Here is a 278,056-nt window from a genome sequence, read left to right as displayed (position 1 = left end):
TAAATAAATAAATAAATAAATAGATAGATAGATAGATAGATAGATAAATAAATAAATAAATAAATAAATAAATAAATAAATAAATAAGAGAACCAGAACCGTCTTCTGAGCTCTAGGCAGCTCCCTGAGGCTGGAAAGCACCTGGACTAACATGCTGGGTCAAGCATCCAGCGCAAGGACGATGGAGCGAGGAATGCCAGGTTAGATGCTCCTGCAGTCACATTTTAAAAAGGAAAAAGGAACAGGTGAAATTAATGTTAATGCTATAGCATCTTGAGCCTGGTGTAGCCCAAACGTTATCCTTTCAACATGTAATCATCATAAATACTGCTAACTAGATGTTTCTTTTGTATTAGGTCTTCAGAATACAGGTGTATTCCCACCCCAGGACGTGGGAATGCAGACAGCCCAGGGCCGGAGCCCCATAGCCGCTCAAGGTTCAAGGCACCCACTGCCTGGTGCCGTTCTGGTGGCTCACACTGGAGTCTCGGGACAGAAGCTGCAGAGTTGAGGGTTTAAGATTTCGTGGGTGTTGAACTGTGAATTAAAAATAAATTGGCTACAATCTTCTATAGGGTCATCTGAACATCACATTAGAAATTAGTCCTAAATTGGGGCACCTGGGTGGCCTTTGGCTCAGGTCATGATCCCGGGGTCCTGGGCTCCCTGCTCAGCCGCTAGCCTACTTCTCCCTCTCTTTCTACTGTTCCCCCTGCTTGCACTCGCTCTCCCTTTCTGTCAAATACATAAATAAAGTCTTTAAAAAAATAAAAGAAAGAAGCTCTAAATCAAACATGCAATTATAGTGTGACCCAGCGATTGCCTATCTGGGTGTCCACCCAAAAGAAATGGGAACAGGAAGTGAAACAGATAATCATACGCTGAAGTTCACAGCAGCCGTATTCACAATTGAGAAAAAGTGGAAGCAACCACTCGCTGACGCCCATGGAGGAATGAATGAATGGAAAAGCAGAGTGTGGCGTATTCCTCCCCTAAGATATTATTCAGCATTAAAAAAGAAGGAAATTCAGGGGCACCTGGCTGGTTCAGTTGGTGGAGCGTGCGAGTCTTGCTCTCGGAGGTGTGGATTGGAACCCCACATTAGGGGTAGAGTTTACTTAAGAACAAAACAAAACAAAACCCAGGAAACTCTGACACTTGCTACAACATGTGAAGCTTGAGAATATTACAGTAAGCGAAATAAGCCTGCCACGGAAGGATAAATGCTGTCTGGTTGACTCATATGTAGAACCCGGAGGAGGCAAGTTCACAGAGTCAGAAAGTAGAAGGGTGGTTGCCCGGGATGGGGGAGGAGCGTGGGAGTGGCCCCTGGGGACGGTGGTGGTGGTGCCGGGCGCACAGCAACGTGAATGTACTTGATGCCACTGGACTGTATACATTTAGCTCCAGAAATGGTTAAAATGGTAAAAATTTTTTTTAAATGGCAAATTTTATCTTGTGTATACTTCACCACAATTATTTTTTTTTAAAGATCTTATTTATCTATTGAAGGAAAGAGAGATAAGGCACGAGCCAGAGGGAGGTAGAGGGAGAGGGAGAAGCAGGCTCCCCGTTGAGCAGGGAGGCCAACGTGGGCCTTGAACCCAGGATCCCGGGGTCATGACCTGAGTCAGAGGCAAATCCTTAACCGATTGAGCCACCCAGGAGGCCCACTTTACCACAATCAAGACAAATACATCCTGCCACGCGCCCGATGTATTTGGGTTCATGTTGACCAGGGTGGTTGAGACTATAGTCACTGGGGGAGAGCAGGGGGGAGACGATGCCCGGCGGAGGGGACGGAGGGGACGGAGGGGACAGGGCAGGAGCTGCGCAGGCACTGACCCAGCCCCCAGCCAGGGCCCTGTAGGGTTGTGGACAGGAGGTGACCACAGGAGGCTGGGGGAGGAGTGAGGACCCCCACCGCCTTGGGAACCAGCCCCACTGGTGCTCAGAGCCAGCAGGGCCCTTTCCTGTTGTCAATTTGAATTTGTATTGCCTCTGCCACTGTGTTCTTTATATTTGTTTCTGTAACTTCCCTTTGGTTTTATTGTCGGAGGCAAACATGAGCATGAGAGGTTTACACCTGGCTCTGTGTCTGTGCATAATGAAGAAACACTATAATAAAAGTGATTGAAGACAACCCCAGGATCCACGAGAAATACTTTCTTTAAAAGAGCAGTCATGCGTTGCCCTGTCTTACGCAATGCTGTGATCTGGCTTCTGTGTCCCCTGAGGCACAGTCATCTCTGCATCCCCATGGGGCCAGCACCAGGGCCAGTCTCAGAAGGGTTTCCTGAGTGAGGGAGCCATGAGTGTGTGCAAGCATAGGGGAAGGAGGAACCTGCGGGCAGGGAGGATGCGGGGAGCAGGATGATGAAGGGAGGCTTGGCCGGGGGGGTAGAGTTTGAGGAGTGGAAGATGCGGTGGGCAGCGGACCCTAGGGCTAAGCTCCAGCCCTCGCCCAGCGGATGTGGAGGGCGATGAGACATGGTCCCGGCCCCGCCCAGCAGCAGTGTCCACCAAGGACCCAGCCGGAGCCCAACAGTCAGGGGCGGTGGGCCTGGGGCCTGTCTTCCCCATCCAACACCCCACCTGGACGGGATCCCTTCCTCCTTCAGCCCCACCACACCTGACCCAGCTACCACCAGCACCTCTCTGACTGGCCTCCGGCGGCCCAGGGCCACGACTGCTCATTCACTCAGAAAATAGGCACCAGGGGCCTGATTAGGACTGCACAGGTGAGGGACAGCTATGGCCCTGCCCAGGGAGACAGAGCGCCAACAAGGAAATAGTGAGGGTATCGGATGACAGCAAGCAGCAGCAAGTGCAGGGAGGAATGAAAAAGAAACCTAGGGTCCTCATGCGACCTTCTCTGGGATAAATCCACGATCCAGGCCCCCCCACCCCTGGGCTGGCGGCCTGGGGGCCCGGCTTCATGGGACCTGGTCAGGCCTGCTGTGAGCTGCGCACCTCGCCCCCCAACCTGGAGGCTCCAGTGAGAAGAAAGCTGTGCTCCGAGAGACCAGAGGGAGAAGGAGCCTCGGAGAAGGCAACAGGCCCAAGGCTGCGGGCTTGGAGGTGCGCTCCAGGTCCCTGTCCCCATGTGGCCTGGCTTCTGAGCCTCGGCTTCTCCCCCTGCAGGATGGGCTCAAAGTTGTGGGTGAGAATGCTGCAAGGATCAGCGGGGGGCCCAGATTCACCCCTGGGGAGGCTGGAACAGGCCACGGGGGGAGGAAGGAGTGACTGTCACCCTAGCCCAGTTTATTATTTTTTTTTAATTTTAAAAAAAGATTTTATTTATTTATTCAGGAGAGACACAGAGAGAGGCAGAGACACAAGCCGGGTGAGAAGCAGGCTCCCTTCGGGGAGCCCGATGTGGAACTTGATCCCAGGACCCTGGGATCACAACCTGAACCAAAGGCAGACATTCAACCGCGGAGCCACCCAGGTGCCCCGGCCCAGTATAGAAGCAGCTCTTATGGGGATCCCTGGGTGGCTCAGCGGTTCAGCGTCTGCCGTCGGCCCAGGGTGTGATCCTGGAGACACGGGATTGAGTCTCCCGTCGGGCTCCCTGCATGGAGCCTGCTTCTCCCTCTGCCTGTGTCTCTGCCTCTCTCTCTCTCTCTCTCTCTCTCTTCTCTCTCTGTCTCTCATGAATAAATAAATAAAATCTTTAAAAAAAAAAAAAAAGAAAGAAAGAAACAGCTCTTATCCCAGCTCCAGGGCTGGAGACCCAAACCTCACAGGTGCTGGCAAACAAAAGGTAGGAGGCCTGGCCTGCGCCCGCCTCCCAGAGCACCTCCCAGAGCACCCCACTGCGGGCCAGGAGTCCAGGTAACATGTGCCCCTGCGCGGCCTCAGCATCTGCCACGAGCCCATCTGTGCCTCCTCCTGCCCTGGAGGCTGAGAGCCTGTAGGACAGGGGATGGAGGGGACAGACTAGCCTGGCTTCATGGCTCCCAGAAACTCCCTGCTCAGAGCTGGACGCTGCAGGAAATGGGGCAGGGAAGCAGGAGATCTGAAGGTCAGGGCTGGCTCCACGTGCCAGGTCTTCCAAACCTCTCCATGCCTCAGTTTCCACACCCCTGGAAGAGGAGAGATGGTCCCTCCCAAGGTGGCAGGAGGAGCAGATCGTGGCGGGGAATCTGTCCTCTACTGGGCGTGAGTGTTCTTTAAGTTGGTGATAATGTTGGTGGCAGAGGAGCAGGGGCCACCAGGGATGGGTGTGGGTAGTCAGGGCCGTGTCACGTCCTCCTCAAGCTCCAGAGAAGCCGTTTCCTGTGAGCTGCTGAGATGCAATCAGGAAGCAGCTCTGGGGCGGGGAGTAGCTGGATGGGATTCTAGGCTCCGCTCCATGTCTTCCCTGCTGTGTGGCGTGGGCAGGTCACTCCCCATCTCTGGGCCTCTGCTTCCTCTTTGGGGTCTGGCTGCGAAGATAGCTCAGGAACTGGGCCCTCTAGGGGCTAGCCCCAGGACCCAGTTGCTTTGAACCACCCACCCACCCTGGGGTGAATGATATAATCTGCTCAGGCAGCCCTGGCACCCGTCCAGGCTCCTTCCTGTGCAGAGATGACCAACGAGATAAACTGGGGCCATTATGCAGGGAGGAGGCTCCCAGGAGAGGCAGGCAGCGAGCAGTGCATGTGTCCAGGCCAACAGGAAGGAGGGGGAGGAGGGGAGGGCAAAGCTGGGCACGCATGTTGATAAGGATCCCCCCCTGGGGACAGACCATCTGTGACGGTAGGTCATGGCGGCTCCAGGGTGGCCTTCGGGGAGACTTGGCAACCCCCCCGGCTCCTCAGCCCCAAGTGGGCCTGCTCACTATCGAGGGCCGTTTAAGATACATCCCTTCCTGGCGGCGCCTGGCCGGCTTGGTCAGTAGAGCATGGGACTCTTGATCTCAGGGTCCTGAGTTGCGCACAGATCTTACTAAACGATATGTGCATATCCCATCCTTAAGATACCCCACCCTGCACAAGCCATTCCTGTGTAAGTCCCATAGTCCCTTGGGTGTGGACTGCATTCCCCACTTTCTGGCAATTTCTCCAACAGGAGATCTAGAAATAGGCTGGTGGGAGAAGGTGGGAGGAGGAGGAGGAGGATCCCAGTGAGAGGCGGAGAGCTGTGGGTTGGGTGGCACTCTGCTCTGGGCTGGTAGGCTCCCACTACCCTCGGTTCTGCAGACTTGCTGAGCCCGTCCACACCTTGCCCCACAAAGGTGACCCCAGTGGGGGACAGGTGGCAGCAGGGGTCTGGTGGCACTGGCAGAGGTATGGTAGCCGGTGAGCTTCTGCTACCCTCCAATGAGCCTCTTAGCCTTGGCTGGTGGCCACCACCAACTCGTCTGCATCTGTCCCAGAGCAGGAAGGGACCAAAGTGGGGTGGAAGGAGGACAGGTATGAAGCCACCAGGTCCAAGATGAGTCACAAACTCTGATTGTGGGGTAAGTCGCTTTGTCCCTTGGCCCTGACCTTTTCTTCTGTCACTTGTGGCTACATCATCTGCCTCACTGGATGGCTGGAGGTTCAGAAATGATATCGGTCATGTGTAGACGTGGTGCAGCAATAGCCCCCGATAGCGCGCTGGTGTCTCCAAGTCCCTGGAGACTTTGGGCCAGCTGGGGAGAGGTCAGCTTGACTCAGCCCTGGAGCCGCACTCTTCAACTCAACGGACTCAAACTCCAGGAGCCTGATGACTTTCCTGAGCTGAGGGAGAAGAATGACTCTCTTTGCCTGCTGCACTCCCTCCACCTCCGCAGGGGGTTGGAAAGCAGTAGGACCGGCCATAGTACAGTCAGGAAGAGGCCATCATTCTGCGGGACAGGGCTGCTGGCCCAGGGGCCCTCCGAGGAGCCGGAGAGGCCTGGCCTCCATTCCTTGCTCACGTTCCTCAGGCATGACCTCTGGACCAGCCCAGGATCCGCTTGCCATACTCACGCCCTCTGCATCCTCACCCCATTCCATGCACAACGGTATCCTGTCTGTGGGGGTAGACCAAGTCCCAGAGAGGTGATGTTACTTGCCCAGATCACCAGTGGAAGCCAGACTTGACCCTGGTCTGCCATGAGATGATGACGCTCATGTTGCGTGATTCAAAGATTTCGGAAGCAAGGTCTCCTGACGTGAAGTGTATCAGTTAACTATTGCTGGGTAACAAACAACCCCCAACCATAGTGCCTCACAGCAACCACCAGCCTGGATTTGCTCCCGATTCTGCAGTTTGGGCAGAGCTGGGCAGGGCCCCCTCTTCTCTGCTGCGTGCATTGTCTTATGGGGCACCTGACCAGCCTCCCTCACATGCCTGGGGCTGCAGCAGGAGTGGCCCAGCAGCCAGGGGCAGGCTGGGCCTTTCTCCTGTCTTCCTGCTTTCTAGGGGCCCTTCCATGTGGCGTCTCTCTAGTGGGGTCATCCTATTTCCTTATGTGGCTCTGGCTTCGAAGCAGAAAGAAACAGATGCTGTAAAGTCTTTTAAGGCCTAGGCCTGAAATCTCTCAGTTGCTTCCAAGTCATCCTTTTGGTCAAAGCACATCACACACCCAGGCTGCCCAGACCCCAGGGGAGGCAGACCGTGACCGCGTGGCAGAGTTACAGGGACGGGAGCGACTGTCGGCAACCACTTTGGCAGCTGTTCTTCCAGCAAGGATCCTGCCCTTAGTGGGTTCTTGCCTCCTGTCAGACTCCTGTGCGGCAGGCGTGGGAGAGCTGATGATGACCCATGGCGGGGCAGGGGAGGGAGGGCCCAGGGAGCTCCAGGGCCTGGCTGCAGGGGGACGAGAAGACTAGGCTGGCCCTGGCCAGGCCCAGGGGTCCACAGGCCTCAGAGCCCTCTCTCTTCAGGCCTCTGGGTCTTTCCCTCCCTGGCCCCAGCTGCCCTGCTCCCGAGGGTAAGATGGCTGAGCTCCAGCGGGGAATGAGGCCGGGCCTGCTCATCCTGTTGGTGACAACACTCTACAGGCCCTGCCTGGGCTTTGCTGAGGAGCCGCGCTGGCAGGGAGCGATGCCCGGGCCCTCCACCTGCCCTGCCCTGCCCCGGGACCTCCCTGATGGCAAGAAACTTCCTCCCAGCAGCTCCACCCTAGCCCCACCCCCCATGTCCCACATTCTGAAAATATGTTGGCTCCAGATAGAGATGTTCATCGGTTGGTGGGGAGGAGGCCATGCAAATCCTCCTGACACCTCCACCCCCTAAAGTCCTCAGGAACGGCAGAGTGGCCGCCCCAGGCTCTGGGGTCCAGTCTTGCCTGGCCAGTCATTGGCTGTGTGATCTTGGGAAAGCTTCTTACCTCTCTGGACCTCGGTTTGCTCATCTGAGAAATGGGAAAAGAGGGCAGCCCGGGTGGCCCACTGGTTTGGTGCCGCCTTCAGCCCAGGGTGTGATCCTGGAGACCCGGAATCGAGTCCCACGTCGGGCTCCCTGCATGGAGCCTGATTCTCCCTCTGCCTGTGTCTCTGCCTCTCTTTCACTCTGTGTCTCTCATGAATAAATAAAATAAAATCTTTAAAAAAAGAAAAAAAGAAGAAATGGGAAAAGAGAAAGGCAGGCCTGACCACTCTGCTTGGGCCCTGCTCTGCACACTTGAAGTCCAGCAGCTCCTACGACCCTCCTGACAACCCCGGGGGCCAGGGTGAGCACGCTTCTCCTATTTCATTTTATAGCAAAGGAGATGAATGCACATAGAGAGGCCCAGGGACTTGCCTGGGGTCGCAGAGTTAGTCACCAGTCCGGAGCCCATGCTCTACCCATCCCCAGTGGGCTCCCCACCTCCTAATTCCTTTTGTCAATCACTATGGCAAAATCCACATCACATAAACTTGACCGTGTGCAGGGCTGTGGCATTCTGGGCCTTTGCCACCACCCCTCTCCAAAGCAATTCTTCCCCAACTGCAATTATACCCTTTATTTTATTTAAGATTTTATTTATGCATTTTAGAGAGAGAGAAAAGAAGAGAGAGGAGCACGAGGGGGGAGGGCAGAGGGAGAAGGAGAGACAAGCCGACTCCCCGAAGGGCTCCATCCCATGACCCCAAGATCTTGGCCTGAGCCAAGATCAAGAGTCAGACACTCAACTGACTGAGCCACCCAGGTGCCCCTGAAACCATACCCTTTAAACAATAATTCCTCATTTCCCAGCGATCACCGCTCTTCCCGTCTCTATGAACTTGACTTCTCCAGGTGCCTCGTGTGAGTGGAGTCAGAACTTGTCCCCTGTGTTCTTCTGTGACGGGCTTATTTCACTTTGTATGATGTCTTCGACGTTTGCCCGAATGGTAGAGCACGCGTCAGCATTTCCTTTCTCGTGAAGGCTGAATAATATCCCGATGCACGTACAGACCACTCGTCCATCCGCGGACCATGGGTCGCTTCCACCATCTGGCTGTTGTGAATAAAGATGCTATGAACAGGGGCGCATAGATATTTGTTCAAGACGCTGCTTTCAATTTTGGGGTGTATGTACCCAGAAGTGGAATTGCTGAGTCACACAATAACTCTGTATCTTATTGTTTGAGGACCTGCCACGCTGTTTTGCACAGCAGCTGTCCCGTCTCACCGTCCTCTGCTGCACGGGGATCCTGATTCCGTCTTGTACTGCAGTGTAACTCCAAGCCCCAGGAAACGCTGGCAGCCCTGGTGGGTGCCAGGCAGGGCCCAGTAAAGAGCTGGTGGAGGTGGTCCAGCAGCTCCCTAGGGGCGTGCAGGCGGGACAGGGGTGCTGGGAATCCTGGTGGGCACCGAGGGAGGCAGCCTGGTCCAAGGCATCCCCTCCCATGGACACTGAGCCCCGGGCTCTGGCCTTCCCCACCCCCACTCTGCCGGGACAGGCCATCCTGGGGCAGGAGGGTTGAAAGGGGCCAGTGTGGGGCACATGTCTACACTAGCAGGCTTAAGGCCACAGGACAGTCAGACCCTTGGGCTGGAGGCTCCCTGCTCAGCTGGGCCCCACCCTGACATCCATCTTCCACCTGAGTATCCCTCTTCCCTGGCCTGGGTTACCTCCTCCCCTGCCAGGAGTGGCATGCCTTGTGGGGACAAGTCCTGAGAATTGGCTTTGTGACCTGGGAGAGGTACTAATCTCCTTTGAGGAATTCCCAAGGCCAAGCCCCTCATTGTACAAGTGACTCTTAGTGAGTCAAGGGGTGTGGACTGTTCTAGAACCCTGGCTGCTGACTCCCACCCCAGCTTTCTCTACAGCCTGCCCATGCCACTGACATCCCCTCAGAAGGTCTGGACTTGTTGAAGATCCTGGTCCTAAGCTGAGGGTGGGTGCTCTGGCCTCCCAAGAAGGTACCAGAAGCAGGGTATCTCTTCTGCATAAGCCCTGGCCCAGGCAGGGCCTCTTCAGGTCATAGGGCCTCAACCTCTGCAGCCCTGGTCCTGGCTGGAGGCAGGGATCAAACATCCTGAAGAGTGGCAGTGTGAGCCTAGGCACATGGTCTGGGCCCAGGGTCTTGGGCCATGTGCACTGCCATGGGTTGAAGGCCATGGTCATGGGATGCGGTGCTAGCAGCTAGATTCTTATGGCCCTGGGCAGGATCCAGCCTCTTTCTAATCCCTGTTTTCTCACTGGTGCATTTGGCCTAGGACTGGAACTACATGGCCTTCAAAGACCCCTTCCAACTGGAAGATTCCAGAAGGAAGTCACTGAGGGGGGACTCTGAGCAGTCATTTCCTGAGCACTGACCACACATGAGTCGTCATGGCACTCACTATGTCCTAAGCGCTGAACAGTCTAAACTTACTCATTCCTGACAATGATCCTAAGCAGTAGATACAGTTCTCATTGCCAGGGTACAAAAGGAGAAACTGAGGCATGGAGAGATTGAAATGGCTGCAACGATAGTGGAACTCAAGCCCTGCCTTCTCCACCCATGTTCTAATCCACAGTCTTATACCATAATGTGGCTGAGCTTTCTTTAAACCAGAGTTTTTTGAGCGCTGGAGCCTTTCCAAGCACCAAGTGTAGCAGCTCGCAGGAAGCATGCAACAGTGACCAGAAACCCCGCCACAAGAGCCGGTTGGGTAAACTGGGGGACGGGCTGTTAGGGGACGCAAGAGGCCCTCTGTGTGTCGGTGCTACTCAGGCCATGTCCGGAGGCAGACGGTGGGGGCAAAGGGAGCGCAGCTGGCATAGAAGGATCTGGAATCTGTCACAGGAGGAGTCTCTAAAGAACCTGAGAGGAGAAGTGGTGGAGCAACTCTTGCCAAATTTCTGAAGGCCCACGACGCCCATGAAGAACCTGGCGGGTGCTGAGCAGTTCCGGGCGGTGGGACCCCGGATCTCCCCCAGCCAAAGCTGCCCTGGGGCCAGAGTCGAGTGAGTCCCGCTCAGCAGGAGGCGTGAGGGCGCCGGAGGAGACCCTGGCCAGGTGTCGGGCGTGAGGCTCAGTGGCCACATCTGGGCAGTTGCGACGGCCTCGGGCTCGACAGTACCTCCGTGTCCCCGGCGGGGAGCTTCACTGTCCTTCCAGCTCCACGGGTCCCCTCGGCTCCAGCTGCGCAGCCCGGACCCCGCCAGGACTCCAGCAGCACCCTGTTCTTCAGATTTCTGGCGGCCAGAAGGACAAGAGAACCTGCCAACCCAAGGCGCCTCCAAGACCCCGGGTGCGGCCAAGGGCTGGCTCGGCATCTGTGTGGAGGGCACCTCACTGGAGGGCCCCAGAGCCCAGGAGCCGTGCGACGGACAGGCCGTGACTCAGCACTGCCACGCTCGTGTCTCACGTCTGCTTATGGCGTTTCAAGGCCCCTTTGCCAAAGCAGGTGCTGATTGTGTGAAGCGGGGGCCCGGGAGGCGGGAGGGTGGCTCTGGGTGGGCTGTGCGCTGCCCTGCCCTCCCGCGGTGGCCCTGTGGGACTTTCCTGTGGGTTTGTGGGGAATGCCCGGCAGGGCTTGTGGGCGTAGGGGGGTGTTCTCTGTGTGTATGCACCTGGAGTGTGTCTGTGGGTCTGTGCACACAAGGCTCCGTGTGCATGTGTATGAGTGTGACACTAGGGCAGGGAGTCTCCCAGGGAGTGCTCCCGCCAGCAGATGGGGGCCTGCTCTGTGCATGTGCTGGGTGTGCGCACACACATTTAGGTGTGGGTGTGTCTGCATCTCTGCCCTGGTGTGACCACTGGTGCGACTCAGCCCGTTCACCTTGGAGATCCAGCCCCCAGGCCTCACTCTAGCAGGCCACCCTCCTGCGCTGGCCAGGGGCTGCAGTGGGGGACACCTGCTGACCCCATCCCTCCCTCAGCACCTGCACTGTCCTTGGAGCTTGTGGGGTGTCGTTAGGCTCCCTACACACACACACACACACACACACACACACACACACACACCCTCACTTCTTAGCTATGACTAGGCCCTTCCCCATCCATCCTCAGCCTGGACACCCTTTCCCCTTTTTTGCTGTGTTTCTAAATCTGCCCCAACCTTTGAGGCCCAGCCGACATCGCCTCCACCCTCCCAACCCAGGTGGACCGTCTGGCCACCTCCCTGCTGTCTTTCTGTCTCATCTGCTGGCCTGGGTTCTCCTGGGACAGAGGAGAGTCTGGTTTCTCTCTGCCTCCACTGCAGCCTGGAGCCTAGAGCCTGGCACCCAGAGCCTAGCACACAGTAGGCTCTCAATCAATGAGTGGCTAGAACCCCACCCCACCATGTGCTCATCTTCCTCTCTCTCTGTGGGGTTGGCTGTCACGAGGGAGAAGCCCAGGAGGGGATCTGGCGCCTGATGGCCGGAGCACTGGCTCTGGGGTCCAGGTCCTGGCTCTGCCTCTCAGCCATCGAATGGGCTCTGTCCGTTTCCTCACGTGCAGATCCAGCAGCATGAGGCTTAAGGGGGCTTCCCGGGGAGGGAGGAGGGCTTGGCGTTTCTAGGAGTGGTCGCCAGGACTCAGCTAAGTGTGCAGCTCCTCGTACCAGCGGCCACTGGAATCCTCGGTTATGTCCATGTGCAATCACGCAGCAGCCCTGGCCCTAACAGGGGGACTGGAAGCCCCTGGAAGGTGGATGCTTCTCTGTCTGGGTTCCCACCATCCCTCACGCAACCCCCCCCCCCCAACAATGGACACTACATATGAGGGCCAGGGAAGGAGGTGGTCTGAGGCTTATGTGACAGGATTTGTTGAGCACCTACTATGTGCTGGGCTGTGCCCGGTGCTGGGGTGACAGCAGCCCTAGTAGGGATTATGTTCTGGGAGGTGAGACAAGCAAAAGAACAAGAGGCGTAGGAAGTTGCCTTGTATGTTAGATGGCCAAAAGTGCTGTGGAGAAAGGAGAGCAGACAAAGGGGTCAGGGAGCTGCACCCTAAGGGCCATTTGAGGTAGCCCCACATTGCACTGAGACCGGAGAAAAGAGGGCACCCCATGGGTACCTGGGTTGGAGGGGGAAGAGAGGTCTGGATGGAGGAAACAGCCAGCACACAGTAGGTTGATGGGCACGGGGACAGCCTGGAGGGAGGGGCCAGGGAGGCACCAGTCTTGACCAGGCAGGGACTTGTGAACCCCCCCACCCACACTCTGACTTCACTTTGGGTGAGATGGGAGCCACAGCACGATTTGAGCAGAGGAGGGAGGTGATCTGACCTGTGCCATCCAGAGCCACACTGACTGCTCCGTGGGAAGGGAGCAGAAGCAGGAACAGGCGTGGGGAAGGTACAGCAAGGACACAGGTGGGAGCCTTGGAAGAGTGACAGGAGTCCCCACAGTGGGAGGGGCCCCAAGGAATGGTGGGGGAGAGCCCGGCAGTTCCTCACCTGGGTCCTGAACCCTTTGGGAATCCAGTAACAACCATAGACCTTCTCCCAGAAAAACATGCATGTGCGTGATGTGCACACACAGGTTCACACAAGCAAGTACATGATTGCATCCTCGCAAACATACATGAACACCCATGTTTATGCATGCGCATGCACATTCCACATGCTCACACACACACACACACACACACACATACATGCCACGCTGCAGAGAATTTTAGGAGAGTCCTGGCCTCCCATTGAGTCCATCCCCTCTGCTTAACACGTGTGGAAACTGAGGCTTGAACAAGAGAAGCCTTGTCCAAGGTCACCCAGGCAGGATGACCTGCAGGACCTGGCCCACATGGACCGGGAGCATCAGGGACCCCAGTCTCCAAGCCCTCCGTCTTCCACACTGAGCCAGGCGCCAGGGCAAACCCCATCTCATCCTTGTGCCAGAGAGGCCGGGCTGGAGGCTGGGATCCCGAGCGCTTCCTGTCTGGTATCCTGGCCTCCCTGCAGGGCCTTTCTGGAAACATTTTGGCACCGGATGAGATGGGGTTTGCCATAGAGGCTGGGATGGGTGCAATGAGTACTTAGAGATGGGCTGATGGGCTGGGGAGGGCACTGCAGGCAGAGTCCAGGAGCAGCAGAGGTGATGTGAGAACTCTCCAAACAGGGTGTGCGGCTCTGGGGGGAGAGCACACCTGGGTTGGGTCTTGAAGGGTGAGTAGAAGATTTGCCAGAAAGGCTTTCTGGGCAGAAAGACTGAGATGGGCCGAATGCAGGGCTGAGAAAGTTTGGAGAAGCGGCAAGCATTTCAGAGGGCTGCCTGCGGTGTGCTTCTGGGAAGGGCTCATTTATCAATGAGCAGAGGGAGGGCAGGACAGGCTGCGGGGTCCAGCGACTTCAGCCGGCAGGTGACAGAGAAGGAGGGGAACCGAGCGATTATTGAACAGCCCTGCTGGCGCCTGTGAGGGGTCAAGCAGCCCTGCCCGAGCCCATTCTGCAGATGAAGACGCCAAAGGCTTGGAGCCAGCTCACACTCCCTGCGTGCCAGGAGCCTTGGCAAGGCCAGTGCTTGGCCCTCAGCAGGGGTCAGGGACTCCTCACCTCGGGGACCGGGGCCAAGAGTGAGATGACCCCGGGGAGGGAGGAATGTGGCTCCCATGGGCCAGGCAGCAGCTGCAGGAAGGGCTAACAGACCCAGCGATTGTTCACAGAGCCAAATCGGCCCCAGGTAAAAGAGGGCTGCAGAGCTGTAAGGTGACACCCCCTGGGCTGGCTAATCTTGTATCTGGGCTTCTTTCAGCTCCAGGCTCCCACAGCTTCCTTGTCAGGCTCTGGAGGAGGGGGTGGTGAAGGAGGGCCACCTACCAAGCCTCCCCAGCCCCTCCCGCCTCCCGCACATCCCCTATAGTGGCTTAGAGATAGGACAAGAAGTGAGTGAGGATGGAGAGGTTGGAGAGATCCAGGTTCCAGTGACATCAGTGTGATGTTGGGCTGTGATTAGTCCCATTTTACAGAAGAGGAAACTGAGGCTTTGGACCTTGAAATGACTGGGACACACAGCGGGGCTGGATTAATCCCGCCAGTGCTCAGCCCCTCCACCTGCTGAGCACCTGCTGTGTGCCAGACCTCTCTCAATGCTGGAAAAGAAACAGGGTTGTCTCCCCTCCTGGCCAGCTGTCTCAGAAGTGGGCTCCCAGTGTTCGGGGGGTAGGGAGGTGGGGCCTGGGGTGCTGGCTCTGCCTGCGGCCAGTGGTATGTGACCAAGCAGGTCACTAGTCATGTCTGTCGGGCTGGGAGGGCAGGTTGGCCATGCACAGCCCCCAACGCTCGCCGAGACTGCCAGAGCGCACCGGGCAGACGGAGGCTGGCTTCAGTCTGGCCCCACCAAGGCTGACTCCCTGTGGCCTCACGAGAAGCTTGGAATCTAGAAAGGTCAGGAGAACGAAGACCCGAGTGTTGGGGGGAGGATGGAGCACAGCGAGCAGACCCCATAGCCTGACCCAAGCCGGCTCCGGGCAGGGCAATCCCACACTTGTTCCTCTACACAGCTGCCCTGGCGGGGTGCCTTACCCCTGCACGGACTTAAGAGCACCCATGTGGGGGTGGGGGTGCTCTCATGAGGGGTTCAGGGTATAGCCCACTGAAGCAGGGCCTTGGGAGCACGGCTTTCCTCAAGTGGCCATTTTCAGACAGGTCAAAATGAGCAACCACTTTTTTTTGTTTTTTGTTTTTTTTAAATGACGGGTAGTATGTACACAGTGGTATTAATCATTTTCTTTTCCTGGCAAATATTTGTTGAGTGTCTCCCATGGACCCAGCTAAGGGTGCTGTGGAAACAGTGGCCCTGCAGTCACCGCACCAGCTAAGACAGCCTGGCTGGCAGGCCCTAAGGGGGTTACCTAATGCACAGGGCCCCATTTCCCTCTCTGAGGAGCTTGAGGAGGGAGGCTTCCTTATCCCCATTTCACAGATGAGGAAACAGAGGTAAGCCACGTACATGAAGACCCAAGTACCTAGACCCAAGCCAGATCTCTCTGGTTTCTGAATCCAGTTACCCCCGAACAGTGGGACCCTCCCCGCAGATCCTTACCGCTCAGCCTGGAGGCTCAAGGAACAGGAGAAAACATCTGTTTCACACCTCATATTAAAAAACCGAAAGGGAGACAAGCTATAAATGTAATGGATTGGTTTTTAGGTCACAACAAAATGGCTTCACATCAAATGAACCACATCCAAAAAAAAAAAAAAAAAAATCATGAGGGAAAACGGGTGGCCGGGGCTGGGGCTGGAAGCTTACTTTCCACTGGACATCTTTCAATAATTTTCAAATTTGTGCTGTGTGTAGCTATTATCTGCTCACCCAAATCAATTAAAAAATTTCAAGGGACAAGAAGGCATATTTGTGGCTCAGGCCTTGATCCGGACCTTCTTGGCTCATAGCCTTGGGAGCCAGAGCTTGTCCCAGGGAGAAAGAGTACACACTAGAGGAGAGATGAATGCTACTGGTTGCTCACTACGAGCACTCCGCCCACGGCAGGGAGAATGAATGAGAGTCCCACAAATCTGGTTTTGAGTCCAGGCTCCAGGGCCTCCCGGTCTTGTTACCTTAGGCACCCCTCGATGGGAGCTGTGAAAAGTGAAGGATACGCTATTTTGTTCCCAGCCTGGTGCTAACGGGCCAGCTGTGAGCTTTCCTGGATGCCCAGAGCAAGCCAGACCTGAAACCGTACTTCTCTCATGGGTCTCCCAAGTGGCTGTGGGAGACCAGGGGAGGAAGAGCAGATTCTCCTGGGGAAGTCAGGGGCAAGCAAAGAGTCTCTGTTTCTGAGAGTCCCCAGGCAGAGGCACAGGGAGAGGCACGCCTGAGTGAGCAGCAGTGAGGCTTCCATTGGGGATGGAAAGAGAAGGGCAGACAGTCGGCTGGAGGAGCAGCGGGGGCAAGAGGATGTTGGGGTTAGAATAGATGGGATTTGCAGGGAGTGACGGAACAGAATACCTGAAGCAAGTGAGTCATAAGGATGACACGAAGGTGCAGGGATGTGCTCAGAGTGGTGCGAACTGGGAATGACTTTTACATTTTCAAATGATTAGGAAAAAAAAAAAAAAAGAAAGAAGAATAAGGTTTCACACACAGGAAAATTACATGAAATTCACACTTTAGTGTCCATAAATAAAGTTTTATTGGAACACAGCCATGCTCATTCCTTCCCATATTGTCTAAGGTTGATTTTATACTACGGTGGCGGAGCTGAGTAGTTGAGACAGAAACTCTACGGGCAGCAAAGCCTAAAATATCGCCTAGCTGGCCCTTACGCAAAATAGTTTGCCTACTCTTGGCTTAGAGGGAGTCTCCAGGGAGAGGAGGGGTGGGGGTGTGGCCAGAGAAGAGATGGAGCCAGGTCATCAGGGCCTCCTGCCCTGCCCAGGCGCTCAGCTCAAGCTGAGGGCAAGTGGGAGCCACTGAGGAGTCACAGGGGAGAGCGACCGGCTCAGACGAACGTTGAAGGGTCACGACTGCTTGGCAAAAGTAGATGAGGGTGGGCAGGGGCACGTGGACCGGGAAGCCCAGGCAGAGGCTGCTGCAAGGGCCTAGCAAGGGCAGGGGCACCTCGCGCGCCCGGGGGCGTCTCCCTGCCCCCGCACACACCCCGGCCTCCGCTCAGAGACGTGCTCCCTGTACACCCAGGGTGCCCGGCACACGGGGCAGAAGTGGCCGCTTCTCCAGGGAATCCCTGAGCGGAAGAAGGTGCCAGAAGCGCGCGGAGGCCGCCTCGAAGCCCCGAGCGACGTCATGAAGAGCCGTGGTCTGAAGTGGTGGGTGCCTGGAGAACCACCCGTGGCCGGATGGCAGGAGAGGAGGCTCAAGAGGTAGGCGGGGCGCGGACCCGGGGCCTTGGGTGCCCGCTGCGGGCGCGAGGAGGGGAAGTGTACGCGGAGCCAGGAGTCACTGGGCCCGGCTGGGAAGAGGGGCGCAGCGGCTCGGGCACGTGCCTATGCGGACGCAGGCAGGAGGGCGCCGGAGGGTGCAGGCAGGCGGAGGCCCGTGGACCCCGGCCGGTATACACTGGCTACACTGGCCACCCACACACACGCGCACAGCTGCGTAGACTCCGTCCAGGCCTAGCGCTCCGCACGCGCCACAATAGAAGACCAGGCCTCTGCACGCGCTCCTGGATGGGTGTACACAGAAGCACAGCCGCGCGAGCCACGCACGCACACGAGCCCTAGAGGCCCCTCCACACGGTCACAGATTTGTGCACACTGGCACGGTCCAGGCACACGCAGGCACAGCCGCCGGCTCCACGCACACACCATAGCGCAGCTGTGCACGCCCATGCACTCCCCGGGACTGGAGGTCACACAGTCCCGTGCACACTGCACAACCCAGACGCACACATCCACGCACGTACAGAAGCGGACGCGCAGACCGTGCACACGCCAGACAGACACACACTCTCTGACCCGCCCCGCCTCCCCTCGCACACACAACCGCCCAGGACGCACCGGGCCGTGGGCCGGCGCACGCACGGTCACAGGCAGGGGCGCGCACACACACACATTTGATCGCACACGCGGGAGGCGCGGAGCGGCGGCGGCCCGAGACTGCGGCCCGAGGCGCCCCCGGCCCCGCGCGGCGAGCGGAGCGCGGCGGGCGGCGGGCGGCGGAGGGGAGGGGGCTCCGGTGGGGGCGGGGGCGGGGGCGGGGGTGGGGGCGGGGCGGGGGCCGGAGCGGCGAGTCGGGCGGGAGCCGGCACCTCTGCGCGCCGCGCCCGGGCCTCGCCTCCGCACCCCCCGCCGCCGCGCGCCTCCAGGGGGCCCTCCCCCGCGCCCGTCCGCTCGCCGGCCCCCAGCCGCGGCCCCGGGGTGCAGCCAGGCGGCCGCGCCGGGCCCGCGGGACGGGGTGGAGGTGGGGGCGGGGGGCGGGGATCGGGGCCGGGCCGGGGCCGCGCCGCCCGCGATGCCGGGCGCCCGCCGCAGCCGCCGCCGGAGCCCGGGATGGGGCGAGAGGCTGCGGCGGACGCCAGCATCTCCCCGCCGGGGGCCCCGGGGGCCGCGGAGCCGCCGCCGCCGCTGCTGCCGCCGCCGCTGAGACCCAGCGGGCGATGGGTGAGTTGACCCCGGCGTCCCGGGGGCCCGCGCCGCAGCCCCGCCGTCCCCGCACCCCGGCCCGCCGCCTCCATCTCCGCGCCGCCGCCTCCGCGCTCGCGGCGCCCCCGTCACGGCTCCCACGGCCCCCTCCCGAACGTGACCCTGGGGCGGGGGCGGGGGCGGCCGCGCGGGGCCGAGGGCCGGGGCCGCGGCGGGGGGCGGGATGCCGGGGAGGCTCCTCGGCTCCGGCGCCCCCTCCCCCAACCCGGCTGCTCCGCGGAGCTTTCCCGGCCCCGGAGGGCAAAGCCTCATCCCTCCGCTCCCCTCCCCCGGCCTGGGCGGGGGGCGTCCCCGAAGCGCGGGGCTCGAGCGGCGCTTTGTGCGCTGGGCCGCCCCCCCCCCGCCCCCCCAACCTCCGGCGCGGCGCGGGGCTGGGGGCGGGAGGCCTCGGCGCCCGCCTTCCCCACCCCCCGACCCCGGGCTGCGGCGGCGGAGGCCCAGGCGCGGTCCCGGAGCAGGGCGGGTGCGGGGGCTGGGACCGTGGCTGCTCGCGGCGACCAGGCAGAGGGAAGTGGGGAGAGCACCCCCAGTTCTTGGGGGGGGGGCTCCCGCTCTTTTCACTGCACTGCCCAGGGCGGGGGAGGGAACCTGGCTGGGGGAGGGCGCTATAAATATCCGCAAATAGTGAGTTCTGGAACCGGGGGTGGGGAGGGGAGCGCGCTGGGGTGTAAGTGGGAACGGTGGTGCCTGAGCTGGGGTGCCGCGAGCAGCAGGAGGGGTCTCAGCCAGCCCTGGCGGCCTGAGGTCAGGTGACTCTCCCAGCTCTGGAAGACCCCCTAGAAGGGCTGCGCGCAGGAATCCTACCCCAGAGACACCCCTCCGTGGCCCCCCGGAACCGGCACTGCCCCCATCCCGACGGCGCTCCTTTCCCCTTTCCGCTCCTGGGACAGCAGTCCAGATCTGGCCGACGGGGAGTTGTGGGCACTGGGGCGTCACCTCCTGGGGCAGTTACTAAAGATCCAGGCAGGGGGCCTCCAAGGGCTGAGGAGATGGGCCCAGGGTCCTCTGAAAGTTTGAAAGAGGTGCTGCTAGCCCAAGGAGGAGAGAGAACTTGCTGGAAGAGTTGGCTCGCTGAGGAGAGGAAGGAAGGGCACTCTAGGTGGAGGGAATGGCACGCCCAGAGGCTCCCGGCCCAGGGGGTGTGGGGTGCCTGGTGTGTGCGGAGAGCTGGAGGGGGTGCTGGTCAAGCACAGTGAGGGGAAGACACGAGTGCCAGAGCTGAGGAAGGACGGGCAGGTGGAGGTGAGGTGACAGGCCCTACCAGGGAGCTGGCACTAGCAGCTCCTGAGGACAGTGAGGTGCTGATGGGGCTGGGAGTGCTGCCATCTGGCTCGGCACCCCCTCCTTGTCTGCCCAGTGCCCCTGTTGTGGTCAGGGCTGCTTGACCCACATCTGGGATCCCTCTTCCTGTGGTGGCTGGACCGCCGCAGGCAAGTCAGCTTCCTGAAGGCTCAGTTTCCACGCCTGTCTAATGGGGAGACTCCCCCACAGGGTTGTAGAGAGGTCTGAGGGAGATGATGAGTTTAGGGTACCCACCCAGCACCTGAGAAGGACTCGGGAAATCCCTGTCTGCTGCGTCAGTATGATGACCTGGAAAATGAGGACATTGATTTCAGCTGGTGGGCCAGGCTCACCCTCCGGGGGGTGATGAGGATCACGTGAGGGCTGGACCCAACTGGGGGAAGCCAAGGGCTGGGGGAATTGCGCGTGCACATCCTCACGTTATTCTGGGAGAAGAGAGAAGCAGTGGTCAGTGGCTGAGGTGGGGGTGGTCTGCACACAGCGCATTCTTGCCCCCACGGGCACCTTAGCTACACCAATCAGTGACCCTGCTGTGTTCCCTGAAGCCCCTTTATTCTCCACGCTGCACCCCCTCCTGCTAGCTAGCTCTAGCCCTGATCATGGGGACCAGGGCTCCCTTCCAGAAGGTTCTTCAGACATTGAGACCAACAAACACAACATCCTCCTGTGAGGGGCACTGTCGTGAGCAGCCAGGTGGAGAGGACACAGACCTTACCCCCAGGAGAACGGAATCTAGAATCTAGTTGGGCAGCAAATACCACTGGGCATCCATGGTCTGGCCTAGCCCTGTGCTGGCTGCTTAGGGGCAGAGGGGGAGTGACAATAATTGCACATTGGGGCAGTCACATGCAGAAGTTAAAAGCAAGGATTCCGGATCCAGTGGCCCGGGTTTGAATCTTGACTGTCCATTTTTGCTGTGCGACTGTGGACAACTGACTCTCCTCTCTCTGCCTCAGTTTTCTTGCCTCTGAAGTGGGAATGATGCGCACTATGGCTATTGGGGCAGCTTGGTGTGGTTTCTGGTGGGCATTTCAGATGAGTCTCCCGGTTCACCCCTGCCTCCCTGAAGACAGCCTGCTCCAGCACATGAGGTGTCTACATTGCTGCCGTCATCTTCTCTGTGAGCCTCTGTAGGCAGGGGCCTGACTTCTGTGTCCATTGCTTGGGCATGGGGCAAGGGCATGCTGGCAGTAGGCTCTCTGGGAGCAAAAAGGTCCCTGATGAAGTCAGAAGGCTTCTATGGTGTAAACCTCCCAGCAAGGCCCCTTTCACGCTACCAACAGCTTATCCATCTCACAGCGGGAGATGGCGCACGCCAACTTCAGCCCCCAGGCATTCAGTAGGTGCTTCATAAATGGCAGTTGAAAAAGGAGAGAAGGCTCCAGAGACTGTTGGTTGGGTAGACCTGGGGAGCTGTGGGGCCATACTGTAGCCGAGTGGCGGGGGGGTGGGGGGGGGGCGTTGGACAGGTTGAGGGCAGGGCCAGCGATCACTCCAAATACGTACACACAGTGAGATGCAGGGCAGGGGGGAAGGAGGGCGGTGTCCTGCCTTCCTGGGAACCTCCACACCCCTGACCCTGCCTCACTCCTGCTCTAGCTCCCCTTGACCTTGGCCTGGTTTGGGCTGCCTACACAGAATGACCCAGCTGGAGCCCAAGCTTCTGGCTCACAGAGCTCTGAGATCGGGTCCTGATCAGCCTCAGACGTCAAATTCTGTTCCCTTGCTTATGCTGTTCCCTCTCCAAATGTTCCACCCACCTCTTCCTGTGTCCCTAAAACCCTGTCACCTTCCCAAAGCCTCCTCCATGGTGCCAGCCCTCCACCCCAAATCTCCCCTTCTGTCACCCCTAGCCTTTCAGCCCCCCCACCCCCCTTGCACACTGCCCGCCCATTAGAATATGAATAACCAACATTTATTGCATCCCTACAGCTACCCACAACGGAGGTACCATGATATCCCCTTTGCAGATGGGGAAATTGAGGCACAGTGTCTTGTTACTGGTGACCCATCCTTTCCATCTGGGCTGAGCAGCAGTTGTGCAGGGAAGCTCCTTGCTGTGGGCCGGCGGAGGACCACACGGGTTTCTGGAACATGTTTGCTGTCGCGTGTTCTGCTTGGCTGCGAGTTCCCCGTCCCATAGGAGCTCAAATGAATGAATGGAAGAATAAATGAGTGATTATCAGCCCCAGGGAGTGGCCCTGTCCTTCTCCCCATTCTTCTCCCTTCTTTATCCCTATGGGCGGAGGCTAACCCTCGGGAGGGTGGCCCTGGACCACAGAGGGATGGTCACTGAGACCCTGCTTCTCCTCACCCCCTGGAAGGGGAAGTGAGGCTTCGGGTGAGGCGGAACCAGGCACAGTGGAAGGGATGGACCACCCTCCTGTGGTCTAATATGAGGCCACATGGGCCCAGGCTCCTGTGGGGAATGCAGGAAGTGAAGAGGGTCCCAGAATACTTTTTCTTGCACCAGCCTCAAGTAGAAAGTCCCCTGTGGGTTCACTTAGTTTCATCTTTTCTATGTGAATAAAATTGGAACAATAGGAAACATTCACATACCTAATTACTCCGTTGTTTTCTGAATTTAGAGCCTATTTGGCTCAAGACTTTGGTTCCCACTGAAGTAGGAATCCCCTGGGAGGGGCAGGGTGAGAGCCAGAATAGGAGGCCGGAGCCCTGCTGACACTGGGGCCTCCTCCCGGCTCTGGCCTCCAGCTGCCCTCTCCAGGCAGGCTGGGAACTTCCCAGAAGGAGCAGCCCACATGGGGGTCTGAGCAGGGGAGGGCGGCCAGAGGCAGTCTCCGGGATTCTGGTTGACAGAGGCCCGTGATGGATGACTTCCCAGACTCTTCTACCCCACCTTGACCTCTGAGTCATAATCATTTGCTGCTATTTATCGAGCACTTACTATGTGCTGGGCGCTGGGCCAAGCACTTTGTCTGCATTATCCCAGCGATGCCTCCTAACTTCCCTCGAAGTAGGTGCTATTATTATTCCTATTTGGCAGTTTGAGGGTGCCTGGGGCCCGGGGCTCAGGGCCAGAAAGGGGCAGGGATGGCATCCAGCCTGGAGACCCCAGAGTCTGATGAAGCTCCTAGTCTGGGCCCCTCTGTCACTCAGAGGACAATGGTCCCTGAAGCTTGGACACCCAAGATGGCCACTTCACTGGTGTCCTGGCCTCCAAACCCTCCTTGTAGCCCTGGAGCCACTCCCTTCTTTCCCAGAGACCCGGGGCTCTTTATCTGGAAGCCCTGATCAGCCTCACCTGGGCCACTTGGGAAAAATACATATTTCCCAGGCCCCACCCCACCCTGCTGAGTCAGAATCCCACCATGGGATTCTGAGGGTTGGAAACCCAGTTTTTAAAATGCTGACCTGGAGCTACAGAGGCCTTTGGACTCCGAGAAGCACTGCCCAGCCCCGTGGAGTCCAAGCTGCCATGAGAGACGCCCTGCCCTCAACCCAGATCCCCACCTGTGTTCCCAGCCTCTGCTCCCTACTACCCTAACCTAGCTCTGCACACACCATAGTGATACCCACACCCTTTTATCCAGACACCTGCTCTGCCCTTTCCTTCTGGAAACAGGTCCCAGTTGGCCATGGACCCCATATGAGTGATGGTGGCCAGGAAGGGGGAGCAGGGAGGCCTGGTGACGGCAGGGGAGGAGCTGGCCTTCCAGGCTGGGCACACAGGCACTCTCTGGGGGCTGGCACCTTGCCTGACATGGAAAAGGCATTTGGTAAATATTTCTTAAATATTTGTTGAATGGTCGTGAGCGTGGCAGGCCGCTTCTGGAAGCTGAGCAGAGTGGCGGGTTTAGGAGAAGGATTGAAGGGGCGCCTTCTTCACCATCTCCTAGGACTGTGATGATTAATGCTTGGAACTCGTTGATGGCTCGAATGAGAGCGAGATGCTGGTTCTTTCTTTTTTAAAGATTTTATTCATTCATGAGAGACACAGAGAAAGGCAGAGACACAGGCAGAGGGAGAAGCTGGCTCCGTGCTGGGAGCCTGACGTGGGACTCGATCCCAGGATCCCGGGATCACGATCTGAGCCAAAGGCAGATGCTCAACCGCTGAGCCACGCAGGTGTCCTGAGATGCTGGTGCTTTCTTGCATGACTTCATTTCAGTATCACGGGAGCCCTGAGCAGTGTGCTTAAGTAATCCTCATGCATTCTATGGAAACTGAGTCCTAGACGGCAGACGACTTGCTAGGCCCACAGCCAGGAGTGCAATTTCCGGGCCAGAGTCCTGCCCGTTGGGCCAGAGAACCAAGGATTCTGTGCAGCCCTGCATAGTGTGCAAAGCACTGATTATCTCATCATCTCACTTGGTTCTAGCAGTGGCTGGGAGGATTGACTCTACGTTTGCAGCGATGCCCATATCCTGGAGTCAGAAAGCCTGCCCCCCAAGGGGTCTTCTGCGTCTGTCCAGGGTAGTGGTGGGGAGAGAGGCCTCTCTCCAGGTTGGCGGGAGAGAGAAACAGAGAGGCGTGTGTTGGGGGCTCCGGCACACAGTAGGTGTTTGGGAGCCCTTTTGGTCAGTGGAGGCAGAGCCAGGCCTTTGGTCCCATCTGGTCCTTGGAACAACCCAGGACAGGCTTCTGGGACAGGCTCTGGGTCGAGGCCCACAGAGGATGAGTGACTGGTTCCAGGTCACCCCTGCCATCCCCAAGGTAAAGAGCAAAGGATGTTGAGGTTCCACCATGGCTGGGAGGAGGTCTGGGGAGTGGGGCCCCCAGGCAGACCCCCTCTCGGGTGTCCAGGGCTGCCACTGGGGCTTGGCATGTCACTGCTGTCAGAGATGTTTGAGGCCTCATCTGGGTACAGGCAGTGGGGGGATGTAACGGGCTCCGTGGTCCCTGCCTCCAGGCCCGGTACCCCCACCTAGACTGGAAGCCCAGGTGCCAGCTTTCCTGGCCTTTGCAGATGCTGTCCCCCTGTCTGGAATGGCCTTCCCCTTGTCTCCTGGCAGGTGCTTGCTCATCCTTTAAGACCCCCTCCCTGTCCCGGGAAGCCCTGATCCCCACCCCAACGGCTGGGCTGATCCTCTCTGCCAGAATTTCCATTTGTCTGCTCTACAGGATGCTGAGAACCTTGAGGGCAGGGCAGGTCTGCCGAGGGGCCTCGAGATGCCAGTGGAGGGGACAGGGGAAGCAACTGTAAGGGGCAGGTGACTGTCACCTCAGCTCACACAGGGGACCTTGTAGCCGGCCACACACACCCATTTCACAGAGGGAACGCTGGAGGCCCCAGGTGCTTGGGGTTGACCTAGACAGAGAGCGGCTGATAGGCCCTCTGGGGCTGACCCGTCCCCCAAGCTGGAGCGTCTCCATAGGATCCAGGGGTGGGGGATGGGAAGAAGCCCAGGAGCAAAGTCCCCAGGGCTCAGGTCAGCACTTTGTCCTCATGCGCGTGGAAGACCAAGCTCCTTAGAGAAAACGCTTGCTGTCCAAAAGCTGGCAGGAAATCCATGTGGAGAGTTTATTCCAGCAAAAAGGTACACGGGGGGGAAGAAGTCTAAGAACTTTGACTAAAAGGTTAGCTCAGGGGATGGTGGGTGATGCTGTCCTGTTTCTTTTGCTGTGATTTTCCAGTTTTCTGGGATGTATGTGAAACCTTTGTGATCAGAAAAATGCAGTTCGTAATCGGAAGGAGAGAGGTCTAAGAAAAGGCGCACTGGGAACAGGCGGCGCCCCCATTTGCTTGGTTCTGGGGTCACCACTTGCGGGTGGCTTCCAGAGGGACCAGGGGAGCTGCCTGGCCCCAGGCACATCTGCCAGGACAGGTGCGCTGGTGGCAGACAGCTTGTGTTTCTCTCATCCTGGCAAAGTGGGTCAGTGAGCGTCCCAGCATGCGGCTGCTGGGGGATGTGGCACCCCGAGAATTCCATTCGAACCTCTGCCCGCCTTCCTGTGGCACCGTTAGGCCTCAGGACCCTTGCCATTCCACCTCCGCCTGGAAAGCCCCCTCCCACCCCCGTTAGCTGCGGGCTTCACCTCCATCCCCGTGCCCGGTGGGTACGCATCACTGTTGGCTCCTTACTGACTCCTGCCCCCAGCGCCTTTCCGGCGTCCTCCTGCCATGCGGTCAGGGAAACGGTATTTGTAATCCAGCTGAGCCCTGATCCTAGCTCAGGTGCCAGGGCCACAGATCTGCCGACTCCAGGGTGTGCTCATGTCTGCGTCGTTGTGCACATCCCCTCCCCCTGCACACAGCATGAGCAGCTCCATCGTAAGTGGACTCTTGTCCTTCCTTCACGCTGCGCCAGCATGTAATCTTGCCCATACCTCCAGCACACCGGCTAATTCATTCAGCAAACACCCACCGAGGAGGTACCAGGCCCTGACCCCAAAGAGACATGATACAAGGTCTCTGACCGCGGGAAGTGCCGTCCTGGGGGCTGTCGCAGTGCAGACTGGTGAGGGCAGAGGCCAGCAGGGCCACGGCGGTCAGAAGCATCGCCCTGGAGAGTCGGGGGGGCCCTGGGCCAGGGCGTTCCTGCCCAGCTGTGGGTGTGCTCGCCCATCCCCTGCGGCCCTGGGAACCTCGTGCTGGCCCTCCTTGCTGGTTCTGCGGCTCTCAAGCAGATGCCGATGGAGCTGGAACGGGCTCTTGGGCTGTGGGCCCTACTGCTAGGGGGCTGGAAGGGAATACAGGGTGCTGAAAAGGAAGCGGGTTGGCTGGAGCTCACAATATGAAGCCCCCTGGCAGGCAGGAGGACCTGGGCCGCAGAACTTTCTGAAAGGGAACCTGGGGACCCAGACACCAGAACACAGCATCGATTCAGACCAGAGAAGCCGAGTCACGGGACTTATGGGAGGAAGATGGAGCAGGAAGCAGGAGAATCAGGTCTCCCGTGGTCAGTGGGGAAACTGAGGTGCTTCGGGGTGGGGGAGGTCTTGAGCATTGGTGAGCCTTGGTAGGCGTGCTTGTGGTCTGTGCTGAGCCGGGCCCTCCCCACAGCTTGCTGCTGCCTGACCTCAGACAGGACTGGCCCCCCAAAGCTCAGTTTCGTGAGATGGCTGTGTGGTGGTGAGATGAGATGCAGCGCTTCACTCGGGAAGGGGCGCTGCCCTTGGTGGGCGGTTCGTGGCATTGCTGAGGCCTGGACCCCGGCTACCTGACTCCTGGAATGACCCTGTCACCCTATGGTGGCGGTCTGCTCACTGCTGTCTCTTCTTCCCCACACTCAGTGGGACGTCTGGGCACTTGCGGGCCTTTTCTGGAACGCTCTCTGGATCTAGCGAGTGGGAAGGACTGAGTAATTAAAGGAGCAAGAACAGATGGGTGGCTCTGTATTAAGGAGCAGGGGCCCAGTGCCTGCAGTCCTGTGTGGTGTCCCCTGCCATTTGACGGGGGCTTCTTGAGTGTCCCCAGTAGAGATGGTCAGGGCCTGACCCACGGGGGCTGTCGCTGCTCGCAGGCAGGGGTGGGCCAAGATTAATTGGGGAGGAAAAAGAGAAAAGGTTCATTGTTCCAGCTTCACAGAGGCTCACCAGGTGCCCAGAGCGGCAGGGCCAACCAGCTGTGCACCTGCTGGGGCACCACCACTCCCGACCACTCCTGCAGGAGGTGCCTTGTGCTGGCTCAGGTTCCCAGAGCTCTGGAGCTGCAGGCGCTGGGCCAGGAGCAGCCTCAGCAGCTCCCCAGATCCCTGTGAGGCCCCTTCAGGTGGGTGTTACCAGCCTCCCCTTTTTTTATGCCTCTGAGAAAGTAGGGTCCTAGAGCTGTGGGTGGCACAGCCAGGGTTCCAGCCCATTCTTTGACTCAGCAGCAGCTCACCGAGCACCTCCTGCATGCCGGGCATGGGGCCGGGCACCGAGCACCCCGGGGTTCTTTACCTTCCTTTCTACACTTCCTCCCTACCATCAGCCATTATGTTGCTCAGGGTGCTCTAAAGCCCAGAGTCCTTCCCCTGTCTCCCCTCACCCCCACTGCCCTCCCATTATGATAGAGTTCGTGTAGATAAGCCACTTCATTGAAGTATGCTCTCCCAGGCAGATCTAGACTTTTCCAAGCTCCAGCTCAGGCCTCAGAGCCCAGCAGCACTGATTGCAGGTGCAGGTGGTGTGGATTTGGGGGGGGGGGAGGGTCATTTATTCATTAAACAAGCCAAGGTCAACCCCTCCTTTGTATCAGATGGGGTGCTGGGGTCCCAGGGCAGTCGGGCAGCACCAGCCCAGTGTGGAGTGAGGAGCCCTGGGGGAAGGACAGTTCAGCTGAGCCTACCTGGGGACACCGAGTGAAAGATTATACAGGAACTTGGGGCCTTCTACAGGATCTGGACTTTATCCTGAGGACAGGAGTTCCAAGCTGGGAGGCTGTGGATGTGGCTGGCTTTGGCTTGGCTCATCGTGACCAGGGTGGGAGCCCCCTGGCAAGGCCGCTGCTCTTGTCCAGGTGAGCGTTGGTGGTGCAGCTGGCATGGGACAGTGGCGCAGAGGTACCAGCGGGATAAGTACCGGGGTATGGAATGGACGCGGTTGGTGATAGACATGTGAGGTCAGCAGGAGGGAGGATTTAGGATGCCTCCTGGGCTCCTGGCCTGGGCAGCTGGTGGGGGGGATGGTCACATGACATCAAGGCCCAGGAGGAGGAACATGGGGAAAGCCCGACATCAGAGCATCTCTGGGTGCCAGGCTCAGGTCACAGGTTATCAGTCAGGTTGTTGGGACAGCTGTGTGAGCTCTTTGTGCCTGGTTTTGCAGCGGAGTCTCAGGCAGGATGGGAGCTGACTCTAACCCCTCTGCTGGGCCCAAATCCATATCCCCTGCCCCTTGTGTGCTCTTCTCTCTCCCTTATAAGGGAGCACTCTTGAGTGGTTAGTTGCACCCCGCACCTGGGCCCTGTACACTCGGGGAGGTGCCCATGGGAGCACCCCCCCCACTCCTGCCTAGGTACACAGGACTGACCTCTGCACAGATATCCCCCCTCCCCAGCAAGGGCATTCCCCCGCCCCCCCACCTCCCAGAGTGCAGCTCAAAGCCTCCCCAGGCCATGGCTTGAATCTATGGTCCTCCTGGCCCTGTGCTAGGGAAGGTTCATGAATGCCCCATGAAGATGGATGAGAGGTAGGCCGTCTCCTCCCTTCCCTTCCCCCACCCTCAGGCCTCCGGGCTGGAGATGGAGCTGAAGCTCTGCACTGAAGTGGCCCTTTGTACATTGTCCCCCTGGAGGATGGGGGAGCCTGGTGGGAGGGGCTGGCACCGCTGGACACCCTGGGCTGATGTCAGCAGGGCTGAGGAGCGAGGTGGGGCCGGGGGGCGGTGTGTTTTCTCTGGGTCTGGGAGCAGGGCACGGATAGGCATGGATTGCACGGGCCAGGCCTGCCGCCCCAGGCCCACCAAACTAGCTGATACTTGTCACTCAGACTCTGCTATCACTTCTCTTGAGAGTTGGGTGGTCACGCAACAGCTGTTTCTGGAGTGCCTGCTCTGGGCCAGGCTTTGTCCTGGGGGTGGGGAGCAGCGGTGACCAGTGACCGAGGCTCAGGATGACCCTGCTCTCCTGCTGTTGACATTCTGAGCCCCAGGGTGTGGGTGGGGGAGACAGACCACTAACTCGTAAACAAGGAGACAGCTAGCTTCCGCAGCGGTTGTGGGGGAGCCGATGACCTGGGGAGCGGACAGACTGGAGCTGGCCGGGCAGGAGGGCCCCTCTGAGCAGCAGCCACATTCCAGACGGAGGAACCGCGGGGGGAGGACCCTGAGGATGAAAGGTGGGGACTGCAGCCCAGAGGAGCCCCGTGGAGGCGGGGACAGCAGAGTATCAGGGACCAGACTGGCAGGGCCTGTGGGCCCAGAGGAGTTTGGGTTTCATTCTGAGCCAGACTGTGGGGGGCAACTGGGTGGCGTGGGGTCTTGGGAGGGGGTTGAGCTGGGGGGGGGGCGCATATGGCCTGATGGGGACTTTGCAGTGACGGAATTTGCGGGGCCTGGTGCCAGATGAGAATGTAGCGCCTCTTGTTCAAAAAATTAAGAGTTTCAAGACAGGAAGGAGAAAAAAAAAAGGAGAGAGGCCAGTGAGGAGAAGGTGGAGGAGGAGGAGGAGTGGGGCTGGGGCCTGGGAGCATCTCGGAAGGAGGTGCCCACAGGTCCTGCAGTGCCGCCGCCGGGCACACCCGTGAGGCCCTTGGGGAGCACCGGGGGCTGGACTTGGTCAGGAGCTCAGAGGGACTGGTCTATGTTGGGACTTTTTGGATGTGACCGTGTTCAGTCGTCATGGGCTGAGGGCTGGAGTGATCCCACAGTGCGATGACTCTGCAGCCCAGGGGTATTCAGAGGCCTGCCCAGGGTCACACGGGGGGCGGAGAGGGCAGGGGCAGGCTTCGAATCTGGCTTTCTTTGAGTCCAGATTCCAGGGAGTTGCCCCTGTCACGGCCCCCTGGCCGTCTCGCCGTGTCCCATGCGGGGGGCCGGGGGGCTGATTGCACAGCACCCTCCTCCCTGGCTCACAAGGGAGTTGGCTTTCTCCAACTCCAGAGCAGGCAGAGAGCGCTCAGCCCAGCCTCACCAGCCTCGCTTGTCTCAAGGTGATCTCCAGTCCACGGATGTGACCCCTGAGGCAGAGCCGCATCCTGCCCCGGCTCGTGGGCGCCCACGTCTCGCTCTCCGCCTGCTTCCTTGGGCCGCCCCGGCTGCACCCTGCCCTCCTCCTCCTCCTTCCTTCTGCGGAGATGGCAGGGCCCCCGTGTCCCGGGGAAGTCCCCTCAGCTCTGCTCACCCAGGCCCTCAGCGACCCTCCTGGGTGGGGTGTCCCCGACAACAGGTGCAGCACGGGGGCACAGAGGACACCCCGTTTGCCCCGCCACCGCACTGATGGTCCCTGTGCAGCCCCAGGAGCAGGGCTTCGGCGCTCACAGCCCACGGGCTTTCTCTGCAGGCTGATAGGGGTCGAGGGCAGTGCCCCAGGGGAGGCACGGGCTAAGCTGGGTGTGAGGGAGGAGGAGCCTCCCAGAGACCCCACACGCACCCCCCCCACTGGAAGCTCTGCCGTCTGCCCTCGGCTCTTCTCTGCCCGGGGCTGATTTATGTCTTCACCCTCTTAGGAAGGAGCCCGAGAGGGTCATTCCCACCACAAGGGATGAATGGCTTGCTCATGGTGGACTTGGGCATGCAGCCAGGCAGTACAATAGCTGTTTGGGGGGTCTCCTCTGGGCCCCCAGTTTCTCATCCGTGGCCAGCCACACAGAGTCCAGCCTCTGCTCCCACTCCCAGAGAACCCTGCGCCCCCAGCTGTCCCCACCGCGGACCAGGGCTGTTGAGTACTGAGCCCACTTGCAGGTGAACAGTGCGGGGTCTCTGAGGGACCGTCAGGATTCAGGCTGTTCTTGCGGAGCCCCCCAACACCCCGCTTTCTTGGAGACCCAGGGTCCCACCAGGAGAGACTACTTCCGAGCTTTTCCCCCCCGTACCACGCTTCTCCATTTCTCGTCTGTGACCCTCTGACAATGCCCCACGGTCCCTTGGGAGTCTGGGAGCAGCTCAGGGTGACCTTCCACCCAGTGAGGTGGGGGGAGGCGAGGTTCCAAGAGGAGATGGGCACGTGGTTTACAAAGTGCCAGGCACTGACAGGCCCCTCACCTGGAAAGTGCGCTTGTGCCCGCGTCCCCAGCACCTGCCCTCACTGCCACTAGGCTACCTGTCTCTACCTGGGGCAGACGAGGAGGTTGCAGTCCCAGGAAGTGAGGTGACCCGGCTAGGAAGAGGTGGGGCCAGGAAACGTGCCAAGGTAAAGGCCAGAGATGGCGCCAGGCTGAGGGTGGCTGTCCATGTAGCCACCTAACTGCCACCTGTGCTTGGCCCCAGGAGTGGGGGGTAGGAGACCGCCTCTGGGGAGGAAGCCATTGCCATCAAGCCATAAAGGCCGGACACAGGGTTGCAGCACCTGGGACGGGATATTGCATCACCTGTGGTGTGCCACCGTAGGGACCCAAGGCAGGTACTGTGTCAGGTGAGGGGAAGGTGGGCCTGCGGGGATCCAGGCATGGAGAGTCAAGGGGAGACTGAGGCAGAGTGGACTGGTAGGGAGCAGGAGGCCCTAGGGCTGGGTCACTTCCAGGGTGAGCCAGGCTGGTCCCTTGGACCCCTTGAACCTCTTCCCTTATCTGTAAGGGATGGAGGTAGAAGGAACCTGAGGCAGTTCACACCCTGCCAGAGGGCAGCTGGGGGATAGGCCTCAGGCACGCCCTCCTCTTTCCCCCATTTGGTGACAAGCCAAGGAAGGGCAGCAGTAGGCGGGGGCATTGGGCGTCCCCAGGCCACACAGCTGGGCCCGACTGGCCCTGGCCGGAGGCCAGGTCAGGGTAACAGCAAGTAAACAGAACCCCTCAGGGCGGTGAGCGCGGTTGGTGTGGGACCCTGCCTTGCCCATCTCGGAGTTCTGGGCCCGCGGGGCTGGGGAAGAGATCGGGCCGGCGGAGGGCGGGGGTGTGCAGTACAGGCTTGAGCCAGGCCCCCCCACAGACTACAGGCCCTCTGGAGCCTCTTGAAGTCTGGGCCTCACCAGGGAGGTTCCCTGACTTCTTAGAGCCCCAGGCCCTCTTCGGGGGACCAGAGATCCCAACACCAGACCCCGTCCAGGGCGATCTGTCCCCGCTGGCATCAGGTGGGAAGGGACTCTGGGGCTCCTGCGGCCTGTCCGGAAACTCTGGGCTTTGTGAAACGTGGTGTTACCTCGCTGTAGGCTGGCCTCACAGAGCGCTGCCCTAGGGGGCTCACCCCATCACAGGTGGAAGGGAGCCTCCGAGAGGGGGTTTGGGCTGTGCAGGTGGACACAGGGCTATCGTGACTGGTCCAGTCACCTGCTGGAACAAGGCAGGTGCATGTGACCCACAAGTGGCAAGCCCTTGGGCTCCTGCTGGGGGCCAGGGTGGAGGTGGGAGGGCCCTTGCCCTGGACGAGGCTGAAGGCGGCAGCCTAGGCCCTGCCGCCTGAATGAGGGCCCCTAGAGGTGGTGAGCGTGGGTGGGTCCTGCCACCGCCTGCTGAGTCTCAGGCAGGTCCCTCAGTCCCCGGCCCCCATGTCCTCACCACGCGGTGGCTGTGAGGATAAATGGAGTAAAGCACACGGCGTCTGGCAGCTGGGCCGTTCAGTAAGTGCCAGCCACCACAAAGGTGGCGACGATGGAGGAGGCATCTTCTGGGAGGAATATTCCAGATCCGCTGCTCTGCAGACTGGCCCAGCCCTGCCCAGGTAGAGGGTTTAGCTGCATCTGGATTATTGACTCAAGAGGCAGCAACTGAGACGGGCTGCCTAGGCTTCTGTCCACACAGCCCCCAGAGTGTGGGGTGTCCTCGCCAGCCCCACTAGGCCCCATGTGCCCACCACAGACTCAGACACCCCCCTGACACCCTCCCACTTTGCTGTCACCGCACTGGGGGTTTCCTACTCTGTGGGGTGACTCCTTCTCGGGTCGCAGCTGAAACGTCCTCTCTCCAGGAGGCCCGTGCTGACACCTGGCATCCTCTGTTGGTTTTCTCATCTGTCCTCTTTCCCTCCACCCGGGAGAACCTCATCTGTGCATCTTGTTCCTGGCTGCACCCCCAGCTCCAAACCAGGACTGCTCTGCTCTCTCGACCCACCTCAGGCAGGGCAGAAGCACCAGAGACCTGCCATCCTCACATCCCACCCCCACCCCTGGGCGCCGTCCCTCCACCCGGGCCCGGCCCCAGCCCCCAGCGGGGCAGCTGAGCCTCTTGATTCTTCATCCCAGCAAGTCCATGACTATGTGGCCCTGTTGACAGGGACACAGCCAGATCCCTGTGCCTGCAGTTCCACCTTTGTGCTCATCCCTTTGGCTTGCCCCAGACACTCGCTGAATGTCTGGGCGGGGCCCCATGCTGGGCGCCGGGAACACAGGGTCAGCCTGACTTGGAGAAGTCACAGTGTGGGAATGGAATGAACAGGGCAGGGGACAAGGCCAATCACTGCTGAGTTTACTGTGACCGGGCAGAAACGGGCCGGAGGAGACATGATCTCCAGCTCTGTGGCTGTGCCGGTCACGCCATCACCCTGCTCCTCCCACCTCTGCCCCAGCAGCCCCTGCACCCCTGCTGGGATGCATCCACACTCCCTCCCTGCTCACTAAGGGGACTCAGGCAAGAGCCCCCCTGCCCCCCTGCAGGGCTGTTACCCCCGCCCCCCGCCCCCCAGGCCCAGTCTATGCCTCTGCTTTCCAAGCTGTGTGTGTGAGACCAGCAGAGCTCCTGGGGCCCTTCTGAAATGCGCATCTGCCTCTGCCCCACTGGGGTTTTTAGACCTCTTTTTAGTGTAGAAGACTTTCTGCAAACAAAATCCTAGGAGAAACTACAATGTATGAAATTGAAAAGCTGAGTGAGCATCTTTTTGATTATGTGTGTGTGTTTAGGGGGGCGGAGGGGTTGTCCCAGGCTTTGTTGTCTCTCCCCGTCTCTCTCTGTCATCTGGTCCCGGGAGTACCCTGGGGGTTCCATAGAACCTGGTTTGGGGACACATGTTCTCAGTGCCCACAGAACCCTTTCCGTGGGATGTCTGTGTCTGCATCTAGCCCCCTCTTCCCCTCCCCAAAGCCACCCACCAGGAGTCCTTGCTTCATCCTCAGATGCCTCAGTCTCTCCTGTGACAAACACTCATCACCTGCCCCTCACCAGATGCTGTTTCTTACCCACCTGGTGGTCGCTCAGCCAGGCAGTGTTCCAGACACTTTACATACACGAAATCCTCAGGGCAGCCCTGTGACTTGTACACCATAGCTCCACCTTACTGCCTCCAGCTGCCTCTGCACAATGAGGCCCAATCCTCCACCCAGAGGTGCCCTCCCCAGGGCTTGGGCTCAGCTCCTTGCCTTCGTCCTCCTCCGTCCTCCACAGACTTTCCCCAGGTCCCACCCCCAGCCCACCTCTTGCCCCTGACGCTGTGACCCACTCCCTCCCTCTGTCACCCAGTGTTTAAGGAGTGTCCCCACAGCAGCTCACCACCGCTCCCCGCCCTGACCCTGGGTCCCAGGCTGGATACCTCAGGCTGCCTCACCTCACCTCCACACAGCATCTTCCCATGTGCATCCTCCCCTCCAGCCCCACCATCCCTGCAGAGCTGGTGCAATCAGCCCTGCTCCCTGCCCCTGCCCCCTCCCCTGCCCCATTCTCCCCAGTCCTGTCTGAACCTGCCTGCTCCAATTCAGTAGCTGCTAGCACATGTGGCTATTAAACTAAAATTCAAATTAAGTGAAATTATAAATTAGTTCCTCAGTCTCCCAGTCAATTTCAAGTGCTCAGTAGCCACGCGGGGCTAGCGGCTGGTGTGTAGGATAGCGCAGCCTAGCTGTTTGCACCATCACAGAGCGTGCTGTTGGATAGCTCTGGAAGCTGATACTGGCCATCACTCAGAGCCTTCAGTGTCTGGGGCTCAGGCCAACGGCACGTTCCCCTCCCCGCCAGCCGTGTGGGCCTCAGGCCCTGCAGAGCAGTGGGTGTGCACAGGTGAGCAGAGGAATGCTCTGCAAGTTGCTTTGCCCTCTGAGCTTCAATTTCCTCCTGTAAAGTGGGGATGATAAGTCCTACCTCTAAGGACGGCCGGGAGGGGCCAGTGTATGTAAAACCTATGCCGACAGCTGGTGATACCTCAGCGTGTGATAAGTGGTGACCATCATGTTAACGTGAATAAGGCAAGGTAGGGGCGGATCTTAAGAGGCAGGAGTCAGGGCAGCCCGGGTGGGGGTGGCTCAGCAGTTTAGCGCCGCCTGCAGCCCAGGGTGTGATCCTGGAGACCTGGGATAGAGTCCCACATTGGGCTCCCTGCTGGGAGCCTGCTTCTCCCTCTGCCTGTGTCTCTGTCTCTCTCTCTCCCTGTGTCTCTCATGAATAAATAAATAAAATCTTAAAAAAAAAAAAAAAAAGGTCAGGAGTCACAGCAGCCATGAGCCTCAGTGCTGGACAGTGGGAGCCACAGCAGGCTTCTGAGCACAGCCACCCCATTGGCTGATGTCTAAGGATGACTAATCTCTTTAGCCTCCAGCGCTGTCCAGTAGAACATTCTGGGCAGGTGGAAGTGCTCTATATCTTCACTACCCATGGGCCTCTGGGGACCAAACGCTGATGTCCTCGGTGGCCCAGTGACCAGTGGGGAAAGAGAAGGAGGCTCCAAGGAGATGAGGGCAGGTCCTAGCTTTGGGAACCAACTTTCTCAGGCACCTGCTACCACTCTGTGGGAAAGTTCTTAGGCAGCTGGCAGGGGACTGGGAGCAGGCTGAGTGGGGAGGGCTTTGGAGGAAGGCGAGAGGGCCAGGGCACATAGGCTGATTGTGGAGCAGGGGTAGTGGTAGGGTTCACCACAGAAAGGGCTCCCAGGCATGGGCATTGGGCTGAGGCTTCAGCCAGGCTCCTGCTTCGGAGCTAAGCCAGCAGAAAGAGTAGAGGCCCCAGATCCCTGTGCCCAGGGGGTGGCTGGGGTGCCCCATCTGGCTGGTCCAAGAACTGGCTCCCAGTGTAGCTGTGCCTCGCTTTGTGCCTTGGTTTCCTGATCTGTGGATGGGAGCAGCAGCAGCTCCCCCACCTGCACCATGGTGAACAGAGTCCGCCAGGACTTTTCAGTGACTGGGCCGCTGGGGCCCTTGACCAGGGCTGGCCCTTTAAGCCGACTTCTCTCTGAGGAGTGCTGGGGAGTAGAAGTCCTGGGGACTGGGGGGTTAGGGTACACCAGACCCTCCCTCACCCAGGCCACTCATGCTTCGCCTGGGGTAGAACCCCCAAATCTGCAGCCCCACTGGGTCCCAGGCCCACCTGTTGGCAGGTGCAGGATGCTTGGGGAATCTCATCTGTTTCATTCCCACAAGCATTGTGTGGCTGAGCGAGTAGCTTAACCTCAAAGCTATGAGGAATCTATCTCCTCATTTACAAAATGGAGACTCAACATACCTTCCTCCAGGGGGGGCCCAGGAATGAGCCCCTAATTTCTCCAGCCGTTGCAGGGGCAGTACCTGGCACACTGCAAGTTCTTGGTAAATGTCCACCAGTAGCCTGGATGATGCATCGGCTGTGGGGTGACATCCCTGTGTATAGGCTTGACCCTCATGGAGCGCTGTCTGATAGACAGGAGCTAAAGGGATGAATAAAATGATGAGAGATGAAGAAATAAACACAGCGTCAGTTGTTTCTTGCATCTTGCCAGAGCTCTGGAATTTGTCAGACTCTGTAGCTACCTCCTCTGCCTGTCTCTCCATGGGGGATCGTGGAACCTCACATTGGAAGGACCTTTATTTGGCCACAGAGTCTTCTGATTCCTGAGGTGCTGACTTGCTCTGCTTAACCCCCAAGGGAGGACCCGGAAGCAGTAGCGGAAGCTCCAAGGAGGCTGATTTAGGTCAACAGAAAGCATTTCTACCAGTCTGACGTGCTTGGAATGGGTGGTGCTAAGAATTGGACCAGCAGAGACCAGATGGTTACTTGGCGGGGGCGCTGGCCTGGGGTGAGAGTTTGGACAATATTCTTACTCCAGGGCCCTTGAGACCCTGGGAGAGGAGTCTGGACCCTCTGTGGGGCTCTAGATTCCCTGGGCTCTGAAAGCCAGATGAGTCACTGAGAATGCCCAGGAGGATGATGGGTGCCAGTCAGTAGTAAGCAGCCTTCCAATTGGCTCAGTCCTTTAACAAAGTTGGCTAGGAGCAAGGCCTGGCATGTTCAGTCATGTCATCTGCATTTGGTTGTCTGGCAGGAAAGCCAAATGGAAGGAAAGAAGCAGGTATTTTTAGAGCATCTGCTAAGTGCTGGGCTCCATGCAGGATGTTTTGACACCACGGCTCATCCAGATCTCCCACAGGACTGCAAGGGAGGGGATATCTTCCTTCTCTATCTGAGACTGAGGTCCAGAGAAGCTAAGTAACTTGCCCGAGGGCGCACAGTAAAATTACAGCGCTGGGGGCTTAAACCAGATCTTCCTGATTTCCAGTAACAATGAAAGCCGATGCTCACTGAGCACCCACCGTATGCTTAGGCACAGTTACTCTTCTTTTGCATGGATTGACTCATTTGTTATATGTCTATTTTATAGAGAAGGGAAACTGAGGCCAGCAGAGGTAGGATAATGAGAGGTAGGTCAGAGGCAATGTTCAGATCTGACATTGCAACCACTGTGCCCACCTTGTGTCTTAGGCAGAGTTTGCTGCAAAGATACATCTCCTGCTTCCTCATGGAGATGGGCAGAGCCTTGGGGTCATATGGGATGGAGGCAGGCACTTCAGCTCAAAATCAAGATGTCCTTTCAAGCAGATGAACTAATTGATGGAGAAGTGAGGGTGCATTCAAAGGTGCTCCCAGGCTGGGGTTGTAGAGGGGCCATTTCCTGCCCAAGAGTGGAGACGAGGTGGACTGTGCGACCTCCAGGAATTCCCCCATAGACATTTCCAGGGCGTCCTGAGCACCTAGTAGGTGTCGGACCCTTTTGCTGCTGGATGCAGACCACAACTGGTCCCTTTTCCCAGTTGTAGGAGTTGAGGGCCCTGTGGCTGTTCCAGAACTGAGGACACCAGGGATCAGGTGTCATGAGGCAGGCAGGGAAGGGGGCCAGAGGATGGTGGGCAGGGGGAGTGGCCATTAGGACATGAGCCACTGAACCACAGAGGAGGTTGGCAGGGGCCGGTGAGAGGCTGGTGGAGGGCATTCCCAGGGCTGAGCTAGGACCCTGGTCAGCGCAGGCGAGCTCAGGACCATGGAGAGCGCCACGGGAGCTTCCCGTCACTTTGATGACAGCTGTCAGGGTGTGTCTGCATCTACTGCCAGCCCAGCCAGGCCCACACTCCTAGCCTGTGGTCTCCAGGGAACACCTGTCCTCTCTGACCAGGAGCCCCCCTGGACTGAGCCTGAGCCCTGACCCCGAGATCATGACTGGATTGTGGGGTTTGGGCTCATCTGCTTCCCTGCCTCACCCAATCAACCTTCCAAGCAGAGCCCAAAGAAAAGGCACAAGGAGGAGAAGGAAGAGGTAGGAGCAGGGAGAGAAGGAAGAAAACTTGCCCAGGGGCACCTTCTGGGGCATGGCCACAGACCTAAGTCAGCACAAGAAGAGGAGGCCCGGAGTGGGCTGATCCTGCCACTATCCTGGGTCAGGATCAGCCTTAGTCTCCCTCGTCCCTGATTATCTGGCTACCAGGAAGCACCCAGCCCACCCCACCACTTTCATGCAGGAAACATAGGCCCCTGGGGCTGGGTACCACTCACAGAGTGATATGTGTGTTGAGGGTTGGGGGGAACTCGGGGAGGCTCCTAGAGGGCCTGAAATTTCTTCCCTCATTTCCCCGGTGCCCCAGGAAGCAGGGTGCTGTTTCTCAGCCCCTCCACCATCAGGCCCAGGTTCTTCCTAGGCTTCACTTGCTGAGCCCCTGCCCTGCCTCTTGCTCCTCTGAGATAGGACAGTGCCCACCAGGGCCCAGGCTTTGCCAGGGGCTCACCTCCAAGCCTTTGAGCTCGTGCCACATCCCCACCCAAAAGTTCTCTCTGCCAGGCTGGGATATAGCAATAGGAGTAAGAAGACTTAAGGTTTATTTCATACTCATTATGCGCCAGGCACTTTGCATGGATTATTGAACTCTCATTTCATAGATGGAAAAAAAATGAAAGTTGTGAAGTTGCCCAAGCCTACACAGATAGAAGATGGCAGAGCCAGAATTTGGAGTCTTGTTCCAGAGTCTGTGTGCATGGAAGTGATGGTGAGCACATTGAGGAGGCCCAGGACAATGCAGGGTGCTTTTGTTGAGCACCTGCTGTGTACAGCTCCCTGCCCCAGGGAGCTGGTAGTCCAGCTGAGGAGACAGATGTCAGGGAAGGTGAGCTCAGCATGGTGAGTGTTGGGAACAGGAGAGGACTGTGGATTGATCTCCCTGATTTGGTGTCTCATTTGAAGTGGGCAGGACAGGAATGATTATATCCGTTTTATACATGGGGGAGTTGAAGCTCAGAGAGGCCAAGCAATCTTGAGACTCAGATTCACAGTGGCTACATAAATCCAGAGACTGATGCAGGTTGTCAGGAGGAGGGTTGGGAGAGCTCAGTATGGTTCTTCCAAGTTCTAACCTGGGCAGAAGACACTTGGTTTCAGGAGATGCTGGCCCTGACACAAAGCAAACACCGAAGAAATATTTGGTGAATTTTACTGAAATGAGTAAGGGCATAGGTATGGCCTCTGAGCTGCCTAAGATCATCCTCAGCAATAGGAATGACTGGACAGGGATTTTGCCCTCAGGAAGCTGCCTGTGTTGGCCTTGGAGGGCAATGGGCCAGCCCATTAGAGACCCAAGTCCCCCCTCAGCTAAAATTGCTTCTCCAGGCAGGTCCTGACCACCTCACCCCTCCTGGGGTCCTGAGTTCCTGGAGGGGCTCAAGCTAATGCATGTCAGGAAGCAGGAGGAGGGGGTGGAGAATGGTAAACTGAACAATGTCCCCCAAACCAGTTCCTCCTCCCAGAGCCCATAAGGGGTCCTCAGATCCAAAGCATTGCTCACCACACCCTTCCATCCTGTGAGGTTTCTAGACCAAGCATACTTCTGGAAGGATGTGAGATTTGGATCCAGAGACCAAGGTCAACAGCTAGGCTCTGCCATTAGCCCTCAAGGTGGCTGGCCCCGCCCCTTATCAGCTTCTGTGTTCGCATCTGCTAGGGGGGAGGCCAGGTGAGGGTGAGGACCTGCAGAGACAGCCTGACTCAAAGCCAGCTCTGCAGCTGAGGGGCATCCCCCACCGCAGTCAAAGACTCCATCCTTCTAGGTCCTGACTCCTTGCTCACAGTTCACATCCAAGTCTTCAGCAAATCCAGCGGAATCTGAGCGCTTTCTGCACCCCACCCCCAACTGTGGTTCAAGCCGCCCCCTGTCACACCTGGACTATGCCGGGGTGTCCTTGCCGCGCTCGCTGCAGCAACAGTGTACTCTCAACAGAGCAGCTCGAGTGAGTCTGTTCAGACCAGGGTCGGGTCATGTTCCTCCTCTGCCCAGAATCCTCCCATGAAAGCCACATTTCCTGCTGAGGCTTCAGGCTCTGCGTGATCTGGACCCATCCCATGCATCTCCCTTCTGAGCACTGGCTATTCCTTCTGCCCAGAATCTTCTTCCCCTGCCCCCTTGTCGTCTTCAAGTCTCCCTCTTCTCAGAGAGGTTTGCACTGAGCACCTGCTTGTCACTGAACCCACTCCACCTCCTATCCTTTACCCAGATTTTTCTCTGGAGCACAATTCTTTTTTTTTTTTTTTTTTTTTTTTAGATTTTATTTATTCCTGAGAGACAGAGAGAGAGCAAGGCAGAGACACAGGCAGAGGGAGAAGCAGGCTCCATGCAGGGAGCCTGATGTGGGACTCAATCCTGGTCTCTAGGATCACCCCTGGGCCAAAGCCAGGCGCTAAACCACTGAGCCACCTGGGCTGCCCAGCACAACTCTTTCTAATGTGCAGTATTACCTGACTCATTTATTTCTAGTTTATTGCATTTCCTTGCCCTGCTTACCCCTGTGTACGCTGCACGGAGGTGGGGGTCCTCGTCTGCCTCGTCTCCCAGGCTCCCAGGGCTTAGTACAGTGCCTGGCACACAGTGGGCTCTTGATAAGTAGTTAGTGTGTGAGTGGATGATATGGATCAGGTGAGCACCCTGTGGGGGTGTTGTGTGGGTCAAAGGTAGTAGTGGCTGTTCCATCTACTGGGTTGTTTTCACTGGTCACCAGTAGATTCTTGGTGTCACTCTACTTGGGTTGCACATGGCAGATGGAAGGGGCTCAGGACAGGTTTACCAGTGGGTGAAAGCCCACTGTCTACCCCTTACTAATTGTATGACACTGGGCAAGTTATATCATCTTTCTGGCCCCAGTGTTCTCACCTGTAAAATGGGAATGATAAAGGTACCTGCTTCACACTGAGAGGATCCAATGATGTCTAGCGTAGAATGTGCTCGGGCCATTCACTGGCTTATAAGCATCAGTGACCATCAGCTTTGTTGTTGCACCTGATGGATTCTCAACAAAGCTTTTTTTTTTTTAAGATTTAATTTATTTATTCATGAGAGACAGAGAGGGGCAGAGGGAGAAGCAAGCTCCATGCAGGGAGCCTGACATGGGACTTGATCCCCAGTCTCCAGGATTGCACCCTAAGCTGAAGGCAGTGCTAAACCGCTGAGCCACCCAGGCTGCCCTCAACAAAGCTTTATAGTGGAGGGAGAAAGGCTGCCAGCTGGGGCCTAATTAGGTTCTGTGGATTTAGCCCACAGCTGGGCTGCCTGGAGGGATCCATCTCAGCTGTAAGGAGGAAGGGAGGGAGGGAGGGAGGGAGGGGTGCCAGGTCCTGACTCAGCCACCTTCCTAATGGCCTTTGGGAAAAGTTTCCCTATCTGTAAAATGGGTGGTTACAGTAATCTTCCAAAGTGGATGAGACTTGCATGAGACCTCAGGAGTCAATGCTTTATTTATTCCGTTTCCTATTTATATGCCACACAGTGTAAAAAACAAAAAACAAACAAACAAAAAAAAGAGTATTTCAAGTACTTATCAAAATACATGAAGATAAGATTAAAAAAGGGTCAGGCCCAGAAGAGTAAGAGTGAAGCTGAAAGTGAAAGTGTCCCAGAAAATATGGTCTGTGAGGCCCTAGCTTGCTCCAGGCCGACTACCAGGTGCTTCTGTCTCCTAAGCAGCCTGAGCAATGAGGGAGCCACACACAGTTCCTTGATTCTCAGCAGCAGGCCAGGCTGGGGCCTTATTACATGGCCTCAGTCCGAAAGCTCCAGTGAAAGGGAGATCCCAGGTACCGGTGGGTCTGTCCTCCAAAGGGCACATCTGGCCAGGTGTAACCAGATCCTGAAAGCCAGCCTGCCCAGGGAGCCAAGGAGCAGCTGGGTCAGTGTGACCTAGGTGGGGCCATGGCGGGCCTTGGCACTCTGCAGGGCCACTGCTGCCAGGGGAGTTCATCTGAGTGGCAGCCTGGCCCTGCCCTCCACAGCTCATGGGCCAGTCCGACAAGGGCCAGGGTCGGTGTGTGTTCCACAGAGGTAGGTTCCAAGTGGGAAAAAATAACCAGAAGGATCAGGACTGCCTTACCGGGTCCTCAGAGCCCCTGGCGGGTCATGCTGGACGCTTCTGCTGTGCCCAGCTCAGTCTGCAGGTTTGCCTTATGCCTGGTCTCAGCCACAGCAAGAATGCCTCGACCCTCCTTTATCGGGCCTCACCCCTTGGCCCCTCCACTCACCCTGCTGGCCTCTACCTGGTCTCACTTGGCCAGGGTAGGGCTGGAATCCATTACAGAGAGAGGAGCCCAGAAGACCTACTTTAAAATGTTGCCAAGGAGTAGCCCCTCCCTCCCGCCTTCTCAAAAGCCAGTGGAGACCAGCCCCCCACCCCCTGCCCTGGGACAGCTGACATTTAGCAGAGGTCCCCACCCCCGATTGTCCTGCCAGACTGCCTCCAGTCAGCTGTGCCAGCCCTGGGGCAGACTCCAGGAGAGCCAGGTATTCAAACTGGATGGACATGACAGCACCAAGTACCCTGGCCAGTCGCCATTGGTGGCGACTCCATGGCTCATTAGTTTGCTCAGGACTCCCCACCAAGGTGAGGCTGGGAACAGGGTGTAGCCCAGGAGTCAAGCCACCCAGCTTCCTGCCCCAGCTTTGTAACATCAAGCAGGTCCCTGAAGTCCTCTAGGTCCTGGTTTCCTCCTCTATAAAATTAAAAGATTAGAGGAGGTGGCTCTTAAAATTTGTTCTCGATCAAACATTTCATGAATCTGTGCCTTGTAACCACATAGCTTAGAGAAAATTACGTTGGAATCTTCCAGCCTTGAAATGACCGAAGTTTATTAAGCACCTGCTGCCCATCAGGAATGCTGTACCCATTTCACAGGTGTAGAAACTGAGGTCTAGAATGGCAAGGAGCCTTGCTTAAGGTCACAGAAGTTTTTTGTTTTGTTTTGTTTTGTTCTTTAAGGTCACAGAAGTTTGAGGCCAGGTGTGCATCCTTCCACTCTCCCCTGCTGTATGCAGAGTTAGGAAGTGGAGGGGAGGGTATGGCAGCAAGGCGCCCAAATGACCCAGAGAAGTAAGGAGAAGCCAAAGAAAGGAACATCTGAAAGGAAAGAATGTTCTACATGGAAGGACAGTGCCTTACTCATGGGGGATCCACGGAAGGGGAAATGATTATACACCAGCGGCCAAAGGCCAGTTTCTATCCTAGCCCTTCCCGAAACTCAGTAGGTCATCCAGGTCCTACTTGGCCCAATGGGGGTAGCCTCCCAGCCTGCCTGCCCACCTCACTGGGCTCTAAGACAAAACAAGCTGGAGGATTATAGTCAGAAGTTCTCTCTTGCTCCACAGGTTCATTTGTGAAATAAGTAGCACACCTGAATAAAGTATAGACTTTAGTTAATCATAATGTGGCCATTTCAATTTTCAAGGTATGACAAGCGTACCATGGTGATGTAAGACACTAGCTCTGGGGGGAGACCGAGCGAGGAGTATAAGGAACCCTCTGTACTCTCTTTGCAACTTTTCTGATATGCTACGAATATTCTATAATAGAAAGTTCACTTCAATTGTAAAAAGCAATATACAAGGCTCTCCATTCCACAGCCACAAACTAATTGATAAATCGAACTGCTTAAGTGAATAGAGAGAATGGTTATACTCATGAGTCACTCATGAATAGAGAGTGATTCATTCAAAATAACCATGGAATATTGTGTGGGATTTAAAACGAAATGGTAGATCTATTACTACTGATACGAAAATCTCTCATCATTGATTGTGGAAAACAACTTGATTGTAGTTTGTGTCCATTAGGTAATATTTATGAAAAATAGGAAATCGAGGACAGAAATCTCGCATATCAAACCAGCAACACACCTTATGCCTGGAGATCGGTAACGGAGGGGAACTTTTACTTATTCTTTTAAGTGTTAGAATTAGATGTGTTTCCTTGAAACCTGTGAATTCTTTCAGTGAAAAGGAATTAGAAAGATTTGTCAACATACTGACACACACACACACACACAAAAAAAAAAAAAAAAAAAAAAGAAGAAAAAAAAAGAAAAGCTCCGTGGGCAGGTCAGGGAGGGGACCCATGTTGGCAGCCTGCAGCCCACTCTCCCCCTCCCTTGGGGCAGGTTCTGCACTGCAGAGCTGAGCTTTTCCCAGGCTGCACTGTTCCTGGAGCAAAGTCTAGCGATGCAGCTGGTCTGGTCAGAGTGGGCAGGCCAGGTGGAGGATCAGGCTGCAGAGGGGGTGAGTGTGATGACCTGGTAGTCTCTGGGGAAGGAGGGCTGTGGCAACGGGGAGGAGGTCCTGACCAGGAAGGCAATTTTGTCGATGCCTTGCCTTCCCGGGGTACTTGGTACAGTGAGTTGGACTCTCAGGCTGAACTCTGGGGGGACGGGGTGGAGACAGGAGGTGACTTCCTGCAGGGGCGCCAGGCACCGGCCGGGAGGTGCACAGACTGGGTGGCAGCAAAGGCCTCCTCGGGTTCCCTTCCTTAGGAGAGGGGCCTCAGGCTCTCCTCACCCAGGTCTGCAGCCCCCTGACCCGTCTGCTCTCTCCCCCCTTACTGCAGGATGAAGATGAGACGCTACAAGCTCTTTCTCATGTTCTGTATGGCCGGCCTGTGCCTCATCTCCTTCCTGCACTTCTTTAAGACCCTGTCCTATGTCACTTTCCCCCGGGAACTGGCCTCCCTGAGCCCGAACCTCGTGTCCAGCTTCTTCTGGAACAATGCCCCCGTCACGCCCCAGGCCAGCCCGGAGCCGGGCAGCCCTGACCTGCTGCGAACGCCGCTCTATTCGCACTCGCCCCTGCTGCAGCCGCTGTCTCCGAGCAAGGCCACCGAGGAGCTCCACCGGGTGGACTTCGTGCTGCCCGAGGACACCACCGAGTACTTCGTGCGCACCAAGGCGGGGGGCGTCTGCTTCAAACCGGGCACCAAGATGCTGGAGAGGCCCCTCTCGGGGCGGCCCGAGGAGAAGGCCGAGGGCGCCGACGGCTCCCCGGCCCGCGGCCCGGCCCGGCACCTGCTGAGCACCCGCGAGCGCCCGGGGGCCCGAGGCGCGCGGCGCAAGTGGGTGGAGTGCGTGTGCCTGCCGGGCTGGCACGGGCCGAGCTGCGGCGTGCCCACCGTGGTGCAGTACTCCAACCTGCCCACCAAGGAGCGCCTGGTGCCCCGCGAGGTGCCGCGGCGCGTCATCAACGCCATCAACATCAACCACGAGTTCGACCTGCTGGACGTGCGCTTCCACGAGCTGGGCGACGTGGTGGACGCCTTCGTGGTGTGCGAGTCCAACTTCACGGCCTACGGGGAGCCGCGGCCGCTCAAGTTCCGCGAGATGCTGACCAACGGCACCTTCGAGTACATCCGGCACAAGGTGCTCTACGTCTTCCTGGACCACTTCCCGCTGGGCGGGCGGCAGGACGGCTGGATCGCCGACGACTACCTGCGCACCTTCCTGACCCAGGACGGCGTGTCGCGGCTGCGCAACCTGCGGCCCGACGACGTCTTCATCATCGACGACGCCGACGAGATCCCGGCCCGCGACGGCGTGCTCTTCCTCAAGCTGTACGACGGCTGGACCGAGCCCTTCGCCTTCCACATGCGCAAGTCGCTGTACGGCTTCTTCTGGAAGCAGCCGGGCACCCTGGAGGTGGTGTCGGGCTGCACGGTGGACATGCTGCAGACGGTGTACGGGCTGGACGGCATCCGCCTGCGCCGCCGCCAGTACTACACCATGCCCAACTTCCGGCAGTACGAGAACCGCACGGGCCACATCCTGGTGCAGTGGTCGCTCGGCAGCCCCCTGCACTTCGCCGGCTGGCACTGCTCCTGGTGCTTCACGCCCGAGGGCATCTACTTCAAGCTCGTGTCCGCCCAGAACGGCGACTTCCCCCGCTGGGGCGACTACGAGGACAAGCGGGACCTCAACTACATCCGCAGCCTGATCCGCACCGGGGGCTGGTTCGACGGCACGCAGCAGGAGTACCCGCCGGCCGACCCCAGCGAACACATGTACGCCCCGAAGTACCTGCTCAACAACTACGCCCAGTTCCGCTACCTGCTGGACAACCCCTACCAGGAGCCCAAGAGCACCGCGGAAGGTGGGCGGCGGAACAGGGGTCCCGAGGGAAGGCCACCCGCCAGGGGCAAATTGGATGTGGTCGAAGGCTAAGGCTGCATGATCTTAGAGGGCCGGTGGCAGGTGGGGGGAGTGGCGGCGGCCCCCCCTGATGCTTCCCTGCCTCCCTCTGCTGTCTGGCTGGTTCTTCAGAGGACCGGGAGTGGATGGGCGGAGGAGTCTTCCCTGCTCAGGCCCTTGGGAATCAAGCAAGGGTCAGGCCTGTGAGCTCACAAAACATCCTTCCTTCCTCATCGGGAGAGGGGAGTCGGGCCCCTCCGTCCACGTCCACCAGGAGTGCTGTGGCTGGGAGGCGCCAGCGGAGAGTGCATGATGGTTACCTACCGGGTGGCAAGGGAGGGCGGGCAGGGTGGGGAAGGGAACCTGCAGGAACTCCCCAGGGCAGCCAAGCCCGAGCTGCAGCCCCTGCCAGGGAGAAACCTACCATGTGACCTCCTGGGGCTTTGGACCTGCAGCGGGAAAGTGGGCGTGCCAGGAGGTCCTGAGGCTCTGTAAATAGACACATTTGGGTCCAGGAGGGAGAGGGGACACCGAGGTGGGAGGGGATGAGAAACAGCGGCAGGCTGGGAGGAAGCCCAATGTCCTCAAGAGCTGAGCCGCAGGGAGCTGAGAACTCTGCCCCATGGGCCACCCCTGCGCCGCCGGATAGCACCTGGGGGGTAGGCAGGGGGTCTGCGGAAGCCTGCGGAGTCTTCCTTTTGGTTCCAAACCTGGCCTCGACATTCCTTCTTTCTTTTTATATTTCTGTCTTACGGGCTACCCAGTCAGTCCCTGCAAGGCCAAGAGTCTAGTTCTCAGGGTGGGATGGGAGCCAGAGACCGGACCATCAGGCAGCCTAGTAGGTGGGGCCTGGGAGGGGGCGTGGGGGGGAGGAGGTTCCCCATCACCCCTTCCTACTGGAACCCACAGCCCCAGCTCCGCACCGTCTCTGCTAGAGTCACCCTTGCACCCCTCCTTGGGTCTGGCTAGAACCAGGAACGGCCCATGGGGCTGCCCTGGGCCCAGGAGGGACTTTAAGGCCAGCCGTGTGTCATCTCATTCCTCTTCGCCTCATGAGGGCAGGGGATGTATTGGTTAGATTCTCAGCTGCTCTAATTAAGACACCCTGAAATATAGTGGTTTTAAGCAAGACAAGCTTGTTTCTAGCTTAACCGTCTGGAGGGAGATGGTCCAGATACAGTCAGGCGCAGCTGTGCTCTCCTTCATGTGCACCTTCCAATTCTGGATAGAGTGGTTGCTTTAGCTCCCACCATCACATGTGCATCCCAGCCCGGGAAGAGCAGAGAATGGCAGGAGAAGCACATGCCCTTTCCTGTCAAGGGCATGAGCTGGAAATGGCATGGTCACTTCTGATTCCATCTTACTGGCTGAGCCTTAGTCATATGGCCACAGGTAGCTGCAAGGGAAGCTGAGACAGGTAGTCTTCGGCCACATGCCCAGCCTCAGCCCGAGAGTCCTGTTAGTAAAGGAAGGAGGAGAGAGGGGAGACAGGAGACAAGGAACGTCTTTGGCACAGAGGGAGGGGGATGGGGAGAGGGCATAGGAGTGGCTAAGGCAGTCCTAGGATCCTGCTCTTCCGTTCAGAGTTCCTAGAAGCACCTGCTCCTGCCCCCACTCACCGCCAGCCCAGGGCTGGGGGGCAGTGAGAGCCTGTAGTTGTAGGAGGGGTGAGACACCCCACCCGAGGCCCCCGTAGATGTTCACCCAGTGATGCCAGGATGCAGAGCCTGCCTGTGGAACGGTACATGTTTGTGCGTGTGTGTGTGTATTTATGGGCATGTGTGCATGCTTGGTGTGTACTTGTACGTGTCTGTATTGGGGTGTCCCTGTAAATATATGCTTCTGTATGGATGCGGGGGCAGGGCCCAGGCCTCCCCTTCCCCAGGACCTGGAGCCTGTGGCCACACCTCCTTGCGGCTCCCCTAACGTGACTGAGGCAGAAAGCCCTTGGGGAGCCTAGAAAGCAAGGCTAAAGGGAGTGCGGGGTCTGTCTGTCTGTCTGTCTTTCAGTCCAAGGAATGAGAATCCTCCTGACCTGAGGGCTGAACAGCTGAGAGCTCACTACCTCCCCAGCCCGTCTTGGTCCCAACCATATCCTTCCACCCTGTCCCACCCAGCCTCCAGCCAGGACTTTCTCTGGGTGTCTTATTGGGGTTTCTGATGAGCGGGGGGAGAAGGGCATCTCCTTTGCCACACCTCTGTCCAGGGAGATGTCTGGTGTGGGCGTGGTCTGGGGAGCCGGCCGCAGAGCAGCCTCTCGTGGGCAGGCATGAAGCAGGCGGAGGAGGCTCTCTGGCCTCCACTCGCCCTCCCCAAGGGAGTCTGTGACGTGCCCCCAGGGAGCCCCTCCCTTGGAGTTATAGCAACCCCCCTTCCTAGTCCTCCTTGAAGCTGAGAATTGGCAAAAGAGGTCAGAATGTCCCTGGGGCTCTAGCCCAACCCAGGCCAGGGCCTGCCTTCCCAGCCATCTCCACTCATCTCCTGGACAGGCAATCTCTGGGGGCTCCTGAATCATGCCTGAGCCCCAGCCCAGGGCCTCCCTCCTGGCAGGCTTCCTCATCCCATGCCCCTGGCACCCTCAGCTGCTGTGGGGATGCCCCTTCCCCAGGCTGGCCTCCAGTTTACCAGCTCCAGGGCAGGGGAAGGAAAAGCGGGGAGCTCAGACCTGCCAGGCCCCACCTTCCCTCTCAGACTCAGAACACTGTTCACGGTCACTGCCAAGGGGAGACCGCGCCATTGGGTGCAGAGGGCGGTCATCAGAGGGGTGGCGGGCCACGGCGTGGGGTTGATGAGTTTCACTTATACTTACATCATACACTGGGAATTTTGGGGGGCAGGGGAGCCCGGAGCCACTCCCCCAGTATGAAAAGAAATCAAACTGTGAATGGGAGTGTCGGCACACTGCCGGCCCTGTCACCATCACCAGGTGTCTTTCCCTGGGAACCACTGGCCCTATGACCTCTAGACTCAGGAGGCTCAGCCCACCCACGGGTCGTGTTGGTTCGCAGGAGCAGGCATGGGGGAGCTTTGAGGGCATAGGTGACAGTCGGGGAGGGGAGACGGGACTTCCCCAAGCAGAAGGCAGGGCCCCGGGAAATGTATAATTTAAGGACGCCAATGATAATAGTATTATTTTTTTTGTAAGGGAAAATCAATATGTACATTCTGAAATCATTTTCTCTGTAAATGGTTGGATTTCATTTCACCCTTAAAGGGATGCTTAAAGGAAAAGATAATATTAATAATAAAAACAGCTACAAAGTCTGAAAGGTGCACGTGTGGGGCCAGTTTGGGGTTGCTCTGGGTCGGGGTGGGGTGCCAGGGGGTGGCTCTGGTCTTCCTAAAGACCTCCTCCCCCTGGACAGGATGGCTGCTTGGGGGAAGGGGGGACACATGCGGAGCCCCTTCACTGAGGGGTGCAGTCTCTCACACACACGGCCAGGGGAGCATCCTCCCTCACGCCACCCACACCTAGAAATGCCAGACAACGGAAAGTGCTGGAAGGAGGGCTGCAGAAAGAAGAAGTGGCCTGGGACTGGCGACACCCACCCTCCCAGGCAGCTGGTGTCCCTTTGGAGCCGCAGGTGAAGGCCCTGGTGTCTGCCCAGAGCAGGGACACCCTGTACTCCCTGTCCTGCTCTTGGGGCAAGCAGACAAACATTCCTGCCCCAGTGCTCTTCCCCTCTATGCCTGTCACAGGTTCCTTTTTTTTTTTTTTTTTTTTAAGATTTTATTTTTTTAATTAATCCCTACACCCAACACAGGGCTTGAACTTACACAACTCCAAGATCAGGAGTCACACACTCTCGCTCCTGAGCCAGCCAGGTTCCCCCAATTCAGGTCCTAAGGTCACACAGCCACTTGCTGGCAGAAGAGGGACCACACCTGGAACTCCAGCACTGGTTCTGTCACCAGCCCTTTGGGGCAGGTGAGGATGGCAGTGTCTCTCCTGTGGACTTGTGCTCTGATGGTGCCTGGGGCTGTGGAAGGTGAGGGGCTTTCTCGAGGCTCCCTCTAGGCCCAAGGATAATGGTATTGTCCTGGGGAAGAAACCCCCTGGGGATTTTCTAAGGCAGGTCTCAGGGCTGGTGGAAGCAGGCGCACTTTGAACTCTGCCTCAGTCCCCTGTGGGGTGGCTGGGCAGCCACTGTGTTAGGTGGGGAGATCCGGGCTGGAGACAGGACAGATAGAAGTATTGGTGGCCGGAGTAGGGGCTAATGTCCCCCTGAGCACCCACATGCGTAACTCAGACACCTAGACTCCAGCCACATGCCCAAAGCTCAGGAAGGCACCTGCTGCAGGTGCTTGGGGTAGATGGGGTGGGGAGTGGAATTCCACAGGATTGTGGGACAGTGGAGGAGATGCAGACATCCCACTGAGCCAAAACAGGGTGATGGTGACCCCTCGCCATTTAAGATCAAGTTTACAAGCCTTAGATCATGTCCCAGAGTGAATCATCATCATAGACATGGACAGTATTTATTAAGTGCCTATTCCGTGCCAGACTCTGGGCTGAAAGATTTCCCTCCCTGTCATTCCCGTTTTATAGCTGTGGGGAGGGAGGCTGGGACACAAAGTGCTAAGCTGCCCTCCCAGCCTCAGCATCCACAGGGGAGGGAGAAGGGGAGGGGGGAAGAGGTGTGGACGTGGGGAAGGCGGAGAGGATGCCTGTGCTAATGTTCTAACACCAGCCAAGCTCCTAACCAAGGCAGGGATGGTGCCAGCCTGGGGGACACGGAGGGAGGACAGTCCCTGCTCTCAGGAGGATCGCAGTGGGGAGCAGCTGCAGTCAGCACCACCTCAGCACGGTCAGGTGAGGGCTGACGTGTAAAGTCATCAGAGCTTAGAAAGTTGGCCTTGTGCTGTCTGGGAGCGTCGGGCACAACCAACTTCCTCACCTCGCTATCCAGAAAGGCGGGGAGTACTCACAGGCCCCGTGGCCTGGGAGGTGAGGCATATTTTCCCCAGATTCAATCTCCTGTCCATAAAATTGGTCCATAGAAACCTTTAGTGCATCCGGAGGATAACATAAAATACAGGGAAATGCTTTGCAGCCTGTAAAGCTCCATCAGGATGGGGGAGATGAGAGCAGTAGTGGGGGCCGTGGTCAAGAGCAACACTGAAGCACTCCTGTGGATGCTTTCCAGGTTGAGGCTTGAACTGTGGGCAGTTAAAACCCCCAACTCCTGAAGGCCCGTCGTCCCAGAGCCCACCGGAAGTCCCCATCCAGGCACCCCAAATCATGGAACATCCACAAATCTCTGATTATAGTTCAAAGCAGTAAAAAGCCTTGTCCTGGGCCAGGCCTCTGGGCACATCCTTGACCCCTCATGTGAATTCCCAGACACTCACAGCAGGACGCTAACTTTTTTTTTTTTTTTAAGATTTTATTTATTTATTCGTGGGAGACACAGAGAGAATCAGAGACACAGGCAGAAGGAGAAGAAGGCTCCCTGCAGGGACCCTGGTGGGGGACTCGATCCAGGAACTCCGGGATCATGTCCTGAGCCGAAGGCAGATGCTCAACCCCTGAGCCACCCAGGCGTCCCAGGACACTAAGCTTTCAATTAAAATAATTTTTAAGTTTTATGTTATAGTTTCCTCTATCAACTATGTATTGCTTCAACACAAACCACCCTGAAATTTAATAGATAAAACAACCACCATTTGTCAGCAGTTCCACAATCTGATCTGGGCTCAACTGAACGGTGGTTCTGCCAGCAGCACGTGGGCAGCCACTGAAGAGTGTGTCCACTTGCTCAGGCCTCACCTGGGTTGCTGGTGACAAAGGAAGGGATAAGGCACGAAAGAGTGAGCCTGTCAGCCAGTCAGTGGCTGCACATCAGACGAGAGGGACGTTAACACAAACAGGCCCCTGACCTTACAGACCTACTGAGGGGAGATGCTGAGAAGGATCTCACGTCACCTTTGAGGTCTCCTGCCAAAAAAAAAGTGCCTGGGCACCTGGGTGGCTCAGTCAGTGAGGCATCTGCCTTTGGCTCAGGTCATGATCCCGGGTCCCTGGGATCAAGCCCCACATCAGGCTCCCTGCTCAGCGGGGAGCCTGCTTCTCCCTCTCCTCCCTGCTGTGCTCTCTCTCACTATCTCTGTCTCTCTCAAATAAATAACATCTTAAACACACACACAAAACCATTGCTTGAATCTCATCTCAAGGGAGCATCACACAAACTGAAGGACTGTCTGCCCCTGACCTCTTCGTGCTCCTGATTTCCTGTGACCTTGTCCTTCTGCAGAAAAAAGCCCAACCCCACATCAATACCACAGACCACCTTCCAAACACCTCCTCCTAGACTGCAGAGAGTTTCTAGGGACAAACCATCAGCAGTGGCACGAGTCCGTGTGGCCTGACTGTTCCCATCCTCCCAGCCAACCACCATGTGGTGTGAGCCCAGCCAAGACCGGAAGAGGTTCAGCCTCAACACTAATCCAGTTTCGTGAGCTCAACTGCTTTGGCCACTGGGGTGGTTTGTTACACAACCTAATTGTGGCTGTAAGACAACGGACACAGTTTGTTTTCGGTTAGTGACAGAAAAGCCACCCCAAAGGAGTAAAGCAGAGAAGAAATTTATCGGCTTGCTAAGAGATTAATTTAGTAACAGTAAAGGCCACAGGTACAGCTTGAGGGAGAGCTCACTGTCACATTGTCATCATGCTCTCTCTCTCTGGCTCCACTCAACTCCACTTCCTATCTCATGTTGTCCCTGTTCCCAGACAGCCTTCACCCTCATGCCTGCAAGATGGCTGCAGCAGCTCCAGGCCTCACATCTCGTTTTGTGTACTCAGCACAGAAGCAACAGAGCTCCTCTCCCTAAAAGTCCTGGGCCTGCATCTCAGTGACTTAGATAAAATTACATGATCATCCCTGGGCCAACTGGTGAGACCAGAGGGGGGATGGATGGAATATGCTGATTGGCTTAGATCTTCCAGAGGAAGGAGGGTGCCCCCAAAGAGAGTGGGATGCAGTGGTCAGCACCAGCACAACCTCAGCCACCTCCATCAGGTCTTTCACCAGCCGTTGGCCAAGTCCATCTTCTGCATGCTCACCTATGAAATGAAGATCTTCATGGGACAGGCCTCCCAAGTGGCTGTGAGTGCGCCCAGAGCTTGGACCAGAGCCCGGAGTGTCGGGAGAGCCTTGAAAGTGTGAGCCATCATCATCATGACTACGGCCTCACCCTCCCTTCCCTCACGTACGTCTGATGGAGGGGTCATGCATCCCTTCCCCACACTCCGTCCCTCAGCCTCTGTGACTTCCTCTTTCTCCTTCCTGATGTGCCTTCCTGGTTGCCTTCCTGGGATCCTTTTTACCCCATGAACCCCTTCAATAAAGGGGCTCCCCGGGGCTTACTCCTGGGCCCACTGCTCTGCCTACTTGACTCTCACCGAAGTGGCATTGGCTCAGTCTCTCCAGAGAGTCCTCCCTCCTGGGGATCCAGCCTGTGGATCCAACAGCTTGTTGATTAGTCCTCAAGGTGTCAGTCATCTCAAACACTGTGTGACCAAATGAATTCAGCCCTGCCCTCCTCCCTGTTCTATATTCTCCATCCCATTGCTGACACCTCATCTACCTATGCAATAGCTGGAAACCTGGGAGTCATTCTTGAATTCTCCCTAATATGAGCAACCATTTATTTAATGCCTACTGTGTGCTGGAGACTGTTATATGACCACCCAGGGTCCAAATCCCAGACTCCCACTTGCTAATCACCTGACCCTGGATGTGTTCCTTAGACTTAAGCCCTCATTTCAGCATTTGTAAAGTGAGGATGATGACTCCTATCTCAAAGCATTGGTTGCCATGGGGCCCAAATGGTGCATGAACAGAGCAGGGCACACAGCAGGCACTCAGTAAATGCTGGCTGTAGTGGACACTAGCAGTTCCTCTTCTCAGGATCTCTTTCTACCAGAATTTCTTTCTTTTTTTTTTAAGATTTATTTATTTATTTATGATAGACAGAGAGAGAGAGAGAGAGAGAGAGAGAGAGGCAGAGACACAGGCAGAAGGAGAAGCAGGTTGCATGCAGGGAGCCCGATGCGGGACTCAATCCCGGGACTCCAGGATTGCGCCTTGGGCCAAAGGCAAGCGCCAAACCACTGAGCCACCCAGGGACCCCCTCTACCAGAATTTCTTAATGGTTCATTTTGGTGGGATGGACACACACGCACAAATGTGACTCTCACACATACACACCCAGCTCCTGAGGTGGCCCTGCTTGGCTTTGCTAGTTGACATACCCACTGCCGGGTGAGGGCGATTACTTTAGGGATGGGTAAGAGGTCCAATATGGGCTAGTGATACAGAAGAAAAATTGTTGAAAGCTCCTGGAAAAGTTGTTTTCTTCAAGAATGATGGGAAAAGGGGATCCCTGGGTGGCTCAGTGGTTTAGCACCTGCCTTTGGCCCAGGGCACGATCCTGGAGACCAGGGTTTGAGTCCTACGTTGGACTGCCTGCATGGAGCCTGCTTCTCCCTCTGCCTGTGTCTCTGTTTCTCTGTGTGTGTGTGTGTGTATCTCATGAATAAATAAATAAAATCTTTAAAAAAAAAAAAAAAGAATGATGGGAAAAGAGCCCCCACCACTAGAAATGAGAAGGAGGAGCGTATAGCCTGTAGCATTGGCTGCTGTGTGGAGCCGCACAAAACCCATGGTTAGGATTTCTCAGTTATGTGAGCTCATAAATTCCCTTTGTGAAAGACACTATGAGCTGGCTTTTCTGCTACTTACAACCAAAAGCCTTCTAACTCCTCTAAAGAAAGCCTTCCTCTCTGAGCTCATGCACACTATTCTCTTGGTCCAGAACCTTCTGCCACCATTTTGTACCTAACTCCTGCTCACTCTTCAGGTTCCATTGACATGTCAGGTTTTCCGGGAGGTTGTGCTGGGAAGGCCCCCATTTCTGCCTCCCCACACCCAGGTTAGGTGCTGATCCTCTGGGCTCCTGTTATGCCTTGAACGTCTCCAGCACTGTTCTTTCCACATGGTTTTAGGATTATCTGCTTTTGTGTTTGTTTCCCACACTTGGGAGCAAACAGTTCCTGGCACAACTCAACAGCTTTTTATGAAATGAATGACTAACAAGTGAATGCTGCTAATAAGGGAAGGCACTGGGATTTGAACCCAGGACTATCTCCTGTGCTAATACCCGCCACTTCGCAGGTTGTTATAATACCCTGCTCCCTGAATGCCCTGCTCTGCCTGGCCAAGTGCTGGGCTTCTGTCTCATACACCTTACCTGCCCATAGGGTATTCTATGACCCAAGCATCCTCCTCTGTAGATCCCTGCCCACAGGATTTGCTGCCGGCCCCACCTCAGTTACTGGCCCAGCCTGGCCAAGACTTGCCACCTTTTTTTTTTTTAATTAAAAAAAAAAAAAAAAAGATTTTATTTGTTTACTTGAGAGAGAGAGAGAGCACAGAAGGAGAGGGAGTAGCAGACCCCTACTGAGAAGAGAGCCTGAGGCAGGGCTCTATCCCAGGACCCCGGGATCCTGACCTAAGCAGAAGACAGATCCTCAACCGACTGGGCCACCCAGGTGCCCTCAAGACTTGTCACTTCTGTTGAGTATCACACTGGATCAGTGTCCATGGCATAATGAGAGCCTTTGGCATGTCCTGCCAGGCAGCCTTTCTAAAGGCCCAGCATGCCTCACACCAGGACCCAGTCTGGATGCTCTGCCTTCTAGAGGTTCACATGGGCCAAGGCTAGGCCCTGGTCCACTTGACTATCCACCATATAGTCAAAAACAACTGTCTCCTTTCCCTGATCTGCTCTGCCAATCAGTGCACTGCTGTCCAATAATAGGACTTCTAGACTCTTCATCATTTGGTTCTACAAATATTGGCCAGGGTCTGGGGTGCAGATTGGAGGTGGGAAGGACACATAACAGTTTTGAGATTTTTAGGAGGCAGAGAACTTCCTGACTCAGTTGTTCTAGCCCATTGTGACAAGGTCCTGGGGCAGAGGTCCCAAAGGGGGACACTCAATTCTATAAAACTCTTGAAGGGTCCCTTTGATCACAAGCATTTAAAGCAATCTGGCTAAGATTCTTAGAATCAATTTTTTTTGCAAATTAAACTCATCTCTCAGGAAGCCCCCACACTAATGCAGTTAGGCGCATGACCCCACTCCATGACAATTAGCGTTTTGGGTCTGACACCCCCAGTCCCAACCACCATATCTGTGCCACTCTGTTGCCACCGGGTACGGAGGCCTACCGCTCTGCATCTTACCTTTCACCTCAACCCTGCACTCACTCACTGGGCACCGTGTGACAGGCCCCAGGGAGATACAGAAATGGACAAGACACATTTTCTGCCCTCTAGGAGGTCAGAATCGATTGCAAGTAAGCCAAGGTTTCTCGACCTCGGCACTAGTGACCATATGGCCAGATAATTCTGTGTAGGGGTGCTGTCCTGTGCATTGCAGGGTGCTAGCAGCATTCCTGACCCCTACTCACTAGATGACCCCACTCGCCCAAGTGTGACAACCAAACATGTCCCCAGACACTGTTAAATGTCCACTGGGGTCGAAAGTCATTCTTGTGGTTAAGGTCCGCTACAGTAGGAGTATACAACCATGGAGCGTCTACTGTGTACACTCCAGGCACTTTGCATACATCACTTCATGTATTCTAAATGGTATTTTGTGGGAGTATTTCTTTCCCCTTACCAGCCTGCAAGACTGTGGGGGTGGGGAGGCTAGGATTTGGGGAGATTAAGGATATAAATAAATTTCTCAAAGGCATACAGCTCCCAGGGGGAATTAGGACCAGGTCATCTGCCACCCTTCTCACGGTGCTGTGCTGCCTCCTAGTGGGAGAGCCGGGAACATCCACAACCAGCACCACCCGCCTGCCTTCTCTCCTTTCTTTCTTCCAACTGGACACCAGGTGGGATTTGAGGCAGTGTATATACATGTCACAAAACAGAAGGATGCATAGATCTAATGGGAATCACAGAAAGTTTTAAAAAGAAGAAGAAAACCAAGACTAGGTAACACACAATGATGAAGGCAATGCTAGAGGAATGAGCAAGTTGAAGGTGTGCAGAGCAAAGGGGTACATGTTCTTCTCCCCCTGTGCAGCCGAGGAGATGAAGGTTCCAGAGCTTGCACAGGGGTGGTGGAGCTTGGAGGACGAACACCCTGGAGCATCTGCTGCCTACACAGCGGGGCTGGGCGTGTCCTCCTCACCTCTGTGTCCCCAGCACTCTTGCCCAGGCCCGGCAGCGCTCACCAAGTGCTGCTGAACTGTCCTGACACGGTGTGTGTGTAACAACTCACCCTTCCTTGGGCAGCTGTCTCCCAGGCCCCGCTTGTGTTAGTAGTAGATGTTGAGATCGGCTCCCCGGCACGTCCCTAGCCGGGGCCCAAGGACCCCTGCTCTCTGGCAGACCCAGGGCCACCACCTTCCTTAGTCAGGGTTCATCTGTTCCCCTCTGAGTCACCGGGCACGGAGGCCCACCGCTCTGCATCAACGGGAGGCTTTGCCAGCTGGTGTCACCAACACCCTTAGAAGTTACTGAGCACAGACCAGGATGGTTCCAGGTTTGGCCTCAGGCCTCTTGTTGCTGCTGGCTCTTCCGGCGAGGGAAACATTTCTTCCTCTGCCCATCTGATGTAAGAAGGTTGTGAGAAGGCTTTCCAATTAGGGAGCCCGTTTTAGAGAGGGTTCCTCCCATTGTCCAGCCTGTGCTGGGCTGTGGGATGGCAGAGATGCCTGCGGGAGGAAAGGCGCTGCTGCCATCAGCAGAACACTCAAGGACTTTGGGGAGTCAAGTTCGAAGATTCAAAGAACCAGGAGCATGTACGAACATTACAATGCATCCTCTAAACCGCACTCGGGGTCATCCTAAGCTCTGTGCATCCTCTGGAATATATTTTAATTACTGTGCTGCCATATGCCCCAGGCTCTGACCTGGAAATGCAGAAATCATGCCTTGCTCTTCCTTCACCCTTTCCCAGTCTCCCCTGACCAATGGATCCTCCACGCATGGCCACTGCCTGCCCATAAAGACTTTTGTGCAAATTGGGAAAGGCATCCCTTCCTCAAGACATCTTATTTCCACCTATTGGAAAATTGCCATAAGATATTGATTTCATTAGAACAAGACAATTCACTGCCTTCTGCCAAAGAAATGTCATAGGAAACATACAACTCCACAAGGTCTATGATGTAAAAGGTGTCCCTTGTATGTGGTGCCCTTGTGCAGTGTGTAACGTGAACAACCACACCCAGCAGCACCCCTGCCTCTACCTTATAGATCCGATCTTATACACCAGCACCACCTGCTCCCAACTTTAAAATAGTCTATGGCTCCCCATCACCTACAGTACCGGGTCAAAGTTCTTGATGTGGTCCCAGGGAGTCTTGCTGTCTTATCATGCTTCTTTGGCCTCCTTGGACTTATGCTTATCTGGCCTCCTTGGACTGGGCCAGAAACCTTACTCAAAGGCCTAGCCCAAACCACCTGCACACTCAGCAGCACTATTCACGACATGGCATGGCTTCATTTGGAAAGGTGAGTCGGGCCAATCAGATGAAGCAGTTTGGGAAGGGGTCAAATGGCACAGGTACAGGAAGATGCAGCCATGAGACCAGCCTCCAGTAACTGGCTCTGGTCATCCATACGACAAACTCAACCTGAGCGGGTCTCAGTGGAGCTCTGACCCATGAACTCAAAGATGCCCTGTCAGGGCTATGCCTCAGAGGAGGTCACATTGACCCAGGGGCCAGCAAATTTGAAGTAGTCATAATGTTCTGATAGCCTGAACATGGGGTCCTCTTTATATGATAAAGATGACACTGAGGGAGAGGCATTTGGGTAGCTTAGTGGTTGAGCGTCTGCCTTTGGCCCAGGTTGTGATCCCAGAGACCTGGGATCGAGTCCCCACAGGAAGCCTACTTCTCCCTCTACTTCTCTGCCTCTGCATGTGTCTCTCATATGTCTCTCATAAATAAATAAAATCTTAAAAAAAAAAAATGACACTGGGGGAAAGAAATATTATTTCAGAAATATCTGCCAGCCATTTAGAAGAAAGATTACAATCCCTACCTCACTCCTTATACCCCAGTGAATTCCAGATGAATACACCAAAGATATAAATCTTTTCAAAGTAGATTTGGCCAGTCTCTTCTCTGTCTGTACAGGAGTGTGTGTGTGTGTGTGTGTGTGTGTGTGTGTGCATGTGCACACCCATGCCTGCCATGCATGTGCACATGCTGGGGCCAGCAGGGAGGGGCTGAATTGGATAAGCTCTCAGGTGACTAACATCTGCGACCCTCACGAGGCCTCAGGTCTGGTCAGACTCAGCAGACCACAGGAGCCCAATGGGTAATGTAACATAAACGAGGGGGCACCTGTGGATGAGACAATAGGGGGTGGTGGGGACTGGGGTGAACTGGGGAGCTCGAACTCTGTCCTAAGGTGGGGGCTGCTCCCTAGCACCCGTGGGGAACCCAGTGCCCCCAGATCATCTGGCATTTGAGCCAACCCGGAAAGCCGTCTTTGTTGGTTTTTGGGTCTTACAAAGCTCTTTGTGGAGTGAGGAGAACCATTCTTGGTCCCGTCCAGCACGCAGGGCTCCAGTTTGCCCCTGGAGGAGGTGGAGGCCGCACAGGACTGTAGTCGGGATCAGCGGGAATAAATAAAGGATGTAAAGGGACATTGACTGGCATTCACCAGTCAACCGAGTGACTGCTCTGGGCTGGGCACTGTCCTCAGCCTCGCCACCCTTCTTCTATGTTCTGGAACTCACAGAGGTGGCTCACGTGGGAGAAGAGAAGCTAGGGTCTGGGCTCTAGGCTGGCACACCTGCCAGACACTCCCCTCCCGCTGCTCCTGTGGCCTGTTCCAGGGAGGATTTTCGCTGAATGAGCTTACGTCCCCTGTGCCCCTTACTTACAGCACCACGTGGCACCACATGGGCAGCAAAGAGTTCACAGGCTAATGGGGGAACCTCGCTCCTGTGCAGAGATATCAGGTTTTAGTCTGCTGGATACAGGATCGATGACATCTGATGACAGCCAGCTCCATTAGGAGGGGCACAGCTCTCTCTGAGGGTCATTTCCAGGTCCCTGGCCAGCCCACACCCCCGGGGCTTCGCCGGCTGATTGGGTTACGACGCCTCCATGACTCCATCAGCCCAGGTAAAAGTATCTCAATTTTATTTATTTTTTTAAAGATTTTATTTATTTATTCATGAAACACACAGAGAGAGAGAGGCAGAGACACAGGCAGAGGGAGAAGCAGGCTCCATGCAAGGAGCTCGACATGGGACTTGATCCCAGGTCTCCAGGATCCCGCGCTGGGCTGAAGGCTGCGCTAAACCGCTGAGCCACCCAGGCTGCCCCAGGGTCTCAATTTTATAGGGGATCCTGCTGGGCAGAGTAAAGGGCACAGGATGGGGAAGACCCCAGTTGGCCGTGGGGACTCACCCTCTCTGCCTTCTGTAGGGAAGCCCGGGGCTGTCCTGCATGGCCCCCCCTTCCCTCCCCCGCTCCCCTGGGTGAGCAGCATCTGTGACTTCGCTCCAGTGAGGGTTCAGTTCACTCTCTCTGACAATTTTGTTTCCACTCCTGGGCCTCCAGTGGCTCCTCCCCTCCCCTCCTCAGGCTCAAACAGGTACCAGCCCAGCCCCAAGTCAAGCCACCCACTTTTCCTCCCCTCTCACCCTTTCCCTCCAGGCAGTTACTGTCTCCCTTCCCCCATCCCATTGACTCTTTAGCCCCTGGGCTCTCACTGAACCAGATAGTCTGGGACCAGCCCCTAACTGGCCAAGCCTGGTCTGACTGGCTAAGGCACTGGCCTCTGTGGTCACACCCTCCTCTCCCCAAGCCTCCAGGACACCCCTGTCTTCTGCAGTGTCCTTTGCTTCCTCGGCCTTAAACCTCAGTGTCCCCAGGTCTCCCCCCTCCACGTCCTCTTCCTCTACCCTTGTCCCAAATAATTTCATCTACCCCAGGGATGGTTTAAACCCCAGAGCTGAGTTCAGATCCTAGTCCTGCCACTTATGGCTCTTCAAGGTTGTGTCCTTGGACGTAACCAGGGCAGTGACAGTAACCAGGGCAGTGACAGGTTTATCCGCACACGGCGGTGATGAGGGTTAGGGGATTGTGCGTGCAAGTGTCAGCACACAAAAGAGCTGTGCTCACTCCGACTGTCTGCTGAAGACTCTCGTGAGAGGTGCCGCAGGGGCCTGGGGCCCCATTTCCTGGAGGTCTCAGCCCCTTCAGTCTAGGCCCTGATAACAGACTGGGGCAGCTCTTTCTAAGAGGGAAGTCTGAGCAAGACAAGGACTTCCCCCTGCTGTTGGCTCAGGGTCAAATTCCTGGCTGCGGCCTGCTGGGCCCAGCCTTCTTCTCTATCCTCCCCATCCCCATCTAGGGCCTCTCTTTCCTGAGTTCTCCCGCTCGTCCTTTGCAATGGCTCATTCTCTGGCTGGACCATTCCCACTCCCATAACCATCACCTGAACTCCCTAAGGCCTCACCCATAGTTTTATTCCTCATTCCAGATAGACCCTTAATATATACACAGATATACATTGCTTCACTCTCCCTCCATCTTAATTAGCAGGAGTCCATTTCTTTCTTCTTTTTAAAAATACTTTATTCATGAGAGACACAGAAAGAGAGGCAGAGACACAGGCAGAGGGAGAAGCAGGCTCCCTGCGGGGATCCTGATGCAGAACTCGATCCCAGGATCCCAAAATGAGCCAAAGGCAGATGCTCAACCACTGGGCCACCCAGGATCCCAGCAGGCACTTTAATTAATCTCCATTTAAACCAAGACTCAGAGAGGCTGAGAGTCTTCTGAAGGTCCCCCAGCTGCCAGGTAGCAGAGCTGAGCTTCACCCCCATGACTGACTCCAGACTAATGGGTGCCAGAGCATCAGCCCGAAGCACACCTTGCTGGCTGTTACTACTTCCTTCCCGGGAAACTTTAGCATGCCCACCGTCCAGCTTTGGGGCTCACCCCTTTGCCTCCTTACTCAGTTGGCATCCACCCATCCCGGCTTCTGCACTGGCCCCCAGGATCTTCTGGCTCCCAGGGCACCTGGAAAGGCTCCTCTCCGAGCACCTGCATGCGCACCTGCATGCCGACCCCCTCAACAGTGGCCCTCATGAGGACAGGAACAGCATGTTTTACTTCTATATCTCCGCCCCTGGTCCTGGCTCACGCTGGGTGCTCACTACATGCTGAATGACAGACTGCTTGGTCTGCTTGTCCATTCTCATGGATCCTTCAGCAAAGATGCTTTGCTCATTTCATTCCAGTATCCCGCAGCAGCCCTCTGGGGCAGACCCTTGACCACTGAGGCTTTCTGGGGCCATAGGGATGCCCTGAGTTCCTGCCTGAGTTCCTACCCTGGATGGAACTGATGTCCAGGGTTTCCAAAGTCCGTTTGTGGGCCAGTATGCCCACATACCTATCCATGCACGCACATGCGAGAGAGACACCTCATAATAACACAAACCACTGCTTACTGTGTGCTCACTGTCAGGCTCCCAGCGACACCTTGTGTGCCCTCTCACATTTAATACTCTAGCACCCAAGGAGACAGCTCTTTTATCTCCATCTCCAGCTCATAGATGAAGAAACCAGGGCACGTGAAGCTTAAATCATTTGCCCCATGCCCACTACCACTTCACTGTCTCTTTCAAATTCAACTGGATTTGACTGGCCTGACTCGAGGAAGTGGTCCCTCTCTCCCAGGCCCTCTGTCTTTCTGGAAAACGTTCGTTCATTCGTTCATTCATTCCACAATTAAATATCTGCTCCCGGTGTGAGTCACTTGCTCTGGTGAACAAGGGCTTTCCTCTAGCCCTCCATCCATGACCCCATAAGACACCAACTGTCAACATCCAGATGTGCGACTGGGGGCTATGTCCAAGCTGCAGTATCCAAGAGATTCCAGGGGGCCCTTGTCCCATCAACCTGGCAGGGCCCTGACATTTGGGTCAGTGCTCCTTGCCAAGGGTCTCGGGCTTACAAAGGCACCATGGATGCACGTGGGGGCCAGATGCCTGCCTCACTGCCTTCCCCCATTGTCATGGGAGCACTGGGAGCCTGAATAAGTGCTGTGAGTCTGGAAGTAAAGAGAAGATTCAGAAGAGTCTGAGGGAGCTGATCTGAAAGGCAGGCCCCCAGGGAGCCTCCCCCCTTCCCTCCTAAAAATAATATTCTACACAGCAGGAGGGTCAGGAGGAATATGAAAGGTCACTTGGTCTTCCAGCTGGAAATATCACCAATTAGATTTATCTGGGTCACAAAATTATTTCTTTATTGAGCAAAGTAGGGCAACTGGAAAGGGTGGAAAGAACACACGTTTTGGGGTAAGACGGACATGAATTCCACTGTGAGCTTCTCAGCTGTCCAGCTCAGTGTCAGGGAAATCAGCGAACCTCTCTTAGGCTTGGATTTCCCATCTATAAAATGGGGATCAAGATGCCTACTGAACAGGACCGCGGGGATTAGACATAATACAAGATTTGTAGTGTTCAGTCCGGATGTCTGGAACACGAGAGGTGCTTCCCAAAGGCGGCTGTAAATGCCAGGTGCCTCCACACCGTGAGTGGAAGGGGTGAGAATTGCAGAATTTCCTCCTTGTCTCCCCATGCCAAGCTGGCCCTGGGACATCCAGACCCTGGCCTCAGAGCCCAGATGCTATACCACCACCGCTCCTAAATCTTAAGCCTCTCTCCTTTTTTATTCCTTAAAAGATTTTATTTTACTTGAGACAGTGAGAGAGAGAGAGCGAGTGAGCGCAGGAGCAAGGGGGAGGGGCAAGGAGAGAGGAGAAGCAGGCCCCCTGCTGAGCAGGGAGTCCCGTGTGGGCCTCTATCCCAGGACCCTGGGATCATGACCTGAGCTGAAGGCAGTGGCTTAACTGACTGAGCCACCCAGGCTCCCTGAAGCCTCCCTCCTTGAGGTGCCCCTATCGAGCCCTCCTTTTCCCAGAAGCTCTAGGGATTCGCCATCTGTCCAGTGTTGCCAGACTCCCTATGACACAGAGAAGTCAAGTCTTCCCTCATCTGAGTGGAGACCTGAGGCCCCTGCAAAACAGCCCTCTGCTTGCAATTTGGAACACCTGGAACAGGTTCCTAACTCAGCTGGAGGGAGGCAGGCAGCAGGGCAGCTGCTGGAGCAGAACCCCAAAGCCTTGGTGACCCTTCTCTCTCATGCCCCACATGAGCAGTGGTCCTACCTCCAAAGACTTCCCGGATCTGACCACTTCTTCACTCCACTGCCGCCTCCCTGGTTTGAGCTCCTGTCTTTTCCCCCCTGGGGTTCTCTCACAACTCCCTGACCAATCTCCCTGCTTTAGTGCTTAGGGCCTTCAGTTCTCCTCAAGCCACACTGACCTGTGACAATGGAATTCAGGGGGCCTTTGCACGAAGATGGTGCTGAAAGTGAAGAAGCAAGCTCCTGCTCCTCCTAAAGTGGGAGCCACAGCAAAGGCTTTGAAGGCCAAGAAGGCAGCACTGAATGGTGTCCACAGCTACCCCATCCTCTCACCCAGCCGCTGTGCTCCCCTCCTGTGTCAGCCCCAACTGGAAGACAGGACTGGATCCTTCCTTGCCCTGAAACACCTGTGGCAGTGCCTGGCCCCTTAGAGACCCCTGACGAGGATTTGCTGCAGGAACCAAAGAATGGATGGATGGGCAACTGCTCCCTAAGTGTCCACCTGCGCCTCTCCATACCTTATAATCCTCGAGAGCCCCAGGCTGAGGTCAGGGAACTTAGCCAAAGGCAGCTGTCCTTTAAGTGGAGCTGGAACTGGGAGTCCCCCTGGCTGGACTCCAAACCCTCCTTGGCCTCCCTGGGCGCCACGGAGATGCTGGGGGAGGGGACCCTCGGATTCCCTAAGACGTGGGCCTGCCCTCGAATCTAGTGAGCGACAGAGAAGCAAACGGATAAATTAAATCACACTGCCTGGTAAAGAACTGGTGTCGATAAACATTTTGTTGGTCAAAGGGTTAGGAGCTCCAACAGTACTGTGCGGACATCTGTGCGCGGCCCTGGGGAGGCGTCTGTGTGGGTCACCTGATGGGGAAGGTGCTAGAAAAGACTTCCGCAGGGGACATCTGAGGTGAGCCTTCCAGGATAGGAGCTTGCCAGAAGCCAAAGGGCCCGGGGGGCAGGAAGAGCGCGGAGGGGCGCACGAGCTGGACTTGGAGGAGCTTTGAAAGCCTTGAGGGAGGACATCGTTAGTGTCAGAGTCCCCCAGACTCGCGTGGCCCCCGCCCGAGACCCCGAGGCCCGCAGCGGGTGGAGGTCTAGCGGGCGCGGCCTCGCAGCACCGCGCGGCCCCCGGGGTCGTCCGACCCATCCCCGCCCCCGGCTCCGCGGCTCTCCGAGCGGGGGGGGGGGGGGCCCGGAACGGCCTCCGCCGGCCTGTCCTTGGTGACGTCACGCGTGGGGGCGGGGCCGCCTAAGGGGGCGGGGCCCGACGAGGCTCCTGGCCCCGCCCCGAGAGAGGCTTCGGCGGCGAAGAACGGAAGTCCTCCCGCCTCCGCCCGCCCCCACGCTCCCTTCAGTCCCTCCCCTCAATTCCGTGCGCAAGGTCGTGTCCCGGAAGTGAAGGGGCCATGTTGGTGGGTGACCCGGGGAGAGGTACCGGGCGAGAGGCGAATCCCGAGGAGTGGTAGCGCGCGCAGTCCGCGGGTGAGTGAGGGGAGGAGCGGGGCCAGGGGCCGGGGGCTCGCCGACCCTCCGCTCAGGGCTGCGGCCGGCGCCCGCCCAGCCTGGCCGCCGGGGGTCTCGCCCCAGACCGCTCTGGTTTTCCCCTGGGAGGCCGCTCCGTGGCCCCGCCGCAGCCTCCCCGGAGGCCTCCCGGGGCCCCGAGCCCGCCTGCCCCAGCCCGGGGTCTCCCCATCCCGCCCCGGCCCGGCCCGGCCCCCCAGGGTCGAGGCAGGAACGGGGAACCGGCCAGGGCTCAGTCGCCCAGTCGCCGAGCGACCCTGTACTAACAGCCTTCGCGTGACAGTCGCCTGCAATCTCATAAAACACTTTTCCTGTTGATTTTCTGGAGTCCTCTCCCACTCCGAGAGGCCCTTGGGGCCGAGGGTCGCTCTTCTCCATTTGATAAAAGGACAGGGACGGTGGCTTGTTCAGGCTCGCGCAGGAAGTCCGTGAGGCCGGACGCTGATGGCCAACTGCCTTTGGGCCCAAAGTTCAGATCTTTTTACCAAATACCTCCCCCATTCAGTCTCGTTTCTTCATATCTGAAATAGACGTAGTGATCATTTTTTCCACCTAGGGACGTTGATTGTTTCATCCAGCTTGTTTTGAGGGTGCCTTTTATGTGCTGGGAAAGTTTGTAGCGCACTGCACGATAAGGGCCCAGCAAATGGTAACTACAGAGGCATGCGAGGTGGAGTCGGGAAGGCAGCCCTCCTGTCCAGCGGTGTGCCTGTGGGCAAGTTATTTCTCCCTGGGAGCTTCACTGTCCTCACTTAAAATGGGGATAATGACCCTGGGTTTGTTGATAGAATGAGATGCGACATTCTGTGGGATGTGCTTGGAATAGGCTTGGTTTATAGTAAACACTCAGTAGGCGTTCATTGTCATTGTTAGGAGCCCTGGCCACCTTCGAGGTTCCTGAATTTAAGTGTAGTAATGGATGATAAAGCATTTTACAAATGCCACTCTGTACCTGTATAAAGGGTTCATCGTTACTGAAAGAAGACGTTGGCAATGGATGTGTAACGAAATCTAATATTTATTGAGTACTTACAAACCAGGCCAGGCCCCACTAGAAGTAGCTATCCCTGATAGAGTGCTTAGTATGTGCCAAGCACTAATCTGAACACATTTATATACATTAACTCATTTAGTCCTCATACCAACCATATGGGCAGAATGCAGTCTTAATCCTCATTTTATAGATGGAGAACTGAGGTTGAGAAACTTGCCCAAGGTAATCATCTCCTGAGTGGTGGTGCTAGGATTCCAGTATGGCTGAGAGTCCTTGCCTTCAGCCACTCTAGACCACCCCTTGTGGCCAAGTTCTTGTATAGAGGCTCTACGTGCATTATCTCACGCAGTTCTCAAAATAACCCTAGGTGGTAGGTACTCTTTAACATAATATCTCCATTTTGCAACTAAGGAAGCTGATGCTCAGAAGGGTTAAGTACTTTGCCTAAAGTCATGTGGCTGGTAAATGTCAGAGCCGGGATTCAACTCCTGGCCCTTCAGCGTAACTGTGCTTAATCTAGGAGAGGGGATTGAGAGGCTGGGGTCTGCTCCTAGACCTGCCACTAAGTACAGTGTGACCTTGGGGGTCCCTGAGACCCAGATTAAGAACTCCTGAATTTTAGATCATCTCGATCATCCCTTCCATCATTAATTCTGATTCTAGGCTTCTATTTTTTCCCTTCTGCTTATAGCGTGACGCCCAGCCCCTGCCTGTCCCCCATGGCCCCATGGAGCCGAGAGGCGGTGCTCAGTCTGTACCGGGCCCTGCTGCGCCAGGGTCGTGGGCTTCGCTACACTGATCGAGACTTCTACCTTGCCTCCATCCGCCGTGAGTTCCGGAAAAATCAGAAGCTAGAGGATCCTGAGGCCCGGGAGAGGCAGCTGGAAAAGGGCCTAGTCTTCCTCCACAACAAATTGGGGGGGATTATTTAGGATCCTCTCTTTTCCCCTTTCATCCTAATTCCAAGGGAAAGAGGACAAAGGTGTCTTCCGTAGACACTCCTGCTCTTTCCCATCCCTACCTCACAGATGCTGTAAGAAGCCTCAGGTAGGTAGACACTTAATCCTATAGGTTTCTTTTTTCCCTTTTCTTGACTTGTCTTTTCTTTCTCTTTCTTTTTTTTTTTTTTTTTTTTTTTTTTTTTTGTGCAAGGGACCAGGAGAGAGGACCCTTTCTTTTCAGTGACCATAGTCTTTTATCATTAGAAATCATTGGAGGAAATACAGACATTAACAGAAGTATGTTTCCTTATTGAGAAAAAATAGGCCCTGCATTTCAAGCCCCACCAGAGCAAAATTATTAGCACCATTTTATTTCATGGAACATTTTACCTATGGAAATGTTAGAAAAGATTGGTTAAAACTATTAGAGTTCAGTTCTAGGCTGGCTCATTCTCAAGTGGATTCAGTTACCTTGTGAGTGTGAGATCACACTCTCCACACATAACTAGATTCTGTTACAGCACAGTTGATAAAGCAAGCATAGTGTGTAGGCTGCAAAGGACCATGTCTGGGTTCAAATCCTGGCACTGCTGCTAATAGCTGTGGGATTTAGGGCAAATCACTAGACTTTTCCAGGCCTCCATTTCCTCATTTGTAAAATGGAGAGAATAATACCTACTGTGTCCAGTTATTTTGAGAATTAAATGAGACTGTGCACACATAGCACTTGGAATGGTGCTTAGTAAGTGGTATGTTAGCTCTGTTCACTCCTGATAGCAGTGTTATCAAGAAGTCCCACTGTAACCCAATGAGTATATTTAATTCAGCATCTTTTCCAGACAGCCTTCTATGGCCCTGGCATTCTGGCAGGCTCTGGGATATAGATGAATGGATATGGTCCTTCAAGGGACTCAGTCAAATGTGGAGATCAACAGAAGTAATGCCAGTGGGAGCAGCTCTGTACTAGAGGGTCATATCAAGAGCTTGGGGACAGGATTCTGTGTGAAGTAGGGTGGTGGTGGGGAATCAAAGGTCATAGGTGGCTGTGGAAAAGGGGGTGCTTAAAGACTACCTCAAATGAGAAAAGTATGCTGGGCAAATGCGGTGGAAACGGCATTTGGTGGTCGAAACATGAGTCTGCCTTGGCTGGAATGACACACCTGTAAGCCAGGGGGCCAGTGTTGAGCCTAGGCCATGTCTGCAAAGACACCGACTCTCCTATTGAAGAGACAGTGACATCTGAGAGGAGGGGGACTGTCACAGCTGCAGAAAGCAGGGGCAGGGCATGAAAGAGGGATTGTGGCAGTAGCAGTGTGGAGAAGTTAGGGAGAGTTGGGGAGAGGCAGCGGATCTGGCCAGGTGACATGGAGCCCTGGAGGCAGTGGGGTGGCTGCCCAGAAGTGCGATGGAGAAGGGCTTGGAGACCTGTTGGCTGAGGCTGGAGGAGGAGAAAGGGAAATGAAGACTGAGGGGGAAGGCTTGCCAGCTGGGTGAGGGTGCTGTTTTCTTAATCGAGAGGGAGAGTGGGTCGGGGGTGCAGGGAGCCTTATGTAATGGCTTTTGGTTCTCTTCAGCCAGTTAGGTTGACTGGCCGGCTGGCCTTCAGCAGTGGCAAGCCCGAGGAGGGGTGATGCCCATGGGAGCCTGCCTGCACAGGACGGGGTAGTGTTTCTGAAAGGGAACTAGTGAGTTACTGAGTCTTTGTGTCCTTAATCTAGTTTGACTGGGAATGGGGTTACAAATTGCCATCATCACCTCCTAAAAACACCAGAAATAACCCCGTGGTGTTAATAGCTCATTTGTGCAACAGATATGTACTATGTGTCAAACATTGCTGACCCTGGGGACATCACAGTGAATGTGCCAAAATGCCTCCAAGAAGTTTCTGGTCTCCTGGTTAATAGGTGACACGAGCAGGCGGGGTTGCAAGCTACTTAGGACTCCTTTAAACTACTTCTCCCCAGCATCATAAGTTCTAGGTTCCAGTCTTGGCTGCATAGCTTGCTTACCTGATAACCTTGGGCCAGTTACTTAACCTCTGCCTCAGTTTCCTCATGCATTAAGTTGGAGGTAACACTATGACAGACTTCATGGTGGTGGTGGTGTGAGGATATGTGTAAAATGCCCAGCACATAGTACAAACTCAGTGCATGGTAGCTAGTCTCATGTGTACTCAAGCCAGGCAGGTTTAAGTGCTACGACTTTTTCAAGTAAAGTAAGTTGGAACTTGTATAGTTCTGTACTGTCATCCAAGGAAGCTGCTGGGCCCCCCTTACTCCTCATCCCCACTACATTGGGGTAATGAGTATTTCTAGTCCCGTTTGTGTATCTGAGTAGACAGGTTAGAAACTTGCCTGAGACTCTCCATCTCCCGCCTCTTTCTCCTCCTCCTTTGTCATCTTTTTAAAAAATATTTTAACCATATTTTAGTGTACAGTTCAATCGTGTTAAGACTGTTCACATTGTTCTGTCACAGAGCTACAGAACTTTCATCTTGTGATACTGAAACTCTATACCCACTCAACAACAGTGCTCCTTCTTGACTGCACTGAGGAGCCAGCCCCCCCACACACACACAGACCGGGTGGATTTCTGTCTCCCAGTAGGCAAGTAGCTCAGCTGAACCTGAGTGGATAATGTACAGTGGATAAGCAGTTTCAACTGGAACAAAGTAGTTTATTTTGTTTTGTTTTGTTTTAATTTATTTATTTTATTTTATTTTATTTATTTTATTTATTATTTTTAAAGATTTTATTTACTTATTCATGAGAAACACAGAGAGGCAGAGACAGGAGAGAAGCAAGCTCCGTGCAAGGAGCCCAATATGGGATTTGATCCCGGTACTCCGGGATCACGCCCTGAGCTGAAGGCAGACGCTCAACCGCTGAGCCACCGAGACGTCCCGAACAAGGTAGTTTTAGAGCAAGAACTTTTATCTCCCCTTTGAATCATGGAAGCAGTCTCCTCTCCCAGGTCACCTAGTTTTGACATAGGCTGGTCCTTGGATGGAGGGGCACACATTGCACTAGAGTAGGAAAAGCCTTCTCTCAGGTCTGCCCAACTTAATAGTTTTGGTCCCAAGCCCAGAATACAATCAATGTGCCTTTTAGAGGTCATTCTTAGCTCTGTCTCAGAAGGAAGAATGTAACTCAGAAGACAGTCTGGATTGCTGACTGCCTTCTGGAAGCTGACTTTTTGTTCTGTGGATGGAAATCGTAAAAGACTTAATGATAGCCAGTATTTTTGGAGTACTTTTACAGTTTATAAAGTGTTCACATATAGTGTTCTTTTTAAAATATTTTATTTAAGAGAGACAGGAAGAGAGAGCACAAGCCGAGGGAGGGGCAGAGGGATAGAGAAGAGCAGACTCCCTGCTGAGTAGGGATTCCCGACTTGGGACTTGATCCCAGGACCTTGGGATCATGACCTGAGCTGAGGGCAGATGCTAACCAACTGAGCCACCCAGACACCCTACATATAGTATTTTTGTAGATGTTTTTTCTTCGTTACAATCTCCTGATTCAGGCCATGCAATTATCCCCTTTTCATAGCTGGGTGATGAAGTAACTTATGGACATCATCCAGCTAATAAGTCAGGCTCAAGGGCAAGTACTCATCCTCAGGATTTCCGGCTTGAAAACTTAGGGTCTTTTCTGTTATGCTGCATCACTGCCTTGTTCTTACCAGTCATCAGAGGGGCCCAGGACTAAACAGCTCAGGGAGGCTTCTTCTGGCTTTTGCTTGGGGGAAGGATGTCTCCTGGTCCTCCTGCATCACATTCAAGGAGGTGCCTGCGTCCAGTGGTTCTCTGTCTCATAAGTACATCAGTAAAATTTCTTTGGTTGTTTATTTATTTTTTTAAGTTTTTTATTTATTTATGATAGTCACAGAGAGAGAGGCAGAGACACAGGCAGAGGGAGAAGCAGGCTCCATGCACCGGGAGCCTGATGTGGGATTCGATCCCGGGTCTCCAGGATCGCGCCCTGGGCCAAAGGCAGGCGCCAAACCGCTACGCCACCCAGGGATCCCTCTTTGGTTGTTTAAAAAAAAAAACCACACACACACAAACAGTGGTTATTGTTATGTGTGGGGAGCTTTGTAAAGTTCTCCTTTGTCTTGATTGGATTGCTCTGCCTTGGCTCAGTTAGATCTGCTCCATCTCTGTCTCAGTGGCCGCTGCAGGGAGGATGAGTAGGGTTCTCGTCTGACTCCACCTGTAATATAGCTTAACTCTTCTCCTTAGCCTTGCTTGCTCTCTGCATATTATGAAGTGGAATGTTGGCCATGTAGACTCTCATTATGTCCCTAAACCTGAAGCTTCTACTGACTGTGGGAGGTAGAGAAAAGTGCCACCATGGTTGTTGTGAACTAGAGTTAGGGAAGAGTATTTTAGGACTTGACCATGACTCTTCCTTAATAACTCAACTGCTGGGGATCCCTGGGTGGCGCAGCGGTTTGGCGCCTGCCTTTGGCCCAGGGCGCGATCCTGGAGACCCGGGATCGAATCCCACATCGGGCTCCTGGTGCATGGAGCCTGCTTCTCCCTCTGCCTATGTCTCTGCCTCTCTCTCTCTCTCTCTCTCTGTGACTATCATAAATAAATAAAAATTAAAAAAAATAAAATAAAATAAATAACTGCTGGCATAAGTAGAGTCAGAAATCTTTCTTTCTTTCTTGGGGAGGGGGAGGATAGAGGCAAGGGGCAGGATAGGTAAAGCCAGGAATACCCAGTTGCAATGCTATTAGAAGGAAGGTTACTTATGCTGAAAAAGGCATCCAGGTATCCTATCTGTCTCTCCTCCTGTTCTGTGTGTGTTGGGACCCTGAAAGGCTTGCAGTTGGTTTTCCCTGTGTAATTCCTCGTGAACTGGACATGGGAGGTAGGGAAGAGTATAGTGGTGGTAAGAGCAGTACTCAGATCTGAACCATTTTATCTACGTGGGGCTTAGGGTTCTAACTTCCTGGAAAATGGGCTTATTTGGGGACTTGGGGAACTTAGGTTGGGATGACTCTATTTGCCAGGAAGCAAGTATGTGCTCACTTTAACTTGAACACCATATGAGAGGCCAACCTCTTTGCTGTTAAGCCCATGAGCTCCTTCTTAGGTAACCACATTTTTAGTTCATCTTCCAAGTGCATTTGGGCAGATGCTTTTTTTTGTTTCTTATTTCCTCCATTAACACCCAAGTCCAAAAAAAAAAAAAAAAAAAAAACCACCCAAGTCCACAGTGTCCTTGGTGTATAGCATATTCTCAGTGTCACAGTACCAGCCTCACCTGAGCATCCTGTAGTCCCCTGAACACTTTTTCCAAGAAGGAAAGCATTTGTCAAGTGGGAGTGTCCACAGAGAGTTATTTTTCCCTTTGGACCTTTCTCATATATGGACCTGATATCTCTGCACAGGAGCGAGGTTCCCCCATTAGCCTGTGAACTCTTTGCTGCTCATGTGGTGCCATGTGGTACTGTAAGTAAGGGGCACAGGGGATGTAAGCTCATTCAGCGAAAACCTTCCCTCGGGTAGGCCACAGGAGCCGCAAGAGGGGGATGTCTGACAGGTATGCCAGCCTAGAGCCCAGACCCTAGCTTCTCTTCTCCCACGTGGGCCACCTCTGTGAGTTCCAGAACATAGAAGGGTGGCGACACCCTTCAGACAGTGCCCAGCCCAGAGCAGTCACTTGGTTGCTCAGTGAATGCCAGTCAGTGTCCCTTTACATCCTTTATTTATTTCCATTGATCCCCACTACAGTTTGGTCCATGTTATTTTGTAGGGTGTCCCGTCCCCTCCCCACCCGCCCCCGCAGAAAGTACAATAGTAGTTTGCTGTGGGTAAGGGTAGACATGATGCAGTAGGAAAAGCGTCATAATACTAGGATCCTAGAGTCCTGAGTTCTTGAAATGGCTCTGCCATTCCTTGTCTCTGGGACCTCTGACAAGTCACCTCTCTGTGTGTGAAGTGATGGCATGGGACTGGATAAGCATGTTCTTTTCTAATCTATTAGGTTAGACCTTCTCAGGTCTCACCTTATAGGAAGTGGTAGCCAAAGGATCAAAACTCAGTCTATATTCTACTGATGGGAAGGGATAAGGAGAGGGTTGCATTGCATGGTTGGGCACTTCACGCTAATATAAGAAAGGATTGATGGTGGGCAGCCCTGGTGGCTCAGCGGTTTAGCACCGCCTTCGGTCCAGGTCCTGATCCTGGAGACCCAGGATCGAGTCCCACGTCGGGCTCCCTACATGGAGCCTGCTTCTCCCTCTGCCTGTGTCTCTGCCTCTCTCTGTGTGTCTCTCATGAATAAATAAATAAAATCTTAAAAAAAAGAAAGGATTGATGGTGAGCTAAGGGTTTCTATTTCTGTAATCTCAGTATATTGGTGGAGAGGTTTTTTTCACAATTAGTGTGATCCCTTCTTCCCCCTTGCATGCAGATAAATCATGGGATGTGGTATCTCTCTCTTAACCTTAGAACTTGCAGTGCTAGAGGCAGGAAAATTTGGATTGCTGGAATTCACAGAACACCCTGTACTTGTTGGGGGCTGGCCTGATGCGGGGGAGTGGGGGGAGGGATGGCTCTTGAGCTCCCAGGTGGTGATGGATGTGTTCTGCCTTTGTCCTTAGGTGAGCTATGGCAGGCTCTGGTGAGCGCAAAGGCAAGAAGGATGACAATGGCATTGGCACAGCCATTGATTTTGTGCTCTCCAATGCCCGGCTGGTGCTGGGGGTGGGTGGAGCAGCCATGTTGGGCATCGCTACACTGGCAGTTAAGCGGGTAAGTGTATGTGCAGCTGGGGTCAGGGGTGGGAGAGGTGGTGAGGCTGTCTCTGCAAAGTGGAGCTGACCTGGAACAAGACTCCCAGTACTGCTAATGGGAGTGTAAGCTGGTAATGTGGCATCATAAGATGAGCCTTTAGGAGAATTCACTAAGTTCACTTCTAGGACTTTGCTCTCAAGAAATCATTGGATACACAAATAAATAAATCTATGCCAACGAGTTAAAAAAAAAAAAAAGGCAAATAACCAAAATATTTTTCCTTAATTACCTTATTTAAAATAGCAACAGTCCCACCACATATATATTTCCTACTTCTCTTTCCTACTTTATTTTTCTTAATACTTATTCTTTCTGCATACCTCACGTTTAACTTGTTTATTATATATTAGCTATATCCTTCCGCTGGACTGGAAACTCCATGAGGGCAGGGGTTAGGTCTCTTTGGTTTATTTATTCTGTGTGCCTAGAACTGTGCCTGGCACACAGTAGCCATTCGGTATCTGTTAAGTAAGTGAATCCGTGTTCAACATTAACAGTACATTAACGTTCATAAGGTATAATGTTATATAGTCAGAAAAGGTACCATAATGTTGAATACTGGTTTGTTTTTAGTGGCATGGGGAAATGATAAAAGTGATCAGTGAAAAAAATTCAGTTCCAAAAATATATATGGAGTTGGATCCTAATTATATAAATACATATTTCTGGAAAGAACTGGACCAAAATATAGTTATATCTGTGTTGTGACATTATGGTAAAATTGGTTTGTTACTTGTATCATTTAGTATTTCCTGAGATTTTCCACATGCAACAAAGTATTCCATAATCTAGAATAAAACAAAGTTATTGAAAAATAGTGGTTGAACTCCCGAGGGCAGAGCTGCTGGGAAGAAGGGAAACGGGAAGGAAGCTACCTATGCCGGTCCTCTGCTATTTCAGATGTACGATAGGGCAATCAGTGCCCCTACCAGCCCCACCCGCCTGAGCCATTCAGGGAAAAGGAGCTGGGAAGAACCGAACTGGATGGGTTCCCCCCGGTTGCTGAATAAAGACATGAAGACAGGCCTGAGCCGGTCCCTACAGACACTTCCCACAGACTCCTCAGCCTTTGACGCAGGTGAGGGAAAGGTTGTTCCCCCTCTAGGACTTCTCTGGGCTCTCAGTACCACGCCTGAATTCAGCAAACATTTCTTGAGCACGTGTGTGCCAGGCACTGTGCTGGCACTTGCCTGTTGTGCCGGGCCCTTCTTCCTGGGGCCGAGGCAGCTGTGGACTAAGCAAGCATGGGAAGAGCTCACATGCCTCTCTCTCTTGCCTTGGCAGATACATTCTGCCCGCCCCGGCCCAAGCCATTGGCCAGGAAGGGCCAGGTAGACTTGAAGAAGTCACGACTCCGCATGTCCCTGCAGGAGAAACTTCTTACTTACTACCGGAACCGGGCGGCCATCCCTGCTGGCGAGCAGGCTCGGGCCAAGCAAGCTGCCGTGGACATATGTGCCGAGCTCCGGAGCTTCCTGCGGGCCAAATTGCCTGACATGCCACTTCGGGACATGTACCTGAGTGGCAGCCTCTATGATGACCTGCAGGTAACAAGGTGGTTCTCGCGAAGGGTAGGGTTGGGTGCCGACCAAGATACTTCTCAAGAGTGCTTTTGGTACAGAAGATCGGTGCCCCAGGCTTGCTGGAAAGACTGAGGTCTTACTGCTTCTGAATTTTGCCCACTGTGATAGCACTTGTTGGGTCATCTTTAACCCATTCTTGTTCTGACAGTCGTGGGTTTAAATCTTCACTTTATTTGAATTGATAATGGTGACCTGAATGAATTTGTAGTTTCCTTTATTATTGGGGGAAAACAAGATGGTGGGACCTGTATTTGGGGATGCTTGTGTCTTGAGCAGTTTAAGTCCCTCAAAAGCTTTTTAAAAAATCCTGCCCCAACAGGTGGTGACGGCTGACCACATCCAACTCATCGTGCCCCTTGTGCTGGAGCAGAACTTGTGGTCATGTATTCCCGGTGAGGACACCATCATGAATGTCCCTGGCTTCTACCTGGTTCGTCGTGAGAACCCAGAGTATTTTCCTCGTGGTAGCAGTTACTGGGACCGCTGTGTAGTAGGGGGCTACCTCTCCCCAAAGACAGTGGCAGACACATTTGAGAAGGTAGTGGCTGGCTCCATCAATTGGCCAGCCATAGGGTCCCTCTTGGACTATGTGATCCGACCAGCACCACCCCCAGAAGCCCTGACTTTGGAAGTGCAGTATGAGCGTGACAGGCATCTTATCATTGACTTCCTGCCATCAGTGACCCTTGGCGACACCGTCTTGGTAGCCAGACCACACCGGCTGGCGCAGTATGACAACCTATGGCGGCTGAGCCTGCGTCCCGCAGAGACGGCACGCCTGCGGGCTTTGGACCAGGCCGACTCGGGCTGCCGATCGCTGTGCCTCAAGATCCTCAAGGCCATATGCAAGTCCACTCCGGCTCTGGGCCACCTCACTGCCAGCCAGCTCACCAACGTCATCCTCCACTTGGCCCAGGAGGAGGCTGACTGGTCTCCAGACATGTTGGCCGACCGATTCCTACAGGCCCTGAGGGGACTCATCAGCTATTTGGAGGCTGGAGTCCTGCCCAGTGCCCTAAACCCCAAGGTGAACTTATTTGCAGAGCTCACTCCTGAAGAAATAGATGAATTGGGATATACTCTCTATTGCTCATTGTCAGAGCCAGAGGTGCTGCTGCAGACGTAGGGCAGGTGGAGGCCTAAGTGGGTGTCAGGTGTCAGACCCTGGCTTCTCCGTTAGAATCACTTGGCTGCATAGTTGGTGCCTCACAGGGTCCCTAGGTGCCTCCTATCTTGCTGGTCATCACCCTGTCACTTCATGCTGATCAGAATGCCATCTCTTTCATCTCCTGTTTTCTCACCATCCCTTTCTTTTTGTTACCAAACACTGTGCTCCTTCTCCTCCCCTCCCCCTTGCTCCAGGCTAATTTTTCTGGAATGAATTGAGAAGGCAGAGCACCGGCCTGAGCTGGTGTTTTGCATTTTGGTCCAACTTTTCTGCTCCTGCCTGCCCTGTCCTTTGGCCTGTTTTTTTATAGTGTCTTCCCTGTCTTTTCCTCTTGGTTTCGCCTTCTCTTGTGCTCTTTCCCCTGGAGCATATCTGCCTCCTCAAGGTGTTGCCTTTTCATTGATCGGCACCGAAGAGTTACGGTTGCCTATTTGCGAGCTGAGCTCCGCAGAGTGAGCACTCAGACAGTATTTAGAGTTTCTGGGGGTAAAGGTGGCTGAAGAGCTGCCCTTTGACCCAGGTTCCCAGAGAAGCAGCCCATCTCCCCCGCCTCCCAACCAGCTCATATTCCTAAGTGCTGAGAAGCCCTCACGGGAACACTGTTATTGACCCACACAGGAGTGAGGCTCAATATAAACTGGATGCAAAGTTGCTTGGAGATTGTGTTTTTTAGTGGCCATCAGTGAGAGTGCAGTGGGAGAGCCGGCAGCAGGGAGGAGGGCCTAAGGAAGGGTGTGTCTGCCTCACTCTTGGCTGGCCCAGATCAGCACTACCTTGTGGAGGAAGACGAGGGAGGGGGCTGTTGGGATGGTACCTCTGCCCAAATGCTGTTTGTCCACCCCTTCCTCGCCTTATTGCCAATTAGGATGAGACCCTCAGGGACACAGCCTCTGTGGTAGAGGCTGAAGGGAGGGTGACAGGTGGCAAACGGCTGAAAAACCCAGTCACCTGTTGAGGCTTGGTGACCATGTTTCTTCCCCACGAGGCCCTGCCTTCTCAGGCCCCCAGCCTGTTCATTCCCTAGTGTCTGCCACAGGAACATGAGGAGGGTGTGCTCCACTCTCCAGGCACCGCCGGAGGCCAGAGGGCAAGCAGACATGCGCTGACCTCTTCCCCGTCCTGTCTCACCCCGCACCTGGGGAGACTGGTGCTACCAAGGAAGAGGGCACATGGGTAAAACACGGAGGAGGGGAGGCGGCTTCCTGCGCTCCCTCTGCTTTCCTGCTGCTAAGTCAAAAGTTTCCTGAGGGTGAGGAGGAGCGTTTCATACACCACCTTGTTCTGTGCTTTTTTTTTCCTGTTCGTGGCAAGAAGCCAATAATAATTCTGTTTTTGATCTGCCCATCCAGTATTTTGTTCTCCCATCAAGTTTTATTATTTTTTCTCTTTGTACTACCTCTCCATCAGCGAGATTCTGGTGAAGCTCTCCGCAGCTGTCTCATTCCTACCCAGTGACAGCAGCAGGAAATGATTCTTTAAATAGCATTGAAACCTCAGCTACCCTTTGAATTTAGGGTAGAGATTCCTGTCCCCTTTTTGTCATGGATGAGGAGGTTGCAAACTAGGGTTAACCTTGGCTGTATTTGGAAAATTTTCCTCCTTCTTGCAAGGTTCCTAAAGTGGTTCATTTGTCATTTGTATGAAACTATTGAGAGAATGAAAAAACCGAAAGCCTGGAACTCTTCTCCATCCTTGGCTGTTCATCAGAATCAGTTTAAAGAAAATCTCTGTGCCTGAGTGCTACATGAAGTGACTGGCATAGAGGTACAGGGCTGAACCTGGCATCCATCGGAGGGAAGGGAGAAAGGAGAAGGGAGGTTGCAAAAGCATGGGTTAGTCTTCATTGAGAGAAAGGATCTCATTTCCCTAATGTATTACAGAACCTAGTTTTCCCAAGCTGCCATCTTTGACCAAATTCCATATAAAACATTGGAAGGAGAGCTGAAAGAATGGTTTTAAAGACTTAAGTCTCCAATTATCAAAGCCAGGTGTAATTGTGATTTGAAATTATCTCCTTTCTTAAAGAGTATCTTCCTAAGGTCATCTCTGTCTCTTAACTAGGTTTCACAAAACCAAAAACCGTAACTTTCCCATTTCACAAGCCAGAACCACCTGGAAGTCCTCAGAACTAGGAGCAGTGGGAGTTCTTGGCTCTGGTCCTGGCAGGTTTGCTGACTGAGACTGGGCAAGCCTTGTAAAACATGGAAGATAGTCCAGTGCTTTGAGATTCTTGGATGGAAGAGGGTAACATTTTGCCCAACCTCTACCGTCCCTCCGTGCCCACCCCCTACCCAATATTTTTAATCTTCAGGGAAGGATGTTGTGTCTTTCCCTGCAGTTCTGCCTTTCTAGTCAGTAACTCTCACCTTTGCCTGAAGTAATGGCATCTGCTCCTACTTCTCCATTTTGACATTTTCTTCACCATCTAGGTTAGCAAACCGTGAGTTAGCCGAATGCTTAAAAAATACATTCATTGTCTTGAAAGCCTAATCAATTCCAAAGTGTATTTTGTTTTTTTCCCTGTTGCCCCTTCCTAAAAAAATGAGTTCAGGATAACAGTATTTTATATGCTTGGTTGTGACTTTTTTTCCCCCTCAAATAAATAATCAAAAACTAATGTTTGGAAAAGCTGTGTTGAGGCCTGTAGTCTTTCCGCTTGGGTCTCAGCCCCTGGTGGTCTCCCTATTCATACTCCAGATTAGCTGATTTTGTTCCCTCATACTCCATTCAAGTTGAGATTTTTTTTTAAAAAGATTTAAGAAAGCACAGCAGGGGGAAGAGCAGAAGCAGAGGGAGGGTGGTCAAGCAGATTCCCTGCTGAGCGGGGAGCCTGACACAGGGCTCAGTCCCAGGACCCTGAGATCATGACCAAAAGTTGGTGTGTGGTGTTTTTTGTTTTGTTTTGTTTTTAAAGTAGGCTCCACACTCAGCATGGAGCTCAACACAAGGCTTGAACTCAGGACCCTGAGATCAAGAGCCAGATGCTTAACTTACTGAGCCGCCCCACCCCCCCAGGCACCCCTTGAAAACACATGGTTTTTGACAAGAAATCAGCTTCAGGATCACAAGGTCCTGGAGAGGCCCCAGGAGGGGCTCTGGAAGTAGAGAACCCTATATGTGTCTTAGTCCTCTGCCATGGCGTACCTTCCTTGATACTGTGACCCTGGCTGAAAACTTCTGCTCACAGGGTTGGTTAGCACAATGCCCTTCCTGCTAAAAGCTCAAGGCCAAAGAGAACCATAAGGACACTTAGTAGAGCTGTCAGCTGTGGCCCTTTCAAACACTGCTGATTCTTAAGTGGCCAAAACGCCAGATGTGGGTTCTGAGGCTGTGTCTAATGTGTTTACTTTGTCATTCGGATCACCCTGTAGTCTTTAAATTCTTGGTCTCTGAGGCCGAGTCCACAACTTGCCTTCCAGTCACTTGCCTGCCCTTTAGTAGCAGTGGATACATTCAGCTGGTAGATCTGGAATCCATCACTGGTCTTTCTGTCCCACCTTGGCTAGGTCTACACAGAAGCAGCTTAGCCCTGAGACCCGGACAACTGCTATCTTTTTTCTCCTTGAGGGAGGAAATAAAGCTGGGGAACTTGAAGTCCTTCCACAGCATGGAAAGAAAAAAATAAAAGTCTCCTTTCCAACAGCTTTGGCTTCTGTGTGTGGTATGAAACATTTTCCTCTGGGACTGGTACTGCTTTTCCATTTTCAGCCAGGCGAACCTTTGAAGTGCTTGATCTAGGTCTCCATGATGGCATGGATAGGATAAGCTACCACTGGAATCGTTCATCTCTGACCTCTGCAGTGTCAAAACCGGGGCAGTGTTATTTTCTCAACCTTCTGCATGTCTGTAAGGAGGCACTGGCAGGTCTGCTACAGCAAGAGGAGAACATGCCCTATGGTCCTTAGTTACACCTTGGAAGACCTGTGTAATGGCTCAGGGATACTTCCTGTCTTTGCACCAAAAGACTAGACAGCTTCTTTATATCTTGACATTTGCGATTCTCCAAGACAGTAGAAGAATCATACTTGACCCAGCATGTACCAGTCGTTGCTGGTTTCATCTCAGTAATAGGTGGCCCTTGAAGAAGCAGGATGATGTAAGAAAGATGTGGAGTGGGAAGGTCAGGATCAAAAGACCGGAGTTCTAATAATGATAGTAATAGGCAACCATTTATGAAGCACTTCCCAGCACTTCGCTTGGTGCTTTCTAAATATGATTTTCATTCTAAGGATGAGGAGACTCATAATTAGCCTCATTTTACAGATGAGGGAACTGGCTCAGCAAGGATAAACTGCTTAACCAAAATGTCTCAGCTACTAAATAGCAGAGCCAGGATCCTTTGGGGTTTGCTTCTAAAATCTGAGGCCTGACCCATGCCTCCACTGGCAGCTGTGTGGCTTTGGGCCACACACCTCCCATTAGTTCTCAGTTTGACCTTGTAAAGAAATCGTTGGGCTGGCTAGTGAGTGGTCTGTAGTTATCAAGGACAGTGTCCGCCCCCCCCCCCCCAATTTTTGACCTCACAGCCCTCCTACAGTTCTATGGCCCACTAAAACGGAGGCAGAAACTCCAAGGTTTCTGCCCTCCAGGGGCCTGAAGGAGACGGAGGATAGTGGAGACCTTTCCCGGCACTCTTCACAGCTCTCCGGTGGAGAGCAAGTTGCAGGCCTTGACCTGGACCGCCGCTTCCAAACACGAACCTCCAAACCTCCGTGAGTGGGCGTGGGTGCTCAAGATTCTCCCCCCACCAGGTTGCAGAATTGGGAGAGGGACAGATACCAGTTTAACAAAATCTCTTAGGGGAACTGCATCTGTATAAACCAAAAGAAGTTCCCTGTGATAGACTGCATACTTTTAACAGAAACGTTTTGGCAGGCCGGTATGCGAGAGTCACTAACTGGGCTAGATTGTGCACCTTCCCGACCGGACTGGAGAGTTCACGGGAAGGACGCGGCGTTGGCCCCTGACGGTGTGTGGGGAGCGTTTAGAACCCGACTGAGGCCCTCAGTCTCCCCTTTCAGCTACTTCGGTGCTTGCGTGTGATGAAAACGCACCCGAAATTCCACTTCCTTTTGCATAGTTTCATCTCGGGCCTGAACTTGGGTCTCTAATTCGGAGCTGGACGGAGGGTGGCAGGAAGGGACCACAGGGGCCAGGGCCTGATGTCGCCGTTTGGGACTCCTCGGGCTCCAGAAGCCCGGGGGAGGAGCCAGGGTCGTCTCGGACAGCCTCGCGTACGCCAGGCTCAAGAAGCCACTACAGAGCGGATTCACCGAGACGCGGCCACGGAGGACACAGCCCGGCGGCGGGAACCCCGCTGGCCGCTCCGCCCCTTCCCGCTCGGACCCGGCCTCCCGCTTGGAGCGGCCCGCCCATCCCGGGGTCTGAGCCAATAGGAAACCGAGATATATATGACTCACCATGTCTAACCAATCAGCTCGACGCTCGCTCTCCACCAGCATCTCGCGCGATAACCAGGCGGCCTCTGACTTCACAATAAAAACCTTCCTTGAGGTGAAAGACTTCTCTCCCCGCCCCCCAGGCTGACGCCGGAAGCGAGGTGTGTCTGAGGAATCCCTCCGCGCCCCCGGCGGCAGAGGGAGGAGAGGCTCTTTGATCTTAGTAGCCTTGCAAAGTAGCGCGCCTTTTTCCTTTCTCGAGACGTTGGAAGTAACAACTCTTCTCTTCACAGCTACGCCGTGGACCTAAAAGTCGCTGGTCGGACACGATAGGGGCGTCGGATCGCGAAGACGGGTGGGTGGGAGGCGCGGGTCACGTGACCGCGGCGGAAGGATGTGCGGTGTGATGCGTCCTCATAGAGGCAAAGTCTATAAAGGACCCTCGATCGGCGCGGCGCGGCCATTTCCCTTCCTCCCGCCTGTAGATGTAGATCCCTGTGGCAAGCGCGCGCCTTCCCTCCTCCAATCCCCCAGGGTCCGCGGCCGCCATGGCGTATTAGAGGCAGCAGTGCCTGCGGCAGCATTGGCCTTTGCAGCGGCGGCAGCAGCACCAGGCTCTGCAGCGGCACCCCCCAGCGGCTTAAGCCATGGCGTAAGTACGGGGCCGCCCGCGCCGTGCTCCCCCGGGTCGGCGAGGGCAGTCGGCCCGCCTGGGCGCGGCCTGCGGTGGGGCGGGGCGGTGCCGCGCAGGGGGAAGCGGCTTTACGAGCGCCCGGGACGCGTGGCCCCTGTTTGGGTGTCCTCGAGACGCCGACGCTTCTGGGTCAGGAGAGTGCGGCCCGGCGGGGAGAAGCGAGCCCTCGGCGGCCCCGGCCCCGGCCCCCGACGGCTTCCCGCCCGGCCCCCCGCGAAACGTGGCAGGGGCCAAGATGGCGGCCGGGCAGGGCGGCGGCGGCGCAGCGTGAGTCACGGGTGGCCGTGGGCGGGGCCGGGCGGCCCGGGCCGTATTTGGACATGAGCCGGGCGCGCCTCCTCCGGCGGCGGGGGGAGGAGCGGCCCGGCCCCGAGGGCGTCCATCTTGGGCGGCCCGACGGGGCCGCGGGGAAGGTGGAAGCCATGGCCCCGGGGCCACGTGTCCCCGAGCCTCTGCTCCCGAGTGGAGTTCCAGTCTGGCCGTCCTGCCCCCGGGAGGAAGGGATGAGCTTCCCGGACCGGCCGATGTCGAAGGGGTTTCGGTTTCTGCTTCCGTTTCAGGCTTTTCACGGCATCCAGCAGCAGCGTTGCTGTAACCGACAAAGACACCTTCGAATTAAGCACATTCCTCGATTCCAGTAAAGTCCCGCGACATGGCCGAGATGAGTTTCCTGAGCAGCGAGGTGTTGGTGGGGGACTTGATGTCCCCCTTCGACCAGTCGGGTTTGGGGGCTGAGGAAAGCCTAGGTCTCTTAGACGACTACCTGGAGGTGGCCAAGCACTTCAAACCTCATGGGTTCTCCAGCGACAAGGCTAAGGCGGGCTCCTCCGAATGGCTGGCTTTGGATGGGTTGGTCAGTGCCTCAGACAACGGCAAGGGTGAGTGGGGGTCGTTGGCCGCCGGGTCTGGTCTCCGGGCTGTTGCTGAAGTGTGCGTCTGACCTCTCGGGTTCCTTCTTGACTCTTTTGCAGAGGATGCCTTCTCCGGGACAGATTGGATGGTGGAGAAAATGGATCTGAAGGAGTTTGATTTTGACACTCTGTTCAGTATAGATGACCTGGAAACCATGCCAGATGAGCTTTTGGCCACGTTGGATGACACGTGTGATCTCTTTGACCCCCTAGTCCAGGAGACTAATAAGGAGCCCCCTCAGATCGTGAACCCAATTGGCCATCTCCCAGAAAGTTTACCAAAAACAGACCAGATTGCCCCCTTTACCTTTCTGCAACCACTTCCACTCTCCCCAGGGGCCCTGTCCTCCACTCCAGATCATTCTTTTAGTTTAGAGCTAGGCAGTGAAGTGGATATCTCTGAAGGAGATAGAAAGTCAGATTCTACTGCTTACATTACCGTGATCCCTCAGTGCATAAAGGAGGAAGATGCCCCCTCAGATAATGACAGTGGCATCTGTATGAGTCCTGACTCCTATCTTGGGTCCCCCCAGCATAGCCCCTCTACCTCCAGGGGCTCTCCAAATAGGAGCCTGCTGTCTCCAGGTTCCCTCTGTGGTTCTGCCCGCCCCAAACCCTATGACCCTCCTGGAGAGAAGACTGCAAAAGTAAAGGTTGAGAAACTAGATAAGAAACTGAAAAAAATGGAGCAGAACAAGACAGCAGCCACTAGGTACCGCCAGAAGAAGAGGGCAGAGCAGGAAGCCCTCACTGGTGAGTGTAAAGAACTGGAAAAGAAGAACGAGGCTCTGAAGGAGAGGGCAGATTCTTTAGCTAAGGAGATCCAGTATCTGAAAGATTTGATAGAGGAGGTCAGAAAGGCCAGGGAGAAGAAAAGGGTCCCCTAGTTGGGGGTGTCAGGAATGTGTGCTTGTACATAGGCTTGCGCTGAAGCTGTGTTGTAATAAATTATTTTGTAGTGAAAGTACTTGAGCTCGTGTGTACCTGGTTTCTTGTCTTAATCTCTACCCTGGTGATGGTGACCAAGTCAAGTGGAGTTGGCTCAATCCTGTTGGGCTCAGGGCCTCCACAGGAGACTCTGGGGGTGAGGCTGTGGCCTCATAAGCCATAACACTGACTAGTCTTGAGTACCCAGGTAAGGCCCCACCTGGGCATACAAGGTTAAATTCCACTTTGAACTCAAGTTCTGTAAACTCAATCCTGGAACTGCAAAGAAAAGGTCTTTGGGTTTTTCTTGGAATGGACTGTTAAAGGAGTTTTAAAGAGATGCAGAAATTCTTAGCCAGTGCTGGGCTCAAAGGCTGGCAATCTGACCAGAGGAATCCTTGCTGCAATTGGTGTGCAGGGCTAGCTCTCCAGGAAGAGCCAGTCTTGACATTCATCGGAATGGCGATGGGGACACCCAGTGTGGCACCAGGTAGTGTGAGCTTTTTATGTGCTTTCTCCTGGTCCCTGGGGTAACCCTGTGGGGCATTTCCTCTGGGGAAAGTAGGTATGTGAAGGAACCTATGGCTCTTCACCCATTTGGCCCCTCGAAAAGCTTGGAAAACAAGGCATGTGAGGGTCTGTCTGCAAGGTGGGCCTGTGTTTCCCTGATCTGCTTCCCAATGCCCAGCATAGTAAATGGGAGAGCCAGCCCTCTGTTGGGATGCAAGCAGCGGTGACCCTGATGGGAACATTGCTCTGGGGTGCTGGAGGGGGTGGACGTCTTCCCTTAAGATTGTAGGATTCCTCACAAGGCCAAGAGCCTCCCACATCTTACCAGGGTCTACCAATCGGTATTAAAATATCACAAGATACTCTGCCTTTAAGCTGAACAGTTAACCAGCCAAATACGGGGATTTACTGGTTAGAAAAACAGCATCCCGGTAGCCGGAGTGGCTCAGCAGTTTAGCACCTGCCTTCAGCCAGGGAGTGATCCTGGAGACTTGGGATCGAGTCCCATGTCGGGCTCCCTGCATGGAGCCTGCTTCTCCCTCTGCCTGTGTTTCTGCTGCTCTATGTGTCTCTCATGAGTAAATAGAATCTTTAAGAAAAAAAAAAAAAAGCATCCACTCAGCTATACATGTTAATGTTAGGAAAACCAAGTTCTATTCAAAACTAAAGGTTTTAGGTAATCAAAATGTGGGACTCAAAACTCAGGATTCCAGCAGGTGACCCCCAAGTCCTTCTTTGTAAGAAGCACCTCGTTATCCGAGGGAGCTAAGGCCTGGAGTGGTTGAGTGACTGGCCCAGCTACCAGGTGGATTCGGACCCAGGCAGAAGGACTCCAACGTGCACACTTCTAGTCTGTGTGGCCCCAGAATTCCTTACAGACAGGATTATAGGGGAGCCCAGGATATTCGTCTTAAAGCTTAGGTGGGGTACTAAGGTGGTTTGTTGCAGGTCAATACGAATGTGGAGGCTTTCTTAAAATCACATTAATTTTTCACACAATCCTACCTGGTGAGGAGCTGGAGGAGAGTGGGGAGCCCGCAGCCACTGCCAAGGGCCCCCACATGCACTGCCATCTGTGATTCTGCTCTGTGCCTCACCTCAGTGTTGTGACCTTACAGAGTTATAGGGGGTTTTTTGTTTGTTTTTTTTGTTTGTTTTTTATCCAAGATAGGAAATAAAAATCTACAACTGCAAAAGCTGCTTCCTTGTCCACCCCCAACAGTTCATGCTTTGCACAATCATCCTGGGTCTGGGACATGCGGGGTGAGGGCAGGAGGAGGACACGGAGACTTGAGAGGAAGTGAGACAGCCACCCTGACACATCCAGTGCCAGTGGGACCCTCTCCCCTCAGAGACGGTGGCCCACTCCTCCATTTGACAGAAACCTTTCCCTGGGGTGCCCTGAGGGACAGTGCCTAAGGCCCGGACACTGAGCTATGCCTTTTCCCAGGCCCCTGCAGCTAAGGATTCCCCAAATCCAAAGGCAGGGATGGGATGGGCAGCAAAGGTCCCTGTGGAGCCTGTAGGCTCAGACCACAGACCATGCTCAGCCCTTGCCCTCCTTCACAGTTCCTCGCTGTGCTCCGGCCACGCGGCCTTCCTGCAGTTCTCTGCTAAGCTCATTCCTGCCTCAGGACCTTTGGAGCACTCTGTGCATCCAGTAAGATAAGTCCTCAAAGGTTAGATACTATCTTCCTTATCACCAGCACTTGGTTCCTCTTCCAAGAAAAAAACTTCTTGCTGCTCCCACCACTCCCATGCCTTCGTCCTTGAGCTGCGCCCTCTTGTTTCCCCTCTGGGCACCTAGCCTCTCGCCTCTCCAGCCGTCCAGACCTGCCCACACGTTAGTGCTCAGCCCCAGTCCCATTTCCTCAATAAATTCCTTGTGCTATAGTTGCTGGCAACATTGAAAAATAAATAAAAGCCATGCCTTACGTCAGAAGAAGCTTGGCAAAAAACCATTGAAGCCGGTCAGGGACACTTATAAATGAGCTCTATTATCTCCTGTCCTCCAGTTAGTGCTGGGGTGTGGCAATTCTCAAAAGCCCTCTGCTCCTGAGACCGACAGCAGCGCCACCTAGGACACTGTTGAAAGCTAATTTCTCAGCTCCACCCCACCCTCCCTGAGTTAGCAGTTAAACCCATCACTCTGCATTCCAATGAGCTTTAATGACTCTCCAGGGCTCCTTTCCTTTTTTTTTTTTTTTTAAAGATTTTACAAAAAAATAAAAATTATTTATTCATTCATGAGAGACCAGAGAGAGAGAGAGAGAGAGAGAGAGGCAGAGACACAGGCAGAGGGAGAAGCAGGCTCCATGCAGGGAGCCTGATGTGGGATTCAGTCCTAGGCCTGAATCATGTCCTGGGCTGGAGGCGGCACTAAACCGCTGAGCCACCCGGACTTCCAGGGCTCCTTTCCTCTCTCATGCAGGTCTCCTACGTCCCCACCAAAGACCTTCCAAGAGGACTCTTATGTCCCACCCCTCTGCTTTACCGTTTTAGTTTTTACATACCCTATCTCTAGTTGAACCTATTTGCATGCGTGTTTATTTACTATTTCCCACTCCCCAGTGACAATGTGAGTAAGTTCTTTGATGGCAGAGATCTTGCTGTCTTGTTCGTTCCCATATGTCCAGGACCTACAAGAGTGCATGGCAAATAATAGTAATTACTGGGCAGTTCCAGTGGCTCAGTGGTTTAGCGCCGCCTTCAGCCCAGGGCGTGATCCTGGAGACCTGGGATCAAGTCCCGCGTCAGGATCCCTGCATGGAGCCTGCTTCTCCCTCTGCCTGTGTCTCTGCCCCTCTCTCTCTCTCTCTCTCTCTCTCTCTGTCTCTATGAATGAATAAATAAATAAATTTTAAACAACAACAACAAAAAATATATAATAGTAATTACTAAGAGCTACTTAGAGTTCAGAGGTAGGGCTCTGAGGGCTTTCGGGTTGTTGGCTCATAATCCGCATTAGGCGTGGTAAGGAGGACCTGATGATTGCAGCTGCTTTAATGACGCAAGTCTGTGGGTGGACGGTGGCCCAGTGCCAGCTGGTCTAGACAGCGACAGAGGCCTTGCTCAGCACATGGGCTCTCTGTGCTTGAGAACCCCACACAGACAGAGGGGTGGAGAAGGGGGTGGGAGAGTGAGGCCAGCCCCACCGCTGTGGGCCCTGCTAGGCCTTGGTCTGCCCCAGAGCTGGGCTCTACCACTGCTGCGGTGGGGTGGGTGCGTGGGGGGAACGGGGGCTCCCGGTTCAGCGCGAGTCCTCTGCTGCCCACCTAGGGGCCGAGCCACTGAGCTCTGGGCACTGCACGCCTGTTTTGCCCTGAGGACGAGGTCGCAGGTCCGGGAGATCGGGAGCAGACCTTCAGGTTTCTCTCCGACTATTCATGAGCCCCCCCCCCCCCCCCCCGTGGACTCATCCTGGGTGCTGAGGATTCAGTAGTGAGGAGAACAGACCAAAATGTCTGCTCTCGTCCTGCAAGGCGCCCGCCAACAGGGCCTCTACCGTGGCAGTGGGCGTGGAGCGGATCTGCCCATGTAAGATGGGTGTTTAGGGAGGCCCTCCCTGGGAGGGAGTAAGCCCCGAGTGCCCGGGGTGGGGGGGTACAGGTGGCCCAGGGCCTTGTAGCCGTGATGGGACTTGAGTCTCCCTGTGACTCGGGGAGTCCCCAGAGCAGGAGTGGCCGCTATTTGAACAGGGTTCCTCTGACAGTCTGTGGGTGGCAGGTGGGCAGGGAAAGAGGACCTGGCCGGGGTCAGCACGGGGGACGAGGACAGCCTGGATGGACGGCAAAGGTCAAGCGAGTCAGGCCCCGGTGCGGGGCGGGAGGGGACACGACGGCGGCTGAGCACCTGGAAGGAGGGAGCTTCCATTTCTGGAGCTGGAGAAAATCAGGCGAGGAGCAGGGCTTTCACTTCAACTCAGATGCCGGCAGAGGGTGTGTCGGGTCTCGGCGTGCCCCTTCCACACGCAGGCGGGCCGGTGAGGCGGCCAGAGACCAGGAGGACGTCCAGGCGGAGACGCAAGCCCCCGAGCGGCGCCTGAGAGCCCGCACACCTGTGCCGGGCGCCGCGTGGCGAGGGAAGGCAGCTCAGAGGCCGGCGGATGCTCACGCCAAGTCGGAGGTGACGGTGCCAGGACTCGGACTGTGAGGCTGGGTGACCTCAGGGGAAGGAGCAGGGGCTCCTGGGTGGGAGGCCAGAGCAGGCTGCCTGGAGGGCACGTCCAGGCTTCAAAGGATTGGGAAATTGTGGATGGAGAGAAATGAGGGACCCGGAGGAAGCTGGCCCAGCAAACCCCGCAACGCGAACGTGCTGAATGCCCAGTCCCCGTCCACCCACCCGCCCCTGAGGGCCACCGCCCGGCTCTGCTGCAGGAAGTCACCCAGTGGGGACACACCGGCTCCTGCAGGGGCCTAACCCTCTGTCCACACCAACTGGGCAGGCCTGCGGCTGCGCCCCAGCAAGGTCCCATGTGGCGGTCCTGCCCCCTCTCCCGCCAGGCTAAGTCGTAACCAACCAGGAAGAGTGGCTGGCTCACACAGCCTGCCCCACTGTGCAAACCCCGGGGCTGGGGGGGACCCTCCCATCGGTCACCAGGAGTCCCTCCAGCTTTGCTCTGTATGGTCCAAATCTGCCAGCGGCCCCAAAGCACAAGACGCAAATGCTTTGTATCCACTCAATGTCTCAACGGAGGAAGGCCTCCTCCTCCCTGGTCTCTTTAGAGCCCGAGCGAACGTGGCAACTCCGTGTCCTCTTATCTGGGCCCTGTCCCTCGTCTTCTAGCTGATCGGTCAGCCACCAGGTCTTGGAGCTCATGGTCAGCACCCCCATCCTTGACTTTTGCACACACACCCGTCCCCTAATGGTGGCACATCCTCCCTCCTCCGGGGCCTCTAGCAGGGTCTCCCGGGCCCTCAGCCACCTCCTAAGCACTTGTACCAGAATTGTCCAGAATGACTGTTTTTCCCTTTAAATTTATTTATTTGTTTGTTTGTTTATTTATTCATGAAAAGCACACACAGAGAGAGGGAGAGACATAGGCAGAGGGAGCAGCAGACTCCACACCTGAGCAGGGCTGGGTCCCAGGACCGGGAGATCACAACCTGAGCCAAAGCCAGACCCTTACTGACAGAGCCACCCAGGAACCCCTGTCCAGGGTGATGGTTAAAAGCAGGTCCCAGAGTCCTACCTCCACCCACCGGACCGGGATCTCAGAAGTGAGCCGTAACTTTGGTCACCCGAGGGGAGCACGGACACCCACCTCACCGGTGCCAGGCGGCACAAATGGAACATGAGCACTACTGGAGAGCCCACAAGCAGAGAAGTGGCAGTAGCCCGGAGCCGGGCCTGTGACTCTGCAGCTGGCGGGGACACCTGTTGGGGTGAGCACAAGGGCTCCTGCGCAGCCGAGCCAGCTTCTTGCTGAGAGGCTGAGGTGGACGGGAGGACACTCCGAGGATATCCAAGTTTGCCTCTCCCCCCAAGGCGGCTGTTAGAGCTCAGCAGGCAGGAGCCCTTCCGTGGAACAGGCCCATGTGGGGCAGGCGGGTCCCTAAGGGTTGGCACCACAGCACCCTCCCCTCCCGGATGGACAGAGGCCCCTACACAGAGGTCCCCTGTGGTCCTCACTTCAGATGGAGAGCTGGTCAACCACCAGGAGCGGACCCCAGGCCGTGAGGGGTGGAACCCGCTCCCTGCTGGCCAGAAGGACCCAGCGTGGGGCTGGCAGATGGTGGCTCCCAGCTGAGCGGCCACAGGGGCCCCTCAGCAGTCCTCCGCTAGGCAACGCCATGACCACACAGGGGAGCAGAGCTGGACGGAGCTGCCCAGAGCAGAAGGGGAAGGTCTCCTCCACACCGAAGACCCATCCAGGCAGCATATCCACACACTCATGCTCTCGCTCGACATGTGCCCATCCCTGGCACGTGCCTGCTGTAAGGGGTCCAGCCTGCCCTCACAGGGGTGCAGCCCCAACCTCAGCCCCAGCTTCCCGCTTGGGCACAGAGTATGACACCCTGCTTCTTGAGGTCACTTCCTGAGTTGACCCCCCCTCCCAGAGCACAAACCAGCCACGCCCCTGCTTCCTGAACCCCAAGCTGACTGTTCTGGAACGAAGTCCCTAGCCCTCGCAGATACTATGTCTGTCTCCAGGGCTGTCTTGTCAGCTGGGGCTGCCACCTCCAGGGGAGGAGGGCTCCTCTCAGTCCCATCAGCAGATGCTGGGTGAGGTGTTCTCCAGGGCACCAGCTGCTCTGGGGCTGGATCGGAGGAAATCCGACTCAGAGCAAAAGGATCATGGGAGATGGGGAAAGGCCCCCCGGTGCCGGAGATGGGAGACACCCCATAAAATAGATTAGCAGCACACACTGCTCTTGGGTCCACATTTATTAGGCCCTGGAAGCCTGCCCAGCAGCCCTCCTGCTCCTAGAGGTATGGCCCCGAGGGCTAGCATCCGGCCTCACTTGGGCCAAAGCAAACAAAACAGAAATATTTTCCAGAAGGTAGACGGCTCCTTCCAAGCCTGCAGATGTCAGCTCTGGTCTGAGCGCATATCCTCCCCAAGGCTTCCAGCTCACCAGCTCCATGCTAACCACCCTGCCCTGGCTTTGGCCCGAAGGCTTCCTTGTGCCAGGCCAGCAGCTTAGCAGGGGCCAGGGGCCAGGAGAGGCTGTGAGGCCAGAGGAGGAGATGGCCTGAGCACCTTCCCCGCTGTGTTCTCCTGGAAGCCTAGCTGCCGAAGTATTCCTGCTGGAACTTCTGGAAATCTTCCTCGGTGAACACGGTGCCTTCAGCCTCCTTCTTCTTTTTCTTCTTGGCTACAGGCCGGTCACAGGCCTTGCGGCCCCGGTTCTGGCGCACAATCTGGGGATGTGGGGCAGGAAGGGGGGAGGTGTTAGGATCCCTGGGTGGTATCTCTCTGCACATGAAGGGACAGCCCCTTGGAGCTACACGACCACAGCTTACTAAGTGCTACCCTCTCACTAGCTACACCATTTCCACTTAGAGGAACAAACCGGGCCCACAGGGTCATAGGGGAGTTAGGCCAGGCCCAGCCTCCAACAGCCCTGCTCTGCTCTCCACTTTCCAGAGGGGTAGCCTGACCTCTGCTCTGTGCTTAGGGCAGAGACTCCCACAGGTCTCAGAAACAACCTTGGCTCTCCCCACTCAGATTCTGGTCCCATAGCCCACCCCTCTAACAAACCTGCTGGGTGACTGACTCAGCCACTGTACTTCTTGCGCTGGTCATAAACTTCAGGTTGACTCCGAGGTAGCCTTGACACTCTTGCTTCTGGAACTCAGCTGTGGATGGCAGGCAGGGGGGCATCATTTCAGAGGTACTCCTGGGAAGCCTCTGGGTCCCCTCCTGATAGCTCTTCCCCACCCCCTACCAGCCATGCCAAAGGCCCTGTGTCCCGCCCTGGGTTAACTCCAGCACCCCGGGCCCTCTTCTATCAAGTCTACTCTCCACATGATCCTACAGAAAGCACCCCCTCCGCCCCTGGCTCCCAGATCCTCAAGTGACTAATGCAACAAACAAGTCCTGAGCATTTACTGTCAGACACTGGTCTACATGCAGGGCATACAGCAGAAAACAGAAACTCCAGCCCTCATGGAGCTTACAGTCCAGAGCAAAGAAACACAATAAGCAAGGTAAATAGTATTTTAGAGAGTGATATTTTTTATGAAGAAAAATGCCACAGTGAAGAGAAATGAGGAATGTCAGGGGTGGAGGGTTGCAATTCTAAATAGGTGGGTCTGAGCAGGCCTCAGTGAAATGACGTTTTAGCAAAAACTCAAGGGGGGAGTGTGGGAAGAGTATTCTAAGCAGAGGGAACAGCCAGTGCAAAGAACCCGAAGAAGTGTGATCCTTGTGTTTGGAGAACAGAAAATGGCTAGACTGGGGAAGGGAGAGCAGGAGGAGAGAAGACGGAGGGGGGCGGACCATGCGGGGCCTCATTAGGTACCAAGTCCGATGGAAACCATTGGAGGGTGTGGGGGTACTTCACAGGATCACTGGCTGCTGTGGTGAGAACAGGATTACCAGGTGGGGGAGTGGCGGTTTTAAGAGGCTTTTAAAATAAGCCAGGTAAGAGATGATGCAGCCCACACCGAGGTGGCAGCCACAGCGGTGGCTAGAGAGTCCCCTCATCACCTGTGATGCAGTGTGACAGGGTGGTGGGACAAGGGCTGGGATTGAGGTGACCCGTGGCACCCTATGTTCCCGTCTCACACCAGCATCGCTGCTGCTCAATCGCGTCTCACTTTCCTGCCTCCACACTTTGGCTCGTGCTGTTTCCTGCTTGGAATTCACAGTTCAACAAACCCCTGAACATCCTTTATGTACCAGGCCCCAGGCCATTCAAAGACACACGGGAGCTCACCAGGCCCTGCCACATGTCCTAAGACCCCAGCATCCAGCCCGCACCTGTCCCTCCCATTAGGTGGCATCACATCTCCAAGGATGCTCTCCGGGAAACAGCTCTGTTCTGGGCACCTCCCTCTTTATCCTCCATCCTCAGCCAATTCAGCACTGCCGCTCATCAGCGCTCCCCGTCTTCACCACATCCTCCCCCCGGAGCAATCATCCCCGCACCATCGTGGCCGCGCAGGCTACAGTGCCTCGCACCGGAAAGGCAGCCAGTGAGAGCGCATCTCTGCAGACACGCTGCCTGGTTTCTACCTGTACCACCTGGGCAGGTGCCCGTTTCTGCATCTGAGGAATGGGGGTAATGACAGCGCCGACCTCACAGGGTGATCGCTTCTTTATGCAGGATTTGGAACAGCATCTTTTCCAGGCTTCTGTCTTGCCAGTGCTCAAAGCCACGAACTTCTCCCAACCCTGCCTCGCGCTCTTCTCGGCAGCTCTTCCCGTGGCTCACTCTCACACCCCCTCAGGTTCGGCCTTAACCGTCGCGCGCGCACAGAGGTCTGATTTGGCTTTTGATCCTCCGGCCCCGCCGCCGCCCCCCGCCTTACTGCGCAGCCTGACTCGGAAGCTCTTCGCGGCTCCTCTCCCCACGCGGGCGGCGGCGCGGGCGGCCGGGACGACGTGCTTCGTCCACCTCGTGCCCCCGGGACCCGGCTCCGCGCCCGGGGCACCCCCCAGGCAATGCCCGGCGGCCTCTCGAGCTCAGCCTCCAGCGCCCCCTCCCCAGGGGCCGCCCCCTCCCCAGCTCACCGAGCGCGGACTTGGGCACCTTCCCCTTGGCCGAGTTCCGCAGTTTCTGGGCTTGGGTCGCCTTCGCCTTCCGGCCCCGCTTGGCCCGAGCCCCGCTCGGCTTGGCCTGGCCCGGGGCGCCCTGGGGGGCTGCAGGGGAAGGGAGAGACGGGCGGACCCGGCTGACGGGGCGCGCAGGTCTTCCGTCCCGCCCGCGCCACGCCTGGCTTGGAGCGTCCTGCACCCTCGGGGGTCCTGCCCGCCGCCCCCGCTGCCCCTCCGCCCGCGCCGCGCGTCCCGGGCCAGGCCCGCCTCACCCTCCGGCGCCCCCAGCAGCTCCAGGCCCCGCCGCAGCAGGGCGGCAGACATGGCTGCACCTAGCTCCGCCCACACACTCAGGCTACTTCCGCCTTGGCCGCCTTCTTGGTCTCCGCGGAAACCCGAGCGGGAACAGAAGGTTCCGGAGCGAGTGGCCGGAAGTGCCCGCCTGCCTTAGGACGCCTGCGCGTGGAGTCGCCGCTTCACTACGGAGAGGAAATAGGGGCGGGGCCTGGGGCGGGGCCAACCTGCCGAAGGACGCATTTGTTGTCCAATCCCAACCCAGCCGGCCCCTGGCGCACGAGGCCACGCCCACTCCGGGGAGCGGTCGGTTACCCTCCCTGGCGGGTGGGTCCAGGGGCTCGCGTCCTGCGGCCTCGTGGTGCCCGAGGGTTTTTCTGCATTACCAAGTTTTTCGATAAAGCGAAGTGTACAGCCGGATTCTTTTTTCTCCAAACATCAACCGAAGCAGCATATCGCACAGGTCGAGTAGGTTGAGAATCCAGCTGTCTTCCATTAAGTCGGACATGAGAAGAGGTTTGCAAAAATGCAAAACCCTATCAGTGGTTCCCCGCCCGTGTTTGGAAGATACAACTATTTCATTAGAAATATTTATTTCACATAAGGCCGGAAAAAAAGAGTATGTCTGACAACAACGTCACCGGGCCACTGGGTCTCCCACAGCTCAATATTTATACCATGCAATGGGTTTGCTATTGACTTTTTAAAAAATGAATTAATATTTTTAAAAAGATTTTATTTATTTATTATTAATTAATTAATTAATTAATTTATTTATTTATTTATTTATTTATTCATGAGAGACACAGAGAGAGAGAGAGGCAGAGACACAGGCAGAGGGAGAAGCAGGCTCCCCTGATGTGAGACTCGATCCCAGGACCCCAGGATCACGACCTGAGCCCAAGGCAGACGCTTAACCACTGAGCCACCCAGGTGCCCCATGAATTAATACATTTTGTTAACTTACTAAATTTTTTTTAAAGATTTATTTATTTATTTATTTATTTATTTATGATAGACATAGAGAGAGAGAGAGAGAGAGGCAGAGACACAGGAGGAGGGAGAAGCAGGCTCCATGCCGGGAGCCCGACGTGGGATTCGATCCCGGGTCTCCAGAATCGCGCCCCGGGCCAAAGGCAGGCGCTAAACCGCTGAGCCACCCAGGGATCCCCAACTTATTAAATTTTAAAAATTAAAATTTTCTCAGTCTTAGTTTCTCATACTGGTAAATATCAATAGGTATTTACACATGGAAAAACTCTCTCGGATCCTGAATTTTTTTTTTTTTGAAAAATTTTTAAGAGTGTAGAGTCTCTTAGACCAAGAAGTTTGAGGACCTCCAGCCCAGAAATGACTCTTCTTACAGTGGGGAAGAACCTTGCCTTGTTCACAGCTCCACCCGCAGCTCCTAGCCCAGTACCTGGCATGCAGAAGGCACTCAATAAATGAGTGGTGAATGACGAGGAGTATGATTTGAGGGCCTTTTGTATGCCCTGCACTGTTGAGAGTGGGGCATAGAGATGACTCAGCTGGACCTGCTGGGCGGGCCTCACTGTCTGACATCCATCAGCTAGTCCTCAGGGGAGAGAACATTAAAATAGATGTTAATAATAGCAAATAGTATGTCAAGGTGTCAAGGTACTGTTTACATTTTTTTTTAAGTTTTTTTTTAATTTATTTATGATAGTCACAGAGAGAGAGAGAGAGGCAGAGAGAGAAGCAGGCTCCATGCACCGGGAGCCCGACGTGGGATTCGATCCCGGGTCTCCAGGATCGCGCCCTGAGCCAAAGGCAAGCGCCAAACCGCTGCGCCACCCAGGGATCCCATACATTTTTTTATTTTTTTAAGATTCTACTTATTTATTCATGAGAGACACAGAGAGAGAGAGAGAGGCAGCGACACAGGCAGAGGGAGAAGCAGGCTCCCTGCAGGGAGGCCCATGTGGGACTCAATCCCAGAACTCTGGGATCACGGCCTGGGTCAAAGGCAGATGCTCAACCGCTGAGCCACCCAGGGGTCCCCTGTTTACATTTGTTAACTCATTTACCTCCCACCACCCAAAGGAACCTGTCCAGGTCTCTCTCTCTCTGTCCCACACACAGACACGTGTTGGTGTCTGAGCTGGAAATGAAGACGTAGAGCCTGGCCTGAGTGTGTGTGCTGTAACCTGCACCAGTGTCGAGGAGAATAGTGCTGTGCTGCGGGGTGGGGCCTGACAAGCCCACAGGATCAAGACATCTCTGAAGAAGAGGAGATGTATCTTCAGTGAGGGTACATTACCTGGGACAGGACTGGCCCCAGAGGAGTGACCAAGGAAAGGTGTTTTTTTTTTTTTTTAAAGGTTTTGTTTTTTGTTTTGTTTTGTTTTGATGGAGAGAGAGCAAACACAAGCAGGGGGAGTGGCAGGCAGAGGGAGAAGCAGACTCCCCACTGAGCAGGGAGCCTGATGTGGGGCTCCATCCCAAGACCCCAGAATCATGACCTGAGCCAAAGGCAGACATTTAACCGACTGAGCCACCCAGACGCTCCAAGGTAGGGTGATCTAATTGGCAAAGAACTCCGTGAACTTGCCTTAAGGACCCTGTGTATGTGTGTGGGGGGGGGGTGGTCATGGAACCGAGTTCCGTTGTCAAAGATGCTCTTTTTATTTGTTTCTAAAAGAGTTAGATTGTTTTCTTATGTTTATAGCTAATTGTCTTTTCCCCTTTCCCACCCATGCCCCACTGTAAACTCCACAAGGGCAGGAATCTTCGTTTTGTTCCTAGTTCTCTCTCTAGCTCCTGGGAACATGTAGTAAGCACTCCATAAATGTACAAATCAGATGGATGAAGGTTGAATTTGGGATGCCTGTGGGAGGCTAGGTAGGCATGGACAGGTGACTGTAGGATGTGTGAGTCTCTCAGGAGGGCAAAGGACCCCCCCGTCCCCCCCCCATCTGGGATGGTCAGCACAGGGTTCCCAGGTGGAGGAGGCTTCGTATTCCAACGATGCCAGTCACTGCCTTCCTGCGGCGTCCTCAGCTCAACCTCCGGAGGGGCCAGGCGGCCTCGTGGCCACTAGGTGGCGCCGCAGGACAGCTTTCTTGCACCGCGCGCCTCAGCGATCCGGGTTGGGGTTCGGGGTAGGAGTGTGGGGTCGGAGCACCTTGGGCCCCAGCTGGCTCTTTGCACGCAGCACCCCGTGGCCGCGGCTTCTTGCCGTCCTTGCCTTGGCGGCCTTCCGAGCTGGAGCTACACACCCCTCCTGGGCCCGCGGAGCTCGAGCCACCGGGCTGGGCCGGCAGCCACCCGCCTGCCGGCAGGGGAGCAGGGAGGAGGAGGAGGAGGAAGAGGAGGTCTCCCTCTGAAAAGCGGTGTAAATGGCAGCAGGCTGGCACTCACTGCTGGGAAGGCCCCAATGACCCTAGGCAGTCCCTTCGCAGAGAGTGCCTCAGTTTCCTAATCTGTTAAATGGGGTTTAGCTCCCTAAAACGGCGAGAGTGAGGAGCCGGTAAATTAATCCTGGTGAAGCATCCAGGACGGGCTGGAGGGGTAAGTGCCCACTGCCTGTTTGCATCGAGTATTACAGAGGTGCACCCCATTCTGGGCAGGAGGGAGGCTCCTAGGAGGTTGCTGCCTTCCTGTCCCCTGTCACCCACTTGCTCCATCCCTGTCTCCTTCCTGGCCTTCCTGGAACCAGCTTAATCTCACCAGGCCTCAGAGGGACCAAAGGCTCAGAGGGAAGCTGGGTGTTCTGCAAGGTCACACAGCACTTCAAGAACAGAGGCAGGATTAGAACCTGGGTCTCTGAGTCCTGAGCAAGAGTGTGTATGTGAGTACATGAGTGTGTGCGTGTGTGTGTGTGTGTGTGTGTGTGTATGTGCAAGGGTGAGTCTGTTTTTGGGGGGACACCTGGCATCCTGTGCTTTGCTTTTGCTTCCCTCTCCCCATCTCTCTTCTGTCTCTGTGGCTCTGTCTCCTTGTCCTTCTCTCTGTGCCTTCGTCCTCCCTTGTCTGTCCCTGAGTCCTCCCTCTTTCCATCTCTCCCTCAGTCGTCCCCCCAGCCCCCAAGCTCCTGGCCTCTCTCCACCTTCAAATTGAAAACCCAAATTGGAATTTCCAATTGCCTTTCCGAGTGGTGATTGCCAGTCCACACGTGTCCAGCCCTCCCTTGTCTGCACCGCCTGCCCGGAGTTACTGCTGAGGCCCCTCAGCCTCTGCCTCTGCCTCTGCCTCTGTCTCCTGCCCTCTGTGGCTTTGAAGTGTGTTTACCTGCGAGCTCCAGAAAGAATCCATTTCTGCCCTCTCTGGTTCTCAGTTGGTGTGTGTGTGTATGGGGGGTGGGGGGGCTCTGGTCTCCCCTGTCCGTGTCAGGGTCTCTTGGGTTTTATTTTCTAAAAGGTGATGCTTGTGTCTCGTGTCGTTCCCTCCTGACCACACTATCATGCCTTCGTTTCCCAGATCAAGGGCAGAGCTGGGGGCAGTGGTATCCCCAGGGGTCTGAGGCTGACACAGATGCTCAAGGTTCCACAGACTGGCTCACACAGCCGTGTACGTAAGAGCAAGCCACCTTCCTTCTCTGGGCCTGTTTCCTCCTCTTCATGCTAGGCTTTGAGAAGTATTGTCCAGCCCTCTTCACAGGGCTGAGGGCAGGGTGGGCCAGAGGTCCTGAGGTCTGGGGGGAGCTTGGATTCTGGAGCCAGGCTGTGCAGGTTCAAATTCTGGCTTTTTCACTCAGTACCTGTGTGACCTTGGGTAAGTCACACAACCTCTTTGTGCTTCGGTTTCCCCATCTGTGAGTTGAATATAATAATAGTTCTTACCTCCTACGTAGGGTTGCTGTGGGGATTAGGTGCAAAGAGCTTAGAAAGGAAAACTGGGGGGTGCCTGGGTGGCTCAGTCAGTTGGGACATCTGTTTTCAGCTTAAGTCATGATCCCGGGATTCAGATCCCTGGGATCCAGGCCTGAGTTTAGATCCCTGCTCAGCTTCTCTCTTCCTCTGCCCCTCCTCTTTCTCAAATAAATAAAATCTTAAAAAAAAAAAAAAAAGGAAAACTGAGCATAGAGTGAGTGCCATATGTTTGTAAATAAATGATGGCCGTAAGTGCCAGCAGTGTTCTTGGGGGACCTGTGCCCACATCCGCATGCATGACCTGCACATGTTTGTAGCCACGGGAACTCTGTGCTCTTGTGGTCAGCACATGAGGAGGTTTGAGGCTTACGGAGAGTAATGCTTGAGAGCCTGGAGTTAGCAGGTGTGCATTCAAATGCAGCCTTTGCCACTTTCTGGTGTGTGGCCCGGGGATGCTACAACACCTCTGTGAGTGGGGTTTTGGGGGACTGGTGGTGTGTCCCTCCCAGGTCTGTTGGAGGGTGCAATGAGAGGCCGCGTGGAAAGTTCAGCAGTGGGTTGGACACTGGATCATCTGTTCACTCAACAAGCATCTGCAGAGCACAGACTAGGAGGCAGGTGGTGCTCAGGGAGGTGGTGCCGGGTGAACGCTCTGTAATGCTCACACATTTGTGTTACACTCCTAGCAAATGCTCCTTGAGGGGTTTGCAGGGTTCAGGGTCTTGGCCCACATATAGGCCCCAGGGACAGCAGCCTCGTCTGGGGAGTCCAGACGGAGGGAGAATGGATTCTTTTCAATGATTTGAAAAGATAAAATTGTTGGCCCCATCACTTTTAAGAACATAGTAGATATACAGGAAGAAGCTGCTGGAAATTCTCCATGGAGATCTGGGGTCAGACCAGGAGTCTGGGTAGGGGTCAAAGGTCGGGTCTTTTTAATATTAGGCTTGATCCTGACCTGCCCAACACAGCTCTACCACTAAGCTGCTATGCAACTGGCATATTCTTACCTACTTGGGCCTCGGTTCCCTCTGGATTAAGGTAGGAGGGGACCGCCCTGGCCCTGCCAGGTCCCCAGGGCCACTGTGATGTCAAGAAGTTACAGAGAGAGGAAGGGGTGAGCTTGGAAGCCTCAGGGGAGGACTTCAGTGGCCCTCAGCCAGCCAATACCCCTCCTGGCCAACTTGTATCCTGAGAACTCCCCAGCAGGGAGGGAGTCAGATGGTGGGGGGTCCCAGAGGCAGAGTGGTTGGAGCCCAGACTCTGGGGACTTGGCCTCACTGTGAGACCTTGAATAAGTCCCTTCTCTGCTGGGAGGGTGGAGGCTTAGGGTCCCCAAGTGCACAGCAGGAACGGGTCCCAGGAGAGTGGTGGTAGCGAGGGGCAGGTCAGGGTTGGGCAGGGGGTGGTTTCTGGCTCCCAAGGGGAAGGGCAGGGTTCGGTCCCTTCCAGCCTCAGCTTTTTAATTCAAATTACATCTCTATTAAAATGCAAATTTCCCACAATCGCTGGAATGGAGGCCCCGTTGTCATGGCAACTAGAGTCTGGGGGTGGGGAGAGGGGAACCTGTCTCCATCTCCAGATCCTTCCTGACCAAAGCTGGGGGCCCCATCTCAAACTCAGCATCTCACTCACCAGCTCCCACCCCAAGGCTGGGTCTTCAGGGAAGAGGAGCTGGTAACTGCACAAATCCATTTCCCCTTCTTGGCCTCAGTTTCCCCATCTGTGAACTGGGTATAATATTATAGGCTTTTCTTGCAGGGTCATCCTGGGGATTCAGCAAGTTACTGTGTAGGAGGGGTGCCTAGGTAGCTCAGCTGGTTAAGCATTTGCCTTCAGCTCAGGTCATGATCCCAGGGTCCTGGGATGGAGCCCTGCATAGAGTCCTGCATCAGGCCCCCTGCTCAGTGGGGAGTCCACTTCTCCCTCTCCCTCTGTCTCTCCCCCTGCTTGTGCTCTCCTGCTTTCTCTCTTTGAAATAAATAAATACAACCTTTAAAAAAAAGTTACTGTGTAGGATCTCAGGGAAGGGGATCTGCCCTCCAGACGCAGTTCCAGGGCACCTGGTGGAGGTACTGTCCTCGTGTGACTCCAGGTGTGTCCTGCCCTGGAGTTCAAGCCCCTGCTCTGCTGGGGACTAGGAGCCAAAAGTTGGCATGGGCGTGTAGGCTCAGTTCTTCAGGCTGACGCTTCCCTGACACGAATCCTGGAGTCATTTGACTCTGCTGCTCTTTTCTTGCAAGAGTGGTAGGGATACCTAAAAACTGAGGGGTGTGTGTGAGGTCTTTCTGCCCTGATTGACTCAAAATAAGAGGATAAATAAGAGAAGGGAAAAGAGAGTTGGCAAAAGAAGCTGGAAGGGATGAATTGATGGAGGAAGAAGTGATTTCGCTTTTTGCCTCTGCAGCTGAGAAGCTCAGATTGAAATGATAAATGTTATTTGTTACATTATTGTCTTACATTATTATATTATTCAACTGTAATAGATGTTCGTTTTAACCTTCTAATACATTTTAGCTCCCTTCTGTTCCCTAAATTATTTCTGATCTCTTATTTTACTTTTTAAGAAATCCTCTTTAGAAATAGCTGCGAATATAAATTATGAATTAACAATGATGACACAGAGAAAGAATGAGCATGGGTTGTTCTGTGCAAACCTTTCAGTCCCTGAACCTCCAGGTGATTGTGGCCTTATGCTAATGCCAGGGCTGGGGTGGGGGTTGGGGGTCGGCATGGCTGTGAACTGTGGCTGATGATTGATTTTGAATTCTTCACACCAGGCTGAGGAGAACCCATTCCTGCAAGAATAGGGGTGGGGCTGAGGGGGATGGTCTTAGAGGGACCTGTTATAGAGCAAGATGGGGGCTCAGTTCCCAGAAGAGGCCAGAGAACGTGCATTAATTCTCTCACCAATCAAGACCGGATAGTGCTCTGTGTTTACACCATCTCCCCTCCCTCTACCGCAGCTTCCTTTGCTATTAGGCGGGGCCAGAATCCAGGTCTGGTTGATGGAATTTTGGTTGAGGGGATGATGCCATTCTGGGCCTGGCTTGGCCCTTGAAAGCATCCCTTGCAATCTCCAGCTCATTTTTCTTGCTACCATGACCTTGGTACAATATGCTGTGGATGGCAGGGCACTGTCCAGTTAGACTATGGCCCATCTGAGCAATAAGCTATTGTTCTGTTAAAGCTCTGAGATTTTGTGATCTATTTGTTATGGTGGCAATGCTATCCTGACTAAAACATCCTCCCCCTCCGGTTCCCCTACTGAGAGTCCCCCAGGAACTCCCAGAGGTTGGACTGGGGCTCTAGGGTGACCTGTGTTGTGTGAGGGGCATTTACAGAGGCAGAACAAGGAAGAGTGAGCTTTGTCATGGCTCTGGGGCCCTGTGTCTGCTCCCTTGTTGATGTAGGAAAGATGTTAAGGTTTGAAGCCAAAGGCCAAGAAAAAATTCTTGAGTTGTCTTTGGTGCAAAAAAGGGTGGTTTTATTAAAGTACGGGGACAGGACCCATGGGCAGAAAGAGCTGCACTGGGGTTGTGACAGGTGGCTGGGCTGTTATATACTTCCGTGTGGGGAAGGGGTTAGGGAGAACCTGAGTCTAAGGAATTTTGGAAGCAAGGTTTCCAGGACCTTGAGGGAGCTAGCTATTGTTGGGATAAGGTCATTTCACTGTCTGATAAACCCTTAGTCATGAGACCCTTCAGATGTCTGTCGGTGGGTCATATGCTTACAGGATGATTGCCAACACATATCTTGAGGGGTTTAGAGATAAAGGAAGTTTCCAAAGGAACGTTTATATGTTAAAGTAGACTCACAGGATCCTGAGGGTTGGGCTAGGATTGCCTTTTGCCCTTAGCCAAGTATTAACATCGAAGCAGCTGAGCTCCTAGAGGAAGGTCACTCTGCCTGTTTCAAGGACTTGTCAGTGGGCTGTAGGGAGTAAGGAAACTTAATTTGTCTTCTGCCTTTGTTTCCCACATCACTGTGAACACCTGAGTCTCCTGAGTGTTCAGGCTTAAAGATCACAGAGGACCATGGACCTTGGGCCTTGGCTCCTCTAATTTCCTTGCTGGGAGCTTGAGGTCTACGGGTGTGCTGAGCCTCCAGCCAGGATCCTGGGGGCTTTCTCAATCACAGAGGACAAAACCTCAGGTCCCCAAATGGCTTGGGGGGCACAGAGAGGAACAAGAGCCAGAGGCTGGGGCTTTTATCCCCTCCCACATGTCCTTGTTGGCAATCCAAGGCAGCCAGTCCCCTTTGGGCCTCTTTTGCCAACCCAGAGAAAGCATGAGAAGGTCTGAATCCAGGATGCCTGGGTGGCTCAGCGGTTGAGCATCTGCCTTTGACTCCTGGCTCGAGCCCCACATCTGGCTCTTTGCATGGAGCCTGGTTCTCCTCCCTCTTCCTATGTCTCTGCCTCTCTGTGTGTCTGTCATGAATAAATACATACAATCCTTAAAAAACAAAACAAAACAAAACAAAAAACAAAGAAAGAAAAGGTCTGAATCCGTTCAGCCCACACGGGTGGAGTTGAGGGTCCAGGGGACAGGGATGGACAGGTGGTAGGGACTTCTCTGGACCTCAGAGCCCCTAACTGGGTATGTCCTAAGAGGCCACTCTGGGTGAAAAGCCCAGGACCAAGAGTCAGGAGGGAGCCAGAGGGAAATCACAGGACATCAGAGGTGCCAGATCATTCCATCCCATGCCAGCTGGTCCAATCCAGCCAATAGGTCCCGAGTCTCTACGCTGTGTCTCCCTTATACTGGTCTTTACAGACACAGAGGAGAATTGCTCTGCCTCTTATGGTCAAGGAGTCTGGTGGGAAGACCGGCCAACAGTGACCATTGAGCTGCTGTGATGAGGACTGGCAGGCAGGAGGAAGACAGGAGGGGAGCAGGGCGGGCATCTGTTGGAGGCCTTGTTTCTCTGAGAGCAGGACTGGCTACATATCTGGAGAGCCCAGTGCAAAATAAAAATGAGGGGCCCCTTGTTCAGAAGTTATTAAGATAATGACAGCAGAGCATTAAACCAAGCATGCAGCTTTTTTGGGTCACACCTCACTGATGGTGTCCTGTCCCAGGGCATGGGGAGCTTTGGGGTTTCAGTTTGGTGGGACATCCCCCACCCCAACCCAGTGAACATGTGGCTTCCAGCACAGCCTGTGAGGCCACATGGTCTGCTTCAGAGCTGGCTGGGACCAGGGGCCAGAGATTTATCCTGCCCATGCCTTAGTTTCCTCATCTGCAAAATGAAAACTATAATGGCACCCACCTTCAAGGGTTGTTGTGAGGATTCTGTGGGCTGATGCTTCTGTTAGGTCTTGAGTCTTGGGCCTGGGGCAGTAATCATGCCACAGATGGCGGCTATTTAAATTATTGTCCCCACCCCACCCCATCCCCCTCCTGCTGCCCCTCCATGCTGCTTTTCTCCACAGCACTTACTGTAACTTTCTTTCTTTCTTTCTTTCTTTCTTTCTTTCTTTCTTTCTTTCTTTCTTTCTTTCTTTCTTTCTCTCTTTCTTTCTTTCTTCTTTCTTTCAGATTTTGTTTATTTTACACACAGAGAGAGAGAGAGAGAGAGAGAGAACAGACTGGGGGAGGGGCAGAGGAGAGGGAGAAACAGGCTCCCTGCTGAGCAGGGAGCCCAATGCAGGGCTCGATCCCAGGACCCTGAGATCAAGACCTGAGCCCAAAGCAGATGCTTCACTGCTTAACCGACTGAGCCCCCAGGTGCCCCTCACTTACTCTTTTCTGACTACCAGATATTTTACTGTTTATTCCTATTTGTTGCCTGTCTTCTCAATCACAAAGGACCACAAATCTCTTGTATCTTGTTCTCACTGTAGCTGCAGAGCCTCTAGTGGTTTCGGGCACATAGTAGGTGCGTGACAGATGTTTGTTGAAGGAATGAATGAATGTCAAGCCATTTGTCTAGGCAAATCACAGTTATTGAGCACCTATGACATGCCAAGGACCTTTAGGGAACCCAGCCTGAGTGGCGTTTGAGGCACAGAGTGGGGGAGCAGGATGGCAGTGTTCCCGAGAGGTGGTGAAGCCTGGAGGGGTAGGTGGGGAAGCAGATTCAAGGTGGGCATGGATTCCAGGACAGGAAGAGGGGCAGAAAGACTTGCTTGGTTGGGAGGTTGGTTGTGGTTGTAACCCATCACAGGGAGCTCACTCTTCGGTGGGAAGACTGTTCTCTGGCAGGACAGTCCTCAGTTTAGGGAAAGTTCTTGAAGCTGAGGTGAAGTGTGAAGTCCTACCCTGGTGCCCACAGAGTCTACCAACTTCTGTGCTCAAGTTCATGTCCCTGGAATTGCCTGGAGAGGAGACACAACTTAATCTGAGGACAGTGCACCTTGGCAGCTTTGCTCCAAGAGGAGTTCTGTGGCCACCCCTTGTTGGGGCCCTGGCATGGTGGACACTGGCAGGAGATGTCCCAGAGGAACCTGGTAGCGGGACTCAACTCCCCTCCTGAGAAACAGGTACAAGGAGGGCTGGTGAATCTACTGGCTGTTGGGTAAGCCACCCAAGCCTGCATGAGCTCAGACCTCCCTAGGCTTTCCACAGCCTCCTGGGCATGTCCTCCTTCTCCTGTGGGTCCCACCAACCTCTCAGCCTCAACTTGTCCCAAATGGAGTTTGCTCTCCTCCCCCAAACTGCTCCTTCTCTCCTTTCCTCTGTCTCACCCCAGCTAGAAACTGGGGTGCCATTCTCCCGTTTTTCTTCACTCCACATGAGAAGAGTCATCTGTCCTGTAGCTTCTAAACCACCCTCGGACTCTCCCATTTCTCTATCCTAGGACTGCGCTCCCAGCCGGATAAACAGACCTTCCCAACATCACCTCCCCCCTGCTACCAGGCTTTCTTCCTTGAGATATCTCCTTGGGGCAGGAGTTGCTAGGAGGCCCGTTTGGGAGCAGGCAGTGGCAGGTTGCTTTTCCTGCCTGAGGGTTAAATGAACACATCCTAAGTGCTTTATGAATGTAGCTATCATGTTTTTGGTACCCATCCATTTACAGAGCACTTTTCCAGTTAACATCTGGTCCTCACACTTAATTCGTGACGTGGGTGTCAGACCCATTTGAGAAATATGGAAATTGAGATCCCCACCTGCTCAGTGCAGTGGAGAGGCTGAGACTTGGGGTCAGACCTGGCTGTGAGTTCAGGCCTGGTCACTTCCTATGGGTCTTGGAGGGGGAGGCACTCTCTCCTTTTTGACCCTGTTTCCTGATCTTTAGAATCAGGGTTATAAGCCTCACTTTTCAGGATTTTGAGAACCCACCGCTTTTTAGCTGTGTGACCTTTAACCAGGTTATTTGCCTCTCAATGCTTCAGTTTTCCCATCTGAAAAATGGGTCTAAAGCTGTTGGGAGTTAAATGAGTTAATATGTGAAGTGCTTAGAATGGCACTTAGCACATAACAAAGACTCTGGATTTGCTACTATTATTGTGACTATTATTCATTGAGGAAATTTGCACAGGAGCACAAGATTTCACAAACATTTCCGAGAGGCTCATCCCTAGAGTGCCAGCATCCTTGGATTAGACACCCCCTGGGATTCCTTGTCAGAGATGTGTGTGTATGTGTGTGTGTGGGGGTGGGGTGGGGTGGGGTGGGGCTTGTGGGCAGGGGCTTCAAGCCCAGAAGAGCACTTTTGAGTCCTGGTCATGCCTCTTACCTACCTTGTGGCCTTGGGCAAGTCACTTCTTTGAGCCTTTATTTTCTTTTTTGCAAAAAAAAAAAGTAGATGGTAAAATTGTGGGGTTTAAGTTAAGTCAGATAAGAGAAGTGTCCGACAAGAGAGAAAATAAATGTCGGACAAGAGAAGATCTTCAAGAAGTGATCACAATAATTATGATGCCTCAGTACATGGCAGTCTGCAACCAACTCCCTGGGTGTGTGTGTGAGGACTGTCTTTTAAAATTTCAGGTGGGGACTTCCCCTCTGCTCCTTGCTTCCTCGCCAACTGCCTCCCTGTCCTCTGCCCAGATCCTGCTTGTCCCACCAAGTCTGATGGAGGGATTGCCTGCAAGGAAAGTAGGAGGCATATGCAGTCCCAAAGGAAAATGGGACCTGGTTTCTCCCTCTCTCTTCTCTGAAACAGGAAAGGAAATCCTCTCTCCCTCTTGGGAACTACTGAGCGTTTCCTCAGACTAGCTCAGTGCTCCTCAGAGACTCAAATGAATTAAAAATGTAATTAAATTAGGAATCGTTCATTATTTGAAGGCTGGGATCTTCTGGCAGGTAGGGTGGTGGAGAAGGGGAGGTGGGGCCATCTTTCTGCCAGAACCCAAAGATGATCTCCTGAAGGGCGGGTGTGTGTGGCCAAGCTGGGGTCTGGGGGCCTGGGAGAGAGAGCTGGCCTCTTCCCCACTTGCTCCTCACAGTCTCAGGCAGCTTCTGGATGCCCATGATCTCTTTGGACAACCTAGCACAGATCCCTTCCTCTCTCAGCCTCAATTTTTCTCATCTGCAAAATGAGGCAAAGTAGGGAGGGGGAAGATTGTATTAAATTGTCTTTAAGGTTGCTTTAGGCAGTAAATTTCTTTTTTTTTTAAACCTTAAAATTTCTTTTTTTTTTTCAAGACTTTATTTATTTATTCATGAGAGACACACAGAGAGAGGCAGAGGCACAGGCAGAGGGAGAAGCAGGCTGCATGCAGGGAACCCAATGCGGGACTGGATCCCGGGTCTCCAGGATCACGCCCTGGGCTGAAGGCGGCGCTAAACCACTGAGCCACCCGGGCTGCCCAGGTAGTAAATTTCTATCTAAAAAATTGGAGACCTTTTCCTTTGAACACCTGTGACACACTCCTTGCTCACAGAGTAAGCATGCAGGGATGGGGCAAGTGTTAAGTGGAGCATTGGGGGGCAGATGTGTGCCAGTGAGAGAGGCTTTTGAGCCTGGCATGTGATGGGAAAGAGAGGGTTACAGCTCTTCTACATTCCCAGAGGAAAACAAAGATTTCAAAATTGTCAGAAATGTGATGTAGCTGTGAGGAGTCCATGAAACAGCCACGCACCCTGGGAAACAAGTCCTGGCTGTTTGTTCTGACAGTGTGAAAACTCACAGCCTTTTCACCAAGATGGGTCATAAAAACACAGGAAAACTAGAAGTGCTTCGGTTCAACTCTGCCGAGGATGTTACTCCCAGCCTGCCCAGTTTCGCCCTCTGGCCTGGATTCATTTGTGCGTGTCAACACTTGCCCAGCTTTGCAGACATCTCACTCCGCCTTGGTTCCTCGACTTGTCAGCCATCTTCACTTCCGGTGTTCTTGGTCACTGCGGTTATTTGAGAACGATGTCAAAGAAGATACCGCTCTCTCTCCCTGAAGACCTCTGGCTGGGGCCACCTCCACCATAATCCCTGTCCTTAGTCTCCCTGTTCCCCTTCCTACCCACCACCGCCTCCCCCTCCAACCCTGCTGGACTGCAGGGAGAGGTCTGGGTGGGAGGCGAGCCGCTAGCCAGGCCGCGGAGAGGCGGCGGGAGGTTCAGCACCGCGGACAGCGACACCGGACCTGCCCAGTGGCGGGGACTCTTCAGGCTTCCGCTGGGCTGGGTGGGTGGCCTCGGGTCACCCAAGAGGTGGAGCGCAGGGAGCCAGGTTGGGGTGCTGATGTTGTCAGAGTAGCTCTCCCCAGGCCCAGAGATTATCTTTCCAATGGAACTCTCTCCTTTGTTCCCAAGACTCTTGATGATCCCATTCCCCATCCTCTCCTAGCACACAGACCCAGTTCCCTTTCTTCCAAGCTCCAAAAGCCTTGGCTGTGATCTCTCTCCCTCTGGGCCCCACTCTCCCTTCTCCAGCCCCTAGCCTGCCTGCCCCGGGGCACTCAGCCCCACCACCCCAGGCTCTCACAGGCCCCTGGCTCCCAGGGCGGATTGTCTGGCCTGGCAGTCACAGGAGGATCTGGTGTGGCTCATCTACTTGCAGGCTGTGTGACCTTGGGCAAACATTCCCGCCCCTCCCACCTGACCCCCTGGCTTCAGAAAGGGGCGGTTTAGACCATGTCATTTCTGAGCTTGGAGCCAAACCCCACGGTCAGCTCTTGGCAGCCACTACCCTGGTGGGGAGAGCTGTAGGCAAGGGCAGGGTGTGTGCAGGCTGCTGCAGGAGGACACAGACAGGGCCTGGCGGGCTTGGGAGAGGGAGAGGCGGGGGCTCCAAGGGTGTTTGTGTGTGTGCTGGGGAGGAGAGGCGAGGGCGGAGGGAGAACGCAGAGGAGCTGCTGGACTAGAACAGAAGAACCCCTTAGCCTGTATATTTAGCTCATCGAGGTATATAAACAGAAACCTGGAGCGGACTCAATGCTCCCCCCCAAGCGTGAGTCATCAGTGCTGCTGCAGCTAAAGTTAGGCTCTCCAATCACAGGCTCCCTCCCCTCTCCCCTCTCCCCCTTCCCCTCTTCTCTCCCACTCCCCTCTCCCTCCCCCTCCTCACACCATCCCCTTAATGCCTCCTTATCTCCTAATCTCTCCTCCCCATCTCTCCCCTCCCACCATTCTCCCTAAATCTCTTCTGGCTGATGCTTTAAACTCCCTCCCTCCCAGATCTGCCCTTCCCCTTGCATGCTCTCGATCTTTTCCTTGATACTCCCCCCCCATTTTTATTCTTCTCTTTTTCTTTTTCCTCTCTCTCTCACACGTTTCAATACATCTTTCCCTCTCTCCAAGTGCATTTGGGAAAGGGTATTTTTACACTTGCATTTGTATTTGTTTGAACCTAGTAATAATAACATGCATGTGTCTGTGTGTACTTGAGAGGGGGTGTGCATGTGTCTGTGTGAATTCGTCTCTTGGTGTGAGGGTGTATTTAACAAAAATGATATCTGTTTGGGTGTATGTGTGAGGGTGTCTGCGGTGTTTGTGAGCCTGTGTGAATGTGTCAATATGTGTGTCTGTGTGAGTGCACACATGAGAGTATGAGGATTGTGTGTGTGTCAGTGTCTCTGTGTGTTTCATCCCCTTTGGGGGAAGGGTAGCTCTGTGCCCCCAGAAGTAAATGTTCAGGGTTTAGTAGTAGAGAACCCCTTCCCCAGTTTCCAGTGGGGGTTTGCGGTGCAGAAGAATCTCTGGCCCTAATAGATTGCGGGCAAGGCAGCTATGGGTTCCAGGCTGTCTAGAGAATGGACCCAGGCATGACTTTTGAGCCCTGCCACTTGTTGCTGTGTGACCTTGGGCCAGTCTCTTGGCCTCTCTGGGTCTTGCTGACGTGATGAACCTGATGACCCTGCTTACCTTGCCAGGCTGGGGGAAAGGTAGCAAGGGAATTCATGGGTGCAGAGGTGCAGAAGGAGAGTGATGAGGACAGGCTGGGCACTGGGATATCCAAGGCCTCTGTGTTAGGTGTTTGCTTTTCTGCCTCAGTGGGGCTCTTGCTGCTTCCCCCACTGTGTATTTATAATTTTTGCCAATGTTCAGACAGAACTGGAGGCTGGATACCCTCACTGGAGGTGTATCTTCATCAGTGGATTCCACTCCCACCTTTGAGATACATCTTGAAAGCTGCTCTCTGCAGGAAACCTCCCAAATATCTGTCAAGGTGCGCCCCTTCCTCCTCCATTGCTCCACGGGCCTCTCTAATACCTTCACCACGGTCCATGTCTCTGCCTTCAATATGGGGGAATCCTGGAAAGGATTTACCAAAGGGAATAGTGGGCATCTGTGTGAGTGGGTGTGCCCCGGGGACAGTGCAGGAGAGGAAAGGGGAGAGACTGACAGCAGGGGTGAGCCTGGCCGAGACTCTGGGCGGGCCATTTTAGCTCAGGCTCTGCTCACCCAGAATGGAGAAGTGTCTGGGCCTTCAGTTGGGTGGCTACACTCAGACTTTACATCAGGGACCAAGGAATTGCCTGAGAAAGCATTACTCCTCTGACCCCTGGGTGGGTGGGGACTGATGAACAGGGCGCCTTCTCTACCAGGCAGCCCCGGAGATCTGTTACCACTTCAAATGACCCCACCATCCTTATTCTCCACCAGTTTCCCTTGTTTTATTTTTCTTTACAGGTTGATCATCATCTGATGTCCTATATATTTCATGTATTTATCTTAAAAAAAAAACCAACCCTGGTTTTTTTCTTTCTTTTTTTTAAGGCTTTATTTATTTATTTGAGAGAGAGAGAGAGAGAGAGAGAGTGAGTGCACCAGCAGAGGGAGGGGCAGAGGGAGAGGGAGAATTGAGCAGGGAGCCTGATTTGGGGCTTGAACCCAGAACCCAGGGATCATGACCTGAGCCCAAGGTAGATGCTTAACTGACGGAGCCACACAGGTGCCTCTCATGTATTTATCTCACGTATTTTCTGACTCACCTACTCCAATATAAGCTCCATGCAGGCAAGGACTTCATTTTATTCACTGCTGTACCCCTAGGGCCTGGAACTGTGTCTGACACACACAGTTGGGGCTCAGAATGAGCTGCTGAAAGAGTGCCTGGTTGGCTCAGTTGATTAAGTGTCTGACTCTTGATTTTGGCTCAGGTTATGATCTCCAGGTCATGAAATTGAACCCTGTGTTGGGGTCCCCGCACTCAGAGCAGAGTCTGCTTGAGATTCTCTCTCCCCCTGCTTGTGCACACACTCTGTCTCAATAAATAAATACTCAAAAAAAAAAAAAAAAAAGGAGCTGCTAAAGAGACCAAGATACCCTGCCATATCCTCCTGTGTGATCATCATTCATTCACTTGACCTCTGGTACCTACACTATGCCCATTCTTTGCAAGTCTCCCAGCCTAGCAAGAGCAGAGCAGAGAGGTAGGCCATCAAGACTGGACAGGGCGGGGATGTGGAGTGAGGAACCCCTGACTTGGCCTGGTGTGATCCCAGAGGAGGAGATGTCTGAGCTGGGCTTGAGGATTCCAAGGCACTCTCTAGGTGGAGACATTTGATTATGGCTCTTTCTTTCTTTCTTTCTTTCTTTCTTTCTTTCTTTCTTTCTTTCTTTCTTTCTTTCTCTCTCTCTCTCTCTCTCTTTCTTTCTTTCTTTCTTTCTTTCTAAGATTTTTTTACTTATTTATTTATCCATAAAGACACACACACACACACACACACACAGATTGAGAGAGAAGGCAGAGACACAGGCAGAGGGAGAAGCAGGCCCCATGCAGGGATCCCGATGGGGGGACTCCATCCTGGGCCTCTAAGACCACACCCCGGGCTGCAGGCGGCGCTAAACCACTGCACCACCGGGGCTGTCCCTGATTATGGCTTTTTCTATCCACCCCCCACCCCAAGACATCAATAAAGAGAGGGCAGGGCTGGGGATTATTCTCTAAAACTCAGAGTTGGCATGGACACAGAGCAGGCCCTCTCAGCTGGGGAACTATCTCCGAGATCCTTAGCTCTGTGATCCTTCCTGGGGGGTACAGTGGGGTGGGGTTTTCCAGTTTTAAAAAAGATCAAAACCTTAAAAGGACCACAGCCCTGATGGTAGAATTTCAGGCCCTCTAGGAGGCTGAGGAGGTGCCCACCCTGCCTCCGGGGAAAGCCAGCCTGCTCCCTAAAATGCCCATCCTGAGCCATCCGGGGTCAGAAGGTTGTAGGGCAGGGGCCAAGGCCAACCTGGGCCAGCCTCTCCAGCCCTGAGCCGGCTTGCACCCGCACAAACCCACACTCATCTCTCCTTGATGGTGACATTGAAGGTGGCTTCCTGAGGCTGGACTGCCAGGGTGCCGGCCTTTGTCCAGCCAGGGATAAAAGGAAGAGTTGCCTGCTCTATTATTCTTTCTCCAAGCAGCAGGAGGAGCAGAGAGAGAGAGGGCGTGAGAGCACGCGCACATGCGTGAGAGACACATGCACGCACAGAGCATGGGGACAGGGAGCGGAATAGACAGACAGGCAGCTATAGATGCCCAGGAGACGGGGTTGCAGAGAAGGAGAAGTGAGAGAGAGGAGGGAGATGGAGGAAGAAAGACAGAGTCAGAGGAAGAGGAAGGCAGAGAAACAGCCCAGAAGGAAGGGAGTGACCTGGAGGATCGGAAGAAGAAGAAAGACACCCCCAGGGGCAGAGGGAATAAAGCTGAGGTCGGGGTGCCCACAACTGTGCTGAATTCTCTCCCTCCTTCCCTCCCTCTCGCCCCTTGGGCTCCACCGTTCCTGAGCTCGGCTCCTTTCACCTCTCTCGTCCCCTGAAACCAGGGTCCTCCCCGACCTCCTTGAGTTTCCAAGTCCTGTTCCTCTGCCCTCTGAAACATCCCTCCAATCTGCCTCAGCCATCCTGCCAGCAGTGCAGCCCAGGCTAGTGCGGCCTCTCACCTGGCCTCTGCAATCAGCTCACTCAGCACCGGGGCAGGGCCCCTCCCCACTCACACTTCCCTCAGCCTGGCATTCAGACACTTGGCCTGACCACAGTGGGACTTCCTCTTGTTCCCACAACAAGCCTTGCTCCTTCCTACCCCTGGGCCTTTGCACCTGCTGTAATGCCTGCCCAGAACCACCCTCCTTCAATGCTTTGGAGTAAAACTCTTATCTGCGCAGCCCCTGCCCTCCCTCCAAGCCTTTATGTGGTCACTGGTCACACTACTGTGGGAAGCCTTCTCCAACCCTCCCACACCAGAAACAATGGTTTTCTCTTCTACTCCACTTACCCCGGGTTGTCTAAACATGGCTGTTCCCCACTGGGCTGGGTTTTGTCATCACTGTATGTCCAACACCTTGCACATAGTAGGTGGTCAATAAATGTCACTGAGCACTCATCGGGCGTGACCGATGGATGGCATGCTGCATCACCTTGCATGACCTCAAGTTCTGCATCAGTAAAATAGACCTGGAAATGACTGCTCAGAGCACTGGCACTCAAGAAATGCACTCAGCAAATATTGAGCACTTACTGCATGCCAGGTAGTGCATGGTGGATGTGGTGAGGCACCTAGGAGATGATGTGCCACTGGTCAAACAGCAGTCATATGTGCAGGGGGCAGTGGTGGAGGGTGGGGGGCTTCTGGTGTCTCTGCCTGGGGTGGGGGTTTGGACAGTCCCCTGCTGCAGTTCCTCCGTCTGACATTCACACTGGAATAAACCCACTGTTGCTCCGTCCCCGCCCTTGCTGGTTGTAGACTGCTGGGGTACTGGCAGCCCTTTCCAGATGTGCCCAGACTGGATTCTTCAAGCTCCATCCAGAAGCTTCTAGGTCAGGGACGCCTGGGTGGCTCAGAGGTTAAGCGTCTACCTTCAGCACAGGGTGTGATCCTGAAATCCCGGGATTAAGTCCCACATCGGGCTCCCTGCATGGAGCCTGCTTCTCCCTCTGCCTGTGTCTCTGCCCCTCTCTGTCTCTCATGAATAAATACATAAAATCTTAAAAAACAAAAACAAAAACAAACCAGAAGCTTCTAGGGCATCAAATGGTCTTCTCTGGATGAGAGTCAGGGACCTCCCGCCTGGCAACAACCTGAGGATCCTGTGTTCTGTCCCCTTTCCCTCTCTCTGACTCCAGCTTCCTTCCTGGGCAGGTGGGAGAAGGATAGAAGGATCTCTCTCTCTCTCTCTCTCTCTCTCTCTCTCTCACACACACACACACACACACACGCTGGCATGGCATTCTGCCTCTGCTCATTAGCTGAGTGACCCTGGATAATTTACTTAATTTCTCTGGATGCTGGTTCTCCCGTCTATAAAATGAGCTTCATGGTACCTCTCACCCAGAACTGTTGCCAGGATCAAATGGGCTAACGGTGTAAATTAGGTACCTGTGGATGGGGAGGGAGGGTGCCCTTGCTCCCTACTTGGGTAAGACCTCATCTGTCCTGACTGGTCAGGATTTCTGTGGCCACAGCGCCCCTGGGGGGGATGCTAAGGTCCCCCTGGGCCTCTCTGACTTTGACCTTTGCTCCTGCCAGCTTAGTCCAGTTGGGGGGATGGATTGGCTGGTCCCAGGGCTGGTTGTCCCTGTCAGCAACTTTCTTGACATCCACACACAGGACACTCACTTGCACCAGGCCTGTGTGTGTGTGTGTGTGTGTGTGTGTGTGGTATGTGTGTCTAGTTGACTTTCCAGGGGCTTCCACGGAGAGGGGAACCGGTGCTACAGCCATGCAAGCTACTCGCTTCAGAGTCCTTCACCCCTCTCTGGGGTGCTTCCCCAGGACTCCCCCTTGGTGTGACCCCGCCTCCATCCATTTTGCAGTCTCTCCTCCCCTCTCCCTTCACTGTCCACACTTCCCCTCTGAAACTCCCATTCTTCTTCCTCGGCCCATCCAGCCACGACCCCTAGATTGGGCTCTTGGGCTCTTAGAACCCAATCCCCTCTGCAACCCCCTCGGCCCACCCTCCAAGTCCCCTCCCTGTTTCACCCATAGTCAGCTTTTCCAGAGCTTTCATCTCATAACATCCTCCGGCCTTGGCACAGGCCCAGTACCCAGTGGGTGCTTAATAAAGGCTTTCGGGATGTTGAGGTTCATTTTCTGCCATTGGTTTTCTCCTATCACGGTGGGCTGCTCCTGGGGCCTGGTCCTTAGGTGTCCAGGTTGCTGCTTGGCTTCTGAGAGCAGTCCCTTCCATGCCCCAGGGGTCAGACTGTGCTCTAAAGGGGTACAGAGTGGCCTATGTGAGGGTACCACTGGCCGGATCCCTTTCTACTCTGATAGGTGAGGCCACTCAACCGGTTTGGAATCCTGGACACTTCCACTCTTAGAATTTTTGAATCTTAGAATTCAGAATCCTAGTTAAGAGCAGATTCTGGAGGCAAATGCCCTGATTTCAAATGCCAGCTCTCCTGTGTATCAGCTGTGTGATCTTGAGCAAGTTACCTGACTTCTCTGTGCCGATGCTCCTCGTCTGTAAAACAGCAGTGACGATTAAAAAGATTGTGGAAAGGATTAAATTCGTCAAAATTTGTCAAGGGCTTAAACCAGGACCTGGTGCAGATCAATGCTTTGTGTTTGGGAAACAAATCAGTGTGGATTTTGAGGATTGGCATCTTTGTCTCTGTGTGTTTAGGATCTTTATCCTGGAAGGGACCTCATCTCGTGTTCTGCAGCAGGAATTCTGCACCAGTTTTCTTCTGCCCCAGCTTGCTTATCCCCCTTAATAGATTCGTCCTACCCTTCTAGCTACTCCAATTGCTGGAAAGTTCTCCCAGGGACAGAAGGGAGCCCGGGCTGCTCTGGGAGTAGCGAGTGAGGGCCTGGTTGGGTTTGGGTGCTCGCGAGAGGGGACAGGGAGCCTGGCCCAGCTGTCAGCTCAGGTGGGTGCACTAAGGACTCCAGGCCGGGGTCCACCCCACTGTCCTCCTGGCAGGCCGCTGCTCCCAGGGCACGGCGGGGCCTAATGAGTGAGTGAGGCTGCTGCAGCCTTCTGCAAATACCAGACACAATATAAATAGCAATAATGAATAAATGAAGCTCTCGCCGCCAGCGAGGGCCTCCGGGAGGGACTGCCACAGCCTGGCCTTTGGCCCGGGCCTGGAGTTGCAATCCCATCTGCCAGCAGGATTGAGGGTCGCCTCTTTGTCCCCACTTCTTCTATGACCTTTAATCTGTCTGCAGCCTCCCGTGCATGGAACCCACCACCATGCTGAGGGCAGAAGGATGAAAGAATGGACAATGAAGGCAGAAAGTATTTAGGGTAGACATTAAGCAGAACTTCTCGCCAGTGTGTGGATGCTTGAGGGTGGCTGGGGAAGGGGTGTCAGTCCTCCAAGGATGAGGAGCGCACTAGAATCATGGAAGGAGTCAGTTTCTCCTTAAATATGAAAAAGAACTTTGAAGGATCAGAGGTGCTCGGAGAGCAAAGCAGCTGCCCAGGGAAGTAGTGAGATCAGTGTCACCCCAGGCATGCGAGCAGGGGCTGGGCGGCTGCTTTGGGAGGTGGAGCTGAAAAGACTCAGTCCTGGGAATTCACTATCTGGCGGCTTACTCAAGGTCCTGTCCAGTCTTTTGAACTTTAGGAAAATGCTGCCAGAGGACAATGGAGAGAAAGCGAGCCCTGTTCGGGAGCTTCTCCCTGACTTGCTGTCTGATTGCTGTCACTGTCCCGGGCCTAGGGCTTTCTAGCTGAGCACTCGGTGGGTCAGGGCCAGAGTGCCTGCCCCGGCCACCTGATTTCTCACCTCCGTGCCTTTGCTTGTGTCCTTTCTTCCTCCTTGAAGCCGTTTCTCTGCCCATCACCTCTCTTATCTCAGTCTCATGTGAGCACTCGAGGCACAGTGTGAGCCTCCTGCCCTTGGTGAGGTTGTCGCTTGAAGACCCCTGATCTGAAGGCCACTCCATTCTGACATAAATCCACCTCACAAGGGGACACCCTCTGTCCCGCTTACTCCATGCCTACAACACCTTTCATTGTGGTCCGGTGACAAAGTTTTGTCTTGTCTCCCTGGATGGATGAAAGGGTAGGAAGGGATGAATGTTTGTGAAGCACCTACTAGATGCCAGGGATGGTGCTAAGCCCTTTAGGGACTGTTCACATTCTGCTAAGTGTGAACTTTTAGCTCCATTTCACAGATGAGGAACCTGAGGCTCAGAGATTTTAAGGGGCTTTCTCAGTCAGGAAGCCACAGAGCTGGGATCAAATCTGAGTCCCTGTTCGTCCACAGCTCTGCCCACCTGCCAGGCCAGGTGGCCCCAAGGCAGGCCTCAATATCCTCAGGATTAGCTCCCCCCAACCGCAGCCCCGCCCCCCCCCCCCCAATTTTCCAAGGAGATGAGGTTGGGATGGAGAGGGCTGAGCTGAGTGCGTCCTATCCATCAGGCTCCTGTGGCCCAGGCTGCCCAGGGGAAGTGGAGAGGCTAGGGGCATTTGAAGCTGGAGAAAGAAGCATCAGTTTTACTTAGGAGGCCTCCAGGAAGCCTTCCTGGAGGAGGTGGCCTTTCAGTCAAGCCCTAAAGGTTGGGAAACAGCACAGATGCGGGGAAGAAGCGAGAGGAGAGAAGCTGCCCGAAGCTGCCCGGGCCCTAGAGCCGCCTTTGGAGCCCAGTGGCGGCCTGCTCCACCATTTCCGAGCCGTGGCCTCAGCTGGGCAGCGCCCCTCCTGGGCGGTGGAGCCCCCCCCCCCCCCCCCCCCCCATCTCACAGTACCTGGGTGAGAATCCAAAGTGTTACGCGCCGAGCAGGCACCTGGGACCCGAGGGTGGTCGGTCATGGGGTCCCTCCCTCCTTGCGCATGACGCAGCCCCTGGAGAGGACCCTCCCCCGGCGCGCCCCTGAATTGCGGGGGGAGGCGGCGAGGCCGGGGCTTCCCGCCCTCGGGGGCGGCGTGGGGGCTCAGCCGCCGCCGGAGCCTGTCTGTCGCCTCCCGCCTCCCCCCGGCGTCCCGCGCCTGCAGCTTTCCCCGAAGACATTTGGTGTCAGTATAAGGACGGCTTTGCCTCGCACGCGGCGCGGCTCGGTCTCGCCGCCGCCGCACGTCCCCGCACCGCCGGGCGCTCGGGCTCCTCCGCAGCCCCCGCCGCGCGCAGACCCCGCGCCTCGAGCCCGCGGCCGGAGGCGCGAGCCCAGCCGAGCCGAGACCGGCCCCGACCCCGCGCCGCCGCCGCCGCCGCCGCCGCCGCCGCCGCCGCCGCGCGGTCCTCCCGGGCCCCCGCCCCGCCCCGCCCCGCCCCCGCCGGGTCCCGGCGCCCCCGCCCCCCGGCCCGGCCCCGGCCCCGGAGCGCCGCGCTCCCGCCCGCCCGCCCGCCGCCCGCCGCCCGCCGCGCGCTCCAACTCCCGCGCCGTCCGCCGCTCGTCCGCGCCGCCGGCTCCGCGCCGCTGCCCCAGGCTCGCCGCCCTCCCGCCATGGCCCGGGCCCCGGGGCCCGCCGCCCCCCGCCCGCCGCCCCGCGCGCCCCAGGGGCTCAGCTGATCCTGAACCGGCGGGGGGCGGCGGCGGCTGGCGGGGCCGGGGTCCCTGCCTCTCCGGCTGCGGGGCACGCGGCGTCCCCGCGCCTCCACCCGGACGACCCCTGCTGCCCTGCCGGGTCCGTGCGCAGGTAGGTGGGGGCGGGGGCTCCGCTCCGAGGCCGGTTCTTAGCGCGTCGGGTCTGTGGCTCTGAGGCGTTTGTTTGTTTGCTTCTGGGACCGACTCCCCGCCCCCCGCGGCCCCGACACACGCGTGCCCAGCGGGTCGGCCCCTCCCGTGCTGTCGGGCAGGTGCCTCGGGAGGAAGGACGGGAAACTTTGACCGGTCCCTTCTCCAAGGCCACGAAAGTTCTCTCGGTGCCGACGCCGAAGCCGCGAGCCGGCGCCGCAGAAATGGATTCAACAAGTCAGGCTGCCGGCGGGGGTCCGGGCTGGGTCCGGGCTGGGTCCGGGCTGGGTCCGGGCTGGGTCCGGGCTGGGTCCGGCCGTCCCGCCGCCCCGCGGTCCCGCCGCTGCTGCGGCTCTGCGGCCACCGGCCCAGGGCGGTGTCGGCGTCCAGAGGGCTGCGCCGGGCGGGCTGGCGGAGGGACGGTAGCAGCGGGGGATTGGATGGGGGAAGCCGGCGGCCCAACTTTCCTGGAGGCAGAGGTGGTGGTGGGCCGGCGGGTCAGCACCTGGGGGGACTCAAGGCTTCACTGCAGGAGGCCAGGCCGGGGGCTGGAGCGGGACTCTAGGGGGTAAAAGAAATCCTCGGCAGGTTGGGGCTGGTTATATAATGAGTGTTTATGATGATTGGGTTTTAATTGTCTGCTGGGTGGTGTGTCGGGGGATGTGGGGGGCAAGAGGCTTTGGCAGGGGGTGGGCAGGCCTCTTGGGGGGGGGAGCATATGCCCGGGGAGGGGGCTTTTGGATGGGCCCAGGCTGAGGTATCAGTGAGCCGCTCTGCTTGTGTCTTTCTCCTCCTTTCGGGGTCCTGGGGGGCTCTAAGCCGGGCATGAGGCTGGCATGTGGGGAGACCTCTGAGCCATATCCTGGCTGTGTGAGTCTGTGTTCTGGGTCCAGGTGTGTGTGTGTGTGAGAGAGAGAGAGAATGAGAGGGACAGAGAGAAAGCTTGCTTGCGTCTGTGCCTGTATGGTGTGATGGGGTCTGACACGCCATGTGAGGAATGTCCTAGGGCTGGAGTGCTCAGGTTGGCCTGAGCAGGGAGCGGGGCTGTCCTTCTGTCTCTCACCGTCCTGAGGATTCACCCAGCAGATACTGGCGCCACCTGGGAGCCGGGATGCTGTGCAGATAGGGATGTGGGGCCATGGGCTGGGCCCGCAGGAAAGGGTCTGGCCCAGGAGTTCAGGCCTGCTTCCCGAGGCTGCAATCCTCAGGCCCTGCCCACACTGTCAAGTCACCTCTTGGATCAATATTTCCCCTCAGCCCCAAGGACTGGCTTTGGAAACTCGTCCACCCTTCAGGATAAACTTTTTGTTCAGACTACAGGACCTGGGCTGGGCTGGGGACAGGGTGGGGAGTCCGGCTACCTTCCTGTCCCCTTCCTGCCTCCACCATCCAGGCTGAGCCAGAGGGAGGGGATGCCAGTGGGTGACAGGGTAGGGCGACACAGAGTAGGGACCAATTCTGAGGCTGCAGTCGGGGGAGGAAGAGGAAGAGGGAGGAGCACATCCTGGGGGGGTGGTGCTGAGCCGTCTGGCACCAAATTCATGAGGCCCCGGGCACACATGCCCCAGAGAGCCTGAGCCCCACACTGAGTCCCTGCACTCTCTTCCTGGCTGCTCAGAGCCTGCCCCTGGGCACCCCGAGGGGCAGCTTTGGGGAGGGGCTAGAGGGTTGGCAGGAGGCCCCTCCTGGATCCTTCCCACCCATTCTAGGTGCTTCTGAGAGGGCATCTTCTAGGCCCACCAGGGGGCACCAGGCAGCAGTTCCCCAGTCCGGGTGCCCTGACTCCCCTTGACCTTGGGTGGGCATGTGGGGGCAGAGGTGGCTGTGAGAACTGCTCCTCTCTCAGCCTCCATCATGGGCTCCAGACGGACTCCTCCAGGGAGCCCACAGCCAAGCGGGGAGCAGTTTGGGGACAGCTGTGACTGCAGCTCCTCTGCCTCCTGTACCGGATCCACACCCTGAGTGCAGGGCGTCACCACCTGTGACTCCCCCAGGCCCCTTCATCATGCCGCCTCCACTGCCATCTCTGCCAGCCTCACCCCGTGCCCTGCACCCCAAGTGGGACTCCCCTGGGGCTCAGCCCTCCCGGGAAAGTCTGTTTCTGGACACCACTTGGGTTCTCCCCCACCCTGGAAGAGCTCCCGCCCCCAGGCAGCTTCTGAATGCTTGCCAAGGTGACAAAGCAGGCTCTTGTGGGGCTCCTGGATTCCCGGCCGCCTCCCCTCTGCCCGCTTGTTCTCCGAGTGCCCAGCCCCCAGCTCAGGGTGCTCAGACACTACCACAGCGTCTGGAAGGAGGGGATGCCAGGCTGGGTGTGGGGGTCCAGGGAGCCGCCGGCAGGCTGTAGGGAGAGCAGGGTCCTCCTGCCCTCTTCTCCATCTCCTTTCCTCCTCCCTGCTTCCTTTCTTGTCCTTCCTTCGCCGCTGCTCCTTTCTGACCCCTCTCCTCCCTCCAGTTCTTTTCTGCAGAATGTTTTCTTCAAGCACGTTCCCAGGATCTGCTCCTGCCTTGTTCCCTCAACCCTGTGTCCACCGTCCAGGGCGCCCTGGGTGTGCGGTCGGTGTGTCCGTGCCCCGGGATCCACCGTCTGTGGCTCTCGGTAGAGGGTGTGTGTGTGTGGGTGTGTGTGCATCTGTAGGTCCGTGGGTCCAAGGATCTGCAGATCTGTGGGTGTACGTGTCTGTGCATCTGTGATGTGTGGAGCCTTGGATCCATGGGTCTGTAGGTCCGTGGGCCTGTGGATGCTGATATCCAGGAAGATGTGGGCTCAGTCTCTCCCCCTCATGGCTGCCAGTCTGAGGAAGGAAGAAAACAAAGCCGATTCCCTTTTCTCTCTCTCCTGTATTTATGAAGCACCTACTATGTGCCAACCCCTGTTCTGGTTGCTGGGGGACACAGCGGTGAACAACAGGGAGCAGATAACATCTGCCCCAGTGCCCCTGGGGTGGGGGGCCCAGGGCCTCCTCTGGGCCAGGTGCTGTGTGGGCACATGGATGCAGGGCCTGGCTTTCTCTTGTGCCCTTGGCCGGGAGACCGGGACTCTGCTTGGTGTGTAGGCGACACAGCCTGGGGAGGGCTTGAAGGCACAAGGTGTTTGGATGTCCTCGAACGGGAGTGAGGGGCTTTGGGGGCTCGTTGAGCAGGACCGGATAAGAGGGGGGTGGTTTCTCCAGGATGGAGGCCAGGGTCTTTCGGGGCTGGAAGTCAGCGCCGACCTAGCCCTGCCTCACAGACCTCTCCCTTCATGTCAGAGCCCTACCTCTGCCAGTTGCCCCCTTTTCTGTACTCTGGCCATGGTGGTCTCACTGGTGATGCATTTTGAGAATAGGGTCAGGCTTTCCTCTCTCCTCTTCATTGACTGCCGGTCCTGATGAGCAGGGCGGGCCACAGGCAGCTCTCTGTCGGTCCAGGGACGGAGGCCTTCTCCCCGGGATCCCTCAGCTCTTGTCCTAGTGGGGAGGAGAGACAAGAGCAAGTTCATGATCATGGGCATGGCCCAGAGGAGCAAGGCCTGGGGGAGAGTCAGCTTCTTGTACAAGTGGGACCATTCCTTTCACCTTAAAGGATTTCTGTGAGGCTTAGAAGCGTCTCTGCAGGGCCTAGCATGGGGCCTGGTACAGAGAACTGAAACTGTTTTGCCTTCATGAAGGTACTTTCCAGTTCTCTCCCCCCGTTTGCTATCCCGTTAGTGAGGTAGACAAGGAATCCCGTTCTGCATTTTATACACGAGGATGTGAAGCTTGATGAGGCGGTGTGGTGCAGCGAGAGTGGCGCTGGGCCCCGAGCCCGGGCACTGAGACTCCTGATCCAGTGCTCTTCCTTCTAGAATGACCTCCCTCCCTCCAGGGACCCCATTCACTCTCATTTTTTAGCTGAAGTAAGACCCAAGGCACTCATTACTGCAGAATGAGTAAAAATGATCAGCAGAGTCGCCTGCTGGGAAATGTTCAAACACACTGATGGAGACTCTAATACAGTCTCGCTGGCTGGCACTAGTCATAAGGCTGAGAGCTGACAGTGACAATGTCTAGTGACAGACATGTGGACAGGTAATGGGGGTGGGTGTGCTGCGGTGGCCTGTCTACCACCTGATCTGGATGACCCTTTAACTGGCAACAAGGATTTGGGTCTTCCAGATCCAACGCTTAGCTCTTTCAAGTAGCTAAGTAGCTCTTGACCCTGGGAAAATCCCTTAACCTTTTTTTTTTTTTTTTTCCCTTAACCTTTCTGGGCCTCAGTTTACCTACCTATAAAGCGGAGAGAGCAAAAACACTTTGCTGGATTTTTTTTTTTTTAAGATTTTATTTATTTATTCATGAGAGACACACAGAGAGGCAGAGATGCAGGCAGAGGGAGAAGCAGGCTCCCTGCGGGGAGCCCGATGTGGGACCCCAGGATCACGCCCTGAGCCAAAGGCAGACACGCTTAACCGCTAGGCCACCCGGGCATCCCTGCTTTGCTGGATTGTAAAGAGCTGCCTGGCACGTAGTAAGTGCTCAACTAATAATGTTGTCTCTGACTCTTGTTAGCCACCACGGGAGGGGGTTCCGAGCCAATTCATTGAACACTGTGAAGCTGGGAGCGGGGGTTGGCTGTTGATTTTGGTGACAGGCCTAAGATGACTGCAGTGTGTGCAGGCAGAGAGGGCAAGTTTTGTGTCAGGTCATGCATCCGGGGCCATCTTTGAGCCATTCATCTTTAGGCTACAGGAGCCTTTGAAGAGGATCTGAGGGGGCCAGTAGACCGCATACACTGTAGATGCTGCAGTCTGACTGGGTTGGCAGCCAGGCTCTGGGGCTCCCCGGCTATAACAAAAGACGACTCCACTGCAGAATCAGGCAGGTGACCTCTCTGCTCTTCTCTGGACTATTTGGTGCCAATCTGGTCCTGCCCTTTTGCAGGAAAGTAAGCAAACTTGAGTGTGACTGGGGACGGGTCCCAAAGAGTAGATGATCCGGAAATGTCGCCCAAGGAGTGGTTGAGGGAGCTGGTGACAAGAGGCCCTGGGGCAGATGAGGCTCCGGGGTGGGCGGGCTGTCGTCATGCATCTGCAGGGCTGTCATGCAGAAGAGGGAGCAGACAGAGGGTTCCAGGGGCTCTGGGATGCCGGCTGAAAGATTCTGGGAGGCGCATTTCCCACAGCCCCATAAAGACCTTTCTACAGGCCGCCAGATGCCGGCTCTGCACTGGCGAGCATGAGTGTGTGTGAGTGTGTGTGTGAATATGAGTGTGTGAGGTGCGTGTTTGGGTCTGTGTGAGTACACGCGGTGTGTGTGAGTGTGAGAGTACATGCCTGGTTGTGTACATCTGTGAGTGCGCGAATGGATGTGTGTGTGTGAGTACGCGCGCGTGTGTGTGTGATCTTTGTGCTGATGAGCATGTGGTGACCAACTACGCCCCTTTGGGGATCCCATTCTTTTCAGAGACTCCTGTGTGGAGCTCTGAGGTCATAGGAGTCTAAAACCAGCCGCTGTGTTTCTGGGGCTTCTGAGTTCCGGGATTCTGGAATTCCACGGCTGACCCACTGACAAGCACAGGAGACCGTCACAGGGCCTACCACGTGCTGGCTCGGTGTCTGGTGGTGCAGCCAGGTGCTCACAGTGTCGCCCCAGCTCGTCCTCCCAGTGGTCCCGCCATGGAAGAGTTGTCACCATCACTTTGTAGTCAGGATCACTGAGGGCCACTGCCGGGCTGAGTGGTGTGCCAAGGTGGATTGGTGTCAGAGCTGGGACTCTGGCACAGTCTTGGCTTCTGGCGTGTGCTCTGAAATACCATGCTATAGAATCTGAGGTTATTGTAGCTAATATTGTGAGCTTCTAAGGTTCTGGATGATTCTAAGATACTCTGATTCTGAGATTCCTAGAATCTGGTATTCCCAGAATGAATTTGTTGCTTATTGTCCTAGCTACGACATTAGCTGATGTGTTGATGTGTGGTCATTGATAAAGGAATAAACAAGTTGTCTGCCTGTGTGTGCCCATGAACACACACACACACACACACACACACACACAAGTGCATGCATATGCGTGTATACACACGTGCTCACGCGTGTGCACGTGCACACATCGCCTGGGGTGACCAGGCTAAGCCTCCTGTCTTTCTCCACCAGTGCTCTGAGCTCTGCAGACAAAAGACCTCTCCTCACCATACTCCAAGGGCTCTGGAAGATTCTGGGAGCCAGATTTCCCCACAGACTTGGGAAGACTTGCAGGGTCTTCGTCCACACTGGGGCTCTTGGCTGCACAAGCAGCCACATGGGTACTGTCTGCGGACTTAGCTTGGGAAGGAAGGCCTGGTTCCAGGACACCTTTTCCTGTCCCAGGGTGGTGTCTGTTAATGTTCAGTGCTTAGGTTCGGGAGTGGGAGTTGACTCTGCTCTATACCAGCTGAGTGAGAATGGGCCTTGCTGAACTTCTCTGGGTCCCAGTTTCTTTCTTCATAAAGTAGAAATAAGGATGGTTTGTACCTTAGCGTTCTGGGGTAGAAATGGACATAAATGATGCATGGTGGTGAGGGTGGTGATGGTGGTGATGATGGTGATAAAGGTGATGGTGATGATGGTGGTGGTGGTGATGATGGTGATACGGGTGATGGTGATGATGGTGGTGGTGATGGTGGTGGTGGTGGTGATGATGATGATAAGGGTGGTGGTGGTGAGGGTGGTGAGGGTGGTGGTGGTGATGGTGATGGTGATGATGATGATGGTGGTGGTGGTGTTGATGGTGATAATGGTGATAGTTATGATGATAAGGGTGATGGTGGTGATGATGATAGTGATAGTGGTGATGGTGGTGATGGTGATGATGTTGATAATGGTGATGGTGATGATGGAGATGGTGATGGTGGTAGTGGTGATGGTAGTGATGGTAGTTATGGCAGAGAGAGATCTGGGATGGCAGCCCCTGGGGATGTCACAGCTGGCCTCATGTATGCTTGGACATCTACCTTCATGGGTCTTAGAGAGCCTTCCCATCCACATCATGTGGGACCTGCTGATGCAGCAGAAAGAGGGCTGAACTTTATGAAGAGAAAGGCTGAGGCTCCAAGAGGCTGGTGGAATCAGGGGTGCAGAGTGTGAGTTCCAGTCACAGTGAGGTTCTGCTCCTGCCTCTGCACTTGCTCACGGAGACCAGTCCAGTTACCACCCCGTAGCCTGGTGGCCCCACTCTTGGAATACTTACAAGGAGGAGGCTCAGGATGTGGAGGCTGCTCAGACTCTGGGGCCAGAGGGACCTGAGTTTGAGTCCATCAATGCTGTCACCTAAAGCCAGTCTTCTCATCCCCATGAGGCTCCATTTTCAGACAGGTTGGAGCCCCGGGGAGCCCAGCTGCCAACCTCTCAAGAGCTTCCTGCCATAGGCAGCTGGGCGGCTGGGGACCAGAACAGGGCTTCAGGGCACAGGCCAGAGGGAATTGGGACTAAAGGAAGCAGAGAGAGTGGCACCCTGAGTGGGCCCTGGGGAGCAGGTCAGAGGGTGGAGGTTGGGTGGGCACTGGGGAGCAGGTCAGAGGGTTGAGGCTGAGTGGGCACTGGGGGGCAGGTCAGAGGGTTGAGGCTGAGTGGGCACTGGGAAGCAGGTCAGAGAGTGGAGGCTGGGTGGGCACTGGGGGTCAGGTCAGAGGGTGGAGGTTGGGTGGGCATTGGGGAGCTGGTCAGAGGGTGGAGGCTGAGTGGGCACTGGGAGCAGGTCAGAGGGTGAAGGCTGGTGGGCACTGGGAACAGGTCAGAGGGTGGAGGCTGAGTGGGAACTGGGAGCAGGTTGGAGGGTGAAGGCTGGTGGGCACTGGGAAGCAGGTCAGAGGGTGGAGGCTGAGTGGGCACTGGAAAGCAGGTCAGAGGGTGGAGGCTGGTGGGCACTGGGGAATGGGTTGGGGTGGTGGCCTGGGCAGTAGTGGCCTCTAGGAGTCCTGCAGTGAGGTGGGAGAGGTGTGAGGACAGAAGACCACACAGTGTGACAGCCTTCCACAAGGCCAAGTGAGGCAAAAAGCAAGTTAGGACGGAGTGGACATGGCTGAGAGCAAGGGGGGGCGGGCATCTGCTGTTCTAGAGGCCGCGGCGCTCTTTGAACCCATGTGGCTGCGGGAAGGGGTTTGGAGGTGCCAGGTGGGGTGGCATCGGGACCAACCCAGGGCCAGGCTTTTTTCCTCTAAAATATGTCTCCAATCCACCCCATTCTTCCCACCTCCACCAGTATCCGGGCGGGGCCAGCCCATCCTTCCCACCTCCTTTTGGCCCTCCCTGCCCTACCCCTGCCCCTCCACTCACTCTCCCTTCCACCCGCCTGGAGGAGGGATGGCTTAAAGGCACAGACCAGAGCACACCCCTCCCTGCCTAAAACGCTCCTGTGGCTTCCCGTTGCACTTGGGGAATACACTGCGAGCTCCTTCCGTGCACTCACCGCGGGCCCTGCCAGACACTCATTTCATCCCCTCCCAGGCTCTGGGCTTGGCACACTGGCCTCATTCCTCTCCCCTAAATGCACCGAGCTCATTCCAGCCTCCATCTCTGCACATGCTGTTCCTTCTACCTGGAGTGCTCGTCCTACAGATCACACGTGGCCAGTGCCTTCTGGTTCCTGTTTTGATCTTCGGTGTCTCTCTCCCTCCAGGAGATGCTTTCCCCACTCCCACCTTTCTCCCTTGTTTGTTTACTTCCCAGCACGTTTTATTAACTTATTCAGTGAATATTGGTTGAGCACCTAGTGTGTTCCAGGCACTGTTCTAGGCACTGGGGGGGGGGGGGCTGCAACGGTGAACGAGGTGGCCCGCAGTCCCCCGGCTCTCTTACAGCCTTCTTTCAGATTGGGCAGGCAGCCGCTAAGTCATAAAGATATAAATACATAAATTAAACGGCATGTTTGGTGGTGATAAGGGCTCTGGAACCCAGAGGGAGAGAAATTAATTGACTCGTGTGTCTCTCTCCCTTGCTGGGGCGTCAGCTGAACGGGGGTTGCTGCCAAGCTGCTGTCTTATTCACTGGCGTAGCTGCAGAGCCGGTGCAGCACCTGCACGTAGTAGGTGCTCAGGAAATGTTTCCTGGACAAATGAATCGTCAGGGCCTGGGGGAGCAGGGCGTGGGAGCTGGAGGAGAGAGTGTCCCAGGGAATGGGGTGACCGGAGGTGGAGGAGGCGGCCGGTCCTCTGGGGCCCCAGGACATCCAGCGCGGCTGAAGCAAGGGCCCGGCAGAGGGACGGTGGGCTCCAAGGCGGGCACGGCGGTGGGCAGACCCAGAGCCACCCTGGGGAGGCGGTGGGCAGACCCAGAGCCACCCTGGGGATGAGGTTTTGCAGCCCAGGGGTTGACACATGGCAGGCTGAGTCGCCTGAAAGCTTATGTAAGGCCCACGGCCGTTTTTCTGGAACTGGATGGAGCTTGGGAGGAAAACTCTGCGTCCCTGACCAGCCGGGTAAAGTGGCAGGAGGTGCCAACTCCCGCCTGTCGCCCCCGGGAGCCAGAGAAATGTCCAAACGCATCAGCTCTGGGCAGCTCAGCAGCCGCGGGCGGCAGCCCTCTGGGTGAGCACCAGGAGTGTAGTTTCCATCTCCAGCTCCCATCGCCCAGCCTGGCACGGTCGGGGTCCCAGGGCCCGGGCACCCTGGCACGTGACAATTCAGGGACCGGTGGCCTCTCGGATGAGGTGGTGAGGGGGCAGGCCCTGAGGAGTGGCTGTCTCCCTACCTGTCCGTGGGCCAGCCGTGTCGGGGCGCCAGGCTAGGCATGGTCAGCTGTCGGAGAATCGGGGGGCCAGTGCCGGGACTGTGGCATCTAAGCGTGCCCTAGTTCTACGCTTGGGGCAGTGTGAGGCCATGAGGTGCCACTTCCTTCTCTGGGTCTGTTTCTCCATCTGCGCAGCCGCGTTCCTGGAGTTGTTGGAAGGCTCAGGTGAGACCAGGATGCGCAAGTAACCCCTGAGCTGAAGTCGGGAGCAGCTATGTGGTTTGCAGGGCTCACTGCCCAGTGAAACGGGGCAGGGGGTGCTGATCAAACAGTTATTAAGAATTTCAGGTTGGTGACAACAGGGCATTAAACCCAGAGCGGGGCCCTTCTGAGCATGGAGTCCTGGGTGGCCGCCCAGGTCACATCCCAGGAAGCCAGCCCTGGGGGCGCTGTTGTCCCTCTGCTGTGACCAGGCTGTGTGTCTGTGCCGTCCCTTCTCTGGGCCTCAGTTTCTCTGGCTGTAAGGCAAAGAGCTTGGTGCGCAAGGTCCCTGCGTTGTCACTTTTGTGAGGTGGTGGGTGGGATCCTTGGGCTCCACTGTAGGTCCCAGCTCAGGTGTCACTGCCTCAGGGAAGCCTGCCTTGGTTCCCTCCAGGCTTGCCCAGCTGCCTTGGTGTCTGGCTCCGTAGCATGCCAACCTCTCGGTTGTTAACGCGTGTCATCCTGGCAGTGACGTCTGATGTACAGTAACTTCTCCTTTCTTCCTACAAATTTTCTTCTCTTCGGTGATGCAGTAAATATACAACCGTAGCCTCATTTAAAACAACAACAACAACTCAACTAATGTCACAACTCCATTCTAAGCGGGTCTTATTCTCACTCTTCATCTCCGCAAACTGTGGCTGAGCAGAGTTGACCAGACTTGCCCCAGGACCACTCTCTGGAAGTGGATTCTGACCCAGGTGCATCCGGGCCCTCAGCTCTTTTCTAATCCTCTTGGCAGAGTGACCCTGGGACCTGAGGCCACACTGTCTGGGCTGCGTTCCCTTGTGGGAGAAGGTGGGTTGCCAAGCCCCCCCTGCCACGCGCCCCCATCTTCCCCCCCAGGGCTCCCTGCTCAGCGCCGACATGGCTGAGAGCTCCCCGCCGCCCTCCTCCTCGTCTGCCACCGCCCCAGCAGCTGAGCCCGGAGTAACGGAGCAGCCGGGGCCCCAGAGCCCCCCTCCCTCCCCTCCAGGCCCGGAGGAGCCCCTGGATGGAGCCGATCCTGAAGTCCCTCACCCGGACCTGGCGCCGGTTGCCTTCTTCTGTCTGCGACAGACCACCAGCCCCCGGAACTGGTGCATCAAGATGGTGTGTAACCCATATCCTTTGTGTGGTGGGGCCAAGCTCTTCCCTGTTGGAGACCTGCTTGTCACACCTGCCTTTGGTTGGGAGCGAGCTCAGGTTGGTGGGTCTCGGGAGACATCGGGGCATGGAGGGCATCCTGCCGATGTGAACGTTCTGGAAGTCTTGATGACTGCAGGGCTTGGTCCAGTGCCCGGCTGGCTCAGAAAGTCCTTGGGTGTGAGCCCCAGGTCTCTTCCCCAGGGACCGGGAATGCAGAGTGAAGTCAGACCCTGGCCCATGACTCAGCTTCCTTCTCCCGTTTGACTGACGGTGGCCTCTGGGTTGATGAGAGCCTGATGGGTCCCCGTGAGCGTGGTCCCAGAGGCAGCGGCAAGCAGCCTCCTCACAGATCTTCCAGCCTCCACTTGCTGCCCCAAGCTCGTGTTGGCTCCTGCTAAAGTCCCTTTGCTGTTTCCCACTGTCCTGGAGGAGCAGAACCAAGTCCTAACCCAGCCCCTCAGGCCACCTTACTTCTTACCCCTCTGCTTCCCCTGCCTTCTCCCGGGCCTCAGGGCCTTCTCACAGACTCTTTCTTTTGAAATGCTTTTCCTTTCCCTCTCCACCTGGCAAAATTCTTCACTACAACCTTCAGGTCACAGCGCATCACCTCCTCAGGGCTGCCTGCCGTGATTTCCCCCTCGGCCTCCCCACTTGTCACTCCCTAGCTGTGCCATTCTGAATGTAACATTTGCCTCCTCCAGGGTCCTGTCAGGGGAGCAGGACGGGGACCGAGCCTGTCTCGTTCCCTGCTGGACCCCAGCACCCCAGCATGGTGCCTGGCACACCGCGGGTGCTCCTTCTGGGTCGCTGGGTGCACATTGGCGAGGTCCGGGCCGAGTCCCCAGGAGTGAGCGGTGTTAGGTGGAGAGGGCGGTGGGGAGGAGGGTACATCGGGACCGAAGGCCTGGAGATGAGGGGAACCACGGCGGTTCGGTTTGTTGTGCTGGGAGTGGAGGACTGAGGGACAGTGTGGAGGGAGGAGGGGCGAGGGGAAAGGGGCGCTTGCAGGGCTGAGTGAGGAGCTGGCCTGTGTTCTCCGGGCAGCGGGAGCAGGCGAAGGTCACAGCACAGTTGTATGTGGAGCCATCAGTGTTGTAGAAGGACTGTCTCCGTGCAGTGTAGAAATAGATTGAGGGGTGAGCTGGGGGCTGGGGGCGGGGAGGAGGAGGTTCTGGGACCCGGACATGGTGGCCTCTGGGTTTTGGGGTCTCCCCAAGCAGAACAGAGGCTCTACTGGTGCTCGAGGCCACGCAGGGTGGCGTCTGAGCCCAACTCTGGACACCCGGGCCACCTGGGATGCAGGCCGGGGTAGGGAGGTGGCCCCCCAAGGAAGGCTGCTGACCTCCCTGCTGTGGAGGGGGCTGGGTGATGACCTTGGAAACCGGAGGGTCTCTGCTGGAGCAGGTGGAGTGTGGGTCCCGGTGCCCCTAGGTGGGTGGAGGGCCACAAGCCAGATGTTCCTTCTGTAGGACGGCTCAGGAGGTTTCAGGTATGTTAGAGGGTCTGCTCAATAACTCTGCTCCCCCAGTGCTCACTGACGTCAGCCCTGGGATCATGGAGCTGACAGCTAGCTGGTCTCCCCTGGGGAGCTCCCAGGAGTGGGGGATGCAGGCACCATCCATGGGGACAGTTTTAGTACAGTATGTTGGGGAACCCTTAGAGGCCTATAGCATGGGGGCTGGGGGGTGGTCAGGCCAGGAAAAGAGAGACCACAGGAGCTTTGGGCCTCTGAGGGAGAGAAAGGCTTACTGGAGGACCAGGGAGATGATGGGACCATGTCACAGACACCTTGCCTGGGTGGGACAAGGGCTGATTCTGGCTCTGCCATTTGGGTGCTGTGTGACTTTGGGAAAGTTACTTTACCTCTCTGAGCCGCATATGGATTTAGACAGTCAAGACCGGGACTGGGCTGGAGGTAGAGGCATGGCTCAGATGACCTTGATCCAGGAGTGTGACCCATCTCACTGTCTGACACATCTGGCACATCTGGCTGGGCCAAAGCAGCACAAAGCTGGCCCAAATATCTTAGAAGCCCCTGGATGGAAAACACATCTGAGTCCTGTCTGCCATAAACTAGGTGTGTGACTTTGGGCAGTTCTTTCTCTCTGAGCCTCCGTGTCTCTACTGAAAAAGAAGGGTGTGGGTGAGATGGCCTCTTCTAACCTTGGGAGCCTGGGGTGCCAGCCACACTTGCCCTCACCCGTGACCTCAGGCACTCTGGGCCCTGGGCACCGAGCAGCCCACGGAGACCCCTCCAGGTTGCCACATTTCTGGCGTGTTGAGTAAACAGAGTCCCGGGGCCCTCTGGCATCTGTGTCCTCACCATCCCTCTGGGCTCCACCCTCAGCGCAGGTGGGGGGCCTGGGCTTGGGAGTCGCAGTGAGGCTGGCCCCAGGAGGGGAGGGGAGGAGTCCTGCTCCTGGGCAGAGCTGGACTTGGTCCTGTGTCTCGGGGAGGGCCCTGGGTCCAAGTGTGTGGGAGCCGCCTGGGGGAGGAGTGCTGCCTCCTTCAGGAGGGACTCCCCAACACTGGGAGCCGCTCAGAGCATTATTGGGCTCCCCAGGCCCTGTGACAGAGGCTGCCGAGGCTGGGGTGAAGGACACAGGTGGTTCAGGTCTCTGCCTCCTGGACCAAAGCTCTGATGACTCCAGAGTGGAGCAGCTTCAGAAGTGTCAACTTCTGGGAGCCTCAGACTTGAAGCTTCTGTGATTGAGTCGAAGGGTTTGGAGTGAGATTGAAGGCTCATTGACAATGAAATTCCAAGCCTCTGTGATTCAAAGCTTGTAAAGTTCTGTGTCTTTTTTATTTTTTTTTTAGTTCTGTGTTTTAAAGAGGGCGTGAGTCTAAGATTTGGTGGCCGTGGTGGTATGTGTTTGGAAGTCCAAGGCCCTGAGATTCTAGGCTTTGTGAATAGGATTGTTCAGCTGAGTCGGCTGATGGGAGAGAGGCCAAGGCAGGTTTCTGCAAATGCAGGCCCAGGAGACCTTGGCATCAGCAGGGAGGGGCCCTGGAGCACAGACTTGACCGTGGGTACATTCAGGGTGGGCTTTAGGGTCTTGGTGTGTGTGTTGCAGAAGGTGTCTTTTTTATTTTTTTAAGATTTTATTTATTTATTCATGACACACACACACACACACACACACACACACACAGATGGAGACACAGGCAGAGGGAGAAGCAGGTTCCCTGCAAGGAGCCTGATGGGGACTCGATCCCAGGACTTCAGGATCATGGCCTCAGCCAAAAGCATATGCTCAACTGCTAAGACACCCAGGTGCCCCTGGGGGTGTCTTTGATCAGGCACTGAGGGCTCTAGGACTCGCTCCTGGCTGGAATCCTCCCTTCCTCCCCTCTTTCTTGGGGAGGAGCTCTGGGAAGGGGCCGTGCTTAACCAGGTGCTCCTTGGTGGGGGGCACTGTTGGCATATTGGCTGTGACAGTATTTTGTGATCCAGACTGTCTTGCATATTATAGGGTATTTGGTGTTCTTGGCCCCTAAATATTAGTAGGTAGTGGCCCCTAATCATTGTGACAACCACAAATGACCTTTCACATCTCCAGACTCTGCACCATTCTGCTTCCCAAAGGAATGATGGACATGTAGGCGTCAGGGTCAGGCTAGCAGGAACAGCTATCAGGACCGGCAGGCAGGCCTGGGACTGGGTGGCAGGGTCTGCTCAGAAAGACTGTCCCGAGCACTAGTGTTCCTGGTGCTTGAGGGGCGCTGGCTCAGAGCCAGCGGTCCTTTGAAACCTGGTGTTCCCTGACTCAGCTCCTCACCCAGCCCAGAGCCCGACCCTGAATCGCCTCCTGACTCACTGGAGAGCCAGAAGAGGCCACTGGGTCTGAGCCCGGCGGGAAGGGGCGCTCACCCACATGTCAGCACCGCTCCCTGCCAGGCTGGGCCTTGAGCATGCATCGTAGGCCAGGGTTTCAGCTGGGAAGTCTCCGCATCTGAAATGTCGAGGGGTTGGCTGTGCTGTTCGACTCATGGGTAGGTGGCATGTGGCGTGTGGAAACTGCTGGGGACCTGAGTCAGACAGACCCAGGGGCTCATTCTGCCTTTTATTTGCTCTGTGAAGATGGGCCAGCTTTTTTTTTTTTTTTTAAGATTTTATTTGTCTGTTTATTTGAGAGAGTGAGAGAGAGCTGGCGAGCACAAGCAGGGCCAAAGGGCAGAGGGAGAGGGAGAGGGGGAAGCAGACTCCCCGTTGAGCGTGACACAGGGCTCATGCTTGATCCCAGGACTCCGGGATCATGGCCTGAGCTGAAGGCAAATACCCGGGCGCCCCCATGGGCCAGTTTTTTAAACCTTTCTAAGCTCCATTTTCCCTGCTGTCAAATGGGGGTGGTTGCACCTCCTTCCTAGAAGTGTGCTGAAGACCAAAGGAGTCCACAAGGCATATGTGAAAATGGAGTTCTGGGGACTCCTGGGTGGCTCAGAGGTTGAGCATCTGCCTTCAGCTCAGGGCATGATCCCAGGGTCCTGGGATCGAGTCCTGCATCGGGCTCCCAACACAGGGAGCCTGCTTCTCCCTCCACCTCTGCCTCTGCTTCTGGGTGTGTGTCTCTCATGAATAAATAAATAAAATCTTAGAAAAAAAAAAGAAAAAGAAAATAGAGTTCCGGAGACTAAGAACACTGCCGCGCATGTGGTCATCACTCCTGTTAACTGTGCTCAAAGGTGACCGGGGCCCTCACGTAGAAGGGAGCAAAGCCTTCGCTCGGGATAGAGCCAGTGAGACGTCAGGCATCAAGCCTTTAGATAGAACGTCACGCCTTCAGAGGATATTGTTTTCAGGGAAAATCAGACTCGAGCTGTGTTACTTTGGGAAATCTGTGCCGGTTCCGCCGCTAGTACTCCCGGCCCCATCCGTGCAGGCACCGGTCACCGGTGGGCCACGCGGACTGCAGCCCGGCACCCCTGGTGGCGTGACCCGCCAGCTGGACACCTCCCTATTTAGGAGGCTGCCCGGCTGCATGTGGGAGGAGGGCCAGTGGTGGGTGTCCTGCTCTAGTTTGCCCTCCCAGCTCTGGGTTCCCAGCCCTATCATGGATGGTTACAGATGATTCGAGAAGCCTTTTTTTTTTGAGAAGACGCCTTTGAAGCACCCAGCACTGTGCCCAGCACAGAGGAGGTGCTCGGGGTGAGGGTAAGGACTGGCGCTCCCGGTGCTCAACTGCATTCGCTTTGCTGCATTGACACCTGTGCCCCCCCCCCCCCAGACGTGCCGTCACGGCCTCATTTTGCACATGGGGAAGGCGAGGCTCAGAGAGGTCGAGAAACTTATTGCGTGTCGCACAGCCAGGAGGTAGTAGAGCTGGGAGGAAAACCTCGATTTCTCTGAATCCCCAGCCTCAGCTTTTATCCAGGACACCGCGGCCACCTGCCGAGTCTGGAGGAGCGCCCGGCTCTCCACGCTCCACCCAGGGCCCAGGGCGGGGAGATTTGCTATCGCAGTTGCAGGTGGCAGCGGGGAGGGTCTCCCCGGGTTTGGGCAGCCGCCTCTGTGGTGCCCTGGGGCCGTCCCCTGAGGGGTGTGCAGCCCCCCCCACCCCCAGGGCTGCCTCCCCCGCACCTGCCAGCGCTGAGCCAGCGCCTGTGCTGCGCAGAGCAGCCGTGCGTGGTGGGAAGCCAGTGGGCTGTGGAGGCGCCTGTGCTGGGCGGCGGGCCTGGGCAGGAGGAGGGGCCGCCCGTGACCTTGGATGTGTCACCGCCCCCGCCCTGCCCGGACCCTCAGTCTCCCTGTCTGCAGGATGAGAGAGCTGGACAGTGAGGCTGGGAAGGGGCTGGTGGGGAACCCGCCTCCTCGGGAAGCATTTCAGTGTCTGCAGGGAGCCCCTGGGCGCTGTGTTCCTTGTGGGTGGGCTCCCTCCCTCTGTGCTTGTGGCCGTGGTCCTGGCTCTCACCTGTCCCCCGGGGCCCCCTTCTGTCTGCTTCTGGTCCCCTGCCTGGCTCCCGCCCTCTGCTTGCTCTTGCTAAGTCCACCTGGCAGAGACCCTCGCTGTGCAGACCCTCGCCCTTGCCTGTCACTGGGCGAGAGGAGGGCAGGGCCCGTAGTCTCATCATAGCTCAGGCCTTGTGCTGTGCATTCTGGGGGTTCAGCATGTTTGTTGGAGGAACCCCTTCATGAGATCACTCGACAAGCCTCTATTGAGAGGGTGCCACGCACCAGCCATGCACAGAGGACAGCTGTGACCATTTTGTGTAAGGGAAGGTGACTCTGGCTCCCTGGGACAGGCGTCAGTCGGAAGCCCATCCAGAGAAGGCACCTGTGGGGTGGTGATGAGGAATGATGGTGACCCAGGGTGCTGGCGGAGCTTGAAGAGGGGGGGTCCAGGTGCCAGTGTCTCTGCCTTGGGGTTGGTGTTGGGAGAGGGCTCAGATGACCCCAGGGACTGTGGCTTGTGTGAGTGTGGATGAAGACCTGCTCCTGGCTTCTTGGCCAAGAGGCCTTTGCCTTTGCCAGGCTTCTGTTTGCTCATCTGTGAGGTGGGACCACAGCAACTCCGGGTTGGGAATGTCAGGGAGTCAAGTGACAATTCCAGGGCAAGTGCTGGCTGGTCTCCTATGGTGGTTAGGAGCAGCAGCTGTGGGCACACTGGGGCCAGTGGGGGAGCTGTGGGGACCTTCCTGGGGTGGCTCAGGACAAGGGTCCTGAAGGTGGCGGCATCTGGGCCCCAAGTCTTTGATGATGGTCTGAGAAGCCTGTGGGCCTGGCTGCCAGGCAGAGAGGCTGTCGGTGGCTGGTGAGGGCTGGCTTCTGGGAGGGGGAGGGCAGGAAGGATGGGCAGTGGGAGGAGGAGAAAACCTGGGAAGCCCCAAATGTGAAGGAGAGAAGGGGGTGTCACCTGCAGGAAGACCCCCCTCCCATCACCCTGCTACGCCCAATCCAATCATCTGGGCCACCCTCCCGTCTCTGGGCATGCTCCCTCTCAGTCTTGTGGCACCAGACGGGGCCTCTGGCCCCCCATATAAAGGCCTCTAGGACCCTTCTGTGGGTTTTTAACTATCAGAAAGTCCTGCTTTAATCTAACCTCCATCCTCCTGCCCTGAGCCCTTTCCCTGTGGCTGGGCTGTTGGGAATGTGTGAGTTTTTCTGTCTCCTTCTATCTAAACAGACGGCTCCTGGGATTGCACCCCAAATGCCCACTGACAAGGTGGCATGCCCTCCCTCCCCTCGTGAAGAGAGCACCAGCCGGGAGCCCGGAGTTGTGCGACATGGGCAGTCACCTGTGCCCTGGACCCAGTCTCTCCTCCCCACCTGGCCTTCCTCCTCAGGGGCTCCTGGGGCTCCCTGTGTGGAAGGGGTCCGCCACCCACAGAGTGCCTCGTGCCCAGGAGAGGCTGTTGTCTCCCTCCCTGCCTCCTTTCATTTGTTTACTCATTCTTTCCTCATTCAGAAACCTTCTGGCTCCCTGTGGTCCCCAGAATAGTCTCACTTAGCCTGGTTGTGGGTCCTTCCACGGTCTGCCCGGCTGTCCTCCAGCCACCGTCCCGTTCTTTCTCTTCATGCTCTCTGTTCTTTTTTTTTTCCCTAAAGATCTTATTTATTTATTCATAAGACACACTGAGAGAGGCAGAGACACAGGCAGAGGGAGAAGCAGGCGCCATGCAGGGAGCCCGATGCGGGACTCCATCCCAGGACCCCGGGATCACCTGAGCCGAAGGCAGACACTCAACCACTGAGCCACCCAGGGCCCCCTGGGGAAAGGGTTCTTTAGGGGAGGGTGCCCCCCTCCTCAGCCCTGGGCTAATGAGAATGCCCAGATGGGTGGCCAGTGTTGCTGGAAGAAACAACACATGTCTTGGAAATTGTCCGCTTCCCTCCATCTGGTGTAGAGAAGGTTTGTTTTTCTCAGAAGTAAGGTCAGCATCGAGCTGTGCCCTCCGGATGCTTCTGGTGGCTGGAGTGGATGTCGCAGTGTCCGTTGGTCAGCAGGGTGGGTTGGACAGCCAGGACTCTGGCTGGGCCAGTGGGAGCCTGATCCCCAGGCAACCTCTGGCACCATCGCTTGGAGATTTCTGTGCAAAGAGAGCTATAGGTGGAGAGGCTGCCCATGACCCAACCTGAGGGCATTGGTGAGGCCTGCCGGGAGGGGGGCATTTGGCCTGGGTCTTGCCGCATGAGGAGGAGTTTTCCAAAAGCACAGTTGAAGGACAGGGTTCCAGGCAGAGAGACTAGTAGGGAGAGCAGTGAGGAGTGTAGTGCGGCTGGCACAGGGTGAGGCGTGTGCTGGGTAGCAGGTGTCACGTGCCAGTCTAGAGCTTGTTCTTGATCTTGGGGGACACTGGGAAACCATTAATGGGTGTCCAGCAGGGATGGGATATGGTTAAATTTGTTTGGTAGAATGGTCACTCCTGGAGCAGAATGGAGGATGCTTGAGGGAAAGAGAGACCTGGAGACCAAACCGTAGACTCCTGAAACAAATATTGATTGATGGTTGATTGATTGAGCAAGCGTTTCCTGAAGCCCAGCTCTGTGTTGGCCCCTCTTCTACACTTGAGTGGAGGTGCCCTCGGGCTGTTTAGCCATGTTGGGTGGAGCCTCGGAATTCCAGGCTGGGATCCTCTGTGGTGACCCTGAGGAGTCCCTAGCCTGATGGGCGAGGCAGAGCCAGCCCCACATCATACTCCTGTGAAGCCAAGTGCGGTGAAGGCTGGGCAGAGGGACCTGCAGGGTGGCTGTGACCACCAGGAGGATGGAGTGGTCCATCTTTCCTGACTGGGGATGCTTCTGGAACCTTCTGATGAAGAAGGAGGCCTCAAAGCCAGAGCAGGAGAGTCTCTGATCCGGGAGAGGTGGAGGGAGGTGGGGATGGCATGCCCACTGAGGAAAATGGGGTCACCCATTTTCACTCTGGGGTCACTCTGGGGTCACCCAGGATGCTGGTAACATCTGGTGTGTGGGCTGGGAGAGGAATGGGGTGGATGCTGAGCAGGGAAGGACATTTGGGGTCCAGATTTGGGGGACAAACGGGGAGGTTGCACCAGGAGGCCCACCTGCATGGGGGAAGCGTCTCATCTCAGCAGCTCAGGTGGCTCTCGAGGGGCCCAGAGAGTCTTGTCCAGGGCCGAGGTGGCCCGTGGGGGGCGCCGGGGCAGGAGCCCAGGGCGTGTGCCACCCCAGAGACCTGACCGCAAGGCTAGTTGTAATTGATAGTGAGCAGGAGAATTACAAAGAGGCCTGGCTGGCTAATGAAGTGTCAGCCCCCTCCTGGGGCATTTAAAACATGATTGGATTTTCATTAGTCCATCCTGCCTGGGCTTCGGAGTCTGTGTCAGAAGCCAGCTTTGACCTGTCACCTCCCTCGGACCGCCTCGCCATCCTGTTGGGAGACAAACGGCCCCATTGGTTTCTCTACCAGAGAAATCGATCCGTCTTTTTAATCAGCTGGAATGTCTCCCTGCTAATCTCGCCCCAGCTCTCCTGTGGGGCTGCCTTCCGCATTTCTGGCATTTCTGGCCCCGTCTGCCCTGTGGAACTGTGCTCTGGTCTCCCTCTTGTCTCCCCAAGTTCAAATCCCGATGCTGGCGCTTCCTGCTGTGTGATACTGTGCAGACAGCTCGACCTCTCTGGGTGACAGTTTCTATCTGAGAAAGCAGGAGGAGGCGGCTTGGCTGACCGCGAGGTGCTGTGGGTGCTGGCGGGGAAAGGGCCAGGGTGGGGGGGGGGGAACAGGGTGCCCAAGGTCTGCACCTGGCTTCCCCTAGACAGTGGTGGGGGCGGCTCTCAGCTGCACCTCCACATCGAGTGAGGAGATGCTTGGGGATCGACTGTCCCCCAAGGTCTAGTCTGGGCTCCACCAATTGCAAGCTCCGTGACCTCAGGCAGGTCACTTCTCCCCTCTGTCAGTTTCTTCATCCATAAAATTGTGGTGTGGGGAGGTGAGGCTACATCAGTGATGTTCAGTCGGGGATCATTTTGCCCCCAGGGGACATCTGGTAATGTGTGGAGGCATTCTTGGTTGTCACAACTTGGGGAGGTTGTGCTGTTGGTTTCTAGCGGATAAAGACCAAATATTCTACAAGGCACAGGACAGCTTCTCATGGCAAAGAATTATCAGGTCCTAAATGTCAATGGTGCCAAGGCCAGGAAACCCTGGGATCTCCTGAAGCTCTGAAGGTATGGGCACAGTATGGAGCCTGGGGCTTTGGGTGAGGAGGGTGGAAACTGAGATGGGGAATCTCTGAAGGAGGAAGAGAGGACAGTGCGGAGTCCCAACCTGAAAGTTTCCTGTGATCGTATAAACCTGGGTTTGGATCCTAGAGCTGCCATTTACTAGAGTGTCACATTTCCAACCGCCTTCCCGTACACCCACCCGTCCATCCCCTCACCTGTCCATCTCCCTAATCCATCCATGCATCCATCCCTCTTTCCATCTCTCCATCTCTCCATCTTTCCATCTCTCTCTCTCTCTTTTTAAAGATTTTAATTTGTTTATTCATGAGAGACACAGAGAGAAAGAGAGGCAGAGACACAAGCAGAGGAAGTAGCAGGCTCCCTGCAGGGAGCCCGACGTGGGACTCTATCCTGGGTCTCCAGGGTCACACCCTGGGCCGAAGGCAGCACTAAACCGCTGAGCCTCCCGGGCTGCCCCTTTCCATCTCTTCATCCATTCATCTGCTCATTGACCCATCTACCTGACTGTTGCATTCAAGCATTCATTCCCCTGCTTCTTGACCATCCACCCATTCAATCATCCATAGACCCAAGGCCCCACCCCATGCTCCTATGTATCCATCTATCAACCGATCCGCTCATCCATCCTTTTGCTTGTTTGGCAGATACTTGTTGGTCAACATACCTGCCCCAATCTCTCATCCACCCTGCTGCATGTTCAATGCCCAGTCAAGCCCTCTTCTTGTACTATCTACAGGGCTTTTTGTACTTTACTTATTCTCCTCACCTAGACTGTGAGATCCTTGAGGACAGGCTCCATGTTCCATTAATGACTGTCTCTTCTTCAGGCCTTGGCCATCAGCCCCGCACATAGTAGGTGTGCAGCAAAACTTTCAATGACATGCATCCTAGCAAGCAAGGTCGGAAGTGGAGGTTGTGTGAACAGAGATGAGGCTGACCAAGAGCGCTTACACAAAGGACCTTCAATGTCAAGCTGAGGAGTTTGGAAACTCTCTGGAAGGCAGTGAGGGGCCACGGAAGACTTTTGGTTCTGGAGGAACCCTCTGGCTGTGTGTGGAGAATTTATCAGAGGAAGCAAGGCTGGAGGAGGAGGCTGTTCAGAGTCAGGAGTGAGGGAGTGCAGGCTGCCTGGGGCAGTGGAGGTGCAGATTTGTTGATGGAGGGGAGAGATTGAGGTTGTGAAAAGGATAGGTCTCTGCGAGGGACAGGGGGATGAAGGGGGAGGGAACCTCTGGAGGGTTCTCATCTGGACAACTTCCAGCATTGGTGGTGGATGGGGGACATCATTCACTGGGGATGGGAAATACAGAGAACTTGGTGATCTGGGGAGAATATGACCTACCCCATTATGATGAATTTGAGATTCCCAGAGACATCCTAGGGAGTGTCTGTGTTGCTTGGCAGTGAGTAGGCCTGGGGCTGGGATGGATTCTGGACCTGTTCAGCTTGGCAGAACTGGGGCCGTGGGAGTGGGTATAGGGTCAAGGAGAAGAGAGGGGAGACCAGAGGGTTGCGAGCCTGAGAAAGGCCAACATTTGAGGGACAGAGCCCAAGAAGGAGGAGGAGGAGGACCAGCCAGGGCCTGTGGTGTCCCTGGGGCCCTGGGGGAAAGAGTTTCTAGAATAACGATCTTCATCTGGGTTTCTTGAACTTGGATGGGGACAAGTTGCACATTTATTTTCACTAATGTTTGAGTGAAATTGAGCATTTCTCTCTATTGTGAACGGAGGGAACAAACCACGGTGTGATTATTGGCAGTGCCTGTGACTAGTAGCAATCACCTGTCACACCGTGGTGGTTGTGGACCTCATCACTGCTTTCCAGTTGCACAGTATCAGACCTGCTACTGGCTCTGGCTCTTCATCATGTTGATAATGAATCTCGTGTGGTTCTCTACCCCAAGTATGTTTTTTTAAAAAATGTTTTGGCAACTATTTTAATCTAACTGGCTTCTTTCCTTTCTAATTCTAAGCATTAAAAAAATGTATGCATTAAAAACATTATTCTGAGAAGGGGCTTATGAGCTTCCCCAGGGGGTCCAGAGATGCCTCAGAAACTGCTTTTGTAGGAGAGTGCCTGGCCGTACCCAGGGCTGCTGGCCAGATGGGCGAGGAGGAGGGTGTGCATGCATGTTAGGGGGTGCAGGAGCCTGAAGGGCTGTGGAGCTCCGTGGGAGTGCAGACATGGGCGTGTCTGCAGGTTTGTGGTGGAGGACAGGCCTCCAGGAGGCCTAGGGACAATGTCATCACCCTCTGTCCGTGTCTCCACCAAGTGTCTGCTTGTGACTTCTGGAGGGCAGAGGCTTCAGCCTCTTCATGCAGGGTTCCCAGAGCCACCGTGGGCCAGACAGAGGGGGTCTCAGCAGAAGGGTGCTGAATAAGAGGGTTCAGGGTGGGAAGAGAGGCTGCATATCCCTCCAGCACAGAAATCCCTTCTTAGGCTGTTTGATGCCTCCAGGTGATGGGGACCTTGTTCTTTTCTGAGGCTGCCGTGCCTCTGAGCAGATGCTCTACGTGGGGCTCTGGGCACAGAGAGGGATGGATACCCTGGTTGGTGGTGAGAAGCCAGGACAGACCACGTTCAGTTAGACAGCTGATATAAGCGGGGGGACATTAAGATATTGTGAGGGCTTGGGGGAGGCATCTGTACCCCCTGCCCAGGAGTCCAGGAGGCTTCCCCGCAGGTACACCTTCATAGTGGATGGGTTCTGGAGGCTGGTCATCCCAGAGACAGTAGGACCCTGGTCCCCAGCAGCCCTGCCCTCCCCTTTTCCTCGGCAGGGGCTGAAGCCTCCTTGGCTGGTGTTCCTATCCCATGGACCATCCGCCCTGGGTTTTCTTCCAAGCTGGCAGCCCCTGTTCCCTCACCTCCCCCACTCCGGCTGTCTGTACTGGGCACCAAGGCCTGCTGGGCATCTGGGAATCAGAGACTTTGGCCAAATTCAATGAGTTCTCAAATTATGGGGCAACTAAGAGGTGACACTGGGGGCAGGGACAAGGAAAGAAGGGGGCGCTCACTCCCTCATCTCATCCTTGTAAGGGTTCTCAGCCCCCCAAGACTCTGTAGCATATAAGGAGAATCAGTCCAGCTCCGGCAGGGCTGTGTGTCATGTAGGGAGCTCCCCACTGCTGGAGGCATGTAAGCAGAGAGGTCTAGAACCATCTGCCCAGCAGCTCTGACCACTTTAGGGAGCCGCTTTCTATCCCAGCTCAACCACCGTGTGATCTTGGGTAAGTATCTGGACCTTCATTTTTGTATCTGAAAAGTGGGTGTAATAACATCTGCTGTGTCTATCTCCCGAGGCTGCTGTGGGCATGGGAGGAACGGATCCTTTTTTTTTTTTAGAGATGGGGAAAGAGAGGTGAGGGGAGGGGCAAAGGGAGAGAGAGAATCTTAAGCAAGCTCCATGCCCAGTGTGGAGCCCGATGCGGGGCTCCATCTCACGGCCCCGAGATCATGACCTGAGCTGACATCGAGTTGGATGCTTAACTGCCGGAGCCCCCCCAGGCGCCCCGGGAGGAATGACTCCTTAAACAAACAGGAGACAGGTTGGTGTGAGGTTCAAATCCCTCACTAGCTGTGGCCTCAGCAAATCAGTGACATCCTCCCTTGCAGGGCTGTGGTGAAGGTTGACAGGGGGTGGGGGGGTGGGGATCTATGACAGTGGCTATCCCAGCAGTTGCTTGTGTGGGTTTAACTGTTGCATTTTATTTTTCTTTATAGTAGTTTCCCTTTACCATTTTTTGTTGCCCCTCCCTTTTATAAAGTAGGCTCCACTCCAGTGTGGAGCCCAGTGTGAGGCTTGAACTCAGGACCCTGAGATCAAGACCTGAGATGAGATCAAGAGTTGGGCGCTTAACTGACTGAGCCACCCAGGGCCCCTTTGTATTGAGGTAAGAGGTACATGGAGTAGAGCTCACAAATCTTTGTATCTGGCTCAAGGAATTTTTCCATATAAATATACAACAGTGACCTTACACAGGCCAACAAGAACATCTCCAAAAGATGGAGAGAGTCCCAGAAACTCCCTCATCCCCCACCCTCAATGGGTGCTCACCCAGTCACTACTGTTCTGAGCTCCTTCACTGTAGGGTTAGCTTTGCCTGATTTTTCACTTTATAAAATTGGATTCATGTGCTCTTTTGCTCTTAGGTGTCCAGCCTCTGTTACCCAGCGTTATGCCTGTGAGCTCTGTCTCTTTTGCTGTGTGCATCAGTAGTTTGCTCTTTTTCATTGCTGCGGAGTATTCCATCGAATGGATGTGCCACCGGGTTTCTCAGCCTTGAGACATGTGGGGTGACATGTCATGTCATGTGTGCTGACATGTGGGGCCAGATAATTCTTCACAGTGGGGCCGTCCTGTGCATTGTAGGATGTTTAGCAGCATCCCTGGTCTCTATATTAGATGCCAGTGCCCTGCCTCACCATATTGTGGCAATCAAAAATGTCTCTAGACATGGCCACATGTCCCTTGGAGGTCAAAATCATCCCTAGTTGAAATCTGCTGCCTGACCCATTCTCCCGATGCTGCACACTTGAGTTGTTCCCAGGTTGGGGCCATTATGAATAACACGGCTCTGAACGTTCTGGCACATGCCCTTTTGTGGACTTCTATCTGAATTTCTCTGGGATGTGCACCCGGGAGTGTCCCTCCCGGATCCTAACAGGGGTCTCTGTTTCACTTTAATAGATGCCAAGCCGCTTTCCAGAGTGCGTTTTGCTCATAAAGAGAAGTCAAATGAATACATTGATGAATTAGTGGATGGGTGTCTTTTTGAAGCCCAAGAGTCTAGAGCATAGTTGATGTTTGAAATGGTAGCCACGCATCACAGCTGGGTCCTAGAACAAGGACGTGCTCTAGGTAGCTCCAGGGCAGGAGTAAGTCTGGTTCATCTCAGAGCACTGATGCACAGGCCCGGTATTCAGCAGGTGCTTCATAGATGCCTGTGGACCTGGCCTTGGAGAAGCCGCCCTAAGAACTGGGATGTGGAACATCAGGCCCCATTCAGCCTTTGGAGACTGGAGGCCTGAGCCTCCAGTTCTATCTTGGGACTCACTGAGGACCAGTAGGGGTTGGACCCTCACACAGGGGCTGGGTCACCCTCCCTGCCTCTCTGGTCCAGGAGGGCACAGCTGCCAGCCCTTTCCTCCTCTTGATTTATTCAGACAACTGAGGTGCACCCTGGGAGACGGATCAGATTTCAGATTTGACAAAAATAAAAACAAATTTGGCTGCCTCAGCCAAACCCAGCACTCCTGCACACATACCCCTACCCCCCAGAGCCCTCCGAATTACAGAAACTATGACTGTCATCTGGGCCTACAGGATGGAGGGTGGTGGTCACCATGGTAACCATGCTGGCCTCTGGCTCCTGGAGAGGAGGCTGCCCCAAGGGGCCTGCTGGGGCGTCAGGCACTGTCCCTCCACCTGGTCACTCTTCTCTCTGGAAGTGGCAGGTTTGAGGAGGCCCTCGGCCTGGTGGCTTCCCCGGTGACCCTGTCCCTCCAGTTTTTAAGACAGCAGCTGGGACGTGGGATGGAGTTACAACTCTGTTTCAGCTTGACTTCTTACTGACTGAGGGCCTTGAAACCAGCACCCTCCCCTTGATGGCTTCCCTTCCCTTCCCTTCCCAGGGCCCAGTGTCGGAATGTTGTCCTTCCTGACTTCATGGCCGGCTGTAACCCAGGTCCAATTGGGAGGAGACAATGTGGGTGAGAAGGAAAAAGCAAATATTCCAGTGAGCACATGCCAGCGGAGGGCCTCTGGTATTCCAGGCCCTGTGCCTGGGGGTGGCGGAGCACGTGGCTGGGAACATGGGCTTGGGAGGCAGCAGGGGGCTGATTCAAATCCTGCTGCTGTCATATAACAGCTGTGTGACCCTCGATGGCTGGGGCTGGAGCCCGTGCAGCCAAGTACCCCATGCTTCAGTGTCCTTATCTGTAAGATGGCGAGAACAACGGTACCTGCCAGTTTTAGGGAACTTTGCTGTAGTTCTGGGGCAGCCCTACATTGCCAGGCCTGAACTGGTTGATTATTTTTACAAAGGCTATTTCAGGGCACCTGGGTGGGTCAATGGTTGAGCATCTGCCTTCAGCTCAGGTCGTGATCCTGGGGTCCTGAGATCGAGTCCCCCATCAGGCTCCCCACAAGGAGCCTGCTTCTCTATATATATCTCTGCCTCTCTCTGTGTGTCTCTCATGAATAAATAAATAAAATGTTAAAAAAATTTTTTTTCTAAGTAAAAAGGCTTTTAGTGAAGATGCGGACATGGGTCCGAAAGCCTGTGTGATAGCATCCCTTCTTCTCTACTCAAGGTAATACTAGGTAGTCAGCAGGTAAAGTGAGGAAGGGGCTTCAGTCCTCTGCTGGTGAGGTGGCTTTTTGCCCCCCCAAAGTCAAAGAATGGGAGACCGGGGACCCAGTTACATGACAGGCTGTCAAAGAGAGGGCTTTCCCTGCTGCACACCACCCGACGGACCCTGGTCTTGAGTCGACAGCCCCACAGGCTCTGTGTTCTGCGGCTTCTGGGCTCCCTGCCCTGTGTGCTTGCTGGAGGGTTTCAATGAGATTGTATGTGCCGTTTGGTTGGAAAGCTCCTTGGCAAACAGACATCCAGGAGCACTTGAGAAATATTTGCCAGTGTTACCATTGTCACTGCAGCTTACCCGGGGCCCGGCACACAGCAGACACTCAGTATGTGCTCATGAATTTGCTGCTGGGCTGTGAGGTCCCAGTTCTGAGGACCGCGGGAGGCCCCGCCAGCAGAGCAGGGGAAGCAGGGTGGGGGCTGGCTGTAGGCGGGGCCGAGTCTCCGCCGGGCCCGGGGGTGGGGTGGTGGGGTGGTGGTGGGGGGCTCTTCTTTCTCCCCCAGCTGGGTGTGTGTCTGGGGAAGTTTTGTCTGCCAAGGAGGCTCTGTTGGGTCCACTGATCTCTATCCCCATTCCTGTCCTCAGAGGTACCCAGGACTGCCCATCTTGGGTCTAATCAGGTGCTACACATACAGAGCCTAGACCTTTGGGGAAAATGAGTGTTTTTGTTTTTAAGATTTTAAATTATTTGAAAGAGAGCGAGAGAGAAAGAGAGCAGGGGGAGAGGGAGAAGCAGCCTCCCCTCTGGACGCAGGGCTCCATCCCAGGACGCTGGCTGGGATCATGACCTGAGCTGAAGGCAGATGCTTAACCGGCTGAGCCACCCAGGTGGCCCGAAACACGGGGTTTTGGTGTTTGTCTGAAATCCAGCCATGGCTCAGGGACCCCGTGGGTGGGGAGTCTCTTGTCGGAGGGTCCCTTCTGCCCCAGGCTGGCTGTGTGGCAAGGATGACTCTGTCCCTGTTTCCCATCTGTGCAGTGGGGGATTGGATAAGTTGCTTCCGGGGGACCTCGGTGGGATTCCTCTGTGTCAGAGATCACCCTGACAGGAGTGAGGGTCTGGGCAATGAAGCAGGCAAGATGATAGGGTCCCCACGGCAGTCTCAGGTGCCAGGCAGGTGGCTTTGAGCCACCTTCTGTGAGAGGCAGTGGGAACCGCTGAAGACTCTGCCTTTGTCAAGCCAGCACTCAAGTTTCTGCCTGCCCCATTACCTAGAAATCCTTACCACCCCCTTGGGGCTCCGTCCTCCCTCAAACTGTCCCAGAACCCTGGAGTTACGCCTGACTGTGCTCTCAGAGTTCCTCACTGCTTATGACTAATGGTGGAAGCATTAGGCCTTGGGCCAGGCATGGGCTCGCACAGCCTGGAGACCTTGACTCCCTCTGACGGTCTCCTTCCCCACGTTGCGTGTCTGGTTCAGCTTCAAGGAGGGCTGGTGCCTTTGATCCCTGAGCCAGTGGGGAGCATGTCAGGAGCCGTGGGCAGCAATGCCAGCTCTGGCCTGACTTCTGAGCCTCACAGGCTCCTGGAAAGGGCCCAGGCTCTGCCATCTGGGATTTCCCCGAGTGCCTCAGGGCAGGGCTGAGACTGTCCACCTCTGAATGTCTGAAGCTGAGCGATCTAGAGGTGAAAGCCACTCCATCTGCCTCCTTGAGCGACTCAATGCAGCCAGTGACATCAGAAGCACCACCACACAGTGGCTCTGGGTACCACTGAGTCAGGTCTTTTGGGCTGCTTAACTGGCTGTGTGACCTTGGGGAAGTCACTCCAGCTCTCCAGGCCTGTTTCCCCATCTGCCCCCAGTGAGCTGTGTTGAGAGCCAGGGCTGTGTCCCCAGGGACTTGGCACACAGTAGTCATGGCTCCTGCCAAGTTCATTACTGTGGTAGCTAGACCAAGTGGATAGGGAGCCCTTCCAGAGAGGAGGCTGAGCCACCACCTTGTGAATGGGGAAAGGTGCTTCAAGGGAAGTTTCAAGAAGAAGGGACAAATGAACTGGGCTGTGGAGGATGAGTTGGAGTTTGCCTGGTAGAGACAGCAGAAGGAAGTGCATGCAGCGGGTATGCTTGGGGCCAGCAAGAAATTCAGTGCATGTTGAGGCCAATGGGTGGGAGATAAGGCCAGAAGAATTCAATGAATTCAGAGAGTGTAGGCAGCCTTGGGTGTCAGGCTAAGGACGGTGATGGAGCCAAGGAAGGTTTCTGAACAGGAGAAAAGCCTCAGCTGAGCTGCGCTTCCGGCGGATTAATCTGGTGGTGGCCAAATGGCTGGAGGTGGGGGGCAAGCAGAGCAGGCTCTGGTTTGTGTCTCAGCTCTGTCCTTTTCCAGCTGGTGACCTTGGGCAAATCATGTTCCTCTTTGTGTCTCAGTCTCCTCATTGCTCAGTGGGCTCTGAGAATTAACTGAGGTGATGCTTGCAAAGTGCTTGGATAGTACTGGGCACACGGCACTTGTCTGGTGATTGTGGGGGCAGAGACCAGTGCCAGAGCCTGGGGGTGCTGTGCAGAGTCCAGGTGAGAGACACTAGTGATGGTCGGAGGCCCCAGGGGAGGGGGAGGAGGTCACAGGCAGAGACAGGCCATGCATCACAGAGGAGAGCACTAGCCTTGGAGTCCAGCAGGCCTGCTGTGGATCTCAGCTCTGGTACTTCCCAGCTGTGTAACCTGGGTGAGGCCCCTAGTTTCTCTGAGGCTCATTTTCCTCATCTGTACAATGGGCCTGCTGGCCTCCATTACTCAGGGAAGGAAGAAGTGGGGGTTCTGGGCTCCTGGAAGATGGCTGCTGGAGTGCCCTTTGAATTTCACGTGGGCAGAGAGGGCAGAGGGAGCAGAGGACGCTGCTGGGAGGAGAGAAACGTGGCAGGCAAGGGGAAAGGCGAGGGGGGGGGGAGTTCACTGGTAATTAGAACGTTTGAACTTCAAAAAAGTTAATTAATGACGAAGCTGCTGCTTGGAGCAGTGCTCAGGCTAGAAGGGGGCCCTAGCAGGGACTGCAGGTAATTACAGGCTGTGGCGGGAGAGTGGTGGGGGGGTAGGAGGGGTAGGAAGGAGCAGGGCTGGGCGAGGAGGGTCTGAAGGAGAGGGAGGAAGGAAGGCAGCATCCCGAGGTGAGCAAGGGGACCAGGGATGGGAGGGAGGCCATGGCCAGGGAAGCCAGGTCCGTCTCCCATCTGGCGAGAAGAGGTGTTCACCCCCACTGGGTAGGGTCTGGCTAGCGTGGCTGTGTCCCAGCTTAGCGCAAGGGGCCAGGGTTTACCATTGGAGACACTCAGGCATCACTGGATGTCAGAATGGGCAGGCCCATAGAGCTTTACTGATTCCTGCAGCAGACCGAGCTCCTACGAGATGCCCATCACTGTTAGATGTGTGAATGCAGAAGCCCTGTCCCCTTAGAAAGGAGGTTCTAGCTGTGGATAAAGGCAACGAGCATGCCAACAAGGCTTGAGGACATGAAAGTGCCTCAGAGGCCCTCCTTGCCTAGAGCTGGTGGCTGCAGCAGACTTTCTACCTGGGCAGGCCTGTGGAGGCCGGATCACATCCCTCTTGTTGCAGAGGCTGGGAGGGCCTAGGCTCAGATAGTCTGCAACCTGGTGATGAGTTCTAACCCCTGCCATGGGAGAGGAGGGAAGGACAGGGGTGTCCAGCGCACCTCAGCCACACCGGACGGACCCTCTGCAGGCTCCAGCTCCAGGCCCGGAGCAGACATGGAGGAGACAGAGGTCAGGGGATGGGAGAGGTGGTCAGAGAAGCGAGGCAATGACAGTCAGAGGGAGGTGCTCCGAGGTGGACAGGCAGGGATGGTCCAGAGATGGCCTGCCAGCTGGGCCTCTGTGGGCTTCTCCCTTCCTGGCACTGAAGAAAACACTCAGGCCGGGCAAGGAAATGGGGAGGAGTCCTCCCAAGCAGTGGCTTGTAGGGTTTGGGTTCTCTGGTGGGTTTGGCACCCACAGCCATGTCTATTGTGAGGTGGGTAGGCTAGCTTTTGGTCTCCAAGGTCTTTGAAAACTTGGGCATTGGCCCACTCAGTGGGGCGTCTGGAGGGGAATGGGGTGTATGCCTGTGTCTGTGGAGGGTGGGGTATTATTATTCCAGCTGCATTCAGCTCTCCCATGGCTACAGTCTTCCCGACTGTTTTGTCCTTGACTCTGTGTGTACATGGTTTGAATGTGTCAGCATGCTGGTGATCCTGCTGAACTGCGTGACACTTGGCATGTACCAGCCCTGCGACGACATGGACTGCCTCTCCGACCGCTGCAAGATCCTGCAGGTGAGGCGGCCTGCCAGGCCTGGCTTATAGGCCCCGCCCACGCGGCCCCACCCACCAGCACCGCCCACCCGCCCCACCCGCCCCGCCCCGCCCACCAGCACCGCCCACCCCGCCACACCCCACTAGCACCGCCCCCCCACGCCCCGCCCATCAGCCCCGCCCCCACCAGCCCCGCCCACCCCGCCACACCCCACTAGCACCGCCCACCCACGCCCCGCCCGCCAGCACCGCCCCCCGCCCGCCAGCACCGCCCACCCCCCCGCCACACCCCCTAGCACCGCCCACCCACACCCCGCCCGCTAGCACCGCCCACCAGCACCGCCCGCCCGCCCTGCCCCGCCCTCCACACCCCGCCCACCCGCCCAGCCTTCGCTGCTCATGCCCACCGCTTGGCCTGTCCTGGTTCCACTGGCTGTCCTCTTCATCAGTCCTAGCTGGTCTTCCCCATTCGCTCCCCGCACCCCCCCTGCGCCCCCCGCTTTTTTTTTTTTTTTTTTTTAAGATTTTGTTTATTTATTCATGAGAGGCACAGAGAAAGAGAGAGAGAGAGGCAGAGGCACAGGCAGAGGGAGAAGGAGGCCCCATGCAGGGAGCCCGATGCCGGACTCTATCCTGGGTCTCCAGGATCACGCCCTGGGCTGAAGGCAGCGCTAACCCGCTGAGCCAGCCGGGCTGCCCCCCATTCTCTTTCTTGATCCTCTCCCCCCTCCATCCTCTCTGTGTTTTGGAGCCTCTGTCCTGGTCTAGGCCCCGGTTTTCCCCCACCAAGTGCCTCCCCAAGCCTTCTGCTCTCCCCAGCCCCAGACTAACCATACTGCCCCATGTCAGCAGAGTGTAAGTGACCCTGACACTCATCTGCCCAAAGCCTGCCCTTAGCTCCGGGTGCTCCTGGAATAAAGGCCAAGCTTGCTGACTTACTCTCAGTTCCCATCAGGAGCTGGCCTCCTGTATCTCTCCTGTTTTCATCTTGGAGGTCCAGATGGGGGCCTAACCTTGGATACCTGCCATGACCCCATGCAGCACTTGTCTACCTGTAGTGCAGGCTGCTAGGGTTATACCCATTTCACAGATGTCTATAAACATCATGTCATGTCCTCTCCCTGGGAAAGCCAGGGAGGAGTTGCCTTCTGCCTTCTGTGTTTCCACAGGACTCAGCAGTTCTGAGCAGCCCCTGAGCAGCCCAGGGTCTCAGAATCCCCTGAGGCACTTGTTAAAGACCCAAACCTGGCCCATCTCAAACCTGTAGAATCAGAATCTCCGGGGTGGTGGGTCTTGGGTTCAGGAGGGTGAAAAGCTCCTCATCCAGCCTCAGGCCCCTGGGTGGAGTTAGCCTTAGTGGGTACCAGGCTGGCTTCCCATCCAGATGGTGGGTTCATCAAGGACTCCTTTCTATGTTGATGACACCCAGCTTCTGTCCCCAAACACAGGAAGTGGGTCTGTTTCTTGAACTAAATTGACTACAGCCCTCATTGATCCTGGAAAGAGGAATTCACCCAGGCCCTGTCCTCAGAAACTATCTACTCGCCTGAGCCCATGCTTAGGGACACATTTGGGGCCTCCTTTCTGAACAGAGGAAGGCAGGGATGAAACCTGTGTGGTGAGGTTGCGGGGGGAGTATCAGGTCTGTTTTGAGAAAGATCCTTCCATGTGGGCTTTGGAATCAGATAGACCTGAATGTCAGTCCTGGTTCTGCCACTTACCTTCTGTGTGACCTGGGGCAAGTCACTTGACTTCTCTGAATCTGTTTCCTCACCTAAAATGGGGCTATCCAGGAGATTGTGGGGACAATTAGAAAAGAGAATGCGGTCAAATATCTTGCCCAGTGCTTGGCACTTGTTATTAGTGAGAGCCCTTAGCCCTGCCCCCATCTGGGTCCCTTGTCAGTACGCCTGACTTTTGGGAACAAAAGCATGGGCTGTATGACCTTGGGCAGGTTCATTCTCTCTCTGGGCCTCTGTCTCCTCATTTGTGAAATGACTTCAATGGACCAGGATCTCTGAGGTTGTCTTCCTGCCCAAGAGGAGACATTTCCAGGTCTTTCCCAGGCCATTCGTGTCCTTACCTGTGTCCCTACCTCACACTACAGCTCCAACCCAGTGGTCCTGTCCCCGAGCCTCATACTGTCCTTGCTTCTTGCCTTCTTCCTGCCCCTGCAGGTCTTTGATGACTTCATCTTCGTCTTCTTTGCCATGGAGATGGTGCTCAAGATGGTGGCCCTGGGCATTTTTGGCAAGAAGTGCTACCTTGGGGACACATGGAACCGACTGGATTTCTTCATCGTCATGGCAGGGTAGGTAGTGTATACCCGACAGTGTACATCTGGTGCACACCAGACGTAATTTAAATAATCTGTGGGGTTTCTGGGTGATAATGATGAGGCTGCATTGCGTAGGACCTCCCTGGGCCCCTGGGGTGGGAGGAATGATGGCCCTTTGCTAAATGACCCGGACAGACAGATACTCCTTCCTCCCTTCTCTGGTAAGACATGTGTCCTTCTGTGCTGTAGCTGATACTGGGCCTGTTTCACACTAACTGTATAACCTTGAGAAAGCTACTTAACCGAAGCCTCAGTTTTTTCATCTGTAAAATGGGGATAAGTATGACTTTGTCAAAACAAGCACCCAATCAATGTTAGCTATCATTTTATTATCCTAGATTGCTCAGCAAGTCAGAGCTAGAGCACAGACTCAGGCACTCTGTAACTCCAAACTGTGGTTATTTTTTTCAAAACACAAGCTACGGCCAGAGAAGAGCCAAGTTACAACTTAGCCCATTTGGAGCATCTGGGGCCCTGCTTGGTGCCTTGTTCTTGCTTTTCTGGGTCAGACCGGGCTGGTGGCTATTCATGCATTCATCTAACAGCCAGGGGTTGAATGGGTTCCTACTAAGTGTCAGCTGTGTATTAGGTCTGGGGGACGAAGGACAGCAAACACAGAGCAGGCTTTGTCTTTCCCAACTACTGCATGGGGAGAGGCATCCAACAGCTGTGGAGGTGAAATGTGTGCCCCACACAGAGACAGGGACTCTGGGAAAAGCACTGTGGTTTTCTGAGAGCATCTCTGAGCCGGGGTGGTGGCTTGGAGGCTTGAGGATGTTCCCGAGGAGGTGACACACACAAGAGCTGAAGGACAAGCAGGTGCTAAGTGTGCCCGCTAATGGGTCAATAGAGCAGAACTGACAACAGGGAGAGATGGAGGGAGAGAGGTAAAGGCTGGAGGCCTGCAGGTGCACGTGTCTGTGACAGGATGTGACGTCATGTATGTGCGTGTGTCAGCATGCACGCATGTGTGCAAGATGCCACCGAGAAGGGGCAACGAGGGAGGACAGGCACATGGCCAAGATGGGGAGTCGGTACCACCAAGTATACACTGACCTCCGCAGGGATGTTCTAGAATTAAATGATTTGTCCACCAGTGTTTTTTTTTTTTTAAGATTTTATTTATTTTTTAAAAAAATATTTTATTTATTTCCACCAGTGTTTTAAAAAGATGTTACACTTCCTCTGAGCACCCTTCCCTAAGAGCAGAGTTCAATTTCACAGCCACCCTGTCTGTTATGTAGAGCTCGCTGGAAGTTATGCTGGGTGCGTAGGGTGTCTTATGCACCGTGCCATTCCCTTTGTCAAAGCCCTTCATTCTCCTTCTCATTTTGGTTTGGCTGGAGGCCATCCTTAAGTCCTTTTTTCTTTTTTTTTAGAGACAAGGTGTTTGGATAGTGTCATTTCCAGTCTTGCCCGTCCAAACCTGTGTTCCTTTGATCTCCTTGTGTGAAGGACAGTTTTTGTCTGCAGCGCTCTGGAGTCATAATTTCCCTCCTCAGGGCCCTGCATGTGGTCCCATTCAGATCCACAAGCTAGAATTACGGGTGAGTCCAGGATAGGGCCGATGACTCTTCTTGGCTTTTTCCCTGTCAGAGGCTTCTAGGGTTTTCTCCTTACCTTCAGAATTCAAACAGTTCACTAGGGCAAATCTAGGTATAGGATTGCTCCCTGTGGGGCCTTTCAGAACTGGTATTTTCCTTACAGTCAGAAAAAAAAAAGTCTTTTATTGCTTTTTTGGTGATTGCCCATTCTTCTCTGCTCCCTTTTGGTAGTCCCGTGAAGTGGATATTTCCCTCCTGTATCTATTCTCTGCATTTCCCATCTTTTCCCTCAAACGTTTCATCTGTACTAGCAGAGAATTCTTTGACTTGTTTTGTGAATCACCAAATGATGTCCTTTCCTCCAATTACTGCCCCTTCTGGAATCATTCGTCTCCTCTGCGTCTTTTTAATTCCCAAGATCGTTTGTTGTTCCTGGGTTTCTTATTTTTCAGAGCCGCTTGGACCCGTTCTTGTTTTATGGATGCAATATTCACTCGACCCTCCTTATGGATACTAAGTAGGCTTCTTCACAGTCCTTTCCCAACCTTGACATCAAAGTATAATTGCCAAAGAGTTAAAAAAAAAAAAATGACCCTCTCGCAAATCTTAAAAGGCACGTGATTTATTCACCTCATTAATGAGGACCCAGCAGGATGGTAATCAGGAGAATTAGGAAAATAGGCACTGGAGAGAAAATGTGGGGATGAGAGAGTTAGGTGGGAATCAAAGCTGGTTAACGACCCACAGGGTCATAAAATCATAACTTTGGGGGTTATTTCTGTTGCGTAGAAATCACTTACAAAACTCTGCAGGTTAACGTGATTTCACAGCAGCTAGACCTTTAATTAACAGTAAACAGTGAATGAAACAAAGGTATATTTCCCTAGATAGTGAAATGATCCTTGGCTGGGTCTGTTAAGTAATGCTCCACACTGACATTGTGAGGAAACCTGCTCTCTGCCTTAATCTCACGTTTTTAGGAGAATTTTTCTTGACTCCTGGTTGGAGGTTGGTGTTTGTTTTGCTGGTTTCACTCACTGCCTCCTATGAGCACCTCCGCCTTGCCCTTTGGACTTGAAGAGTCTCTACTGCTTACTGATTCCCCTGTCTGCTCATATTTAGAAATTAAGACAATGGAGGGACGCCTGGGTGGCTCAGTGGTTGAGTGTCCACCTTCAGCTGAGGGTGTGATCCCGGGGTCCTGGGATCGAGTCTCACATCGGGCTCCCTGCATGGAGCCTACTTCTCCCTCTGCCTGTGTCTCTCCTCTCTCTGTGTGTGTCTCATGATAAATAAATAAAATCTTAAAAAAAAAAAAGAAATTAAGACAATGAAGATTCAAGCTGAGCAGAGTGAGCAGTGAGTGGTGAGGTCTCTGGTATCTTCTATTGGTCCTTGGTGGGGTCCACCGGCCAGCATCCCCCTGGGGGTGAGGAAGGGCCGTGCGCATGTGCAGCCACATAGGGCCCCTGTGCCTGATTTAATGCTCGGTTATCACCATTTTGAAATCTTAATAGGGGATCCCTGGGTGGCTCAGTGGTTTGGCGCCTGCCTTTGGCCCAGGGCGTGATCCTGGAGTCCCAGCATCGAGTCCCATGTCGGGCTCCCAGTGTGGAGCTTGCTTCTCCCTCCTCCTGTGTCTCTGCCTCTCTCTCTCTCTATGTCTATCATAAATAAATAAATAAATCTTAAAAAAAAAAAAGAAATTCTTAATAAATTTTGAAGGAAGGCCGTGCATTTACATTTAGCACTGAGACCCACAAATGATGTAGCTGGTCCTGATTGTGGGGGCGGGTTCAATGGAGATTTTTTTGCTGGAGGGACTCAGACCTGTCTTATTCTCAAGGTCCTCCCTGTCCTTTCTGCCTAGGGATGTGTGGGTGTGGAGGGCAGGATGGGAAGGCACAACCCGAGGCGCCAGAGCCCAGCCCCCCAGTCCCAGCCCTGCTTGGTGCTATAAATGTTCTGTTTCCCGAGTAACGGGCCTGACATCCCAAGGACGATTTCTTCCTTTCTGCTCCTCCCCTTCCCCAAATTACTGGCTCCTTTTTCAAGCTGTGGAGGAGACAATCTCCACACTGAAAGGTTCCTTCGAGGTCAGAGCCTTCATCTCCACATCCAGCCAGCTCCTGCTTGCATGCTGCCGCTGTGGGGAACTTACCTGGCAGCTGATCCCAAAGGGGGACTGCCTGATGTGCTAGAAAATTATTTCTTTCACTGAGCTGAATTTGTCTTCCCACAGCGCCCATCTGATGGGAACATTCATTCACTTATTCATTTACAAAATCAGCATTTATTGAGCACCTACTACATGCCAGGCCTTGTGCTGTATGGCGGCGGGGGTGGGGGGGCAGGTTTGAACAAGACAGATGCCATTGAGATCTCACAGCTTAGAAAACAGATATAAAACAGAGGATACAATTCTCAGTAAATTCTAAATTGGGATCAGTGCAGTCTTGAAGTCTCTACACTTCGAGGAAGTGTAGAGGACTGTGGGGTTGTGGGACAGGGACCTGATTTACACAGGGGTTAGTGGTGTAAAGTAGAGAGACCTGGGCAGGGAGTAAGGGCTGAACAGGAGAGGATGGGGGTTGGGTGTCTCCGGTAGAAGGGACAGCACGCGGAGGGCCTCAGGGGGGGTTTGGAGAAGGGGCGTGAGGGGGATGTTAGAGCCTAGAGATCCCAGGGGTGGCCAGATGCTGAAAGATGAGGATAGAGGGGGGTGGTGCCTGACTGCAGAGGGGGCTCAGAGCCTGAGGTGTGGGCATCTCTGACAGATTCATGACAGTCCCTCACATTTTCTTTTTAAGTTTTTATTTATTTATTTGAGAGAGAGAGAGAGAGAGCATGCACACACATGAGTGAGGGGCTGGGGAGGGGCAGAGGGAAAAGCAGACTCCCCAGTGAGCAAGGAGGCCGATGCGGGGCTCCATCCCAGGACCCTGGGATCATGACCTGAGCCGAAGGCAGATGCTTAACCTAGACGCCCTTATTCCCTTATTCACTTGAGATGTCCCCAACACTCTCTACCATTTGTCAAAGGGTCGGTGAGGCAGCCTCACCTTATGGACTCACTTTAGGCTGCCGTGGTGCCTGGGTGGGGGTACCACCCATTGATGTGATGACTCCCAGTGATGACTCACGGGGCAGAGAGAATGGGCTATCCTTATCCCAGTGCCACATGGTGACCTGTTGAGTGGCTGTGCTCCCTGCTACCCCCTGGTTGTGTTCACTTTCCAGGCCCCATCTCTCGCACCCTGAAACTAAACACAGTTGACCATTTTTTTTTTTTTTAATTTATAACCCAAGTACCAAACTGTGCATTTTTTGCTCTTAATTTTATCTTACAGCGATCTCTTGGAGTCCTGCTTCAGTCACTCGTTATATTTACTTCCTGTGCTTGGTCAACTCAGGATGGTGAGTCCTGTGGCACTCCACTAGAGACTCCCTTCCAGTGTGAGACAGACCTTCAGCAATCATTGGGTTATAGTTGAACCTGCCTCACCCTCTTATTTAAACTACACTTTTCTGCTTTTGTCCATTAGGAGGTCATGAAATATTCAATGGTGTTATTGTTGAACTTGAGATATTTTTTATTTATGTATCTCCCTTGGTGCATTATGCTGGTAACTTACCTCCTCCCCTAACCAAAGACATGAATGGCCATTGCCGTCTGTGGGGAGGGGACTGGGCACTTCTGTTAAAAGCTTCCCCAAGAATTCCGGTGATGATTCTCTTAGGTGAAGCAGAGCTGGAGGATCCTTGGGGATCTGTGGGGACTTCTCCAGAATGAGGCCAAGCCAGAGCCTTGCCAAGGGCATGGCTGGTGTGGGCCCTGCCTAGGCGCTGCCTTGAGTCAGAAAGCCCTTGAAAGCTTCCAGCCGTGATGCCATCCCAGGGGGGGCCTCTCTGTAGGAAAGTGGAGCAGCTAAGGGATGAGCCTGAGCAGACCAGGAACAGGCCACCAATCTCTCCACTCCTCAAACACATGCACCTCCTTGCACCCCTTCTCAGTGCTCCTCAAAATTTAAGGAGGAACAGGATCTCTGGGGCACACGTTAAAATGCAAATTCCTGGGCCTCGCCTCAAGGATCCAGACCCAGGGCATACTGAGGACCTAGGACTTTGCATTTTAACGAAATGCCCAGGTGGCCCTGAATCAGATGCTCTCATTCATTTGACCCTCGAGATGCCCTTGACTGGGAGCACTTCAAGCGGAGATGATGAGTCCTGGTTCTGGGAACCCCAGGTAGGGCAAGAAGCATGAGGAGGGCCCCCTCTCTGATCTGGGGCCAGGATCTGAGTTAATTCTCATAACAGGTAGACGTACTTTGTCATTAAAAATATTAACACGAGTAGCATTGATGTCAGTAATTGAGCCCCTCAGCCAAGGATCGAGAAGGAGAGGCTGGTGAGAGTCCATCAGACCCTGGGAACGTCTTCTCCCTAGTGAGTGCATGCGCACAGGGAACAGCTTCCCCATCCCGACTTTTACAGGCTCTTGAGAAACAAAATGTCAATAAGAATTGTTCCTCAACCCGGGACTAGAGCTTTCTAAAAGGAACTCCTCTGCAGGCGCTTGCTGGGAGTACCTTTTGTCCGAAGTGCCTGTCAGTGGTTCTTTAGAAAGCAAAGGGAATTGAATCTTCCCAGGCTCCATCCAGGGAAGTGATAAAAAGTAAGAGCATCTACTGTTTGCTGAGTATTCACGGTGGGCCCAAGCTGTGCATTATCTGATTTAATCTTCAGACTGGCTCTGTGAGGGACGGACCGTGGTCGTTTCCATTTCACAGATGAGGCACGGTAACGGGAAGAGAGCTGCCCAGGGTCACGAGCTGGTAGGGGGAAGGGCCAGGAGGGGAACCCAGGGAGCTTGGCTCCAGAGGCTGCGATTAAGTCCGGTTCTGTGAAACTTGCTGGGATGCATTCGGCTGCAGGTAACTGGAAACACGAGTGGCAGCTCAAGCAAATCCTGGGGTGTTTTTTCCAACTAACACGAAGTTTATAAGTTGGTGGATGCAGGTGATGGCTCTGTGACCTGGGGGCTAATGTCTGTGATTTTCCAGGCCTTTCTTTCATGGTCACAAAGTAGCTGCTGAAGCTGTTGGCCTCGTGTCTGCATCAAAGGAGGGAAGGATGAAGGGAAACAAGGCTATGCCGTTCACGCCTGTCCACTTGGGTCAGGAAGACATTTTCTTATCTAGATCCTTCCTCTGTGCTAGCACATTTGGCCAGAATTGGGTCTTGTGGCCATCTTTAGCTGCAGGGGAAGCTAGGAAAATAGAAAAACATCATTGAATTTGGTCCAGTCAACCAAGAATTGTTCCCTGGGGCCAGGCAGGATTGGAAGAAGAGGGAGTGCACCTTATGTGGGCAACTCTCAGAATGTGCCACATTCCTCTCCTAGGGCTCGAGTTTGTCTGCTCTTGGCCAAAGCTGTGGCCCTACCACGTTAACAAGCCTAGTTGGAGCCTCCAGAGCTCTGCCTGGGCTGACTGGTGTGATGTCTTGAGAAGTCTAAAGTCAAACCCAACCCATGCAGGCTGTGCTGAGGCTTGTCCCTGCTCACAGACTGAGCTGTGGTCATGGGTGTCAATGTGTCATCACTGTGGCTGTTTCCAGAGCCTTTAGAGCTGGCCTCCCTCCGCCATGACTCTATGTGCATCATCTGTGAGTCAGGGAAGCACTCCAGGTGTCAGCAAGCCAGGGCACCCTCCTGGTCTTCACATCTTTATATCCTGATTTATCCTGGGCTCTACACGTCTGTCTGCTCCAAGCACTGGGTGCTCTGAGGGCAGGGCTGAGGCTGACTCATCATCCCGGAGTCCCTAGAGCTTGGCTCTGGGCCAGCAAGGAGGGGGTGGCTCCGTGACATGTTTGTTTGGAATCTGTTGCCCAGGCACTGTGGAACTGGGGGAGGGGGTATCTGGGGCCATTTTCTTTCTTTCTTGAAATCTTTCTTTCTTCCTTTTTTTTTTTTTAATATTTTATTTATTCATGAGAGAGAGAGAGAGAGAGAGAGAGAGAGAGAGAGAGAGAGAGACAGGCAGAGGGAGAAGCAGGCTCCAGGCAGGGAGCCCGCGCGGGGCTCGATCCCGGGACTCCAAGATCACACCCTGGGCCAAAGGCAGGCATCAAACTGCTGAGCCACCCAGGGATTCCCATTTTTTTTTTTTTTGTAAGATTTTTAATTTATTCATTTGAGAGAGAGAGTGCATGAGAGCACAAGCAGAGGGGAGCAACAGAGGCAGAGGGAGAAGCAGACTCCTCACTGATCAGGGAGCCCGACTTGGGGCTCAGTTCCAGGACTGAGGGATCATGATCTGAGCCAAAAAGGCAGACACTTAACCAACTGAGCCACCCAGGCATGGGGCCACTTTCTTTAAGTTCAACTGGCGCTGGGTGGGTGTGGACCTGGGAAGATTCCAGGGGGAACCGTGGGGTGGATGGTTTTCTCATCTGCTTGTGGAGTAGAGTGGATCAGAGGGATGGTAACCACTCAGGTTCGTTTCCATGGAAACAGGATGCTACAGGCTATGAGGGCTGAGGGGTAAGTCACCAGAGAGTCTCAGGCCACAGGCTAATAAGCCAGACCCCAGCCACGCATGAATCAGGAATGCCTCTCTCGGTTTCACGGGACTGGAACCCACCGATTCTGGTTTAGGGGAGCTTATCCACATCTGTCGTGGTACCCAGACTACTCTGGTGTGACCATACTAAATTTCATGGAGCAGACATCATGAGGCATATTTGGGACCTATACTTTAAAATGATGCATTATTGTTTATCTGAAGTTCAAACTTCACTGGGGATCCTGTATTTGTGTGGCAACCCTACCCAGAGATAAAGTCACTGGAGTATTGTCACCTGAGTGGAGCCTTGTCTAGAGGAGATCGGGGATCGCCTGCTGTTGCGGTGCCCAGAGCTTCCCTGTATCCCACCTGCTTGGGGTCCTTGGACTTTGTGGCATCAAATCTTTTCTTGATTCTGAACTTGGCCAGAGTTAGTTTCACAGCATCAGTTTCTTTGGGCTTAAGAACCCCGTTCTAAAAAAAAAAAAAAAGAACCCCGTTCTTCTGGTTTCATAGGATTTGTGTGAGGATATAGAGGCAAAAGTGACCCATAAATCAGAAGGTGCTGGCCAAGGTCAAGGGTTAATGTTACTGCTCTCTAATTCCCACTTTCTATTATTTCCTCCCTCTCACCCTCCCTGGACTGAACACCTACTATGTGCTAAGTGTCGGGGTAACGGTGTAGGCTGGTGGTCTAGTTATCCACCAGAGCAAGCCTGAATCATCACAGAGCTGCCTCCTGACAGATGATCTGCCATTTCCAGCATCTCAGCTTCCTTCCATTAGCTAAATCTTAAATTACATTTTAAGAAAGCCCCCGTAGGCCCCTTGCAAAGATCGAGGAAACACCCTATTTTTATCAGCCACACACAGAAATCATCTGGGAAGGGTATTTCCTGGAAAGATATAATATCTCAGTCATTTTATGTTGCTTTTGTCAGCTACAAGGTTTTTTTTTTTTTTTTGATCGTGTGTCCCTCAAGTTCTGTGTTTGACAAGCTGGTGTGGAGAGCCCGCCTCTAAGCCAGACCCTGGGCTGGACTCTGGAGACCCAGCTGGGACTCTGAGCCAGCCCCTGCCCCGAGGAACCGGGACACAACAGAACATACCTCAAGCCAGGGGTGCCCTTGTAGAGGACAATGGGACCCAAGGCAAGCGAGCTCAGTTCTGGAGTAGGATCTGGAAAGCACAGAGAGGCACGCCAGGTAGAAGGGCCGGCAGTTGCAAAGGCAGACAGTCTGGAAGAAGCACGGGGCATATGGGAACATGAGATGTTCGGGTGTTCCTGGGGGGCAGGGCCCGTGGCAGGCAGCGCTGGGGTCACATCAGAGCTTCCAGAAGCCCTTCCTGCCTGGGCTTTCTCAGGCACGAGATGGGACTCAGGGAGGGCTTGAGGCAGGCACGTGTGATTCGTGGGCAAGTGTGAGCTGAGGTTGGGAATGAGGCTGTGCCAGAGGAACTGCTGGCGCTTCTTTGGCTCCTACTTGGGCCAGGCTCTGTTCTTTTATTTATTTTTTAAAGATTTATTTATTTATTAGAGCGAGCAAGAGAGACAATGCGTGTAAGCAGCGGGAGATGCAGTGGGGACGAACAAAACCTCAAATAGACTCCCTGGCTGAGTGCCGAGCCTGACTCGGGGCTCAGGGCTTGATCTTACAACCCTGAGATCATGACTTGAGCCAAAATCAAGAGCAAGGTGCTTAGGCGCTTGGGGGTCAGGCCGGGTTCTAAGCCCTTATTCCATATAGGAATACATTTCATTCTCCCCACACTCTGGGGAGGTCAGTTCAGTGACTTGCCCAGGGTCACACGGTGCCCTAGCAGCAGAGCTGGGGTTGGGATCCGGCCTCCACGCTCTAACCCCTGGGTGAAACTGTCCCCAGGGGTGCAGCCCTATTCTATGCACCGCCATGTGTTTGTGCTTACCGGGCGCCTGAGCAGCTGAGGGGGTGCTTGGGAGCCAGAAGGCGACTGGCCCGATGCCTGATGAGGTGGGGTGGGCTGTGCAGAGCTCCTGGAGCCCCCCTCTGTGGCCTGGGCTCTTCCTGAGCCTCAGCTTCCAAATTTGCAGCGAGGGCCATCATCCCACCATGGGAAGGTGTGCAAAGCGCTTGGCACAGAGTGAGCACTCAGAAAGCCCTTGCGAATCAGCCAGGACTCTGGGTTGTCCGTGAGAGAAACCCAAGGCAAATGGGGCCCAAGCCCCCAAAGGGAATGCATTGGCTCACAGAACTGGAAGAAGCAGAGGGCAGATCTGGGATTGGGAGAGAGGGAATGCTCAAACCATATGGTCAGGATCCTGCCTCTCTCCAGCTCTGGCCTCGGCCTTCGTTTGAGTTGGCAGATGTCTTAGGCCACCACGGAGGCAAGATGGCCTTAGCGCCTTAGGGTTTCCAGGTGGTGGCTTAGCCAAGGAGAGCCCTCTTGCCTGTGGTCTGGGCTCGAGGGCTGGCCCATCTGGGGTCCCCTGCCTGTCCTGAACTAGTCATGGGGGCTGGGGGCTGATGTCTACCGGTTGGCCGGGCCTGGGTCTCTGGGCCTCTCTTGGGAGCGGGGGTGGGGGATCTGGGGGTGGGGAGGGAGGCTCCTCAGCAGGAACAGGTCAGGTTGTGCCCCAAAGAGCAGGTGTCTGCTCTCTCAGCTCGCTCTGGCATGGCCGCACCCGAGCCCCCCTCCTCCAGGATGCCCCCAAACTGGGTTCAGCCTCTCTCCTCCTGGGGTGATGTCAGGACGAAAGTGTTCGCTTTAAAGCAAAATTCCTTGCCTAATTAGGCTCTTGGGAGCTGGCAGGAGGTAGTGGGGGTTTTTGTTGATTTTTCTTTTCTTTTTCTTTTTTTTAGACTTTTAGCACCGAAGCTGTGTGATAAAGTAACTGTGTAATTAGGAATTAATTTCTCACTCCCGTAAGTGAGGTCTTACTTGGGGCCTGAGGGAAGTCAGCCCAGTGGTTATTCACTCATACAGTGACCCCCTCTTCACCTTCTCTTTTTTTTGGAGCAGGCGGGGGTTTGTGAGGGGGTCTCCCACAGGTGTCATCCAGGGTAGGAGGAGGAGGAAGGAGGTAGCTTCTGTCACAGGTATCATTCATGCTAAGTGGATCCCTGAGTGCCTACTGTGTGCTGTGTGGGGCTGGTGTGGGTGTGTGTGTGGGGGGGTGCATGGCCAGCCCTGCCCCCTCTCTTGCCCCATTCTGAGGCTCACTCCACACAGTCTCTCGGGGGTCCCCATTATGTCCCCATTGTTCACAGCTCATGAATAGCCCCTCATTGGCTTTTCTCTATCTCCCCTCCTCCTTCACCACACTCCCTGGGATCACCTCCTGAGTTCTTGGCTCAGGGTCCACTTGAGGGGAACCCACACTACATGGCAGGTGTGAACAGAGTGTGGAATCAGCCAGAGCAAGAGGGGTGGATTCAGCCTGTGGTGTACGGAGGGGATGAGCAGGGGCTTCATGGAGGAGATGGTCCTGAAGGAAGGCTGAGAGCATGGGGAAGGGGGCAAGACAGGTTGTGTTTGGGGAGCTTGACAGGCCTGGGGTGATGATGTCTCAGACATGTGGAATAGGAGCAGGGCTTGGGGAGGGGATGGCCAGACTGGAGGGCCCTGTAGACCATGGTCAAGGGGCCTAGACTTTGTTCTGAGGGCAGTGGGGAGCCATGGAAGGTTTAGGTCAGGGAGTGATATAGCTAGATTTAAATTTTAGGAAGTTTTAGCTGACTGAGAAAGGGGTGTGGGGGGAGGAAGCAGGAGACAGGAGAATAGTCAGGAGGTTGCTGTGGCTGTCAGGAGAGAGGGATGGTGGTGACCAGTGACTGAACTAGGGCAGACTAGGGAGCTGTGAGCAGACTCTGCCAAGTTGGTGCACAGAGTCACCATTAGGACAGTGGGGTTCCTAGGGGGTAGATTTAAACCCATAGTTCCACCCTCCTAGCTATGTGATCTGCCCATCTCTCTCCATCCCTGTCCAGTGTACCCCTTTCTATCCTCTTCCCCTCAGAGAAGAATGAGAGCTACTGGATTCTTCACTGTGCACTTACTACGTGTTCTTTATTACTGAATTCATTTACACCCTGTCTTGTTCCCACAGACAGGAGATGGAGGTGCAATATAACACCCCCAAGTAGAAATATAGAAGAGAGGGTTAGAACCTGGGAGAAACGTTTAGGCAAATGGATCTTCTGGAAATATCTTTCTTGCTGCTAAGAACTCAGTAACTCATCCCACCTTTCCCCTTTTGACTTGATTGCCAGGAAGCTCAGAGCTTCCAAGAAATTTCTCCAAGAAATTTCCAAGAAATTCTCCACGAAATTTCTCACGGGAGCTTTTGAGTGGACACCATGAGGGCTGCAAGTGATGAGGTCTTGGGGGCATTTTTTAAAAAAGATTTTATCTATTCATGAGAGATGCAGAGAGAGAGAGAGAGAGAGAGAGAGAGAGAGGCAGAGACACAGGCAGAGGGAGAAGCAGGGAGCTTGACAGGGGGACTCGATCCCGGGTCTCCAGGATCAGGCCCTGGGCTGAAGGTGGCGCTAAACCGCTGAGCCACCTGGGCTGCCCTTGGGGGCATTTTTTGCAGTAGACTGCAGAAGGTGTGTTCCCACACTGAAGACCTGGAGGGTCGGGTCAGGGGGAAGGGCAAGGGCTGGGTCAATGCGTCTCTGGGCTTGCCAGGCAGTGGCTGCTTTGGTTCACCTCAGAGATGGGCACGAGCCTGATCAGCCTCCCATGAACTGGTTGGGGTCTGAGTGGTGCTCAGATCCTAAAGCTTCCTAACTCTGGGTAGTCATGGGCCTCGGTGACATTCACTTACACCCTGGGTCTCCTTGTCTTAGTGGAACGCAAAGGGAAATCTTGAGCGTGATTTCTTTTTCTTTTTTTTTTTTTTAAAGATTTATTTATTCATGAGAGACACAGAGAGAGAGAGAGAGGCAGAGACAGGCAGAGGGAGAAGCAGGCTCCCCGCAGGGACCGTGGTGCGGGACTTGATCCCGGATCCCGGGATCATGACCTGAGCCAAAGGCAGGTGCCCAACTGCTGAGCCACCCAGGCGTCCTTGAGCCTGATTTCTCACCACAAGGCCTGTCTGTAGAGATTTTTCATTCTTGCTCCTGGCCAACCCCGGGGCAGGGTTGCAGTGGGCAGCTTCACTTAAGGACCAGTGGCTCCAGTCCCCCACAGGTTCTGCTTGGGGGGACATGGAGCCAGTGAGGTGGTGTGAGGTAGGGCCAGGGGCCAGGGCAGGGTGGGCCTGAGGGTGCCCAGAATGGGGAGCCCTGGTCCAGGGGAGTATGGGGAAGGGTGCAGGGGGATCCAGGTAATGGGGGGCTCAAATGGGTTAACACAGGTAAGGCATGAGAACTTCCTGGCAGGCAGTAGGCCCTCAAAACCCATGTGCTTTTCTCTGTCTAGCCATCCGTCTGGAAAGCATCTATTTATTTTTATTGCGAGACTTTGTGGGGATGGGAACAAATCCTGGGCTGTCACCTGCCAGAGCTCAGCAGGTGTGCCCCGGGGCTCCTGAAACAAAGGATCTGAGTGGGTTCAGTCTGGCAGAGGCTGGGAACCGCCACCCCAGCACCCCCAGCAAAGCATAAAGTCAGCCTTGGGGCTCAGCTGTGCCCAGGGTGCGGCGCTGCCCCTGTTGGCAGGATGGAGGGAGGCAGGGCGGAAGGGGGAGGGTGGGCGCGGGAGGGGCTGGCTGGAGCTGGGGTGGCTCCCCTAGGCCTGGGGTGTGTGTGTGCCCGCGCCAGCGAGCGTGCACGCCCGAGCCAGTGTGAGCGCCTGTTTGTGTGCCTGTGTGCCGCCCCCACAATGCCTTCATCACACACGTCTCCCTGGCTGCCTGGAGAGCTCTTTCTACAAAATATGAAAATGACAGTTGGCTCACCCACGCACGGAATCCTCATACAGCTCCGCTCCCTGGTCCCTTCACACACTGCCCTCCGCACACCCACTGCCCTGGGCCCCACTGCCCTGGGCCGGCCTCCACCTGCAGCGCCCCCCCCTCCGGGGCTGCTCTCTTTTCCTCCTCCCCCTCTTCCTCCTCCCACTTCTGCTTCTTCCCCCTCCCTCCTTCCCCCTCCCCCTCCTTTCCTCCCCCTCCTTCCCTCCCACCCCTCCTCCTCTTGCCTCCTCGGGTCCCCCAGGTCTCCATCTCTGTCCCTTTTTTTGTCATGCCCCCTCGCTCTTCTGAATTTGGGCTCTGGTAGGAGTGTGTGTGGATGAGGGTGTCCAAGGAGTGAGTGTGTGTGTGCCCTGATGGCTGTGTGCAGGTGTGTGACTGAGAGAGAGAGCATGGGAACCGGAGCCTGTGCCCCAGAAAGCTGGGGGATGGATGGAGGCATTTCAGGCAAAGAAGCTTTCACTCAATTATTCTTCAAGCAGCGGGAGGGGGCGGTGGCTTCACAACACTTGGACAGGTTTGCATGGTGTGTAGGAAAAGCCTTCGTTTCCCTGCTGATGCTAGTGACAGGTGGAACTGGCAGTGGTGCTGGAGCCCTGGGGTGGAGGGAGGGGGAAGCGAGGAGGAAGGGTCTGGTGAGCAGCACCCGGGGTCAGGCTGAGACTTTAGGCCCCGGGGGGCCTGTCTTTCAGGGAGGGGAAGGCAGGGAGAGGTAGCAACTGAGCAGGGAGGATCTGGTGGGAAGCCAAGAAAGCACAGAGGGGACCCCAGAGATCTGCTTCCAGTGGAGACCTGGGAAGACTTCCTGGAGGAGGCAAACCACCTCCAAGGAGTTTCAGGGCTGGTTGAATGTGGAGAGGGAGGGTGGACGGTTTGATGAGAGAACTCAGGCGGTGGTGAGGGCTCTAGTGTCGTCTTTGCCTCTGGGTCTCTCCCTGGCTCAAGTGGGCACTCCTGAGCGCTGGGGGCAGCTCTGGGTCATTCTTGTGTCTGGATTACCTAGACTGGCCTGTTCATCGTGGTCTCTGGTGTGGAAAAGCTTCCAGGACTCTAGGGGCATCTGCCCGGATCCTAAAGCCTGAGTGAGGTTTCAGTGGACGGAGATGAGAGGTAGCATCCGGGCAGCAGGGGCAGTGGGCGCAGAGGCCTGGCGTGGCAAGTGCCAGGAGCCCGTGGGGCCGGAGCCTGGATGCCTGCAGGGAGCATGCTGAGGACAGTGAGGACAGCGTGCATTTTCCCTGCAAGGAAAATACAGTGTGACTGTCACACTCCCGGAGATATGGCCTGTGACACTCAGACTGGTGTGGTGTGAACCTGGCTGGGTGACCTGGGACATGCGATGTCACTTCTCTCCAGCTCCTCCCCTCACCTGTAAACCTGGCCAGCTCAGCCAGGCTTGCTGGGGGCTTGGGGGGCTCCAGGAGACATAAGGCCTGGGGGCTCTAGCCCTCTGCCCACAGCGAGGACTTCACGCACGCAGCTGCACCTGTGGTTTTGCCGTCTGGTCACCCCCTGGGGTCAGCCAGGGGTCCCCCCCTGTTCCTTGGTTCCCCCCACTAGCCTTCCCTGGTTCAGAGGCTGCTGGAAGCAAGGGCAAGAGCCACCTGGCCCAGTGCTGAGCACTCAGTGGGGACCCAAGGTCTCTGCTCCCGTGTTCCCTCTGGCCCCCTCACTGCATCTACTGGAATCCCCAGGACGGTGGGAGGCAGATGCCACCAGTTCCACTTACGGAGGTGGGGACAGCCCAGGCCACACTGCTGATGGGGCCGCAGCCGGGACTCTGACCCTGCTGCTCACCTCTCCCCTCCAGGCAGCCGGGGGCATGGAGGGGCGTGCATGGATGACTAGGTGGCCGTTGCCTGGTCCGTGGCCTGAGTATCCCTCCTGCCCTGTCCCTCACTCTCTGCCTTTTCTCTGCAGGATGGTCGAGTACTCCCTGGACCTTCAGAACATCAACCTGTCGGCCATCCGCACCGTGCGTGTCCTGAGGCCCCTCAAAGCCATCAACCGTGTGCCTAGTGAGTTGTCCCCCACCAGACCCTCCTTCGCTTAGACTAAGCAGCACCTTCCAGGGCCTGTGCTGGGCATGGGGATCCCCCCATGACCAGACAGATGGGGGTTCTGCTCCCACCAGGCTCACAGGCCTGAATGTGGGCCTGAAGATGCTGGAGGGTGGTCCTGGCACCTCTGAGTCCCGAAAGAACTTGAATGGCAGCATTCTGGGGAGTCTGGCTTTTCAGGGACACAGCTCCTTGTGGGGGTGGCTGGCAAGGGGGACACACGTGTAAAAAGAGGCTGCTTAGTTTGAGGGAGAGCCTCATGCCGGGTTTCACTGAGGAGGGGATCCCCAGGCCCCTCATGGGTGCTGATTTAGAACTCAAGCTCCATAACCAGACCATGCGCCCACCCACCCACATAAGGACCCACCCATCCGTCTGTCTGTCCACATGCCTAGTGTTGAAAGGTTATAACAACAAGCTCTGACATCTGCCCAGATTCATAGTTTCTTTTTTAAATTTTTTTATTTATTCATGAGAGACACAGAGAGAGAGGCAGACACAGGCAGAGGGAGAAGCAGCCTCCCTGCAGGGGAGCCTGATGCGGGACTCGATCCCAGGACCCTGGGATCACGCCCTGAGCCAAAGGCAGACACTCAACCGCAGAGCCACCCAGGTGCCCCAGATTCATAGCTTTCAAAGCTTTTCCATCCCCATGATGTCTCATGAGCCGTATAATCCCTCCACGAGGGAGGTGGGCTGTTCTCATGGACAACCAAGGTGAAAAAACCGCGACTTGGAAATGGGAAGTAACTTGCTGGAGAGGCCTCCTGACTCCTGGGCAGTGTCCTTCTAGCACCCTGAGTTAGGAATAGGATGGGGTGAGGAGGGAGAGGACGAAGGAGCGCCGCCTGCAGGGGTTTCAGCCCTGTTTGGGAGGGACAGGAACTTTGATGAGCACTTGCCCATCTCGTGTGTGGCGTTGGACATACTGACGGCTGACTTAACCCTCTCGACGACCTGTGTGAAGCTCAGAGAGGTGACGCGGTTGGCAGGATGTCACACAGCAATTCAGTGGCAGGACAGGGCTCTGTGTGGAGTTCCATCTGTCCTGAGCCCAGCTCTTTCCCTGGCTCTATTGGAACCCTTGCTTCTTTTCCTTGCCAGAGCCTCAGTTTCCCTGTCTGCAGAAGAGGGGAGGTCCCCTGGCTCGTCTTCCTCTTCCACAGTCAGAGTGGTCCTCACTCCCCCAATTCTTAGCCCTGGGGCTTTGGGGCTTTGTCACTGGTCTTTTCACCCAGCCAACCTCCCCACAGCCCATCCCCTGTGAGTGCCCCGTGGGGCTGGCTTGGGTCCAGGCAGGCCTGGTGGGACCAGAAGCCATGCTGCAGGGTATTTGTGGAGCGAGAGGATCGGGTGGGTGGCCAGACTGTGGCTTCATTCTGAGATGGGCAGGCCGGGCAAAGGGCGGAGGGGGTCCTGGGGGCACAGGGGTCTCAAGGCCACATAGAAAAGGTCACCTCCCCACACCGGAATGTTGACATGATGGGAACATGGGCCCCCCACCCCACCCCGAGGGGCCCTGAGCGCTATCCTGAAGGTCCTGAGGGAAGCATTGGGAGGCTCGGGGGTCGGGGGGTGGGGTGAGTGATGAGAAGCAAAGCGGTGGGGGCAGTGGGGAGGAGCAGTTGAGCACTCCACCTTGGTCCCCTCCCACTGCTCTGGGGAGACTCCCTTGGGGGCAGGGCGGGAGGTGCCAGCTTCTCTCTATCCTTCCCACCCCCACCAATCCTACACGGTTCCTTCAAGTCCACCTAGTTCAAAACCATCCCATTGGACGGATGAAGACGTGAGGCCCAGGGAGGGCCATGACCTGTCCAAGGTCACACAGCAGGCGACCTGGAGCCCAGGTGTCTACCCAGCACACCTGCCATGGTGTGTGTTCCCCTCCCTCATGCCCCACCAACCTTTACTGGGAAACTGGTCACACAGTGGGCTTCCTTCACAGAGCGCCCACTGCTATGCCTGGTATGTGGAAGTCGCTCGATGAATACGTGTTAAGTGGACATGCTGGGCTAGTGCATCGAGCAGCTGTCTCCTGACAGGGCCACAGCACCGTCCACGCTCAGAAAGGGTGGTACCCAGGGATCGTGGAGCGCATGGGGCACGAGGTGGGGAGGGAGGGGGGCTGGTGGTCAAACACGCTGTCCGAACTGAGACCCAGTGTGGTCTGGGGATTAACCGGGCAAGAAAGTGTTCTGGAAATGCCTGGCAGGAGCGCGGAGCATGGGTGGGGATGAGCTGGGCTCAGGGCTGTGGGTGAGCGGTGGTGGCTGGGACCAGGCGGGGCGGGACAGAGAGAGTGGATGCATGGAAGGCCCGGGCCTCACCTTGGGGAGTTATGGAGGAAGCCCACCGTCCGTCAGGAGCAACCTCAGGGGGAGGGCACGGGCAGGGCCACATGTCTCCAGCCGTCCCCACTGCCGTCCCAGGGCAAGCAGAGGTGGCTCTAAGGAGGCAGCCACCATATGGTCACTGTCACCCCACTGGCCACAGAGCCCACAGGCCGGTTCCCCTTCCCAGATGCATGTGTACACCTGCTGGGGGTCACACACAGGCGTTTGTACATGATCCTAGGGGTGGGGTGGGGGGGACAGGATGTAGGTCTCTCTCTATGGGGGGGTTCTGTACATCGATGTGTGGGGTGCCTGTGGGTGTGAGGGTCCCTGTAACCACAGGAGACCACGTGTGTGTACATGTGTGTGCACATGAGGGCATGTGTGCACGTGTGGGATGCGTGGCGCCCGTGTCTCCTCTGGTCCTCCTTCCTCCCTCTCCTGCAGCACTGAGTGAGGAGCTCATTAGGCAGCTCTTGGCTGTGGAGGTCACTTCCAGGTCCCCAGCACCAGCCTGCCTGGTTCCCTGGAGAAGGGTGGCGATGGGCCCTGCGTTCCTGAAAGCTCCAATTTGGGAGGCTGCATGGCCCAGAGTGCCCAGAGAGGGGTTGGGGTCCTTCCTCAGGGGCCTCCCGCCTGGGAGGCCCAGGCAGCCAGAGTTGGGAATAGCCTCCTGCTTGGAGCTGCCTGCACCTCTCAGCTGACAGGAAGAACTTGGCCTGGGGGAGTGTTGGGAGCACAGACACCCCCTGGGAGCCAAAATATACCCGGTGCGTCCTCTCCCCCAACTCAGAAACCACCCTGCGCCCTCGCCTTGGAGAGAGACCTCAAGATCAATTCATATTCATGAGGAATTTAGTTACCAGGAGCCCCTGGTTAGAGCAGGTTGGTCGGTCCATCCCCTCCCTTACCGTAGGGGCAGCTTTGCTCCCCGGTGCCACATCCTCTGCCCAGAGTTGCCAGGGAATGGGTGGAATGGGGGTGGGATGCACAAGTTCCTAGAAATGCTCCTAGAGAGATTTGGTTGGTTGCTCCCTTTGTTTTCTAGATGTTTCCCTGAAACATTCCAAGTCCTCCGGTTGGTCTTTAGTTTCCTCTGCCCCTGGACTCACGCCTTTCAACAATAGCCTGTGGCTTTCAACGTTGCCACTAGATGGCAGGCTGGAGAGCTGGGAATTGTGAAATTATGGGTTATTAATTGTAAAACGGGGGAGCGCGGGTAGCTCCCCATGATTGGAAAAAGTATAGGAACAGCACGATCAGCCAGGAAGACTTAGTTGGGTTGTCAGGGAATGCAAGTTCTGGTTGTTGGCTCTGCCAGGAGCCTGCTGTGTGACCTGGGATGTCCCTTGGTGTCTCTGGACCTCAGTTTCTCTACTTGCACAAAGCAAGAGGAGGACTGGATTAGATGTGTGGTTCTCGACTTTGTCCGGAGTGGACAGGGCACCTGGGAGTCATGGAGCTGTTTGCAGACCTCCACCCTACCCCACAAGTCTCTGTCCTGGCCACTCAACCTCTGATGGGCAGTGGGAAGCAGAGCATGGAGAAGGTTGGGGAGGGAGGAAACACCAGATTGGGAGTCAGGAGGCTGGGTTCTGGCTCCTTGCTGTGGCCTTCAAAGTCACTGTCCCTTGCTGGGCCTCAGCGATAGGGGGCTGGACCATCCCTAAAAGCGTCCCAGCCTGGCCCCACTCAACTCCAGGCCTGCACACCTTGTAAGCCTGTTGCAGTGCCTCCCAAAGCCCATTGGCCACACCACTGAAATATGAAAAGTGCCTTTTTTTCCTCCAGCTAGAAACCAGGGCAGGCCCAGCTAGGCCCTGAGCCAGCCGAGTCTGTGCTGCTGGCCCACATCTGTACCTGACTGACCATCTCAGACAGACCCATCCAGCTCCCAGGCCCTGGTTTGGCTGTAACCCCCCTTTGCACAGGGGCCTTGGGACTGGGGACATGCTCCCAGGACAGGGCCCATGAACAGGGAGGCGAAGCTGACCATCAGGTCCCAGCGACTGAAGCTGTGCTCTACTCGGGCAGGCTTAGGTTCTAGTCCCGGGGCCTCCACTTGCTGGGTATGGGACCTTGGGCATCCACACTCCTCTCCCCGCCCTCATTTCTCCAACAGTAAGACCAGGTTAATAATACCAATTTCTATACAGTTTGGTGAGAATGAAATGCCATAATGTGTGTCAAGAGCTTAGCACAGAGCTCAGTGTGCAGAGAGTGGTCAGTAGGTGTTTACTATTGTGAAGAAGGTGCTGGAACATTGAGGACAGAGGGCTGGAGCATCAGGGCATCTTTGCAGAGGCTGATTTGGGGAGACAGTCACCAAGCACACAGAGGGTTGGGGATGGACCTGTGTGTGTAGAGGTGGAGGGGAAGAGCCGGCTGGAAGTGTTGGCTGGGGAGGGGACTGCACATCAGGGGCAGGTGGGAGGTGAACTTTCCATATCTCCTGGGGATTTACGAAGAAGATAAGTGGCTGAACTCCATCAAGTGCTGTATGTGGCTGCTTCGTTTTGTTTCACAACAGCCCTAGGATGGTGGTACCATTGTGATGCCCACTTTACAGATGGAGAAACTGAGGCACAGAGAGGTTGAGTAAACTGCCCAAGGCCTCACAGCTGGCTGGGGACAGAGGCAGGGTTTGAACCTGTGTTTGCACGACCCCGGGGCTTTTTGCTCCTTTCTACAACCCCCTTCCTCTCCGTGTAACTTGGACGTGCCCTAGGCAGCCACTCCATCTGCAGGGCTTCAGGAAAGTCCCTGCTCACATCCAGGATCAAAGCAGAAGTGATGCCCTCAAGGACCCTTCCTGAACACCTTTCATTGTCAGAGCACAGCGCTGTGCGGCCTGATGAGGACCTGTCATGGCAGGAGGCAGGGATGCACAGTGGCTAGTACAGAGCATTGCTGCCAGTAGTCAAAGCTTGGCCCTGCATTAATCAGCTTAGGGACCCTGGGAAAGGTTCCTCTCTTGCTTCCCTTTCCCATCTGCACAATGAGGATGGCACATAGTGCCCTCCACAGGAGTCTGTCTGCATGCCAACTATAGAACAGGTGCCCAACGACAGCCCCACCCCTGCTTCTCTCACGGAAGCATCCAGAGCAGTTAGACCAGTGGCTCCACACCTCTCAGGCCTCAGTTTCCCCATCCCTAAAATGGAGTCCCAGCCCTCCCTGGCTAGACTGGGGGGCAGCAAAATGTCTGCACAACACCTGCTCCTGCAAGGTGCCCGCACCATACATTGATTGCGTGGGTTTCTTATACTCTTGGGATCTTGGAATTAGCGTTGCTGAAAGTCACGAAGACTCTTAGCCTCATCACGCCTCAGAATCCTAGACTCTTGGTTTCAGAGATCCTCAGAGCCCTGGTTTCAGGATGAGAAGTCTGAATGATCTGGTCTTCGGTTGCCAGTCAGGCTAAGGGACTCTGGACTTGTGGCTGCCACCTTACCCCGCACCTCAGGCCTGCTCTGGCCCTTTCTGCCCAGGTTCGCGGGCAGCTGGCTCGTGGTTCCGCCTGCTGAGGACAGATGCAGAAGGCCCCAGGGTTCCTTCTGGGTTTCTACCTTGTGGGCATCTGTTGGACAGGAAGCTGGAGACTCCCTCTGAAACAGAGTTTGCAGGAAAATCTTAGCAGTTTCACATAAAGTGTGTGTTTACTTGGGCCTTAGGCGCAGCTGAAGGAGTCCAGGCCATACCTTGGACTTCGGGGCTGTCTGTCCTTGGCACCCAGAGGGCCTCCCGAGGCACCCTGCAGAGGAAGGACTGGCAGTCCCCAGGGGAAGGGAGTGAGGGGCGGAGAGTGGGGGCAGGGCGAGGAGGGAAGATGGGTGGAGGGGCCCGACTTCCCAGGGCTGCTGCCTCCGCAGAAGGGCTGGAGGTGGGTGGGCAAACATCTGGCCTGAACAGCTAGCGCTAGCGAGAACCTGACTTGGGAACAGGAAGAGAAAGCTGCTGTGTGAAGGGAGAAACAGAGAAATGCCTGCCGGTGGGGGCAGGACCAGAGCTGTCCTCCCCCTCCCCCACCAGCCAGCTCTAGGTCTGCTCTACAGATTAGGAGGGGGTGATTCTCGGGTGGGATATCAGGTCAAGGGAGTGGGCCACTATGCATTCATCCATCCATCCATCCATCCATCCATCCATCCGAAGTAGCATCCACTAAGGGGCCACAGCTCCTTCTCTGCGGGCAGATACTCAAGCCAAGACCTACGGGCAATGGGACGGGTGCTCTAATGGAGGCAGCAGGGGGCCGAGGGGAAGGGTCACTACCGTGTACTTTGAGGGGGTTTAACAGAGGAGGGGGAACAGGACATTTGAAGCATGAGTGGGCATTCTTTGGGCCACAGTGGGTTGGGACAGGGGCTAGGACCACCTCCCGCGGCCCGAGCACTCTCCCGGGATGGAGGGTGTAGGGGTGCACTCTCCTTGGCTGGCATTTGTTTCCAGCTCGGGGGTGGCACTGAGGCCACCTCCCCGCTGGGCTGGGGCCAGCAGCTGTGTCCTCGGCAGCACGGCCGTATGCTGCCCGGCCGGGCCTCCCCGGCGCCCACTGTGCGCCTGATTAGTTGGCGTTGGCAGCGGCAGGGACAGCAGACGGCCTCTCCCGGCCGCTCAGCACCCTCCGCTGCCCCAGCCAGACTGAAGAGGGGGAGCCCCTGGGCCGGCACAGCCTGGGCCCTCTTGCCCTCCGTCCGGCATCCTTTCCGCTGGCTGTGGGCTGCGCCCCTGGCAGAGGCTGGCGCGGGTCCGGCTCTTTCCGCTTGAGCTGGCCTGGCACAGTGGCTGCGCTAATCTGGGCTGACAGCTCCTGTCTGCAGAGCACCCCGGCCCTCCGGGGGAGATGCCCATCAGGAGGTGCGCCCCCCTCCCTACCCCTCCAGCCCCCCCCCACAGTCACCAAGGGCCTCCTGCAGCAGGGGGCCTGGGCTAGGAGTGCCGGGGAAGAGGGGTGAAAAGGTTGAGTGGCTCCATCCGTTTGCCCCCCTGCCACCTGTCTCCTTCCAGCTATGCCACCCTCCTGATAGTCCCAGGCCACACTCCTCTCCCCTGAATCCCAGACCCCACCGAGCTTATGAAATGACTTCACATCCACGTACACCAGGCACTCCCAACTCCACGTGTCCAAACACAGTCCCGTGTTCCCGTGATGGCTGCTCCGTGGCTCTGGCCTCAGGCCCCAGACCTTGGAGATGCCCTGACTGCTCTCTTCCCCCACCCCCCACCTCCCATCACTAATCGCTTTGACCTTCAGAAAGCTCTAGAATTTAGCCACGTCCCCAGCCTCCACTGTCACTGTCATCTGGACCCCGCCAGATGTGGATTATCGTAATGGCAGGTGAGCGATGGCTGGGAGGGGCGAGGCAGGACAGAGAGGGACAGATGGACCGGAGACTCAGTGACCCCCAGAGTCACACAGGAAGCCTGGCGTCTGGCAGAGAGGATGTGGGGAGGGCACGAGCCGGGCCACATCTCTCTTGGGTGCCCCTCAGCGCTCCCCATTTCTGTCCCAGGGGAGGGCAGGGCTGTGCTCAGGAGGCAGCCACCATATGGCCGCTGTCACCCTGGCCTTGGAGTCCACAGGCCTGGCTCCCCCATCCCGAGATGTGTGTGCATGAGGGTCACAGCCAGGTGACTGTACGCTGTCCCGCAGGCTGCCTGCCTATAGGTGTCCTTCTACCCTGGCCCAGCAGAGCCCCTTCTGCCCCCACAGCTGGGGTGATCTCTCAGACCCTCCTCAGACCACGTCTCCCTTCACCCATGACACTCAGTGGAACAGAGGCCAGAGTTCTCACACCTGCAGGGCAGCCCTGTTTCCACGCCCCCTTGCTCACTTCCCTCCAGCCATACTGGCCTCCTGGCTGTTCCCTGAGTGCCTGCCTCATCGCTGCCCCTGGGCCTTTGCTGGGGCTGCTCCACCGACCTGGAGAGCTCTTCCCCGGATGCTCGCGCCGCTGATGCCCTCACCTCCTGTGGGTCTGTGCCCTGTATCGTCTTGCCAGTTTAAACGTACCCTATCCCTGGCCTGGCCTGGCCTCCCCATCCTTTCCCCCTCCACCTGCTGTTTTCATAACACCTGCCACCCAACAAACGAGGAAATGAACTTATTTATTATGTTTATGGTTTTCTCTCTCCCCCTACCCCTATGTGGAATGTCCACCTTCTGAAGGCAGGGGGCTTGGTCTGTTTATTCATTGTTTTAACTGATGCACCCTTGAGCCTAGAACAGTGCCTGGCACATAGTAGGTTTTCACTAAATATTAGTTGAATGGCTCCATCCATCATCCATCCATCCATCCATCCATCCATCCATCCATCCATCCATCCATCACTTCTTCATGGCCATCTTTGTGGGGAGTGGGGGAAGGCACTCTGTGCTAGGCCCTGGGCTGGATTGGAGGATGCAGAACCCTCCTCAGGGGCCTCACATTCAGGACACTGTCAATTTGGGAGGCCAAGGTAGAGCCATGAACCGATGAGGGCCAAAAGGGCAAGAAGTGCTGTGATGGAGGGAGGGCAGAGTGGGGGGCAGCTCATTGTAGGGTACCAGCCCAGCCCGGGGACCAGAAGAGACAACCCCTTGGCTGAGGGCTAAGAGAGGAGGAGAGATGGCCTTGTGAGTGTGTGAGGGCTTTCCAGGGCTGGCAGGGGAGCGGCCTGGCTGTGTCCCACCGGCATGGAGCCCTGCCGCCCTGGGGAGCGGACCCGGCACTAATGCCCAATAGGAACAGGAACCCGTGTGGCGGAGGTGGGGTAGGGCCATGTAGGTGGGGGCAGAACATGTGTGAAGGTGAAGAGTAGGGCTGTGGGGGGCATGTGCCAGCCTGGCTGGAGAGCAGGTGCAGGTGTGGCACAGTGGATGGAGGGAGGTGTGGCTGGGGGGATAGGCTGGGTTGAGTAGGGGCTGGCGGGTGGGATGAGTTTGTATTTTCCCCATGGGGGTAGATGGACTGCTGGAAGCTTCTGCCTTTGGGCAGATACCCCTCTGAGGTATCCTGACCCTATGTTTTTCTTGAGAGGCTGGCTGGACAGGAACCCTTGTCTTCTGTACGTGAGGCCGCTGGGACCCAGAGAGGGCAGGCTCTGTCTCAAGGCTGCCCAGCCAGGACTGGTACCCACATTTCCTGTCCTGTGTTGTTGCTCCGGACACTCACCAAAGTAGAGACTGTACTAGATGTCCTGGAGACTCTGGGGTCCTCTTTCCCTTCTTGGCTTGGGAAGCAGGGCCTTCAGCCACACTTGTTGGGTTGCCTGGAGCGTATCCTTGGCCTTTGCCCCAGGCTGAAGGCCCAAAAATCACACTACAAAGGCAGAACCAGATAAGCTCATCCCGAGAGATGGGGAATGAGATCCTGGGGAAAGTCGAGGCAGGAAGGCTTCTTGGCTAACTGGGGGTGGAAATCAGAGAAGACTTCCTGGCAGAGGAGGGCCGGGCTGGGGATAGGTACAGAGGGACATGAGTAGGAAGGATGGTCTGAGGCAGATGTCTCTCTTGGTCTCTCTTTCTCTCCAACTCTGACCTCTATCTCCATTTCTCCTCCCTCACCTCTCTGCCTCTACCTCCTATGCCCGGTGCCAGGGGAGCTGAGGGCAGAGAGGAACCGGCCAACTTGCCTTAGCTAATTACTTGACTGCAGGCATAAAAGGAGGATTAGTTGGGGTTTTACAGGGTCCTCCCTGACTCCCTAATCCTGTGGCCCCTTTTCCCTGGCATGGAAACGATGGATTGGTTTTGAGTCCCTAATTAGCTAATTATGCCTTGGCTCAGTGGCCCTGGGACTCCCCGGGCCCCAGGGAGGGCTGTGGAGTGAGCTGGGGCCTGGCTCTGCAGATGGGAGGAGGGGTGGGGGGAACAGGCTGCCATTCAGGGAAGCCAGCCGAGCAGGTTTTGAGGAGCCTTTCAGAATTTCAATATCCTGGAGAACAAGGGAAATGTAATTAATTGAGCAACAAAGGCTGGGCTCAGGGGAGCAGCCACGGAGCAGCCGGGCTGGGATTGTGCAGAGCCACCTGCCTCCTCCCACCCAGCCTCTTCAAATGTGGCCGCTGGCCGCCAGTGCTGGCATCCTGCCTCTGTCCCCGTCCCCTAGGACAGCCCCGTCCGGGGCTCGGCCTGCTCAGAATCTGCCCCTGGGCCTCCCTGACCAGGCACCTAGCATTGAAGCCCCACAAGCCCTGACTCCGATTTGCAGCCACCCCCCTGCGTGGTCCCCATGCCCTTTCTGAATGGTCATCCCCCTGTGCCTCTGCCACAAGCCCCCATCATCCTTCAGGATCCAGGTCAAGTCAGTCCCTCCAGGAAGGGCCCCAGAGCTGCCACCACTCCCCAGGCTTGGTTGTGTTTCCCAGCACTGGTCCCCTGTCCCCCTGCTGCTATACTGCAAGCCCTTGAGGGGTTGCGATGCCGAATGGATGATGGCGCACCAAAAAGGCCTGCAACTGGCTAATGTCACATTTGGGTGGATTTGGATGCATGGCAAGGGTGCTTGCTTGGTCTGTTTCTTTGCTTCCTTCCTCCCAACCCTTGGCTGCCCCATTGGGGGTGGGGGGTGGGGTACTGAGCCCTCACTCACCCTGGCCTGCTCTTAACCAGAGGCAGCAGCCTGCAAGGGAGCCCCACTGCTTTCTCAGGAGGAGGGTGACCTAGTTTTGTGGGGGAGGGAGGATGGGGTAGGCATTAATTATTGATCGGAAATCAAGCCACACAGAGCTCATGATGCAGATCTGCAATAATTACCCTCATTAACAACCACCTTAGCATCACCTCTGGAATGAATCAAAATCTGGATAGGACCCCTGTTCTCCTTGTTGCCATCTTTTCATCCTCCCCTCTCCAGTCTTCCATTCTTTCCTCATGACTTAGCATGTCATTCAACAAATGCTGGCCGAGCCTTTGTTCTGGGCTAGGACCCGCTGGGTTCTGAGAATACTGATGCAGACACAGGCCCTGCTCCCAGGAGCTTACAGCCCAATGGAAGAGGTAGGAGGGTAAACAGATAATTACACACTAGGGCTAGAAGACTATCTCGTAAATGGGGTCTCTAAGGTTGTGCAGTGTGCAACTTATACAACTGTACAAGGCAGCCTAGGCTAGGTCAGAAGTGCTGAGGTTGCCCAGAGCAGAAGAGAGAGGGATGAACTCTACCTAAGGACTAAGGAAGGGTAGGGGAAAGCTTTATATAGAGAAAGTAGAGCTTCAACTGGGCTGTGGTGGCCGAATAGGGATTTGCCAGGTGTGAGAGATGGAAGGGTGTTCCAGAAAGAATAGCATGAGTAAAAGCACGGAGGTGTGAAATCCAGGGGTATATTGCTATATTTACGGAACTTCAAATAATTTGGTATTGAGAGAAAAATAGGCATAGAGGAGAGAGAGAGAGAGAGAGATATTGAGAGAGATGAACCTAGAGAGGTAGGTGGAGTCAGACGTTACAGGACCTTGGAAGGTATGCACTCAAGAGTGATACACTAGCTCCTGACCCACTTTGGGGCCACAGACACTTGTGTGGACCTTCTCCCAAGAAAAACTGATGATGTCATACCTGCACATTTTATAGCAGTGTCGTAAGGTTCGCGGACCTCCTGCAGCCCTTCTAGGCAGTTGTCCGGCATTGCCCTCGTTCTGTCCCGGGCTCCGTTTTCCCTGGGCTGGCTTCAATCGCAGGCAGCGCTGCCCTGCAAAGGCAAGACAGTCCCAGCAGCTCCAGGCGTTCACCCTCCCCGGCTCCCCAGCTCTGCAGAAGAGGGTTTCCCTCCCCCTACAGTTCCCACACAAGTCTCAGGGCTGACCCTCATTGGTCCTGGCTGGGGTCACATGGCCATTCCGGACCAATCCCTGGGGCTGGGGGAACAGAATGCACTGACTGGCCAGGCCCCGTCAGGTGATCTCTAGGCAGCCCAGCCAAACCACCGGGTTGACAGCGGGGGAGTGGGGCTGTTTTCACAGGACTGGGAAGCGTGGCGGGGCCAAAGCAGAGAGGTGGCCTGTCAGCTGGGGGTTTGTACTCCTGTGGATTCTCTAGTTACTGGGGTGGCTGGATCATCCTGCGTGGAGTCAAGCGGGATTGGGCGGCATACAGAGGGGTAATGAGGTCGTGATGGTGGGTGACATCACCCAGACTTGGGAGAGCAGGTGAGTGTCACAGGTGGGGGCCGGGAATGAGCCTGTGGAAAGGGAGAGGGGTGGACGGTGCAGATGGTGGTGTGGGTCAGCCCAGAGCAGGAGGGGCAGAAGGGAAGGATGGGGAGGTAGATATGAAGGGTGGTAAGTGTATGGGGGGGTAGGGCTACAAGCTGTAGGGTGGGAAGCCTTGGGGTTTGCTGAGATTGGGGTGTGGCCCAGAGGCTGGGGAGCTTTTGTAGGGTGGCTGCCGTCTAATCCCACCTTTGCTGAGAGGCCTCGTTTTCCAAGAGGGGAAGGGACTGGCTCAGGGTCTCATGGCAAATAAGGCAGGATTTGAATCCGGATCTCTCTAAATCAGAGGCCGTATGGTTTCCCTACCTGCAGGGTTTCAGGATGTCAGGCCGCTGCAGGATGTAACTGGTACATTCTTCTCCCCTTTCCATACCCAGCTGGAAAGCCCCCTTGGTCACCCTGACCCTCCCCTGCCCCCCCCCCCCCCCCCCCCCCCACCGGCCAAGGGACTCCTGTCTCCATTGCCATTTCCTCATTTCTTCTTTTCTTGCCTCTGGCATGGCTGATTCTTTGTAGCTATTCCTCAGGAAGGAAAGGCCTGTGCTGCTATCAGGCCAGATCGGAGTCCGCTGCTGGCAATGGCTCTTCTGTGTGCTGACCCAGAGCCGGGTCTGGTTCTGTCATGCGGTGGGGTGGGTCAGGCCAGTAGCTCCGGCTGGCTGCACTGCTGTATCCTGACATGCTCGGGGAACCAGCGGCTGCCCCAGCAATGAAGGACATTTGGGACACATTCATTAGGCACCTACTGTGCTCATCTGGGTGGATTCTGGGCAGAGTGAGATGAGCCAGCCTCGGTCTCAGGCTGCCAGGTAACTGGGGGTTGTGGAGGGAATGCCAGACATGGTTTCAGGACACCTGGTTTAAATCCAGACCCTGCTGCTTCCCAGCCGTGTGACTTTGGGCAAGTTGTTTTAGTTCCATGAACTTCCAGTTACTTCTTCTATGAAATAGGGATAACATCACCACCCTCACGGAGTTGTGAATTCTGAAGGAGATCATCTTCGTGCATTACCAGAAGAAAGTTTGGCATGTAAATAGTGTTCCATAAATAGCTGCTAATTCATCCAGAAGCTGGTGGAAGTGTGGTAGGGCCCAGAGCCATTTCCATGGCCTCTGGATGGAGGGGCAGACACCAAGGAGAATGGCCGCTGATGGCCGCTAAGCAGGCTGGGAGCAGTTAGGAGCCTCTACCTGTGTGTCCCCACCTCTCCTCCCAGTGCCTCTTCCTCTTTTCCTGAGCCTACTCTCCCTCTCTCCTCTTGGGACCTCTGCTCCCAAGTCTGACAATCTCTCCACTCTCCCCCACTCACAGGTATGCGGATCCTGGTGAACCTCCTCCTGGACACACTGCCCATGCTGGGGAACGTCCTCCTCCTCTGCTTCTTTGTCTTCTTCATCTTCGGCATCATCGGCGTCCAGCTCTGGGCAGGCCTGCTGCGTAACCGCTGCTTCCTGGAGGAGAACTTCACCATGTGAGTGTAGGCTCTGCCACCCAGGGGGCTGCCAGCCAGCTTCCCCTGGGGTGGCAGTGGTGCTGGATGTTTTAGGGCTGGGTTTCCCTGTCAAACACCTGGTCCCAGTCCTTATTCCCACTGTGCAGAGAAGTCAAGCAATGTGCACAGGTGAGTTGGTGGTGGGTCTCCCGTGAATGGCTGGACACGAAGAGGAGCACAGAAGGCCACTGAGGGTCTCAAAATGGGTATCACAGAGTCTCAGTCTAACATAGGCCCTTAGATGCTAATTCAGCTCCCAGTGACTCTTACTTAATATACAGTTTTAACTTACTGGTAATTGGGAATGGGGCCAGCAGAGTGGAAGCAGCCAACTAGGAGGTCCCACGGGAGGGGAATGGACACTTAGGACCCAAGCAGACATGATGCCAACAGGGGAAAAGAAGACAGAAAACCTCAAAAGCAGACACAGAACCTGGCCCCATTACAGCACAGTCATTCCTCTTGGTGACTGAGTCATCAAGAAAAGGTCAGTGCTCAGTCGGCCCATTTGCGTGGATGAGCGGGAGGGCGGGCTACTCCTCAGGGAGGCGATTGGCAGAGCCGTCTAAACAGAAGTCAAGCTTTGGCTCTTGGAGGAGTTGGGTGGAGTCGTCTGAGAGATTTGACAACTGTGGAATCTCCACTGTCTTTGAGTGCGCGGACCTGCACAGATGCGTTGGGACAGGAGCATACTACCATTTTACCATGCGTTAGCACGCTCCTGCCCTGGGCCAGGCCCGGGGAGACAGAAATAGGGGAGTGTGTTCATTCAGCCTCTCACTCGACAAAAGCCCTCAAGTGGCTGCTCTTGCCAAACCCATGCTTAGTGCTGAGGACACAACAGAAGATGGAGTTCCTGCCCCTGGGGAACTGGTCACAGATGCCTCCACGGAGTGGCTCCTGTGGACTGAGGACAACTGCAGGAGGCATGGGGATGCTGCAGGGGTTGGGCTGAGCTTTCTCCCCACTGGCCTGTCACTTAGGGAGATGAAGCTAAACCAGAGAGCTGGGGTGAGGATGGGGGAGGGGCCTGGCTCACCTGCCTGTTGCTGCGGGGACCCGTGGGGTACCTGGGTAGACCAGAGAAGGGGCAACATTGTGGGAAGGACCCTGTGGTGGTGGTGGTGGGGTCTACCCTTGGGTCAATCACTTGGAAGAGGTGGGCCGTGAGGCAGCAGGAGATGGGGGGGGCACCTGCTTCTCCTGGTCTAGTCTTAGCGGATGGAGATGCGCAGGTGTGAACTCTCAGCTTTGAGGGTTCAGGACCCATCCAGAATCCTCTGTCCCTCATAGATCTTTCCCTAGGTTGTTCCGTGGCCACCCCCTTCTTATTATCCCACTGCAGCTCTGTGTTACCACCCCCTCACCCCCTCCCACTGCCCCCCCCCCCAGACACTCTTGCGTCATCCTGCTTGATTTCCTCTTGGCACCATCTCTGTCTGAAAGTACCTCACTTGGGAGTCTATTTAGTTCATTTTACTTGGTCGTTGATTGTCTCTAGACTGGTTTATTTATTTGGTTAGCAGTGACGAAGGGCTCGGGGGTAACAGGTGTGATTGAAATAATCCTGCAATCTGGCCCCATGTGGAGGCCCGGTGACAGAGGCTCGAGCAGAGTATTGAGCTCCAGGGCAAGCGTGTCCTCTGTCAAGCGTCTTGTCCCTTCTTCCCAATTCTGTCTAAGCATTCATGTGCACGCACACGACCGTTCACATCCCAGACAGGTTTTAAAGATGCGAATTGCTCTGACAGTGTGGCTTGAGGGTGTTTTCACACCAGTGTTTCTTGTTCCACGGATAAACGGCAGTTCCTCTAGCGGGCCCCTGCGGATGGGCCTCACATGGTTTCCAAGGTTCTGTTTTTGCATCATGCACGTGTGTGATCCGTGTAGACACACATGATCGATGGGTAGACTCGTAACTGCTAGTCAAAGTGTATGTATATTTTTATCCCTTTTTTGGTTAAGATAACAAATTGCGCTCAGTAGCGGGCACAAGTGTTAAGTGTATGGCTTAATGAAGTTTTAGGTGGACTTAATGAAGTCTACGGCAGTGTTAGGCTACCCAGAGAAACTTATGGGGCCCAGGGAGGCTCCCCTCTGCGCCTGACCAGTTCCTATCCCCCACACCCCAAAGTAGCCACCATCCTGACCTCTATTTGTGTTGCCTGTTTTTGAGATTTCTTACACTGGAATCCTACAGGAAGCTATCTTTTGTGTCAGCTTTTTTGGCTCAGTGTAATGTGTCTTTGAGATTCACCCACATTCTTGCGGGTGGCAGTAGTTTTTTTGTTTTTCATTGCTGTGGGTAGATATTGAGCAAATATACAAGTACTTATTTTTTTCATTCCACTGTTGATTTGTTTCTGTTTTTTTTTTTTTTAATTCTTTTTGGCTTTTATGACTCATGCATATTCTTGAACATGTCTTTGGTGGCTAGAGCCGTCCTTTCTTTTGGGTGAATACCCAGGAATGGAACTGTGAAGGGGGCAAGTGTGTTCAGCTTTAGGAGATTTTGTCGAATGGTTTTCCAAAATGGTTGCATTAAATGTCTACTCGCAAAGTCTGAGGGTTCCAGGGGCCTGGCATCCTTATCAACGTTTGGTGTTGTCAGTCCTTTTAATTTTAACTATTCCAGTGAGAGGGCTGTGGTATCTTATTGTGGTTTTAATTTGTACTGCCCCGATGTCAAGTGATAATTAGCACTTTTCACATTCATATGGTCCATCCGTGCATCATCTTATGAAGTGTCTATTACAGTCTTTTGCCATTTTTAGATTGGGTTGTCCTTTAATTATACATTTGTAGTGGTTCTTTGTATTCTAGATTTCTTCCCTTTGGTTGGAGATATATATATATATATGTATATGTAATTGCAGATGTTTTATATATATAAATTATGTATTTGCATCCTTTGGTGGAGATATATATACATATATATCTCAAATATTTTATTCCAGCCTGTTCCATTTTTACTCTCTTAATGGTGCTATTTGATGAACAGAAGCTCTTAGTTATAATGAAGTTCAAATTACCAATCATTTTTTAGTATTGCTTTTTGTGTCCAGTTTAATCTTTTCTTAACCCAAGGCAATGAAAATATCCTCCAATGTTTTCTTTTAGAAGCTTTCCCAGTTTATCTTTCACATTTAGTCTTGTATTCCATCTCAAATAATTTTTAGTATGGTATGTGGTTGGGTTGAGATTCCCTTCCTATAGGTGAATTCCATTGTCCCATCACCATTGATTGAGAAGTCCATCCTTTCTCTGTGGAGCTGCAGTGGTGTCTTTGTGGCCGTCAGGTGGCCATTGTATTTGGGTTGGTTGTGTACATGTTAATTGATGATGGATGTTGCCAAATTCCCTTGTTAAAAAGGTCGTATCAATATACACTCCTGCCAACAGCATGTGTGCGTGTCTGCTTGCACTCATTCTTTTCCGCACTCAGTACTATATCACCCTGAAACATTTCCATTTGGATGGGTGTAAAATGACCTTGATATTATTTTTGTTTGTATTTTCCTGTTGTTAGTTAATTGAGTATCTCTTCCTATATATGGTTATATCGGCCTCTTTTTTCTTTTTTTAAAGATTTTATTTATTTATTTATGAGAGACACACACACAGAGAGAGAGACAGAGACAGAGACATAGACAGAAGAGAAGCAGGCTCTATGCAGGGGAGCCTGATGTGGGACTCGGTCCGGGGACTCCAGGATCACTTGCTGAGCCGCAGGCAGATGCTTAACCACTGAGCCACCTAGGCATCCTGGCCTCTTTTTTTTCAAGTACATTGGCCATTTTTATTTCTTTCGTGAATTTCTTTTCTTTATTATGTTCTTTTTCCCCCTGTGGTTATTTTTATTTTTCTTACTGAGTTACAGGTGATCTTAATATGCTGTAGGTGGTTATTGTTTATTTCTTTTTTTTAAAGTTTATTTATTTATTTTTTAGTAACTTCTACACCCAACGTGGGGCTTGAACTCACAATCCCGTAATTGAGAATCACATGCTCTTCTGATTAAGCCAGCCAGGTGCCCCTCTTTTATTTGTGTTATATGTTGCCAGTACTCATCCCAGGGGAGTGGCAATCCCTGGCCCGGTTTTGTAAATAAAGTTTTATCGGAACACAGCCATGCCCACTTGGTTACCTGTTTTCTATGATTATCTCACATTACAATGATGCAGATGAGCAACTGGCACAGAGACTATATGGTCTGCAAAAAATATTTTCTATCTGGCCCTTTACAGAGAAAGCTTGCCTACCTCTGCTTTCTATCAGTTCTTTTTTTTTTTAAATTTTATTTATTTATTCATGAGAGACACACACACAGGCAGAGACATAGGCAGAGAGAGAAGCAGGCTCCATGCAGGGAGCCTGATGTGGGACTCGATCCCAGGTCTCCAGGATCATGCCCTGGGCCAAAGGCAGGTGCTCAACCACTGAGCCACCCAGGCATCCCTATCAGTTTGTTCTTATCTTTGTACTTAGTATGCTCTCTTTTATCTCATAGAGATTTCACATTTGGGGTGCTTGGATGGCTTAGTTGGTTAAGTGTCTGACACTTGATTTTGGCTCAGATTATAATCTCAGGATTGTGAGATTGAGCCCCATGTCGGATTCCACGCTGGGCATGGAGCCTGCTTCAGATTCTCTCTCTCTCTCCCTCTGCCCTCCACCCCACCCTCTAAACAAGAAAAAGAAAAAAAATTTACATTTGTTTATAGTCAATCTTGACATTTTCCTTTGTAGAATTTGGATTTGGTGTATTTTACCCAGAACGCCTTATACATCTTGAGTTAACAAAAATATTCTCTGTTCTCTTATAATATTTTTATTGTAATGTTTGTTGCATTTATGATTTTTAATCCACCAGAAGTTTATTATTTTAAATTCTGTAATATATTTTACTTAACCTAATATATCCGAAAGATTATTATTATTTTTTCTTTTTTTAAGGATTTATTTATTTATTTTAGAGAGAGAGAGAGTGAGAGAGAGCACGCACAAGTGGGAGGGGCAGAGGGAGAGGGAGAGAGAATCACAAGCAGACTCTGTGCTGAGTGCAGAGTCTGACATGGGGCTTGATTTCATAACCCCGAGATCATGAACTGAGCCAAAACCAAGAGTCAAACACTTAATGGACTGTGCCACCCAAGTGCCCCCAAAGATTATTTTCAATGAGCAATCAATATCAATTGATAATCAATATTATCAATTGAATAGTTATAACCAATATTACAACTAATGAGGTAACTTACATTCTATTTTTCTTTTGATACCAACTCTTCAAGAAGTTTATTTTTGTATAGAGTGTGAGGTAGGGATCTAGCTTTATTATTTTCCAAACAGATAGCTATTATCTCAATGCCATTTATTGTGTAGTTCTTCCATTCTCTATGGATCTGAAAAGGTTTTTTTTTTTAATATTTTATTTATTTATGACAGATACAGAGAGAGAGAGAGAGAGAGTCAGAGACACAGGCAGAGGGAGAAGCAGGCTCCATGCACCGGGAGCCCGATGTGGGATTCGATCCCGGGTCTCCAGGATCATGCCCTGGGCCAAAGGCAGGCGCCAAACCGCTGCGCCACCCAGGGATCCCAGGTTTTTTTATAATAGACTATGTTCCATTTTACGAATGGGTTTGCCTTCTGTGCCCTGTGGTGTTCCACGAATCTTTCTGCTCCTGTTGCAATATCGCACTCTAGTAATAATTGTAGATGTATTTTACTCTCTTGTAGGGTTGGACTCCACTCATCTTTCTCCTTTTAAAAAATTGTCTTGACTGTTCTCCCATCCAGATAAATCCTAGAACCATCTGGCCAGGTTCCACAGACAGAAACACGTTGGGATTTTGATTGGATTGCATTGAATCATTCTTTAACCCCACAGGATGGGTAGGGCAGTGATTGTCATCTCTGTTTTGCAGATGAGGAAATTGAGGTCTGGAGAGAGGAAGTGAACAGTCCCAGGTCACCTAGATGGGAAGGGGTGGGGCAGGCAGAGGATCAACTCCTCATCTGTTGGATCAGTAAAATTCAGTGTTTGTTGATTAAACATGTACTCTGGGTTGACCAAGCAGTGTGTGGGAACCAGGGAGGCTGAGACCCCCCCATCCCTTGCCCTAGCAGAGCTTCAGCCTCCCAGGGAAGTTGGGTGCATATTCCCCAGGAGCCATATAGGGACCAAGGACTAGCCCTTAGGGAAGGCCCCTCAGAGGAGGGACCCTGGAACTGACCACAGTGAGTTGGTCAGCGGGAGATTTTTCGACCGCGGGGAAGGGTGTCCCCAGTGGGGGGACAACACAGACAAAGGCCCAAAGGCAATGACAGGACCTGTGGGACAGATTTGCCACACTGCATCGCCTCCCCCCCTCTGCTCCTCCTGGTGATAACCTCTCCCCTTCTCTTTGACCCACTGTCATCACCTGTGGACAGACAAGGGGATGTAGCCCTGCCCCCCTACTACCAGCCAGAGGAGGACGATGAGATGCCTTTCATCTGCTCCCTTTCGGGGGACAATGGCATCATGGGCTGCCACGAGATCCCCCCACTCAAGGAGCAGGGCCGCGAGTGCTGCCTGTCCAAGGATGATGTCTACGACTTCGGGGCAGGGCGCCAGGACCTCAATGCCAGCGGGCTGTGTGTCAACTGGAACCGCTACTACAACGTGTGCCGCACAGGCAGTGCCAACCCCCACAAGGGTGCCATCAACTTTGACAATATCGGTTACGCCTGGATCGTCATCTTCCAGGTGAGGCCACTCAGGCTTGGCGCAAGCGTGCGTGCCGGGGCCTGGGAGACCAGAGCTGGCTGGGTGAGGGGTGGAGTGAACAGCTTCTTCTGGCAGCTAGGGCTTTGTGCTAGGTGTTCCGCTGAAATCTGCCCAACTTGCCGGCACAGTGGGCGTTATCATGCCCCTGTGACAGGCAGAGCGCCTGAGGTTTGAAAGAAAGGAGGCAAGCTATTTGAGGATCACATGCTATTTAATGAAGAATCAGGATTTTAATCCAGGTCTGGGGGACCCCAAAGCTTGTGCTCTGTGGAATCTCAGGTTGCCTGGGGGCATATGGATCCCAGCAGGGAGGTCTGTTTATAGAGGAGAGAGCCCAGCCTCAGGCCTGGTCGGGGCCAGGGGCTTTCCTGGTGGCGGTGACCACTTGAGCAAAGGCCTGGGTGTAGGGAAGCCCCGGGGGTGTGCAGAGAGCACCAAGGAGCTGTTTGTTTGGGCAGGGTCTCTCGGATCGTGTTTTTGATCAGTCAGTAAGAAACATTTTATTCAGTGCCCATATTTATATACACTCACAAAGCACTGTTAACTTTACTGGGTGCAAAGGGCTTCATTGCCTTGCATGACCCCAGTGCTCTGCAGAGGACAGGGATGGGGTACATTGAGGGAACCAGGGCTGTGGGACCTACTGCTCGATGTCTCTGCACCTCAGTTTTTCACCTCTAATGCTGGGTAATAACAGCTTTCTCTTACCATGAGTGGCTGAGGAGAAGAAACTGGATGATGCGAGCGGAGCTGTCAGCCCAGTGTGGAATGAGGGCTAGAGGCCACCTTCCTGCTGCCCTCGGAAGGAAGGATGGGGCTGGGGCGGAGAGTGGTGGCTGAGAAGCCCCAAGGAGATGGGAAGGCCTTACCCCTGTGGCTCTGTGCTCTCTGCCCTGTGGGGCAGTGAGATCGTAGAATTCAGAGCTGCAAGGCGTGATGTGATGTGGTCACAGCCCAGCGGCTGCGTTCTGAGACCCTTGCCCCCCCCCGCCCCCCAGGGTGGGTGGGCTGCCCAGGGGCTCCTGCTCCAGAAGCATGCAAGAGGGTGGTGCTGGGGAGAGCCTGCCACTGGTTGTGCCTAAGGCTGCTCTGCCTAGCACCTGCCTTGGTGTGGGAGACTGGTGGGCGGGGACTCTGGAGCAGGAAGGGCGGGCTGAAGTCTGGGTCCCTACCTTCCTGGCTGTGTGACGGTGGGCAAGTACTCTAACCTCTCTGAACTTCAGTGTCCTCACCTGTGTGCTGAGGGTGAGGCTGGCCCGCCCATGGAGCCTTGCGGAGTAGGAGAGAGAATGCGGGTAAAGCAGCCTGGCACACGGCAGGGCCTCTGGCTGGGGCTGCACCTGCTGCCTGCCCTGCCTCAGGGTCCTGCCTTCCCTGTCTCAGACTCACTCCTCCTCTGCTCTGTTGCGGCTGCAGGTGATTACTCTGGAAGGCTGGGTGGAGATCATGTACTATGTGATGGATGCTCACTCCTTCTACAACTTCATCTATTTTATCCTGCTTATCATAGTAAGTGTCAGGGAAACTGGGGCTTTCTGGGCAAGCTCAAGGACCCAGGGACCAGGGAGAGGGTCGGGGGGGGCTCCTCAAGGAACCCCGCAGAGCCAGGAGAGCTGAGTGGGAGGGAGCAGGGTGGAGCAGTTTTTTTAGATTTTATTTTTATGTAATCTTGACACCCAGGGCGGGGCTTAAACTCACAACCCGGAAATCAGGAGTCTAGTGCTCCACTGAGCCAGCCAGGCTCCCCAGGAGGGGCAATTTTTAAATGCCTCCGAGCAGCGGGTGATTGAAGGGACTCGTCAGGGCAGCGGTGGGAAGCATCCATCACTTTCTATTGCTTTCATTTCTCATTTCTGGGCATTTAAGTCCATCTCATCACTCCCGCTTGGGTTTCTCTGCCTCGTGGTCTCTGGGAATACGTTCTCCTGACCGCAGCCAGGTGCAGTCCCCAGGATGGAGGCTTCTCTAGGGCCCCAGCTTGCTCCTCTTTTCCGGGAGTGGGAAGAGGAGATGCTCTGAGGCAGAAGTGGGGGGCTGCTTCCCCACGGGGCTCCCTGAAATTCTCGGAGGGATTCGCACCTCTCAGGCAGCTCTGCCTTGTGGGGGTGGCTTGGGGGTGCAGGCAGGGTTCATCTGCCTCACGGAGCAGGGCCCTTCCCCTGCCTAGGCAGCCCTTCCTGCCATCCCCCACAGTCTGCCCAGAGCGAGCTCATCCACCTTGTCATGCCTGACTGCAGCTTCAGCCACAGCACAATCCCCCAAATGTCAAGGTGATTCACTCCTGGGACAGTCAGTGCTGTCTGGCTCCCTACTGCTGTGAGGCTGGGTTCTCTGGTGCCTCGGTGGTAGGAGAGGGCATGCTTGGCTCTCTGGGGCAGCACCCCGTTCCGAGCTGGTGGGACCTTGGCCTGGGGGGTTCAGGACAGGCTGGCAGGTGGTGACCTGGGACATACTCACTGTTAGCTTTGCTCTGATGGCCTTCCTGGGGAAGCTGGGGCCTTGGGCCCCTGAGGAGACACCCAGATGAAAGGAGAGGAGGTCCAGGCTTTGTTCAGCATTGCCATTCACCCACTGGTTTGTTCAGCTCCCCAGCACAGCCAGGAAAGCCTGCGCTGCATCGGGCCCTGAGCCAAGCGTGGGGAACTGAGCAGTGAGGTGGGCCCGCCTCTGCTCTCCAGGAGTCAGCTGGCAGTGACCCGACAGCACCTTAGGAGCTGTGACAGAGGCTGAGGGAGCCCAAAGGAATTCTCTGATCTAGCCAGGAGGAGGGATGTGGGAGTGGGAGGCTTCCTGGAGGAGGTGATACCAGAATTGAGCTTTTAAAGGGCTCAGGGCGGGCAGCTGCGGGGAGGGCCTTCTGGGCAGGGGCCACTTGCAGAGACCTTGAAATGGACAGAATTCTGAGACAGTGGGCCTCAAATCACTGGGGTTGCTAGAGGAGCCTCGAACTTCAGAGCAGGGCTGGAGAATGTGATCTGCTCCTCCTGATAGAGTTGAGATGGGAATGTGGGGTTGGTAACTCCTAGGGTGACCCAACGCAGGCCCCTTAGCCCCCCGGATCCACAATAAAGTGGGGAATAGTGATGGCACCAAGGCTGATGGGCTCTCAGGAGGATTTGACGAGACAGCCTAAGGCCTGCATGGCCCCTGGCACATAGGAAGTGCTCAATAAATGTGCCCTGCTACTGTTACTGCCGCTGTTATTGGGTCCTAGGTGGCCCCATCACAAGAGAAAGGGCACTGACAGGGGCTGAGGATGCTGAGTTTTTCCAGGCGCTGGAAAGGGTTCAGAGAGCAGAGCCTGAGTGATCATGCTGTCATTTTGCCCTCACAGCCCTGGCCCTGCAGGGCCACCTGCCTATTCTGTTCCTCAGGTGAGGCCCCTGAGCCCCAGTGAGGTGAGAGTCCTCAGCCCCCAGACTCAGGTCTCCAGTACCTCCCCTCCCCTGCACCCCTATAGGAAGAGCTTTAAGCTTGTCTTGCTTGAGCCTTCAGCTTTACAAGGAAATGGAGTTCCAGAAGGGCTGGGGGAGCTGCTGCCTGGGCTCTGGGGTAGCAGCCGTGGAGGAGGCAGGCTGAGTGGAAGCCTGACAGGGGTGAGCGCCCAGAGGGAAGGGTCTGTGACCTCTCCTTCCTGGTGACCCCTCACACAGGCCTGCGTGGAGCAGGGCCCCAGGAGATGCTTGGGGTAAGACATGACCAAGAGAGCCAAGGAGGGGCATCTTCTTACCTGGGGATTTTTCCAGAGTCTTCCAGCCAGGAATTGCCCTCTGCCTGATAACTGCAGAAGCCTAGCTCTCTATTTGTGGCATGGGGGACGGGGCAGGGTTGGGGGGATTGGGGTGTGTGTGAATCCATGTCTGGGGCCTGGAGGAGGATGAAAAGCCACTCCCCTTGCTGGGAGGGCCTGCTGATCCCATTCAAAGGCTTGGCAAATGCCAGGAGAGGGGTCTGCCCTCTGGAAAGCAGGGCAGGAAGGGCTCTGCTCCCTGTGGTGGCCACTGGAACTGGGCCCCGAGTCCTGAGGTGGCAGGATTCCCAGTACTCACTGGGTAGCCTCTCCCACCTCCTCCCTCCAAGCACGGATACAGCCACACAAGGAAACACTTTCTGAAGAAAGCTTCTGTTGTGTCTGGATGCCCAACTGGATGCCCAAAGCCAAGCCAGAGAGAGGGCAGGGCTTGGGTGGAACTCAGGGCCTGGATGGCCTGAGCGGGGCTGAGCCTTCCTCCCCAGCCTCTGCACTGGTGAGGCCCTGGCCTGAGGGCCCAGGGGGAGAAGGCTTGGAAGCAGGTGCCGGTGGGGCCCGGGGAGCTGCCTGGGCCCCCGCCGTCCTGGGGCCCCGGCCTCCTGCCGGAGCAGGGCCTCAGCAATCTTTTCCTGTCCCTATCTGTGCCCCGTGCCTCTCCGTCTCTCTGGGCCCTCCACCCTCCACTCCTCTCTCTCCCTGCCTCCTCGTGCCCTCCGCTCCTGTACTCTCTGAGCCTGTGTCACTCCCTCTCCGTGTTTCTCCTGTTGTCTCTCTGCGTTCCTGGCTGTCTGCCTCCTGACTCTGTCCCGTCCCTCTTTGGTGTCTCGGATCTGTCCCTGCTTCTCCTCTGGTCTTCCTTTCTGCCTCTGTGTCCCTCTGCTTCTTGCCCCACCTCTGTCCCTCCGGCTCCATCTCTGTACCCCCCTCCCCCACCATTTCTCTTTCTCCTTCTCGTTTCGCTCCCCCCACCAATCTGTCCCCTCTGTTCCTGTCCCTGTCCTCTCCTCCCGTTGGTCACAGGTGGGCTCCTTCTTCATGATCAACCTGTGCCTCGTTGTCATAGCGACCCAGTTCTCGGAGACCAAGCAGCGGGAGCACCGGCTGATGCTGGAGCAGCGGCAGCGCTACCTGTCCTCCAGCACGGTGGCCAGCTACGCGGAGCCCGGCGACTGTTACGAGGAGATCTTCCAGTACATCTGCCACATCCTGCGCAAGGCCAGGCGCCGCGCCCTGGGTCTCTACCAGGCCCTGCAGAGCCGCCGACAGGCCTCGGCCCCGGGGGCACCCACCTCCACCAAACCCGGGCCCCACACCAAGGAGCCCAGGCACTACAGTAAGTGGCCGCAACCCCTCCAGGGTGCCCCCCTCCGGCCTCGTGCGTGCCTGTCTCCTCCTTGTGGGCAGAGCCGTCCAGCAGGTGGGAACCCAGGTCTTCCCTCAGGGGCTCTAGTCACTGCCCTGGTTCCTTCCCTACTTTCCTGACCAACTGCCAGTGAGTGTCTGGCCTGGACTGGCCTCCGGCTGGGGGGACTCGACACCCCGGCCCCTACAGGAATTCCCTTCCCATCCCAGCGTGTGGTCTTGTGCACTCAGGCTCCACCCTGGGATTCACACTTGAGAGAAGTAAACGCATGTCCATCCCGTCTGGTATAATCCTAAAACGTCCCCCCACTCAGCCTGCCTGCCCCACCACCCACGTGGGCTCCTGCTGCCACCACATGCTTGCCAGCACATCAGAGCAGTGACCAACCACCGGCCACCTGGAATAAAGGGGCTGCGGCCCCCACTCTGCGAAGACATGATGTATCAGGGACACCTGTGCCATTTTGTGATCTTCTGTCTCCAGACACTCAGGCTCAGAAAGGGCTCTCTGTTCATTTTCTCATCTGTTCTAGGAAACAGTCCCGAGAAGGGGGCATGATCTCTTCGTAACATGATCCCGTTTTCAAATGGAAAAACTAAGGTCCAGAGAGATGAAGGGAGTCACTTAAGGTCACACAGTGTGTCAGTGACAAAAACAGTATCAGGGACGTCAGAGTTGGGTTTGCTGAGCCGCCTCCAGGGGGAAATGAAGGCTCAGCTCCCACCGGAGAAGCAGCCCTGGGCGATAGGCCCTGCCCCCAGCCACTGGGGCTGCAGGCAGCGGGGACTGTACCGCGGACAGCTGGGCCCCTCGGTGGGTCTCAGGCTCCTGCCCTGCGAAGTTGAGGCTGAGGCTCACGTGCAGTGGGAGTCAGCCACCCCCAGGCCCTGCTCCGGCAGCTCTCGAGTCCTGGGAATCTGAGATTCTTGGGAGGCGAGCCGGGGAACTGGTGCTCGGAGCTGCCGCCTACCCATCCTTGGGCGCCAGCCGTCCAGGCGTGGTCTTGGAGGAGGCTCCAGGTGGCCCGTGGGCTGGCCCAGCACGTGGACGGGGGAGCCGGGGTCTGGGCAAGGCTGGCTTGCAGCGTTCCTGGATGACGCAGGGCGGAGCTGCCTGCTGCTGCCCCCCACCCTGTCCAGGGAACCTGTGTGGAGGGAAGCCCAGGGGGCCATCTGGAGGGAGAACTTACCCCCCCCTCCCGCCCTGGGGACTGCATGCCTTCCTTCTTCCCTGGGAAACACATTTTAGGGAGCCCAACCCCATGAATGGGTCTGAGCTGGGCTTTGCTGAGATGGGACTGACCCCTGGGCTTCTGGCTGCCTCACCCCGGCTCAGCTCCAGGGGATGAATGAGTCCAAGGGCCTTCTCCTAGGCATTGGGAGATAATTGGAGGCAAGTCTGGAAAGGAATGTTAGGCATTACATATTTTTCTTTCCCTTTAATGTTTTTATTATTATAATTTTCTTGGCTCACACAAGCAAAACACGTTTATTCTAGTAAAATAAAGGCAAACATAAAGAAGAAACCAAACCACCCAGAAAGAATCTTCCTGACACCTCTTCGAAATGGTTCACAGATCACAGAACTCTGGTCCAAGACTGGCCCAAGCTTCTCAAACTCTCCCTGGGGCAGCAAAGGGGATGAAAGCTTCTGCCCCCCACTCCCTGCTGTCCCTCCTGTCAGCTCCCCCAGGAGCCAGCCCCAAATCTCAGCTTGTGAGGAGGGCACTCTCAGGGGGCTTCTAGAGCAAGGGTTTGCCCCTGCCCAGGGCTCTGGCCTCCCTCCCTCCCTGGGACACAAGGCCCACATACAGGTGGGAGAATTGGAGATGGAGAGGCCACCTTGGCTCCTTCTGGGGGAGACCATCCTCCCTACCAGCCTGGCTCTTTGAGAGGCTCTTCCTCCGCCATTGTCATCAGCAGGATCGTGGGAGGGCTGGGCCTTGGGCCAGGAAGTGATGGAGCAAGGGCAGATGACAGGCACGTGTGCCCCAGGCATGGCTCCAGGCACCCCGCATGCATCCACAGTAGATCCCTCCCCACAGCCCTGCGGGGAGGTGCTCCCAGTCCTGACTTTACACAGGGGCAGACAGAGCCCAGAGCCGTAAAGCCAATCCCCTGGGAACCACAGGCCACTGGGCCTCCTGGTGGGGCTGGCGAATCCCAGGCAGAGCCCGAGCCTAGGAGCCTGAAGCTCACACGGGGCTGGGTCTCAGGGTGAGGTGGGCAGGGACTGCCACCTCTGAGACCCCCGAGCCTGTGTAACCGGGGGCGTCACCCCTGCCTTGTGTTTGCTTTGCAGAGCTGTGCCCTCAACACAGTCCCCTGGACCCGACGCCCCACACGCTGGTGCAGCCCATCTCTGCCATGCTGGCCTCTGACCCTGCCAGCTGCCCCCGCTGCCAGCATGAGGAGAGTCGGCGGCCCTCAGGCCCGGGCAGCACTGACTCGGGCCAGGAGGGCTCGGGCTCTGGTGGCTCAGGTGGCGGCTCGGAGGAGGCCGATGGGGACGGGGCCCAGAGCAGCGAGGACGGGGCCTCCTCTGGGCTGGGGAAGGAGGACGAGGAGGAGAAGGCGGACGGGGCCACCCGGCTGTGTGGGGATGTGTGGCGGGAGACTCGAGCCAAGCTTCGAGGCATCGTGGACAGCAAATACTTCAACCGGGGCATCATGATGGCCATCCTGGTCAACACCGTCAGCATGGGCATCGAGCACCACGAGCAGGCCAGTGGGGGCCGGGCACGGGTGTGGAGGGGGAGGGCTGGGTGCCCAGGCCCAAGCTGGCCCATGCAGCCTGGGCTGTTGAACACTCAGTGTGTCCGTCTCCCACCTACTGGGGACTAGGTCCCATTCATCCCTGGGCCCAGCCCAGGGGAGCGAGGAGCTCTGCGGTCTGCCCGTGGGTGAGCCAGTGGGCCAGGGAAGCCACACTAATCCTGGGGCTGCGGGGGTGCAGGTCCCACTCCTTTCTCCTGAGCAGCTCAGCCTGGACACAGGCACCCACAGCTCCTCCCTGTCAATCCCTGCCAGACCTCATTTCCAGTTGTCACTTGTCCCTTCTCCCCCAGACAGCCGGAGTGATCTTTCCCAAGGTGGGGCTCTCCCCTGCCCCAGCCTGCCCCAGCTCCCCATTGCCCTTGGCACAAAGTGCAGAGCTTTCTTCTGACAGCCAAGGCTTCTCTGTGGGCAGTGCCTTCAGTGGTGTGTCCTCATGTCCCCGAGGCCCTCCACACAGCACCGAGGCACTGAGAGTGGCCTCAGGGTTGCCCTGCAAAGACTGTCCCCTGTCTGCCTCCTCTGCCAACCCTGTAGTTTCTTCTGTCCTCAGCGCTGGGCATGTAGATGCAGAGTGGGTGTTGGCTGAGTTGAATGGTGTGTCCCAGGCCCCCTGGGCCATCCATAGAGGTACTGCTAGGGCTTTGGGGGTGAGAGGAGTTCAGAGACAGAGTCCCAAGGGGATAGACACGTGGGTGAGGTGGCAGCACAGGGAGGGTGCTACTTATAGGGACACAGGATGGAGGGCCACGGGGGGTTAGCACACACATCCCTAGTACACAGGTCATAGCCTGGGCTGCCAGCCTACATGACAAGTCCAGTCCTGGCTCTAATTGAAGCAACACTGTTTTCTGGGTCCCCCAGCCCCTTGACCTGTACCCCAGCCCTGTGAGGGCACCCCATTTGGCCCCTAGTAACCCTGAAGCCTAGGGAGGGTGTCCCACAGCCAGTGAGGGGTCAGATCTGCACCCACATCTCTCTGTGGCAAGACTGACCCCCCTGTAGGGTTTAGAACGTGGCCCCCCCTTTGCATCCCTGCCGCTGTCTCTCGGCACCCGTCCCTGCGCCCTGCGGTGGGCCACACTCTCATTTCCCTCTTCATTAGCTTGCCAAGCGCTGGCTCCATTCAATTTACTTAAATGCAGCCCCTGGGGCTGCGGCGACACTCTGTTCGGAGCTGCTGGTTTGCCAGCCATTCTGGCTTAATTAAAAAGGTCTCTGGGGAGGCCTGGGGGGGAGGGCTCTCTGCAGGGTAAAGCTGGGGAGACAGGCAGCCCAGGACCCCCTTGCCCAGGGTTCAGACTTCGGGCCTTTCCTAGCCATGCCAGTGGTCCTGGAGGGGGGCCCATAGGGGAAGCAGGTGATGTTGGGGTGCTGGCTCTGATTTCTGAGTGGGTGGCACCAAGGGGGCTTGTCACAGTGCTGCTGCAGTAGAGACTGGGCACCGTTCCTGCCAGGGCTTGTGGGAACCAGCTGGCGAGAGCCAATTTTCTAACACTCAGGAGTTTCGAAAGCCTGTTTTTAAACAGTTGGTAGCTTGAAATTGGCTGTGGTGGGAGTATTTACACCATGGAAATTGGCGTACGCTGCAGATCAGGACTATTTTTCGGAGGCCTGTTTGTCGGGGTTCTCGGGGTCCCAGCCTCTCCCCCTGCCCTGCAGCCTGGCCTCCACTCCACACGCCTCTACCGCTCCTGCATGGGCTCCTTCCCTGGTTCTGCGATGGGCGTGCAGGGGGCCTTGGCCTCCCTCAGCCAGCACCTCCATCTGTGAAAGGGGCACCCACACCCTGGGACCCCCAGACCCTTGTCACAGAGTGGCTGGGTGGGTTAATTAGGAAGCCTGGAACATAGTGGGTGCTCACTAGTTTGCAACTCTATGAATCTTCTGTTTGAGCCTCACATCACCACCCTAGGACTGAGTTTACCCTCTGCTGTCTGGAGCCTCGAAAAATTAATTAATTAAAGAAAAAGTGAGGAGGAGGGAAAATTTTTAAAAATGTTCTTTTTAAAGCAGCCCCGAGTGGCAGCCATTGTTCTGTAGAGCTCCGTGCAGGGCCTGCTGTGGGCCTGCTGGCATGTTTGCGCCACTCCCCTCGGCTCCCAGACGTGGCTTGGCGGGGAAAGGATCCACCCCCGGGTTTATTCTGAGCAGCCCTGTCTGAGGTGGTGCCTGCAGAGGGAGGTGGCCCAGGGAGAGTGGGGGAAGAACAGGAGAGGAAGATGGGTGAACATGCACAGCCCCTTTTCTGCAGGGGTGGTGACCATAGAGGGGAGGCATTGTAGGGGCCTGGCAGGGAGCCTGGCATGGCCCTGGGGGTTAGATGGTGCTGAAGTCTGCTCCTCTGAGTAGCCCCAGGGAGGAGGGGAGGCCCAGGATGGTCTGTGACTGAGGCTATGCGACAAGCAGGTGGGTGGGGTTGGCTTGGGGAGGGTACAGATTCCTTCATCATCACCTGCTGTCATGTGTTAGCACAGTTCTTTCCCTTGTGATCCCTATGGCAGCCCAATGGGGCAGGCAAGGCGAGTGTCTTAAAGCCACTGAGCAGGTGGGGAGACTGAGGCTTGCTCCAGTGACACGGTGAGCAATTGTCCGAGCAGGGCTCCAGGATGCTGAGGTGGAGGTTCCACAAAGCCGACAGGAGGCAGTGGAGAGGCCTGGGTGGGGAGGCATTGCTCCATTGCAGCCTTTCCATCTCTTTACACTCCCCTGTCTGGGCGCACAACTCCTCCCAAGCTGGGCAAGGCTGCTCTCAGCCCCAGCCTGTCCTGGAAATGGAGGATGGTCACCGGGTAGGATGACAAGAAACAGAGTTGGGCTGAATGGGCAGCAGGGCAGGGCTGCAGGTAGCCTCCTAGGGCAGGCTGGGGCATGTCCACAGGCCCCTGCTCCCAGGGGACTGCATTCAAGGCCTCCAGATCAGTGATTGGCTCAAAGCAACTTTATTTTCCCTTCTGCAGCCAGTCTGGGATGACTCTGGGAAGAGGAGGACGGACTAGTGTAGTGCCCAACATTCCAGCTCTGGGGGGCTTAGCGGGGAGAGCCAACATGGGCTGCAGTCCCAGAAGGCTTCCCAGAGGCAGTGGCACTGGAGATGGATCCTGAAGGGTGACTAGGAGTTCCTCAGTGAGACAGAGGAGGGACAGGTACAGTGCCCAGGAGCAATCCCCCAAAGGAATGAGCCCTCAGGGAGGATGTGCACAGAGGGCAGAAGGTAGCCCAGGAGGCTGGGGGTGCTGTCCTTCCACAAAGTGTCTTAAGGCAGGCTTTGTCCTCAAGGCAGCAGGGGGCCACAGAACGCTTGCAAGCAGGGCAGAGACAGGTCTGGATTGACCTGGAGCCTCAAGCTGAAGCTGTCAGGGGAGTGGAACAGGCCAGAGGGAGTATTCTTCTGATTCAGATTGAGATCTGATTCCACCACTGCCGGGCCTTGGCCTTGGGCGGTCATTTCCCTCTGAGCCTCAGTGTCCACATCTATAAAATGGGGATGCCATAGGGTGACGTTTGAGGTCTAAATAAGATAATTCATGGAAAGTGCTTGGCACTGACTGATGCAGGGGAGACACTTAACACCAGCTGCCTTCATTGCCATGGGGTAGTCCCAGGCTCCAGAGCTTCCCGCCCACAGCTGGGGACCCCTGCCCGGTGGGAACCTCATATCCCTGCAGAAATGGCCAGAGGCTGTGCAGCCTGGTGCCACCATGCCTGGCGGGCCAGGAGGAGCGGGCCTCTGTCTCCCTCCACTTGGGCCTCCGGATGGCAGCCCCTCCCTACCCGCCCTCCACCCTCCTGCCTCTAGTGGTTTTCTGCCCCTTGTCACCCCCTCTTCCACTGGGTGGGTCTCTGCAGCCTCTGCCTGGTGGTCTGTCTGCCTGCTGCCTCTCACGTTCCTGGCTCCCTCATGCACTCCCACAAGGTCATGATCTTGGTCCTTCCTTACATTTTCACATGTTTATCTTCCTCTGTCTCATCTCTCCACACCCCACCTTTGCCTCTCATTCCCCGCGCCCATATTTGTCTGTCTGTCTGTCCATCTCCCTCATGGCCTCCCTGTGCATCTTCACATACCCTCCCACCTCAGTCTCACGGTACAGAATAGTCCATGTTCTCCTGTCTCCCGCTCGCTGTCTCTCTCTCCCAGAAAATTGCTTGCAGGAGTGATGGATGGTCCATTAGAGAAAGATTAACAGGTGTGCGCTCGACTAGAGAAACAGCTGCTGGGAGTGGGGGGGCACCGGGGGCCAGCGGGTGACCTTTCCAGAGAGTGGTGGCTCCGCATCAGTTGCGGGCGGGAGCGTTGTGTGGCCCAGAGCGGGTGATCGTCATTAAGGACTGTCAGCGGCCACGTTTTCCATCTCTGCTGTCATCATTTTGGCGGGCTGGGAAATTGGTGGCTCCGAGCTGCATCTGGGCCCTGCCTCAGCCGGGGATGCAGGGCCCTGGCCGCTCCCCACCAAGGGCCCCTCTCAGGGTCCCACTCCTCTTTCGGCCCATTTTGTGAGTCAAATGTGATTACGATGGAAATGGGGCCTCCTCCTTTTATCTGGGCTTGAGAGGAGCTGGCAGTTTTATTAGGTTTCCCAGGCACTGGTCGGAAGTGGGCGGTTGGATTATTATTATGTTCCGCCCTCTTTTCCTTTTAACCCAAATGGAATCACACTCAGGCCCCTGCGGTGCCCTGTCACCTGGTGGAGGGGCTGGGCTGGGGTGGGGGCGAGGGTGCCGATGGCTGGCATCTCTCCCCCCTCTCCACTCTTGCTCTGGCTGGTCCCTCTGCCTAGACACCTTCTCTTCTCCTCCCTGTCGCTGGGCTCCCCCTCTCAGCTTTGAGGTCTCTGCTGAGATGTCACTTCCTCCAGGCAGCTGCTCCTGACTGAAGGATCGCTGTTCCTTAAAGCACCCTCAACTTTTCTCTGTGTTTAGCACGAAGTGACTGTTGGTCAGCTTGGGTGTTGGGCTTTGCCAGCAGAGCCCGCGCTTCCTGGGGACAGGGGCAATGTCCTGATGCTTTCACCACCGGCTGCCCTGGGTACACACGCCCAGCCCGTGGTGGACACTCCGCAGGCCGTGGAGTGTGTGAACCGTGGGAACGGAGGGAGGTGCGGGTGGATGAGTTCTGGTGGGCTTTCCATGTGTCGCTGCAGAGCAGTTAGGGGTCTGATTCTGTGGCTCTGTGGCATCCTGGCCGGGTGGCTCAGAGCAAGGCAGCTCACTTCTCTGAGCCTCAGGGTCCTTATATGTGAAACAGAGACTCCAGCAGCAGCCTCGCAGATGGTGGGAGGTGTCGGCAATTGTGGGGTGTCGAGCTCAGCACGGGCATGTGGTCAGGCCTTCCCTTCTCCGTGACTCGGGTGGGAGCAACCTGGCTCGGTGGTGGGCAGAAACCAGACACCTCACAGTCCCCGAGGGCTCACGGAGGAGAGGGGCTGGAGCCCTCCCTGTATGGTGCTCAGTGGAGAGGTCCGGAATGAATATCATCTTATTGCACCTCCTTGTTTTATGAATGAAGACACTGCTGTGGGTAAGGGGTGGCCCTGGAACCCTGTCTCCTAGTCATGGCCCATAATGTGGCCTGTTTTATATACCAGTGTCGCTCAGATGGTTCCATTTATAGAGGTGTCACCTGCTGGCTAAAAACCAGGAGGTAATCAGTTCTGGGGTCAGAGCGTGGCTGTCTGGCCAGAGGTACCAGTCTCTGTCTGACCAGCTGGTGACTTTAACCCTTGACTGCTCTGGGCTCTAGTGTCTTCTACTGAGAAGTGTGTGAAGGAAGTCCCATTGATCACAGTGATCTCCAGCCACCCACAGTCCTGAGACAACCATTGCTGGGGAATGGGAGCGTGGGGAGGGCTCAGTAGGGGGGTCTGCATAGCCAGGGGTTAAGGGGAGAAGCCTTGGGCCAGGCTGCCTGAGTGCAGATCCTGGCTCTGCCCCTTCCCTGCTCCACAGCCGAAGGCAGGGAGCTGGCCTTCCCTGAACCTGCTTCCTCATCTGCAAAATGGGCTCTTGTGTGGGATTAAGGGACATGATGCTTGTAAAGTTCAGAGAACAGGTCCTGCATGTGGTAAGTGCAGGGGAAAACAGGAGGTTTCCCGCAACGACTAGCCTGTTTTCTTGCCTTGCTCTGCATCTAGCCATCTGACCGTAAGTCAGCTTCTCACACTGTATCCTGATCTGTAAAGTGGGTGTCACGATAGCTCCCTCAGTGCGCAGTACCAGCATCATTTCCAACTGTGTGGAAGGTCAGCCTGGTGGGTCCCACCAGCTCAGTGGACAGCAGAGATGCAGCAGAGCTGTATGGTTCTCGTGGGCTGTTGTGTTCCAGCAAGGACTCTGACTGCCAGGTCACGCAGCCAGGGTGACAGAGCCAGGCCTCCCTGCCTCCCTGGGGGGCCTGGAGCCCATGGGCATCCAAAGAGGATCCACGGATGTGCTCTGGTCTGACAGGGTCCCTGTCCCCTGTCCCAATGCCTCCATAGCCCGAGGAGCTGACCAACATCCTGGAGATCTGCAACGTGGTCTTCACCAGCATGTTTGCCCTAGAGATGCTCCTGAAGCTGGCTGCCTTCGGACTCTTTGACTACCTGCGCAACCCTTACAACATTTTTGACAGCATCATCGTTATCATCAGGTGCTGCCTCTGCCCCCAGCAGGCTGCGGGCCCAGAAACTGAGTGGGGCAGGAGGGGAATCTAATGCACTGACCCCGGCAGTAAACAATGTGTGTAAGAGCACAAAGGAATTCAATTATATCCAAACACAGTTACCAAATATTTAAAAATTTGTCATTTGGTACTATACTGGCTTCTAGATTAATGCATTAAATAGCAAGATGTAACAGCAGGTCTTGTGACTACCATCACTCCAAAGAAAGGATGGGTATAAATAATATTTGGAAATATGTACATCGACGGTTATAGAAACACATTCGCAATTTTGACTGGTCAAAAAGTCATAGGGACTGCTAATTCTCTGTGGCTTGTTTGCGTTCCTAACCAAAAAAAATTTAAATCTCAAAAAGAGGTCAGTGGGTAGACCCTCCTGAATTTAAGCCATAGACTTCTTGTGTGTGGGGGTGCCCGTGGACTCACAGCATGCCCTGCAGCAGCAATGCCCCGTGAAACATGTTATTCATGGGATGAATGAATGAATGAAGCCCTCCGTCTCTCCATCGTCCCTGACCCCCCTTTGCTCCTCTCCTCCCCGCCCTCTGCTGAACCCTCCTGCCTCTCTCCTCCCTGCCCCCACTTGCCCCCTCCCAGCATCTGGGAGATCGTGGGGCAGGCGGACGGCGGCCTGTCGGTGCTGCGGACCTTCCGGCTGCTGCGGGTGCTGAAGCTGGTGCGCTTCATGCCCGCGCTGCGGCGCCAGCTGGTGGTGCTCATGAAGACCATGGACAACGTGGCCACCTTCTGCATGCTGCTCATGCTCTTCATTTTCATCTTCAGGTGAGCCCTGCTCACCCTGGGGACCACATGTGTGAGGGGGCCTGGGGGCGCATGGCTGGTCCAGCTTCCCCAGGCAACACCCTGGATGTGGGTGTGAATCCCCGATGGCTCCGGGCGAGTACTGCCCTCTGAGCCTCAGGGTTCGTTTCTGTAAAATGGAACCAGGTTGGCCCCTGCCACCTTCCTGGGTGGTTCTGAGGATGAAACAAAGCAGGCAGGCCCCTTGAGCCACCTCCATTCCTCCCTCAGCATCCTTGGGATGCACATCTTTGGCTGCAAATTCAGCCTCCGTACGGACACAGGAGACACTGTCCCCGACAGGAAGAACTTTGACTCCCTGCTGTGGGCCATCGTCACAGTGTTCCAGGTGAGCGACAGCACATGTTCATGTGTGTCAGGAGAAGGGGTTTCTCCCAGGACTGCTGCTTGGATTGCCTTTCAGAGGTGGCCCCTTGGGGAATCCAGAGAAGAGGGATGGCCTGCCAGGGAGGGAGGCCCCTCCACTCCAGCCTCCAGCAGTCAGGTCCGGGTACAGGGTCAGGCTGGCATTGCACTTGCTCTGGGAGCTGGAGTGACCGCATGGTGCCCATCCCTGCCCCTCCACTCCCACCCCAAGACTTGGGCACCTTGGGATTCTCCTCTGAGACTATTTATTCACATATAACCTAGACTTGGTTGAATGAGTGTGCACGCCAAGGGCTGTCACACGGTGCGGGGGGCGGGGGGCAGAAGGAGGAAGGGTGGGCTCGAGGAAGGGTGGGGGCGAGGGGAGGGACAAGCAGAAAGTGTGTGGAGAGGTTGGGGCTGAGGGAACAGCCAGGAAGGAGCACCCAACGGTGCAGAGAGAGTCAGAGCAGGAGTGTGGGTTGTGCCCGGGCCGGGACCAGCAGGCAGAGCCATGTGTGTGAGCGAGGGGCGGAGGCTGTGCCAGGTGGGTCAGTGTAGTACAAGGTCCCTGGGTGTCCCCAAACATGTAAGGAGATGCTATAGGTGTGCATGGGCCGCAGCATGCCTGTAGCTCTGCCACTCAGTGGATTCCATCTGCCCTTGGGCCAGATGGAATACTCCAGGATTGAACTCTGTTCCCCCTTCCCTCACAGATTCTCACCCAGGAGGACTGGAACGTTGTCCTCTACAATGGCATGGCCTCCACCTCCCCCTGGGCCTCCCTCTATTTTGTCGCCCTCATGACCTTCGGCAACTACGTGCTCTTCAACCTCTTGGTGGCCATCCTGGTGGAAGGCTTCCAGGCAGAGGTGACTGCAGCCCAGGCAGAGGAAGCACCCCTGTGGGGCCTGTACCAGACTGGGGGAGGGGACTGAGTGGAGGAGGATTTCAACTCAAACATCTAGCAGGTCACAAGTTCCCAAGGAAGGGTTGCCAATTAGGTGGTGAGCTTCCTATCGCAGGAAGCATGCAAATAAAGACTGCATCTCCAATCCCTGCCTCTCCCCCAGGAGTGTAGGACTAGATCTCTCCATTTCTGAAATTGTAAAGCCCCTAAGATCTAGATCCTGCATCCTCCATTCTCTGAGGCTTAGGGGATCCTTGCAGTCAGGCAGATGTGGGTTTATGGCCAAGGTCCTCGTTAGCTTCTCGCTTTCCTTTTCTGAGCCTCAGTTTCCCTACCTGTAAAATGGGGGTGAAACACCCATTAAACAATTCGGGAGGGAGGGAAGGGCTGAGCCAACCTGCATTCCAACAAGAGGAATGGTCTCCCAGGGTGACGCCAATCGCTCCTACTCGGACGAGGACCAGAGCTCATCCAACATGGAAGATTTTGACAAGCTTCAGGAGGGCCTGGATGGCAGTGGAGGTAAAGAGGTCCCTACCGTCATCAGGGCCAGGACCCTTCCCCAGAGATCCAGGTGGGCAGAGGGCACAGCACCGGGCTTCCCCTCGAGCCCAGGCTCCGTGACTGCTAACTCTCTGTGGTTGGTTTACAATGGAAGGAAACGGGCAAAGGCCCCAAAGAGGTCAGTGACTTTCCAGCCCTCTGAATTCTAGCCACAGAGGGAGCTGCAGTTCACACCCCTCCAATTGTGTGGCCTGTTGGGAAGAGTCTCGGACCTCAGGACACCTGGGTTCTGGTCCTGTTGGCACCATGCGGCAGCTTTGGAACAGGTCTGCCCTGCCCAGGGCCAGTGTCCACCTTGGTAACTGGGCCGGACCATCTTTGCCTTGCTTTCTGAAGTGGGCCCAGGAGAGAGGTTCCCATGCTGGGTGAAGCTAGGGGCTGGCCCTGAACGCAGCAGGCAGGGGATCCACTCATCCAAAGAGAAAGCTGATGTGATGAGCTCTGAGTAATGATGTACAGGATTGTGGGGTCACCGTACTATACACCTGAAACTAATACACGCTTGTATGTTAACTAAACTGAACTAAAGTAAAGAATTTAATTAAAAAAAAATAGGCAAGCTGAGAGCTCTCCAGGAAGGGTGGAGAGGCATGTGACATGGGGTCTAATGGGAAGGTGGAGGAAGACCTATTTCTCCCCAGAAAGACTATTTCTATTCCCATCCTTGTTTCTTTGTCTTATGAATTCTTTTGCTCTAGTTGTTTTTGTTTGCCCCTCCTTCTGTCTCCATCTCACCCCTCCAGATCCCAAGCTCTGCCCAATCCCCATGACCCCCAATGGGCACCTGGACCCCAATCTCCCGCTGGGTGGACATCTGGGCCCTGCCGGAGCTGCAGCACCTGCCCCCCGCCTCTCGCTGCAGCCGGACCCCGTCCTGGTGGCCCTGGGCTCCCGCAAGAGCAGTGTCATGTCACTGGGCAGGATGAGCTATGACCAGCGCTCCCTGGTGAGTCCTTGTGGGGTGCTCTGGATGGGTGCTTCCTGCTGGGATATATGCTGAGGGCCCCTGGAGAGAAGTGTCTGTCAGTTCCAGCCTCAGACTGATACCCAGGTTTGGGGGACCAGACTCTCCAGCTAGTACCGGGCAGGGACCATGTCTGTTATACTCCTGGGTTCCCAGTGCCAGAGTAGGACCTGGCAACAAAGAATGAATGAGTGTATGTATGTGTAGTGCAAGTAAGTCTGGTATGGAGAATTAAAAAATGTTTTTTTAAAATTTATCTCTATGAGAGAGAGAGCACATGGGCCAGTGAAATCACAAGCAGGGGGAGGGGCAGAGGGAGAAGCAGACTCCCTCTTGAGCAGGGAGCCCAAGGTGGAGCTTGGAGAATTGGGTTTTTATCTTGGCCACAATGCATAGGGTAAAGAGCCGTACTTTGGGGTCAGGCATACCAGAGCTCAAATCTGGCCTCTGCCACTTTCAAGCTGTGTGATCACGAGCAAGTGACAGTCCTCTCTGAACCGTTTTTGCTTACCTGTAAAATGGGAAGAGCACCCTAACCTGCTGCAGCTTCCGCAAGGGAAGTGAGGCGGCAGGAGGAGATGTAAGCACACCCTAGAGGCCGTGCATGGAGGAGAGCTGGGCGGGGAGAGGAGCCCTGGAGCCCAGCCTCCTGTGCACCCCCCAGGCAGGCGGGTGGCCGTGCAGCGGGTGTGCAGGCTAGGCTGCCTCCGTCACAGCAGCGGGCTGCGTGTGCGGTGGCTTCCTTCCAGTCCAGCTCCCGGAGCTCCTACTACGGACCGTGGGGCCGCAGCGGGGCCTGGGCCAGCCGCCGCTCCAGCTGGAACAGCCTCAAGCACAAGCCGCTGTCGGCCGAGCACGAGTCCCTGCTGTCGGCGGAGCGCGGTGGCGGCCCCCGGGCCTGCGAGGGCGCCAGGGACGAGGGGCCGCCGCGGGCCGCGCCGCCGCATGCTCCGCACGCCCACCACGTGCACCACGGCCCCCACGCGGCGCACCGGCACCGCCACCACCGCCGGACGCTGTCCCTCGACACCAGAGACTCCATGGACCTGGCCGAGCTGGTGCCCGCCGTGGGCGCCCACCCCCGGGCGGCCTGGAGGGCGGTGGGCCCGGCCCCCGGGCACGAGGACTGCAATGGCAGGATGCCCAGCATCGCCAAGGACGTCTTTACCAAGATGGATGACCGTCGGGATCGCGGGGAGGACGAGGAGGAGATCGACTACGTGAGTGGGGGCGGGGGCGGGGCGGGGCTGGCACCACCAGCCCAGGCCGACTTCCCCCCACCCCTCGCAGCGAAGCCCCCCTCCCCCGCCAGCCCTGGGTGAGGGTTCTGGTCTCGCCGGAGAGTTCGCAGGTCGTCCAGTGACCCCAGTCTGGTATAGGGCTGGGGTGGGCGGCGATGGGCAGCCCTGCGCAGCGCTGACCCCGCCGCACCCCATCCTCACCCTGCCAGACCCTGTGCTTCCGCGTCCGCAAGATGATCGACGTCTACAAGCCTGACTGGTGCGAGGTCCGCGAGGACTGGTCTGTCTACCTCTTCTCCCCCGAGAACAGGTGGGCAAGGCCGGGCTTGGTGTGAGGTTAGAGCAGGGGGTTAGAGCAGGGGGTTGGCATGTCTGGGAGGGAGAGATTCCTGCCAAGCCAGGCAAGACTATTGGTGGCGGGTCTGCAGGGGAGGGGGAGGATCTAGGTGTTCACTGGCGGGCCCTTGCTGGGCCCTTCCCTTCTCTAGTCTAGGCCATTCCTGTGCTGGCGCCAGGTTGGACAAATCCTCCAGTAGCTTGGGTGCTCACAACTGGAGGGGGCTTCAGTAGGCCTCCTGGAGGAGGAGGTCTTTGTACTGGGTTTGGGAGGCAGATGGCATTCCAATAGGTGAGGCAGGGTTGTGAAGAGGTGGAGACTGGTCCAGGTAGTGGGAGCAACCTGAGGGAAGGCCCCGGGGGCAGAAGCTGAGGGTATTGGGCAGTGTGTCTGAGTGGCTGGAGGTTAGGGCTCAGAGATTTATCTGAACCAGTGTTTGGAAGTCCTTGAGTGCCAGGGCAAGGTCGATGCCCTTTATCCTGTGGTGCCAGTTTCTGCCGTGTGCTCAGGGGAGGCAGCTCCAAGTGGGCACCCCAAGCAGATACGAAGCCACCACCTGTAGTGTGGCCAGAGAAGAGAGATGTCAGCTCCTTTAGGCCATCCTAGTCTCCATATGTGCCTGGGCCCTGTGCCTTTTTCTTGGCCGGGGAACAGGGCAAACTGACACTCAGGTGGTGCCCTGCCCACCCCACGCAGGTTCCGAGTCCTGTGTCAGACCATCATTGCCCACAAGCTCTTCGACTATGTGGTCCTGGCCTTCATCTTTCTCAACTGCATCACCATCGCCCTGGAGAGGCCCCAGATCGAGGCTGGCAGCACTGTGAGTGGCTGCAGCCTTTGGGCAGGACAAGGGACGGGGCAGCAGGCAGGCCACCAGGGCCTGCACTGGGACATTTGTGCCGGGCTCCGGGGTTGAGAGAGCTCCGCCAGGTTCAACACCAAGCATCACGGAGGGAGGTGGGGTAGGAGCTTGCTTCTGGAAAGGGGGATGCCACCTGAGACTGTGCAGTAGCAGCAGGGTGCTCCTTGGCTGAAGGCAAGAGGCTGACCAGGTGGCAGGGCAGCTCTGGGAGCCCCTGGACCCATGGTAGCTCTCTTTTTTCAGGAACGCATCTTCCTCACTGTGTCGAACTACATCTTCACAGCCATCTTTGTAGGCGAGATGACGCTGAAGGTAGCTCCAGGCTTCACCTGGGACCCTCTCCCAACCCCCGCTTGGGGCTCCTGGCTCTGGGCCAGCCTCTCCAAAAGTCTGTCACTCACCTGCCCATCAGCCACATTCCACAGGAGCCGGGAGGCCCACTCAGGTCCCAGCCCCCAGGTTGGGCAGGAGGGACCCAGAGGGTGTCAGCCATGTCCTCACCCTCCAGGAGCTCACGTCCCTCGAGAAAGGCTAATGCAAGGAAACATTTACAGTGTAATGGAAGCACCTGCTGGAGGTGTTGGGGGCCAGGGGAAGCATTCCTTCCCGGGTGCTTCCCAGAGTCCTTGGCTTTGAATTGGGCTTGCCAGACGTGGGGGGAGCAGGGAACGGTGAGGCCTGCTGGGCCTGTGTTTCTGGGGGCGGTGGGGCACGTTGTCCCCTGCCAGACCGCCCAGCCCTCTGCCCGGCTGCTCCCCACCAGCCCCTCCTTGCCTTGCCCCGCCCCCTCGCTGAGGCTGCCCCACACACTGCCCCGCCCCCGATCGCCAGGTGCGCGGCTGACTCCGCCCATCGCCCCCGCCCCCAGGTGGTCTCGCTGGGCCTGTACTTCGGGGAGCAGGCCTACCTGCGCAGTAGCTGGAATGTGCTGGACGGCTTCCTCGTCTTCGTGTCCATCATCGACATCGTGGTTTCCGTGGCCTCAGCGGGGGGAGCCAAGATCCTAGGGGTCCTTCGGGTCCTGCGGCTCCTGCGCACCCTACGCCCCCTGCGGTGAGGACTCCTCCCCTTCAGATGGGGGGACTCTCTGCTCAGTCTAGTGAAGCTCCCAGGGTCTAGTGGACCCCTCACTCCGGCTCTCCTTGCGCACTCAGTCCTCTGATAGCACATGTTAGATTAGTGGGGATAGGAACCAGGCTGTTGATGCTGCTTCTGGAGGAGGAGCCTGGAGATCCTGTGGGGAGAGGGGGTGCTGGAAAGGTGAGGCTGAAGGTGGTCCCCAGGACTCTACCCACTTTCTGTGTGGCCTTGGCTGACTCACTGCCATCTCTGGCTCTCTGTCTTTAGATGATGGTGTGGTGTGGACCCCAAGGGAACAAGATTAGGGCATAGTGCACTGCTGTGCATGTGGATCTGGGGTCTGGGGTTCTCTGCCCTGCTGACTCTAGGCAAAGTGGGTGCTATCTCCAGACATGGCTGTGGGCTCACGGTGCCTCTGGCCCCTGTCTGCCTCCAGTGTCATCAGCCGAGCTCCTGGTCTGAAGCTGGTGGTGGAGACACTTATCTCTTCCCTCAAGCCCATTGGCAACATCGTCCTCATCTGCTGTGCCTTCTTCATCATCTTCGGCATTCTGGGTGTGCAGGTGAGGGATGCTCAGGCTGGGCAGGCACTGGGGTGAGTTTCGTAGTCAGGGAAGAGGCTCCACATTTCTTTTCAACCTGGGGGCTCAGGTGACCCTGGCAGAGCATGCATGTCCCTGCCTGTGGTGAGCTCCAAGTCCAGGGAGAGGGGGACACAGACTTAATGTCTGAGCACAAAGAAGGCTGGGTAATTGGAATCCCAGGGGTCCAAACTACACAGAAATGCAGGGCAGGGCTGGGGGCAAGAGGAAAGGCATCCTGAAGGACGTGAGTGGCCTTGGCACTGGCCTTGAAAGAGAAGCAATTCCACAGGTCGTGGTGGGTGGAAGGTGTTTCAGGGGAGGGTGGGCACAGGTGTGGAGGTGAGCTCAGGAGCTACGTCTGGCATAGAGCCATCAGCCAGATAGTGGGCTGGGCCAAGGTGGGAAAGGCCTGGAATGGCAGCTAAGAAGCTGGGGCCGGTTTCTCTGGAGTGGGGACAATGGAGAGTCTCTGACAGACAGGGCCTTGAGCTAACTTGGAGTTTGGCTTGGAGCCCAGGAGTAGGATGGGGCCTGAGGGCTCCTGGGAGGAGAAGTGAGGCAGATCATAAAAGTGTGTGACGGGGGGATGGCCAGAATGACCCGGGCCCTCTGGGGTCTGAGCTGGTATGGAGACCTTCCTCTTTCTTGTCTAAGTCCTGAGCTGAGGCCCCCCAGGCTCCTCACCTGGTCCTGTGTTTGAGGCTGGAGCTGCAGAGGAGTTCTGGGCACAGGTGTTCTTTGGGGCTCCTGAGAGATCCGTAACAGCCACGTGGGCAGGAGGGGCTTGGTGCGGACTCCATGTGGACAGTGGCCCTGCCCCTTCCAGGCAGAGTGCTTGGGCCCCTGGAGAGGGTCCCTTTACTTCTCTCTCTCACCCTTGGGGTTAGGTAGGCAACTTTGTCCTGCGGAGTCCCCACCCACATCCCCAGGACTGAGGTCTGAGGAAGAGCCCAGAAATCAGAGCAGCATGTGAACCTTGACTCTGGCCTTTCCTAAAACTCACATGACTTTGGGAAAATCACCTAACACCATTGGGCCTCAGTCTCCTCATCTGTGAGATAGGACTGGGTGAGGTGGTGTGGTCGAGTGCTTGGTCCAGGCTGTGCACAGAGGAAGTGCCCCCTGCGGGGCGGGGCCCTCTTCTGATTTGCATCCCCCACCCCCACCCCAGGAGCGTTGGCAGATGGTCACTAACCCTGTGGTCCTTCCCCCCTCCCCAGCTCTTCAAGGGCAAGTTCTACCACTGTTTGGGCGTGGACACCCGCAACATCACCAACCGCTCTGACTGTGTGGCTGCCAACTACCGCTGGGTCCACCACAAGTACAACTTTGACAGTCTGGGCCAGGTGAGCGTCCCCTGCCTAACCCTGCCCTGACCCACCCCCTTCAGTGCCAACAGCCCTGGATCACAGCTTAGGCTCTGGTCCTGCTCTGCCAGGACTGACCCTGTGACTTCTCCTTTCTAAGCCTCAGTTTTCTCTTCTGCAAAATGGGTAGGTAGGGGTGGACCGCACCTCACAGGTGTTGTGAGGCTGAGAGATCCTGAGTGCAGTGTCTCAGGAGTACGACGTGGTGCTTAGTAGGTGCTTCAGTGAACGTTGGTTCTTGGCCTCCGCCCCCACCCCGAGTCTGACAGGAGTTTCAGAGACAGCCAGACCTGAGTGTGAATTCCGGCACTGTGCCACTTACTGTAGGCGTGGGCTCTCTGAACCTCAGTTTCCTCATCTGTAAAATGGGAACATGACAGCTTACTAGGTAGGCAGTGGTAACAAAGTATAGCAAGCCCCTGGTGCGAGGAGGGTTTCCTCTCCCAGCACTCATCTACTCTGCTCTCCACCTCAGTGGGTGGGCGGGCCTCCTGCCCAGTTCCTGCCTTGCCCTTGGTCCCTTCTCCTGGGGACCTGCCAGTCTTGACCCACTGGTGGTGCCCCAGATGAGAACCTCCAGGGTGGTTCTCTATAAGGCTTCATACTACCCCCGCCCCCTCCCGCCAACTACTATTTCTTGAGGGCAGCTAGGTATGATCAGATGGGGAGTGGCTTCCCCAGGTCACACAAGGATGGAAGAGGAGCCAGGTCTGTGTGGCCCAGGGCCTGTGCTCTATTCCTCTGCCAGGGACCCCCTGGCTGGATGCCATTGAAACTCTCACCTTGGGGCAGCCTGGGTGGCTCAGCAGTTTAGCGCCGCCTTCAGCCCAGGGCCTGATCCTGGAGACCCAGGATCGAGTCCCACGTCGGGCTCCCTGTATGGAGCCTGCCTCTCCCTCTGCCTGTGTCTCTGTCTCTCTTTCTCTCTCTGTGTCTCTCATGAATAAATAAATAAAATATTAAAAAAAAAGAAACTCTCACCTAACACGACCAGGGATCCCATTCCTCTTGCCCCCTGGAAGAGGAGCCATGGGCCCTAGAAAAGCAGTGAGTGGAGGAGGGAGAAGAAGCAGGAACTGGGACACGGGAGTTCCCCCAGCCCTTCCAGATTTTCCAGAAGCAGTACCTTTCAAGTTGTTAGCAACTCGATGGTTGATAAAACAGAGGTTTTAAAAAAGATGTTCCAGGAAGCTGAGGGAAAGCCTGTGGGGGCATCTTATGAGTTTGTGCCCAACTCCCTGAACTCAGCGCCAGGCCCAGGGCCCTGCTCCCATGGAGCACCCCTAGCTCTTTCCCATTCTGGGCATGCTTGTTGCCAGGCCGATGGCCCTCTTCTCAGCATGCGTATGGGGGAGCCCAGAGCCTTGGACTCCTTGGTGGGCTCCTTAGCTGCTGTGTGTCCTCAGGCAGGTGCCAGTGTGTGGTTCAGTGCCCTCATCTGTAAATGGGGAAGTGATAGCAAGTGTGTGCTTCCCAGACCCAGGCTGGGCATTTTGGGCCTCTGTCATCCGAGGGCTCATAGGAACATTTGCCCCTGGCCTGTGAGGGCTTCACCTGCCTCCCTGGCCACAAGGACTCACTGTGTGTCCCTTGCTCTGACCTCCTCCTGAGCCTGAGCCCTTTCCAGGCAGACCTCAGTGCTTTTCCCCTCTGGAAGGGAAGAGGAGGAGTCTGTGCCCTGGAAGATGGGAAGGAGGGGCGAGTGTGGGGCAGGAGACCCATCCTAGGACCCCGTTTCCCAGCTCAGGGCCCTGGCCACAACAAATGAACAAGTGTGGCGGAAGCACGGGGAAGCTTCTGGAGTAGGGTGTGTGACCTCTGGTCAACTGTTGGTGGTGTGGATATCTGCACACTTGGGCTCTGCAAGAACGGCACTGGTGCCGTCCAGCTCAGAAAACCTTTGTTGAGCACCTACTGCATGCGGGACACTGTGCTGTTGCTGTAGGACCAGCCCGTAGCCCTGTTGAGGGGACACGGGCGTGCTCTGGCCTGCCATCTGCGTAGGAGCCTTGGCTGGTGTCTCCTGGGCAGTCCTTCCATTTAAAGTCTTGGATTAATGAGGGTGCTTATTGCCATTTACAGACAAGGAAGGTGGGGCCCAGAGAAGTTGAGGAAGTTGTCCCACGTCACCTAGCCAGCACGTGGCAGAGCTTGCGTGGTGCCCAGGGCTCCTGGCTTCTCTCACAAGCTCCTGCTTTCAGGTGCTAGAGGCAAGCTTGGGGTGGCAGGGCCCCTTATCATATTTGTCAGGGACCTTCTAGTTTAAAGTCACAGCAGACCTGGCAGTTAAGCATTAGCTACATTCTGTGGGCGAGGAGACAAGAGCCCATGAATTCTCTTGAATTAATTTCAGAGCTGAACCAGGACTCCTGGTCTAGTGCTCATTGACCTCCAGCAGTGTCTGTGGGGTATATGACAAGCACATAGTAGGTCCTCAGGAACCATTTGTTGTCATCCTCAGGGAAGGCCTCTTTGATGCTCTGCCTCCTGAAGGCAGAAAACTAGAGAGCTGAGGAGGGGTCAGGAGCAGCCTGAGCTGTCTGCACCACCACCCCACACCCTCCCCTTCCTGTGTCTTCCAGGCCCTAATGTCCCTCTTTGTCCTGGCCTCCAAGGATGGCTGGGTGAATATCATGTACAACGGACTGGACGCTGTCGCTGTGGACCAGCAGGTGGGGGTGGGCTGGGGCCAGGGCAGAGGGCAGCAGGGGAGGGACACGGTATCTTTGGGGGCCCAGTTGTCTAAAATGGCATCAGCAGGACCTACAGCCCCAGTGTCTCCCGCCATCAGCCGTGGCCCACCCCTCATCATCCCAGCCTGAATCTTCCACCAGGGAGGGCACTCCAAGCGGGCTTCTGCACGGAGGGTCAGAGCCTCGTGAGTGCAGAAGCAAGAGGAGGAGGAGAGGGGCTGAGCCAGTTGGGACAGAGGGACAGCAGGGGCAGGCCTGTGGTGGGAGAGTGCCGTGCTCGGGGGGTTGTGAGTCGAGGGCAGGAGGTGGTGGAGGGGCTAGGCAGGGCTGGAGGGTCCGGAGGCCCCGTGTGGGCCGGGGCAAGGGCCGAGTTTAGCCGAGGGCAGTGGGAGCCCGTGAGGGTGTGGTTCTGGCGGGGCTTGCGGAGCTTCCCGAGGCTCAGCACGGCGGCCCCGGCGGCCTGCCTCAGCCCCATCTGCTCCCCGCAGCCCGTGCCCAACCACAACCCCTGGATGCTGCTCTACTTCATCTCCTTCCTGCTCATCGTCAGCTTCTTTGTGCTTAACATGTTCGTGGGCGTCGTGGTGGAGAACTTCCACAAGTGCCGGCAGCACCAGGAGGCCGAGGAGGCGCGGCGCCGCGAGGAGAAGCGGCTGCGGCGACTGGAGAAGAAGCGCCGGAGTGAGTGGGTGGCCTGCTCTGCGTGCGCCCCGATCCTCCGGGTGCAGTGGCCGAGGCCTGGGTGTCACCACAGCCTCCGGGCCTTGGGGGCTGGAAGGGAACACAGGGCAGACTCTGTGCCCTTGGCCCTGCCCCTTCCTCTGGCATCTGCCTGTTAGGTGACCTGACCCCCCCGTCGCTGGGCACCCAGAGTCCACTGGTGACCCCCTGGTGACTCAGTTCACCCAAGGGCAAAGGCCTGGACGCCCAGCCCTGAGCTGAGGGACCCCTATCTTCCTGAGCAGACCTAAAGCCCCCGCCATGGGTGTGTTTGGGGTCTCTGGGTCACAGTCATCGTCCTGTCCTCCCCCACCTCTTATCCCTTTCCCTTGTGTCCCCCTGGCGGGGTGGAGGAGACCTGAGTCTGACTCTCAGGGCCTGGGGTGTGCTGACATCTCTCCCTTTCCTTCCTCCCTCTCCTGTGGTGGTCCTTCCATGTGCTCTGTTCCCCCACCTGGCCCCAACCCTCTGTGGCCTGTGCCACCCCCCCACATCCTCCTGCAGAGGCCCAGCGGCTGCCCTACTATGCCACCTATTGTCCCACCCGGCTGCTCATCCATTCCATGTGTACCAGCCACTACCTGGACATCTTCATCACCTTTATCATCTGCCTCAATGTGGTCACCATGTCCCTGGAGCACTACAATCAGCCCACGGTGAGCCCCAGCCCCAGCCTCAACCTGAGGTCACATGGTAGCGTGGGGTCCTCAACAGGACCCAGGGACAGGGTAAGGCAGGAGGGTCTGAGTAGCACCCTCAATTGGGGCCCTGTGCCCAGGAAGCTCATGGCCTGGTAGGACAAATGAGAGAAAGGGAAATGTCACTTGTTCCTGATGAGTGGGGAGGTGACATTTGGGCCCACTCTTGCAGATGAGTACCAGTGGCAGTGTTGTGTGCAGTGTGACTCTGCAAGACACACTACAGATATTAACTCTGATGCTCACAGCAACCAAAGGTGGGGGAGGAGCTTTTCTACAAATTTTGTAGAGGAATAAACAGGCTTAGAGGAAACGTGTTGCCCAAATTACTCAGCCTATACGTAGCGGAGTCAGGACTGGAACTCAGATATGCATTCAAGATCTACCACATGGCCTCCACTGCTGCCTGGGCATATGGAGCCTGGGGGAGGGGCATTCCTGGTCACAGGATCTTTGGAGGTAAACGCTGTCATGGGGGAGAATGACCAGTGCCCAACGAGTTGCTAGCAGTGGTCGTGAGGGCCATGTGAGGAGCATGTAAGGACAAGTGCATTCTAAAAGCCTTAACATATTGGAGCTGAGAGGATGAAGGGTGAAGCAGGTGAGGAATTGGTGTCTTATAGATACTGGGAGAGGCATATTATAAATGCAGGGTAAAGGAAGGCAACCATTGGCAGAACAAACTAGTTCTTCCAAATGAACGTGAGGAAGTAGAATAACAATACCAAGTATTTCTTGTGTGCCCAGGCCAGGATTCAGATCTAAGCAATCTGGTTCTTTCTTTCTTTCTTTTTTCTTTCTTTCTTTCTTCTTCTTCTTCTTCTCCTTCTCCTCCTCCTCCTCCTCCTCCTCCTCCTCCTCCTTCTTCTTCTTCTTCTTCTTCTTCAAGATTTTATTTATTTATATATGAGAGACACAGAAAGAGAGAGAGAGGCAGAGACACAGGCAGAGGGAGAAGCAGGCTCCATGCAGGGAGCCCGATGTGGGATTCGATCCTGGACTCCAGGATCATGCCCTGGGCTGAAGGCAGGTGCTAAACCGCTGAGCTACCCAGGGATCCCCAGCAGTCTGGTTCTTAACCATGACCCTTAAACATTACCTCATCTTGCCTCCAGAAAGAGGTAACTGGACCAAATCAACAGAAATAAGGAAGAAGAAACCGCAGTGTAAAACAAATAGTGCACAGTAATTTAAATGGAGGGAATGAAAGGAGATATATAAACTATTGCACTAAACATGAATGGACTAAATTCTCCCCTTAAAAGGCAGAGACTTTCTGAGTGGAGGAAGGTGGGGGCAGGTCATGGGGTCTGGATCATGCTTCTCTTTGTCCTCCATAGTCCCTGGAGACAGCCCTCAAGTACTGCAACTACATGTTCACCACTGTGTTTGTGCTGGAGGCTGTGCTGAAGCTGGTGGCATTTGGGCTAAGGCGCTTCTTCAAGGACCGGTGAGCAGCTTGGCTGGGCTAGGGCAGCGTGGAGTGGTTTTCAGGATGGGGAAGCAGTGCTGACCCCTGGGGAAGCCTGGAGCAGCCGGAGGTGGGCACTGATGGCAGGGGCCCCCAAGTCTTGCCTATGACTCTGAACATCCAGCTGATGGATGCAGGACATTCTCTTACGTCTCTTCAGCTTCTCTCTCGTGGGTCCTCCATAACCCACAGGCAGAACAGGGCATACCTCATGCTAGTTCTTCTTTTCAGAGGGAACAAGTGAGGTTCAGAGAAGTTGATGGACTAGCCCAGGGTCACACAGAGGGAGCAGAGGGCTCAAGATTCCAATCTAGAAGTCTTAGCTCATTCCTCCTTCCCTGCAGGTGGCCAGAGATGTTTATTTAGCCTGGTCAGGCTCTTGCTGGAGGGATTGGAGGCTGTGGGGGGCAGGGAGGGAGCCAGACCCAGTGGAGTCTGGTGGGGCTAGTAGGGAGGGGTGGCCACACATTCCCCCCCCCCCCCCCCCCCCCGAGGGTTGTAGCAGGAGGGTGGAGAGCTGGGAATCTCCTCCTAACCTAGGCATTTCTAAATCAGAGTGCCCTTCACCCTGCCTCCCACTCCTGCCCTCCTCTGCCCGGCTGAGCAGGTGGAACCAGCTGGACCTGGCCATTGTGCTGCTGTCGGTCATGGGCATCACGTTGGAGGAGATTGAGATCAACGCAGCACTGCCCATCAACCCCACCATCATCCGCATCATGCGGGTTTTGCGCATCGCCCGGGGTGAGGGGCAAAGGTGATGGGGTGGGGACAGGTAGGGGCAGGATGGGACTCCCAGGAATGGGGTGGGACAGGCAGGGGGAGGGGCACATGGTTATGATGGGCTTCCTGCTGAGCAGGGGAACAGCCAGGAGGAGCACACACCCAACACACACACTTACTCCCTGTGTGTACACACTCACGAGCCCTTGTCCACAGACAGCTCTGTACACCACACTGTACCTCCACCTCTGTGGAACACCACAACCCATGCGGACCAGTCTCAGGTTGGGATAAAGGAACCCAGGGCAGCTGGGAAGACACTGGGAAGTAACTCTAGTTCCTCACGGGCATGAGTCCAACGCTGGCTGGGACTCTCTGTCCTCAATGCTTCTTAAAACCTTTGCTTCCTCCAAAAGCTCCCCCCTCTCCCCAAAGCTGTGCCTACACTTCTTTAAAAAACCTCTTGCCTTAGTGCTGGCCAGGCCCCTCTTGCTCTTTTGCTCTCCACCTGCAATAGCTTGTCGACACCTCTGGGTTGTGATGTGGGGAGGGTGCGGAGCAATTCAGCACAGGACACTGGAGGGAAGGGAGAGATGTGGGCCCTCGGTCACTTATGCTCTATCTCGGGGAATTATGTGCTCACAGACACACTTTGCTCCCACTGTGTGTGCCTCCTTCTCTTGGACACGTTCACACTGATATCCACACCTTGTGCATGCGTGTCTTCATGCACACCCCTGTCGTGCAGCGGCACCGATGTTCTTATGGTGTGGCCTCACCAAGTTGCCCCCCTTTGCTCGCACACTCCTCCACCTTCTCCCTTGTGCTCACTTCTGCATGTACATGCGTGCACACGGCCATCCCCAGGGGCCCGGGCTGAGTGGGCCGGGCTGGGTGTCGCCCGCAGTGCTGAAGCTGTTGAAGATGGCCACGGGGATGCGGGCCCTGCTGGACACGGTGGTGCAAGCTCTGCCCCAGGTAAGAGCCCCTCCTCCCGGCAGCCTGCCTGGCTGTCACTGGTGTTTCACAGGTCCTGACTTCCCTTCTCCAACCTGCCCAAAGCCAGGACAAAATGCTGCCTCCCAAGAAGCAGCTTGAGCCGGGGGCTGTGACAGCTGGAAAGGGCCCCCTGTGCCTCCTGGGAATCCCACAGTCCAGTCCTCCCCCGCCCACCATCCTGACTCCTTTGCAGGGGGGCCCCCTCCCTCCCCTCAGGGTGGCCTTTGCTCTGAGGTGAGCCTCATGCACATTCATTTATTCATTATGACTCATCTAGTCTTCAGGAATTTTAGGTGTCTTAAAGGGGACGAATACAGCACGATAAAAATGAGGATAAAAGATGAACAGCCCTGGGAAGGTGGAAGCAAAGCTGACGCTCTCAGGGACATGGAACTCGGGGATGCTAGTGAGTTCCATTCTGTGAGTGTCCCAGCAGCCCACTTACAAAGGGAAAGCCACGCGGCTCTCATCAGGTCTGGATGGAAAGCAAGCAGGTGTTCATTCACAAAGACTGGGTTTTCCCTAAAATGAAATCCCTTCAGAGGAATTTGTCACATGGGAGATGCCCAGGAGGTCCCAGCTTCGAGTAGGAAACACGACAGTAATTACAATGACATCAGCACTTTAAGAGATGTGCGTGCCAAGTATCATGTAGCATGGGGAACTTACCCTCAAAATCTATTAGCAGTCATGGGGACATTGGACATTTTCTCCGTTCTGTGTAAAGCGCTATGCAAATGACACTTCTGGGGCGCCTGGGTGGCTCAGTTGGTTAAGCATCTGCCTTTGGCTCAGGGCATGATCCTGGGTCCTGGGATCCAGCCCTATATCTGGTCCCCTGCTCAGTGGGGAGTCTGCTCCCTTTCCCTCTCCCTCTGGGCATACTTTCTCTCTCTCTTAAATCTTAAAAAAAAGAAAGGAAGGAAGGAAGGAAGGGAAAATGATGAAAGAAAGAAAGAAAAAAAAGAAAAGAAAAGAAAAGAGAAAATGATACTTCCCACCGGGCTCTGCTCCGTGCAGAGGGAGGAGGCAACAAGGAAGGCTTCTCAGAGGAGGTGATGCATGACTTGGGCTTTGAAGGGTAGGGCAGAGGTGTTTACCAGGCAAAGACAGAGAAAGGGTCTTCTTCCCTGCAGGGGGAACAGAATATGCAAATGGAGTCTGGTTTCTGTGTGGCCAGAGTTTGGGGTGGGATTAGGCAGGGAGGGAGTCCACAGGGCTAGGTCACAAAGGGCTTCGATGCTGGGACAGTGAACTCGGGCTTTGTCCTGGGGGCAGTAGGCATCATGAGAGGTTCTGGACAAGGCAGGCCTCAAGCAGAGCCTTGCTTTTTAGGAGAGGCTGGAGGTAGGGAGGCCAATGTGAGGAGGCTGCTGCAGCCGTGCAGGTTCTGGGAGATGCTGAGGGTGGAGGGAGGGACTGATAGGGATGGTGAGCTCCCCCCCCCCCACCACCAGTTGAAGAGCCCTGCTCACCTGGGCCTGCAGAGGCTGGGAGGCTGACGTGAGGGCCTGGGCCACGCTTGCTGCCTTGCCTCGCGGGTGTTCGGTGAGCGCTTATACCGTTAACAAGCAGAGCATCTTTTAATTAGTCAGACGCTCTGGGTATGATTGTAGGACAGCTCAGGAGAATCCTCCTCTGGAGCAGAGAAACACGGGGAGCTTGTGGTTAACATGGTTTACTTCTCAACAATTAATGCAAACCCTCTTCTGATTCTGTTCATGCAGGCCTTCTGAGGGTTCCAGGACATACTCCATTTCTAGAATGGAGTTTGAGAATATGTTTGAGCCTTATCTTGTCCACAGCATGAGTTACAGGCAGTCTCCAGTGAATGGATGGATTTGGAATAGGTTTATAATATGGGACATTTTGTTCCCACAGGAGCTGTAGGACAGGGGTGGCTGGGTTTGCAGGAAGCTTCTGGGGCTCACAATCCTGCGTGATTCCTGTGCTCACCTGTCTCCATGGCCAGGCGCCGGGGAGATCCTACTTAACCTGGCCATGTCCCTCCCTGCCCTCAAGGGCTCTCAGACCAGCAAGGCACAGTGACAGGGACACACTGTCTTACACAGTGTGGCTTACACTCACGCTGCTTCCTGGAGAGATCCAGGCGGGCTTTGTGGAGGAGGCAGCACTGTCGCTGAGACTGCCTCCCTCCCTCGCTGGGACATTACCTACCACACGTGTGTGGAGGAGTGACTGTGTGCGTGGAGTCAGGCTGCTGGGTTTGAATCCCAGTGCTACCACTTAAGTAGCTGTGTGACCTCGGGTAAGTCACTTCACCACTCAGTACGTGTCTCTCTCATCTGAAGAATGGGGTAACATGTAGTTCAGAGATCGTTGTGCCGAACGAGCGAGCTAATGAGTCTGAAGTGCTTGAAACTGGCGGCTCCCAGGGTAGGATCTACACATATTTTGTTATTCTGTGTCCTGTACTGGGCCTGCCTCCCCTACCACACACACCCCGGGGTCTGGGGAGGTCACTGCAAGGTGGCAGCCATGGGCACAGAGCTGCCCCTCAGGCTGCCCCACCCCCGCCCCCTGCTCTCCCTACAGGTGGGCAACCTGGGCCTTCTCTTCATGCTGCTCTTCTTTATCTATGCTGCCCTGGGCGTGGAGCTCTTTGGGAAGCTAGGTGAGTGACTCCTGAAGCAGGCCTGGGCTTGGGGCAGGGTGGTGGGGTGGGGTGGGTGCTGGGTGCTGGGGGAGGGCCTTGACGGAGTGGGGAGGCTTGACCCCGGCAGAGTGTCACATCAGGGTCTTTGTACTGGGGAGATGCCCCTGCTGCAGGCCCGTGAGGGGATTGGGGGTGACCCTCAGCCATCTACACCCTCCCCCGGGATGGGCAGTAGCTCTAGAGAGACACTCACCTGGAGCTACCTGCATACCCTAGGCCTGATCCCCAGCTGTCGGACCTCCCGAGATGGCCCCTGTGCTGGCGCCTGTCCCGAGGCAGCACCAGCCCAATGAGCAGAGGGGGCAGGGCACAGGCCGAGGGCAGCAGCCCAGGCTGAGCCAGCCCTGCACAGGGTTGGCTTCAGAAAGTGAGCGACCTTGGGGCCTGGCCCTCACCCCTGCGTCCTCTCTCTCAGAACCTGATACACCAGTGACTGATACACCAGCTCATGTGTCCCTCCCTGAGCCTCAGTTTCTCTGTCTGTGGGCTGGGTGCCTCCAAGGATTGGGGATCCTAAGATGAGGCCTGGAGGCTCCGGGGCAGGGTGGGCGCGGCAGGGGACTCTGCAGTGGGACGGGGCTGACCTCTTCTCTCCTCTTAGTCTGCAATGACGAGAACCCATGCGAAGGCATGAGCCGGCATGCCACCTTCGAGAACTTTGGCATGGCCTTCCTCACGCTCTTCCAGGTCTCCACTGGCGACAACTGGAATGGGATCATGAAGGTACCCGTGGGCAGGCTGGGGAGGGAGCAGTCGGTCTGGGTTCTGGGGGTGAGGGTCCTGACAGCTAGGGCTCTTGGGCCCCCTGCCTGCCCGGCGCCCTGCTGTACACGGGAGGGGACTGCAGGGCACTTGCCTGGGGCTCCGCAGCGCAGCGAGGCGGAGAGGAGCCCAGAAAGCGTTCTCTGCCAACCCCTGCCTGCTGCTCTGCGATCAGTGCTCGGATCTAGGGGACACGACTCGCCCGGGGCCAGAGGGAACCGGGGGCCCACAGCCCAGGGCGGGGGGCTGCAGGCGGTGCCCCTCCTTGCTGTGGCCCATGCCCTGGGCCTGGACTGGGCAGGGCGGCAGGGCTCACGGAGGGTGGACATGAGCCCCCCACCGTGGCCCTCACGGACCCTCACCCCCGGGGCAGGACACGTTGCGGGACTGCACCCATGACGAGCGCAGCTGCCTGAGCAGCCTGCAGTTCGTGTCGCCGCTGTACTTCGTCAGCTTCGTGCTCACGGCCCAGTTCGTGCTCATTAACGTGGTGGTGGCCGTGCTCATGAAGCACCTGGACGACAGCAACAAGGAGGCCCAGGAGGACGCCGAGATGGATGCTGAGCTGGAGCTGGAGATGGCCCACGGCCTGGGGCCCAGCCCGCGGCCCCCCAGCAGCTCCCCGGGGGCGCCCGGCCGAGGCCCGGGCGGGGCGGGCGGCGGTGGCGGGGGCGACCCCGAGGGCCGTCTGTGCCGGCGCTGCTACTCTCCGGCCCAGGTGGGCAGGGGTGCAGAGGGCGGCACCACGGGGCTGCAGGGGCGCTGGGCCTCCGAGGCCTCGGGCAGAGACCTTGGTGGTTTGGGGCCCTGCCCTGCTCAGCTCCGTTGAAGGGGTGACCCCTGTGCCAAGGGGGTCGGGCCCCGCCCACCCCGCAGTCCCCGGACCCGGCCGATAATCCCGCCTGTCCCCACCCCGTCCCCGTCCGCCTAGGAGAACCTGTGGCTGGACAGCGTCTCTTTAATCATCAAGGACTCCTTGGAGGGGGAGCTGACCATCATTGACAACCTGTCTGGCTCCATCTTCCATCACTACTCCTCGCCGGCCGGCTGTGAGAAGTGTCACCATGACAAGCAGGAGGTAGGGTCAGCCTCGGAGGGAGTTGGTACCTCGTTTGGGGTGGGGGGGCAGCCTGAGGGAAGAGCCTGGGCCGACGTGACCATCACTGTTCAGCTTTGAGGGGACTCTGCATCTGGGGGCCAGTGGGCCAGCTTTGGAGCTCATAGCCCCCGGCCACCCAACACGGGCCTGGCACTGTGCCGACTGTGACACCCTCGTGTTGTCCTCTCCCCCTGCCCAGACTGGGCCCCCTGTGCATGGTGGCATGGTGTCCGTACTGGCAGATCTCTGCACCTCTGACCATCTGCCTGTGTCTTTCTGGAGGACCAGGCTGGCCCCATCCCAGCCTCAGGGGTGACATGAAGTGGCCACCTCTCCCTGCAGGTGCAGCTGGCCGAGACGGAGGCCTTCTCCCTAAACTCAGACAAGTCCTCCTCCATCCTGCTGGGTGATGATCTGAGTCTCGAGGATCCCACAGCCTGCCCAGTCGGCCCCAAAGACAGCAGGGTGAGCGGTCCCAGTGGGTGGCTGGGGCTGTCCCTGCAAGCTGACACTGCTTCTTGCAAGTGCGCTGAAATCTGAGCGGCACTTGCTGTGTGGCAGGCCCTCATCTCTTGTTGGTCAGATGAGGGCAGTGGGGCTCAGAGAGGTGGAGTGATTTACCTGAAGTCACACAGCAACAGGCCCAGCCAGGGCCCCCAGGCATGGCATTCTGTGGCCTCAGCCGCTCCCTGTTTCTTTGGATATTTTTTATTCATTTAATGGGGGTTGTCCCAGGCAGGACAAAGTTACCAGTGGTTGGGGTACGGGGGTCGGGTGTGAGGCTGAAGAGAACCGAGAAGAGTCACACCAGATGCAAGCACTTATTGTGTGCCAGGCATTTGTACTCTGTCTCCCAGCCCTCCCCCCCCACCTTTTTTTAAGATTTAAAAAAAAATCATTTATGAAAGACACACAAAGAGAGGCAGAGACACAGGTAGAGGGAGAAGCAGGCCCCCTGTGGGGATCACGCCCTGAGCCGAAGGCAGATGCTCAACCACTGAGCCACCCAAGTGTCCCTCTCAACTCTTGGCATTAGGGATGATCTGGTCCCATTTAGCACTTGAGGAAATGGGGGGACTCTGAGGAGCGGAGCGGCTTCCCACCTCACACAGCTGGAATGGCAGAGCAGGGAGGCCAACCCTGGGGCTGGCCCCCAACCTCTACCCCTGAGGCAGGCCGTCTGGGGAGGCCTGGAGGCCGGGAAGGGCCACTGTGTTCATCTTGCAGACTCGGGCAGGAGAGGTGTGCCGCTGGGCTCGTGAGCTCAAGGCCGAGCTGTAAGAGGAGCTGTGGAGGGGGTGGGCCCTGCCTGGCCTGAGGTAGGGATGCGGTGGCCCTGCAGAGGACAGCCTCTTTCCCCCAGACTCCCAGGACAGCCTGGGTTTTGCACCACTGTCCCCTGGGGCCATGCTCCATCTGCTCTATCTTCCAGTCCACTCCCTGCCCTCTCCAGCACCCCCCAACAGCTGGTAGCTCCTGTACACCCCCCCACCCCGCCCAGCCCCTTCCTGCATTTCCCTGCACCCTTGTGCTGCTCTTCCACACAGGATGTTGGAGTGAGCCAGCCACTCCTGGGCCTGGTTGGGCCTCGGCGAGTGTAGTGTGGTATTTATTCTAGACTCGTGGGGGGCGGAGGGGAGGTCCATCTGCCTTGGAAGGGGGCACTGAGGCAGCTTTAGAGGAGCTTGCTGGGTGTAGGGGTCACTGGGCAGCAGGGCTGAGGAAGGGCTGGGCCCAGGGAGTGCCGGAAGGACTGCCAGGCGGCTTCTGGGTGCTAGACCCAGGAAGGAGGGCTTGCTCTCTTCTTCATGGATGTGGAAGCTGAGGCTCGGCAAAGGGAAAGGGCCTGCCCATGCTCACAGGGAGGCCCCTGCAGCCGCTCCACCTGTCTTCTGATGCCTTCACCAGCCTGGACTTGACTTCTGCACTGGGCCCGTGTCTGTACCAGGCACTTGGCTACAGAGACAAGGGAGACCCTTGGGATCTCAGGGCCATGTGAAGAATGAGCAGGAAAACTGTAGCCTGCCTGGGACACCAGAGCGGGCTTCCTGGAGGCGGGGCCCTTTCACCTGGGTTCTGGAAGATGACCATTGTTGGCCAGGTGGAAGAGGCCAGGAGAAGGCCATCTTGGGCAATGAGAGTGGCCTGAGCAAAGGGCTGTGGGTTAGGCTCACTTTATGGCAGGCTCGGCCTCTGTCCCCCTGTCACTACTCTAACCCATCCACCTCCCTTTCCTGCAGGGTGAGCCAGACACACCTGAGCCCATGCAGGTAGAAGAGGTGGGCGAATGCTTCTTCCCCTTGTCCAACACGGCTGTCTCGTCGGATCCTGAGAACTTCCTGTGGGAGAAGGAGGCGGTCCCATCCAATCCCGTCCGGTCCTGGCTGAAACAGGAGAGCAGCCGAGGTGAGGGGGGGAGCCCCCCGCCAGCTCCCCACAGCCCCACTCTCTGGCAGCTGCTCCAGAGAGGCAGGCTGGCTGTTTTCCTTAGTGTCTCTGCCCAAACAATTATATTGAGTCCAGAAAGAACCAGATGGTAACAGACAATAAAAGATGGGGCTCTCAGGTCTGATATAACAATGATGAAAGATCAAGAGCCAGATAATACAGAGAGGTGAGATGATAATCATCTAGCAACCTGGTCTAATGGGAGATTCATGCTGAGCTCCTGGGAGCTGTGGTGAAAAGGGAAACCCGTCACACAGAGCTCTCATTAAGCAGAAGGAAAGCTGCCAAATTATTGCGGTATTTTTCTAGAGCTGAATTTGAGAGGTGTTTAATCCCACAGATCTTCACACAAGGTGATGCTGAACAACAGAAAGCCAGTTGTAAAATGTCCTGAAGTTTATCCTTCGGGCCTATCCTCAGCATCTTGTGTTTGTGCTCTGGGCTTGGCTGGGCTGTGGGCACGAAGACAGAGGACCGAGTTCACTTGTTCCATCCCTCGGGCTCAGCTTCACCTCCAGGCCTCTGAGAGGGTGATGGGAATCCGGTTCCACAGTACTGGTTGGGGAAGAGGGCAGAGAGATGAGTTCAGCAGTAGAGAGGTCCCCCCCACCCCAAGACCCTGAGCTCACCCCAGGTACTTCCTGGGAGGCCTGGCTTCGAGCACCTTCCAGGAACTGGAGGTGGAGAGACTTTTCCAAGGACTCTCCCTAAAGCCAAGGGCTTGGTGGCTGAGGTGCCAAGACCCCAGACTTCCTGGACCAGAGTCAGGGTGCAGGACCCAAGAGCCATTCTGATCGAAAGCCATCCCCTTTAGCTAAGCATTCATCTGTGTATTCCTTAAGTAATAAGATGACATAGAATAGGAACCCGTCCTCCTCCCTACCTCCTCACCCCCTGCTGGGGACATTCAAGCTATCCAGCCCCTTTGACCCTGTCCCCTCTCTACCCCTAGCAGAGCAGACCAGACAGGTCCAGCAGCCTTCTATCTGCTCTGCCCGTCCAGTGCAGTGCCCACCCTGCCTGCCATCCCGGAGGGGCCCCCAGGTCTGGCTGCACCGTGTGAGGTGTCAGGCCCCGGGGTGGCTAATCATAGCAAGCGTCTGCTGTGCCCCTTGTCCTGAGCTGGGAGCCCCACAGCTGCTGCCTGTTCTTATAACCTTCCCTCCACTCTACCCTCTTGAGGTAGGCCTGGTTTCCCTGTTTTGCAGAGGAAGGAACCCAGGGGTCCTTGAGCCTGGGTCCACTGGCTCCAAAAACTTGTCTTTGCCCAGTGGCCAGGAAATCAGAGGGTCTGGCTCAGTATTTCTTTCTGGCTTTTGCAATGGAGACACCAACTCTCAGAGAGGGAGACTGACGCATGGTTTCACAGCCACCAGCCTGAGCCCGCTCCCTGCTCTCTTCTGCCTCCCCAGCTGCACCCCCGAGTCCCTTCTCCCCGGATGCCTCCAGCCCGCTTCTGCCCATGCCTGCGGAGTTCTTCCACCCTGCTGTGTCTGCCAGCCAGAAAGGGCAGGACAAGGGTGCTGGCGCTGGGACTCTCCCCAAGATCGCCCTGCAGGGCTCCTGGGCATCCCTGCGGTCGCCGAGTGTCAACTGCACCCTCCTCCGGCAGGTACGGGCACCTCCCCGTCTCCAGGAGCTTTCCTGGCGGGGGACATCTGAGTGGGGCCTTGAGGTCCAGGTGGAGATGGAGGGGCCAGTCTGGGGGATGGGAGGTCTGGCCTGCAGGGCCAGCTCTACTGCACTGGCCAGGGCTGCCTCCTGGGCATGCAGAAGGCACGGAGCACAGAGCAGAAAGGCCAGCAGAGCCAACAGCCCCACGCGTGGGTGGGGTTCCCTGGGCTCAGGGAGAAGCAGGAGCTGCCCTGGCTCCCACAGTATGGTGGAAGCAGAGCCAGGCCTAGAGCTAGTCCACCTGCTGACCCCAGCTATGTGCCAGGCTGTGTGCCAGGCTCGGAGGCCACAGCAGGCCACAGAATATGAAATCCCCCTCTCATGGCTTACACGGTATTATTCAGTGTAGGCGTTGCAGGGCTGCGAGAGGAGAGATGGTAAGCCAGAACACGTGCGTAAAGAGCATAGTCTTTGAGAGCGACACATGCTAGGGAGGACACTGCACCAGGAAGGGGCTGTGGGGGAGCAGTTCGAGGCGCTGGGAAGGCTGTGAGGGGTGAGGTACAGGGGCGTCTGGCAAGATTTCCAGGCAGCAGTGGCGGGTCTGAGGGGTGGGGTGGAGGGTGGGGAGAATGAGGGGGGCATGGTGGGAAGAAAGGTCCCGGAGGCTGGAATGGGGTCCTCAGGCCAGTGTGGGTGCGCTGCGGCGGGAGGCGGGAGGGCGCGGAGCCCGCCAGCCGCCAGCAACCCCGGGGTGGGGTGCGGTGCGGTGCGGTGCGGTGCGGGGAGCGAGGAGGGGCCGGGCAGCGCCCCCCAGCAGCGGCCTGCAGCCCCCGCCTCCCCCGCCCCGCCCCAGGCCACAGGGAGCGACACGTCGCTGGAGGCCAGCCGCAGCAGCTCGGCCGGCAGCCTGCAGACCACGCTGGAGGACAGCCTGACCCTGAGCGACAGCCCCCGGCGCGCCCTGGGGCCGCCCGCCGCCGCCGCCCCCCCGGGCCCCCGCGCCGGCCCGTCGCCCGCCGCCCGCCGCCCCAGCCTGCGCGGCCGCGGCCCGTTCAGCCTGCGGGGCCTGCGCGCGCACCAGCGCAGCCACAGCAGCGGCGGCTCCACCAGCCCGGGCTGCACGCGGCGCGACTCCTTGGACGCGTCGGACGAGGAGGGCGCGGGCGGCCGCGGCGGCGCGGGCGGGGAGCCCTCGGAGGCGCTCAGCAGCCTGTCGCTCACCGCCCTGTTCGCGCCGCCGCCGCCGGGGCTCCCGGGCGCGCGCCGCTCCAGCAGCACCAGCAGCCTGGCCGCGCCCGCGCCCCGCGCCCCCGCCCCCGCCCCCGCCCCGCCCCGCGGCCCGGCCCCGAGCCCCTCCTCGTCCTGGGCGCCGGAGCGCAGCAAGGCGGCGGCGGCCCCGGCCCCGGCCCCGGCCCCGGCCCCGGCCCCGACGGCCTCCCCCGAGCCGCAGCCCGGCCCCGGCCCCGGCCCCGGCCCCGGCCCCGGCCCCGGCCCCGGCCCGGAGCAGCGGCAGGCGGGGGCCGCGGCGGGCAAGCGGAAGAGATGAAGGCCGCGGGGCGGGGCGGGGGCGCGCCCCGTCTCACCTTGTCTTACCTCAGGGGCCGGGGGCGCACCCCGGGGTCGCGCAGGGGCCGGGCCAGGCCGCCGAGAGGGGGGCCCTGGCGGGTCCGGGTGAGCCGAGCCCCCGCCGCGGCCCTGCCCGTGCACGCGCGCGCACACACACATATATATATATGCATATATAGAGAGAGACAGACATATATATTTATTTATTTTTTTTACCGAGAGCTTATGATTTCCAGAAAGTGCTAAAGTTGGGGGCGGGGGTGCGGGCCGGCCGCCAGGCAGGGCTTTTGCCCGACGCTGAAGGACCCGGCCGACCTACCCCAGGGCAGGTGGTCCCGCGGGGGTGTCAGCAGCCGAGCTCTTTGGTACGTCCCCTGGGCTGGGAGGAGCGGAGGAGATGCTCTCAGGCCTCTGAAGTTCCTGTGGCTGGGGAGACAGGCTCCCAAGAGGTGAAATTCAGGGTGCGTTCTTTTCTTTTCCTTTAACGAAGAAGCGCCGCTAAGATCCCCCCCGCCCCCACGTATCGGGGTGTCTGTCTTGTTCCTGACTGTCTAGTTGTTGTGAGCAGTCTTTTGTAGATGCCCCAGAGCACACTCTTAGTCAACCAGTTAGATGTATTTCTTTAGAAAAATCAGAGGTGAATAGTCGTAATTTCTTAGGGCAGGGGTGGGGGGTGGAGGGCAGCTCGGGGAGGCTGGGCAGGGGGCTCAGCCAGGGGGCAGGGCACCTCCAGGGGTGGGGGTCTGCTGTGGCTCTGCCCCCCCCAGGAAGACCGAGGGTGGGCACGGAGGCAGCAGGAAAGAGGAGGGGTAGAGGGTACTGAGCAGGGCGGGAGATGCCTGGAAATCAGGGGGGCCCGTGGTCTGTGCCGGCTGATGCCCTGCGGGCGCCCTGGGCTAATGCAGCCAGCGGTGGCGGGTGGTCGTTTCTTACCACCTCTTATCCTCCAGGTGGACCCTGAGCCAGGAGGTCATGCCCCCCCACCCCGCGGGCCCCCAGGCATCTCTGCCCCCTCCAGTGGAGTTCAGGGGAAGGAGTTCAGGGAAGGGGGACCTGACAGGATTGTAAGCAGGGGTGGGGGCACCTGCTAGCCCTGGGACCAGCCTCACTCCCCTGCCCCCCATCATTTTCACAGGCTGCAGATCAGGTTTCACTCTAGCCGTGCTTCCCAAGTGGGTGCACAGATGACTCTTTTTTATTTGAATAGTTATGCATCCCCCCCCCCCCCGTATTTATTAGGAAATAAACAGTCCATTGAGCCCATGACTTCACAGACATTGCTTAGGTCAAGGGTAAGTTTTCAGAAGTGACTGGATTCAGGGTCACCTTAAGACGATTGGGAACGTGGTGGTACAGGTGGTCTGCAGACAGGCAGCGCCCTGGGGCGGGAAAGGCTGCGAGTTTGGGAGACGCTACACTTCCAGCAATAACCAGGCCCTTTGCCTTTGTGGGACCTCCTCGGAGATGGCTTCAGCTGGGCCCAGCTGCAGGGACCTGGTCCTCGTTCCCAAACCCTGACCTTACAGAACTTGCCTTCGGGTCAGGCTGGCAAGTGGAACCGGGTGGTTGGCTGCGTGGATGGGCTCCGGGTGTCTTCTGGGTGCTTGGGGCCTGGGCACTGCTGCAGAGGGAGGAGGCAGCGAGGGACGCAGGCTTGGTGGTCTGCTGAGCCCTGCCCTTAGGAGCTGGTGGCGGGGTGGGGAAGGGTGGGCAGGCCCACTTCCCACACGAGGAATTGAGCCCTGGAGAGGTTAAGGTGGCTGGCAGCCCAGGATCCCTCAGTGCCCTGGCAGCAGAGTCTGCAGTCCAGCAGGGGGCCAGAACCTGATTATGTGGGATGTGGAAAAGTGCACCCAGCGGTCAAAAGGCGTGGGTTCAGAAGGCAAAACCTGCCTGGGGGTCTCTGCTGGCACCACGGCTGGGCCAGCATGGTGGCCAGACCCGCATCAGCCCTTGAACCTCGGGAGCTTGGCTCTCCTCCCCTAGAAGTGGGGGTGGTGGGCCCCTGGGAGGATACCAGGTGATCCCCGAGCACTGAACCCCCTCCCAGGATGCAGCCTCGGTGGGGGGGCTGTTGGGGAGCAGGTAGGCCTGGGGTCGCGTCCTCCTTGGCCCCAGCCCACCTTGTGCTGCTTCCCTTGCCATGTTGGGTTGTGACAGGGGTGCTCATCCGGGGAAGAAGAGGGCGTAGGGAGCTCTGTCTCCCCCTCCCTCCCCGCACATGCACGTGAGGTGTGCACGTCAGCGCGCGTTCCTGGAGGGACATGAGTGCTGGAACTCCGGAGGGGAACGTGTGACCTGGAAAGACCAAATAGAGGACGGATTGGGGCTCAAGGGTTGGCCTCTGACACCTGTCAACAGCGTCCATTTTAATGCGTCTTTAATCTGCGTGGCAGCCCTGAGCGGTGTGCCCTGCTGTTCCACGCACGGACCGGGAAGTGACTTTCCCGGCGTCACCAGGTGATAAGCGGCTGGGCAGGGAACGCATCCTGGTGTGTCCCACATGAAGCCATCCCCTTACGCTGAACCGGTGTCCCCGGATGAGCAGACACGTGGGGAGGACAGGCTAGGCAAAGGGACTGGCCCGAGCGGAGCTGACAGGCTAGAGCAGGGTGTGTCTAGCGGTGGGAATAGCTGAAGGGAGAGGCTGGCTTGGGGGGTGCGCTGCGGGGCTGTGGTCGTGGGAGGTGGGGCGTATTCCTGGAGGGCTCCGGATGCTGTTCCCAGGCCCTTGGCTTTGTTTCTGGGAGCACAGGAGTTAGAGGGTCAGGGGAGCTGTGACTGGCTGGTTCGGACAAGCCAAAATGGATAAGGGTTGGGTGAGTGGCCCCTCTGCCCTCCTGATCCTGGGACCTGTTCATCACAAAAGCACAAACTTACCCTAACTCACACAGATCTGGCCCCAGCGAGAGTGGGGAACTTGGTGCCCGATACCCCAAGCCATCTGTTTGCGGGGCTGTACAGAGTGGTGGCTGCAGGCACCGTGGCATCTGCACAGATGGACCTGTAACCTGCCGGGGCCAAACCCTCTTCCTGTCCCCTGCCCGGCCTTCTTTGCACCTGGCAGCCCCCTAAAGAATGAAGTGGGCACAGTATCAGCCTGTCGGCCCGTCTTCCCCCCCAGATCCTTCCCGTAGAGCCTTTTGTTTCCAGGGCCACCTCCGGCCCTCTTTGCTGCGCTGTGTAAGGGCTTGGGGTCTTAGAAGCCGCTCTTTAGCCCAGATACACATACTCTTTTTGTCCTCGTGCAATAATCAGTGTTCCTGGTGGAGCCTGGGCTTAGCTGGGGCCTGGGGGCCTTCCTCCTCCAGGAAGCCCTCAGCCTGGCCCTGCTGCCGTGACTACCGCACTCCGAGTGGCTGTACAGTTTCTATGGTGTGAATGAACTTCCCTCCTAGTTGCTGACTGCACTGGTCCCTGCTGGCCCAGATGGCCCGGGCATAGAGAAACCAAGTGGCAGCTGCCACCATGTTGTTTTGAATAAAAACCCAGAAGCCTATTTCAGAAAATTTCCATGTGCCTGTGCTGTTCTTTCTTTTGCACGATGGGTGCCGAACTGGGGGCTTCCCCGGGGTGGGCTGGTGATAGGTTCTCCATTATGTTCCAGCTGTGGGGCCTGGGTGTCTGGGACCTAGATTAAAGCCCCAGGGAAGAGTCCTCTCACAGCTGGGGTCTGCTGGGCTGGGGGAGGCAGAGCCTGGCTCTCACGCTCTGGTTCTGTAGCTAAGATGCTGGAACTGTGTGGGAGGGTCACACGGGAGTAATAGTCTATTTACCTTTTGCACTGTTAACGGAATTCCTATTATGAGTATTATTAGGATTCTCTTGGCTGCAAAGGACAAAAACCCAACTTGAATGAGCTTAAGAATATAAGAAAAAAAAAGAGCCAAAGAGATGAGAGAGAGAAGGAAAAGAGAGGAAAGAAGAAAACAACTTAGTGGTTTTTTTTTTATTAAGATTTTATTTATTCATGAGAGAGAGAGAGAAGCAGAGACACAGTAAGAGGGAGAAGCAAGCTCCCCGCAGGGAGGCCGATGCGGGACTCGATCCCAGGACCCCGGGATCATGACCTGAGCCAGAGGCAGATGCTCAGCCACTGAACTACCCAGGTGCCCAACTTAGTGGTTCAAGTAGCTAAAAACCCCAGAGGTGGTGTTGGCTTCAGGTGCAGTTGTATCAAGGGCTCCAGCTATGTTCCTAGGACACAGTCTCCACCTCCTGGATCTGCTTCCTTCTACATTTGCTCCCCTCCTCTCCTAGTGGCCACCAGCAGCCCAGGCCTGGGGCCTGTGTACCCATCCCCAGGTGGATGAAAGCTTCTCTCCCTGGCGGTCTGGCAAGGTCCATGGACTCTCATCAGTTGATTTGGGCGTGTGCCATGGAGATGTTCTGAATGGCCAGGCCTGAACTCTGGGATCCAGGGATGGGGGTGACGCACCTGCCTAAGAGCAGGAAAGGGACAAACTGCCCGAGAATGATTGCTGTGCACTTGCTGGGAGGAGGGAATACGTCAGGCCTGGCACTTTGTCCCTGGGGAGGGCAGCTGTCACTGCTGTCCTCCTAGGTGAGCCAAGAGGCCCAGAGAGGTCCAGACATCAACAGACTATGAGAGCAGAACAGCCAAGCTGATGGCCAGAGGGCCTCCCTGTCCCCACCAGCCTCGTCGGGCCTCTTGTCCCCCTTATGTGGCCTTTCTCTGCTCCTCAGGGACATGGCCGGACAGGGACGGGGGACACCAGGATGGGGTATGACCTCCAGTGCAGGACCTCCATCGTGGAGGCCCCGCCCACTCGGGAGGACTGGGTGAGCTGAGGCCACGCTTTGTCCTCTCACCCCCATGCTCCCTGTTTTTGCCTTGTGACCCCCTTCTGGTGGCTGCTGCTGCTCTTGGAGCTGATAGAGAAAGGATCATCCAGGATCCTCAGAGGGACCGGGACGCTGTGTTCCAGGCTGACTGCCAGCCCTCACAGAGCACTGGGCTTTCCTGCTCTGGGGGCCTCAGGGGACATCTCAGCGGCCTTTCTATCCGGCATCTGCCTCCTTGCAGACAAAGCAGTGGGGCGCAGGGAGCGAGGGCACACCAGGAGGCTCATGCACGCATGAGGCCTGCACACCTGAGCACAGGCACCCACATCTGCTACGGTGCCTGAGTCTGTGAGAGCAGACCCGGCTCCAGCTCCTGGGCTGCCTGCCTTCATCCAGACGGGGATCTCACCCTCATTTTCACGTGAGAAAGCTGGGCCCGGCGGACCCCTACTGAGCAGGCCAGGGCTTGAGTCCAAGTGCGGCCCACGCCTCTGGACCGCAGGACCCTGGGCCAGCCAGCTCCCCACCCTGAGCCTCATTCCTCACCTGTGAGGCTTGGCTTAACCTCCCAGCTGGGGCTCTTGGGCCAAGAGGTCCCCCTGGAGCCCCAGCTCCTGGGGAGGCCCTGGTTCCAGCCCCTGCTCTCCCAGCCCCTTGAGACAGTGCTCCTGGATTTCCCCACCTGGCACCTCAGGCTCCGTGTGTCCCAAATCCCAAGATGGCCTTCCCCAATCACCCAGGCCCCGCCAATAACCAGGGCACCGGCCTGGACTCCTCGCTCTGCGTTGGGCTGCCTTTCCACCTGCTGTGACCTCTCCGGAGCACCTTTCCTCCTCTACCCACTCTGCTGCCTGCTAAGTCTCATCATTGGGGGTGACCCTGCATGGTCACAGACCTCCCAGGGCCAGGACCAGCTCCATAGCCCCCAGCAGGCAACACCGTGTTCCCACCAGGCCCAGGGGACCCCTCACTTCTCCACGGCTCTGGGCCACCCATGAGATCAAGTCCTGACCCCTCGGTGGGCACACCCCCATCATCGCAGCTCCCCTTCCAGTCTTCATTCCTGTGGTCCCCGTCCTCCTCCTGCCACCTGTTCTGGGACGCTTGCAGCCAGACCTGCCCTCGCCTGTCCTTTCCCAGGCCTTTCCCTCCCTCTGAGGGCCACACCCCTACCCGCAGCCCAGGCCTCTCTGCCTGTCACCTTGCCCCTCTGCCTGCCAGAGGAAGGGCCCAGGTCTGGGTCAAGAGAGGCAGGTGTACAGGGCCCCCTGCTCAGCGACAGACCAGAGGCCTCAGCACGCTCTGCTTCATTCCCTCCACTAATACTTGTGAGGATGAGGAGGTGACTAACAGTAGCTGGTGGGCCCTGAGCAGCTGGGTGCTGGGGCCACAGGGGAGAGCCCAGTGTGGCCCTGCCTGCAGTTCCTTCCACGTGGGCCCCATCCACTGTGCCCAGGCCCCACTGCTGAGGTGACCAGTGTCGGGGACACAGGCCTCATGGTGGTCACCCCTCGGCTGAGCGGTGTACTCTTTCTGTCCCAACTCTGTCTCAACACTGCCTTGGTCCTGAACACCTGAGCCTACACCCCATGTTCTATAGGACCAGGCCCACCTGCTAGCCTCACCTGTTCCCTTTCTCCCCCTCCCCCAGCTAACTCTTACTTTTCCCTTCAAGTCTCATCTCAAATGACACTTCTTCCAGGAAGCCTCCCCAGCTGTTCCATGGCTTTGTCTGTTTCCTGATTGAGTCCCAACCCTGAAGGTGGGGACCATAGCCCCTCCTGCCAGCCCAGAGCTTGGTGCCAGGCTGAGCCTCAGCAAATGTCAGCTACGTGCCTGAGTTTTGGAAACAGAAGAGATTCTGAGGACCAGTTAAACCCTTTCCTCATTTCTCTACGAGAGGAAACTGAGGCCCAGAGAGAAAGAACCGTGTGCTCTGGGTCACACAGGGAGGCCGTGCCAGGGATGACTGTCACCTGTAGGGCCCTGGTTCCCTCTAGAACTGCTGAGGCCACAGGGAGCAGAGCCCTGCTTTGTCTTCCTCTCCCTTACCCGTTAATAATGGGATTAAAGCGAATTGCTGCCAAGGAGACAGACTGACTTTAAAAAACAACAACCCAAGAACACTGAAACAGAATGAGAAACTTCAGCCATCAGCACTTTTTACTTAGACCTGAATTCATGAATTTTAACCAAATAAGCACTGGCACGTGAGGTATTAATGTATGTCCCATTATGCAAAACCACTATTATGGCTGTAATGAAAATTAGATTCTGACTCGGTGGTGGCGTTCCAGGAGGGAGGCTTCCTCTGGTTTCCAGCGCTGTGACCTCGGATTGCCGTTGCCATGGTAACGTGGCTGCCTCCGGGACTGTGTGGACAGGAGCCTGGTCCTGTGGGGAAGGGCAGCTGACAAGGCTGGGCTGGCCTGGTTCGGACCTGCGGACCCCATATGTGGGCCAGGCCAGGGGAGCTCTGTTTCCTGGCCCCGCTGCTGGGGGCCCTGAACACCTGCCTGCACACCTGCGCACAGAGGCAGCCCCGAGCCTCTGAGGACGGTGGACAAGTCTCCAGGGGGAGGTGGTGGGATGGACAAAAACAGCAAACCCACAGTGCCCCTGGGCCACCTACATCCTTCTTGACTGTCCCTCCAGGGAGACATCCCTTCCATCCTTCAAATAGTATTTGCTGAGCACCTAGTACGAGCTAGGCCTGTGCCAGGTGCTGGGAAGTAATGACAGGTCCCGGCCCCCGTGAGCCTGCATCTCAGCGTGGGGACATAGAATCAAGGGCAAGCAGACGCACCAGTGAGGCTGTTTTACAGCCCTGCCAGTGCCAGGATGGCAATGGAGCAGGTGATGAGGGTGACAGGGAGTGACTGGGGAAGGGGGAGGGTCCTTCCCCCGGGGTGGTCAGGGACGGGCCTTTTGGGAAAGAGTCCAGTGAGCCATGGCCCAAAGGAGGAGGAGGAGACAGCCACACAGAGGCATCAGGGACCCTTTGGACAGTAGGGTGGCCGGATAAAAGAGGACGCGCAGTTAAATTTGAGTTTCACAGTTAAATTTTGAACTGCAAATAATATTTTAGTGAAAGTGTGCAATACTAGGGACGTGCTTACACTAAAAAGTAATCTGTTGCTTATCTGAAATTTGAATTCTTATTTGCTAAATCTGGCAGGCTGATCAGAGAGGGGAAAGGACTCACGGGGGGCCACAGGCAGAAGAGGTGGGCTGCACGCTGGCCATACGCCTGCCCCGGTCACCCCAGCTCCTCACAGTCTCCCTGCCACTTTTGACCCTAGATCCCCTCTGACTCTGAGCCGAGAAATGCCCTGTGATCCCGTCTCTGTCTGCCCCACCCACGTGAGGACCCCTGGGTGCCCTGGGCCTCAGCCACCCATTCAGCTTCCTTTTTTTTTTTTTTTAAGATTTTATTTATTTATTCATCAGAGACACAGAGAGAGAGAGGCAGAGACACAGGTGGGGGGAGGAGCAAGCTCCACGCAGGGAGCCCGACGCGGGACTCGATCCCAGGTCTCCAGGATCACACCCTGGGCCGAAGGCAGGTGCTAAACCGCTGAGCCACCCCGGCTGCCCCCCACTCAGCTTCCTGTAGGGTCCCCCTCACTCCGGCCTCCCACCCTGGGCTCCGTGGGCCTCAGCCCGCAGGCCCCAACTCGGGCGTTGCCACGTCAGGAAACTTCCTGCCAGCCCGGGCCATCCCCACGCTCGGCTGACTCTCCCTCAGCTCCTCACTGGGCTTCTAAATTTGCCATGTGTATTTTTGTATTGTGGCAAAATGCACATGAAACTTACCATTGTGACCATGTTTGAGTTGACACTGAGTGGCATTCCCACACACGATGCTGTGCCACTGTCACCACCACCCATCTCCAGAATGTTTCCTTTTCCCAGACCGAAGGTATCCCCTGCAAACAGCAGCTCCCCGGCCCTGCCCCCCCAGGTTCTGTCTCCATGACCCTGATGCCTCCGGGGACCTCATGTAAGTGAAATCACGGGGGTCAGACCCAAAGTCCCTCCTTTTGCAACTGGCTTACCTCACGGAGCAGCACGTCCTCAAGGTTCACCCACGGGGAACCATGTGTCAATTCCCTTCTGGGTCGGTGTCCTCCCGGTTTTCGGCTGAGGGATCACGGGATCGCTGCCCCACCAGGTTCTGGTTCTTTTTTTTTTTTTTAAGATTTATTTATTTATTTATGCGGAGCACCCCGCTCATCCTGCAGCCCTGCACCGCATAGCTCCTCGCCGGGTCGAGAGCCGGGTGAAGACTAAGAGAGCTCCCGGGAGCTCATCCATGGGCCTCCTTCCCCACTTGCCCTTCCCCTCCCTGTCCTTTTGGCACCCTCTTGCCTCTTGCCTCAGAGGCCCTGTGTGGCCTTCCCTGCTGGTGCTCAAGACGTCCCGGCTTTTATTTCCAAAAGCCCAAAGGGGAGCTTGGTAAGTTTTCCAGGAGGGAGGAAGACAGAGGGGGAAGGGTTAGGCCTGCCCGGCCCCTCCAGCAGCTGAGCCCCAAATCCACTTGGGTGGGGCCTGGGGCTGTGGTCTGACCCCAACAGGAGTGGCCGTGGGGGGCATCTTTCTGGCCAAGAACCATGGGTCTGGACGACTTGAGCCTGTAGGGCCCGCAGGCTCCAGGGGCAGAGGATCCGCCAGAGGCAAGCCCTGGGCGTGGGGGACAGCCCCAGAATGACTGAGCAGATTCTGGGAGAGCAGAGAAGTGGTATTTCAGGCCTCTGAGCTCCTGGGCCAAGGTGCTTTCCTCCACACCCATTGCACCCACGAGTCCATCCGGAGGTGGGAAGCTGTGCCCTCTTCCCAGGGCGTCAGGTCTGAGCTCCCCCTGCTCAGCTGCCTGGGGACCCCGAGCCAGCTTCTGCTGCCCGTGAGGTCTCCTTATCTTCGGGCCAAGATGTAAGCACCCAGAGGATGCGGCAGCAGGCGCCGGTGCTGGAGGGTGGTCTCCCCCAGGTGCTGCTGCTGGTGCTCTCTGTCCACTTCGTGTCAGCTTCTTCCTGCCCTTGATCCCAGTCTTCTGTGCCATTTGCTACTCCCTCTCTGTCCATCTGTCCATCTGTCGCTCTAGCTGGTCCTCTGGTTCTCTGCTGCTTTCCCTGGCCATTTCCCACATATTCACAATAGCAGCAGGCACACCTTGGACCAGGGCCCCAGTCCAGGCTCTCCTCACCCTGGTGGTCCCGAGGAGGGAACCTGTTCTCTCTAGTGAGGCCAGGGGGCAAGTTACAGTCTGGACCTGGCTCTGCGTTCTTTGTCCTCACACCGTGCATTTGGGTTTTGCCTACCGTGTGTCCTGTGAAGGTAAGGGCACTCAGGACAAGAGTCCTTCCTGCCATCGGCTCACTGAGTGACCATGGCCCAGAGTCATCCTCCCTGGGCAAATGAGGGGACAGCCTCCATGCTGGTGCTGAAAATTACTGGTAGTCTTCTGGACAAATAGAGCCCTCAGGACTTGCCAGCTAAAAGTAGAAGGAGGGGAGCTCCTCCTCCCAACCCCAGGGCACCCCAGGTTGGGATGTTCCCCATAAGCACTTCTTCCTGGGAGGATGGCAGAGGCAAAGGTCAGGACCTCAAGGCCCTGGTGAGCTTTGGCTGAGGGAGGAGCAGCTTCCTACGCAGGGTCATGGTGAGGGATGCAGACCCAGGTCCAGCACTGTGGTCATCTCCCAGAGCCAGGTGTACCTTTGGAGAAAGCTGCCAGGAAGTCCTATCTGGCAACAGGCAGGCCATGGTGTCCCACCCGAGAGTGCTATAGGCAGCTCCCCGGGGTGGTTCACAATGATCCTGCCTCCTGGTCCCCAGGCCCTTGTGTAATGCCCTCCCCTTGCTGGGTGGCAGGGGTTGCGCCAGGGTTGTCACTTCCGAGAGTAGGCCATGAAGAGCTTCTGGCTTTCACTAGCAGGTTCTCTCTTGTCCTCTGATGAGACTGGCTGCCGTGTTGTGAACTGCCCTACAGAGAGGCCTCCTGACAAGGAATTAAAAGGTGCCTTCCTCTGGCTGACATCCAGGGGGAATGCGGCCCCCGGTCCAACAAGCCCCTGAGGACCTGAGCCTGCCAACACCCACTTGAGTGAGATTGGGAGCAGGTCTCCCTCAGTGGAGCCTGGAAGCGAGCCTGCAGCCACAGCCAACAAGCTGGTTGCAGCTGTAGGGACCAGAGGACCAAGTCAAGCCTTCAGAAACTGTGAAATCATAAATGTGTTGTTTTAAGCACTGAGCTTTGCAGTAATTCGTCGTGTAGCCTCCGGTCACCGATCCAGGTACATGCTGTACTGCGTTATGCAGTCATGTCTTCTAGTATGTGAAATTCTACTACAGGCAAATTATGCTAACGTGGGAAAAATAAATCAGAACAACGGCTGCCTCCTGGGAGTGGAGGCAGGACTGACCTACTAGGGCCACGAGGAGTCTTTCTGGGATGATGGTAACATCTTTTGTCCCGACGGGACATTTGTTTATGTGACAAAATTCAGCAGATGACTTTCAAGATTTGTGCATTTTGTTGTATGCAAATTTCACAACCAAAACAGTACATGCTAAAGTATTTAGGGGGGAAACTGGACTGATGTCTTCAATTTATTTTGAAATGCATTAAAAAAAATTAGATGGATTGATGGGTAGATATTGATAAAACAAGGGTTATTCGATGTAAATGATAGAATTTTACCCTAAGAGTATATGAGTGTTCACTAGAAATGCTTTCAGCTTTGCTGTGTATTTGGAATTTTCAGAATAAAATGTTGGGGAAAAGGAATCACTTATTTAGCGAATACAGAGTGCTTCGTGGGAGAAAATTAGAATAATAGCATTGTGCCTGGATAGTAATTCTAATCAAGGTTGGTTTTGTGCAAGGCACCCGATGGGGCTCTTGCACGGGCATGGTTTCATTTTATTCTTCAAGCCAGTGCAACAAGAAAGCAATGATGCATCTGAATTTACAGATGGGGAAGCTGAGGCATGGGGGAAGGGAGTCACTCCGTCGGGGTCATGCAGTGAGCAAGCTGCAGAGCTAGGATTTCCCCAGGTCTGAGTGCTCAGAAGGGTTGAGCTCTGTCAGCCTCTCTGTGCCTCAGTTTCCAGTCTCTGATGCAGAGATGCAAACTGGCTTGTGGGTGAAATCAGGTAGCAGTAGCTAAGTTTGTCGAGGTTCTATCGGCGCAGGCTCCGTGTTGTAGCAGCAGGAAGCTTGTGGACTCTCAGGCGCGTGGACTTCACCTCCGTGCCCTGCTTCCTCCGCCAGAGCAGGTGCACAGCAGGTGTGGCTGCCAGGCTGGGAGGTGCCATTGGGCTCAGCCTGCCCTCCCGGAGAGGCTGGACTCCTTTCTTCCCGGACAGTGGCTCGGACGCCTGCCTGGGGCTCCTGGGTGCCTCACTCGCACGTGGTCGGATCCCATGTGTGGAGGTGAAGATGTTTCAGCCCCCAGTGGGCTCCCCGGGGCCTCGTCTCCATCCTGCCTTTCTCAAGGACGAGGGTCCATCCATGCGCAGCCCTGGCCCGAGAGGAAGACCTCTGGGCCCCTGCTCCTGCAAGTACCGGTGAGGCACAGGTAACGCTTCTCTGAGTGCTCCCGGCCCCACACGTATGCATTTGAGCCCATGTTTCAGCCAGTTAGGGGAAGCAAGAGAGGATGATAGTACGGCCCCCGGCCCCGGTGCCTCCCCCACCTGAAATTCCTCCCCACAGCTGGAGTCAGCACCTCACGCCCCCAGAATAACGTTCTTCATTACATGTCCCATGTCCCGACAAGCTTCTTCAGGTGGAGGCAGAGGGAGGGACAGAGGGCTGGACAAGAGGCCTACCAGGCAGAGCTGGACAAGGGACAGGATGCTGGTTGTGCACTTCCAGTGTCCCTGTGGCTTCTGGGCCTTTTGACCTCACGTCGGCCTGGAGAAGTGGGGGTCACTGATCCCACTTCTGTGGTCAAGGAAATGGAGGCTCAGAGAGGCCAAGTGACCTGCCCAGGGCCCACTGCCAGGACTCCCAACCCAATGAGCCATCCCTAAGGACTGGGTTCTTTCTGGTTCGCTCCGTGGGTCATAAGGAGAATGTAAATGAAAATAAACTACCCTTCCCAGGTGTCCGTGGGCTTCTGAGTATGTTCTTAACAGCTAATCCGTGGGCTAACCCGTGCTCACAGCTTTCCCACGGCTTTTTAGTCCTAAAAACCCAGAGGCTCTGCTCCACCCCGGGGTAGCCAGAGGAGGAACAGCTTTTCTCTGGAGCACAGTGCGGTGCCCGAAGCAGGTCCCCCTCCAGGTCAGAGGGCTGGTCCAGCTGTAGGAAGTTAGGGTGAGGCAAGGACTCCACGGGCCCATGTGCTACTCTGCACCCAGTGTGCTCAGAGTTGCCATCGTATCGCTGTCGAAATCCCCTGAGGGAGTGACCAAAGGACTAGAAAGACCAGGACTGCCCCTCAGAATCTGGGGACAGAGCAGCTCTGGGGACCATGGTCTGGTGAAGGAGGCCAGGCAGCCAATGAGAGAGGACAGCGAGCCTGTCAGTTCCCAGCAGGGCCCCTTCCTTTGTCCCTAGAGGTTGTGACCTGTTGAGGGCAGGGGTCCAGAGGCCTGTCCTTTGGCCAGCCTTGTCACGGTAGACCCCGAACTGGGGAGTGTTGCCAGTTGCTGGCTCTTGTTCCTGGGAGAAGACTCTGCGGTGAGTCGAGTTTCGTGGCCTCTTGAGGACACGTCTGCACAGTGGATGGCCCAAGGACTCCTCATCTGTGGACATGAGGTTTTCCAGCACAGGGTGGGCCTCGAAGCGCTGCTAGCTGGGCACCCCCTGCCAGGTGGGCCAGGCTGCGCCCAGAGTCCCACTTGTCTGCACCAAGCGCAAGGCCCACTTTGCTCTCTTGCCCCCAGTGAGCGTGTTGGTACAGCTGGTCCAGCCCAGCAGACCCTAGACCTCAGCCTGAACAGGCTGCTGCCTGAGTGGCCACTGCCCCCGCCGTCGGCCCCGCTGCACCTGTCATCTCCTTGTCCCAAGGTCCCCTGTGTCTGCCTCTACATCCTCAATACCCAGGGCTTCCTTGAAAGCAGGGCCACATCTAAGTGGATTCGGGGGCCAGTGCTGATAAGGCAGGGCAGGGAAGGAGCATCAGGCCACTCTCCCGTCTGCCATGCCAGTGAGCCCCTCCGCCTCCCTGATAGGCAGTCCTGCCTCCCGGGAGCCAGGCCAGATGAGAACCCTTTAAGTCCCTAAGCCCTGAAAAGATTATGTGTATAATGGTGAGCTGTGGAACAATTATGAGTGGGGCTTTAATTCTGGCACCACGGTGGAGTGGTGTTTAGTGAAGTAATGCCAGCTGCTGCACTGGGTAAGCCCCTCAGTCCCGCTCACGCAGCGTCTGCGGTGGTAGACGGTTCTTCCGGCAGTGATTGGGACTGCAGGCGCATCGATCGTGTGGCTCTGCCATCATCACCCTGAGGATCATGTGGGAGGTTCTCAGGGGCCTGATCTGAAACAGTCACAGTGGACAGAACACAGTCACGTGACCATGTTTAGGTGTAAGGGGCCCAGGGATAGGGTCTAGCTGTGAGCCCCAAAGGAAGAAGAAATGGTCTGGGGGAATAGTTCTGCTACAGACCGATCTACTGGCAGCAAAAGTCGGGGGAGGGCGATGGGATATTCTCTGGCTACAAAACACTAAGAATGCAGGATCAGTTACCACATATGTTATTCAACGCATAGCTAAGTTTGCAAGGAGGGAAGGGAAGTTCCTGGGAGCCGGGAATGACTGGTGGGCTGATACCGGAATCGGAAGCAAATGCTGACCTCTGGGGACCCCAAGCCATTTGCCTGTAACAGGAGCCTAGAACCTCATTTTGTTTTGTTTTGTTTTGTTTTGTTTTGTTTTGTTTAAGATTTTATTTATTTATTCATGAGAGACACAGAGGGGCAGAGACACAGGCAGAGGGAGAAGCAGGCTCCCTGTGGGGAGCCAGATGGGGGACTCGATCCCAGGACCCTGGGATCATGATCTGAGCTGAAGGCAGATGCTCAACCACTGAGTCACCCAGGTGTCCCAAACCTTGGGTTTTAACCACAACACAGGGAACCGAAAACACTATTTGGTGTTGAGTCCATAAAAGACTAAGAGTAGGAAGTGAGACCCTCCCCTCAAGCTGGGCCCTTTAACATGGTATGCTCAGTGTAAGGGAAGCCTGTGGAAACCAAACTAGCAGCAGAAAGACAACAAGGACACTCACTTGTCCTGGCGTCTGCAATGAATGGGGATACACCCATTCCTTCCTGAGAATGTGCCAACTCAGGGTGACCTTCACTGGAGATCGGGCTTCAAACTTGTCAATGGAGTGGTCCAGAGAACCCCAAGCCAGTGAAGGAGCCTACAGTGGTGTTGGGTTGGCAGATGCCCCTGCACACGGCCGGGGCACACTCTCCTCTCCTGGGTCCTCCTGGGTCCCCCGACGCGCAGCCTCAGGCTTGTGGTCTCCAACCACAAAAACACAGGAGCAGACAATCCACGATGAGTCACAGTCAGCCCAAGCCACGCATGCGAATCTAGATTGAAAGATTTCAGATGTTTGAGTGATCAGGACTAGAATAAAAATAAAGTAAGTTAAAAATGTTTAAAGAAAGAAGGATTGAGAACATGGGCAGGGTAAAAAAAAAAAGAGAGAGAGAGAGACTCTAAAAGTTGTCAGAGAGAGATGAGAAAGAGCCAAGTAGAACTTCTAGAGATGAAAAATGGAGTAACTGAGACACGAGAGCTGATGGACGGGTGGGTTGGACGGCGGCAAGTAGACCCAGCTCAGGAGAGAGTCAGGACAAGATGAAGCGGAAGCAGTGACCAGAATGCACAAGGCGGGACAGAAGAAGATGACACAGGAAATATGAATCACAGGCCAGGAGGTGGGAGGTTAGAGCAAAATGAAAGGGGGCCCATCTATCTGGAGTTCTGGAAGGAGAAGAGAGTGGACGAGAGTCATGGTTCAGAGAGGTAATAGAATTTTCCAGAGGAGTTTTCCAGAATTGAGAGGAAATGTGAATTTCAATCCAGGAAGGGATAATAAGTCCCAAGCAAAGGATCAAGAAAAGATTCCAGGGATCCCTGGGTGGCGCAGCGGTTTAGCGCCTGCCTTTGGCCCAGGGCGCGATCCTGGAGACCTGGGATCGAATCCCACATCGGGCTCCCGGTGGATGGAGCCTGCTTCTCCCTCTGCCTGTGTCTCTGCCTCTCTCTCTCTCTCTCTCTCTCTCTCTGTGTGTGACTATCATAAATAAAAATAAAAAAAAAGTCTTAAAAAAAGAAAAGAAAAGAAAAGAACAGAAAAGATTCCACACTTGGACCCATCACGGGGATGAAGAGCAGCACGGAGCCTGACGAGAAGCCGGAGGGAACAGACGAAACGAACCACGGTGGACGCCCGGGAGGACGGAGGCTGGGAGCCTGGACGGGAACATCGCCGAGGATGAAGCCAAACAGAACGGTTGGCCACCCAGATGCGCAGCAGGTAAAACATATCTTTCGAGAATGAGAGGAAGAGCCCTTCGGACAAAGGCAAGCGAGTACAGCTCTCACGGCCCCTCTGGGGAGTGACGCCTGGAGGAAGGGCTGGGGTGGGGGTCCCAGGGGCATGAACAGGGAGCAAAGGGGCAGCAGCTTTGTAGAGCAATTCTAGTAACATCCAAGCAGGGGGTAGAATGGATAGGATGCTAACGAGATACTGGTATTTCCCATGATGATTGTTTTGATGCTTTTGGAAGAAATATTAAATATCGAATTTTTTCACAAAATTTTCTGCTTTGCCTGTTCCCGAAGGCACAGTCAGCCCGCAGGAGGCTAGAGCAGCGGGACAGGAGGCTGGAAAGGGCTGCCAGGCCCCGAACTCATGGCCAAAGGAAAGAATTCCCAGGACATTGGCTCCCTCAGTGTGGGTCTCCCCACACCCCAGCCCGGTAGGTCTCACCGAATCATCTGGAGGGCTTGTCACCGGCGGGGTGGCCGAGGCCCCACCCCAGAGTGGCTGATGCGTTCAGAGAATCCGCATTTCCAGCAAGTTCTCCGGTGTTGCTTGGCTCAGACCAAAGTTTGAGGAGCACTGCTCTGGCCCAGGGGTCTCCAAGTCTCGCTCCAGTCTGTTGCAGGGCTAACACGCCTCCTCCGGGAAGCCTTCCGGCATGCATATCTCATCAAGCAAGGACTGTGTTTTCATTGTTACCTGCTCAGAACAGAGCAGATGCAAAATCAATTTGAGTTGAATTCCTAACTGACTTTATGAACCTTAAAGAACCCCCCCCAAGAAGTCTGACATACACACTCCTTACACACACATGCACACACACCACATACCACACACCTTTTCTCTTCGCTCGAGTTACTGCATCTCCTCTTCCTCCTAGTAGGCCTTCCTGAGTGCTGCCTGTGTGTCCGGCCTGGCCCTGGACCTTAGGTGGTCCTGCTGCCCCTGGCGTGGGACAAGTGGGGCCCCCCAGGGGCTACAGCCCAGGGACTATGTCTAAATATGGGGGCTTTGGCCCTGGAATGCTTCTAACTCCCCCTCTGGCTCCAGACCTGCCGTGCACCCTGCTCCCATCTCCCTTAGGGGTTGGGATAGGGTCCTGAGAAAGCCCTCCTTGCTCCTCCTCGCCACTAAAGCTGTCAGTTACCTGGCAGGGGGATTAAGTGGAACGCCACGGGCAATTGATCCCAACAAGCTTAAGATGTCCCCGTTCCAGGAGAAGGCCCTGCTGACAGGAGCAGCAGCTGCCAGGCTGCTGGCTGGCGGGACTCCTGTAGGAGCAGCTGGGAGCCCCTCGCCTGCCGAGGAGGAGGGAGGATGGTGCTGGGCACACTGGGGGAGCAGGACTCCCCACCCACCCACTGCCTGGAAAGGCTGGAGCTTCTGGCGCTGCCCAAGAAGTACCCAGAGGACTCAAGGGCTGGGGGAGCAGTGGGCGTAGCCTGGGGGTGCCCACGTGGCTCATTTATGAGGCCAGATTAAGGACACCGGTGGCCTGTCCTTAGCCAAGTAGTGAGTTCCTTTGCGGGGCTCTAAGGGCACAGCTGTGGAGGAGAAGCTTTGCAGGCGCCGTTCAGGGGATAATGACGAGTAATGGGTTGAAGCAGCGGAGTTTCAGGAAAGAGACCTTGGCTGTGAAATCTGTCAAGGCTGGAAGCCAGCTCTGGCAGGAGGAGCGGGGCCTGCTTTCTCGGATGCGGGGCGTCTGGCCCGGGTGTGGGAGGCACACGAGGGAGAAGTGCTGCGCCCTGGGGAGGCTAATCGCATTCAGCCCGAGACCATTTCTCTGCAGCCCTAATGGGCTGTGCGCTCGGCATTCTCTCTCTGGGGCACCTGATCCCCTTCGGAGCAGGGAAGGTGGAGCTTGGGCCCCAGTGGGCTGCCGGGGTCCGGTTGGGGGGTGCCAGGAGCAGCCGGGAAGGTGGAGCCCCAAAGAGTGACACCTGTGGGAGGCAGAACTGCAGGCGGCCGGGCTACCTCTCCCTCGAGGGCAGGTGTTTGTTCTCCTTTGGTCCTTCGCCCCTGGGGAGCCCGGCAGGCACCGCAGCAGGTGCGCAGGAGGGCGGGCAGGCTGATCCCAGAGCCCAGCTGACTAGGGCTCCCGACTGTGCGCAGAGCCCGGGAGGCCGACCTGGCCACCTTGCCACGTCCCTGATCCCTGAAAGAGATCACTGAGACGCACCTCTGAGCCCGGGGATGTGCACAGCCCCCTGGGACTTGTAGCTCTCCCGGCAGCAGTTGGAGCTTTCCTACCCGGATCACCAGGCTTCACGGTAACACGGGTCCCTTGGTGGCAGATGCCGCCCCCACGCAGGGTCGCCTGCTGAGTAGCTGGATGGCGTGTGCCAAGGAGAGCTTCCTCGCTGGTGGAAACAGCCCATGACTCAGGCTCTGACTCGGTGCCCAGTGCGAGTGGGCACAGGCTGTGCGGGCTGGGGACGCCCGGGAGGAGGTGCGGGGGCCTGGGCAGCACGGGCGGCAGGGCCCAGGCGGGGCCTCCTCCACCTGCCAGCTTCCAGAACAGTTTCCTGGGCCCGTGCTGGTTCACTTGGTCTTCATGTAGCCCCGGGGGGGCAGGAACAGGTTCTCCCCATTTTGCAGTGAGAAGGCCGAGTGTCCTGGGAGCTAAAGTTGCATAAAACACTGGGACCAGTTTAGCCCTTAGCTCATATATGCCCCCTTGCCGCCTCCTGAGGACCAGCACGGACTGTTTCTCTGGATCCTGCTGACCCCACTGAGCTGAGACACAAATGACCCCCTTGTGCAAAAACGGCTCTCCAGGGAAGGTCTCTATGTGCCACGAGCCCATACACAGCCTGCCTTGATGGCTGTCTCCCTGGGCAGTCTGGTCTGGCCTCCTGTCCTGCCCGCCTCCGGGCCCCTCCCAGACTGGCAGCCGGGCCTGCATCCTCTCCCCCTCCAGCCCTCCCTCCCCAGCCCCTGCCCTCTTCATCCCCTCCTTGCCCTCCCTGACCTTCCCCATCCCTTCCCTACCCTTCCCCTCCCTGCCCTCCCCCTCCTGCCCTCCCCTCACCTTCCTGGCCTTCAGCTTCAGAACAGCCTTTGCAACTTTCTTGCTGGCTGACAGCAGCATTTAGAATGTGAACTATTATTTGTGGGATTTTTATTCACCTGTGAAAATTAGTGTTCAAGGGACGGGTATAATCATCAACTCTGCCTCCCAAGCAGGTCCCCACAGAGCAGCACCTGGTCTCAGCCCTGGGTTCCTGGGGTGAGCTCCAGCTCCCCAGAGTTCTGAGTGGATCTGGAGTTAAAGCACTCAGCTGCAGGGCTGACTGGCATGCCAAGCGGGCCCCCACCTCCAGAGATTTGTATTCAGGCAAGGCTTTGGGGGAAAGTAATAAAAAATGTGGGTGGGGGAAGTCTAACCCGTCAAAATGAGATTTCTCATTAGTTTGAAAGATGGACCAAGACCTAGGTCTGTAATGAAGAGAATGGATTGTGTCCTGATTAGGTTGTCTGGAACTTGGAAATAGCTCGGCAACTCCTGTCCTGACGGTCACACGGGTCCCCAAATACACCAGCCTTAAGCCCAAAGCTTAAGCCCATGAGCCTCAGCCAGCCAAGACCGGGCCCCTGGCCCTCCAGGCCTCCAGAAAGAGGAGGGGAGGGTGCCGGGTGGAGGGGCCCAGTCCACCATATGGGCTGCAGGGGGGCTGGGCCCGGTTTCTCTCTTGGCCTCGGCATCCCCGCTCTGGGACATGGTCATCCTGCCCGTGGAGCGAGGGGAGCTCGCCAGCCAGCGCCCCTTCTTCTCCTGCCCCTCCTGGGGCTTCCTGCAGGGTGGGCTCAGAGGCCATCACCCCAGACCCGGGCGCCGGCGCTCACACTTGCCCTGCGGTACTAATTGGAGCTGAGAGCATCTCTACCTGGATCCTGTGGAGTTGGATCATGTTAAAGGAGGAGTCATTTCTCAGCCCAGATTCATCCTCTTCCTGGAGAAAGGTCTCGAAGTGCCTAACAAACAGTACAAAAGCAGCTCAGGTGGTTCCAAGTGCTGCGTTGTCGGTGACACCAGCTACATAAAAATGATAAGGGCCATTTATCTTCTGTCTTTGGAACATGAAAGCAGATTTTTAGGACTGCGGCTCTATGTTAATGCAATTTCTGTTACCCGGAGCTGGCTAGCGGCACCCTACCTTCCAGAAGCAAGGCCTCCGGGGACAGCCTGTAGTCATCATTAAAGAAGGTTCGACCTGCTGTTCAATCAGTAACCGGGTTTAATAGCTGGAGGCGGGGGGGGGGCTCTCCGTCCCCCAGGCTCTGAGCGGGGTGGCCTGCCTGCCTGCCTCCCCAGGCCTCCTGCCCTTGACTTTCCATGCTGCTGCACCTGCAGGCTGAGGCCCACCTCTGCTCTGGGGCCTGCCCAGGCCTCTGCTCCTCTGTGCTCGGACTCTGAGCCGAGGGGAACTGAGCTTCCAGCCCCGAGAATTTTGCCTCCTGCTTCCTGAATGTCTCTGATGTCTTTCCTCCCTGACATTGGCTGCCCTTGGCCCACTCTTCCAGCCTTCTCTGTGCTCCCTGGTCAAAAATTCACGCTAGCTACAGTACCCCACACGGCCTATGTTGTTCTCCTCTTTCCACCTTTGCTCATTATGGTCCCTCGACCTGGACACCGTCTCCTCCCCAGCTCCCTGGGCTTTGCTAGATGAGTGCCTAGTTTGTTTTTTTAAACAAGAAGTGTCTGTGGCATTTCCTCCTCCGGGAAGCCCTCCTGAAGCTATAAAACCCCACCTGCTCTCAGCACACTGTGTTTTGTAACCGCTTGCTTTGGATCCGCCCTCAGTGTTGCATCTCCCCAGAATGCTAGCCGTACCCAAATACCTACCGGCCCCTGAGGCTCCCTGACTCTGTCACTCCCGGGAACCTTGCTGGCAGATAGACAGACTTCCATCCAGATGGAGCCTCCAAACCAGCGTGAGAGGTTTGTCCAGCAGCAGCTGGGACCTTGAAGGAAGGCGGACGGGCCAGAGGACCCCCGGGGACCTGCTCTGCTGCCTTCCTCGTTGGAGACCAGCTGCCCTGAGGGAATGAGGGGGTGGTGCTGAGCTCTGTGCTCAAGGGAAAGGGGACTGAAGCCCACCTCGGCTAGCAGCCCTCCTCCCAGATCCACTTGGTGGGATGCTCTCAGCTGGCATCTTCTTACCCCCTGGAGAGGACCACGAGGCTCCGAGAGCCCCTGTCCCTCAGCACAGCCGCCTGAGAGTCACATCATCTTGGTTCATCACATGTTCTCCTTGGGGGGCCTGGGAGAGGACCCAGGGGCACCAGGATGCAGGTCCATCGGGAACCCCCTTGGGCGAGTAGCCCCCAGATTCTCAAAGCCCATGAGTGGTGAAGACAAGGACCCAGATGGAGTCCCCAAGCACAAGGGTCCCCTATGCGCCTTGAATGTTGCCATCTTCCTTGGAAGTATCCCTGCACTTGTCGTGGCGATGGGCAGGGACGAGGTTATGAAATATCACGTTGGGGGAAAACTTATTTTCTAACCGACATAAGCCTCAGCCACAATGCGCCCGTCTAAGACACACTGTTCCCTGTTCCCACACTGCAGAGCCGCAGAGGGATAATAAACCACACGCATTCCTCAGGGGGGGCTGGGCTGTCACCTCCTCTTCATTGCCCCGTGGCCTCAAGGTCCCGGCAAGGACTGCAGTGGAGCCGCAGAGATGCTCTCAGGAGTCAGGTGCCGCCGGCCCAGAGGGACACGGTGCCAAGCAGCCCGGTCCTTCCTGTGTTCCTTCCTTTTCTCAGAAATGCTACAGGTGCAACCCCAAACCTCCTCACTGCTGAGACACAGAGGAATCCAGGGGGCACACCCAGTTCAGGGGGTTGGGCTGGGGCTTGGAGGTAACTTGATTCCAGTGGAGGGGACATGGGATTCAAGTCAGTAACATCGGCTTAGAAGCCTCCGGGGTGGGCTCAGAATCCGGACCCAAGGTGAAACCTGACCCTCTCATTTCTCAGCAAGTGATAGACCCTCTTGGGCTCAGTGTCCCGATTTCAAAGGGACAATAGGCTTGGTGCTTCCTCACTGGGGTCTGGATGGTGCTCCTGTAGGGACAGCTGTCAGCACTCGCCCAGGGAGCAGAAGGGGACCGCTGGTCCCTGCCCCGGAGCCCAGAGCCAGGTAAGGGAAGCGTCCGTAGTCAGTGTGCTGCATTGGAAGGAGCAAACCTCTCTCCATCCGGTTTAAATCAAGCCAGTTTGTTGCCAGGATTGGGGGGTCGGAGGGGATGACTTGGGAGTTAATTGCAAGGAGAAAGGGCATCGCTCCTGGCCTCTCTCTGGGATATCTGTCCTCAGCGCCTGCCTCTCTCTGCATACCAGCTCCGCGTCCACACAACACACAATGCTATTTCTGTTCTCCTGTGACTGAGCCTGGTGTGTGGCTTTGATTCTCAGCTCCACCTCTAGATCCCAGGACCATACCATCTGCCTGCCATCTCGTTGTCTCCAGATTCCTGGGACAGTTGTCTCCGTAGCCCTGGTGTGATTGGGGTGGACAGGGCCTGGTCTCCTGGAATGGAGGGAGGACTCCTTTGCCACCAAGGGCAGAACAAGATCTGTTGGGAAGGTGTGTACGTGCATCTCCAGGACAGACAAAGAGACGGGTGGACGGTTCATCTGCTATGGGAGCCCAGGAGCAGCAGAGGCCGTGCGTGTGTGTGTGTGTGTGTGTGTGTGTGTGTGTCCCAGGGGATTTCACAGAAGAAGAAGTTTTAACCTAAGGCCACAAGCTCCTGGAGGCTGGACTAGGCATTCTGTGGATCCCTAGACTGACACGAGGCCTGGCCAGAGGAGATCATGAATGAATGAGTGAGTGAACCACCATCAGCACATGGGTGGGCTTGGCGGCGAGGCCCACATCGGACCTAGTGGGAGGGGGCATGGACAGGCTGGGGGGGCCCACGTGGCACACCCAGCAGATCGCAGGTCCTGTGACCCAGGACCCAGCAAGTTCACTTCTAGGACTTTATTCCAAGGAATTACTTGCACAAATGCACAAAGCTATTTACTACTGCACCTAAATTTCCATCATAATGGGATTGAAGCACTACACACCACGGTGCACTCGGAGGCCTGCCAGATGCTTCGTGAAGTGACAAACAGCTTGTGTAAGGAAGAACGGGGTGGGACGGGTGTGACCTCAAGCCGGCTAGAAAGGTTTGTGGGGAAGAGGTTGGGAAGCCGGGAAGGACTTCTTCTTTACTGTAAACCCTCTTGCTTCTCCTCTTTTTGTTTCTGTCTCTGTTACGATGCAGTTATTAAAAATGGAATGTGACAACCGGCCCTGCTACCTTTTGGGAGGGAAGGAACAGGCCATTGCCCTCGACCTTGGAGGGACCCGGACCAGCACGGGGGCACCAGGATCAGCACAGGGGCACCTGGATCAGCACGGCGGCACCTGGATCAGCACGATGGCACCCGGATCAGCACAGTGGCACCCAGATCAGCATGGGGGCACCTGGGTCAGCACAGAAGCACCCAGGTCAGCACAGCGGCACCCGGATTGACACAGGGGCGCCCGGATCAGCACGGGGGCACCTGGATCAGCACGGTGGCAGAAATTACTGCATGAAGGCAAGCATCACAGCTGCTGCTGGGCCACCCGTCCTGGTGCCAGGCCATTTTCACAGACCAGCTCACTGACTCCTCCGAAGGTAGTGGGTTGCAAGCACTGTCAGGATCCCCATTGTACAGGTGAAGAAACTGAGGCTCCGGGGAGTGGAGCCTGGGGTCCACATGACACAGTAGGCAGGGGTGGAAGAGGGACCTTGGAACCTAGGACTGTCTGGGCCCAGTCTGCACTAGTTTTCGGAGATGCTGAAGGTCCTGGACGCACAGCACACACCAGGGCCAGCAGGCGTGGGCTGTGTCTCATCTCAGGTCACCCGCCCGTGGAGACTGGAACCCACTGCTGCCCTGGTTCCGGCCCTGGGTGATGCAGGACCCCGGGGCTGGCAGCATGGGGCCTGGGGGTGGCTGGGAGCTAGAGCTTGTATTTGCTTCACCCAGTGGAGGCCTCAGCCTACCCTGCCCTCTGTGACTCGGTGGCATGGAGCACGCTGAAGCTATACGCTGGCCCTGGTTAGGGATGGCGGTGGTGACTCCTCACCAAGGCCTGCTTGGTGGCATCTGTGTCTGGGGGCCCGAGTCCTCAGGGAATGTCCTGACTACAAGTGGCCTGGGGCGGCGGGCGGCTTCACAGAAACGGTTTGCCGTTTCCTCTATACGTGTCTTTACCAAGCAGAGGCAGGGGGCATTAGGAACCTGACTGCCAGGGGCCCTTGAGGGAGGACGGGTGCAAAGGAAGCAAGGGAAGGGGCTGGGGAGAAGGCCTGGGAGTTCTCTCCCTGACAAACGCTTACCTCCACGCCACCCTGGGCCACCGGCTGGCTGTGGGCATTTGCCTACATGTCCCGCAGACACGATTGCAGAGGTGAGCTTGGGAACTGCACGCCTTAGCCGGGCATTTGCTAAGGAATAGGGTCAGAGCATGAGCTGGCAGGACTAGATTGATTTAGAAGAATTTGGTGAATTCGTGGTTTTTAATAAAGGTAACTGCAAAACAGGATAAACACGAGTACATTCTGTTCTTCAGTGAGTTGAGCGAGATGCAGTGAGTTGCCCGTGCAAACCTGCAGGACCGTCTCCCCCCTCCCTGCCCATGGCCACCCCCATGGCCCTGAGATGCGTGGTTTAACAAGAATATGTAGTATTTATTTATGTTTGTTGGGTGGTTGGTTGGATTTATTACATTCAACTAATATTTCTTAATATATTTATCATGTTTTCATACATCTTGAAACTCTGACAAATGTTTTACACACGTCACTTCTCATAACCCAGAGAAGAAGCTCGTGATCTCATTTCCCCATTTTGCAAATTCCTACCAAGGCTTGACTGCCTTCCCTCTTGTGAGTCCCGGGAGCTGATGCAGACGTCACCGCAGCCTGGAAAGTCCTGTGGCTGGAGTCCTGCCACACCAGCCTCTCTAAGCTGCCCACCCCCCAACTCCCAGAGCCCATCTAGACCTCTGCTGTGCACCCCAGACCCGGCCGACCCAAGGGCATCCAGCTCTATGGGGGAAGAAAGGCATTCAGATCCTGAGACTGGAACTTCCCAGTGAGGTGAACCCCCAGCCTCAGTTTCCTCATCTGTCAACTGGGTAAGAAGAGCCGATCACTGGGTGACATCCTGGCCTTACAGAGCCAAGTGCCGTGCCCAGAGCCTGGAAGTGCTCGGTAAACGCGAAGCCCTTGTCACTGTTCTGACTGGTGTGTGGGGAGCCGACTAGCCCGAGCCAAGGCTCCCAGAGGCAGCAGATAGACATGACAGTGGCCCCCACCCTGATTTCTGGCGGAGATGTGGCCGCCTCCTGGTCCCCAGCTCTGGGCCACCATCTAGTCCTCCCCCCTTGTCCTTCCTCATCCATCTGCCTGCCTCCCTCACATCCCACCTTCCTTCTGGGCCCCATGCGATTGCTGTGACTTCCAGAAGCAGTGCCCCTCCCCCAGGGATTTTGGACAAACGAGTGCAAATGACTGGTGTGGGCTGGCCTGGCTCTCTGGGGGGCAGATGTCCCCTCAGGGGTCTTAGCATCCAGAATCAGTCTGGGCAGCTTCCTGACTGAACACCCGTGTTCTAGAGTCAACTCATATTCTGTGCACACTAGATCCCATCCTCGAAGCCAGGGAGAGGAGAGCAGTGAGCAGAAAGGGGAGCCCAGTCTGGTGACTGTGGGACCCAGGAAATTGAACAAAATCCCCTACCCCTGGACAAGCAGAGCAGGACTGACTATTTTGGGCTGCACCCGCCTTGTGCTGACCTGCTTATTACTTAGGGCACTGCCCTGCCCTAGTCAATGACCAGGACACACCCTAATCGGAAATCCGGCTCAGTGGACCAGCATGTCCGTGCAACTTTCTGCGATCCCATTGGCCACTGGCCCCTATAAAGTTGCTAAGTCTTTTAGTCTTGGGGTCCAAGTCCCTGCTCCGCTGCGTCAGGTATACTTGGTCCCAGGCTCGAGCTTGTAAATAAACCTTGGTGTGATTGCATTGGTGTCGGCTCCTTGGCAGTTTCTCGGATTTGCGATCTTGGGCACAACAGTGACCATTAGCAGAAAGGGGAGCCCAGCCTCGTGCAATGGGCAGGCAGGCTGTGGAGCAGGGCTTGGCAACCCCTGCAGCCTTGAAAGCTGAGGAAGGCAGGGCTGGCGTGGTGGACACTTGTCATTCACTTGGGCCATCCAAACCCAGTCCTGTGGCTACAGAATTCTGCACTCCTTTTTTTGTTTTGTTTTTAAGATTTTGATTTATTTATTTGAGAGAGAGTAAGCAAGTGAGAGAGAGGGAGCACGAGTTGGGGTGGGGGTAACAGAGGAACAAGCAGACTCCCCGCTGAACAGGGAGCCCAAAGTGGGACTCGATCCCAGGACCCCGGGATCATGACCGAAGGCAGACACTTATCCAACTGAGCTTCCCAGGCGCCCTGCATTCTGCACTCTTGAGTCTTGACGAGGTGGGAGTGAGAAGACCGTCTCCTATAAAGGGGCTGAAAGAATTGGAAAGTCTGCTTCTCTTGCAGCTGGGGTGCAGAGTACACTTTGACTTGGGGGTCCTCTCTCTCTGGTGTCAGTGGTCTTCACTGCAGAAGTGGCCGTGGTGTGACTGCAGGGTCTCAGGGTCACTGAGAACAAGCTCCACGTTGGACCAACCCAATGGCTTGGGGTGGGGGTGCAGGGTGGGCAGTGCTTCTGGAAGCTCTAGCCCTCCTAACCGTGTCCTTTCAACAAGACTATTCTCACTTACGAAAGCAGAGTCAGCTTCTGTGCTTAGAGCTAAGAGCCCCAGTTGGTATAGACGCTGGTATTGGCTCATTCCTGTGCCCTGTCCCTACCTACCTGTCCCAACCTGACGTGGGGCCTTGTACCTTTCAGTCCTTGACAAATGTTTGGGCTTGGTTGGTTGGTTTTTAACAAACATTTATTGGGCACCTTACCAAGGCCCACAGAGCCCTTCCGCACACAGGGTCCCATTCGGACCTCACATTTTAGTAGCATAGCCTTTATTCCCACTAACAGGCTTCACCATGCATTCTGTGTCCACAAGTTGTTCCTCCTGTGTTGACAGAGCTACTGAGTTCTGTGCAATGAAGTCATGTCTTTTGGGGTTAAGGGCCAGGGAGAGCCTGTATCCCTGGAATGGAGAGGGTGTCTCTAAAGGGCAAAGGATCTGGAGCAGAGAACCAGAACTCAAGAGGTAGACTTTCTTGAGTTGGCACTTTTAAGAAGGTGTGAGGTCCTAGGAGGTGGGCTGAGATGGACAGGAAGCCAGGAAGGAGGAGAGAACTTCCTAGTGCACGCACGCGCGCGCGCGCACACACACACACACACTATCTTTACCTTTTAACTGGCATAAATAATACATACAGTAAGGGATGGGAAGTACAAAGTGTACAAGTCTTAAACACACAGCTTGATTTGTGTTTACATAGGTGCACGCCCATGTAATCATCACCTACGTCAACAGATGGAACAGCTCGCACCAAGAGCCGCTCATGTGCCTCCCCGTCAATCCCAGACAGCCCCGCCCAGGGGACCACTCTTCTGACCTCTAGCATGCTACTCTAAGTTTTGCCTACTCTTAAACTTCATATAAATGGAATCATACAATGTAGTCTTTGGTCTGACCATGTTCACTCAACCTAAAGTCTTTGATAGTCAACCATGCTGGTGGGTGCCATCTGCTGGTTCTTCTTCAACTCTGAGGTGTATTTCGTGGTCTAGGTAGAGCACAGTTTACCCTTTCTCCTGTCAATAGACAATGACCATTTCTACTCTTTGTCTATTATGGGTATGGCTTCCATGAGCCTTCTGGCACTCCTCTTTTGGTGGATGTGTGGACTCTTTCCTCTTAGGTATATATCCAGGAGAGGGGTCACTAGGTCATAGGGTAGGCATCTGACAGCAACCAGTGGTAGGCTGGTAAATGTCTAACCACCAGCTCTTTGAGGAGAAAAAAAGAATCATTATTTGTAGTGTTGGCCAATTTCTGTGGCACAAATAATTTTATGGCTGACTTTAAGCTACCAACACAGAGTCATTACATCCAGAATTGGAAAGAGATGCAGGCCACCAGATCCAGAAGTCCATATGAATTGACTCAAGAATGCCACCGGGCCTCTTTTCCTTAGGAACTTGTTCAAGTAGAACAGGGCCTATGACCCAGAGACGAGTCTGCATGGTGTAACCCGGTCCATGGGAGGCATGTCACACATCATACTTCATTACTTTGTAGTTGTCACACCTGCCCAGTTTTGGGGCACAAGAGTAAGCGTCTACCTCTCCCTGGAGCATTAAGAAGGGAGTTCATTGAGGTCAGTGTGACTGTGGTAGTAGGATCAGGGAACCATCCCCAAAGTGAAATGTGTTGAAGAGCCATCCCCCTCCCCCAGAAGGGTCCTTTGATGCCAACCTTGGAGAGTCTAGGTCTTATCATGATGAAGGAGAGTGGCAAATTCCTTATAAAAACCAAGACTCAGGAGGGCTTAAGGAGAACAAGAGGGGGCCGAGTTGAATGCCACCTCTAAAGCTTGGTGCTTGGGAAGGAAATATCTAATGTCAGAGGAATGAGTCTCTAATGATGACATTTCAGGCTCCCTGGCAGGCTGGTCAGGGAGAGAATGGCTCCACACCCCTCAAATGACACCCCGAAGGCTGGGCCCAGCCAGCCAGGCCTTTCTGCTTCATTTGAAAGCCTCCCAATTCCCCACTGTGCAGCCCCGGATAGTATTTTACAGGCAATAAAAAGCCAGCCCTCAATCAGCTGGAGCGGAGCCTTTTCAGCCCAGGCTGTTAACAAACACGCCGCTCTGAGGGCCTGAAGCCGTCACCGAGGACACATCTGTTCCCCAGAAGCACTCGGTGACAATCTTCCATCTCCTTGCCCGCCCTCTCTGCCTGCGATGGGGGTGGTGGTGGTGGTGGAGCTTGATGGAGTGTCCTTGTTCCTTCCCAGCTGCCGCCCCTAACGTCACCTCCTTCCCCATTCCCCTGTGGCTGCCCATCAGGTGCTCACACACCCGTTGACACCCCCTCATTACAGACATGTCCTGGCTCCCCATGGCCCACAAGAGGAAGTCCAAACTTCTGTGTCTGTTGTTCTTAAAGGGTCTCGTAGATGGTGCACATGCCTGCTTTCCAGAACATCTCCTGTCACTTGCCAGCTGGCCCTTTCCTGCAGACACACTGCTCATCGATGCGTCCCCGTGCCCTCCGTCATGTGCTGGCCCCATGTCTCACCTGCAGGAGCCCAGCCTGGGGACTCAGCTGCAACAACAGCTCTTCTGTGAAGCCTTCTGAGAGTCGCGTGTCATCTCCTTGTCCCTGGCAGAGTTTGTCCCCTCCACCCCAGCATGGCACGGCTGCCTCTAGCCCGCTGTGTGCTAACAGGAAGAAGTGGTCTTTAGGGGTGCCTCAGGGTCACAGACAGGTCACCCTCACTTTGGAGTGCTAAGTGCGTGGCCTTGAGCCTGGCATTTAGCAGAAGCACTCAGGAAATGCCCCTGGTTTCAGTTCAGTGAAGGAATAAATATCTCTGCTTGGGACACCGGTCAATACGTTCCTACCTGAAAGTGGTCCAGGAGAGGACACGGGATGGGGGTCCCATTAGGCATCTTGTCTCCCAGGAGGGTTCCCCAGGCTCTCCCATGGAGGTGGCAGGGAAAGGAGCTTTGTCACAGGCTCTGTTTTTTTTTTTTTTTTTTTTTTAAGATTTTATCTATTTATTCATGACACACACACACACACAGAGAGAGAGAGAGAGAGAGAGAGAGGCAGAGACACAGGCAGAGGGAGAAGCAGGCTCCGTGCAGGGAGCCCAATGCGGGACTCGATCCCAGGACCCAGGGATCACACCCTGAGCCAAAGGTAGATGCTCAACCACTGAGCCACCCAGGGATCCCCTTTGTCACAGGTTCTAGCTGCACTTGACCTCTACCCAGAAGCTGGACTTCTAGAATGGTCTCATTTTTCTTTCTCTGTCCCACATCCCTGGCTGCATGGTAGAGGGGCCATGTGTTTGAAGCAGGAAAATAGGAACTTCACAGCCATACTCATCTGTGTGGTTTCCTGCCTGTGTGACTGCCTTTAAGATGGGGCAAACATTGCCCTTCTGTGGGGACACTGGATGCGGAGGCCTTGGCAGAGGTCCCGGCTCACCGAGGTGCCAGGCCAACAAAGGCTATGGTCACTTCATTGGCTTTCTGTGGTCCAGGCTTGATGCGCTTCTGCTCCAGCTTTGACACAGTTTCAGCTGAGGGTTTTATACGTCAGTAAGGCATTTCCTTCCGTCACGTTTCCCTCACGGTTATTCTGATCTCCTATAGAACATAAGGCCAGAAGGAGTCAGACTTGGTGGTTCGCCCTGGGAAGAATGGGATTGGGGTGGGTTTTTTAGCTTACTCTGTTTCAAAGTGTGTTTTTTAAATATATATTTTATTTATTTATTCACGAGAGACACAGAGACAGAGAGAGAGGCAGAGACACAGGCAGAGAGAGAAGCAGGCTCCATCGAGGGAGCCCGACATGGGACTCATCCCAGGACCCTGGGGTCACACTCTGGGCCGAAGGCAGACGTTCAATCCCTGAACCACCCAGGTGCCCCTCTAAGTGTGGGGTTTTTTTCTTTTTTTTGAAATGAGACTATATCGCTACCCTGATCTTCTCTACACCCCGGCTGGAAGCTGATGGATGCATGTAGGCGGGGAGTGAAATAAAATGGGAAAGCGAGGATCAGCTTGAACAGAAGAGTAAGTTCTGCTTTTAGCATTTGAGACCAGAGTGTCATGGGGCGGAGGCAGGAGGAGGCTGGGGCTCTGGGGGCTCCTGCTCCTCCACTCGGGAGCATGGCCTAGCGCCATCCCATGTGCCACACGGGGTGTCTGTGCTTATTTCCAAATGTTGTTGGAGGAGAAAATGAAATAACGTGCAGAGAAAACACTTCCTAAACTGAAAAATGGCATATACCTACTAGACACTGAGGATCTTTTACTGTTTAAAAATGTGTGAACTATCCGTACAATAGCATATTGTTCAGCCTTAAAAAGAAGGAAACTCTGCCATGAGCTACAACATGAATGAAACTTGAGGACCCTATGCTCCATGAAATAAGCCCGTCAGAAAAAAGAGAAATATTGGGGTGCCTGGGTGGCTCAGTGGTTGAGCATCTCCTTTGGCTCAGGGTGTGATCCCGGCCGGGGTCCTGGGATTGAGTCCCGCATCGGGGTCCCTGCAGGGAGCCTGCTTCTCCCTCTGCCTGTGTCTCTGCCTCCCTCTCTCTGGGCCTCTTGAGAATAAATAAAATCCTAAAAAGAAAAAAAAAGGAGAGAGAGAAAGAGAAAAACGTATACCGCGTGATGTCACTGATAGGATGTCCCTGGAGTAACTGACCTCACAGAGACACAGTAGAATAGTGGTGGCCAGGGCCTGGGGGAGGGAGGTGGGAGTTTGTGTCTAATGAGCACCGACCTTGAGTTTGGGAAGATGGAAAAGCTCTGCAGGTGGGCGGTGGTGATGGTCACACAACAATATATATATATTTTTTTTCACACAACAATATTGAAACAGGGAACGTGAAGGGACCCCATGAAAGTCCGCATTTTTCAAGGCCTCTGCTTTTATAGGGACCTGCACCCCCTGCCTCACACACGTCCTACAGAACAGGTCTGTCCTCCTCATAAAGGTCAAGGATTTAAGGATTTCCTTGGAGTCTTCCAGCACAGTAGATAACATCCAAGCAGTGACCATGTGGAGTCGTCATGCATGTTTTCCAAGACCACCGACCGACTCACCAGGACCCCTGGCTCCGGCGTCAGTGGCTTAGGGGGAACACTGCTCACCCTCGTTCCTGGGTGCCTGAGGGGACTGTGCACTGGACCATCGTCCTCAGTAAAAGCCTCAGGCCCCGTGCACAGACGAGACTCACTCTGCTTTCCTTTCTGGGTCTTGCAGACACTCTGTATCTGCTCTCTCTGTCCTCAGCAAACTCTGCTCTCACTTCCTCTCCGCACACATTTGATTTTTATCCCGTGCAAAGCCGAAGACCCTCTTGGCTCGTCCTGCGGGACCCCCTCTCCAGGTCCTCGGACCCAGCCAGCCTGCATCATTATGAATCTACTTAATGCCACTAAACTACCCACTTAAAAATTGGCTAAAATGTTCATTTTTATGTTATGTATATTTTACCAAAATTTAAAAAAAAGTGTGACAGCTACTTTGGGAATAAAAAATGAAGGGATGGAAACACACACTTTATTTCCAGAGAAAAAAGGGTGTGTGTGTCTGTGGGTTTCCTTTAAACAGATGACAAGTAAAATAAAGTGAAATGAGAAAACTTTAAAAGGAGGGTTGCTGGCTTATGGGGTTGTGGTTTTTATAGCCTCTGGGTCGGTGTCCTTCACTTCGGAGAAAAGCTGATATTGCTTGTAACATTTTTAAAGGTCAAAACCAAGCGGAACGTCAGCCCACTGCCTAAATGCATGATAATAGCAAATTTAAAAATTAATTACAGGGTCTGTCCTGCTGACACCTGGTGCTGGCTCTGTCGGCGCGGAGCCGAGAGGGGCCACTCAGAGGTGCCACTGCGCTCGGAGAGCCTTTCACCGTCTGCTTCTATTCTCAGGAGCAGCTCAGCTCTGCTTCATGACATTGTCCCTGGACAACAATACGTTTTAAAATGAAAAATGTTCTAATTGGACACAAAGGAGACACCTTCCAGATTCTGAGGCCAGACGGGAATAAAAACTCTACTTAGCTGAGGGCAGAAGGCAGAGCAATTCAGGGAGGGCATCCAGGGAAGCCTGAATCATCTTCAAACTTCCCCAGAACTACCCGGACCCCGTGAAACACAGCGTTGGCAAAGCAGGTGGCGCACAGGGCTGGGGCACCGAGGGTCGCCTGTGCTCTCCAATGTCACCAACTTAAGTTCTCCCAGTCACCTTGTGTGTAGTTATAACCTCTGTTTTCTGTTTTCTTCTTTTTCTTCTTTTTTAAAAATGTTATTTATTCATGAGAGATACAGAGAGAGAGGCAGAGACACAGGCAGAGGGAGAAGCAGGCTCCATGCAGGGAGCCCGACGTGGGACTCGATTCCGACACTCCAGGATAACGCCCGGAGCTGAAGGCAGACGCTCAACTGCTGAGCCACCCAGGTGTCCCAACTTGTACCATGTTTTAAGTGACTTGGCCACATGTAACCTCCGGGGGTTGGTCAGAAGTGCAGTTTTGCTTTGTGCTGGGGGGATGGGGAGCCAGACATATTTGGTTACCATGCTTATCACAACCTTGCGTCACTAGGTTGTTACTGGGTGGGAGGGAAGGAATTGTATACGATGCACTTTGTCAGTCAAGTTCTGTACAGATAGATGCAAACCACACATGTAAAGCGCAAATGTAAATTGCAAATGTGTGATGATTGTCATTGTTACTGATCTTAAAATCTTTTCTGTCTTTCGCACCATCCAAGAATCCGCCTTGAACACCAGCCCCAAATCGTGGGAGCCGTTCTCTCCCCATCAGGGTAGGAGGCGCTGAGCAGCCCCGGGGGCTGGGACCGTGCTCCCTGCAGTTGACTTCTGCTGTGCCGACTGTCTGCCATTAGATTTTCTCTTCCTCTGCTGAAGTTTCTATCATTATCCAATCCCACAGCCACAGAAGCATCAGAATTTTAATAGACATGGGCCCCAGAGCCTGAGAGCACAGCTACAGATGGAGAGTGCCGGGTCTCTACAGTGCAACCTGAGCACTGTGGATTTTACACCATTCCCTGGGTCTTCTGCGGTCCCCGCAGGGTGAGTGAGAAGTTTCTGGGAAAACATCGGTGGTGGGCTGCCCATCTAATTGGCTCCGTTTTGCTGTCCCTAGTCCTGTCCCCAAGCTATGCCATAGGTTGGATACCAGAGCTTTTGAGAAAAACATCAAGAAAGACTCTGACCACCTCTCACAGTTTCCAATCGTCTGTCCTAGAGGTTTGTGCTTGTGACTGTGGTTCTTCTCTCCGTCTACACGATCCCCTTCCGATCCCCTTCCGCGCAGAGCTTCCTCCACCTTCCCAGCAGGTGTCTTCTTACTCTTCTTGTGGCTCTCCCTGACCCACCCCTGCGAGATGCTTTCTCTTCGCAGCCCTGCTCTGAAAGGATGTGTAGTGTGATGTCGTTGCAAGCACGCCCCCTTGGCTTCAAGCTGACCCACCTGCTTCTGACAGGCCTTTTGCCCTTGGGGAGTCCCTTAACCTCTCTGAGCCTAATTTCCTCACCACAGCGTGGGGGGAAGGCAACGCTTAGCTCCCGGAGCTTGGCGTGCGGCTTGGAACCCCTGCCTGGAGGCCCGGGCTCCCCTTCTCCCTCTCTGGCTGCTGCCCTATTCAAGGCCCACCCCACTGTCCTCCTCTGGGTTTTCTGTCCTGGTAACTTACCCTGCTCAGCCTGGTACTGGGAGGGCCTCACTCCCCAGAGTCCCATCTTCAGTGTCCCCGGGAGAGCCTTTCTCCATCCAGCCCCCAAGAGGGAGGAAGAAGAAATGAGCTAGAACCTGGCATTGGCGTGGAATGTGGGGAGTCTTGGGAGGGTGCTGGGGCATCGGCAAAGGAGCAGCCAGGAGCATCCGCGGTACGAGGGCAAAAGGAGATCCAGAGTCCAGCTCAGGATACAAGCTGCATCAGCTTTAAGAATATGAAAGTAGGGGTGCCTGGGGGGCTCAGAGGTTGAGTGTCTGACTTTGGCTCGAGGTGGATCCCCGGGTGCTGGGATCGAGTCCCCCATGGGTCTCCCCGCAGGGAGCCTGCTTCTCCCTCGGCCTGTGTCTCTGCTTCTCTCTGTGTGTCTCTCAGGAATAAATAAATAAAATCTTAAAAAAAAAAAAAAAAGAATATGAAGGTAAATGAGAGTTCATTTCTGTGCCTTTGTCTCTCTGGATCGGGCTTCTTGCCCAGGACTCTATTCAGAGGCCTGACCGGGTGGGCCCATGACTCAGAGAATTATCCTCAAGTTGATGTTCGGTCCACTGTGTGCAGCCCCGTCCCCGACACGGGTTCACAGGTGGGCCCCGCCTGTGCCGGGCACTCAGGAAGTCCTACTGCTGTCCCCGGTTCCCTGTCGCTGGATTCTTGGTCGAGCTTATGGCTTGGACACAGCACCACACGGCCATCGCTCAGAAGTCTAGGGGGCTCACTTTCACCCCCAGGGGCTTCCAGCTTTCCTGACGTCTCCCTCCTGGGCCCGACCCCCTCCCAGCCTTCTCTGAATCATCGGGAATCTGGACTTGGGGTGCGGGCCTGCCTCTCCCTCGTCTCCCCCAGCCTGCTCCCAATACCCACCGTGCCTGGAGACCTCGGGCAGGAGGGGCCGTGCTCTGTGCCCAGCCTGCTCCCCACCGGGACCCCCGGGGAGGCCTCACTGAGACTCACGTCCTGGCTTGTAGCAGGTGTCCGGCCCTGCGTCCTCCACGCCGGCATCAAGTGCTGTTTCTCCCCAGCGGCCGGGTGTCTTCGGGGCTCCCAGATCTTGAACACTGGGGTCTCACAGACCAGTGGCAGGAAAGGCGCTCCAGCCACGAGAGGCACCAGGACCCGAAGGAACCGCCGAGTCTGTCTCCCGCTCGGCAGAGCCTGGAGTTCACCGGATACTTACTGGACTCTCTCGCTCTCTTCTGCAAGCAGGGGTGGGTGAAGCATGCGGGTGGCGTTAGATGTGCGTGCTACGTGACCCCAGTTTGTGGGCAGTGAGATCCAGGTCCCCAAAGTGAAAGTCACCCTGGAACCCAGGCCCAGGTCAGCGGCTGCCACGGTTTGGAGGTCGAGGGGAACAGTGATCCGTGTGCGGTGGGTGGATTAGCTGTGGCCCACCCCACGCTGCGATCTTTATAAGAATGAAGTATGTCTCTAGGTCATCAGAAAGCAGCCGCTGTGAAATGTGGTATAAAATCAGCAGTGATTTTGGAAGTTGTAACATGTCATGGAGGGATGCTATGCTTCTCAAAAGAAGTTTCCAGGGGCCGGTGAGGAAGGAAAAGGGAGAATTAAGAGAGAAGGAATGGGCAGAGCTTCTGGGCCCCTCCAGGAGAGAGGGGGCTCTATCTCTAGTGTGGCTCTTGTTCCATCCTGCTGGTTACTCTTTCGTTCTGGATGTTTCCTGACCCCTCCTGTGCCCCAGGCCCTGTGCCAGGCTCTGGAGCCGCTGCCTCTTCTCTCTCTTCCTTCCGTGCAGGTACACACTGTGCTCAGGACACCCTGGCCAGACTGGCCTTTCTGCTCCTTAATCAGTCCAACTCGTCCCTGCCCCAGGGCCTTTGAACATGCTATCCTTGTTCTGTCCAGGATTCCTTTCATCGTTTCACCACTGGCTCCTTATCACATAGATCCCCACTCAGGTTATCTTTTTAGAGGGGCCTTTCCTGATGAATCTCAATCACTCTGTATCCTGTTTTTATTTATTCTTATTTCTTTTTTTAAAATATTTTATTTATTTACTCATGAGAGACACAGAGACAGAGAGAGGCAGAGACACAGGCAGAGGGAGAAGCATGCTCCATGCAGGAAGCCTGATGTGGGATTTGATTCTGACACTCCAGGATCACCCCTGAGCTGAAGGTGGCGCTAAACTGTTGAGTCCCCCCCCCTCCCCCCCCCCGCCCCACCCCACCCCTCCCCCCAGGCTGCCCTGCTTTTTTTTCTTTCCAGCGCTTGACCACTCTCTGAAAATTTTATTTAGCTGCTTATTGCCTATGCCTCACTAACTGGAACATAAGGTCCACGAGAGACAGGAATTTTGCTTGTCTTGTTCTCCACTAGATCCTAAAAGCTATCCTAGAATAAAAGCTCCTGGCACACCGTGGGTGATCAGTAACTATTCATCGATGAATAAAGTACCGCCAGTATCTCTATGCCGGGCACTGTGTGAGGCTGAAAGGTAAGGAAAATGACAATTTACTGTGCTGCCAGACATAGTGGGTTTCATTTAATCTTCACAAGTGCCTTATTAAAAGGGAACTGATATCATTTCCACATTGCAAGCTAGAGAACAAAATCTGTAAATGTAGATAACCTGCCATAGTAGATTGTATGATTGTTGCCAATTATTTGCTGCCTTAACCTGAAAGAGTTCCTACTTCCCTGCCCCAGCCTCAGCAAGCTTGGCCAGGCGGCTTACAAGGGAAGTAACCCTTCCAGAAGTTTCAAAAATCATCGTGTTTCCACCATTGTCCTCTCCCTGTGCCACAAGAGCATGTCCCGCTCCTTCAGCCTGGATCTCAGGAAAAGGATGGCTTGCATCAGCCTCGACAGACAGGCAGCTGATGTCTAACCCGAGTGAGAAATAACCAGTGGTGGCTGTAAGCTGCTGGGAACCGGGCTTGCTTGTTACCATGGCATAACTTAGTGAGCGCTGATTGATACACTGGCTGTAAAAGTTTTGAGAAGGGAGAGCTTTCTGGGGTGGGGTGCATCTCTGGTTAGCTAGAGGAGGCCTGAAGAGGAGATGGGAGTTACTGGGCTACCGAGGGGTACTCATGCAGGCACTCTGGCCGCACACGATTTCCCCTTTCTGGGTTTATAACCACCAGGACATTAGTGTCTTATTTTCCTGTGCCCACCACGTAAGCAGGCATCTGGGAAAGTCACTTCATTTCCCCAAACCTCAATTTCTCTGTCTGTAAGAGGGAGGATGAGGAGACCGTTGGGATTATTTTAAGGCTCAAACGAGCTAACGTGGGAGAGTGCCCAGCCCTCCGTGGATGTTTGTTGGCTGAGTGAGCGAATGTACAAATGAATAAACACTTGCAGTCTGGTGCCGAAGATCTGGCTTATAAAACAGTCTCTTTTGATTTGGGTTATTACAAAGCAGCCTCCTCAGGGTTGAGCATCTCTGCAAAACCCGATAAAAGTGAGCATTTCTGAACCTGTACGATCGTGGCGGTGGTGACCCTGGCGAGCGGCGGCCCTCCCAAGAGTGTCATTCTGCAGCAGGCTACGGTCTCTCCCACCTGAGGCAGGGATGGAGGAGCAGATGGCAGCCGGAGGCCCTGAAAGGCGAGAGGCATGCTCCAGTGCCCCTGTTCTCTTCTGAATGCTGCTCCTCGGGATGTGGGCTCCTAGGAACAGGGCAATTGATTTCTGTATGGCAGACACAAAGGCCCACACGACATGGGAGCCGGAGAGGTGCTGTGACAGTCTGTCAATGCCAGGCGTGGTGTTCCACCTGCATCCTTTTCAAAGAAGACAGCCCACCGTCGGCCTGGTGCCCCTTGGTGAATTCTGAAAAGCCAGGCACTGAAAAATACTTCTTTTTGTCAATTAACTGAACCACAGATTCAGTTCAAGGAGCACATATGTGCTGCAGAATTGCCTCTTTAACAATGTCAGGTCAATTGAAACCCCTATGGGAAATGTGGAGATGGGCTAATATTTACTGAGCATCTACTATGTGCAAGGAGCTTGTAAACATATCTCCATTTATAGTAACTGAGTGAGGTGAGAGCTATCATGATACAGACAAAGGAACAGAGGCTCGGGAGGCTGAGCAGCAGGCCTAGGGCTAGAGCCCAGAAGGAGCAGAGCCTGGACTCAGATCAGCATTGTCTGATCCCCGGAGCTGCGTTTCCCACGCTGCGTAGCCGCCGAATGGTTACACGGATATACGAGGGGGCTGGCTTCAGGGTCCGTTGCGACATTCTCTTGGGATGGGACTGGATTGAGCCAGGTGGGTGCCTGGGGAAGGGGCTGCTTTTATCATGTTTGTTCACATGTGGGTAGATGAGCAGTTGTTATGGGCTGAATTATATCCCCTAAACATATACGTTGGAGTCTTCACCCCCTAGGACCTCAGAATGTGACCTTATTTGGAATTAGGGTCTTTGCAGTGAAGAGTGTGTGAAAATGAGGTCAGTATGGTGGGTGTCCTCGTATAAAGGGGAAATTGGGCCACTAACAAACATGCCAGAGGGAAGACATGAGAAGAGACACAGGGAGGTGGAGGCGGAGGACTGGATGGAGGCGTCTATAAAGCTAAGGAATGCCAAGGACTGCCTGCGACCCCTCGAAGCTGGGAGAGAGGCCTGGGTGGAACAGCCTCAGAAGGAACCAGCCCTGCTGACACCCTGAGCTCAGACTTCTGGCTTCTGGAAACCCGAGAGGATACATTTCTGTTATTTTAAGCCACCAAGTTCATGGAACTTCGTTCTGGCTGCCCTGGGACGTGGTAGTGGCTTCGGCTTCCCCTTCTTGGTGGGTGATTCCACTTAGACGGGCCACCTCCTCAGCAAAACCAAAGCCCTGCTGCTGAACAGCTTGACCTTCATCACAGGGCTTTGATGACAGCCGGTGACACTGAAATTCCCCCTGGAATTCGCCCCCACCCTGAGGGAGCAGAACTGCCGGGTGGGGTGGGGGGAGGACCAACGCTCAGTCCTGAGCAGAGTGGGTGCTGGGCCCGCCAGGTCTACACAGGCTAGCCATAGGGACAGAAGAGCGAGCGCACAGAAAGGCACACGGTCACTCCCATCCCTGTCCCCCAGATTATTTTTAAAATCTTCAACATTAGGAATTTTAATTAATGAATCAATTGCTCACTAATATTCAAGCATCTCCATTTACTTAAGATTTCTACGTGGTGAAGGCGATGGGCTGAGGGCTGGTGGGTTGGGCTCATGTTCTAGTGTCAGACAGCAGAAGGGGACCGCTGTGGATCTCAGCAGATTAGTCATTGAAATTCACCCTCTTAACGACTGTCATTTAGGCGTCTAGACAAAATCAGAGTGATAGCCACCCTCTCCCCCTTCAGCTCGTCTCAGAAATGTGAGGTGTTCTGGTCATTGTGTAATATTGTTTCCAATAAACTTGGCTTTTTATTTTTATTTTTTTTTAAGATTTTATTTATTTATTCATGAGAGACACACACACACACAGAGGCAGAGACACAGGCAGAGGGAGAAGCAGGCTCCATGCAGGGAGCTGGATGTGGGACTCGATCCCGGGACTCCAGGATCAAGCCCTGGGCTGAAGGCGGCACTAAACTGCTGTGCCACCTGGGCTGCCCTAAATTTGTCTTTTTAGGGGAAGAAGTGGAGATGAATGAGTCACATGAAAACACTGATTTCCATATATTAGAGCCAGTGAAATACCTTAAATACACTTAAATGACTTAAGTGAAGCCAACCTACAATATTAAGAATATAGTCTCTGCCTCTCTCTGTGTGTGACTATCATAAATAAATAAAAATTTTAAAAAAAATTTAAAAAAAGGGATCCCTGGGTGGCGCAGCGGTTTGGCGCCTGCCTTTGGCCCAGGGCACGATCCTGGAGACCCGGGATCGAATCCCACATCGGGCTCCCGGTGCATGGAGCCTGCTTCTCCCTCTGCCTGTGTCTCTGCCTCTCTGTGTGTGTGTGTGTGTGACTATCATAAATAAATAAAAATTTAAAAAAAATTTAAGAATATAGAAGATGATTTTAGGAGCAGAGACTCCACACTGGGTTTTGGGCAGCCGGTTAGAATCCCGAAGCTTCCCTGTGTTTTAGGAAAGAGGTCGAAGGCTGGTAGCTAGCAGGAGAGGATGCATCTGGCATCAGAAACCTGGGGGAGGGGTGCCGGGGGCTCAGTCGTTTGAGCATCTGCCTTTGGCTCAGGTCATGATCCCAAAGTCTGGGGATCAAGTCTCAAATTGGGTGCCCTGCTCAGCAGGGGGGCTGCTTCTCCCTCTGCCCCTCCCCATGCTGGTGCGCACCCTCTCTCTCTTTTTCTCTCTCTCTTACAAATAAAATCTTTGGAAAAAAGAAAGAAAGAAAGAAAGAAAGAAAGAAAGAAAGAAAGAAAGAAAGAAAGAAAGAAAGAAAGGAAGAAAGAGAAAGAAAGAAAGAAAGAAAGAAAGAAAGAAAGAAAGAAAGAAAGAAAGAAAGAGAAAGAAAGAAAGAAAGAAAGAAAGAAAGAAAGAAAGAAAGAAAAAAAGAAAGAAAGGAAGAAAGAAAGAAAAGAAGGAAGGAAGGAAGGAAGGAAGGAAGGAAGGAAGAAGAAAGAAAGAAAGAAAGAAAGAAAGAAAGAAAGAAAGAAAGAAAGAAAAAGAAAGAAAGAAAGAAAGAAAGAAAAGAAAGAAAGAAAGAAAGAAAGAAAGAAGAAAGAAAGAAAGAAAGAAAGAAAGAAAGAAAGAAAGAAAGAAAGAAGCAAGCCTGGGGGAGGGGTCCCAGCCCTGCTGCCCTGAGCGTGTGGCCCTGCGCGCTGACTGGCCTCCCCGAGCCCCCTCCCCCCGCCTCGCTCCCCGCGGCACACACGTGTCCCAGTGCTGGCCAACTGCAAAGCGCTCCACAAATGACAGGAAACGCGAGGCCAAGGGGACTTGAACAGACGAGCAGCGGAGACGTCAGAGGGACGAGGAAGCCCAGCGAACCTGGGTGTGGAGCGTCCCAGGCCCTTTCCAAGGGGAGACCCACGGGCCCCCGCGGCAGGAGCGAGAGCCTCCGAAGCCGCCCGCCCTTAGCGTCCCGGTTAGGGACGTTCATAGCGCCCCCCCGCCCCTTCGGAAGGACAGTGACCACCGAGAAGCCAGGCTGGACCTGGGGCGGCCGAGCTCAGGAAAGCCCGTCCTCCCCACAGGCTCCCCTGGCCTCCGCAGGCTCCTGTTTCTTGGGGGGTGCCCACGGGGATTTGATGGGCGAAAGTGAGCTCGAGCATCTTCTGTAAGGGGCCCCTGCCTCATGATGGAGGAGGTTTGGGCTTCAGGTTTCCTGACCGCCCCTCTTTCGGGACCCTGCCCTGTGTCGCGGCTCCCAGGGCGGGACAGTGTGGCGGCTGGTGGCCGCCTGCAGCCCCGCGGGGCGCCCCCCCCACCCAGCGGGCAGCTAGGCCCCCCTTCCTGCAGCCCTCCCCACCCTACTCCTGCAGCCGGCCTCACTCTCATCGGCGCCTCAGTTCTGTGCCATTCACCTGACTCCAGAAGCTCTCAGCCGGCCTGCCGCTGTCTACGCGGGGCCTGGGGCGCCCTGCTCTTGCTCCCGCAGCCCCCAGCTGGCTGCGCCCCGGGGCTATGTGCACCGACAAGGTTTTCCTCCGCAGAGTTTGTGCTTTTCAAGCTGTGTATTTATTCTCACATTTGGCTTCATCTAGTGTGCTACTGTTTCTGGTTCAGTCCTTTCTCTGGTTTCTCTGGTTTTTGTTGTTGTTGTCGATTTTTGGAGAAATGGGCATGGGGGACACAAGTGGAACAGGACCTGTTTAGGATTAACCAAAGCCAGCTCCTCTGGGGGTGGTGGGACCCTTGCACCACGATGTGGAAGAAAAGCAAATACCCCGTCATTAGTGCCAGGGGTGATGAAACTAATCACTAAGATACGCGCCCTGCCCCCACATTAAAAAAAAAGAAGTATGAACATATTACTGTTATATGTAGCAAATTCAAAACAGGTTCTTTTGTTTAGTTCTTGTTGGCTGTTTTCTGGGTTGTTCTGTGTGGTTTCCAGGCACATATTATACACTCCAGAAGCAGAGACCCATGGTAGTGAGTGGAAGTTCTCTGCTGCTGGGGTGAACCAGGGAACAGTCCCCACTTAAAACAGTGGTGTGGCTACATGACAATTCCCAGGTTTAATCAGGTAAGGAAAAGAGAAATTGGGACAGTCTCTTCATCTCCAAACTGGCTCTTAACATGTTCTAGCACCACCCCAGCCTCCAGACGTGAAAAGAAGGCAATGACCAGCTGGGGGGTGTGGGTGGAGGCAGATAGCTCTTCAGAAACAGGCAAGTCAACCAAAGGGGCTCCAGAGGGTCTGGGGTGGCATCTTCGGCCAAGCAGTCTTGCAGGAGTGGGGTGACCAGCTGGAAAGCAGGATGTGAATGCAGAGGGCAAGTATGCCAGGCAGGGGCTCCAGCTGCCCTCGAAACTGAGCAGCTGGACCTGCCATCTTCCCACTTTCTTGTCCCAACCAGCGGTGATACCGCCCACCTGGCTACCCTCGCTTTGGATGGAGAGGCAGTGTGGCCATGTGGTGACAAACACAAATTTGACACCAAGACACACCAGGGCCTATGGTGTGGCTTGGATGCTTACTGCTACCTGTGTGACCCTGGGCAAGTTCCTTAGCTTTTGTTAGCCTCTGTTTTCTCTTATGCAACATGACAATACTAGAATCTTCCTGGTAGGGCTGTTGAGAGAACTAAAAAGTGCTTAGAACATTGTAAGCATTCAATGAATGTCAACCACTGTTAGTGTGGTGATTACATTACTATTAATAATAATAACAGATTAGAATTCTGGAGCTCATCCTTGATGTGTTGCCAACTCTAATGCCCTATTTTTAATCAATCAGCAAGTCCTAGAATGTCTACTTTCTGCATTTTGCTCCTGGTGTTCTGTGTCATAAGAATGGTGCAGTACAGCGTATAGGGGACAAGTTTTCAACTGCGGCGTAACTGAACACACAGATCATGATATTTTATAATGGAATTTTACTGTTTGAATGGCTGCGGATGCCTGAAGCCATAATTCTGCAATAATTACCATATCTTTGAGAACTTTCTGCACCATCAGTGAGAAAACAGGATTTGAAATTACCAAACAAAATCATCTTGAAAACCTAGTTTCTTCTGAGCCAATTTACTCTGTTCTAAGCCCGCCTGCTGATAAAAGGTGGCACATATATTCTGGCATAACAATAATATGCTTGGCCTCCTCAAATTACTTGTGCTGCAAGAAATAAAAATCTCTCAATTCCACATATCTAAATCCTTTTATCACATCTCAGAATCCACTCTATTAAAAATACAGTGAGACTTAGAGAAACAGTCCCCAGTATACGAGCACGTAACTGACTCACCAGGCTGCTCTCAGGGTTCACCTTTTCTTCAGAAGGAAGGTGCACAAAGAAGCCACTCCTTGCACATCCAGAGCAAACCACTGTCATGACCATCCCATTTGTGGAGAAGATGAGTCACCAAGGTCTCCAAAAAAACCCCCTATAAAGTCTATTTTTTATTAGTTTGTGAATGGATTTTGGAAACCCCCAAGTTTCTAGGACATTTTGTGTCCAGTATGGTCCATTTATTTGTCATTCAGTCCTTTTCTGCTACTCAGTCGGGTAATACTACTGAACCATCACCTGCAGTGTCTCCACATGAAGGGAAACCAAGGCACTCAAATCTCTGACCCACCAGCTTTATCTGATCCTGTCTCACCTAGATCCTGCCTGCTTCCAGCTTTTGTACTTGCTCTTCCCTCAGCCTCGAAATTTCTCTACCTCAACTCCCTTTGCTTGACAAACTCCTGCTTATCCTTTAGGATTCACGTTGGGCTTCATTCTCTCCAAGAAGCATTCCCTGATTCCCCCCGCAAATCAGACCTGGTTGTCCCCTTTACCAGGCCCTCCCATACCATCCCCTGCTTCCTAAACTCCTAGGACTTACACATCACACTCTTCCCATGTCTCTACCTGTACCTCCATGAAACTGCGGCTCTGAAGACAGGACTGCCCTCATCTTGTTCACCACTGTGTCCCTAATGTCTAGCAAATTGCCCACTCATAATGAGTGCTTAATAAATATCTAAAGGATGAACACATAAGTAATTTGACAAGAGGTAAACTGTAAAATATTTTCATAACTGCCTTATAACAAGATCCTCAAGTTTCAAATAAAATACTTAATAGCATTTAATGAAGTATTTTTAATCTGAGATAATTACGAAGTCAATCAGAATATACCCGCTCTTAATTTAAGCCAAGTTTGTTCTATTCACTTAATGGAGTTGGCTAAATAGAAACTCAAATAAGTGCTTGTTAATTATACTAATTAAAAAATGGTTGAATTAAAATATATGAGCTATG

At 55.6% G+C, this 278,056-nt stretch overlaps 6 protein-coding genes and 3 long non-coding RNA genes across 23 annotated transcripts in view; 6 read left to right on the top strand and 3 right to left on the bottom strand.

Moving 5' to 3' along the window:
- Nucleotides 1–10,108, bottom strand: part of LOC144323690 (uncharacterized) — a 10,569-nt gene extending 461 nt beyond the window's left edge. Inside the window, exons 1-5 of one of the 6 annotated variants that reach the window (XR_013389061.1) lie at nt 8,995–10,108; nt 8,459–8,628; nt 8,105–8,377; nt 7,286–7,498; nt 3,644–6,762 (exon numbers count right to left, since the gene is read on the bottom strand). This is a non-coding gene — a long non-coding RNA (uncharacterized LOC144323690). Of the gene's footprint in view, nt 1–3,639; nt 7,499–8,104; nt 8,378–8,458; nt 8,629–8,994 lie in introns of those variants that run through there. The other 5 variants (XR_013389062.1, XR_013389059.1, XR_013389064.1 and 2 more) reach the window with 5 other exon arrangements.
- MGAT3 (beta-1,4-mannosyl-glycoprotein 4-beta-N-acetylglucosaminyltransferase) lies at nt 9,149–50,062 on the top strand. 9 transcript variants are annotated; one of them, XM_077914458.1, is made up of 4 exons: nt 9,149–9,260; nt 9,583–10,758; nt 16,915–17,096; nt 45,224–50,062. In XM_077914458.1, the coding sequence occupies exons 3-4, from the start codon at nt 17,020–17,022 to the stop codon at nt 46,824–46,826; spliced, it is 1,680 nt and encodes a 559-aa protein (XP_077770584.1). In that variant the 5' UTR covers nt 9,149–9,260; nt 9,583–10,758; nt 16,915–17,019; the 3' UTR covers nt 46,827–50,062. The 9 variants fall into 9 exon arrangements, with proteins under 9 accessions (XP_077770584.1, XP_077770583.1, XP_077770586.1 ...); XM_077914457.1 differs by having other exon boundaries at nt 9,160–9,285; XM_077914460.1 differs by lacking the exons at nt 9,149–9,260; nt 9,583–10,758; nt 16,915–17,096 and adding an exon at nt 18,179–18,335.
- An 18,172-nt stretch (nt 50,063–68,234) lies between these two features.
- On the top strand, nt 68,235–68,447 carry MIURF (mitochondrial elongation factor 1 upstream open reading frame). The gene has a single exon (XM_077914454.1). It carries the CDS (start codon nt 68,235–68,237, stop codon nt 68,445–68,447), a length of 213 nt encoding a protein of 70 aa, XP_077770580.1.
- A 6,634-nt stretch (nt 68,448–75,081) lies between these two features.
- Nucleotides 75,082–81,660, top strand: MIEF1 (mitochondrial elongation factor 1). The gene is made up of 4 exons (XM_077914452.1): nt 75,082–75,225; nt 76,168–76,345; nt 76,552–76,814; nt 77,170–81,660. The coding sequence occupies exons 1-4, from the start codon at nt 75,082–75,084 to the stop codon at nt 77,974–77,976; spliced, it is 1,392 nt and encodes a 463-aa protein (XP_077770578.1). The 3' UTR covers nt 77,977–81,660.
- Nucleotides 81,661–83,865: 2,205 nt separating this feature from the next.
- Nucleotides 83,866–85,989, top strand: ATF4 (activating transcription factor 4). The gene is made up of 3 exons (XM_077914453.1): nt 83,866–84,069; nt 84,672–84,989; nt 85,083–85,989. The coding sequence occupies exons 2-3, from the start codon at nt 84,764–84,766 to the stop codon at nt 85,907–85,909; spliced, it is 1,053 nt and encodes a 350-aa protein (XP_077770579.1). The 5' UTR covers nt 83,866–84,069; nt 84,672–84,763; the 3' UTR covers nt 85,910–85,989.
- A 6,842-nt stretch (nt 85,990–92,831) lies between these two features.
- On the bottom strand, nt 92,832–96,094 carry RPS19BP1 (ribosomal protein S19 binding protein 1). Its single transcript, XM_077914451.1, has 4 exons — nt 95,937–96,094; nt 95,641–95,769; nt 93,664–93,761; nt 92,832–93,323 (listed from the first exon to the last, which is right to left on the bottom strand). The coding sequence occupies exons 1-4, from the start codon at nt 95,986–95,988 to the stop codon at nt 93,189–93,191; spliced, it is 414 nt and encodes a 137-aa protein (XP_077770577.1). The 5' UTR covers nt 95,989–96,094; the 3' UTR covers nt 92,832–93,188.
- Nucleotides 96,095–120,558: 24,464 nt separating this feature from the next.
- CACNA1I (calcium voltage-gated channel subunit alpha1 I) lies at nt 120,559–238,461 on the top strand. Its single transcript, XM_077915840.1, has 41 exons — nt 120,559–120,694; nt 131,501–131,759; nt 152,452–152,561; nt 154,718–154,851; nt 170,817–170,914; nt 184,794–184,953; nt 191,410–191,725; nt 193,163–193,255; nt 196,518–196,830; nt 199,162–199,583; nt 206,114–206,265; nt 206,896–207,081; nt 207,331–207,448; nt 208,182–208,337; nt 208,804–208,897; nt 209,683–209,885; nt 210,653–211,123; nt 211,354–211,454; nt 212,178–212,301; nt 212,587–212,655; nt 213,212–213,396; nt 213,860–213,986; nt 215,228–215,353; nt 217,957–218,046; nt 218,556–218,748; nt 219,292–219,443; nt 220,826–220,935; nt 221,564–221,697; nt 222,584–222,654; nt 225,232–225,310; nt 225,954–226,075; nt 226,488–226,832; nt 227,046–227,192; nt 227,556–227,678; nt 229,454–229,619; nt 231,074–231,273; nt 232,132–232,683; nt 232,877–232,949; nt 235,969–236,027; nt 237,552–237,647; nt 238,369–238,461. Exons 2-41 carry the CDS (start codon nt 131,522–131,524, stop codon nt 238,459–238,461), a joined length of 6,801 nt encoding a protein of 2,266 aa, XP_077771966.1. The 5' UTR covers nt 120,559–120,694; nt 131,501–131,521.
- Nucleotides 238,462–239,907: 1,446 nt separating this feature from the next.
- LOC144323684 (uncharacterized) lies at nt 239,908–244,609 on the top strand. The gene is made up of 3 exons (XR_013389058.1): nt 239,908–240,506; nt 241,566–242,987; nt 243,586–244,609. It is a non-coding gene; the product is annotated as an uncharacterized LOC144323684 (long non-coding RNA).
- Nucleotides 244,287–252,075, bottom strand: LOC144323683 (uncharacterized). 2 transcript variants are annotated; one of them, XR_013389057.1, is made up of 4 exons: nt 250,008–252,071; nt 249,618–249,869; nt 247,896–248,208; nt 244,287–247,144 (listed from the first exon to the last, which is right to left on the bottom strand). It is a non-coding gene; the product is annotated as an uncharacterized LOC144323683 (long non-coding RNA). The 2 variants fall into 2 exon arrangements; XR_013389056.1 differs by lacking the exon at nt 244,287–247,144 and having other exon boundaries at nt 247,540–248,208; nt 250,008–252,075.
- Between the last annotated feature and the right edge of the window lie 25,981 nt (nt 252,076–278,056).

Source organism: Canis aureus, chromosome 11 (genome assembly GCF_053574225.1).
Source record: "Canis aureus isolate CA01 chromosome 11, VMU_Caureus_v.1.0, whole genome shotgun sequence".
Classification (NCBI taxonomy): domain Eukaryota; kingdom Metazoa; phylum Chordata; class Mammalia; order Carnivora; family Canidae; genus Canis; species Canis aureus.
This window is presented reverse-complemented; position numbering and strand designations above follow the sequence as displayed.

Bases quoted from the DNA above. Each gene is read 5' to 3' on its own strand.
- CACNA1I (XM_077915840.1), top strand. From the start codon at position 131,522: ATGGCTGAGAGCTCCCCGCCGCCCTCCTCCTCGTCTGCCACCGCCCCA. The intron at 154,852-170,816 runs GTAGGTAGTGTA...TTTTCTCTGCAG, and splicing joins TTCTTCATCGTCATGGCAGG to GATGGTCGAGTACTCCCTGG. The intron at 226,076-226,487 runs GTACCCGTGGGC...CCCCCGGGGCAG, and splicing joins ACTGGAATGGGATCATGAAG to GACACGTTGCGGGACTGCAC.
- MIEF1 (XM_077914452.1), top strand. From the start codon at position 75,082: ATGGCAGGCTCTGGTGAGCGCAAAGGCAAGAAGGATGACAATGGCATT. The intron at 76,346-76,551 runs GTGAGGGAAAGG...TTGCCTTGGCAG, and splicing joins CTCCTCAGCCTTTGACGCAG to ATACATTCTGCCCGCCCCGG. The intron at 76,815-77,169 runs GTAACAAGGTGG...CTGCCCCAACAG, and splicing joins GCCTCTATGATGACCTGCAG to GTGGTGACGGCTGACCACAT.
- MIURF (XM_077914454.1), top strand. From the start codon at position 68,235: ATGGCCCCATGGAGCCGAGAGGCGGTGCTCAGTCTGTACCGGGCCCTG.
- RPS19BP1 (XM_077914451.1), bottom strand. From the start codon at position 95,988: ATGTCTGCCGCCCTGCTGCGGCGGGGCCTGGAGCTGCTGGGGGCGCCG. The intron at 93,762-95,640 runs GTGAGCTGGGGA...TGCCATCCACAG, and splicing joins GGTGCCCAAGTCCGCGCTCG to CTGAGTTCCAGAAGCAAGAG. The intron at 93,324-93,663 runs GTTTGTTAGAGG...CCACATCCCCAG, and splicing joins CTGAGTCAGTCACCCAGCAG to ATTGTGCGCCAGAACCGGGG.
- MGAT3 (XM_077914458.1), top strand. From the start codon at position 17,020: ATGAAGAGCCGTGGTCTGAAGTGGTGGGTGCCTGGAGAACCACCCGTG. The intron at 17,097-45,223 runs GTAGGCGGGGCG...CCCTTACTGCAG, and splicing joins CAGGAGAGGAGGCTCAAGAG to GATGAAGATGAGACGCTACA.
- ATF4 (XM_077914453.1), top strand. From the start codon at position 84,764: ATGGCCGAGATGAGTTTCCTGAGCAGCGAGGTGTTGGTGGGGGACTTG. The intron at 84,990-85,082 runs GTGAGTGGGGGT...ACTCTTTTGCAG, and splicing joins TGCCTCAGACAACGGCAAGG to AGGATGCCTTCTCCGGGACA.